Source organism: Clupea harengus, chromosome 5, assembly GCF_900700415.2.
Source record: "Clupea harengus chromosome 5, Ch_v2.0.2, whole genome shotgun sequence".
NCBI lineage: Eukaryota > Metazoa > Chordata > Actinopteri > Clupeiformes > Clupeidae > Clupea > Clupea harengus.
In genome coordinates, this window is record NC_045156.1 from 17,932,441 (window position 1) to 18,220,798 (window position 288,358).

The 288,358-nt window shown below is 41.9% G+C and overlaps 10 protein-coding genes, 1 long non-coding RNA gene and 1 pseudogene across 22 annotated transcripts; 6 read left to right on the forward strand and 6 right to left on the reverse strand.

The window, feature by feature from the left end:
* Positions 1-14,792: 14,792 nt before the first annotated feature.
* rims4 (regulating synaptic membrane exocytosis 4) lies at positions 14,793-34,355 on the forward strand. Its single transcript, XM_012829357.3, has 6 exons — positions 14,793-15,752; positions 24,867-25,005; positions 28,460-28,572; positions 28,682-28,783; positions 28,996-29,135; positions 30,649-34,355. Exons 1-6 carry the CDS (start codon positions 15,656-15,658, stop codon positions 30,865-30,867), a joined length of 810 nt encoding a protein of 269 aa, XP_012684811.1. The 5' UTR covers positions 14,793-15,655; the 3' UTR covers positions 30,868-34,355.
* A 642-nt stretch (positions 34,356-34,997) lies between these two features.
* On the reverse strand, positions 34,998-37,855 carry abraa (actin binding Rho activating protein a). Its single transcript, XM_012829348.3, has 2 exons — positions 36,899-37,855; positions 34,998-35,966 (listed from the first exon to the last, which is right to left on the reverse strand). The coding sequence occupies exons 1-2, from the start codon at positions 37,502-37,504 to the stop codon at positions 35,529-35,531; spliced, it is 1,044 nt and encodes a 347-aa protein (XP_012684802.2). The 5' UTR covers positions 37,505-37,855; the 3' UTR covers positions 34,998-35,528.
* Positions 37,856-47,640: 9,785 nt separating this feature from the next.
* Positions 47,641-72,850, reverse strand: angpt4 (angiopoietin 4). The gene is made up of 9 exons (XM_031567946.2): positions 71,859-72,850; positions 56,635-56,790; positions 55,427-55,548; positions 54,007-54,254; positions 52,121-52,233; positions 51,564-51,665; positions 50,799-50,965; positions 50,473-50,603; positions 47,641-49,170 (listed from the first exon to the last, which is right to left on the reverse strand). Exons 1-9 carry the CDS (start codon positions 72,216-72,218, stop codon positions 49,010-49,012), a joined length of 1,560 nt encoding a protein of 519 aa, XP_031423806.1. The 5' UTR covers positions 72,219-72,850; the 3' UTR covers positions 47,641-49,009.
* An 8,583-nt stretch (positions 72,851-81,433) lies between these two features.
* On the reverse strand, positions 81,434-91,002 carry rspo4 (R-spondin 4). The gene is made up of 5 exons (XM_042707726.1): positions 90,969-91,002; positions 90,260-90,448; positions 89,966-90,103; positions 88,316-88,513; positions 81,434-82,869 (listed from the first exon to the last, which is right to left on the reverse strand). The coding sequence occupies exons 1-5, from the start codon at positions 91,000-91,002 to the stop codon at positions 82,742-82,744; spliced, it is 687 nt and encodes a 228-aa protein (XP_042563660.1). The 3' UTR covers positions 81,434-82,741.
* A 10,803-nt stretch (positions 91,003-101,805) lies between these two features.
* Positions 101,806-105,273, reverse strand: LOC116220452 (annotated as a pseudogene).
* A 14,453-nt stretch (positions 105,274-119,726) lies between these two features.
* psmf1 (proteasome inhibitor subunit 1) lies at positions 119,727-126,881 on the forward strand. Its single transcript, XM_012829426.3, has 7 exons — positions 119,727-120,120; positions 120,528-120,680; positions 120,766-120,848; positions 120,958-121,137; positions 125,405-125,458; positions 125,697-125,846; positions 125,999-126,881. The coding sequence occupies exons 1-7, from the start codon at positions 119,992-119,994 to the stop codon at positions 126,048-126,050; spliced, it is 801 nt and encodes a 266-aa protein (XP_012684880.1). The 5' UTR covers positions 119,727-119,991; the 3' UTR covers positions 126,051-126,881.
* A 3,017-nt stretch (positions 126,882-129,898) lies between these two features.
* On the reverse strand, positions 129,899-134,375 carry tmem74b (transmembrane protein 74B). Of its 2 annotated transcripts, none has more exons than XM_031567947.2 (2): positions 134,117-134,375; positions 129,899-133,253 (listed from the first exon to the last, which is right to left on the reverse strand). In XM_031567947.2, exon 2 carries the CDS (start codon positions 133,183-133,185, stop codon positions 132,439-132,441), a length of 747 nt encoding a protein of 248 aa, XP_031423807.1. In that variant the 5' UTR covers positions 133,186-133,253; positions 134,117-134,375; the 3' UTR covers positions 129,899-132,438. The 2 variants fall into 2 exon arrangements, with proteins under 2 accessions (XP_031423807.1, XP_031423808.1); XM_031567948.2 differs by having other exon boundaries at positions 129,899-133,435.
* A 3,053-nt stretch (positions 134,376-137,428) lies between these two features.
* Positions 137,429-139,479, forward strand: LOC116220531 (bladder cancer associated protein). 2 transcript variants are annotated; one of them, XM_031567951.2, is made up of 2 exons: positions 137,429-137,544; positions 138,829-139,479. In XM_031567951.2, exon 2 carries the CDS (start codon positions 138,961-138,963, stop codon positions 139,222-139,224), a length of 264 nt encoding a protein of 87 aa, XP_031423811.1. In that variant the 5' UTR covers positions 137,429-137,544; positions 138,829-138,960; the 3' UTR covers positions 139,225-139,479. The 2 variants fall into 2 exon arrangements, with proteins under 2 accessions (XP_031423811.1, XP_031423810.1); XM_031567950.1 differs by lacking the exon at positions 137,429-137,544 and adding an exon at positions 137,664-137,799.
* A 2,069-nt stretch (positions 139,480-141,548) lies between these two features.
* ripor3 (RIPOR family member 3) lies at positions 141,549-169,352 on the reverse strand. Of its 2 annotated transcripts, XM_012829356.3 has the most exons (22): positions 169,112-169,352; positions 158,043-158,151; positions 156,224-156,373; positions 155,884-155,962; positions 155,105-155,128; positions 153,186-153,239; positions 152,770-152,919; positions 151,811-151,874; positions 151,669-151,712; positions 151,215-151,340; positions 150,548-150,693; positions 148,456-148,585; positions 147,368-147,979; positions 146,848-146,987; positions 145,824-145,992; positions 145,425-145,554; positions 144,786-144,947; positions 144,410-144,568; positions 143,678-143,880; positions 143,273-143,356; positions 142,478-142,568; positions 141,549-142,235 (listed from the first exon to the last, which is right to left on the reverse strand). In XM_012829356.3, exons 2-22 carry the CDS (start codon positions 158,138-158,140, stop codon positions 142,135-142,137), a joined length of 2,916 nt encoding a protein of 971 aa, XP_012684810.2. In that variant the 5' UTR covers positions 158,141-158,151; positions 169,112-169,352; the 3' UTR covers positions 141,549-142,134. The 2 variants fall into 2 exon arrangements, with proteins under 2 accessions (XP_012684810.2, XP_031423809.1); XM_031567949.2 differs by lacking the exon at positions 158,043-158,151 and having other exon boundaries at positions 169,112-169,351.
* A 2,379-nt stretch (positions 169,353-171,731) lies between these two features.
* On the forward strand, positions 171,732-205,581 carry chd6 (chromodomain helicase DNA binding protein 6). Of its 6 annotated transcripts, none has more exons than XM_031567952.2 (38): positions 171,733-172,531; positions 174,727-174,776; positions 180,704-181,278; positions 181,946-182,093; positions 182,271-182,420; positions 182,695-182,760; positions 182,999-183,057; positions 183,428-183,545; positions 183,631-183,717; positions 184,432-184,566; positions 184,751-184,872; positions 185,090-185,333; positions 185,844-186,020; positions 186,351-186,494; positions 186,590-186,845; positions 187,131-187,341; positions 187,570-187,765; positions 189,497-189,661; positions 189,972-190,151; positions 190,462-190,572; positions 191,319-191,521; positions 191,805-192,004; positions 192,315-192,474; positions 192,939-193,028; positions 193,276-193,379; positions 193,593-193,722; positions 193,817-193,892; positions 194,029-194,083; positions 194,471-194,705; positions 194,880-195,088; positions 195,212-197,152; positions 197,724-197,875; positions 198,121-198,333; positions 198,512-199,009; positions 199,136-199,375; positions 199,503-199,646; positions 200,055-200,159; positions 200,287-205,581. In XM_031567952.2, the coding sequence occupies exons 2-38, from the start codon at positions 174,750-174,752 to the stop codon at positions 201,391-201,393; spliced, it is 9,033 nt and encodes a 3,010-aa protein (XP_031423812.1). In that variant the 5' UTR covers positions 171,733-172,531; positions 174,727-174,749; the 3' UTR covers positions 201,394-205,581. The 6 variants fall into 6 exon arrangements, with proteins under 6 accessions (XP_031423816.1, XP_031423812.1, XP_012684782.2 ...); XM_012829328.2 differs by lacking the exon at positions 171,733-172,531 and adding an exon at positions 172,553-172,820; XM_042707841.1 differs by lacking the exon at positions 171,733-172,531 and adding an exon at positions 172,553-172,820 and having other exon boundaries at positions 189,978-190,151.
* A 1,412-nt stretch (positions 205,582-206,993) lies between these two features.
* rbl1 (retinoblastoma-like 1 (p107)) lies at positions 206,994-223,548 on the forward strand. Of its 4 annotated transcripts, none has more exons than XM_012829419.3 (22): positions 206,994-207,265; positions 208,409-208,542; positions 209,200-209,400; positions 210,183-210,247; positions 210,601-210,729; positions 210,868-211,022; positions 211,514-211,578; positions 211,787-211,973; positions 212,970-213,136; positions 213,454-213,566; positions 213,696-213,799; positions 214,132-214,278; positions 214,459-214,623; positions 215,043-215,202; positions 215,890-216,153; positions 216,372-216,562; positions 218,171-218,347; positions 218,542-218,613; positions 219,117-219,207; positions 219,611-219,762; positions 221,742-221,900; positions 222,145-223,548. In XM_012829419.3, the coding sequence occupies exons 1-22, from the start codon at positions 207,107-207,109 to the stop codon at positions 222,313-222,315; spliced, it is 3,228 nt and encodes a 1,075-aa protein (XP_012684873.2). In that variant the 5' UTR covers positions 206,994-207,106; the 3' UTR covers positions 222,316-223,548. The 4 variants fall into 4 exon arrangements, with proteins under 4 accessions (XP_012684873.2, XP_012684874.2, XP_031423817.1 ...); XM_012829420.3 differs by having other exon boundaries at positions 215,890-216,123; XM_031567957.2 differs by having other exon boundaries at positions 214,141-214,278.
* Positions 223,549-251,510: 27,962 nt separating this feature from the next.
* LOC116220453 lies at positions 251,511-252,923 on the forward strand. Its single transcript, XR_004163663.2, has 2 exons — positions 251,511-251,717; positions 251,843-252,923. It is a non-coding gene; the product is annotated as an uncharacterized LOC116220453 (long non-coding RNA).
* The last annotated feature ends 35,435 nt before the right edge of the window (positions 252,924-288,358 follow it).

Sequence of the window (288,358 nt, forward strand, 5' to 3'; positions counted from 1 at the left end):
CACTGACTGCCAGTAGCTGCTCGCATTAAGTTCAAGTCACTTATACTTGCCTACAGAGTGCTTGATGGTTCTGCTCCCACCTACCTAAATGCTCTTGTAAGGGCAAATGTTACACCCAGGATGCTGCGCTCTTCTAGTGAGCGTCGTTTGGCACTGCCGTCTGTGCAAGTACGGCAGTCCAGACTATTCTCATTTGTAGTTCCACGTTGGTGGAATGAACTACCCAGCACTACCAGAGCAGGGGCGTCCCTCTCTACCTTTAAGACGCTTTTGAAGACCCAACTCTTCAGAGAGCACTTTCCGTCCTAACTGGCACTTCGACTAGTGCGTAACTTGCAATTACAGCAGTTACATTTCTGCACTTCTTTCTTTCTTTTTATTTCATTTTGTTATATTTCTTATGTGGACAAAAGCGTCTGCTAAATGACTAAATGTAAATGTAAATGTAAATGTAAATGTGTAATTTAACAAACCCACAGAAAACATACAGAACAGAGGAAGCAAGTGACCAGTCAAAAATGTCAAAAATGTTTAGACAGAAGTCTATAAGTCTGTTTGTTAGGTAAGCCAAGAACTGTAACGAACAGCATGAGGCATATAGATTACACACCATACTCACACGTAGGATCATCGCAAATTAAATAGCTGTCATTTTGTACAGAAACTGAAACTTAAACTACAGAAACCGTAGCAACTTAGAAATTTCCCAGTTTCTTTACAGTAGCCTACAGTTATTGAGGTAAACAGACACAGGTCTATCTCTTTAGGGATCCTTTCCATGTTGTCAGACACTTAAAATAACATTATGAGCCAGTGGCTTTGACACAGATTGCCCCATAGGATTACATTGTATAGATGTTTTGCGGTTGCCGGGTGTAGCATACTAAGTCAATACTGGACCGATTTTGTTTGGACCCCAAAAGATCTGAAAAATAGGGCCTATGTTGAAGAATCCTGAAGTTTCCCTTTACCCCTTTCCCCAATGGCACCCCCAGACATCACTGACTTTCAAACACTGGTTACGGCCCTGTCCTTGTTGGCTAACTGAATAACAATTTAGCTGATTCTACTACACTGGTTAGCTAATGCCAACTGACTGATGGTTTTGATGTCATCCCTGGAACTTTGTTTGACTGTCTATAAATAGACATAAGTTATGTATGGCTGGGATTATGATATGCTAACCACATTCTGCCTTCTGTAGCAGACACAGAAAACATCTCTGGTAGGAAACAAACACCACCTGTACTAAGCATGTTTTATTTCCAAGTGGTTGTAACTGAACCACATCATCAGGCTCATTACCATAATGTCCATTATTACAGCCAGTTAGAGTTGCTGGCTAACATAAAAAATGAATGAGGTCTGATAGTGGCATTGTATACTGTATACCCTTGGATATTAAGAGTTCAACGTGAATTTTTCACTAATGATTTTCATGTTTTGACCGTTTTATGGTGTTTTGCAGCTCTTTGTCATACCAAATGCCTGATTCCTCCAGATCCTGATCCGTGTTTCCCTATGTCCTGCGATTTTGTGCTGTGTTTTGTTTGCAATGTTCTCGGTTTGTCCATGCCGAGTCTTTCCAAGACCATGCACTTCACACCGGTTGCTACTCACCTCATCTGCCTCAGCATTTATACCCTGCCTGAAGGTTCGCTTGTTGCTGGGTTATCTTGCCATGAACATCAAAGTTAAGGCTCTAGTCATCTTGCTTTGTGTTGCTGCTCTGGTTTTTGTCTCTTTTGTCTGTCTGGCCTGTGAGCTTTGCCTTGCTCTTATTCGGCTTATACTTCTGTGTCCTAGTTCTTCTACCTCTGGCCTCACCGGCCGTGACAGAATAATCCAGCAATCATGGACCCAGTAGACCTCGATCATCCCCCTTGCTGAAGTGTCAAATCAGGAGGCGGGACTTGAGCAGGCCTTAGTCCGTTAACCAACAGCAGGAGATGGCCCAGGACGATCAGAGCCTAATCTCAATTGCAGAAGAGCTACAGAATATTACCTCTCATATCCAGCACTCACAGTCACAGTCTCATCTTCAGTGCCTACCATCCCAGTTAATCCTGTGACCCCTTCCTCTCACTGAGAACCATGTCTTCTGGCTCCACAGCCATATGCTGACAAACCAGGTACAGTGCAGTCCATTCCTACTTTTCTATACGGACCTACAGGCGTCCTTTCCATCTGAGCGTTCCTGCCTGTACAGCCTAGTCTATCACACTACTCTATGCTCCACTTTAAAATATTTCTCTGATGAGGTGCTTAAGCTGTTTGATCACTCCAACCAAGGGAAAGGAGGAGGCAAGAGAATTCACAGGTCTGATGCAGGGAAGTCGCTCAGTGTATAATTTTCCTATAGAGTATTGCTGCGGCTGTCGACTGGCGTTCAAGTGCACTTATTGATGCATTTCTTTCATGGTGTCAACAGATCTGTATTGGATTAAATAACTTCTCATGAGTTATCAGATGGCCTAGAGGGCCCTATTGAGCTGGCTCAAAATCTCACCCCTTCATCACCTACCACTGAGTCCTTGAATCCTGAACCCATGCAGGTTTACAGAACTTGGGGTGACCCTCGAGGAGGGAAGACATCGCTGAGAGACACTTGTTTTTACTGTGGCAGATCAGGTAATATTTCTTCCCGTTGTCTGTTAATAATTCACTCACCAGTAACTGCAGGGTAGTGGTGGGCAAAATGGGAAGTATGATATCTGTTGGACTGCTGGTTTGCTGTCCTGACTAGCCCGGATCCCTCTGCTCAGTTTATGTTGGACGTAGCCGCCTTTGACATAGGCGTAGGGGCTGTGTTCTCCCAGAGGTCCGCTAAGGATAATAGATTAGATTAGATTCAACTTTATTGTCATTGCACAGAGTACAAGTACTGAGGCAACGAAATGCAGTTAGCATCTAACCAGAAGTGCAAAGCAGAAGAGTGCAGAGTATGTGCAAATGGTATAAATATAGATAAATAGGGTATATACAGTATGACATAAGATAGAAGTGGTATGAGCAGTAAGAACATGAGCTGCAATAATGGTGATTAGTGAAGATGTGATATAGATATATGTAAAGTGCAGGTGAAGTACAGTAGCAGGCAGTAGAAGTTATAAAGTTATAGATGAGTTAGGAGACATGATAAGATATAAGTACGATGAATATGGATATGACAACAATTTAAAATTAATAGATATATACAGTGAACAATTTAGTGCAAATGTTCAGTGGCTGGAGGTAGGTGTGTGGCAGTCAGGCCAGGGTAGAGGGGGGAATACAGTCACTAGGAAGGAGTGTGAGGGGGTAGCCAGGGGGGGCTATCACCGTGGTGCAGAGTTCAACAGGGTGACAGCCGCAGGGAAGAAGCTGTTCCTGAGCCTGCTGGTCCGGGAACGGAGGGCCCTGTAGCGCCTCCCTGAGGGGAGGAGAGCAAACAGTCTGTGGTTGGGATGGGAGCTGTCCTTCTCGATGCTGCGCGCCTTCCACAGACATCTTTTGCGCTGGACAGCCTCGATGGTGGGGAGTGGGGAACCAGTGATGCGTTGGGCAGTTTTCACTACCCTCTGGAGTGTTTTTCGGTCCGCAACGGAGCAGCTGCCATACCAGACTGAGATGCAGTTGGTGAGGATGCTCTCAATGGTGCAGCGGTAGAAGTTCACCAGAATCTGAGGAGACAGATGGGCCTTCTTCTATCTCCTCAGGAAGAAGAGACGCTGGGGAGCCTTCTTGACTATGGTTGAGGTGTTGAGGGTCCAAGAGAGGTCCTCGGAGATGTGGACACCCAGGAATTCAAAGCTGGCGACACGCTCCACCTCCGTCCCGTTGATACAGATCGGGGGGTGTGCCTTTGGTCCTCCTGAAGTCCACAATTTACTCTTTGGTTTTCATGGTGTTGAGAGCCAGGTTGTTATTGGCGCACCACTCTGCCAGGTGCTGAACCTCTCCCCTGTAGGCCGACTCATCGTTGTTGCTGATGAGGCCAATCACCGTTGTGTCGTCTGCAAACTTTACAATGGTATTAGAACCATGTACAGCCGTGCAGTCGTGGGTGAAGAGGGAGTAGAGGAGAGGGCTCAGCACGCAGCCCTGTGGGACACCAGTGTTTAGGATGAGGGTTGAGGAGGTGTTGTTGTCTAACCTGACAGACTGGGGTCTGTTGGTTAGGAAGTCCAGAATCCAGTTTCTGAGGGAGGTGTTGATGCCCAGATCACTGAGTTTTGTGATCAGTTTGGAGGGGATTATGGTGTTAAATGCAGAGCTGAAGTCTATGAACAACAGTCTCACGTAGGTGTTACTGTTGTCCAGGTGGGAAAGGGCGAAGTGTAGTGCCGTGGAGATGGCATCGATGGAGGTGGTTTTGAAGCACGTGGGGACAGCTGCTTGGGCCAGTGACAGGTTGAATAAGTCAGTCAAGACCTCAGTCAGCTGCCCAGCACAGGCCCTGAGCACCCGTCCAGGGATGCCATCAGGGCCAGCAGCCTTTCGTGCATTAGTCCTGCTCAGTGCAGCACACACGTCGGTGGAGGAGAGTGTGAGGGGCTGGTTGTCTGTAGTGAGCACAGCCTTGATGGCCGTCTCCTGGTTGTCTCTGTCGAAGCGTGCATGAAAGCGGTTAAGCTCATCAGGGAGTGATGCTTCGCCGGTTTGGGGGGAGGTGTTGGTGGGTTTATAGTCCGTTATGGCCTGGATGCCTTGCCACATGCGTCGGGGGTCTGAGTTGTTTTTGAAGTGCTCCTCAATCTTTCTTTAGCTTGTAGCTGTGCTTGGCCTTTTTGATGCCCCTCTTCAGGTCGGCCCTGGATGAACTGTAGGCCTGGGTCTCACCTGATCTGAAAGCAATATCGCGTGCCCTCAGCAACAGGCGGACCTCCCTGTTCATCCATGGCTTCTGATTAGGGAAAGTGGTGATTTGTTTGAGGGTGGTGACACTGTTGATGTTGGTGTTGATAAAGTCCAGTACAGATGAGGCATAGGCGTTGATGTCCGTGTGGGAGTCCAGTGTGGCCAGGGTGGCAAACACACTCCAGTCTGTGCACCCTTATGCATTCTACTCACACTGTCTTACCCCGGCAGAACGCAAGTATGGCATTGGAGACCATGTACTTCCAGCAGTAAAGCTGTCCCTGGAGGGGTGGAGACACTTGAAGAGATTGAAGTTCCTTTTATCGCTTGGAGGGACCATAAGAACCTTGAGTATCTAAAGAATGCGGCCGGATGTCCAGACTTTTGTGGCAACTTGTGGTGTCTGTGCCAGGAACAAGACTAACAACCGACCTGCTGCTGGCCTCGTCAGACCTCTACCTATGCCTCACCACTCCTGGTTCCACATCACAGCAGATTTTGTCACTGGTCTTCCCATCTTGAAGGGTAACTCCTGCATTTTAACCAGTCTTTCCTCGGGTTTCCCATAACAGTCTTCCGTCAACATCTACTGGCCTGTCTCCCTTTCAATGCTGTGAGGGTTATCAACTACCCCTGTTACCCACACAGGAGGAAGAGGTGGTGGTACCCTCTGCTCAAGCCTTTATAAATCACTATTGCATAGTGTGGGCACGTACTAGGCGTCAGCTGATGCAGGCCAGCCAGCCGTATAAGAAGAAGGCTGGCTTGCACCGCTCCACAGCTTCCATGTATCATCCAGGTCAGAGGGCCATGTTGTCTACTGCTAATCTTCTCCTTCAAGTTCTTCCTCATATGTTGACCCCCAGGATCGTTGGTCCATTCCCTATATATAAAATCCTCAACCTCTGTAAGATTGTCCTTGCCTGTAGCCTGTATCCACCCCCTAAGACCCCCACCTTTTTCTAGGATCATTGATGAATCAAGAGGCTGAAGGTCTGCCGTATCTGGTAGATTGGAAGGGATAAATATTGGAAGTCGGCCTGTTTCATCCTGGATCCCACCCTGATTAAAGACTTCCATTGGAAGATCCTGAGGCCTTGGCTGGGATGCCTGGAGGCATTTTTTTGAATTTCTGACTTCTTTTATTACTGTTGCTCAGTCTGCCAGGTCTGTGAGTCTTGCTCTTACTCAGCTAATGTCCACTGACCTGTCTGCTCTCTTTGGATTCTGCCTGCATTACTGTAAGATGTCTCAAACAGGAGCACTCTAGATGTTGTTATGGGGCTGTTGCTGGAAATGCTGCAAAATTAGCCTCATGGAACCTAAAAAAACCATGTTACAATTTAGTCTGATTTGGGGTTTCTGGTTAGTACCTTGAGTGCATTTGAAACATTCTATCTCAAGTCAGTGCCTCATGGCTATTAGTTCAGAGTAGTGGTACAGAATCAGACAGAAATCCGCAAGAGAGATGCATGCCTTTGTGGAGTTGTGGGTGAATTTCAGCAAGAATGACAGCTATCTGATTTTTCAGAAATTTCAACAAGTTGTCTCAAGTGTCTGCCTGTCACCTCTGGCCACAGGAGATCACAGCAAGACTGACATGAAGAGACATTCTGCTGCTTCACAAAATGAACAGAATTATAGACCAGACCCCCATATACTTAAAGCAGATGTGAAGCAAAGTGGCAAAACTTTATCAATGTAAGCATGCAAATCATTTGCTGACTATATAATACATGCTCTAAAAGGTTAAGATTGTGTGTTTTATTATACGGCTCCTCAGAATGTTGCAAAAAGTTCAGTAAAATTGATTGGCCCATCCCAACGTTTGGCAGTCCGATATTTTCTTTATAATGACCTCTGCCATTGGCAATGGGTTTCTAATTCACATCTTTCATATGATTTCACAAGAAGTCTGAAGTCGATTTAGTAGAAATTCATTGTAACTGCATCTAATAAGAAGAATACGAAGAACTCGTTTTCTCAGCGGAAGCCACAAAACGGCAACAAAATCACTTAAAAATATATTTATGGAATTTATTGTTTTGGCAAGTAACTGTATAATAAGCGGGATAATGTATAGTCTGCCAGTCAGTATCGGAAATCCCTTCAAGACGAAACAGGTCCTGTTTGTCCTGTCAGGATTAATTTTCCAATACTGACCGGCGGACTATACATTATCCCTACTTATACACTGACACAAAGAGGTTTATATTGCAGAAGTGCCCATTTTGAATGTAGTGTCTTGGTCATAGTCAGTTTTCATAAGATCATGTGCATTCAGAAAAATGGATCTACATTGTAATTTTTTTTATATTTTCATGAAAATTAAATGCCAATGTCTGCTAGGTTGATGACAGCCTTTTTTAAAAAAACATTTCAAATTCAACTCCTCCAATTCAATGCCATTGGAGCAAAACCTCATCTCATGCTCAGCACTGATGTGGAGGAGTATTCACATTCCCAGAAGGGGAGGCAAGCAATTTCTACAGTCAATAGTCCCCTGGGAAATTTAGCAGAACTTTAACAGGCAGACTCCATACAATGCCATTCAGAAATTGAAAATATTGTATCTATAGGACAGCGCCTCAACATTTCCTTTTGGAGTGAAAGTTTTATTGGGTGTGGTGTTTTTCAAGGTGGTTGTGACTGTTGGTTCCTCCTGACCCTCGCACTGAATGAATTAATGCTTGATCAGTGAACCCCCAGAGGGCAGTGTGCAGAGAGGGACAAATGTGGACACATTCCATTCCTCCCCGAGCCATCTTAACTGTGCATAAAACAGAAGCTACCCTGTACATATTTGATGCCTCTTGTTCTGTAAATATAGACAGTGTGTGATACTGACAAAGAAAGACTCTCACAATGACAATCAATATTTTATAATGCCTTCATTACCAGGGACATATGTGTCTCCGTTATGTGGACATGTGTATGTGGTTTTACTCACCATTCAAGTAAATAAGGCCTCGGATCTCTAAATTATCCTTGAATACATGAATGATCACCTTTTCTTTAGGAAAAAAACTCCAAAATGATTCAGACATGGGTGAAGAGGAATCAAACTCAGGGTTCAGATTCTCAAATTAACTGGCAGCATCTGCTCTATTTTGCACTGAAACTAGGTTGAGATGTACTGAAGGAAACTGATCGGACTGCTGAAACAAGTGCCAAGAACTTATGGTGGGCCCATTGATTTTAACTCTTGATTGAAAGGCTATGTTGCTAAATTGATGTCACATTTCAGAAAGCAACCGACAGGAAAGGACAGATGACACCATTTGTCAGTGTGTGATTCAGATCATCTGTTTCTCAGAGCTATTAATAGGCTGGATCTTTTTATTGAGTTCACTGAAACTCGGAAATTGTACATTCTCATCACTGACATTTAGTGCTGAGGTGTGGCCTTTTGCAAACATTCTAAATGCTCAATTAATCTTGAGCGTAGGCCAATATGCACTCAAGATTCACTCTACACAATTTGATTGTTCAAAGCCAAAAGTTTCAAGTGACCTACAAACTTGTCATAAAATGTGTTCAAGGGTAGGAATACCATTATGCAGAACAAATCTGGAATCTGGCAAAAACACTGGCTCAAATTTGGCCAAACATGGATCAGACCTTGCTGGAGGTGAACAGATGTCAAACAGCAACGATATTACATATTCAAATGAGTGTGGAGAATCAGCAGATGATAGGAATAGAGGTGGGATAAATAAGTTAGCACTCTGGGGTCAGAGTCATCATGATTCATTGATGTTCACATCCAGCAGTGCAAGCAGCGTAGTCACTCTGTCCTTGCCATGACATTGCTACCCATCCAATCCCAGAGCCGGAGAAGAAAAAGACGTAACTGAGGGACAGACGAGACAGAGGCCTCTGTGGACACAACTGACAGGATGCATTCCCAGCATGCTCACTGTCTTGTCATTTGGTCAGCTTAATGACCAAAAACCTGTGTGGTTATGAAAAAAAAAGCACAGACAAAACGTGATAAGAATATGGATCATCGCACCAATACATTTACATTAATAATAATTTGTTCTTCAGCTCTTTAGGTATAGAGAAGAATCATTTGGTTTTTGTTCTTATTTTCTAATCAGCAAAATAGATTTTCATATATATGCAAAACCCCCGACAGTAACATGAAAGAAATAAAATAAAATCATCGTGTTCTTACTTTTGTAGTGTAGTTTTGATTGTAGCTGACAGTTTTGGATAAATAAAGGATATCAAATATTGTGTTATTTCTTGCATTTGTAAATACATTCTTATAAAACCTGACTTTGATCGATATTCAAACGATGAATTTTGTAAATGGTTCCTTTCTGTTTTCATATAAGGAGCTATGACCACACAAAATATTCCATAAATATTCACCAGCATATCATACTGTACACCTACCATATTGAAAAAAGATGCATTTGGCAGCTTCCAAATGCGATATACTGAATTTATGTCCTAGTATTTCTCATTGCTTTTGACCATCATTGCTTACACATATGAAATGCCAAACCCCGGGGCTCTTATAAAATATTGTTTTTGAACAGTCTGAAGCAATCGCCTTCCTATGAGTCAGCAGCATATTATGACAAGGTGCTGGAGCATGCAGTTCCTGGGCCAAATTAATTCCTCCTCTCCAGGTATTCAGAGGAGGGTGGGAAACACAGCTGTCTGCATTATTTCTTCTCCCCACCCTTTCCTGGTAAATGGAAGCAGTTGGTGTGCATCTCTGTCCTTGGATGTGTAAAGCGACTAGAGAGTAGAGGAAAACAAATTGGGTTATAGCAAAGAGTCAATACCCTCAACCGGAACATATACATACAGTATATAGCACTGAAAGCGGACTTTTTTCTATTCTCCAAGCATTGTCTCAGACCATACTTAAAAACAAAAAACACACAACAGTCCTCAGAATTTTTTAATCCATTTTAAGATATGCCTTGAGTTGAAAATGGATTTCTGTGGGGTTACAGCAGAAATGTAAAGAGTTCGCAGATACAATTTTACTTGTTTTTGGGAAAAGAGAAAATAATGGGACACAGAGCATGAAATTTGATGTAATCATTTCATGAAAAATGTCCATCCTTACCTCAATGGGAATTAATCAGAAGCAGAAGGACAAGACATCCATCAACCAAAGGCAGGCAAATCTGGTGTGGGGGTGGGTCCTCTAAAAGGGTGTGTGGTTAGTGAACATGTCCATGGAAAGAGGACACGGCTGGCGCTTATTGCCATTGAATTAATGAACATGTAGCATTTGCGCTTGGATGCAGGGCACAGTATGGTGATAAATCTTTGTGAGGTTTGGCAATGATGCAGGAGACTTACCTTGTTTCTAGGTCAGCCTGAAACATCTTACTTGAGAGAGGGAGAGAGAATGAGAAAGATATAATTATTCTCTGTCATATACATGGTACTGTAGGTCTACTGTACTGGGATCTGTTGATACATGTGTGGGAAAATCTTAGGTACGCTTTGGACCCTGGCATACTGGAGGGAGCGAGAGAGGCTGTTACATTGGGGAGAGGCGTTCTGAAAGACAATTCAATGTCACGTATGTATTACCCAAGAGGCCACGCCATGCCTAGGTTGTCTCAGACATTCACTAATGAAACACAGGCATGCTGTGTCCTTTTCTTGTCTCCCAGCACTGGCTAATACAACAAAAGAAAAATCCCACCATGCCCTTTCTTGTAGTCAGGCAGAGTAAGCACAAAATACTCTGAAATGATTTATGTTGGCTTCTCACCAAAATCCCAAAGCATCAGCAGCCAATGAAGAGCTGAAGTGAGTCCCTTTCATCGTAATCACAAGACTCAGGTAAAGATTTTGCTCACCGTAAGGTAGCACATGCAATCCACCATGTATCAGAGATATTAGTCTTGAATGGGTCGAAGCCCTGGGAACACCTTAATGACTTTTTCAGAGCACCACACCAATTTCTGCCGTGCCATGGGGAAAACAAACGGTGATAGTGAAAGAACCCAGCTGGGGGAGGAAAGATCAATAATCAATATCAAATACACTCTCTTTTAACCCATCATGTCAATACACCACCTTTTCCATCGATTGTGCAATTTCTCTTTCATTTAGCCACAAAGTGAGTCAGGCCAGCCATCTAAGATTTTGATGAGCTGTGGAGAAACACAAACAGCATCAGACAACACATTCTTATGAGAATGAACTGTGGTTTGAGAAAATGACACATTGAGCGGAGGACAAATGGAAAATAAGAGCAAATACGACATGAATACCTTTGAGCATAAGTGATGTAGACGTCAGTGCTGATATGACAAAATGAAACACTTTAGTAGTTCTCATTGGAACTCTGTACAGAAGCTGTGAAGCTATGGCAGCAAACAGAGGAGTCCAGTGGCATGTAGACGCTGTTGAAAAGTGAGGCACTTGAGGCAAATAGAGTTTGACTTCACAGGCAGTAATGGTGGGTGACGCCATTTTAGTGTGACTGCTTGTTTCATCCCCTCCTGCTGGGGCATGATTGCGCTTTATGACCCCCACCCGCGTCCTTTTTTCCCAAGCAGTAAGTGAAGTGCCAGCCAAATAGAGGAGTCGCCCAGAATTTGCTGAAGGCTCATCTGTCCACGCGGAGACCAAAGAGTTGTGCATTTAGATTCCAAGAGCAATCTCACCCAGCCACTGTTTCGGTGTCCTGTGCTTCTCTGATCAGGTGCAATTTGTCAAATGCTCAGTGTGAGGAGAAGGGTTACGTACCCTTAGATCTTTTCAACTTGGTCGACACATGTCCTCAAACAGGACCAACACTGAAACCATCACAAACCTAGGATTAGGTACATAAGATATAGGCTGGCTGGAGAGGCCAGTAGTTATTGTTTTTCTGTCTGTAAGAGTTGGATAATCTGTTATGTGACTATCAAAAGTGAGTTAGGGGTGAGGCAGGAGTCTTCAGTTCATCAAAAAACATTTGGTTATTATAGTGCGTAGACACAAAATGGGAGGGCATCAGAAAGCGAAGAGAGAATAAAACTCAGACCTGTACAATGGCAAAAATAATATTTCACTGGGGAGCATATTAAAAATGGGGGCAAAATGATAGTTACGGATTACATATTCCTTGGACATCAAAACAAGTAATTGTTTTATAATATGTATTAAGTATACAAATAAATAAAAAGGCACTTTTGTATGTGTAAGGTACTAAGGCACCAAAACAGTGATGATGAATGGAAGATTACCATTTATAAACACAGTTACAGTAATGCAGTAGTTTGTTAACTGTAATCGTCCATTTTAAGGTTCCCTTCATTAACATTAGTTAATGTAGTAATGGATATAAACAAAGCATTACTGTCAACAAACATCCCACAAAATCAAGTACTGTTGCTCATGCGTTTTTAATGTCAACCCATCAACATTAATGCAGCAGTTGACGTTAATAACATTAACTACAGGACTTTTATGGCATGATTCAGGATTTAATGGTTTGTTTATATTCATTAATACATTGTTATGTTAATCAAAGGGAACCATACTTCATGTGAGGACAATCTTTCAAATCCAATCCATGAGAAGAAAATGGATATTTTATACCACCACATTCATGGTGGTCTGCTTTAGCACGGAGAGAAGCGTTACGGTAGTTCCTGTTATTCAGTCGTATAAGGTTTGTCTGATGCCTGAAATATATGTCATTGTCTAAACTGTTGTGAAGTAGCCTGTCATATACGGGATCTCAGTAGCCTGTGGACAATGGTGACTCACAAAGTTCAGGTGTCTCTGAACATGCTTTTACTTGACAGGATAGTTTCTCTCAGGCTAGGATTTTCTATTCATCATTTTCTTGATCTGGTCAATATTAAGGGAAATTTTGCTTCACATAAAATGTAAATATGAAATTATGACTGTTTTAGGTAGGGCAATAATATAAAATCTATGTATGGTGAGAAATGTCTTAACCATATACCCTCAGATGGGGTGAGTATGGGATTTCAAACTGGACCGCCCTAAAAAGGCTTTACTTCTGAGTGTGGATTACTCTGGAAAAAAGTAAAAGTCGTTTTTTTCCCCTTTTCCTTTCAATCTAAGACCAGACCGTGCCACCTAAAAGTCTGCGGGCATTCTGAGACATCAGAAGATCCTGGCCTCTCAAGACTGACCCAAGAACAGACACTGAAGTCTTACCAGTGACAGGGCGAACAAAATGAGAGGAATATCCATAATGCTTCTGCAAATGTTGTTATGAAAAGCTGTTAGGAGGATTGGCCCATGCACACAATGTTTGCCAAAGCCTTTAAGTGGATTTTGAGCTTGTGTGATGGACAGAGGACTCTTGCGGGGCGGAATCCTTGATGGAATCAGACAGCATTGTGACAGAGGCCACTCTGTTAAATAAAACACTGGGCTGTGCCTGAATAACCAACGACATCTTAAGATGGCAGTTGCTTTCAGTAAAGAACCAGGTGCCATGACAAAGAGACTGAACCATAAAATATTCCCCACGTACAATACCAAACACCTAACCTTTTTTAAGGAATTTTAATGGAAGCTTACATATTCATCCTCATGTAAATCTTTTGAATGTTCCAGTATAATGTTATCATATGTATTATTTAAATTCATAGAATTGGAAATGGGTTATCAAATAACAATAAAGCCCCCCCCCCCCCCCCCCCCCAACTGTTGTTCCCTCTGCATGACACTGTGAGTAATGCTGTATAGGCACTCATCCATCTGTGTGGCTGCTCGTGTGTCTGTCCAGCAGAAAGCGCCTGTCTTCTGACAGGTTGAGCTCCCGCAGCCTGTGTGGGCCTGTCAGGACAGATCACCATCAGATGCTGACCGTGTTATCGAAGAATGATCCCATCCCTGCAGATTCTGGTTTCTCGACTCACCACCTCTCTCCCGTGGGCTGCTCGGAAATTAAAGCCACATAGCAAAAGGTCACTGCGTTTGTATGGAGGCATGACACGGTGTAGGGAACACAGGGCGGTGGGCATGTACTTGTCAAACCAATTAGCTTTGTCAGAGTCACATTGTATACTTTGTATTTCGTGTCAGGGTGTAGTATATGTTTAATTAAGTTTCTGTTAGTGTTTATAGTCTTAGAGAGAATGAATGGAGATCTAAATAAACAGTGGAATCATAGTTTAAAGTCCAGGTTTTGTTTTTCTGTAAAGACATTCAAATTGCACAGAAATGTTCCTTCTACGTAGTAACCTTGGTCTATGTACTAACCACCATGACGTGCACACAGTTCCAATGAAACATTATTTTACTTCCTTTAGGACCTAATTTCCTGCGTGGATCAGGATGTCTTATCTCTGTGTGCATCACTCCAACCTCTCATTCTCAGTTAGAGAGGAGAATAAGGCCTCTGTGGCCCACCTACTCTTTCTCAAAATGTGAAATAAAATGAATACAATTATTATTACTTGATATTTAAAATGAAAATATACTGAAACATGCTCAGTGTGAGAATAGTGGATTACTAAAATGAACACAGACATATCCAACTAAGTGATTACAGACCTTTGCAATATCTTCTGTTTCTAGGTGATGAAATGTGCAGTGGAAGTCTCAGTAAGGCCCAGGTAAAATTATTAGAGTCATTAACTATAACCTCTCCACAGGTATTATATGCCATTTTAGTTGGGGGGTTTTTCTCAGAAAAGAGTCATCTCAATTATTTTTACAGTGGTTGACAGGGTTTTTATACTCAATGTTTTTTCTTCACCTGTTTCTATATCCTTACCTATGCCAACTGTTGCTGAGACAAATACTGTGAGAGGAGGTATAATATTGTCTTAGCATACCACCCTGGGAATGCTTGAAAATCCGCTCTCATCAAAGATTGCTGATGTTATACTGCCCTGTTTATTCTGTCATCTTTCAGTAGTCAAGTGATTGGGAGATGGAGTGGTGAAATATGAGGAAATGTGCATAAGGAGGGGAGAGAGAAAGGGAGAGGGGGGAGAGAGAGAGCAGACTCACAGTCATGGTACTAAGAGGTTGCTACGGACTCAGGACACACCCAGATTCCCATAGCTGTCGTCCTATTGGAGGAGCCTCAGAATCCCAGTAGCAGCTCTCGATGACTCCTCCTATTTTTGCTTCCACAAAGGACTCATCAGTGAATGAACTGAATCAAGCACTAGCTGTTGAGATAGTAAGAGCCTTTCACCCTCTCTTTCTCGCTCTCTCTCCATCTGTCTCTCTTTCTGCCTCTCTCTCTATGTATGACGGGTTGAATCTTTCAGGGCACAGAAGGGGAGTTTAGTGCGTGAAGCCACAGCAACAGATCATGCTCTCTCGACAAGACATGCTCCAAAACAGAACAGCACCATCACCTGACAAGTGATTGTTTTCCACTCTGTCATCTCTCCTTGTTCCAGACATTTCAGCCTTGTGTGGCCAGTTTTCCCTCCTGATCTGAGACCTGTGGACTAACACAAGAGGAGGAGAAAGAGGACGGAGGGAAACGCAAGCATCTGACAACAAACACACCTGCCCAAACAGAGTAGTAGAAGTCGGACGCTCTGGGTAACTTTGCCCTACCCACGCCAAAAGGGGGAATACACAGCACTGGAGACAACGCCATTGGAAACAAGGAGTAATAAAAAAGGGGGATTTTTTTTTTTTTTAATTCTTAATTTTTGTTTTTGCAGTATTGTTGTCGTTTTTGTTTGTTTCTGTTTGTTTTTGTTGTTTTGAATCATTTTTCCGTGGTGTGGTGTCGTGAAAGTCTGTCAAGACGCCGCGTGCCGTGCTCCGCGTGAAGAATGCCCAGGCGAGGTTGGCCAAGCCGGCCGAGCCGGCGCCCACTCCAGGGCTCTACATGGAGAGGTCCCAGAGCCGCATCAGCCTGTCTGCCTCCTTCGAGGCCCTGGCCATCTACTTCCCCTGCATGAACTCTTTCGATGAGGACGATGCGGGTAAGCTCTCTGGGGAAAAAAAATATGTCTCCTGTCTGTTCCTCTCCGCCGTCTCAATCTTAGCCCCATCACTGTCCACAAGTATAACTTTGGAAGGGATGACTGTTTGGCAAGGGCACGGCACATTTGGTTGGTGAAGGTTGTGAACTTGGTGTTAAAATCGGCTTCCTTGCAGTTTAGGACTCACATGTGTAGACTGCTGGTGGGCCTTTAACCTCTCATAATAACTGTAGAGAGTAACTGAGAAAACTAGGCATTGGTATACTTTTCATTCATGTGGAGCACTTTGCATTCTGTGTTAGTGGATGCTTTGTTGTAGTTCATAAATAGATGGCATTCAGTTTGTGCACAATTTGTGAAGTGGAAAGCTACATTCTTTTTAAAGCAAGCCCCTTTTAAAAAGTCAGGAGCTACACATGTCGATCAGTTGAATTGGAAAAGGAGACGTTGGTGGTGTGTTAATCTGAAGGACTAAACGGATTTATCTCTCAAAATGAAATGGTTTATCAGTCTCACTCTCAGGGCAAATGGCAAGACACATAAGCACCTCTAGTCTCATAATGAGTGTGCAGCCAGACACAGATACACGTGTACATACATACACACACACACATACATACACAATCAAACTCACTCACTGAATTTCACAGTGCTTTCATATGTACAACATTCTTAACAAGATTCATGGTGTAATCATTACTGCTTTTCTGTAACACAGACTGTGTTACCAGAGCCGTAAGCAGGTGCAAAGAATGGACTGACAGTTGTCAAGCCTGTATATCTCCCTATCTGTGCTCTCAGAAGTGGCAGCAGTACTGATCGCAGGGAGTTGGAAGATAGAGCCAGGACAGCAGACCTAAGTACAAATCACTTCACATCAGTCAGACACATGTCGGATGGACACACACACACATGAAGGCGACACGATGTGCACACTCAAGCATGTTCACATACACACACACACACACACACACACTTGCAAATGAAGGCAAAGGCACATGCAGCCAAACACTTACCAAATGGCTTTCCATTTGACCAAGCTGACATTTATCTCTTGATCATATCCTTGATGATTAGCATAAATCTCATTAATTAGCCTGTTCAAAAATTATAAATGAACAGCATTTAAATTGCATTTCAATTCAAAGTGTTAAATGGCTAATTGCTGTGGGAGGGATACTGAAGAAGCCTGTGCGTAAGCATAGAAGAGCATGGTGATAGACACACACACACACACATACATAGAGCAGACTCGTGCCTGTGATAGATGTTGCCAGCACTGCCTATAACAGTCCGATTGGCAGAAGGCACCATGCAGTTGGGAGCCAGCATGTGGATTATTACCTGTTGAGAGATGTACTTTGGCATTCAGCCGTGATTACATCTCTGAGACTCAGCCTAACCCCTGCCACGTCGGAGCCTGGAAAATCAGAGTATGACGCAAATATTCCTGTGGCCAGCCGGCCTCTGTTTGCCCATCATCGCGTGCCAAAAGGTTCAGGGCAATGAGGATGCTAGCAGTTGGGTGTAACTCATGCTAACAGTGGTGCTGCAATTTGTGGCAAGCGATATCTAATCCACACGATGGAAATGGTAATACTGCTGCTATGATATGACAAAAGGCAAAAAAGAAAGCTACATTAAAACGTGATATCATACTGGCAAAAGAACAGGGACCCATTACAGTATCAAAAGAGATTGCTGGGGATTACTGAGTTCTGCTGGCATTATTGTCACACTAACTTCCTGACTACTAACTACTGCAGTGGCACTGAAATGAATGAAAATGTCACCGCATTCTTATATAACCAACATCCATCAGTCTTCAAGGAAAGGAAATGTTCTACAAATATAGAAACAAATTTGGTCCAAAAGAATGAGATCCCCATATTCTATTCATGATCTCTCAAATTTTTTTGCAGGGGTACTACATAAATCAGCAGGTGCTAGAATAGTTAGTAATTACCTGTCACATCTATCCAAAGGAGACTGAACATTTTGTTCAATCAATCTGTGAAGTCGGAGCAGTGGAATGGTCGGTGTCTCAAGCAGTGCAAAGAGGAGGAGAGAAACTAAAGTCCCTCAGTGGCCATGTTAGAGACATGACCCAGAAAAGTCACGGGGAAAGAAATTAATTTCACCCAAAAGAAATGCCTGCCCCTCTGATAGTGGCCAAATGCATAGGAACCCATTAAATATGTGAAATTTGGCTGCTTTTGACGATGATTTGCAATTAAATCGAGCATCACTCAACTAGGAAGTAATATGCCATAGAAATGACGGAAAACAGTTTTCATAGAAATAATTAAAAAAATATGCGAGGGTGTAATTATTTGGCTAGGGCTTTAATGTGTGCCTGTTTGATTCATTTTACAGTAATGTCTTGGCACATTTGAAAGTCTAGGAAATGTTAAACACTGAATGTTTTGCTTATTATCAGTCATCTGTAGTTCAAGAGCTAAAAATCAGTAACTAAATTCATGTAAAAGAGACAAAATCCCTGAAAATGACTGGCTCAGTCAAATTACTACCCGTGCATCTGCATCTGAAGAACATCTGAGTGATATCAGAACGCCTAAGAAGAAAAGTGAGAATTTCTTCCCCCGGGTGAGCACCTGCTTATGTGAGTTACACAGCATCTTCATAGATGCGATATGACACACATGATGACACAATGATGAAAATGAAGAGAGAAATGCACACATTTGTAAAGGTATGTGTAGTTTGGAAATTTGATTTAGAATGCATTCATAATTACTTCAAAGCTTTCAGGCAATGTTGTTCCTTGAAAGGAAAAATATTTGCAGCATCAAATACAAATGCATACTTCTGTGTTTCCACATATGAAAATGTATGGAGGCACAGTCAGACACATTTGCCACTTTAGAGGCTTGGCCAGATTTGATATCATAATATAACAACACCCTTGGCATGCTCTGAATCTCACGTTTCCACTCAGTGTCCTGTGGCATGCTTGGACACAGTGTTTGCCCACACTCTGCATACACTGTGTGCGTTATGACACCTCTAACTGAGGAACTGTAATCTGTTACGAAAAGAAAAAAATATATATCTAAGAACTTCTTTATGCTTATTAGCACGCCTACGCTGACAGGCCCAAAGAGTATTGATGTCGCTGCTTGGAACACTCGAGCAACAAGGGAAACAATATCCGGCAAATGACTTCATGCCCATACACTCCATAATCTCTGTTGCATAAGGCTCTGATGAATAAAGAACCCAAACTGAGTACGGCTGCGGGCTGATTTAAGTGCTGAGGCGTCCTCTAGCCAGAGCACGTACATAAACATTGACGTGGGTCATGATTTAAAGATCCATTCTTTACAAGCAGGAAGACGCACACGCTCCATCCAATCTCCATGTTCTCTGCATGGCGCCTTTCACACAACACTTGATTGTCAGTTATATGGAGTGCCAGATGAAGCTGGGCTTGACCCCACAGGTTGCAATCATTACGAGGGCTGTGAGAACTTATTTCTCACCTGAGCATCTACTCTGCAAAGATGAACCATAAACCACGAGAGGGTGTAATAGGAAAATGCACCCAGGAGCCTATTTGTGTGAGGTTCTCTTGGATTGGTTGTAAATGAACTGAGCTTTGTTTTTCTGTTCTACAGTCAGGTGAGAAAGTGACTATTTGCTCTCGGAGAAGGGAACCAGCTGGTGGTGTTGACTGTTTTAGACACACACACACACACACAGAGAGAGAGAGAGAGAGAGACACACACACACACATACACTGTAAAACAAGCAATCATGTCTTAGCGTAACTATATAAGTGAGATGCTCTGTTGTTTTGTACGTGGTGGTTGGTGCCTGACGCAGGAAATCAGTCTGTCCCTCAGTAACACTGGCTACCAAGGTGATTTAATGTCCATAGTTATCAAATAAGTTGTAAGGGAGGTGTCTCTATTCCGGGATGCTGGTAGCTACTCATTCTCTATCCTTTGCATCCTCTACATCCTACCATTTTATAAGAAAATAATCACACAGGCTTGCTTCTGAACATGTGAAAGGGTAATGCAATCACAATAATATACAGTAATGCATTTTAAAGACACCACACTTTCCATGAAGAAAGCATTGGCAGTTTAAAAAAAAAAAAAAAGATTCCCAGATGTACATAAGGCCCTGCAATAGCACACCGTTCGTCCACTCACTGCTGTAAACTAAAAGTAGCTTTTCTTCAGAGACCACAATCATTATTCACACTTAAAAAAGATCATGCACATATCTTATGGACTCATAGACTGACACTCAACAGACAATGACATTGAATGCATAGACCAGAGCAAAACACCTTGAACTAAATATTTTAAATGCAACCCAATGTGACGTAAAATGTGTGGCATTCTGTGATTTATTCTAATGAATAATGCGCATTATGTACCAACATGCAGTCTAAACACAGTCTCTGGTCAGTACAAGCTCCTGTCTGACCTTTTAGAAAGCATTGCAAGACGTTAAGCATTTGGTGTGTGTGTGTGTGGTTGTGGTTGTGTGTGTGTGTGTGTGTGAGTGCAAGAGAGAGTGTATGTGTGTGTGTTTTTGTGTGGTTGTGGTTGTGAGTGTGTGTGTGTGTGTGTGTGTGAGAGAGAGAGAGAGAGAGAGAGAGAGAGAGAGATAGAGAAGAGGAGCTCATTCATATGGTCTGTCACACAGGCTAACAGGACTGATGTTTGTTTTGTTGTTGAGCATTTACATAACACGCTCTTATCAGCTTTAGAAAATGGGACTACTTAGGGCTTAACACAATGAACAGTCACGCTCCTGCTCATTCTCCAGGGTCCTGGACCACTTCAACATGAGCAGCTGGGGAAAAAAAATACAGTTATGGCAGATGCAATTTGTTTTAATTCCAATTGCTTCTTTTGCACTCCGTTGTTTTGGACCACTGTTGAGAAATAAGAGAAAATATGTAGCAAATGAAATTGATAGCATTAATTGGTCTTTATAGCACATCTCTACTCTATTCCTGACTCTATCTCATATCAGTAAGCAACTTTGAAGCTTAGTATAGAACCCTAAATAGATCCTTTCTGGCATGTACAACTGACATCTTATGATATGGCATCACAATGGGAAAACATTATTTGCCTAAAAAATATCCAATCCTAAATATTCCTAAATGTCCTATTCTGCTAGCTGTACATTGTGTATGTCCCATTCATTTCATGGTGACATTGATGACATCACTCACAGAAATGCAGAAATCATTTTAGCCTCAGCTATTTCACACTGCACCTCTTCTTCTGCTGCAGAGCTCTTCAAAGTGCCATTGAAATTCTACAATGGGGTGCTCGAAATGAGCTAATATTGCCTAATTGAATATTCATGCTCTGTCACAGTGGAAGAATGTCAATTATGAGGTCAATGAAGTTCTCAAAATGAACATAACAAGCAGAGATATCATTTAGTAATGCTGATAGAGTAGCCATGGCACAGGGCTATATGGCTCTAATTTCAGCGCAGGTATGACAAACCCCAAAATATCACAAGTCTAATTAATACCTCTCTCAGATATTCTCAAGTTGGAGACGTGGAGAAGAACACCCCCGGCCCCTCCAAGCCTCCCCATCTCCAATTATAGAAACTTTATGGTCATTTTTTACATGAGCCATGCAGGCTCATTTCTGCCTGTCATTTATCCTTGAAATAACTCATACAAAATTCATTTTAGGGCAGAATGATGGTGTCACCACAGGAGTAAATATTTGCAGTGATTTGTGGTATTGCCGCAAGTGGTTTGTGTATAGACAGGAAAAAAATAGAAACAGATGGGGGACGCTTGGAAAAACTCTGTGAGGGGGAAAAGCTTAAAAGATGTGTGTTGTACTGGTTTGGTATCTTCAATACAGCCTCTATAAAAGAAAATTATTAAAAAAGATTAAACCAAACAAAGGTTTAGGACCCTTAACATTAACATTAACATTAACATTAATATTCTGATAATGTATTTGTAGCCTGAATGATACAATGTCCTCCAGTAACAGATTGTAGTGGAGCTTGTTGATAACACAGCTTCACCTACAGCCTTAACTCTAAGGAGAACAGAAAAGACAGAGTGATCTATGATGATGACGCCTTTGGGGGTGTTTGGGTAGGGAGGTTGTTGTGAGGTTTATGACTGTATTTCTTCAGCCTGTTACCTTCGCAGATACCATTTTTCAGGATCCTTATGGATCAATGAGTTAAGCAGTACTGACAATTAATCAAACGGTTAATAGGTAATTAATGGCACTGCAGCGAAGAGCCGTATGATGGTTGGTTGATGGGCTGGACTAAACAGAAAATTGATGACCCTGTTTGGGATCAATAACCCCCTTGGCAATAAGCATGCCACATTGGAGTCTATTAGGAAAAATACATTCGCCCCCACAATTCATTGTTTTTTTTTCAGTCATAACTGTTTAGGACCAGGCTATCAGTTATTTTTACTGAAAAAATTGGAATCTCATAACAAAATGAGCTTGTATGAGTTTGTTTATCTTTGTATAATCGTTTGTCTTCTAATACTGGTATTTTGAGTTCCTCTGACATGCCCTTTTACCAAAACATTTTAGAACTGAGTTTTATAGAATTTCAGGCAACAAATTCCTGTGTGTTTGAAATGTAAATCCAGAGTACATTGTGTACATCACTTATAGTACAATATTTGTTAACTGTTGGTACTGAAGGTTAGGATTAGCCCTTTATAACAGAATGTACCTACATGAAAAATACATGGTATGAAAGCCTTAAACACTCAAATTCCTTCAGCCCATCTGGATCTAAAGCTAGGCAAACTTGAAGATTGAGAGATTATGCCATTCATTATAATAATAATAACAAACAAATACAGTGAAATTATCACATTGGTCAAAATAATTAGACTAAGCAAAGACTTTGAAGGTGAATTACAGTGGTGTAAAAATAAGAAGCAATCAAAAAGAGTTGATTGATCACGGCCTCGAGTAAAAATGTATTCATGACGTATATCTAATCATGAATATCAAAGTTGTTATGTAATATTCGTGAAAGCAAGGAAATGCAAGATGTGAAGTAACAGGATATTGAAAATATACCTTATTGCCAGTCTCCTTTCTACTTTGAATTTGTGTCTGTCGTTTGATTAATGAATTCAGCTGGCGTTAATAAATGTGCTTTGCACATTTTTATCCATTCTCCAGGGAGCACTCTAATGAGGCCTACTTGTGCCTGGTCTACATTCCACCGGCTAGAAAAGTTATCAATCTGGTTCAAGAGCTAGATGTCTATGATGCCTTTCTGGTGCATGCTATTATGCACCATCCCTGGAAAATCCTTGCTACATTATACAAGAGTGTAAACATGCAGGAGCCACGAATGAATCACAATTGCTAATTTAGCTGCTTTAAGTGTTGCCTGCACACAAGGGCATCCAGGTTAACTCAAAACACTGATAGATTGGCCTCTTAAAAATAGTAGTGCACTATTTATGTACGTTTATGTTTACTGTTCTCCCTTGAGCTCACATCTGGTCATGCAAACCTTAAATGTGATCATCAGGGTGAAAATCTAAATGCATTTTAATGCACAAATGGGACTCTTTTGCCATCACACCTGTTGAAATGAGAGGATTCTTCCCAGCATCTCTTAATAATCCTGGTTGAAAAGAAAATGATTATCCCCCTAAATCATGCATACAGGTTGGATAAGTATTTCAGTTAGAGACTTGCTCTGAATTTGGCTGGGTTTGTCTCCCATGGCAACGGCATGTCTTTTTGAGGGTCTTTCATGATACAGAGCGTTCTTTTCCCCGTGTTCCTCTAAACCACGTTGACATGGTAGCTGGTATGTGCCACTCCAGCTGACGCCAAATAGCGGAGCTCATTGTGCAGCAAGCAATGTAGGTCATGAGCTTCATACCCAGCATCTAATATGTAAAAAGGAAGACTTTTCAGCACTGCACTCTCATGGACGTGGAGTGTCTCCTTGGGTATTTATCTGAGACAAGCCTTAGTATGCCACAGTTCAGCTGTTAAGAGTGAACGGAAAACAGGCAACCTGTTACATACTGTTCTTTGTCGAGTAGATGAGATACATTTTAGAAGAGGGAAAATCAAAACCTGTGCACACGCACCACTGGACAGAGCTCATTTAAAAGATCTTATATTAAACCATCCCTTTTCTACACAACAGCCTTTCACTGAATGTCTAACAACCATCACTTGTGGATAAATTGCCCACATCTGCTGTTTTAATTGGCCTCAACCGTTGATTTAAAAGACCAAGGAAAGACACTTTGTTTTTACAACTAACAACAATCTGCCATTTTTGTGTGACTGCACTGCATGGAACTCTATTATGCCAAAGGACAAATTGCTCTGACATGAAAAGAATGGTTGTTGTTTAATACTTTCTGTCATTACAGTTTAAGACTGGGTACATTTTTAAAGAATGAACACAAATACAATCATCTGTATATTCAACTACATTATGTATGTCAAATCAAAATGTCTACATTAGAAATTATACACAGGCTTTATAATAATAATATAGTGGGATTTATTTCAAGGTGTCTGTGATCTGATGGGGTTGTGGTTGTGTTTTTGTGACTGATGCCAAGGTTAGAGGTACTGCAAAAATGAAAAGGATGATAAATAACCTTTTATGTTTCATTGTCTGCAAATCGTCATATTCACCTCAGTAAAATGTACGTCTAAACTTTACTCATTTTGGTACAGGAAACATGTGATCTATTCAATTCAGAGCAATGGCATAAACTGTAGATTCAGGCTTTCAGTTGTACCTGGATTTGACATGCAGTAAAGAAATTCAAGCGTAAAACTGTCATGGCGCAAAGATTTCTTCAGCCAAAGTTTGATTTGTTATGCAATATTTATCTTGGAACATGAAATGCTGATACGACAATATGCTAGCCTGTGAAACATCATTTACACCTCTCTAAATTCACTTTTAGCTGATAACTGTTTTCCACTGTAGGTGCTCTGCTGGGTTAATGTTGAGGCATACCTATACGGATGCAGAACATGCACGGGTAACAATACATGCTGCATTCAGCTTTAATAACCTTGTTGACACTTGTGTCTGTTTTCTCTCTTGCTGTCGCAGACGCGGAGGGTCGCAGGCTAAAGGGCATTCAGCGAAGCACAGAGACGGGGCTGGCCGTGGAGATGCCCAGCCGCACTGTGCGCCAGGCCAGCCACGAGTCCATTGAGGACAGCATGAACAGCTACGGCTCAGAGGGAAAGTGAGTCCACTCTCAAATCTCGCACTCCTATGCTCTGTGTGTGCAAGTAGGCTACTGGGATGTCTGTGTTTCGGGCACTGCTGAGTTATATGTCAGATGTTGCTAATGATGACTATTCTATTTTTACTGCTCGGAATTATAGGGCTTTATTGGACTATTCTGTGATTTTCAGGTCCCTGTGGTTTATTCTATTCAGTATTATTTTCAGGCATTTGAGCATCAACCCAAATTTCATTAGTCAGATGAAACCTTATGATTATGAGATCTTGAATTGTAAATTCACAGAATTTTAAAACACACATTTATTCACAAGGCTGCTCTTTTTGCCTGTCACTAACCGTGTTTGATGTGCCATAGATCACCATAGCTCATGTTTTTTTTTTTTATATATAAAAGGCACTTTAATTATTGATGAAATTAGGACCTGGTTTCCTATGAAAAAAATGCTCTTGCCTTTTAGGTTGACAGAGTCATAGCAGTGTAGTCAGTTCAAAGGCAAAAAAGATTATGCAAGCATGTTCAAATATCAGGAAAGGGATTAAAAACAGAAATGCAGAAATGTGGGACTTGCACAAGCTGTGTAGAGTTTCCAGACCGAGTGTTTTTTGTGTAGGCTGAGGGACATCATCTGCTACAGGCAGGTTTCTGAGTCTGGTAGGACACTTGGATCTTTGGAGCTCGACAAGACTTTGAGCTCGACAATATAAACATGCAGATAGGGGTTGAAACAGATGGCTGACTGTAAAACGCACCGTAGACAGCAGCTTAAAGCCTAGCAGAGTTCTGGAATGAGTTCCAGATACTTGACTCTCTTCCAAACATAGGCTGGGCCATAACCATTTTCTGAAAAAAGAAACATGAATCAAACTATCACGAGCTGATTCACTTTTGTAACCATTCACGTTTAGATCTTTTAGAATTTTTTGGAACCTGCAAGAATGTCCTTTGGTTCCACCTCAGGAAACTGAGTTGTCCCGTGGGAACTGAAGGCACTGGAAGACCAGAGCCAGCACAGCACTCTGCAAATAGATTCAGATGCAGAATTGTTACGTAACACCTACGGCTACTTTGGCAGGAAAGTGACATCAGCAGGGAGAAATCAACCTCATTGAAGCTGGATTACTGGGAATTGAACGTGGAGGGAAGATTAGACTTTTGGTGCAGGCTGGATATTTTACAATATCATACTGAGTCTCCAGAATCTCTTGAATACATAACAACAAAGTACGTCTGTCCATAAACAGTCTTTTTAGAATGACGACCAAACAACAAATAGGTTCGGTGCTCCATCTCGCGAATAGAAACCTTCACAGTTCCTCGTCCTTTTCCTGCATTTAGCCAATGTGTTTTTGTGTGTGTTTGTTTGTGCGTGTGTGACTGTGCTTTTGGGTTTCTATGTTTACATGATTATGTTTTGTGTATGTCCGTGGGCGGGTTATGCCACTATGCTTTAAAACCAGTGCATAAAACCAGTGTAAAAGGGGGTCATGAGGAGATTACTACAGTACCATGAATAATCTCTTTTTATGTTTCTTATAAACTATAGGCTGCGTTCCACTTTTATGCTATTTCATAAACCATAGACTGTGTAAGGTTGTTTATCTTTCCCAGATATGAGTATGTGACTGCAATCAGCTGGAGAGAATTCAAAGCATCTCCACTTTCAGTATGTAGTCTCATTTCCTTTGGAATGTAACATGAAGAACATTGGCTCTTTGTCATGCAGGAATAAAAAGAACCACATTGCTTCTGTATTTGGCCCAGGATTCCCTTTAGAAATTCAGACCTTGACACCGTGGCAGTAATGAGGCATGCTGATTACATGCAAATGTTTGTTTTAATCAGGCACACCAGCAGCCCTTATTCAAGCTTTACAAAACGAAGCCACTGATCACGCTGTAATTCTGCGTTGTTTACACCTATGTTATTCAGGTCAAATGCTTGTAATAAAATGATCGCTATTTCCTCCCGTGTCACTAAATGTCCCTGTAGCAGGGGACAGACAATATGTGTCACAGGGCCACAGGGTGCGAAATGACACAAGTCAGGCCTGGTTTCTTTTGTCAGTCCCCTCATTAGAGTGGAATGAGACTTTAATGGGTGTTGCTCTTGGTGTGGCGTCTCCTAAGGAGGCTCGGCATGCAGCTGGAGAATGATAGGGCTAAGATAGATGAGTGAGGAAGAGGAGTTCTCCTGAGACCTTCTGCCTGTCCAAATATGTGGCAGCTGGTGCAGACCATCCCAGCAGCGCCGTAAAAATAGACCGGCGAGGAGAAGAGTGAAGAGAGAGAGAGGGAGAGAGAGAGCAACGAGGATGAAGAATTGAGGTCAAAACCACAGTGAGGAAATTAATTACGCACCTTCAACACTCCAGTGAGCCTCCCTACACATATGCAGAAGGAGAGAGAGAGAGAGAGACAATGGCGAGCAATATCCTTTGGCAGAGAAGAGCACGACACACACACACACACACACACAAACCCCACACAGTGACACACACTCACAGTCACACATGAGGGAGGGAGCAGTGGTCATTTCACAGAGGCTGATTTTTAAAACAATCGATTGGATTCAACTGTACTATATTGTGTTTTAGACTGAGCTAAAAATCACTACCCAACATTGAGGGATGAATCAATCTTCAGATAAGACTTAATTTGTCAGTGGCTGCTGTCATCTTTGTGTTTGTCAAGGCTGGGATGATAAACGAGATCAATTCAGTTACATCAAATCCAAAATTGTATTGTATACCTTTAAATATAAGATATGTGTTACATACATTTCCCATCATATGCTTGAGGCTGCTAAAACACTGCACGCATTTTACCTCTTCCCCCCCCCCCAAACAAAGCTGTGAGACGGATTAAATGGTGTCCACTGAGGGAAGCTGAGCACCTCACTCTCCCTCTGAATCAGCCTTCTCCGTGCGCCTGAGCTCAGAGCGTGCGGGATAAAAGGCACCTGTGCCACAGTGCCACTCGTCTGTCGCTTTGCCACCCTGTGTACTGCGCCCCTATTGGGGCCTGGACACGCTGCCAGAAATCACATGTCCAGTAATTCCCTTAATTCATTCTCCAGGCTGCCTTATCTGCTCTCCAGAGCTGGCCCCTTGCCAGCGGGCCTTTTTATGTGGCCCAGGCCCGTATCGCTCACACAGAGGGCCCCAAACACTCCTGCCTCATTGTCAGACATCATTAAGCTCGAAATCGGCTCGGGTTGCATAAGAGGACCCAGCGGCTCGACCACCAGTGTAATTCCACGCTTGCATTGTCTGACTGTCTGTCGATACTGTCACATAGAGAGGGAGAAAATCTGCTTTGTATCACTTGCATGGGAATTGTACCCAAATATTGTCACAAACCCCATTTGAAAGTATTTAGCTGGGGCTGAAACTGTAAAACCCTTTGAGTGAAAATGTGGAAATAGAATGGTCCTTTCTCTTCTTTTCCTGTAGTCTTAATTACTCTGGCATGTGCCTGGCCTCTGATAACCAGTTCAGTGACTTCTTGGACGGCATGGGTCCAGCCCAGTTTGTAGGCCGACAGACTCTGGCAACAACCTCAATGGGTGAGAAAAAAGAGAATGGTGGAAAAAGAGCAGATAAATGATACATCTGGAACATTTGGAATAATATATTTGAAAGGAAACTGAACTGATTTTTGAGTGCTCATTTCAGGTGATGTTGAGATCGGCTTGGCAGAGAGGAATGGACAGCTTGAGGTAGAGGTAATTCAGGCAAGAGGGCTCACGATGAAGCCAGGATCCAAAGGGCCTCCAGGTAAAGTATAATCTTATAGACATCCAGGTGAAATGTAGTGTTATAGTAGACATACTGTATGTTAAAGTAAATAAACATTATTTCGTAATGTTAACAGTGCATAGTTAACAACCTTACATTTGGATAAATGGGTAAATCTCATACTTTATGTGTTCTGTTCAACAAGAAATTTGTGTCTAATTCTAAAATCCTTTTTTTCCATCCCTTGGTAGCGGCCTATATAAAAGTTTACCTACTTGAAAACGGTGTCTGTGTAGCCAAAAAGAAGACCAAGAGAGTGAGGAAGTCCCTGGATCCTCTCTACAATCAGGTCCTGGTCTTCACAGAGAGTCCCCAGGGAAAGGTTGTGCAGGTAAAGAAAATACTCTACTCACCGCACATGAGTTCCAAAGTGACTTGCAGCATGTACCTGGTATGTACAGTACACTACAGAATATCAGGGCTGGACACATTTTATTTACAGATGTTTCCACCCTTTGCCAAAATTCAGCATTAGGCCTACTGTAGATATCTGCAAAGGCATGATATCTGTACTGACCAAAGAGAGTAATAAGTGGCAAATGCTTCCAGTGTAATTGAAGTTAGGCCACACATTTTTTTCTCTCCAACAGCCCAGCCCAGTTTTTTGTTAGTTCCCAGTTGCAATCTTTACATCCAGAAGGCATCTCATCCAGCTTCCACTGCTCTTCAATATTGGCGTCAGATTCTTTTGAGAGATGGTCGATTAAATTAGGTCTCATCTACGCAGTTGCAGTCAGTGCAGTTGCAGTCAGTTGCAGTCAACAGTTTCCAACATTTATACATATTCAGTTTTCAAATGAAAGCTGTCATGTTCACTAAACATGTCACGATTGAAATGAAAAGTTATGTAACACTTCAATTTACTTTATCTAAACTCAAACAATAAATGTGGTATCTGCCTTGCCTAGCAACAGATCTGATGGAAATAATGCTACAGCCATAGTTACTGGCTAGGTATCTGTGTCAACACTTGTTGAGCGGGCATAAATAGACAATCTGAGGACATCAGTAATGGATAACTACAGTCTAGTCGAATCATTCAGGTTAAAGGTAAAGCAAAGTGCCCAGCTAAACAGTCACGTTCAGCCAACAACTTGAGAATAATTGCAAATGTCTTGTCAATGAATAATTTCACCTTGCACATTCCTCTTCAGCATTCTGTCCAGATACATTTCTTATTCTGGGAGTCTTGGCTGGAGAACAGAGAAATGGATTGAATGTTTTATTTTTGGTGTCGGAGAAAATATGGGAATGTTAAACATTCATCTAAAGTATTTTTTGTTCCCGCTGGAGAACATTTATTCCTCTTTGTCCAAGCAAACGTTAAACACTTAAACAAAACCCAGCCCTTCTTTTAGGGAGGAGGGTGTGTATCTGTGTCTGGAGAGGATGACTGATAATGACAATGGGTCAGTTGTAAACATACTAAAGAGGACGAAACCCTTATATGGTAAACAGTGGCGTCCAATAAATAGCAGTTTGACTTTATTTACATGTACCTTACTGTACAATATATCAGACAGTTCTGTCTTATAATAAATAGATAGAGATATAACTAAGCAGATGGATAATTCATTTAATGAAGAAACACGACTTTTGCTGCTATTGTGCTTTGTGTTATAATGCATGCATGCATTGAAAAGAGACAAAAAAAGATTTTGGAAGATAAAAACAATGCAGTGCAATTGAACAGAATTTGACAATCACCATGATATTAACAACAAGATATCTGCCATAGCAGGAACTTGTCAAAGCATGTACACACAACTTCAATGTGAATTGTTGAACGAAATTTGAATGAAAATACAATGCTCATTTCATGACTTGTGACTATCCCCTCTCAGGTTATCGTCTGGGGCAACTACGGCCGAATGGACCGCAAATGTTTCATGGGTGTGGCTCGCATCCTCTTGGAGGAGTTGGATTTGACCACGATGGTGATTGGCTGGTACAAGCTGTTCCCCACCTCCTCCATGGTGGACCCCATGATGGCGCCACTGATGCGCCACTCGTCCCAGCTGTCGCTGGAAAGCACAGTCGGACCTTGCTGTGACCGATCCTAAGAGTGACGGTGCACGACGACTCTGGATCTTTCGCTGCGCTCCCCACCCCTCTTTTTTGCGGGCCCTTGGGGTGCCTCACCTTCAGAGTGTGCATCACTGCAATGCAGGACTCTGGGTGTGCCTAGGCACAAACCTACAGTACAACAAAAGCCACCTTGCATTGTCTGGAGGGAGATAAGGTGGAGGGAAAAATGAAAGTAAATCACAATGAAGGTGACTTGGGACAACTGTAGGACTTGAGCACACTAATGTTCTTCATCTGGGCTTGTCGTGTGCTTTTCTTTTTTTCGTTGTTTCAGAGGCAAGGCCTCAGAGTTGAATCTTCATCTGTTTTTGCTCATGTTAAGTGCACAGAAAACAGAAAGATGATGAAAAGGAGTCCTGAACATAAAGCCTGTGGTGTCTAAGGAGACATCTTATTCGTATGGGACAAGCATGTGCCATATAAAAGTTGAATTGGGCTCCAAGAATTTGTGAGCAGCCAACCAACACAGCTAAATACCCAGTTTTTATAAAAAGCAGGCTCTCTTCTCGTTTCCTGCACAACAGTAGGCTACATGAAATGATCTGGAAAAATTCAAAGTGATGACAGTCTTTGGTTGACATGAGGATACAAGGTTGGTTCTGAGTTGAAATGTAGTTTGCTTTTTCTTGCTCTATTCCTTGCTCTTTTCCTCATTTTACTGTGCCAAATATCCAGCAAGTGTCTTTGCTTTGTATCATGTGCCACTTATGAAGGTTAACTAGGGATCTGAAACTTCAGCTATCTTCAGAGAATGTGTTATCGTTCATCGCAGATGTTTAGACTGGTGTAATACATAAAACATGATTTGTTTGAGGAATGTCTCAAAATAATATTAGGTATACATAGAAATCTATATATATATACAGTATATACAGTAAATATATATTTGACACACTAATGTATACCTTGAGGATGATGTAGAATATTGATTGATTATCGAATGAGTTGGTTAGATTTGGGCACTTTATGACAAATGTTTTTTTTTTTTATTATTATAACAATTAACCAGGTTTTGAGTGAGCCAAAGTGCTGTTATTATTTGGATTATTTCTCCTACATGGGAAATGCAGCACTTTTAGTAGCATTGCAAGCTAGCATTAGGTTGTAGCATTAGCATGGTAAATATGTTTAGCTTGAAGCTAATTAAAAATTCGCACGACAGGAAACAGATTGAAGTATGGTAGATTTTATGGCTTTTTCTCAAAGGTTGTGGAGAAAATATGTAGCAGAAAAAAAGTATCTCAGTTTTTCACTGCAATACTGATGTAGTATTTGTCAAACTGGAGTCATGTTTGTAGGTATGAATGTGTCTTGTTCCGAAACACTGAGTCAAAGAGCAGTATTTGCCATGTCCTTTTGCATTTTCGTGGAAACCAAGAGCCATGTATTGCAGATGAACATCTGCTCCCTAAGGCTTGACAAAACATATTGAGTGTCATTTTGTAAGTCCATTGAAAATGTATTTGTACAGAAATCATGAAACAGAGAGATCCTTTTTTCTTTTGAGACACAGGACAGCTTCAGTATTGTGTGCACCAAGAACAAAGGGACCTTGGTGAAGTGACATCATACTGTATTAACATTTTCTTTTGAGTACAACTGTTATGTAAGGGAAGAAAAAGCAATATGATGCAGTGATGTTAACAGCCATTAAGATGTGTCACATCCCGTTTCTTCAAAGAGGATATGACAAACCTATGATTATAATGCTGTGAAGTCATGTTTGTCTTTGGGGTAACAAAGTGCTTACCGTTTACCTGGTACAAAAGCAAAACAAGCACCAGGAAGCTGAATCCACTTAAGCTTAGCTTAAGTCTGTCTGTATAAGGACTTGTGCAGTAATTTCCCCGCCTCATCAGCACTGTCCGGTTAGTCCTTTCTAAGGCAGTATGTACCCTTTTTGTGAAGTGTGCTAGGTACAGGACTCGTCTATGAAGGGTTCAAATGCCATAAGATTAAAGAAAAGCCAAAATAGCAGCTAGCATTCTCTGTCATTAGCAAGCAACACCAGCTTTATAGTGTATGTACACAATAATGTTAATATTTCTCACTTGAATAGACTCACAAGGTGTTTTTAGATGCACTATATTGTATCTTGAGAGAGATTTCAGTTTTCATGACTTCAAACACATCAGAGGTAAATGGTTAAATTGGTTGATCGTTCATACCATTTTGAAAGTACTTAATAAAAATGAAACTAATGTTGAAATAGAGATAGGGCTAGGATTATAAGAGGCATTTGTTTATTACACAGTGAGTTGAAATGATGAATCTTTGGCTTTGAATCTTTGTGATAGCAAGGTCAATTTGCGATGGCAGTGAAAATATCATCGATCATGTCCTAAGGTGCAGTCATTGCTAGGCACTGTAAGAACAGACTCACATGAATGTTAATGAATTAAGATAATTCAAGGGAAGGCACCAAACTAGCTCTGTATTGTATTATTTGTTTATACTTTTGAATGACAAATGTTTGTAAAGCACTTGCCAGTTTGGGTACAACAAATATCTCTAATTTGTATCTGATCAGAAGTAGCCAACACTGGCATATTCTGCACTGTTTATACACCCATACACAATCGTCTGTAGCTCTGAATCAAGCAAGACAATTAAATTGCCATATAGCAAACAATTTCATATTGTCTAAATCAGTTTTGAAGCAGAAAAAAAAATCTCAATCAGTGCCAGTGGGATACAGCATTGATCAATGTGTTGACCCACTGACAACATTACTATGTTTATGACATGACTTTTAAGTATGGCATCTAGGAATACAAGATGTGGAGTATCTTAAGATCTCTCAGATGTCGCACTGGCATTTTTTCTATAACCAGTACAATATCTTGAAAGAAATTCTACCAATAATGTATTTAAAGACCCAGAACAATTCATGGTGTGGTGACTTAATTACAACAAGCCATTTCACAATTAGAAGCCTTAACATTTAGAATACTACCCGGTATTTAAGACCTTAAGATTTTCAGGATTGTAATACAATGGAACAGCAGAACAAAAAAAAACCTATTGTTGTTTATCATGTTAAAATTACATGCATTCTGCTCCTCGCTCTCGCTCTTTTTCACGGTGTTGATGTACACTGTCAGATTTAATGTGTTGTCCTAAGAGTACATCTTTAAAGGTGGAAGACACTGTTTTCTGTTTGTTTAAAAAGGTGGAAGACACTGTTTTCTGTTTGTTGTCAATAGCCACTGAACATATCATTAGCCTCAAACTGAGGTATGCGATATTGAAATCCAAAACATGATTTTGAATTGGAAGCTGTGATTTCTTTTTTAGAGGATGCACTACTACACCGTTTTGGGGTCATTATTATATTGTAGATGTACATTGAGTATTTGAATCATGAATATATATTACCAAAACAATGTCATTGTTCAGTAATGCACAATTTCCATGTATTGTTTCTTTGGTTCTAAAGAGTCAATAAATAGTTTACTGCTAATTAATGCGTATGTTGAAGATGCCTATTCACCCACATCCTGCACTCATGAAAGAAATCAGGCATCAGGCATCTTTACCAGGCAGTACGGTTGACATTCAGAATGGTGACACATCTTTTCTAACCATAGATATAAATATAAAGGTGTGTGCTGCACAATCCCCTGCACAAATCAAGTCACCATGCAGGGTGGTGTAAACAAATCAGAAACACTATAGGAGTCCGGACGTGGCAAACAGTACAGCCTGGCAGTGTGTACCGTGTCTGTAGGTGACGGTAGCGGCTGTTGGATGTCCTTTGTGTGGTGAATGTCACGCGTGCAGGCAGCCTCTCTCTCCAAGCACCTGGCAACCCTCCAGATTCCCCTGTGTCTGTTCGAGTGCACCTCAGAACCTCTGATTTGATCAACATGAGGTCATAAACACACACAAACACGCATGTGTGACCTACACACACAAACAAACACACACACACATCCAAGGAAACAACGATGTCACTCATGCATCAGGCTTGAGTAAGGCTGTGATGCTGTGGCTGGGATGACTGGCTCTTCACAAAGGAAATATATCTAATATATATAAGATCTAACCTAAAAGACAGAAATACTCATGGCCACAGAGAGAAGAGAACTGACATTGTTTTGGCAAGGAGACTTTATTTCCAGTCACTTAACAAAGCTTTGAGTTTAGAATTGAGCTGTTAGAGGAAATTATAGCCATAATTTGACAATCAAGATTAAACACAAAACATCTAATAAATATAAAATGTCCTTCTGTAAGAAGGTTGGCTTGCTTTCATTTTGAAAGAAATTTTCACATTACTGCTAGAGGTGACTGTAATCCAGTCATGTAACACCTACCATTACGGTCAACACCAATGAAACACAAACACAAACCAAAAATCACTAAATGATTTTTCATAAAAATACGCCCCATTTCAAATACTTACTATGACAAAAAATTTGTAATGATTGTTATGACAATTGTACATACATTATTTTCAAATACAGTATTGCTAATAATGGGAAAACAAAGGGATTAGCACAGAAGATCAGTGTGGTTAGTTTAGTGTGGACGCCATGTTTCCTGCCTATGGCAGTGCCAAACTGGACAGCTGCCTGACAGGCTGTGTAAAGGGCAAGCCCTCTCTCGGTCAGTGGGTCAGACTTTCACGGCCTCAGTCCATAAGGGTGATGATGACATGGTCATCCTGTCCTTTCCAGAGCATCTCCCCCTCGAAATCTAGCATCTTATGCTTGCGACAGCGCAGCAGGATGCCCACGACCTTGTCCGAGATCTTGACGTAGCGGTCGAACAGCCTGCCAAAGCTGATGTAGAAGCGCCCGTTTTTGTCCGTCATCTCCATGTCCCGGATGATGAAGCACATCTCCTCCATCTCCTTGTGGATATGCTTGTGAGCACGATCGCCGCGCTCGGCCGTCTTGGAGCCATCCTTGGGACGGCCGTATCCTGTGTCACCCTTCTGCAGACGGCAGGCCATGGCGTGGTCGTAGTCGAATTCCTCGCTGAAAGGGTTCAGCTTCTGGCTCGCCATGTGTTCCTTTGACCATCTCTGCCACCTGCTCTTGATGTCTGACATAGTGGTCACCTTAATCTATGGAGGGAGGATAATGTTGAGAACGTTACATATTTTATTGTGTACCAAAGCATTTTATGGATACAGTTTTAAGGAGAAGTCTGTAATTCTAATCCCATACACTTTTTGCCAAATTCATTGCAAGCGTTTGAAAAAACTGAGGTGCTCGCTGTCAATGGGAAACATAGTGGCTCGGACCGAGCCATAAAAAAATCCCAGCCAATAAACACACATGATCCAGGAGCATGGAATGGAGGGGTGTAATTTGATTGGCTGTTCGGTCAACAACCTTTCGCGAAACCGAATCGCGGATACTGGCTTATACTGCAGCCATTTAAAAATACGCTGTCATGCCAATGGTCTGTGTGTTGGCATATCTTACAGACTGTGACGTACTTCGGGGGCTTTTCTTTCATGACTGTCATTCAAAGTGCAAGGAATGTGCCTAGTGAAATCTAAGATGGAAACCTCACTGAATCAAAAAGGACTTGTGACATTGCGATGAATCTCAGCCAGCACCAAGGCTATCTGAGATATCTCAATGATTTTTAGGTCAGAGGGAAAGATATGTGACTATATTTATGGCCACATATATTCCACTGCTCAGACAAGTGTTTGACTTTGTGTCAAAACATTCAGGGGACGAGTAAAGTTTTCCAGACACAGGCTGTTTACAGTAAAAACATCACTTTCAAATGAAATACGCCTACATGTATAGTACACCGAGTATGTTATGTTTGGTCTGTTTACAGTATAAAACCCCAATATTATATATGGTTATAGTTATACCAAAGAATGCTAACATATGTAAAATAAACATGTTTATACTGAACAGAAAAGCCTAATCAATTACTTTACCACTAAATTTAATTTCCCTGGCTGCATACCAAGAGATGCTTCTCACTTATTAGGCTTGGACCAGAAGTCCAGCACAGACCCTGACACCGTACCTTGGGTCTGGCGATAGGTTTCTTCTGTTCCGTCTCATTCTTGTCGCTGTGGTCGCTGAGGCCCGTCTCCTCCCCGATCCCGCTGTCCTCCGTGTCCAGACTACTGCTGCGTGAGCCCATCTTCCGCTCCTCCCTGCCCGCCTGCACCGGGACCCTCGCCATGCCACCTGCTTTGGAGCCGCAGTAACGTCTCCTGGTGGGCGACTCGTTGCCCAGGAAGGGCTTCGCGCCCTCGGGTGGCGCCATCTGGTTGGTGTTGATTTTTTCTTTGATGGAGCTAACCCGGTCGCTGCCACACTCGTTGGGTCTGGGTGCCACGCTCTTGGTCACCGCACCCGTTTTGATGCAGCTTTCACCCAGGTCCTCGCCGTCATCCACCGTTACCACGCGCGGACTGACCTGCAGCTTGATCTCACTCTGCTCTTTGTTCTCCATGTCCTCGATAATGGAGTCAGGCACCCACCCTGAGGGTATGACGTCCTGTTTGTTGGAGTGATCACTGGCCCAGCCTTGCCAGCTCTTGGCCAGGCTGTTGACCATTGCCGCACATTTAATCTTCCGGACGACCCGGGTGAAGGATTTGTTCTCCTGTGTGTCGGTGCTCATGGCTTCCTGAAGCGTTCTTTGATGTTAGGATAGGAATAGGGGTTTGGAAGGTAATCCTCTGGTACCTCCTGGAGAGGGTGCCGGGGTTTAAATACGAGAGGACTGAGGAAGCAAAGTCAGAGGCTGGAGGTGTGACATTGCTGGTGTGCACATGGTGCCCAGGCTGACCCCAAACACGCTGATGGAATTTCCCCACTGAGCGACCCAGTCAACAGGTGGCAATGCTGAGTGGCAATAACAATCCTATTCACCTCCGTCCTGAAGTAAAGCACCCATACATACACAACCCCATTCCAAAGGAAACGGTTAATATTTCTTATTTTAGCTGCCGCTTACATAGTGAAAAGATTAGCTCACTCCCACATTTTCAGACAGCTTTTGTCACCAGAAGGGCTTGCGTTTGAGCATTAGCTGGTTATTTTAGATGCCAGTTTTAATGTCGCTTGCCAGCACTCTATGTGTTGATCTATTTTTGAGAGAAGCTGCATGTGCTGGCCTCTGCTGATTGATGCACAGACCTGCTTGGCAAAACATGAGCCGGTCTATTTTGGGCAGATCGCTGTCCTTGGACCACAACAAACCAATGGGCTCCATCTGGTTTATTTACATTTAAAGCTGTGTGTTTGAATCTGACTGCTTAAATGCTCACTAGACTTCATGGGTCTGTGCTAAAAAAACTTAAGATCTTGCATTAGAGTATCGATGTATGAAACAAACAGACTAACTCATAAATGAGTGGACGATAGGATATGATGGAAGCAGTTTGTTAGGTTGTGACGACAATCAAGATTAAGATCAAGCCAGCATACAGCATACAAAAGATATCTATCTTCAATTCATATGATTTCCCTTTGTTGTCCTGGTATCACCATGGGTGGGTACACTTTGATACCAGTGACACTTTCTCACATGACACAGGGCAGAAGACATTATATTGCTTATCAAAGACAACAAGGGAAACAAGTGGAATGAAGGCTTTGATTTAGATGGGCCACATCTTAATTCATACATTTGTTTCATCTCCCACTCAAGTTCCTTGAGGATGAACATTGGAGAGGAAATTAATTAATTGTAGTGTTCAACGAGCCCATGCAGCTTGGCCTATTTTGGTTAAACTGTGACAGGATGCTGAGTGACTCATGTATGGAGGAGTGTGGCTAACGTCGCTCTCTGCATCAGACGTTACAGGATCTGCTGGTTTCTCGCACTTTCTCACAATGAAATGCTGAACTCATTGTGCATGTTGGGTCATTACATTGCATTGGTTAATTTATTTCGTGACAAAAACTGTAGGCCTGGCTTTACATTGCATGTAAAGATTATATAAACATTCCCACAACAACGCAAACGTAAATGCTACTGCTCTTACTTGCAAGTGCATCATCCCTTAGAAATGAAAGGGCTGCATAACTCGTTGCATAAACATTATAAACTGGAGTGAGTGGTGAATTGAAGGATCTGGGGTAGCCCCCCTGATAAAAAAGGGCAGGCTTAGGTCCTGGGACCCCTATGAAATGCTAGTAGGTTTCAAATTACACAGCTGCATGTCTGTTTCTGGCACCAAGTCATCATGGTCTCTGTCTCAAAACACTGCTACAACATACTACCATTAATGACGCTCTGAACCCTATAGGCCTATATACAAAATGTGCACAACATTTCTAAAAAATATGTCCAATACGTCCAATATCTGAAACATCAGTGGGTTTTCAACAGGGAATGAGTAATTGTTTGGCTAAACAACAAGCCTAGGGGCAGCAATAGTGGCCATTGCCTTCCAACTCTGAGATCAATTTCATATGGATATACACTCACTGAGCACTTTATTAGGGACACCTGTATATCTACTTATTCATGCAACTATCTAATCATCCAATTGTGTGGCAGCAGTGCAATGCATAAAATCATGCAGATACTGGTCAGGAACGTCAGTTAATCAACCATCAGAATGGGGGAAAAAAGGACTTTTGACTGTGGCGAGATTCTACAACAGCGGAAGACCACGTCAGGTTCCACTTCTGTCAGCCAAGAACAGAAAGCGGAGGCTGCAGTGGGCACAGGCTCACCAAAACTGGACACTTGAAGAACTTGCCTGGTCTGATGAATCTCGATTTCTGCTGAGGCACACAGATGCTAGGATGCTAGGGTCAGAATTTGGCGCCAAAAGCATGACTCCCTGGACCCAGCCTGTCTTGTGTCAACAGTCCAGGCTGGTGGCGGTGGTGTAATGGTGTGGGGAATGTTTTCTAGGCACACTTACAGCATGATAATGCACCATGTCACAAAGCAAAAGTTGTCTCAAACTGGTTTTGTGAACATGACAGTGAGCTCAGTGTTCTTCAATGGCCTTCTTAGTGATCGAATCTGAATCCAATAGAACACTGATCATATGCAGAAAATGGAGACTAGCAGGAAATTGTCAGAAAACGTAATAACCACATGACCTTGTTGCTAGAAGATGGATCACATATCTTTTACAGTATCAGTATTATTGCTTTGCCTAATGTCTATCAGGTTCATTTGAATAATTGTTGTGCTAACTTAATAGCTAGTTAAAAAAATCAAGAATGTGTGACAGTTGTGTGCCATTTACATAGATGATCAGATACACTCAGTCACTCAGCATTTAGTTTATATAGGCCTACACTGCATTAAAAAAAAAAAAGATCCCAGTGAAAAGATGGTGTGGCCTTCTTTATTGGTTGCTTTGTAACCAACACAGTTACTTACTTACCAATAAAGCTATAGTTTCTACTCGAAATATGCAAATAAACATACACTGTATTTTGCACACGTGTTTTAGTGACAAAACAGGGCAAGTTAACTCCAAGTAAGTAGTAAACCTCTAACAGAAGAGCCACAGGTTTGTCACTAAACCATGTACTTCAGAAACCTCCCAGGTCTGGGCACAGGCCAGTGCCTGCTGTGTTTTGAACATGATAACACTGTGTCTTGTCCAAGGCTAATACATGAGGTCCACCAGAATTCCTGATAACTGCTTGATTATGCTTGATATAACACAACTTTAATTGATGATACTGTAGGGTTCAGTTAACTGTGTATGATAGGTGTTTAGCTCGCTAACTAGTTAACTTGCTAACCAGCCAAGACGGTTGGCTGGCTAGTTTGCAAACCAGCAGATGGACAAACTCAAATCATGACAGGAAGAAGTTTGAATTTAGGTCTAGTTGTGAAAGACTGCTCTAGCTTTCTAGTAATGTTACCTGTCTGAAAATGTAAAGTCAGATAGCCTCCTTAACCAACATTTTTGCACCAAAATGGTGATAGATCCCAATATTCAGGTGTTACTTTATCTTTACCTTGGCATACACGGCAACAAATAATGTGTATTAGCAGTAATGATTATCTATTAAGCATTAATAGTTCTATTGTTTTATACTTGGGCATGCACAATCATCCATATATATACATTAAAGGCTGAAATAGGTATTGTATAAATTTTTTCACCATTTGGATGCGTACACAGGACAGTGTCATCACTTATCATGTTCTACTTTATTATACAGGCACCGTTGTCTTAGCATTTCTCTGAATCATTTGTGTTTTTTATTTTTTTTAAATGAAATGTTGCTCTCTGGAACACCACTTTTTGTTATTTTAAAGTGAAAAAGTTGAACCCTTCCAACAATCTAGAGTGCAGGGGTTTCAATACCTGTCATATTAGACTTCTCAACACCAATTGTTTCACTTCTTCATTTACAAAAAGGACACAGTGACTCACCAAGAAAAGGTGTCACAGAGAGTTTAATTTTCAAAAGTGATTCCATGCTTTGGCACCGCATTTGTGTGTTGATACCGAACTTGGCACCTGTAATTTTCCCAACAGCCTGTGCTATTTGACAAGTGGGAGGTGTCCATCTGACAAACCAACCTAGTCCCTTAAAGGTACAGTCCGTGAAATTTGAGCTCAACAACCAATCGAATTACACCCCTTCCTTCCGTGCTCTTGAAGCAACTTGTCAATTTAGCTGTTTATGGATCGTTCCAAGCCACTATGTTTGTATCCCATTTACAGAGCCAGGACTGTGTACAAATACCACCGTTTTTTGAGTACAGACACCCAACAGACAGCTAGAGGACCGTGAGGAGCAAAAAGCATATATTGGAGTAGAATCGTGGACTTCACATTTAACACATTGTATTGCCTGTATGACTTTTTTAAGGGTTATGTATCAGGAAAAAAACACGTCAGTTTCACAACATCAGTTTCATAAACTGTTTGAATTTTGATTTATTGGATGGTAGTTTGAATACCTTCAAAAGATAATTCCTCAAAAAAGAGTTACAAAATGCTTTCTGTCACCAGGCCTAGGCATTGGCATCATCATGTCAGACAGTGTTTTTTTTTTCATTCTGCTTGAATAACTCCTGCATCTCCATGGCACTCATTAGAGGAGAATGAGCAATCAGCTAATCAACACAGTGCTATGTGATGACGCCTGGCAGTGCACTGGTGAGAGGGAGCGTCTCATCTTCGGGGAGGCAAAGTGTTCAAAGCCTGTCCAGAGTGTTTGATATTTGAAACACTCCTGTGACACAATTTACTATGCCTACAGATAGCATGTGATGAAGGTAATGTTTACCTCAGAGCATATTGGTAGTGTGACGGATATTGCGTTTGTGATTGCCAATGTTTACAACTCTGTTCATTAGTTACATTTGTTTATGTAGGATTCTGGAAACACACATTCGTTATCCTTAAAGGAAACATCACGCCCCAGATATATCTTTCCTCAAGCACTGCGTGCCATTGTGACCCAGGCAATATGTTTTATTTAAACCACGTCTGAGGTCATTGTAGTGGTCATTGGTCACTGCTGCTAATAATTACACTTCTTATTATGAACACACTCCTAATGTGGCCCATGAAGAGTCACTCTGTATTCCTGGCCACTGTTGCTGCTACCTCTCTTTTTAAATAGGTAACCTGACCCAAAAATGTGCCCTTGAACTATATACACAGAGGAAGTATTTTTACCGAGCTTTGTCTGGGATTCTTTTCTTGAACCATCCAGAATGCAACGCTCCGTTCTCTTTCCTGTCTGGGTATTGGCCACGTTTAAGGGGATTCGGTCACCTACTCGGCAGCAGTCACCAAACTTGTTCTACATACACTTCTCTTTTCATTTCCCTAAGCGGCGCTGAAGCCATGGCCCAGATAGGAAGTTTGGAATCTGAGAGAAATGGATGTGTGACATTGTATGGCAGTGTGTTAAACAACGGTGCGCTGGTTTGGCTTTGAGTACCGCTTCACAAACCAAGAGAAGAGTAACATGTGTAAAAGGAAATTGGCGGTGGCCCCGTGGAGTCAAAGATACGACAGAAATATCTGTGGTGTCATGTCATGTGTGCTAATGAAAGTAGCGAGTCTTTCTGTGTGCGTCTTAGTGAGTCATTCTGACTGTGACTCAGCCAGTGATTCTCGCAGTCTGAATAATTCCCCAGCAGGGTGGGAGCACCTGTTCGCGACGCATGCTATCCTCAAAGAGAGCACTCGGAAATAGAGCTTGCCTTCCAGTTCTTTAAAGATGCATTAATGAGTGCAATCATGATGGAGGCAGAAAGCCTGATTGTGCCACACAGAACTCACACAGTGCGGAGTCTTGAAAATCCTGTAGTTCTGGAGTCTTGCACTGGGATATCAGAGTACGAAACTGCAATGCAAAATGTGCTGTTAATATACCATTTATGAAATTTTTTTATTTTTAAATGTATTTCAAATAGATTTCTGGCACACAAGAGCACTATGAAATAGAACTTATATACTAATGATCAGAATATGTAAATAGCAAAGAACCAGGACCATTGTGCTATGTCAATTATTGGTTATTGTATTCATGCTTTCAACATGCTGTAAGAAACTAAGATATTTCATCTTTGTAATTTGCAATAGAGAGAGAGAGACAGAGAGAGAGAGAGAGAGAGAGGGAAAGACAGGTGGGCATAGACATTCTGAACATCCAGTACTGGAGGCCCCTCTCTCCCAGTAGATTTATAACCTCCCATAACACATAACCCCCCCCCATCGTATATTTACTTTATAGCCTCTGGACAGCAGATTGGAAACATGCAATGAAAGGTGAGGGGCTCACAAGCTATTTCTGTATTCTGTACACTAAGCTAATATTACAGTAGAGGATACCTGCTAATTGAATGCACCAGAAGTGACACAGATGAAAAACTGATAGTAAGCTGGATGGTAATGCAACATGTCCCTTACTGGCAGTTGCTTATCAAGAGAACAGTTCTGGATGATTACATTTCACAATATTTCCGACTTATAAAGTGGTGGTCCCATAAATGACTTCCTGGAGATATTGCAGACATTATGTGTTATTGAGATGGAGGCAAACAGTGGGACATAGGAGTCCAACAGAGCCTTCTCTACTTCAGTAATTGTGATTCACCGTGCACTTCACAGCTAACTAGTTTTTGCAGAGCTCGGCCACAAGAGAGGCACAAAAACAAAATGTGGGCCACCAGACTATCTAAGTAAAACTGGGCCAAATTGTAGTGTTTTTTTTTTTAGCTCAAACATGTAGTTAATTACTCAATAAACAGCCATGTTTACAAACAGAGAACATACTTAAATGCTTTATGTGTGAATGTATACCTTCTATGTATGCATACCCTCTTCCAGTGCCATGTCTTTGCCTCATGCACCGGCTATGCTGAAGCACATCACATGCACTGCAGCATGCACTTACATCTATATGTTATCACATGTGCAAATTAATATGGCGTAGTGCTGTATATCGCTGTGAGTGCAGTCTGAAGCACAGAGGACATAACCTAAACTGCTGGCTCTGGTCATTGGGGACCAGAAAATCCCTTCACAGCCCACATAACTCTTTACTTTATGTTTTACAGAAAGATACATACTGTATGTGAAGGACAGATGCAACAGCAAATGACTGCATCTGCATTTAAACTACACTGGAACACTATAACTGGGAATGGCTCCCATTCTACGGCCAAGGGGATAAATGTTTCCTCTTCATCATCTTAAAGCTGCACTCTGCTATTGCGAAGGCAGTAATGGCTATAATTGCATTGACTGACTGCACTGTGGGTACACTCCCACTAATAACTCTCAAGATGGCCCGTTCTGTGAAGTTGTGAAGTAGTGCCCCCATCTGGCAATACCTTTATTCCATGGACAATGTTCTCTCTCACACACTGTGTGTGTGTGTGCGTATGCGTGTGTGTGTGCGTGTGTGTGTGTGTGTGTGTGCGTGTGCGTGCGTGTGTGTGTGTGTGTGTGTGTGCGTGTGTGTGTGTGCGTGTGCGTGTGTGTGTGTGTGTGTGTATGTGTGAGATAGTGTGTGTTTGTGTGCGTGTGCGTGTGTGTGTGTGTGTGTATGTGTGAGATAGTGTGTGTGTGTGTTTGTATGTGTGAGATAGTGTGTGTGTGTGTGTTTGTATGTGTGTGTAGTTGCAGTAAGTGGATGGTGGTTTTAAAGCAGGTAATAAGCTACAGTTTACTTTAGATTCCTCAAATACACCAGAGAGCTCCTGCTGAGCTCCTACAGAAAAGCGAAACTGAGCCTGCGGTGAAGGAGAGGTTTGTGAAGGAGAGGACACACGCTTTCAAAAAAAGAGTTGTCTGGTGTTGCTTGGAAATAGAACACATTTGATAACCTAGATTCTCATCCAGTTCCTCTAGAGGAAGACAAAGCAACGCTGCAGGGAAAATGACTGAGGAAAAAAAAGAGAAAGAGGAGGAATTGAGGTCATGAGGACAGAAAAAAGTTTGGCTTGATCTATAACACAGAATCAGTTCACAATATCCACAGCCATTTCTATATCATCCCTTACTACATCATCTACATCATCCCTTACTACATCATCCCTTACTACATCTTCTAAAACTGATTGTTCCAATCCTTCATTGTGATTGGCTAAATCGCGTTCCATGCCGTTGTAAAATCTAGCATTACCTTTCAAGTTGTCCTCATAACATTCTATGATAACATTCCATATTACTGCGCATGGAATATTTCAAAGAAAGAAAGACGTTACAAAGCTGTCGCTGGCCTAGAGGGGAGAGAGATTATGGCAGTGACGGGACATAGATAGGTGCGAGTTGTCACTGAAATCGTACTGGCGTCCAAATTACAGCGAGAGGAAGGAGTGGAGCAACATCCTGGCAACATCATCTGGGACACTGAAGCGTCAACATCAAGATACCCCTGTCAATGCACCAGCAAAGAGGAGCCCGTTTGAAAACAATTTCAACAATTGCACTATTAATGGCGATATACAAATTAATGTGAATAAATAAGCACCCCTTTTTTGTCAGTAGCGCAAGTGTTCCATCTGGCTGTTGCGTGGCAACGATTTATTTACGAACTATACTTTGTAGTGGCGGAAGAATGACGGTTTGTTATTAAACTATTTTGTTTCTTAAATTTAATTGTCGTTATTTAATGAAACCATACCAGATATTTGTGGTGAGGGATGACGCTTCGCTTCGTGCCTAACAACTCCCCTTACCTGTTCTAAAATCAGCGCAAAACACTTGGGGCTTATTGCTTAAATCTACATCATCCCTTACTACATCATCTATATCATCCCTTAGCAGAAGAACCGTAGCTAGAGCACATTTTTTATCAGCTCTAAACTAAAACTATGCTGTTTGGCGCCATGTGGCATTATTTTAGTATTTCCTGCCTAGCCACCCTGCCGATGCAGGCAGGTAAGCATAATCAATTGTATTTTAGGGAGGTAAGAGTGAGTCTGTGTGAAATATGTGTGAAAGTACTTGGGATTTGCCACCAGAGGGCCACATCATCTCATTAATGTGGGTATAAATGTGTCAAGGGTAATGCAAGTTGGTATTAAAAGTAATGTACTAGTTTCACTAAGAAGAGCACAGTTGTGACATGATTTAAAGTGACACTCAAGGTGAGGATTGCTATGCCATGAATGTAGGCAGATGTCTATCAGAGTGTATGTATTGTAGGCCTCTGCTTGGATCATTTGTTTAAAAAAAAGATGTAAAAAAAAGATCCAGTGTTGTGGACAAAAAGATCCAGCCCTTCTAGAAAACTGATTCTAAAACATTGTGTCAAAAATTCTTGCTACTTGGCGGGCAGTAAGGTATATTACAGCTTGTGCAGAAGTTGGCTTATTGAAACTCCTATATCATGCAATTTGATTGGCCAGCTCACTTTCCGAGTACCTGCTAATGAAACAAGAAGTAACATTCTCTCTCTCTCTGTTTCTCTCCCTCTCTCTCTCTAAGGGACTGTTAAACAAACTACTGTTTCACAGCAGTGGTCTCCAGCTCATACTAAGGCATCAGCTTATGAGAAAAGGCAAAGGCTTTATATAAAGTCTCCAGCCCAGTAACTGGGGCATAGTCAGTGTCAATAGTGACTCTTCAAGTGAAAAATAGCCTTTTAATGGGACAGGCCATTTGCTGGTGACGCTAATGGTAATGAAATGACTTGTTCTTTGTCAATGCCCTTTGTTACGTTATCAAATACATGCTGGGAAAAAAAGTAAATAAAATGAGACAACCACAGCTGTGGACAGATGTAATCACTGCTGTGTAAGTATTTCCATATGAGTGTTATCCCGTCAATCGACACACTTTGGAAACACGTCATTTAGACTTGCAGTATTGTCCAAGTTCATTACTGAGTCCAACAGTGGAAGCCTCAGCCAAAAAGGACTCAATCATGAGATGCATCACACATGTCTTATTAACGACCCAGATTTCGTCATAAATTGATCTGGATGGGGCTCTTACCGAGGGGCTCGTAATGGACGATTTCACACATTTACTAGGACAAGTACTTTTGAGATCAAATAGATACGGGCAGTAAACATGTAAAGGGTGATGGACATTTGAACTGAAATCTGATACTACAATAAACATTTTACTGAGATGGGGAATGTGTTGTGTTCATGTACCAGAACATTTTAGATTTGAGACATTTTTTCAACAACAGAAGGAGTTGTGTTTTTCTTGGCCTTGAGAGAAGAATTTGCTGGATGTCGATGGAGGAGTGGATTGTTATTGAGTCATGGACTGATGTGCCTACAAGGCTCTTAAATAAATCATAACTAGATGTTCATAAATATACAAAATTGTCTGCCAAAAACTGTTTAAAGGAAAGTTACTTTTAATTCTGTTTTACTGGTAGCTGTTATAAGAATTTCATGTACAAATTATGTCTAAATACGTGAGTAAACAACAGGTGTAGGTCTGTCTGTGGGTCTCCTCATACTGACAGTGAGTATATTGTGTATATCGGTGATGTTTCTTAAAGGGTCAGTATCTAAAAAGCAGGTCTTTATTACAGCAATTCCCTTTCGCAATCATATTGAGGAAATGCGTACATGAACATAGGCACAAAGACAAAGTGACACAAGGCAACAGTTGTGTATAACGGTGGCATACTGTGTCTAGGTATAATTTGGCTACAAACTCTCTCAACTCCAACTACACATTGTACAGCTAGAGTGAAAGGACATTTCTATACCTCTTAAAGTGCGTTTTCCCAAAAGGTAAGATAATGTTTGAGGAAACAGATAATGCTTGAGCAAAGATAATGAAGAGCCACCATAACATTTGATGGTTGGTGTGGAGAATGATAATCCTTCATACCAATGAAGTCAAACCTTTTTTCCAAGGAGTACAAAATGTCACACAAAGAGTCTTTGTCTCTCTCTTTCTGCCTCTGTTGTCATGCCTTTTCACTCTTCCCCACATGTGAGCATACATTTACCGTAACATCCTGCAATCCAGTTTAAGTTGAAGTAGAAAACTAGGTCTGCTCTTGACAAGTAATAATAAAACATATAAAAATAGAATGTTATCAAAGAGTTAAAGGGATTTTTTAGTTCATCACATTTCGTTCGCTCTACACATCTCAAGTGCAGTTCTAGTGGATTCCAGGAAATCAACTCTGTCCTCTCTGAGTTTCTCTTCTCCTGTCTCTTGAGCAGCACACTGATATTCATCTCCAGTGGGCCCTGTGGCCTGTGAGGGGCTCTGCCACATTTTCCCCTCACATTCATTTGACGCTGTCTTGACAACGATGACTGCTGACAGCGCTGAGGCAATGACAGAAGGATGGAGAGCTGTCAAGGCAATCTGTTGACACGGCGGGGCACATGGTGTGAGAACTGATGAGGCCGGTGGGGGGGCAGAGGGGGAATGGGGATGGGGATGTGGTGGGGGATCTGGGCTGTCGATGGGTAGATTGGCCTGGCTTGTCTGGGTGTTGGGAAGCAGCCAAAGGATGAAGCCTTTGTCAGTCTTCGCCTCGACCACTGTCTCCAGCTCTAGTTACAGCAAATCAGCTCCAAGCATTCAGCGACTGATTGATTGTTTAAGATTTAAGACGCTGATTTACAAATGTTTGCTTCGGGCTCGTCACGCTTGTAGGAGAATCCTGTGAAAATGTTCCTGGGGGTGGAGGGCCAGCGAGGGGGGCGCCCGCCCGCCTGCCTCCTCTGTGGGAGTCCCGCTCAGAAGTTGTATGGTCGGATCATCATGGCCGTAGAGCGCAGGGAGTAGCTGGGCCCTCGAAAGTGGTGCCACTTGATGCCGTTGAGCTTTCGGATGTTGTGGCCGACGGCGTAGTAGATGCCGTTGAGGTTGGAGAAGCCGCAGGCGTCGAACCACCAGCCTGCGGAGCGAGGGGAAAGTGCAGTGAAGGTGTAAGTGTTATGTCTGTCAGGGAAGAAAAACCTGGAAGAGCAATTACAGTGAAACCTACACCTCCAAGTGGCACGTCTGACACTTCGCTCAGACAGCTCATCCTGTTTATACACCAGGATTGGAACATATTTTCTATTCACCCCCGTGCAGATTTCTGTGTTTTGAAAAGGTACTGCAGAGCAAAAAGGTACTGATTTGATTTCAAAGCAAACTGAAAATCTCAGGAACCAGGTTTTCAATCTCTCTCAGCGTGTGCAGAGAGACACTGCAGATTCAACTCTGATTAATTCAATATCACCTCACTCAACGGGTGTTTAGCTTGGACGAGACGTGTCAAGTGGTTCCTCCCATAAGTGGTTTGATTATGAATTACAGTGCAAACAACAGGGGATCTTAAAAGCTTCCAGCTGGGCTGGGGCAATTAACTCAAACAACATTCAAAATCAATCAAGAAACACAGTATTAAAAAGCTATTTGTCTTGGAGTTCATGCAATGTGCAAGATCTCCCTGCCTGCTATGATTGAGAGGCGCACTGTGCGAATATAGCAAACTTGGAAATCCAATGTGTTTTAAAGAGTTTGGTGCTGTCTCCAATTCTGAGCCTTGAGTCAAAAGTCATTGATTTAAAATAGGGGTCGCATGATATACCAGTATTGACGATAGCCGTGATATTTAAAAAATGTAAATATTGATATCATGTAAATAATACACATATGATAATATTTTTAAATCATCCAGTGCCAGTAACTATCTTCATTTTTGCATTTGTATACTACACTTGTATTTTGAGTGTAATTCATTTGCCAAAGAAAAAGAGACACACAATAAACAAAAGTAAAGATGAATTTGACTGATAGTATTTGTTGTTAGTATTTTGTTAGATATATAGATATTCCGATAATATAGTAATCGTGAATTCTTGGCGGTGAAAATCTGACAACGTGCCAGCCCTAATTTGAAGGACCAGTGCAGGAAGAGGAGCAGCGAAGTTGATAAGAGGAATTACAACACATCTTTCATTCATCATAAAGTTTATTCAGTTAGACCAGTCTAACAGGGGCAGAAACTGAGATGGACATTATAAATGATACTGTGCCACTGCAGAATGTGAAAGTCCCCATGGTTCAACAAATTCGGCAGGCTTGATTTGAGGAACCACATGCTGATATATGACATGATATGATATGATATGAGATATTATGTTTTCTTATGTTATGTTATAATAAATTATATTATATATAAACCTGCATAGAGAAATTCCATACATACCGCCCGTGAGCATGAGTGCACACTTGCAGAGGCAGTTGTCGTTGTCTTTGTCTCGGGTGCTGAAGGCAGTGCCATGGGACACCAGGCTGCTCTGCTGCCCTGCAGTGCCACTGTAGCCTCTCAGAAACAGTCTGCGTGGGATAGGGAATATCAGAAATCAATGACTAGTTTGTCAACACTGTAAAAGGCTGGCAGCAGTAATGCTCCAGTTCAGTAGTTGTTTGTGCAGATTTGAATAATAAACAGATCCATTTCAATGGATGTTAGTACAATGGTTGCCACCACAAACTAAAACAAAATGTAACTAAAACACTATGTAGAAGCACCTGTACTGTTGTTTTTCGCTGGCCAGCTGGAATCGGTCATAAAGAGCATAATGTGCGTGTCCCTCCCAGTCCTTCAGTTCCACTCGGAGAGAATACTGTGTCTGGCTGGTCATCTGGTGCATGGCTTCGTTGCCCAGCCAGTGTTCCAGAGCTGGGTCACCAAAACCCTGAGAAAGAAACCGGTTGCCATGGCAACTTTCATTTTATGTGGCTTTAGGCTTTCATTTTGTGTGACACAAAACACAATACTTTTTTTTTTAAATTCACCTCTTTATTTTTATAAATGAAATTGTTTAAGAGAGCCTTGTTTGTGGCACTCTAACATTTAAAAATAAATAAATATATAAACAAACATGCAGTGTTTATTTTCCACAGCTTCTCAAATAGAGAACTGGATCTCAAAAAGCTTTCTGGAAAAAAATGAACCAACATTGGGGATGTAGCCAAGCTGTCGGACACGGTTGCTCTCTCCGTGTCTCATTCTACAGTTCATGATTTGTGAGCTTATGTCATCTGAATCTACCCACTCTCTTCATCAAAACTTCCACTGAAGAAGTAGGAAAACATCTGCTAATTTGTCTTCTCTAAGTGCTTTTTGAGTTATTCCACAGACCAAATAGAGGCCTTAAGTCTTCGATGATAGGATGGGAAAACTGTTACAGCCATACGTAAAGTGCAGATGTTGAATCAAGATAAGCCATGTTTCGAAAGATCGTTATCACTGTGCAAAGGGTACTTGTTGAGCAGTCAGGGGGGAATAGTTACCATTTTATAGTCTTCCCACCCTCTCTGGAAATCAGTGCTACCGTCGCTCCTACGCTGAATCAACGTCCATCCTCCGCCACTTGTCTCCATATCACAGAACACCTTCAAAAGAAATGTAAACAAACATGATTATGGCTTAAGGTTCACATACAATGAATGTTCAATTCAATATTCCAACAACACTGTTGCTAGAATATAGTAAAGACATTGGGTTCATGACATAGTGTGCACACAGTGAGTGTGAAAATATAATTCCATTCAGGTCTACTGAAAAAGGGTCCCAGATGGGCGGCTGGAAAAGTTTGTAAATAGATCAGCATGAACATTATTAGATTTTGCAATTATTGAGCAGAATTCCTACATGCAGGACAACTTCAAAAACCAATTAAATGATCAAAGACTGCATTGAAAGTGAGTACAAATATGATTTACTGTTTGTTCTATGTAGATAAAATGCATTTTAGTCTGACTCAAATACATTTAACATCTCAACCATTGATTTCGACATCAACCTGCAGGGAAAACAGTGAAAAACAAATGAACTTCATAACTTTTACCTTGGTTGGTGCTGTCATGTTGCCAATGTAAACGTAATAGACACCGCTGATGTTGTGGCCTGCATTAAAGGCCTGTGAACAGTCTTGAAACTTCTGCTCTTTCAGCTTTGACCCTGACCACAAACACACACATCCCAAATACTTTAGCCACGTTTCACAATCTCATCCAGGAATGGTAGCAATATATCAGAGGAGATGGAAAATGTGGAGTAGAATTTCCACAAACTGCAATGCACATTATTGTTCAGGCCTTAAAGTGTATATACATAAAAACACACACTGAATGAAAGTCTGTGGATAAGATGGAGTGACACTACAGTGGTAAACATGAGAATAACTGTCAAAGTAGCTACATTTGATTAAATACATTATTTTTGTGGTAAATTACAATTAAGTAGTAAATTACATGTAAGTAGTAAATTACATTTGATCTTTTTGCACAGGGATTTGAATTCCTGAACACTGTGCAAAATATAGCACAAGTCTACAGCAGTTTGATGTGCATTTTCAGTCATTTAGTTACCCATGCATTACACACATATCTGAGAGCAAACCACTTCTGCCCAGTAATATGGAAAATGTCACATTTACTGCTGAACAGAATTTACTTTGGTCGGGGATTAGACATTCTTATCTGAATGTGTGGCTCTGACACATGTGAAGTTAATCCAAGACTCAAATAGTGCCAAAGAAATCACTGGGAAGACTGTTGCCATAGTCCGTCATTTTACTCCGTCTCTAAACATCTTGGATGAAATGACCAAAGGATACTTTTCCCTAAAAAAGCTGTCTTAGAATTAGAATTAGACCAGTGCCAATTTCCAAAGCAAACTGAACACAAAGTGCTTCATGGAGATTTAATCATATTTAACTTCTAATAACATACTTACGTCCTAATTTACATACTTATTAAAGTAACTAATCAAAATAATTTCTCTCTGGATTTCCTTACCTCCTTTTTACAAGATCTTTCAAGTGGTCCGGTGATTACATATGATCTATAGCCAGCAACCTTAGCTCCCTAATATAGATTGCAGCTCTCATAAACAAACATGTATTCATTTAGCTTTAATTAACTATAATGAATAATATAAGAATGATTCACTAATACCAGATACATCGCTCATACTAGATACATCACTCATACTAGATACATCACTCATACTAGATACTCGATACATCACTCATACTAGATACTGTACATCACTCATACTAGATACTGTACATCACTCATACTAGATACTGTACATCACTCATACCAGATACATCACTCATACTAGATACATCACTCATACTAGATACATCACTCATACTAGATACTGTACATCACTCATACTAGATACATCACTCATACTAGATACTGTACATCACTCATACTAGATACATCACTCATACTAGATACATCACTCATACTAGATACTGTACATCACTCATACTAGATACTGTACATCACTCATACTAGATACTGTACATCACTCATACCAGATACATCACTCATACTAGATACATCACTCATACTAGATACATCACTCATACTAGATACTGTACATCACTCATACTAGATACATCACTCATACCAGATACATCACTCATACTAGATACATCACTCATACTAGATACATCACTCATACCAGATACATCACTCATACTAGATACTGTACATCACTCATACTAGATACTGTACATCACTCATACCAGATACATCACTCATACTAGATACATCACTCATACTAGATACTGTACATCACTCATACTAGATACATCACTCATACTAGATACTGTACATCACTCATACTAGATACTGTACATCACTCATACTAGATACATCACTCATACTAGATACATCACTCATAACAGTGTTAGTGGTTAAAAGGGCACATGGTCACCTGGGCGGTGGGTAGTGGAGCCCCCAGAGACAAGGCCGATGAGTGTGTGCACAGAGGTCATGAGCTGCTGCTGCTGCCTCTGCAGGGCCGAGTTGTTGGAGCTGGCGGCCCGCAGCTGCCTCTCCAAGGCCTCGATGGCCTCCATCTGCCTCCGCACCACCTCCTGGAGCCGCTGCTTCCCCTCCCGCATGTCCTCAAGCTCCGTCCGCTGCTGGGACTCCAGCACTCGCACCTTATTCTCCAGCCGGCTGATGAGCAAATCAAACAGGTGATCATGAAGCACGGACATATACTGCATCTTAGTAACCTGAAAAGGTAAAGAAGTACGCCGTGAGGTACGGAAATTCCTCATGAAAGTGTGAATATTTGCGTAAAAATGACTGAAATTCATGACTCGGATCAAGAGACAATTTCAATGTCAGACACATTTGTGGCTACTAAATCAAATCTAAACCAGATAGATTGGGGGGGGGGGGGGGGTACATGAAGCTGTGAATATGATAAAATTGTTGTTCAACAGAATGATCACTGTATACGTATTGGGATCTGTATGGTAATGCATGTGTAAATGCAGAAAGATACCTGTATAATGTATCACATTAATTAAAGATGATGACAAGCATCATGTGGTGCAATAATGCATTTACTTTCACTTCATTTTCAATGTTACTGGCATATTCATTTCCTCCCCACTATTTCAACAAATATACTCAACCAGGGAGACTGCTAGTCTGGGCCTACATAGTCTGCTTATCAGCCTTCACTGTAACCCAGCAAAATGGCCTTTGTAGTTGGAAGTACTACAGAAGTTAAAGTTCAGGGTGGCTGATCAGAGAACATTTCTGGGAGCATGGGAATAGTGTGGACTGACGACTTTCACTGCTCCCTGGATTTCTGCTGCTGATTGCGCACTAAATGCAAGTGCACTTGAAATGGTGATGAAGGACTAAGAGTGCTTGAATCCCCAATGGAGCTGCTTTTCGAGGTGATGCAGTGGCCCATTATATTTGTCTATGAGACCTCATGTAGACTGCAGTGTAACCAAAACAAGAGCACAAAACAAGTCTCAGCTGTGGACCAAACCTTTGCAAAACATAAATTACATCAGTCTATCTGTTTAATCTAGAAATAACTAACTCAAACTTTTATGGGAAATCTACAAGTTGTGCTTCACAGTGGAGAATATGGACTTGCCCAAGGTCTAGTCAACGATTACTGCTTGTGCTGCAGTTATTTAGCATTACAAACAAACAATTACAGGAACAATTATTTCCCGCAACAGAGGCTCCCTCCAAGTGGGTGCTATCCAAATTCTTCAGATGTCATAGCACAGTGATTTATTCTTTAGCTTTTTCCAACAAAATAATAGGCTGTAAAAGTTTATTTTCCCTGTCAATTAAAAGAAGAATTATTCTGGTACCTGTTTTTGTCTTGAAGTTTATTAATCTCTGAAGTCTGCATCAAAAGCTCCTTCTCAAGTTTGTTTGTAGACAATGAGTTTTCCAATAACTGAATTTCAATTCGAGATGTGTGATTCATGACCTACAGAGATTTGAAGACATAAGAAGATCAAAATAGTGCCATAGCACTGAATATATATTACATTACAAGTGCATTCATGAAAGTTTGTGGATTTAAATGGATATGTGGATATGAATATGGATGCTCAGATTAATTGGCCAATGTTCAAGAAACCAGAAAATGCAATTACTGATGATTTAGGTCAGCACATTATACATTACCGGTACATGTTTTACATATCTCACTTCAAAAGCACTTTCCGTTTCCGTTTTGCCATTTGCTTCAGTAGAGCTACACCAAACATGCTGTCAGCACTTTTCATAATATATACATGTTTAATTTTGTGCAAATGTGATGATCAAATTCATGCCTCCAATCCATCCTGGGGTGCGTTTCCCTGTCATAGAGTCCCTTAGCAGTTTTATGATGATTCAAAAGGCATGCGTTACTTGTTGTTTGTTTGTTTGTTTGTTTGTTTTGTGTTTCCCGAACCATCTCTTAAGAGTTCCTCAAAGAGAAACCTTCCTATGTTTACCTCAAGAGGCTGAATTCATCTTTTTGGAATCAATTACTGTCATTCACGTAGGTTTGAGCATGTGAGATGTGTATGATGGGCACGAGTCAGATTGGAGTGCAGGTGATCATTATTAGAAAGAACATCGACAAGGAATACTAGAGATATTAGAGAAGGTAAGGATGCTCTAGGAAACACCTTGAAACATTAAGGTTCATGTTAATGTGTAACTTATGGATGACGTATGGTAGCGTTAAGGAGGCTTTTGGAAACGTGCCACTGGTTTGAATCAAGACTGTGGTGGTGAACATGGGTGATGAAATTGACCATGATGTCAACTATGATAGCAATTTTCAACAGTGTCTCTCTAGTCTAATCTAGTGTGTGTGGCAGAATGTGAATAATTGTCATTGTATTCTTGCATGGGGAAACAGTCTTATATAACTTTATACCTGGCTTGTAAACATTTCAATGCAAATATAAACATATGCATAGTGGATTGAAGCAACACACATATTTCCAGTCGAAGTGGAAGAAGTCTAAACAACCCAGTCAATTTGGAAAAGAACAAAAAACGTATTAGTCTACATTACCTTTGCCTCTACAACATTCAGCTTCAGAGTTTGCTCTGCAGTCTTGGTCAGCAAATTGGTTCCGATTTCCAACATCGTTGCCGTTTGGTTATGGACAGCATCTGCATTGATCTGTACGGTATCTGTTTTGATGTTGTCCTGAATATAATTTTCTAGCTGGTGATAAGAAGAAAAGAAAAATGAGAGGAATTAGTCAATGTGATGAAAAATTTGGAACGTGTGTGTGTGTGTGATACATGCAAGTCAGCATGAAAATGTTCATCAAAGCCTGATGGTTTTTCAGTGTTCCTGTCAGATGTCTGTTACTTGTGCTCTGGGCACATCAACCACTCTCTGTCCATCTGGTATTTATCTACAGTATATTTAAAATGACCCTCTTAATGTTTTGCACTTATATAAATACATTCATATTGTGGTTGCACTGGCAAATGTCAAATTCTGGCTTGCTTTTTTGAGCTTCATGTTGTGTTGAGGAAGAACGAGGCTGTGGAGTGAGGTCCCCATCACAGAGCCTGGGTCACCTGTGGCCTAGAAGTAAGAGAGGCGGGCTTGGGACTTAAAGGTTCCCTAGACCGGCAGGGGAAAATGTGAGCGGGCGAGTGAATGAACAGCGTTTCTCCCCCTCCCTCAACATCCACGATTGAAGTGCACTTGAGTAAGGCACCGAACCCCCAACCGCGGCTGCCTAGTGCTCCGGGTGTGTGTGTGCTCACTGCTCACGGAGGGGTTAAATGCAGAGGTCAAATTCCTGTGTGTGTAAATATACTGGCCAATAAAGTAATTCTAAAACCCTTTGTCAGTTGTTCCATTTGAAACCACTTCATTACAAAATATACTCTTCCCAATTAGTGTAGGTGCTCATTGGCTGCTGCAGCTGACTGATTTAAGAGAAAGAAACTTCCGCCATTCATGAGCATTTCTCAAGCTTTGGATGGAGAGATGTCACAGGGCTGCGCTCTAGTATGCAAAGCATGGGGGTTGGCACAATTTCAGCTTCAGCTCCATAACTTTAAACTCAGAAAGCTGCTTTTTCAGCAACATCACCTTGCTGATACGTAATTTTTTTGACGGGTCCAGGCAGAAAATTGCTCCAGCATTTTCAGATATGTCGACATGTTGGAAATCATTTGTTTGTTATTACACATGAGCTTGTTCCTTTCCTGAGTGACCTTCTGTCCTTGGGAATCAATCTGGTGTCAGCCAAGGTGCAACGCGGTGACCCGGCAGCTCCTTGTGTACTCTATATTCGGCGAAAGTAAATATGCCATCCTCAGGATATGAAAACACACAGAGAGGGGACTAGCAGCAGATAAATTTATCACAATTGAAATAAACAGAAGACTCCTGGGGGACTTCTGCCCTCCTGATGTGGTTAGTAGAGAGTTAGAGCAACATCCATCTGAAGTAGAGCGCACGCATTAGCTTTACCGTGCCTCCAGATGTTATTCAAATCCAATAGCATTAGCGCTCTGTATGGAGCACTATTTAAAGTCTTTTCCCTCATGTCACAGAATTGTCAAGCTGGCTGATGGTTGGCTTGTAAAAATTAATAATCACAAACAAGACACAACAAGAAAAAAAGGTTGGCTCCCTCCAGCCATTGTACGCCTTGACCAGTTAATTGACCCTAGCTTCCTGCCTTTGGATTAAAATTACACAAGACATGCCCATATTAAGAGCTAAGGCAAGACTAAAGGGCCTGCTCCAGTGCTCCTAACTTAAAACAGATGTCTTGTTTCAGTGTGATCGCTGTGCCCCTGACAGGACGGGATATGGAGAATGAGGAATAGTGTAAATCGGACATGTGTTCGTTTAATGAGGCAGCTCTTCATGAGTCAACTCCACGGCCAATACCTGAGAGATTAGGTGCATGGGGGTCACACTTAAGTCTTGTCACCTGGTCTTTATGGGGTGTTTCAAAACAGTCCATCATGGAGGAAGTGAAGTACAGTGCATTCTAAAACGCTGTCATTCAAGTAGATGTCTCTGTTAGAAACAGCAAATCCCACCTCTCTGTTAGGTCAGCTTCGTCCAGGTGAACCTTTCTACTCCGCTTTGAACCAAACAATCTTGTACCTCTCCCAAGGCCCTGACCCAGTCCAGTCTAACTGTTTGTGCTGAAACAGCTTTAATCCCATCTCCACTGTCTCCAAAGACAGTTTTGGACATGCATGAGGTGGCTTATGGGCTCGGGTCAACACTGATTCCTACTGGGTACGTGGGATTCTTGTGTTAATCTATGCAGCTACACAGACGTACTCATTTCCTAATAATCACTAAGTGTTCCTAAATCACTCTGTAATCAGAAGGGGAACACTGTGACATTACAAACCTTGGCCTGATTGAAAAGTATGTGCAAGCCCTGTACGTTTGGTCACGTCTGTTATGCATCACGGCGCTGAGGTAAAAGTTTAGCCACTGCACGGAAACGATTAACGGCAGTTAGGATATTGATCATTCTAAGAGGTGTGTACATGCAGCACAGCAAGGCCAGCAATTTCCCTCTTGATGAAAAAACTTGCTTCAGTATGGCGTTGCAAAAAAAAATCTTTCACAGAGATAAGGCTGTGTGCACTGGCACAGGACAAACAATCACGAAAGTTGATCTTTTGTTTTTCTTCTGATTAATTGAAACCAGTCAGCCAGCTCTGATTATATCAAACAATACTTCTACTGTGCACCCAGTATTTCTACCTGCTTGGACCTTCTTGCTTGCAATGACTGGAAAAAGCCTTTTTACAGTCACTGGTTGCTTCACAGAAGACGTGCTGTAAGTGCAATGTAGGATTGTAAGGATGGGGCAAATAGGGATGTTTTAAAAACCAAGGACAAAATTAAAGGATCAAAGAGGTCAAAATAAAGAATGGCTTTTCTTGAAAATATTATTCTAAAATGCACACTGATTTGTAACTTAAACTTTGTTTATTCACCCGTCAATCTGTGCAAAGACATCTTCCTCAACTCCCACTGAAATGACAGATTGTTTTCAACTCTGTGGCTTTTAGTTTCCTTTGCTCTATATATTTCTCCAATTAATTTCAGTCAAAATGAATGGTGGCAATACTTTACTTTGAGATCTCCTTTGGTGAGAACAGGAAGAATGTTTGGCTTCAGGTCAATATTTGGTTGAGGAAGTCATGAATTCACTGGAAACAAACTAATGTGTCGATCAAACTGCCCAAACTGTAATATGTGCAATGTTTCAGGAGACCTTGTAATAAGTTTCATGGAGTGACCTTTATTTTTTTAATTTTCCTACCTGAGAAATCTAATATCACTGCTGATTACCATTGCTGAACTTGGCTCGCAGAACTTTGGGGTGACTGAAAATGGTTTCAGCACCATATATTACAACAATCACATCAAATTAATCATTGCAGTGTGGATGACTTGTAATGGAGAAATGATTTCCTCTGTTTGGGTGGTGCAGGATGCAGAGGGAGTATTTGTTTTATTACCTTCTGCACTTGGATCTGGCAGAACTGGACGAGATCCTGGAGTCAAATTCTCAGCAAAATGGAGGAGGTTTTTACAGCGGCATCTACCAGGTTTTTGCCTCTGCAAGGGCAGTCTGCTTGTCTTAGTGTCACATGCATAGCTGTGCATTTTGCGGGTGATATAAAACCTTCTGTTGACACAAACAATGAGTGTCAAGTGGGGAGTCAGTGGTCTTGCTTCAGTATGGCGTTGCACAACTTACAACCATATAAAATCATAGTTTGGCTCAAACGTATTGCAGTGCCACAAGTGTTTATCCATGAGAGATGTTCCTCCTTCAAATATTACTCAAAATTGGAAATGATAAAAAATGTCTCTATAAATATTATAGTTATTTGCGCACAGCTGTTTATAAAATGGTGCGTGTGTGTTCGCAAGGCAGCATACTTTTTACAGTGACTCACATTGTTGAGAGTGTTTCCTTTTGGCTCATATCACTCAATGAAATGCTTACTTTGAGGACTGTTTCATCCTATGTGCAAAAAAGGCATGTCTAAATTTACTTAGGTGTGGGAGTGGGAACTATGATAAGTGGGCAGGCAATTTAATTTTAGCCTTGGGTGTGAGGCTATTTGAACACAGTTGGAGCCCCCCGCCCGATAGAAAACTGGCCAAACATTGATCTGCTATGCAGGGAGAGACAGTAGAAGTCCTATAGCTCAGAGGACTGTGAGCACAAATGTTCCTGAGTCCCTCAGTGAGCCGTGTGTACAAGCATCTGCACATTGTTCTTTTTCCTGTTTCTTTACCTTCAATTAAATAATTACTTCCACTGTATGTTGTACGTCTTCCACCGAATGAGACTCTTAGTACTGTTCCCCGGAGTCCGGGGGAGGGTCAGAGAGGTTGCTAAACCCCCGCGATCGAGCCGCAACAAACATCTCACTCACCCAGGCCCAAATCAGAACCAGATGGGCAAAGTCAACAACGGGCACTGTCGACAAGCTAAAGGTCTCGTTTTATGTCCCTTCTCAGGCTAGTGTATTTATTTGTTCACTTGCCTTCCCTTGTGCTCGCTATTTCTCTGACTCGTGTCAAAAGACCAACGCAATAATGCATCAGTCTTACACATGCTTGTCTCAGCTGCCGTTTGGAGCAGCCAAGGCCCTGCACCACTGGCCTGAGACTTTTTGTTGATTTTGGGAGAAAAAAAAAGGCTATGTACAATTTCTTCTGAATTAAAAATCAATAGTGCATTTCATCACAACAGTGATGGAGATGGTTGGGTGAGAAAGGCCTAGTTTACCCTGGCACTGTGCCATTGCACTGCGAGGCTTAGTCATAGTCGGGTACCCACAGTAGAGCAAAGGAGGGGTGGATGCTATGCACGACATGCATAGGTACACTGCTTTCAGCTGTAACCCTTCCAAAAACAACACAAAAATTTGTTTTGTTTTAGTTTTGTTTTCCAGCAGGACCATACCTTGACAAACTCCAGATTGATCTGCCTGTAGTCATACATTCTGCTTGATAAATGGAACTCAACTCTTACCAAGATTAGCATGGGCAGCCATGTAAATCCTTAACAAATCTCTATTTGTGGTCAACCCTTGCCTAATGGACTATGTAGAGCTGTTTCAGATGAGCATGCTCAGTGCCCTGAGAACATCTTCCCACAGTAGCGGAGTGATCAATGCGTTCCCATAAATAACGACACAAGCACTCATCAGGGAAAAGCATACACAGCCGCCCACAAAGACCCGTCCCGCCAATTAAAACCAGTGATGGGTGCGCTATGTGAGGGCTACCTGTTGTGTCCATGCCCACCGGCCCTTTGCTTGGGCAGGAAGAGAGAGAGACAGACAGAGACAGAGAGAGAGAGAGAGAGAGCGAGAGAGAGAGAGAGAGAGAGAGAAAGAGAGGTTAGGTTGTTAGGGGCAATAAAAAGGGAATGTTGAGCCCCGTCATGGCTAAGGAACCTGGCGAGGCGCCAGAGGGTAAAAAGGGGACCCTGGGGGATTTTTTTTTTCTGTGTGTGCACAGCCTGGATCTTCTCCAGCTCACACAGAGCCACATACTCCACCAATCTCTTCCTCCCCACGCCTTGAAATCTCCACATGTTCCAGTGCCAGCTCCTTCCATCTGCTCACTCTATTGCCATGGCTACAGAGAGCTCCGGCACTTTGCAAACCAGTACAGATAACAGCTAACTTTTCTTTCTAAACATGATAAAAGAAGCAGATCTATAGGACTCATTTCAATGATAACCCGAGACCATTTGTATAAAAGAAAAACTCATTCTTATGGAAAAGACATACATCACTCTTGACTTCTGTGTGATCGTATTCCTGCAGCTCCATGTGACGCGAGCTGATATGTTATAACTAGATGATACATCTCGGATGAGGAGCTATCCCATTGAAACCATATGGTTGCAGCTGGTGGCAGTATCAGCGTGATACATTCATTTTGCGGACATGTTGTGGAAAGGTCCCTGGTGCGCGCTCGACTGGAAGTAGTCTTGTTCCTCGGAGCAGAATTCGTTAATGAGCCAAGGGCTGCTGTGGTCTTTAGAGCGTCCGCCAGCACTGTGATTATGAAGGTTATTCAGACTAAATTGCCGTTGCTGATGGCTTTATCATCTGCAAACTCCCTCTGTGTTGGGCTGCCTTCAAAGATCGCTCTACAGGACATATGGGAGGACATAAAAAACAAATACAAAATCCAGAGCATAACCCTATACTGACATAATGCATTCTGTTATTCTGTCAAATGAGACCCATACTATAGAAAGGCCTGAGAGTATGAGCTCCATGGAAACTAATATCAGTAAGAAGTAATGTATCACACTCAATAAGTGTGTTGCTGTTTTTGACAGTTTGTAGATTGTTTATAGTTGACAGTCTGACAGTTTATAGTTGTTTTGGCAAATAGCTACCTCTAAGTCAGTGTTTTTTTTTTCTGTAGCTGTTGCCATTAATTATGTTAATATTAAACCGCAAGTAGTTTTTATTTAATCTTACTCTATTGATAATTTCTGTGAAAAATTGTTTATGGTTATTCACAGTGTTGTGCACGTTCACACCTCTCATGAACTAGTTCAAAGTTCAGTTCATACAAGTAAACATGAATCGTTCACGTTCATAGTTCACCATTTAAATTCTGAACTAGTTCATAGTTCAGTTCATTTTCATTTTTTTTTTAAATTATTGCTAATTTTTCAGGAGGACATAATTTGCACAGAAAGGTGAGATTTGTACTGTCGGAAACTTTATCAGGCAGTGTATAAAAATCCCGCACATAATAATAAGGTGGATCGGATGTAGGCCTAGGCTACTCGCTGAGTCTGCGTCTCTGTTTTCGCTTTCACTTACCATTTTTATATTGACACCGAGAGCTGTTGCCTTGGAATACGTTGCTTGTTTGGTATACATGTGTGTGCGATGATTCATGGGTAATGTAGGGCGAAGTCGAGTTAGTTGGTTTAGGTATCGCAGAAATTATACGGGTACTGTTATAGAGGGGGTTCGGGAAATGTGTAATCACTGAGGGTCATCCGATTAGAATGGAAAAGAATGGAGACTTGGATATTCAGTTTGATTCTTCACTCTTTGTATTGCATTAACAACAATGAATGGGATAAATTGTAGGTGGGTGTATGTTTGTATGTGTGTGTGTGAGTGAAAGTAAAGTACAAACAGAAAATATACATTAATACACAGCCCTGTAGTAACCTACCATTTAAATAATGAATTATACAGGGAACTAAAGGTAATAATTTAACCTCTTCAGCAATGCCATGCTACTGGCTTAATCTCAGATCAACAAGGGCATGTACACTAAATGAAAGACCGCTCAAAAGTTAGCATAGGTAAACCCTGTAACACTCATATTTGTACATTAGCAGCTTATGCTAAGCGAGTTCACGAACAGTGCATCATGCTAGATTAATTAAGTGACAGTGCTCATAACAATTATGAGAAAGCTAAACTATAACAAACACATAATGACAAGGTAGGCTACAAAGTCAAACTCACGTGTACATGGACGCACACAACTTCAACAAAGTGCAACGTTCAATTATGTGAAAATATGCCCGAAGTTAACTGCTACTCCATCTAAATATGCCGTGAAGCGATATCAAAACATTGCACAGTGAGAAGTGGAGTCACATGACCAACGCAATTACCAAATATGGTCATTTACCGAAACATGGTCTGTCTGGGCCATTTAACGACAGGTACAGAGCAACGACATGGTACAAGCATTCGATTTAGACAGCGTCTTTCCTCAGTAGGCTAGAAGGAAAACATTCCGTAATGTTTTAGCTAAACCTCAGATAATATGAACGTGTTCACCGTTCAAATTCATTATTTGTCATGAAGTTGCGTTCAGTTCATCGTTCTCATAAAAATGAACGTGTTCAATGCACAACACTGGTTATTCATAATAACTCTTAATGACAAATGTTAGTTTGATGTACATACAAATGGAGAATGTGTCATGGAACTCACTAGTAAACTATTGCTTCCTGGTTCACAGGGTGTGACAAACTACCTCCTTTACATTCCCTCCATTTTGTTGTGCCAAAGGATCACATGAATACCCAGTAGATTTCTATAGTGTTACTGTTAACTTTGATTGATATATATTCCAACTCAAATGTCTTCAGCATGCCTGTTTCATGACTGATGGTCATATCATATCACTAGGAATTACTTTAGTTAATTTAGTTTGATAAACAGCACTGTATTCCCGAGGAGTTGCACAGATTTAAGTTCAGTAAAACATGTCAGTATACTGTGCTGCGAGTGGAGAACACCACACCATTTTGTGAATAGCAGTGCAACGCATTGCAGTTTTCTGTCTGGGTGCCAAAACAATGGATGTGTGTATCCTGAAGCTAAGCTGTTCATTCTCAACTATTTTGAATTCTTCACAGTGGTAGAGTTAAGAACCTGTTGCTAGAAACCCATAAAGGCTTCTAAACCCTTTATATTGTTTTAATTTCTCTTAAGTTTGCATATACCAAAGTGAGAGGTGCCATTGGTGCAAATTATTGTTGGTTTGTTTTTGATTCTGAGTGGCAAGATTACAGTTTATCTGGGTCACTTTTCTGGATGTTTTTAGTTAAAGTTCATGATGTCTCATGCTTTGTCATGGCCTTCCTATGATTGCCTTCCCATAGTATGGTGTGTGTACCATCAGAAGACTTGTGATGCCTCTGCCATGTGAACTGGTTTTATCCACTTACTTTGCACTGTAGTAGACTACATACAGGGAGTGCATACATGTATTGGGGATGCTGACATTACTGCCAAAACTATGCTTATTATAACAGTTGTTAATAATTTGGTCAACCTTTCTGAACAATGACCAATGTGGTATACACTTCTTAACAAGAAGGCATTTCCAAAAAAGATATGTGGACACTTTAAAGAGCACAGCCAGAAGAAATCAGTCTGAGGATACTGGGGACATCACTAGATGCAGGATCATGAGACACTCAATCTGCTTTGTCTGAGAGCCCCCGAAGCAGAGCACAAATGTTCGAATGAAAATCAAAAAGAAGCTTTTGTTCTTAACTTTTCATAATTGCATCGAGGTGAAAGTTGAAGACCATACTTGATTGAGCCAGATTCCTACATTAATTACCATTATCAAAGTTACAATACAGCTGGAAGTAAACCATGTTTACTTTGCAATTCAAATCTCACGGCGACCAATCTCTGGTTGACTGCTGACCCAGCGCAGAGGGAAAGTGCAGATGTAGAACGAGGGCTAAGATTCCTCTCCCAAGCAAAGATAAACAAACAACCCCTGGCTAACGGACACTGCTGGGGATAATCCCGCACAGGGACAGGGTGGAAGACAGACTACCGAGCTCAAAGCTCAAAGTGAGGCCTTCATTGCGTGCATGTTCAGATGGAGGAGCCCAGTGTGGGGAATGCACTGGTTCTCTCTTAACAAGTGGTTCCTTAGACAGAAAACAGAGTAACAGCACCTACTGCATGGACAGTGCTTTTTCTCAGTGTTTGTAATTGAGAGAGAAGGATACATTCTTGGCTTGAAAAGATCAGATTAACTGAATTTTGTGGTTGGAAAAAGTGTGATGTTGTTTTGCTTCATATTTAACATCACTATGCAGGCAGTGCTAACCTAGGGCAAGGTTATATTGGCAAGTTAGTTGTTTCCCTTACACAGGTTTCTCCAATTCTTGGACTTTGTTGGCGGCAATTACTCCAATTTGCTCATCTGTAAAAGTCAGTGGACGATGGAATATTGGCTATAATAAAGATAGAGTCCAGTCTACAGGGATTCTGCACAATGTTCTTCATCGTTTAACACACTCATCATTTAGACATAGAACCCCGTAAGGTAACTTAAAACTGTGTTTCCCATGTCCATCAATGGGACTAAACATGGAAATGGAGAGTGTTTTGTCATTATCATTATCATGTTCAGTGCCGATTTTATGGTCTTTGGTAAGATAGCATCGTTATTAGTTTGCCTCATTTTATCAGCTAGATTTGTTTTCATCAAGTTCATCTCAACAGTCTACTTCGTAGGTGTTCTTATTCAGACCATGTGTTGTGGGGTTTGATGTGACAAGGGTATATAGTCCGAGAGACAGCCTGTTCAGAAAATCACAAGCGCTGCTTCCACTGACAGGGTTGACATCTCCTAATACCTGCCCCAAACTTGGCAATGGCACCTCTCACCTCACAGTTTTCTGTATGCATCTGCCCTACTACTTTGAACTCTGTCTTTGTAAAATGTTGGATTGGTTTAAAATGTTATGCTAATTGTCCACAGCTGAATTTAGATTCAATTATCTCAGAAGTGTCTCAAGATGTATAGGCCTACAGATTAGTTATACTTATTTTTTTTATAGAAGAGAGAAACCCACTTTACTCATTAATTTATTTGCGTATTCACTAACTGAGCTATATAATATAGTACATAGCTAAGTACATTAAGTACAAGTAATGCCAAACGCTATCTTTGCCGATCTTCACTCCACAATTATTCAGGGGGATATTTGTATCCGCTTTATCCTCTAAACTGTGGAAGTCGATGTGTGCTGTATGTCTTTATTCCCTGAAACATGCAGTCCTTGATGAAATGTGTGAACAAGTTTGTACGATTGAAATTCAACCCAGTCTGTGTGTGTGCGCAGGGGCTCCCCTCTTTGCACTGGTGGAATTGTCTATTACTCCGGTGAGTGCAATAATGAACGCTTATTAAACTCTGAAGAAAGGGTGGAGTCAACAGATGATGTTTGCATGATATATGCTTTCCGTCTGAAAACAGTGCTCTCAATATTCACAGCCTTGTAAAAACAGCTATTTGAATTGAATCAATATCATGCTTTATTGCATGAATCTAATGTGCCGTTAGAGTATTTGGCAGATTTTTCCAGAAAAGGATATTCCCTGGACCTCCCCAGTTGTTATCAACTTTGTCCATTCACATTAGTAGAGGTAGATGAAGTCATGTGTTACTGCGTTAACTGCCCATGACATTTCATTTGCAAGTAGGAGAAATGATGGAAATATATTACTGGAAAATTAGCCAACCCACAAGGGTATCCACTGAATGCAGTCTGTTAGGACAGAGTGAACATTTAAAACTGTAGGCAAGTCCTGCTCTCAGCTCCTCAACACTAACCTGTTAGAGAGGCAGGAAAATACAGCATGCTTGTGAATTTAAGTACAGCTACTGTGCAAATTGCCTCAATTCACTTGGGGGTAAACTTGCTGCTGATCAGATCCTGATATGCATCTCTGACCAATCATGGAATGTCCGCGTCTCCATCAAAGGCTTGCAGCAGTGTTTGAACTTTGGCCCGCCTATCTTGAACTGGCTATAATCTGGCAAACATGAAGGAAAGAGCAGGACTTGTAGCACAAGACTGACCTCAAACAGCTGTTATTCCTTACAGAGAAACAATCTCCAATCTGCAGGCAAACCTTCTCTCTGCTCTTCATGTCTTTCATACATAAGGACCAAAGTGGTCCTCTTCGCCCAAGCCATGTTCATATAACTCATAACCCCAAATTCAAGGACATTTCCATTAGCCCAACCATAGTTGAAAGCTATGTCAGTGATAAAGGCCATACATTCCAAACCGGAACCACGTAACATTTCCATACCACATTTCAAGCCACGCTATCTTAAGCATTATTTACATTAGGTCCTGAAGAATTACTGAGACAGACTCCAGATTACATGCTTGATTAAGCACTAATCTATAGGGCATCAGATCATATTTTCATGTCTGACTGCCATAGAATGCACTTGCTCTGTGTACAGTAATTTGGATACAATACAGAAATATGATTTACTCATTAGATTCTGCACATGGTCACTTTTTGTGGAAAATGACAGTCGCTTGTTGACTGCATTGTAATTATCAGCATTGTGGTCACAATAGTCTGGTAGATGCAACCATGAATGTCACACATTCGACGACTGTGGGGTTCACACTGGCAAAAACACAGAATGAATAATAAAGTCTGATGACAAACCAGACTGCATGTAAACACAGACTGACCGCTCAGTAAATATGATCTTATCAAAACTGGGAATTGTTTTGTTTTAAGGCTGTATTACTCGGGGGGCTGAATTAGATCATTGCATTACCTTCAGTTATTAGTTGTTAGTCCATTTTCTGTACAATCCCTTTATTTGTACAGCCTTATTTTTGTTTAGCTGCAGCTTTTAGAGCGAGTCTATTCAGAGGGTCGAGACAAAGGGGCTTCTCAATTAAAGGTAATATCAGGGAGCAGAGGAACAGTCTTATCTGTATGTGGGAGGCGGTCACTGATAGCTCACTCTAATGTTGACTGATGTCAGTGGAGGCGACAAGTCAGGGTCCGCGGCCCCTGTCAGTATCACGGTCTTTGGCTTTTCAGAAACACTTCCTCAAGAATGATAAACACGAGTGAAATGTTTATTTAACAAACTGAAGCCTGATCCACTGATCTGGGCCAGTTCAGCATACTGAGGATCCATCAGCCCCCTGAGCACAACCTTAATCCAGGCCAGGGTCCTGCTGTGACACTGCCTTGCCTTCAGAATGAGAGCCTCAAAAGTTCAAAAAGGAAGTTGAAAACCCTTTTTTTTCCCTCACCGTTATTATTCTTTTTGAATCATGTCTTTTACCCGGCCTTGTGTGCATGCCATGAATAATTCCATCCCCTCCTTTCAGATGTCCTCTTGATTTTCATTTCTGTCTTTCTTTTCAACTGATTTTTTGTGCACTTGAACAGGGTGGCAAGCATCCACCTTGGTTGTGGTCCCACACCGTGCTTTCCCCCTCAACCAACAGTGGCTTCAGGTCCTGTGCCTCTCCTACTCTCACTTAGACTCACTGTTTCTCAAGATCACTTCTCCAACATACTTCTGCTCTCCCAGAAGGTTCGACTATTTATTTTGAGCTTTGGACCAGCATTCTTGACAGCAGTATGTGGCTGGCTGCGTTGATGGAGTTTTTGATGTGTTTCCCTGTAAAGATTGTTTGACTGATAAACATGTAATCCGTCAGGGTTATTGCAGAGTTTGAGGGAAGCCCATTATGAGTGCCTTTACGAGGTCATAAAAGACACTGAAAAGGCACCCAGTTCCCTGTAAAGTCCACTGCCTTTAGCCCTGTGATTCCCAGGATCCCCGCCCATCCCCACCACCAATTCCCCAGAAATCCCCAAAGATAAATGAAATGAGCAATAACCTGGAGACAGAATCCATTAACAGGGACTTCAGGGACTATTTAGTGCAGTGTTGCATTAGGAGGAACACCCCATATTAAAACAATCTGTTCAGCAGGGACTGGTATTTTGCCTTTACTTTTACAGTGCAATTATTAGAAAAACAACCACTCAAAATGTCTGAATTCCCAATTATCTGTGTTTTTTTATTGTGCATCTGTAGCTCACTGATAATGAGTGCTGATTGCTCCTGCCATTAGCCATTATTACACTTATATTTAAGCAATTGTGGGTCTTCTGATGTTGAATGCCAAGCTTGTTCAGCAATGGCATGTTAATATGTATGACCCGTGCTGGCCAAATGAGACACATACTAAAACCCACAAGTTTGACCAATTGTTATCAGAGGGCTTTCAGAATGTTGCCATAACAGTGCACAAATTCCTCTGACTCCCATCTCAGTGATGTCATTAGCATATAGACAATGATAGATACTTTATACACGTATAAAATACTTTTATATGTATATACTTTTATATGCAGTATTTAAGGACGTACATTTACACTTTTATGTCAAATATTTTAGATGATGCTTAAATCTATTGAGACAGCCTTAGTGATTTGGAAACAGAAAGCTTTCGCTCAGATAGCCTGGGACTCTGCCCCATCTCTATGGGACCACATAACTGTAAATTCTTTCATCTCTCAACATGGAAGAGTACTCCATACGTATACGAAAATAAGCAAAAAGTTCATGTGGCTTCTTATGCATTTCTCTCTCTCTCTCTCTCTCTCTCTCTCTCTCTTGTTCAGTGCTGAAGGAGTAAAAAGGCTGATCTACATTCTATGCAGCATGTGGTTTCCACTGGATATCAGGTTAAGAGCCCTCCAACACTTCAAAGAGAGAGTCCAATGCATCCTTGCCAGACAATGGCTTCATTTAGACTCAGCCATTTGGCATTAAACTAAACAGCTTCTTTAGTGCTTGTGTTTCCAGGCCTGTGGTTGGAGGATGTTTTCAGTGGATTTTACCAAAAAGCAAAAACCAGAGCACTGCATCATCCAGGTTTGGAGAGGACTCAGTTTTATGTTTCTGTCCAGTCAAATAAAGAGATGAGATTTTTGAAATACCAAAAACACCCCCTGTCCTGCTGACCGGAACACAAACGTTTAACAAGATTACCGTTGTCAAAATCTGGATCTCTGTTCCCTGAATGTTCCTCTATCTCTGTTTGACCCCTGTGAATGTGGCGCAGACGGGTCAGTCTCCTCCTTCCTGTTGAGGTGTGGCATTCTTGAGCTCTGTACTTGACCTGCTGCCTTTTATCAACGTGGGTGGCGTGCACACATGTGTGCTTACACACACACACACACACACACACACACACACACACACACACACACACACACACACACACACACACACACACACATTCACACAAGGGTGAACTCACATTCATTCACACGCGCATCCGCACAAACACACTCACACCAACTTTAAAACTGACTCGTTGCTTCAATTAAAGATGTTCAGAACAGCACAGTCAAAATAAAATGTCATTCAAATTCTACATCCAGTCCTGATACCTCATTATGAAATGGTAATGCATCGTTTGGGACTAAATACCAGTTTAATTTTGTAGTTTTTGGCATAATTATTTGACATTTTTGAATGGTGTCAAGAGCAATAGAGAGGTCATTACAGACTCACAGCCTTGCGAAATTTTATTGAATCTGTTGGCATTTTCTTCTCTCTCTCTATAAAAAAGAATATGTAACATAACAAATCTTTCACATAGACTGTTATGACAGTTCCACGACCATTTAAGTGTCTATTCCCCATCAACATTTAGCACGTGTTGGTCCTAGTTGTGCATGAAGTATTTACAACTGCTGGTAACAAGTTCATGCTCCTGATGTTGAGTGCAGTGAAAGTAGAGAATGCTGTACGCGCTAGCACTCTAAGTAAACATCAGCAGACGATTATATCAACAGCACGAAAACAGGCCACCCACACACATCACAGCATTAGTGTTTTCATAATATTACGGCCTAATGAACGAGTCCGAGTCTTACCTTTTGCAGCCACTGCGTGTTGTTGACCATGGCCATCTCCAGGTGCTGCAGCTTCTGGCTGGACCAGTCGCTCTCCACCGGCGGAGCGTCCCTCTGCACCACATTCATGCCGCCATATTGGTCCGGGGTCCCCTGGCAGCCCTCCACCTCAGGCAGGATGAAGGTGTAGCTGCACTGGCCCTGCTGGACACGGTGAAGTTTACGCCGCCTCTCTCCTCCTCCACCACCACCACCACCACCACGCCTGTGACTTCCACCTCCTCCTCCTCCGCCTCCTCCTCCTCCTCCTCCAGCAGCCATCACCACACCGGCGACCACTGTCACCACCACCAGCCCCCACTCGAGCAGCACCAGTCTCATACCGTCCACCCAGCCACCTGTCCAAGTGTGCGCTGTACGGGGAAGCACCTGTGTGTCCGTGTGTGAGTGTGTGTGTGTGTGGGGGGGTTGTAGCACTACCAGCGCCCCACTCACTCACCCCCTCACGACAATGATGCTCATGGTTCCACGGCTCGCAGGCAGAAACGAAGAGGAGATTCTCAGGTTGTTCAGGTTCCACGTTCCTTTTTTCTTTCACTGTTGATTTCTTTCTCTTTTTTTTGGATCCTCCTTGAGATTAATTGTAAGCCTTATTATTTTCACTGTCAGTATGGCTGCTCTGATTCTGAAGAGAGTAGAATGTTTCCCCCCGTAGGGTCCTGTTTCCTCTCAACTCTCCATGGCCCCCACTGCTACGTGAGAGAACAAGATGCAAGCACTGACCCCTGCAAAGCCACCAAGAGAGACACAGAGGGAGTAGAGACAGGGAGAGCTGCTCCAAATAAATCTCTCAATTCTCAATCTCTCTAGAAAAATGTCAAAAGGCAAAGGTATACAGAGAGAGAGAGAGAGAGAGAGAGAGAGAGAAAGGGCAGAGAAAAAGGAGAGAGGGGAGAGAGTGAAATGTTTCCTTGCTATCCGTCTCCAGTGGCTCGAGTTTCAGAAGTGACCACAGTGAAACTGCTCTGCCCTCTTATCTGGGGGACGGGTGGGGAGGGGGTTGAGGAGAGGAGGAGGAGGAGGAGGAGAAGCAGAGGGGAGTCTGAGGGAGGTCTGTTAGCACACTCCGTCTCACGTCTCCTCCTATCTTGCCCCTTCCCCACACTCTGCTACAGTTCAGATAATGTTTCATGGCACGTCTGCTGGCCGGCTCCCTCCCCACCATTGGGCTGACACATGCTGCTGCTGCTGCTGCTGCTGCGGTGGTGGTGGTGGGACTCAGGCAGCTATCACACAGACACATGGATGACACCGTGTCTGACAGGAGCAGGTCTTCACGTGCCTCAGGAATGTGTCAGTTTAGTCCTGACTCTGAATCCAAATGTTTGAAATTGAGCTCCTCTGTGCTCAGAATGAACTCACACTGATAATCTGCTTGGTTAACTGTTAGGATACTTCTGATAGGAAAGCTTTCTGAGGGTGTAGACTTAGTCTCCCACACAGAATCAGATTCTGAGCATAAATACCGCTTAACACATAGCAGGTCCGTATATTTTACGTTCCATTGTATATAGACAAAGTGTATGAGTGCATATTCCTATATTATACATATGCGTTCCTAATTATTATATTAAATGAGTTACTGCTTTCTGAAAATACACGAGGAGCTCATTTACTAAGAATTTGAAAATTGGATTGTTATTCTTCAACCACATTAACTTTAGAAACCACTTGAAGTAAATGTTCTTACTAGGTTGAGAGTCTCTCTCTGATTCATTTCCCCTTATTCATGTGACTTCTTAATGCACCATGCCCTGTGCCCATTTGTTTATTTGTACATAATGCTTATTTTCGGTTGGTTTGTGGCGCGGCCCTTGGGGAGGGGGGTGAAGGTCATACTCGGCAGCTCTTTGCCCTTGCTGAGATTATTCTCATGGGAATGCGAGGGGAAGGCCAGTACACCAGCGTTCTATTTTCACTTCAATTCTGGAACCCTCATTGGTCCCCCCTCCCCCTTTTTTTGCAAGCAGAACTTTAAACTCTCACCTTTCCTGTGGGAATGTTAAGATATCATTTGATTCGAGGGTGCTTATCCCCCCACACCCCCCACATACCGCGGATACACATTTCACTTAAGTCAAGGCCGACAGAGTTTCACCGTTCCTTAGCTGTGGTTCGCGTGAAGTGTTATGTAGGACTGACTTTCCAAAAAATTCTAATAAAAATGTGATTGCAGTGGCCTCAGACTAGCTGAGTGGATTCTGTTGCGCCGTGTGGTGCTCAGGGGATCAAAGTGGCTGTAATATGGTATCACGCTCGCAGGAAACATCCTCAGCAGCCCAGGGATCCTGAGAGTAAGAGGTGAACACCTTCACAGAACCACTTCCTGTTCTCACTTGCTCTACTGACAGCCTACATGTTGACTTTATTCAAGACCTGTACCTTTTTCTTGTCCCTAAGCAGTCTCCCTGTTTTACCAATACAGCTAGAGATTCATTATTAAAGGGGTAAATTACTGTGGATTCAGATACGTTGAGAAAAAAAAAGATGTTACAAGTCTCTTAACAGATTTTTTTTTTAAATGGTGGACATCGTAAACTTTGTTTGCTGAGTTCTCATACTGAATCGAGGTCAGGACAGGTCAACAGTTTACAAAGAATCTCCCTGAAATCAACGGAGACCAGCAATCACAAGTCCCTCAGACATGACGAATGACTTTGGAGTATTGGTTTGGACTGCAGTGGCTAAACACGTTGGCCAAGTGCCAGTCATTCATTATACTATTTATTGCCGCATATTGTAATCACAGATTTGATAAACTTTTACTTTGGGAGATTGAGTCACCATGATGGCTGTTGCCAAGTGTAATTGAAATTGAAATTGTCCAGTATGTTGTGTTGTGTTGTGTTGTGTTCTCTGGAGGTCGTCCTCAGCTGTGTTAGATTTCACACCGCTGCTTTTAGAAATGAGTCTTCATCAACTTAATTGCACCAGTAGATTTTCAGTTCATAATAGCCTTAGCCATCTATCAACACCAACACTTTGGGCTTTGAGTATGTCAGTGCCAGGTTAGTTTCCAAGTGAAAATATCTTTCCTGAGTGCAAATGAGTTTAAGCAGAGATCTAGTGAGTTCAGAAGGTAAAAGGTTATTATTTTGCTTTCGTAGATCCGAAATGTATCATTTACATATAGTGCTTTCCATTTAACAGCAACTATGTAAAGGTCCATTGCGAAATGTTTTTGAGTTGGGTCTCCATATTTTTCCTCACAATCTTATAATTATTTGGCAAATTATACAGCTGTCAAATCTTGCATCTGGCTCTCTCATATAGTCAGGCATCATTTTAACTGATTTTGAGATATTTGAGTGAAAACATCAAAGTAACTGAATGTTTCTACTTTTCTATCCAAGGCATTTGATGTCCAAGGAGCAAACCACCTGCGGGTCTTGTATTTCTTTCCTACCGTACATTGAAAGCCAGGATCCACACCATTATGCTGGATGCACATGCCATCATCATGGAGAGCTGAAACATAAATATTTCTAACTTTCACTATGGGTGAAAAGACCCTTACCTCACAAAGACCCACATTTATTCACTGGGAGAACACTTTTAGCAATAACGACCTACAGTGACCATTTTGTCTGTATGTGCACTCCCTGTGAATTCAACCTCTGACTTTATTGTTATTAGGACTTCATGTGTTTTATCACAGTTTTGACTATGTAAAGAATTTGGAGTAAAATATTATTTGCTTGATGGTCAGTTCAAATTTTCTTTGAAGAGTTTACTTACTGGAGTAGATTGTGAAAAAAAAACTATTCTCTTTCTCTGAAATATAAATAAATAAGCATGGCAGTGCTTTAATACATAACACAGAAATGCGTCATGAGACAGTTGAGTTAGACTGGTAGTTCCTTGTCCCTAGACATCAGTCATAATATTAGTGCTGCCAACAGTAACCCACTTCGTGTCACCAGACGTCACTGATGACAATCTAATGATTCTTAGAAACATGAGAACAGCTTTACCTTTGGGTCTAGCTAAATGCACCATCAATTAGCTATGAAATGTACGCAAATATATATTTTGGAAATGGAGCGCCTGAACGACTGCTCTGGGTCATTCTTTCATCATCTGTCTCTGAGACCTTTACCACTATCAGATGGGCTTGGCCTGAAAGGACATCTGCAGTCTAAAAGCTCTTTGTCTGCTCTGTGTCTTTTACCCGCTTCCACGAAACAAGCTGTTCTTTTAAGCTTGTGTTAAAAAAAAGGAAACCCTCAGCCAGAGTGTCTGAAGAATACTGTACTTTTGTCCGCAAAACTTCACAGGGATTAACTCAACGTTTCGTCAACATCCCTGACATGCTAAACCCTGACTTAAGCGTGCAGGAGAATTGTGATGCAAAATATTCGACAAGAATGCTTTTACAAGATTACAAGTGAAGTACCACGAGATGGATGCTCTTTAGAGTGTCCTCCCTGCTGTAGGCTGTGAAGAGCCCTCTGTTCAACAAGCTCTCCCCCTGCGAGATTTTTAGCCTACAGTGAAGACAGCGCTGTGGGTCAAGCCTTTTTATCGCCATGCCGATAAGCACAGAGGAGGTCAACCACCACTGAACATCTGCTCCACTCTTTTCTTTTACGGAATTCTGAGCATGTACATTTCCTTAGTCATCCTCTGAGGACTAACTCATGCTTTGGTTTGCACTACACAACTGCCAGGGAAGTGAGAAATCAATCGAAAGGCCAGAGGTTTGTAAATTCCTTATTTGTTCAAACACCTCAGAGACAACGGTACAAAGGAGCCGTCGGAGGCCTTCGAGTTGGACCGACACTGTGAATCACCTCCTCCAGGTGGGTTAAGGGGCACACTCTTTCAACACTGTCTGGGGCAGTTTGGGGCAGCTGTGAAGGATGTGACCAGATGAGATGAGATGAGGGGATGTGGCTTTGGAGTGAAGTGGTAGAGGTGAACGCACCTCTGACACTTTAACAGGAGTGACTGCAGGAGGTCACCAGCGGTTGCCGGCAGCAACTGACAGCTTTAAGATCCCAACGCAAACACTCTACTGCGCCACCTCTGCGACAGCTCGAACTCCTCATCTATCACATCCAGCACGCGGAGTGATTCACTGCATTGGACTTCTCTGTTTAGTTTACCATTTTTTTATTTATTTTATCTAACAGCAGGTACTTGATTACGAATCAGAGCTATCTTCTCCAAAACAGCAATCAACATGTTGTTGTTAAGACCCGTGGGCTCCTCTTAAGAAAATTAAGGGTGCTTTTTAAAAAAGGCTTTGGAACACTGCCATATGCCCATCTGACTGCAGTTTCAGGCCATGTGTAAATCCTATCTTATCTGTGTTTTTCTTACCAGATTGGAGCCTATTTCTGCGATATCAGCTTCAGTCGTAAATACTTTCTATGTTGGTCTTGTTTCATTTGGAACATACTACATTTGCTATATTTGTAAATTTAAATGTCTGCCAGCATTAAAAAAGCTGTTCTGAAACTTGATAAAAGCCCCTTCAAAGATTATAAGGTAGTTAGTAAAGAAAGGATTTTTAAGGATTAATCATCAGTCAAATAATGTTTTGACTTGTTTGGATGATTGCCCACCGCAATCAACAGGATATTGATTTTATGTTGCAAAATACATCGGGTAACCACTTCCGAAAACAAATAAATCCTGACAACCATCATGCAATTACAATGGACCAAAAAAGCCACTTTTCATTCTGGGTTATGGTGAAGTTGGGTTGAAAAACACATATGAAAGTCCTCATCATTTCTTTAGAATACATGATTGATGTGACAACAGTCCTGATGCCTATTCCTCTCAAAGAATGGCAGAGTACATCTTTGAATAAAGGGCTGGAGGATGCAGGTATGTCATTCAGGATACAGGTGCTGGTGGATGAAGGTATGTCATTCATCACTGTCAGCCATTAGCTCTATGAGAAGTGTGCTTCAGAAGGGCTTTATTCCGTGGTTGCTACAATGGAAGGAGAGGCCCTTGAAATACTCTCTCATTATAATGAAAGGCAGTCACAAAGCCAAGCCCAATTAGAATCTTACACACGCACACACACACACACACACACACACACACACACACACACACACACACACACACACACACACACACACACACAGACAGACACAGACACTTATGAAATGGGTTGGGGAGGACAGGGAAGAATTTCACAGGGACAAATCTATGTGAACAAACTGCAGAGAGGACCCCCAGTGACGGGGCTAGGGGTGAGGGGTCATCACCACAATCCGATCAGAGACAGGAAGAGCCACTCCTCGGAGCGAGAGGGAGATGCACAGTGAAGGAAACCAGGAGGACAGACAAAGAGGGAGAGAGGGAGATGCACAGTGAAGGAGGCCATGAGGACAGACAAAGAGGGAGAGAGGGAGTGACCGAAGAAGGGAGAGGAAGGAAGAAAGCAGAGTTCTACTTCCTGCACCGAAGCAAATCAAAGCCCACCGGCGGCAATTCGGAAGAGGCTAATTCTATATCCCTCTCCGTTCACTGTGAGCAAGATCAGAGCACAACTGTGCCGGCGAACAATCATTTCAGGAAAGATGATTACAGCACAATTCATCCAAACCTGATTAAGATGTAGTGGAGCAATGCTTGCATGTCTGTGTGTGTGTGTGTGTGTATGTGCTTCCTCTGAAGGGGGTTCAGAGTGTCTAGGGGTCTGTGTAGTGTTAGGGCTTCATCCATTAATCCTCCTACATGCTGGTTACTTCCTGTGGCTAACTGAGGGGCTCTCAGGGGAACAGTAATTTATGGAAGTCTGTGCCATTGGTCTATGGGTTGTGTCTCCTAAAATGTGCTAAACCCGGAGAAGGGGCCAAGCTGGATTAATGTTGTCCTGGGCACGGCTGGAACTCTCCTGGGGAGGGCTTCACACTTTGTATCTTTAAAAATGGTGTTGACTTTTTTGTGCGTTGTAACATAAGACCAACAAGGGAGTGAAACAGATATAATTTATGGCTCTGAATTTAAATTCTCTCTCCCTCTCTCTCTCCCTCTCTGTATGTGTGTGTGTGTGAGAGGGGATTTAGAGCATTTGTAATGAGGTATGGCCTGTGTATGAGAGAAAGGGATCAAGGCATTTGCAGTGGATATAATTCTTTGTCATGTAAAATCTTCACATACCTTTTACATACCAAATGAAGGCCTACAAATATGCTGTAAACCACATTTCTTCTTATGTTTCCAAAATGATTAAAAAAACATTACATCTAATAATACTGTACAAATGCAATGTTTATAGACGGTAAGAAATCTAAAGCTCTCCAGACTCCTGCTTGTAACACTTGTCAACAGATATAACAGCTGGCTGTCACAATGTATGGGCTACTATTGTTTCCGGTGTACCACATTCACCACAGTCTTTGCATGAAATTGTGATTACAGACAACGCCAGGCATCTGGCCTCTAGCATCATTTGCCATGTTCAGTGCTTAGGCTCAGGGGTGTCATAGTTATACATATAAAGACTAATATGGCAGAGTATAGCATACAGCACTACTCTTCATGAGTAGAGAAATGTCTACCTCACTACAAACTCACTTCTTGCTCACTTGCTTCTGGAGACTGATCCATTTTTAGTATGTTTTGCTCCTGCTAATACTGATGGAGACATATCAATAAACACAAGCCTTGTTTATATTCATAGCAGCAGGGTGTCCTTCATGAAATAATGCACCAACTCCAGTAGCCAATCAGCAAAACATTGCCAGAGTGTCCTGCTCTGTCTCCAATATTTTGCTTATTTTCGAGCTGATCATCTGCCAGATATGACATTACATCCCACTCCTGTCTATTTAATTTCGATGTCTTGGCTCCTCTCTGCCCAAATCAGGCCAGAGGCCACACCAGAGAATTGCACAAAGCTCACCTGTATACTGCTGAAAGCATGAACTTTAATTTCAAGCTCTAAGTATAGAGTTGTGTTTCTAAGGAGGTGGTAAATTAAAACTGAACAATTTCATTTAAACTTTTTTAACTGCAGGAGGTAGACATATCTTCTAATTTTAGTATATGACACAGACGCACCTGAGTAAACGCAGCACGTGGAGTGACGAACGTGTTTAATTTCCGAACGGGCTCAGCAGACACGTCCCCAGTCATCTCCTCCGTGTCTCCAAGATGCTCGTGTTTGTACTCTCAATGCTCGGATTTCACTCATGCAGAGATCAAATCAGTGTCCAGATATTATGAGAAGACGAAAATATCGACTATGAATAACCATAACACAAAACGAATCCAACTATCTGTAAAAGTCAATCGAAAATATTACCCCAGCAGATAGGCTATATGCAAACTCCAGCTGCAGTACATGTAAGAACCTTAGCTCTGAGACAGCATTTAATACCATATCAACCCCACCTTATGTAGGCTAATATATCCTTGTCGTGTAGCCTAACTAATCGTGTATTAGTGTGTAGAGATGCACTGGGGGCTTTAATTGCTATCTAGCAGAGACGTGGTCCTTGGGCCATTGTTTTGCTGGCCCCTGAGTGACCTGCCTGATGCCTCTCCCTGCGTCCACAGCTTTTAATACACTCTGGGTAAATATTGACCCTTTTCCAGTCCAGGCAAAGGGTCAGCATGTCTGCTGTACAAGCAGACCATCTCCCCTCGGGGAACGCAAGCCTACGCTTATTAGATTAACAACTCGAAATTTCAAAAGTGTTGTAGCGCAAGCGTACTCAACGCTGTGATGATCCAATACCTCAGCGTGGGTTCTCTCATCTCATCTATTTGCATCCAGCCCGGCAACAGCAATGTTTGTTGTAGATTGCGGGTTGATACATTTCAGAACTGATGTAAAACTCACAGCCCAAAGCATCCGCTTGCTGTGATAACTTGATGACATAACTGTCCGCACACTGGAACATTCTTTAGTAAAGTGTATGCTGCCACCCTGTGGCAATGAAGAGAAACGTATTTTAGAATGTCAGTAGAATTGCATCCTTAAAGGTACATTATGTAGTTTTCAATGTCTAAATATATACTGTACATTCCTTTAGCCGTAATGATACACTTTTAAAGGCTTGATAATGAGACATCACTCCACTACGTCTGTTGCTAAACTACAGTCTGACGGCTGATTAAAAGTAATGTTTAAATTAATTACATGTATTACACTGAGAAGATAAACAAGAGTACTGAAATCAGCCACAATAACCCCACTCACCTGAACTACCCAACCACACTACATAGCAACCAATTACGCTGCTACAAAGGTGCCTGTGGTTATTTTACCATAGCTTCAGTGTCCTCACATCAATGAGATCATGTTTGCCAGGCCACAGTGTGGAGCTATAGGTAGTAAAATGAACCTTTTTCAAGACCATTTGTCATCTGTCTTTTGTTTTTCGATTTGCAAAATGAAATGAACATATTTTGACTGATTTAAGTAACATTTCTGAAGGGACAACTGTATAAACAAATAAAACAAGATTTATTTTAGAAACCATAGCTTTGGACAGGCTTACAAAATAAATATTGCACATACTAAAATCACAAAACATTTTTGTTGATACACTTTTTACTGTAAAGCGTTTAGGACAAATGAAAGTCCATATAAATCTATATGCTCCTCAGAGGAGATATGCAATAGGAAACCCAACACACAACTGTAGTTTTACTGATTTGAACAGAACAATACCACTAGAATTGTTAAACAAATAAAAACAGTGCAACGGAGAGTATATTGTAATGACAATATATTTGTTATCTTTTAAAGACTTCAGCATATAATAAACATTGTGTTTATCTATAATAAACATGATGGGGGGTGATGGGGCATGATTTGAAGGGGTTTGAGAGTTTAAGGTCAGATGAAATCTGATCATGGATCTATTTTATTGGCAGATCACACACAAACCTGGAACACCCCTTTCAAAAATGTTCTGGAGTGTTTTGTGAAGTGTCACAAATGCTCAACTCTAATTTAGAATCTTCAGCAAAAACAAAAACTACTGAAAAAGCAAACTAATGAACCACCCCAGCCACTCCAGACTTCAACAAAGCTGGGTTATATCTTAGGGCCGCTAAAAAACACCTCAGAATGCATCACACATACTTCAATTGTTGAGAAGGAATAATAGAATTGTTGATGTTTTTTTATATATTTCAACCATAATGTCATTTTCATGAAGAGCTTGCACATCAAGGAAAAAATACTGTGGTCAACGTCAAAAGAACAGAACCCACAAGTGCAGCCAAAGACGAGCTGATTCTGAGATACAACTGAAACCACAATATGAGGAGTTTAAGATGTTGTCTGTTCTTCATCAAATGAGTGCAATGTCATGTCGTTACACGTGTCAGCTTCGTTTATGAACGCATATCTACAATGTATGAATGCTTTATATTTTCTGACAAGAGTACATTCATATTGGGTAGGTGTTCCCAAATTGTCATTACACAGTACATACAGTAATTACATGTTAATATGTGCCAATAAGTAGAAAAATAAAAAGGTTGCATTTTTTATTACATAATGTATATAATGTGTTGCAATTCTTTATATTTTGGTAGTTTTTAATCTAGCTATTTATTACCAAAATATTATTGAGCTGCAATTATATTTACAGGCAAAAGCCCTCATCTGAACTTTACTGCTGGCCCTAATATTTTCACATGAACCTATTCAGTCACAGTTAAACATAAGACACATTCTCAAGACAAATCAAGATTTGTTTTCATATAGATCAAATGCCATGTCAGAACACAGCTTCTCATCAGCCTCCTCAGCAATAGCTGAGTGTTCATACTACAGGCACACCTTACTGTGCAAGAAACGTGTGCCACTAAATCAGGGGTCTCAGTTTTTCTTTGGATGGTTCTGCGGGGATCGTTCAGGTGTGTTCAATTTCTCCATGTGAATGGGATGCAGGTGGTGGTTCTGTTACTGTTCTGTTACTCGGGTGCTTCAGGTGTGTTTGGGCCCTCTTCCTCTCTGCCCTTGTCCCGCCCTTCCTTTTATCTGTCAGAAGAGAGCAGAAAATCAAATGAAGTTATTTGACCCTGCCTGGCTCAGTGCACATTTCACTGCACAGCCTTGAAAAGTAACTAAGACTCATGAAACAATCCTGTGCGCCTCAGCAAAGATATTCCATGTCCTCTTCTATTCACATTGTCCTGGGCTGGTCCTATCGTTTCATTGGTTAACTCCAAACATCATTGCGAAAGAAGCCTTTAGTCTTTTCAGGCTTTGACAGGTTACCCTTAAACCAAACCACCCTTTAAATTAAGGCATGCGAGTAGGGCCGTTCTTGCACAAACATTCTAAAACATTTTGTCTACATTTGTCCCACCAGTGGTCCTTCCAAATATGGTTTGAGGTCTAGCCATAACTCAATCAAATTCCGTGGCATAAATCAATTACAGCTGAAGCGAGCTTATCCTTAAAAAAAGATAGCATACTTGGGCACAGGCATGTCAACCCGTTAAACTAAAAAGCATTTCAGCTTAAATGCTTTCAGTTTGACATGCCGTTTGAAATTGACAGCAGACCTATTCGTGGGTGGCATTCTCTATCTAAGGAGCAGGGAAAAAACAAGTGAAAAAGAAAAGAGTCACAAAGCAGAACAAACTCTCCACAGAAGGGGCGAGTTTGCAAGAATTCATATCACATCCTTTCCTCTGCAAAAAAAAAACAGACAAACAAACAAACAAACAAAAAAACAAAAAAAAAAAATATAATTTCTGTTTGTCTTTTTAAAAAGCTATTTGGTTACCATAAAAATGAAATAAATGCTAAAGATGAGCAAGGGATCTTGTGGTCTTCAGAGAAGTGGAGTGCTGCTGGAAACTGCCTCAGATAGGACTTTGTCTGGCCCTAAAGCAATGAGAGGGTTTGAAAATGGCTCTTTGGATGGTGTGCTGAAGATTTTCCTGGAAGTCACAACCCTGATGCCTAACCTTAACCCTAACGCTTACTGAGGAGTATGCATATACTAAAACAAACTTCATCACAAAACGTGAACCTCAAGCGTCTACTGAGCCTACGACCGCAAGGATGGAGAAGCTGAGTAAGGCTACAAGTGGTCTCCTTCATAGACTATGCAATATGTTGGCATGGTTACCACGCGTATAATGTTTTTAACATAGATGATAAGCACAACTGGTGTTTGAAGGCAGAATTAAACAGCTGAAGCAACATCTCTCTATAAACATACTCTGTATTGAATACTTCAGAAAGATCATGAATTCTCATGCGTTTGTTTGTCCTGAGATAACTTGCATGTGTATGTTTGTGTGTGTGTGTGTGTGTGTGTGTGTGTGTGTGTGTGTGTGTGTGTGTGTGTGTGTTTGTGAGTGTGTGTGTGTGTGTGTGTGTGTGTGTGTGTGTGTTTGTGTGTGTGTGTGTGTGTGTGTGTGTGTGTGTCTGTAGAGTAAAAGCTTATTGTGTTTGGATGTAAAATTATATCCTTGTCTCTGCTGCTGAACTTAGAGAATTATGCAGTACCAAGTTTGCAGTCTTTGTATGCGCCCTTCAAAAAAAACTTGTTTGAGTATTATTGCATGTTTTTTTCTTCTTTTATTTCTTGATAAAAGCCACACACTAAGGGTTACTGTGGTATTTATGAAGTCAACTCTACCATCCGATGCTGAGAGACCCTGCTCACCTTTAGGTATACAACATGTATGTGTATATGCACATCAGCGTGTGATGCATACATACCTGCATAGTGTGCTTTCCAATATTTATCACAATAGGATTTCACTATCAAATTCTGCAGACCTTAAAAAAAGACACAACTCAATTACAAAAGGGGTTCTAGTTCAGAGGTAACCTAGGGAACAGAGGCAACTGTGGAGTGTAGAAACAATGACGATTTTGCAGTCAAGACGATTTTGCATTACTTGTTGAAAACTACACTATCGCACTCTTATTATGTGCAGTCCTCATATCATTTCAGAATAAAGAACCTTTATTAAACACTCCATTATACTGTCATATACACAAGGTATCACTGATTCAATGCTAATGGAGCACATGCTGCCAGAAAGTGAAGGAGTCTATTTGCCTGCTGAGATTCAGGACACATGTTAGGATTTGAGCTGTTTTGAAAAGAGGGAACCGTTTATTCCATATGCTTTTCATTTAAATTGAATGTTTTGGTCACTGTAATTTCCTTATTTAAAATCAGTGTTTTAATCTTGTTATTAGAGAGGTCTGGTTGGAGGCCGTTCTTGGATTGCGCTGCCCTAGCTACAGATGTAACGTCAATCCGTGGCTATTGTACATTTCACCCTTGTTTGTGGACAGACATTTAAAATCAAATAAATCAGTTGAAAAACAAGAGATGCATCGCTTTGGACCAGGTCCTGCAGACTTCAAAGGTACAGCATTAGCCATCTAATAAGAAAAATCATACAGTCTTTAACTAATTTAAGTTATTTCCTCTGTTGGCATGTCTACTTGGTCTACCTGGGGGAAAAAAAGAAAACACGCAAAGGAGCTGTGGCTACATAATGTGATGAGAATTTGAGTTGCACCAGAAACTGAATAAGATACTCATCTCTGTGTATTACACGGTCTTGTACCACTTTTTGAAAGTTACTGGCCTGCTGCTGGGACCAACAGTCTGCACGGTCTTTTCATCTGTGCAAATAAATCTGTCAACAAATACTGAAACACAATAATATCTTTCATCGCCCCTGTGGCTCTCCCTGAATGTATCCCACTGGAGAGAGCTTAGGAGAGCCAACGTTTCAAAACTGATGGATCGCTTAATTGGATGTTGACATGGAGCTCGACAACTTACCCCACATTGTAAAACGTATCGCACTGGCAAACTGCTAAAAACAGCACAAAGGTCTGCGCTGTTCTAATGGGAGAGCAGTGTTGAATGTGTGCAAAATGATGTGCAGTGCTCCTTAATGAGACCCAGAGTCCCCGTAGAGCCAGTTATTCCACTCCAGCTTTCTGGCTTGTACGTCACTGCGCTCCTCACAGATTTGGCCTACTTTAATTGACTGACTTTTATTTCTAAGCGTTGTAAAAATGTCAAGCACAGATAAAACATTTTTACCCTACTTGGTAATGTCAACATTTTATGTGAATTTCAATTAAATACAACTGGCTTTGATAAAATAACACAAACCACATTAGAATAAGAGGAAACCATGGGCACAATGCATCTTTTTGATTACCGAGAATTCAGGAATGGAAAAATATTGACAAGAAATTTCCTAGCAAGTTATAGAAAACTTCTGTTAATGCTGTTCCTAAGTATTCATGTTGTGGATGGATACATACATGCACTTACTAAATAGTAGATGAATAGCTGACTCGAGTCACTAAATACCTAATGGTGTTAAGCAGTTCTTCAAACACAGCATTTCTCTAAACAGATTTCAGCCATATATTCAGTGTATAGTCAGTATATCGTTTATAACATTCAAAAAGATAATGATTATATGGGTTGTTGCTAAATCCATTTGTAATGATGAATTGACAAACAGCTACTGGGCCTACCCCAATAATCAGAAAAACACGCTGACTTTCCTCCCAATCACCCCCCACCCCCATCCCAACTCTACAACTTCAAAAAAGCACCAATCACCTTTGTAGTTTTCTACACTGCAAGTTTAAACTCTGTCTTAACAAGGCATTTAATAAAGACTGTAAGCAGTCACGACCAACTTCTTTTTTTTCTTTTTTTTTAAGCATTTCATCACCTTTAGCAAAACGACAGTAGTAAAACAAACTTCCCGAGCACACTCTACAAGAGCAACTACAAGAATGAGTGGATCCGCTTTTGTTCTCTGATGCCTGTGATGTTCAAAGAAATTAAGAAATTCCACAATAAAGACCTCACTCATATTTAAGACAATGGTCCAAGCTAAGTGGTTCCTCAGCTGGATGTGAAACGATGCACCTGTTCACTTTCTAATTTATGAATGATGTATGGGTTTCATTGTTTGATTTTTGTGGACAGTCGGGTTTTAGACATCCTGGTTTTTAGACAACCTTTAATCATGTCATGGCAAAAACTAAAACATTAAACATTAAAGGAAAGTATATAGGACGACTTACAATTTACTTACTACATACATATCTTAAAAAAATATATCTTCTGTAGCCAAGCATATCGTTTCATCTTCCTATTCACTTTCTGTAGGTTTCGTCAAGCATGCCCTACCCGGCATTTAAACTCACTGAGCAATTCAGTGTCAGGACTTCTGATATGGGAGTAGGCATAGTGCAAAATATAGTGTGTAAGCATGCCAGGTTCTCGTGGCGAGCTATATATATATTAGATCAACCATTTAACTACTGATTGGTCTTTAAAGTCTTAGAAGAGGTACATTTGATACATGGAATACAAGTTAAAACAAGCATCTGAATCAAACTTTATATATGTTCACAAACTCTAGTGGGGGAAAGATGATATATATATATATAATATCTGACAAACAAAAGAAAAGATGTGTACTAAAGCATGTTTGTCTCCTATCCCATCAATTCCTTTGTCAATCACTACCCAGAAGGCTTGGGTTACACCATCATCTGAAAGCAATAAGGATGGATATGAAAATTATCAAAAGGGACATAAAGTAATCTGGGCGAGCAGAAAGGAATGCCAGAGAATGCCATGCGGATTTTTCCTCACAGATGGGTGTTATTAGGGACTGCTGATGGCTGCTCGGAGTTGGACTGAGGGAGATCATGTTTCTCTCTCTTATAATGCCACTGGACATCTGATCTGCCAATGATAATGATAATTGCAGCAAACAAATGATTTCCAGTGTAGCATCAAGTGGAAAAAACACGAGCCGCTTAAACAGAAAATATCTCAGGATTGACTGGAAGAGGAAGCCGTTGTGCATTCCAATGTTTACTGTTTTTTTTTTCCATGTCATGTGCAAACCATGGAACGACAAACAGCTACTATGGGTATTGTTTTCGAGTAAACATCTAAACCAGGATATGCAAGATAATTTAAAAATTATGCTTTTAAAACAGGAGTTGGAAGAGGGGATTTCTAGGAATATACTAAAGAGTCAGAAACAAGACATAGTTTTGTTTGCTACCATGTGGCTTTTTATATTTTTTTCTTCTGCGGTGATACCCAGCACACAAAAATAATGCCAGTCGTGTCTGTCTTGGTTCACTATTTTGATGCTTGAGGAAAAAACTTCACATCTCTAACATATATTTTCAGTATCTGCAAAAGCAGGCACATGTTGATTTGATTTCCAGTAGACGGCTAATTATGGTATGAAAGTGCTCTAGGTGAACTCTGTACAAACTGATGCCTTTGCTCTCCAAGAGAGTAACCGTCTGAGCCAAGAATGCACTGAAGCTGTGCACGTGGGTGGGAGAGATCACAGACTAAACAACATCTGATGTGATTTGACTCCAGTTTGCGGCAGAGATGAAAAGAGAACAGTTCAGACACTTCCTCCCCCCATCTCACCTTTAGGACACCTCTTCTTCATGCGGCACCTCCTGCTCTCTTCCGAAGGGCGGCAGAGGGAGGACAGCTCCTCAGGGCCTTTCAAGGTCAGAACCCAGGTCCTCGTCTGATGGCCCCATCGGGCGCCACAGCTCAGTCCGTTGTGTTGACAGGGACTCCACTCACCCCAGAAACCGAAGGGGCTGAAAAGGCAACCCTCTTGAAAGCAACAAGAACAAAATCAGATTGCTAGCAGCACAATAAATGTAAACAGAAACCTCATGGAAATTGTTTACTAAAGCCTCACATGACAACCCCTCAGTTTGGAAAAGATCCTTTGAAAAATAAGGGTCTGGGGCTGGGGCTGTGGGTTGGGGGTGGGTGGGGGTCCCAAATCACTTATTAACACTGGGAGATCATTTGTTGTTTTAGAACAAAGGCTTACAATTTTAGCCAAGCTTGTTCACTGGTGTCTGTCACTGACACTTGTATTTATCCTATAGGAACTGCTCCTAATCTTAAGTCTGTGACATGCCAGCTTCCACAGGCTGTACTCATAGTCTGCTAGCATGCTGTGTGAACAAATGAGTGAAAAAGCTAGACTACAGGCCTCAACACTATAGTCTGGTCTCATATTGCTAAGTTCATACAAGAAACATCTTGATCTAATGAAAGCGCATCAACATACAGTGTGGTTACTGTTCAGCCTTTCCCACGCCTCTGTCAGGCTATATTTAGGCGGCCAACCAGGTATATTAAGAGACACCCAAGTGTATCTAGTGACCCACTTTATACATTTGTTACTTTTTCAGAGAAGCACTTGTTTTTTCCCCATGGAAATGGCAGGTCCTACTAACTACCAGGCACCCTGTTAATTTGGCCTGCATATGCTCTGCAGTCAAATAGATGGTAATGCACATACTAAAAAGTTTTTTGGAAACCATGGACAAAATAGTCTTTTCTGTTTCTTCAATTCATGTATTGTATAATTATTTCACAACTTTGATAGTAATATACAGTAATTCCAAATTGGCAACTGCATTGCTTTGGTAGATAGCTAGAGACACATTTATTTACAGAACAAACATTTAAGGCCTGATTGCAGCTGAAGTAATGTAAAAGGCAAATAGATTTCTGTGTAGGCTCAAGAGATATACCAGAACTGTCATATGCTGGGATGTTTGGATATACCCACAGTCCTAAAGCATTGCTTGTTTTTACCATGAAACTGAATCAAATTACAACACAAACTTAAGTAAGTGTTTGAAGAATTGTAGTTCAAGTTCACAACTCTAACTCCGAAAACATCCATCAACTGGCATGGCGATGGCAAAAATGGTGATGAAAATAAATGACAAACAGACCAACAGGCTAAAAAGGGGGTATTTGGTACTGTATCTTAAATGTTTCTGTTATAGAACAGGTGTAATTGAGCAAATATGGCTAAATTCTAAGCAAAACACCTGTGAACTGAATATCAGACCACTGTTGCCGTATAGAATATATATATATATATGTGTGTGTGTGTGTGTGTATAAGCCATATATACAGATCACTGGTGTGTTGCTTAGAAATGAGAGACCTTTGAACATCTTGACTGACCAATCAGGATAGAGTATTCCACAGAGATGTGCAATAATAAATAAATAAATAAATCAGCGTGGAACTCACCAATGCAATCTGTTAGGTGTGGGAAAGTGCCTTCAGGACAGCTGCTGAAGCACTTGCCTTTGAAAAGCTGAAATCCACCTTTGCATTTAGTGCAGAAGTCTTTACTGAAGCATCGCTCGCACTCCGGTGCTTTGCATTCTGGGGGGAAAGAATACCAGAGCATTGGAAAATTGGGGTCAGCAGCATATTGTCATTATCCACAAAGCATCCTGTGGATGGGAACGCATCAAACCAATGGTGGCCCTATATAAAGCACATTCCAGCCCCACCAAAGCGGTGATTTAGAGAACTCACTCATGCAGCGGTTCATGTCCTTGCCACGCATGCCAAAATGGCCGGCAGGGCAGGAGTGCAGACAGGAGCCATGGTGAGTCATGCCCTGCCTCTGCAGGAACAGGAAGAGCTTCTCTGGGCATCGCAGGCAGCCATTTTCTCTGGAGCACTCAAGACAGTTCTTGCAGTCCTGAGGGTTGTCTTTCGTGGCTGTACAAAGTAAGGGTGAGATGATTACAAAGTTGACCTCAGAGTGTCTTTATGACTTCAATGAAGCGGCTAAAGTGTTGGTCAGCTGGACAAGCATCATGCTGTTTGAAGATTTTGTTGGGCCAGAAATGCTTTTAAAGGTCTTCAAAAGGCACCTACAGAAGAAAAAAATCTTTTGATTGGTACAATACCCTTTAATTCAAACTTGAAACACCTGCAACTCCAATCGTTTCATTCGCAATGGGGACACTGACATAATCACAGAATTCCATATGCTTCCAAAAGAGGCAAAAGGTCAAAAACGATGTACTGTTCAAAGACAGAGATATATCTAGAGAGATATATCTAGCATAGTGGTTATCTTGCTTGCTTTTTTGGCAGAAGAAATAAATCATAGTTGATGTAAAAAATCTATTCAGAGTCAAAACAGATGCTGTTTTGCTTGCATCTACTATTTCTACCTCTTTCAAGCAGCAGTCTACAATACTGTGCTATAAAATAGATTTCGATATGTGCTTACACAATCTAATAAGATAACAAAGACCCGAGGTCATCCCGATTGGCTAGAATTACCTGTAATTCGATTTGGTTGTAGTTCAAATATAAAGCAGTGAAATTCAGAGTCCAAAATCTCCAGTAGTTTTATTGTGGTTCTCAGGAACATTTAAAAATATTTATCAATAAAACTGGAATATTATAGATATTTTATTAATGTGCAATACTGTATAGGTTCAACTCGTATACAAACCCCAGAGCAAAACCACATCATTCTAAGGAACGCCAACAATAAGGGAAAAAGGGCAATTTGAAACCACCAATGGGGTGATTGTAGTGTAGGTTTTTTTTTTAAGATTCTAAAACTACTGTAATTCGTTGATGATTAGCATAGCCATTTATTTGTGCTTACATTATTAACTTTTACAAAAAGAATGGTTGTCTCAGAAAAATGTATTTGCATGTTATAGGTTAAAAGATGATGGCTGTAACCTGCTGCTACCATCCTAGCTTATCACTAACTGGCACAAGTACAACAGGCTTTTAAAGTAAGCATCTTACATGTCAAAACCTAACCAAAACTGTTACTGCACACAGGTAGATATGAAAATTTTGGGTTTAGACCAGCATGTTTCATGTGCATGTATAACAGCAACAGCAAACGTGTACCTGATATGTTGCCTTCATTACTGCAGAAGTGGCTAGATCCATGACAGAACCAGCTGAACTATTAGCTCATCAGCATTATTTACTGCTGTTAAATCGTACGTTTGGCTAGATCTTCTTACTGTTTTATTAGCCATTCTGAGGTCATAGCTAAATTCAAATAATGACCTGACTTTCTCTTTGATGTAAAAAAAATTATGACTTTTTAAAGACATCCGTCCCATGTGTGTGTAAAGTCCTGTCATATGAAAATAAATCAAAGGGGTAGCTATTAAGCAGCCAGGACAAAGCCAACTACTCACCCACAGGGGAGCATTATGGCAAAATATGACCATACCTCATGAGAGGGACTACTTAAACGTTTCCATAATGTGGTCGCCATAAAACATGCTTGTTAATGGTGGGTAAGTCATCTCATCTCAGACAATGGAAACATAAAAAGTGTTACAAACTACGGTGTAAGGTACAATAACTGCAGTATGCGTAAGTGACTGCAGCGCAACCACAAGCTTCAGCACACCTCAGAAACCCACTGCCCCGTCCATTATACAGAGTGCTGGAACATGCAGCTTTTACCTAGTGTAATATGTTCCTCATGTACATGCATGTTAGGAGTTCAGTGAATGAGATAGGACTCTAAGATAGGACATTTCTGTATCTTCTCTCTTTTGTCATATCCCCCAGAGCATCCAGGGGCACCGAGAGGTCTTAGCGACGTGTTTCTGATCACCATCCTGTCCTTTGTAACTGAAATGAGGGGAGACAACCCAACCTCAAAGAGTGAGATCACAACCTCACACAGTCGGAACAGCCGACGGAACAGTGCAGAATAACCTGGGATTTAAAAAAAAGTCCATGACTGCCTATATTTTGCCACACTGATGTCTTACACGCCAAAGCACAGATAATGGAAGGGGGGTTTAGCATTGGATTGAGTTTGGGTGGTTCGATAAGTAGACCTACTCTGATTAATCCAATTAAAACCAATATGGTGTCATGCCACAGGAGGACTGCTCCCTCTGTCTTTTGTCACTTCCTTAACCATAGAATAAACAACAAAGCAAAACTGTTAAAGTGCACTGGTAGTAAACTTCAGGTCAGTCTTGCTTAATTATTTTGTCAGTCTTGACTCTTGACTCTTGTGGTGAAATAAAGGTGATTAGAGGCATAGGGAGTTCCTAGCATTTTCCATAGCAGCAAATATTACGGTGGCATCTACCAGATAGTTAAATCTATTTGATTCAGGTATCTGAGACTGCGGAGTGCAGAGTCTGGGATGGATTCCAACGCATTAGATACACAAGCTTTATTGCCATAATGGCTTCTTCATTAACTTCTTCATAACCTTCTTCATGAACTTTATCACCTGAACAAATTCCGCTATGCATCATAATACATGTAGATTATAGGTCTTGTATGCGTTGAAGCATAACTATGTTGTATATCATGTAATGCAGACAGGACAGTGACACAATGTAAAATACATGGATAAAACACTAAAGCACTGACATCAAACACCATTTCTCACTGCCAAAACGGCCCTTTAATTAATGTGCTAATCATGTACACACTGCTACAAATGTGACGTAAATGTAAGGTTAAAAATAAAACTTTGCACTGGAAATATTCTGACGCTTATATCTAAACTACACTGCGTCACAGCAATTCATAACGGCAACTAATAAAGAACAGACACCACAAGGACAATGGCATCTGCCTTTAATCCCAAGATTTAACACCATACTTCCTTGCTATGGGAATCTGTTTCCTATGAATGTAACCATCCAGATACAGTTATATTTATCATGGCATTACTCAGGTACAGAGGAGCCATAGTCTAGGCTAGAGGAGAACATGTGATGTCAATTACTCACATGGAAGGCGTAAGGTTTTTATTTCAGCCTGAGCTTTTGGTATCTTTCCCTGTTGATGATGTGAGTAATCATATTATGTTGTCTATATCAGCGCTTTCTGGGGAAGTTAAACCTTAAACCTGTAGTTATTCAGGAAGGTGGTTTTACTTTTAAGACAGAAAAAAGGTAACGACAATCCCAGTCCAGTGTTGAAAGTGCACATCTCCAGTACTACAAACTAGGCGAAAGGCTCTCTGTGATTCTTACACATGCAGAATTCTCTACATGGCGGAATTCCCTGGTTTTAAGAAACTTTAAAATATCATTGAGTTAAAAAGTGACATTCGGTTCACAGATTAACTAGTGTCATGACAAGAGAGATGAACGCAAGTTAAATGCAATCCCCAATGACTTTGGTTTGGTGTTTGATGCTCCTTGCTCCTGTCAGTCACTGCCAAAACTATAGGTCACAGAAAACTGTTCAGATTGATTCTTTGAACAATTTCTGAAAAGTAGGTGAACAGGCATCACGTCACAAACATATTTGTTTCTTTCTTACAGTAGAAGGTCTCATGAAATGTTATTTCTAAAGTGTTAGCAATACTACATCAGATAACAAAAAATATAAGACGTTTGAAAACATTCTGCTATATGAATAGATACAATGTTTACTTGCTTTGCATGTGTCAGAGGCTTTATAAACATAAAAGTAGGGGTGGAAATCACTGGAGGCCCACCTTACAATATCACCATGAAACTTGTGCCACAAAATGATTATTTTCAGTCTTTTGGGGATTTGCCATCTATTGCTCATTGTGACAGCATGTTTTACAATATATTGCAATTGATTTTCGATTGTCTTCTAACAGGACAGAGAAAAAAAACTTTTAAGTTTTAGGTTGACAAATACATTTAACCAGATCCAGCCTATTTAGACAAAGGGGGGCAATCACAAACTGTATCGATTCCCTCATCTCTAATACAAAGAGAGAACATTAAAATGCATAACGATCTGGAAATGATAATAAAGCCTACAAGTAAGTCCAGGGAAATGTCCTAATTTGAGGCTTAGCCCACGGCAGTCTATACCCTGTTGTTTGACAGAGGTGCAAGGTTGAGGAGTCTGTGGCTGTCAGCTGTGAACTTTGACTTACTGTGGCATCGCGCTGTGAGATTGTAACCACAACCAGCTGCCTCAAAGCCCTCCATGCGGTTTACAGCCTATCTCTTCAATTAAAGCTTCACTGAAATGTCTTGAATGCAGTTACGAGGAAATAGCTAACTTCAACAAAAATATAATTGCACTAAGTATACAAGCTAATATTTCTCGTAACCCCTCTAATCTCTGACACTGCAGAGAACTATTAGCATTCACATTTGCCATTTCTGAATCTGTCTCCATCCTATTCGAAATAGAGCCTATTCCATCTTTTTACTCTGTCTCCACAGTAGCCTCATAACAAGACTTGGGGATGGAAGTGCCAAAGGTTTTAACCTACATGTAAGTTAAGGTTGTATTATCACTATTGGATATGAGTGATTAAATGCGTAACGTAACATTGTATAGACACACAACTACAACGCAACAATTCCATATGATTTCTATATGAGCGTAATTCAAATAGCGTAACGTTAGTCTCTGTTGCGACATGTAGTTGGGATTAACTATTAACGCTATTAAGCCTGCAATACATCATTCTTCAAACCTATAATAAAAGATCAACCAAACCGCAGAAACTGTTTAAGAGAAGTCGTTATAAAAACAAGTTTAAGTGCTCACCTCTTGGTTTTCTTGTTGTCGAACTCAACATGAAACTATTACAAACCAAGATTAGAAGGGCAAATAGTCGCAAATGCATCTGTGCTAACGACAGCCACCTCAGTGCAGGTTCCGTGACATCTGAGCGGACTGTGATGTGCGCAGAAAAAAAACGGTACCAAGCAAAGCCAAGCGAACTCAAAATCCGGGAGGTGGGGGAACTGCTTTCCCGCACTAGATTGGGGGGGGATCAGGGTTTCGAAAGTCGCCCCATAACGGCATTAAAACGAATCTTTTAGAGACTGCATCAGTGTTATTATTATTAACCCTTTAAGGGCTCTGTCACATAAACAGCCCGTAACTAATGTCAGTTACACAATCTGGTCGATACGATAAGACTTTTTTTTAGATTAGACCATTTTGATCAGCTAAAGCACTTATTTGAACGTCTCTGTAGGGGCCTACTTCAGCAGTTGTAAATCATTAGGCCTGATTTTAGTTTGCTTCAAAATAATTAAAACAATGTTTTATTTCTGTTTATTTCACTCATCTTGCTGAGATGTCAAAACAAATATTTTTTACTATAAAAAGTAGGCTTAAAAGCTGTCATTACAACAGATTGTTATTCTGATAAACCCTAAAGACTACTGTTGTGATGATTAAAAAAGAATGGGATGTGGAGTAGATATCTTCAACCCAGAGGACAATTTTGCATTCCTGGGGTAACTGAATTACAGCCAGGAATGAATTTACTGTGGTTATAATGCCCAAATTATGTCCTCCTTCTTTTCATTTTGAGGCTTGGGGTTAGACTTGTTTATTTTATCGAATAGGTCCAGAGCATCATTAGTGTTTGAAGGACGAGTGGAGGCTCTTTGGAAGTTAGACATTGAGTGGCCATTATAGTTTAGTCCCTTGTGATGACTAACAGCAAATGTTTGTTTCTAGTAGTTGACTTTTTTGCTCAGACTTCTAATTTGAATTAGACATTAAACTTTAGGAGGCAAATAAACAAGCCACTGAAAACAAATTTTGGTGTGTGATTCAACTTCAAGAATTAAAGGGATTATTGAAAAAGTTGAAAATTACCCTCATATTGTTGGCACATCTATCCCTTTGATTTCCTGATGAAATATTTAAGCATTTCTTTGATTTGTTCTCCTTTGGATATGTGGATGATAATTGATATGAATGGAGTGCTCCTGTGTAAAACACAAACCAACAAAAACAACAACAACAACAACAAGAAAAACACAAAGACAATATGGATTAAGGATAAACTTGTAGTTCTGTTATATTTGATTAATTTGACATACTGTACATAGATTAGGATTATATTGTCTCTTTACATAAAATGTCAATTTCTACAGTGCAGCCTACCATAACTAGTGACTTTCTTTCAGAATTGGTTCAAAATAAGATATCATCTCAAACATTCAAAGCAGAACTAGAAAGCTTGTCCTCTATGTCTGCTGACATTCCCCCTCACAAAAAGTGTTCGCAGTTTGACAAAGAAGCATTAAATGTGTATAAAAACATGTTTTGTTAGTCAACCAAGTGATAGAAACAAGAAGAACCACTGGTTGTGAGGTTGTGAAAGGTCCTGGAATTTGGATATACTTTTGGTTTTGATTTGACCGAAATATTATTGATGGTGACACTACAGGATTTGTATCGAGCACGCAATCAGAGGGCTAACATACTGAAATAGCCACAACATTTTATTTGGAATCAGTAGAGTAATGTCCTCCAATGCTCTTTTTTTCACAAAGCCATCTTACTGTGACCCTGATGACAATAGAGCAAGCTCTCCACTGATTATCCACTGATTATTCCTCACTCTAGCCACTGGACGTTTCATGTTTTGTTAACTAATAATGTCCATCAAAGTTAGCCTGGGTCATTGGAGTTGGACCCGCCTCCAGCCATGTCTCTTAACTGCCAAATATTATGGAATTCAAAATGGACTTGGAGGCTAAACTGACATATTCCGTCCACACTACTTAAAAATGAATCATTTAGCTGCTAAATATTGACCTTCCAGTCCTGAAAGAACGGTTTTGCCATTAATCTAACCGCCAATGAACAAAACAAAAAATTCATTTAATGAATAGATTGCTTGGCCAAAGGACACCTATTTGGGCTGTATGAACTCCTAATGCAAGTGATAGGTCTGCCTTTGATAATGGTGGGAGAGGGGAAGGGGCCTATGTGTGCATGACAACACGTTAAATGTACAACAGATGCTGCCCTCAGCCGTGTGAGTTACTGGCTGGGTAGTGGCACGCCATGGTGCTTGTATCTGCACAGTGTTGTGTGGACACTTCATGTCTCATCTCAGGCGCACTGTTCCCACATGGTGACTGCCCCTGGTCTTTGCAGACTGCCTTTAGTTTGTGTGTGTGTGTGTGTGTGTGTGTGTGTGTGTGTGTGTGTGTGTGTGTGTGTGTGTGTGTGTGTGTGTGTGTGGTGGTGTGTGTGTGTCTGGGTGTGTGTGTGTGTGGGGGGGGGGGGGGGTTCTGCTGTTTCATGTTTGCGAGTTTTGATTGATCTGAATTTTGTTTTGTTCAAAGAAAAGTGATTTCAGTGTGAACTTCCTTCTTTTCTGGCCGTGTCACAGAAATCTTTTACATTTGCTGCAATTAAAATGTTGTGTGCATAGTTAAAGCACACATAAGTGACAAGTTTCATTGATAAATGAAAAAGGCATGGAACTGAAGAAATAAAACTGACTGTGTACTGATGACTATGTTTGGAGTGAACATATGAGCAGGACATATGGTTTTGTCATCAGGTTGTTTTCTTATGTTTACTCGCCATGTTGTTTTGAAATGGTATTGCCTAGCAGCATAATAAAAATGAGTCTATATCTCACAAGTTCTCTAATAGAGTGCAACTTTACTGCACCATCCCTACAATTCATTCAGTTGTACCCTACCGTATTTTGTTTGTTTGGGATCTCTGAACAATGTGCTTCATATACTTAACAATCTTTGAGCCCAGACTAGCTATTTAGTAGTCTTGCAATTTGTGACAAAATTGTTCATCTAGAGAAAACTTCAATAACATTTGGGATTGAGAGCTTTGAAAGCTGATGGAAACCAGGCTGGCTTTCTAGCTAACAGCAATACTCACCTTTACTGTCTGTTTGGGATGTGCACCGCTATTTTGATCTCTGCCCAAAGAAGGCTGGTTTAGAATGTTTTAAATGTACACATTAGCCATTCCCAAACACATTTTTAGAACAAATGGCCTTGTGTTTGTCCCCAGACATGTTCTAGCAAAGGAATACATCTTGGCCCGTGAGACTAGACATTCAGGACCTGTTTTATTTGATTTTGTCAAATTATGTTGATATGTCAGAATATGTTGATTTGTTTTTCAACATAAATTCAGACCAAATAAAGTGATTTGGGCAAACTAGACACCACCATGTTGTGATAATATGTTCCTGTAGAAACTAGTATTGACATTCAGCAATGAGGTGTTTGGTGCAGGGTTCTGATTTTGTCTCAAGCCACCCACATGATAATTCTTTGTTTCAGAATCAGTTCCATTCTGGTCCCTAGTTATTGGCTGAATTGTACAATGAGTTAGGTCACAGTGGTTGAGACTCTTCCAGTAACTCTGAACCTCTTTGTGTGTTTTCATCAAAGAAACCAGGGCGAATAGTAGTTCAAGGGACCAAGTTCCCATAACATTTGTGGTTCCTACCCCTCGAGTGGAATTATCGTTGTAAACGTCACCGATGGGCCAACCATAAACAACAGTAATGGATGACCATGTTTAAAAACAGGCTACTGACAAACATGCATATTCTTGGATCTGTGTGACGAAATATGCCCTGACAAAATGGAAAACTAGTGTAAGGCAGATAACCCTCTGACAAAATCTACACAATGGACTCCCAGACTTCCTAAGTCTGGCCAGAGGGCCGAATGACATCTTAAGGGTTTATGTACACATATATAATGAGATATTGCCTCATTTCCATATTTTAATATTATTTTTTAGACAAAGTGTAATACAAAAAGTATTTCTCTTAATATGAAGATTAATCTGGTAGAAATTGATGAGGATATCTATAAAGGAAAAAAAAGTCCCATTCACCTGTAGTGTGATAATAGTGTCACCTGTTGTGGTCATTTTCAGGACTTTCGTCCCGGATATAGATTTTGGCACACATCCCACGTTGTTCAGTGGGGTAACAGTTGAGATATTCTCCGCTAAATGAAGCGCATACAAATCTTCCCCAGGACCTAGACTATAAGGCATAATCTTCTGAAAATCTAAAAATGAGTGCTGTCAAACGATTCAAATATTTAATCGCGATTAATCGCATTTATGTCATAGTTAACTCAAAATGAAAGTGATTAATCGCAAATTTGTATCTATTCTAAATGTCCCTTCTTTTATTTATTTTTTCCATCATTATAGTTTTATTTGAATGCCCTTATCAACATGGAAAAGTGGATTGGCTTGCTTTATGCAATTTTTTTATTTTATTGAAAACCAACATTGCCAAACAGGGCGGTACAAAATTAAATTATAAAGTGTACATTTCAGGTAACAAGGACTATAGTGCAGTTAAACCATGGCTTAATATTTTCTTTTTTTCAAGTTTGCTGGGAACATAGCAGTCAGTTAGGTTACCAATAAAAGGTAAGCCTACTAATTCTTTGCTTTCAGCCAGCTGCCTGTTGACATTTTCAGACAACAGTGAAGCTTGCTTATTTTGCACAACACAACTTTTAAAAGTAAACTTTCCATTCAGAAGCTTTTTATCATCCATTTCGCTGTATCGCGCTCACCATTCACTCAAACCGTAACGTTAGCCTACTACACAGTTTGCGAGGCCAAAAAGAACGTTAATCTAAAAAAAATAAAAAATTGGGTTTGCGTTAACGCCGTTAATAACGCGTTTAACTGACAGCACTACTAAAAATTCAAGAGAAGAGTCAAAGTAAGGTGAGACACACAAAGCCATGCTGCATTAGTTTAAGAGATTATTACTGCAGACTAACTGTACTCAGGAAATGGAACCGTACCAATCAACATGATTAGACTTAACTGTCTCTTCTGACGAAATTATTTCAGACCCTTAAATGAGTGTAATGTCTCATATGAATAAGATGTAGTATGCAGACTAAGGTAAGCACACACGGCATGAGACAGAATTAAATTGATTTCTGAGAATTGAGGAACTTTTTCCGAGGTTCTTTAAAAGTGGGAAATCAAATCTTCAATGTAACTTTCTTTCAATTATCAGTCATGCCCTGGCATTTAGAATACACTTGTTCATGTAAGATTGCTTACAATTAAAGTGCAGAATCTGTAGGTCTTCTAACCTATTCAATGTCATTGTGAACTAAATTCATATCACACAAATGTGTTACAGTATGTGAAAAAGTCTTTAAAAAATATTTGATTTTACATATTATATTCATATTCGTATATCATCTTTTATGTGTAATGTTTTTTAAATACCAATGAGAAAAGGTCAATAATACATATTATTATTGTGAAAGTGGAAGACATGATGAATGAATTGTCCTATGTGAGCTAGACAGTGAATATTGTGTACTCTGATTTCTGTAGTTCTGATCAAATCCTGTGTTTTGTGGAGCACTACTGTGTTTTAGCCCACTGCACCACCATAGAACGATACTTCCTCTCCATGTAGATCACATGAAGGAAGAGTTTTTTATTATTTTTATTATTTATTGTAGAAACATAAACACTATCATGATGTTGGCTTCAGGCAAACATTTGCACGGTATTTCATATTGTCCGTTTAATGCCAATTTATAGTGATAGTGTAGGGTTTTTCCAGTTTTTTTTTAGGTATATTTAAATATATTGCCAAAATGCATTAGTTAAAGGCGTTAGATAACTTTGATCAGTTTCAGCACTCCTGATGGTGTTTGCAAGGCAAGTCTGTTGGCTGTTAGCCAGTTAGCATGCTAGTTTTAGAAAAAAAACTGCCCTGTCTCGTAAGGGCATAGTCTACTGGACGCTTCCCATATTGTGCCTACACACTCTGCGCCTATTCCTGTTCCCATGTTAAAGATGCTACGGAGAGCCCATCATGGGCAAATCCCCACTGAACCCATATGGAAGCTCCGTAAGTTAGCTCTTATGAGGGTCCCATGTCCTATAGTCGACCCACAGAAGCGAACATGGGCAAACCCACAGCACAGACATGCTAATAGTCAACCTATACTGGGGGCACATTGACTAATGATCCTGAGGGCCAATTATGGCCCATCCCACAATGGACCTGTGTGGGATTTCCATGGATAAGCCCTTGTGGACGATTCCACAGAGACCCCACTGGGGCTCCGTTTAGATTTTGTATGACTCTGCCCACAGAAAATCTGAACTGGGCCCACATATACATGCGTGCTCTCTTAGTTCCATAACTTGTTGACATTTTGGCTCATATTTGTTAATGTGAACTGTTGTGCGGCTGTTGTTTTAAAGAAGGATACTGAGAGGATATGTTTCTGATTTTGGAAATAGATTATTTTGCCATATTGCATGAAAATAGTAGAGCAACAACAAGACAATGAGTTATTTTCAGTCATTTTATTTTCCAGTAATATTAATATGACAGTAGTGATGCTCACAAGACATATACATATTCATCTGTCACATTGTGTTCTGTGATCAAGACGTCATGTGGTGGTACCAGACTGGGACAGCATCAGTTTGGGTTTGGTTCTGTTTGGAAGAGGAGAGGATTGTCAGAATTGGATTGCAGTACTCATCATTTCAGCAATCTCAAAGTTATATGATGTTTCACCATATCTATACAGGAGGTCATACTCACAGCATCCATAGAGTTTGTTGACCCTCAGGATGTCAGTGGTGGACATTCCCTGTCTCTGTCCAATTCGCACATTTGGGTTTGGAATTGGAGTGATTGTCTCCTTTCCATTCTGGACTGTGAAAGCAGTTCTACAGAAGGAGATGTGGACAGTGATTGGTAAAAGTTTTGTAAAGCATATTTTTTATTTAGTAATGTAAACAGGTAAAACAGCTCTTGATGAATACGTTTTATTCAGTGGGTCCCATTTTCTTACCTCCCATAATGCATCACAGAAGAGTAGTCATATGGAGTGTTCAGGTTGTTAGTGCGTTGTTTCTTGAAGTTGTAACTCATTCCTGCCAAAACAAGGAGAAGGGTCTCAAGGTCTACATTAATTTCTGTCGGTCTGAGTAAGAATTGAAGGTAGGGAATGCAGCTTACGTGAGTTGATGTAATTCCAGTTGATTTTCACATACTGGTCTCTGTCACTCCTGGTTTGCTCATGGTAGAAGCCCAGAGCATGGTTGAGTTCATGCTGGATGATGCCGTGGTAAACACAACCGTTCCTTTTGAGGGAGACCACCTGTTTGCCTCCTGTCCTCCCAAGGCTGGAGAAGCACCTGAGAAAGATGGGAGAAATAATGGGTCACACGTTATTTGGATAGTCTGCTGGAAATCTGTATGTGACGGGTGGAAGGGGTTGCCCTTAGCAGGTGTACAGCCAGTCACCTGATTGTGCCTGGCGCACGGGACGTGACGTTACACGGGAGCTCGCAGTGACCCGCACTTCCTATTTGTTTTAAATGCCATTCACGCGGCAAACGCAGCATGTTTGGTTTGGCTCTGTCGGCGGTGAATAATAAGCACAATACGGATCTGCTTGTTCGTGGGAATATAACGCCAGTAGGATTGTGAAGTGTTGCCTCTAACAGACGAACAGGTAACTCATTGTTTCACTGTTGTTGTATATGCCGTGGCATGAGACGCGTTGCAATACATCTAATTAGCAACTGCGTTTGTTGTAGTTTTCACACCTACAACGCATTTGGGAACACTGGCGTCTTAACATTCGCATGCCGGACTTTATGACGCGGTATTTGGAATACATTTTAAAAGAACCAGTCTTTATATTTAAATGGCTCCAATGTTTTACTGTATATAATGAATTGTTTTTAATGAATTCTGAATTGAATGTTTACTGTGTACAATGAATTGTGAAATGGCTACAATGAATTGTGATTTGAATATTTACTGTGTATAATGATTATGAGCTCTTTGTCCTTTGGTTCTAGGAACACTGTATATCACTGTTTTTCCCATAGCTAATTTATGATAAGACAAGCACTTGTATTGAGCTACTAGCCTGCATAGTGTTGCTGTAAAACCACCTTCCGTTTACTTGTTTGTGTCTTGGCGAGTTTTACTTTCTTTCTGTTTTATTCCTTTGGGTCAGTCGTAGCTGGGGCTATCATAGAGGGGAGTCCTTATCGCTTGCAACTTGTGTGTGCTGTGCAACGCCCGCTACTAGGGGCCGTAGTGGGAAGTGTGTGATTTGTGGTGTAGTGGATAGCCATTGTGGACTTGCCGTTGGTGTGGTGTGTAGTGGTCTAGTATCAAGATTGGCTACTTGATACAAACCCTTTAGTTAGTCTTACCTCTAGGGTGGGCTTTAGCCGCGACTGACCTATTCTTACCCTCGCCCTTAAATGTCTGCCCTGAACAGGGCTGTACTTCTTTTCTTTTATGATTTGGATTATCAGTGAATACCATACCGTCATTATCAATTATAGGCATTTGTCTAGTCTCATTTACACTGTCTGCCTTGTGTAGATAAACCATCAGTTACTTATTAAAGATATATTTATTGTGGTACACAGTCTCCTCCACTCATTCATTCCTTTGGAAGTAAGAACCGGAACACAGGGGAATAGTGACCTTGGTGAGGTTACATGTACAAACTACAATTTATGGTTAAGAATAGGGTTAGGGATTGGGTTTGGTGAAGGTGATGTTCAATGAACAATTAGAAAGACTGAATTTCATCAAATCATCTGTGAAGTTTCTGTAGGTGGACTATCCAAATAAAGTGTTACCATGACAATTACAATAGGGTTTCCATTTTCTAACATTAGTTTATGTATTAAATGTTACGAACAACCCATGTACCTCGGAATTGATACATCACAATTTGTATTCAATACTAAAGTTTGTTTTTATCTATGTTTACAAACATATTCTTTACACCTAGGATGTCTTAACTAACATTATTCATATCGCTAATGGCCATTGATATACCCATCACCAGCCATGAATTATTTAGTTGTACTTCTGCAGTTAATGCCTTGCAGTATTAGTTGACTAGTGGCCTTAATGGTGGTCTTCATTGCTGTTATTGAATTGAACCTTGAAATAAAGTGTTACCAGCATCCTAATTAGTGTGGGATTTACCATGTTGAAGGCAGGCAGGTGTAAGTGGACATTTGAGGGATTTGTGACATTGTCAGGACACTGCAGTAGACAAAACTCACCCATCTCTGTTCTCAATGCTGATGTAGTCCCTCTGAGTTGAGCGAGCAACAAACTGAACACAGGTTTTTCTGTTGAAGGGTTGCCATGGCATTTGAATTTTACTCTTATCAGAGGATGCGGAAAAGCACAACAAACATTAAGCACCAATGCGCAATGGGGGTGCTTTGAAATATAGTATATGCATATAAAAAAATACAACAAATACTTAACCAAAACTGAGGTTGACTGTGTAGGGGACCTCAACTTTTCCATTAGAAGACTTCTTCCATAAGGCATGGTTGGTCCAAGCAAGCCATAGCATTCCTAGTTCTTGGCACAACAAGATCTCCCTTCCACTAGAAAGCTCCACTGGAGGCTAAAAGATGAAATGTAATTTTTAAAGTGTATTCTAGTGACACTGTAAGTGCTATGCAAACGAGGTCATTTAATGAAGCAGTTTAAATAGTTTAAATAATGAGAAACAGACCATTATTGGTTGACAGAATCTGTGTAGTTAAGTCCACACTGTCAGACTCCTCCAGAAAAATTCATTTTCATCACGTCCTCCTGAGAACAAATAAAAACCAAAATTGTTCAAATAAAAGGTACAAACCCACAATTAGTATTTAAAGATAGAGTTCTGAATATCACAGGCATTTCTTACCATGACAGGCAGAGCCTTGGACAGGCCAAGCAGCAGCACAAGAAGGGAGATGGAGGCTCTGAGGTCCATGTTGCTTTAGTGTGTGGAGATGCTGTGGACGGCTCCTTCACTGGGGCTCGGTGTGTGAGACCCATCTCACCTGTGCTTTTATACAGCCCTCCACAGGTGTGTCTGCCAGGGGGGTTTAGGCCTGCTGTCAGGGTCAGGTGTCTAATGGAAGCTCTTATGGGAGGACGCCACCACCTCTCCAGAAAATTCAACAACTGAACAAAGAGACATGATGTTGAGCTTATTTGTTTTGATCACCTTCTAAGATGGCGTTGGCCTCTGACAGTAGTGACATCTTGAAGCATGGCCGTTAACTGAGAGGTTGTGTTTGGAAGACATGCAACGGGCAGCTTATAATGAATAATTAGTATGATTTACCAGAAGTCAGCAGAAAAATTCGTACATCTTTTAAAATTTGACAATACTCACAAGAGATGTCTTCAGAATCAACCCCACTTGCAGCTACAGGCAAGAATATTCCAGTTTGATTTGTCTTCATCATCTCTTGAAAATCTCTACATTTTGAGACCCCAAGTGTCAAAGTAAGGTGTGCCTGGTAGTCAAAGACACACAAAAGCCATGCTGCATTAGTTTAGAGATTATTACTGCAGGACTAACTGTACTCAGGAAATGGAACCGTACCAATCAACATGATTAGACTAGACTGTCTCTTCTGCCGAAATTATTTCAGACCCTTAAATGAGTTGCATGTCTCATATGCATAAGGATGTGTATGCAGACTAAGGCAAGGCTGCGAGCTGCGGCATGAGACAGAATTAAATTATTCTCCAATTAAAGGGTCTTTTCAAACGATTTCTGAGAATTGAGGAACTTTTTCCAAGGTTCTTTAAAAGTGGGAAATCAAATCTTCAATGTAACTTTCTTTCAATTATCAGTCATGCCCTGGCATTTAGAATACACTTGTTCATGTAAGATTGCTTACAATTAAAGTGCAGTATCTGTAGGTCTTCTAACCTATTCAATGTCATTGTTAACTAAATTCATATCACACAAATGTGTTACAGTATGTGAGAAAGTATTTAAAAAATATTTGATTTTACATATTATATTCATATTCATATATCATCTTTTATGTGTAATGTTTTTTAAGTACCAATGAGAAAAGGTCAATGATACATATTATTATTGTGAAAGTGGAAGACATGATGAATGAATTGTCCTATGTGAGTTAGACAGTGAATATTGTGTACTCTGATTTCTGTAGTTCTGATCAAATCCTGTGTTTTGTGGAGCACTACTGTGTTTTAGCCCACTGCACCACCATAGAACGATACTTCCTCTCCATGTAGATCACATGAAGGAAGAGTTTTTTATTATTTTTATTATTTATAGTAGAAACATAAACACTATCATGATGTTGGCTTCAGGCAAACATTTGCACGGTATTTCATATTGTCAGTTTAATGCCAATTTATAGTGATAATGTAGGGTTTTTCCAGGTTTTTTTTAGGTATATTTAAATATATTGCCAAAATGCATCAGTTAAAGGCGTTAGATAACTTTGATCAGTTTCAGCACTCCTGATGGTGTTTGCAAGGCAAGTCTGTTGGCTGTTAGCCAGTTAGCATGCTAGTTTTAGAAAAAAAACTGCCCTGCAGGTAAGGGCATAGTCTACTGGACGCTTCCCATATTGTGCCCACACTCTGCGCCTATTCCTGTTCCCATGTTAAAGATGCTACGGAGAGCCCATCATGGGCAAACCCACATCACAGACATGCTCATTGTCGACCTATACTGGCCATCATGGCCCATCCCACAATGGACCTGTGTGGGATTTCCATGGATGATTCCCTGGGGACGATTCCACAGAGACCCCACTGGGGCTCCGTTTAGAATTTGTATGACTCTACCCACAGAAAATCTGAACTAGGCCCACTTATACATGCTTGCTCTCTTATTGACATTTTGGCTCATATTTGTTAATGCGAACTGTTGTGCGGCTGTTCTTTTAAAGAAAGATACTGAAATGTTTCTGATCAGGGCCAGTCCTTCATACAAATTCTTATAATTTTATTTTTTTATCTCCAACCAATATTTTGACATAAAAAAATAGATCTAACATAAGGAAAAAATTAGCCAAAAATCGAAAGAGGAAGGGGTATGTAACTCCTTGGTGTTGTCAGAACATGCTAGCACATCGGGTAGCACATGAGTGTGTGTGTCCAAGCAATGTCAACAAAAGAAACTATGAAGAGGCAAAAGCCATCGGGGGCGCAATTCAAAAAGAAAAGAAAGGTAAAGGTAAATCCTTAAATCCTGTTCTTAGCCAAGAATGAATCCCAGATAAGAACTCTTTCATGAATGCCAGAATTGTCCCGGGCTCTTTAGTGGAGTTAAGAAGAAAAGATGTACCTTTTCATTGAAAGCCTTCCTACTCCCTGTCACATAGTTCTTTAAGGATTTTACAGAGGTGGGTATATCCAAAATAATATGTCCATTTATCATACATTATAAAAAAAAGACATGATTAAAAAATTGAGGGCCAGCCAGTCATAAATGACACCAGGGGCAAACAAATAAAGCCAATAGCTAGTGCAAAAACACTACAAATATCTTACTCTTGCATAGCACACCCATTAAGGAAGACAAACACGGCAACTTGTTCCAAATCCAAATATTGTATTGTCAACTTTAGCGAATGGATTGTATGTAATCTTGCTAGTTAGCTAACGCTAGGGAGTGAAGCTTGCCTAGGGCGCCAAATGTGCTAGGGCCGGCCCTGACAATACCACTGGATTGGTTGGTGGAAATGTATGGAAATAGAGGTTACGGTATTTAACTAACCATCTCTAACTTTCTAACTCTCTGTAAACCTCTCACTTACTCTCTTGCTCTAACTCTCTTCCTCTTACTCCCCATGTTTCTCTCTCTCTCTCTCTCTTCATTTCCCCTTTATCTCTCTCCATTCCATCTCTTTATCTTATTCACTCATTCTTGTTGGGTTTAATTTCCCTACATTTGATGCATTCATGGTTTATCAGTATTATTTGGTCATTCAATTGGTTTAATTGGCATCCAACCAGTTTATTTGATTGATATTATTTACAGTAGTAGTGTTCCATTTGGTTTTCACCTTGCATTCAGTTTGGGTGATGCTTGTGACATTTCAGCCCACCGCTTACTGTAGTAATACACTATTCATTCATGAACCATCCTGTTAACTCCTTGTGTGCCATGCCATTACTGTGCCACTAGCCTATAGACTTGATGGTGAGGTAATTTCATAATTTCATGGATTCAGATTAATCGTATTTTCTGCAATATTTACCAAATGTATTCTTCTGTCCCATAAAGTTCAGACACTCTTAAGCCTTCCAGCCTGGTGTTTTTTCCGTCAATTTGATAACACTTTTGGCTGTCTTGCACTAGAGCACTACAAAGGCCATAGCTGTCTGGTGGAAGGATCACGTTAAAGAGACAGAACTCGTGCAAAGGTATCAGCCACCCATTCAACTGGCCAAACATCGAAGAATACTGGGGACAAATTCTAAAATTTCAAAACAGTGTGAGGTAAAAGACATTGACATTTCTGTGTGATGGTAACAACAAAATAGCATAATTTAAAACATTAGAGGTTATGCCAATGTGTCAGGTTTTAGGCTACCACATGTCATTAAGGAGGGCCAAGATGTCTTCAATATTTTGAGACCATGTAAGTGAATGGAAGTAATGCACTAAGAAACATTCTCAACGCATGCAATCACCATTACTTGTTTTAATTTGGCATATACTGTTAATAGACTGTCAGAATATCAGATATATGCCTTGTCAAATTATTTACAAGCAATCAAGGTAAATTAGGGTTTAAGCCACACTATGCAGATATGATTTCAGAAACACTGCTTTAAAATATTTGTATGATGAAAATTCAGTTCAACAATGGTAGATTCTCTGCAGTGAAATGCATCATGTTTTGACCATGCCCTGTGTGCTCGTGAAAGAGGGAGAGGAATGGATGACACACCATAGACTCCCTAAATAATGTTCAGCTTTTACGTTACCTCCAGGAGTTCATGTCTCAAGTCTGAACACCTTTCTTTCCCTAGATCACATTTCCGTATTCACTCACATCGGCATCCATCTGTTTTACAGACTGTTAACTCTTCCAAAACAACTCCCAGATGTTCACATACATACTTCTAGAATGATCTTCTCCACATCACCAACAACATAGAAGGCCACTGGAAGTCTCCATCTGAACTGACAGACATTTCCCCACCACATCTGTAGCTGCCCCCACGAAACAACAACTGAAAAAAGGGATTAAACTTAATGGACATCATTTATCAGAAGAAATATGAGCATTTAGATTTTTCAGAATGACTCATGCAAGATGATATATTGCAGGTTCTGTTATGTTATGGGAACTCTTTTAAAGATCATCTAAAGTCAAATCCACGTTGAACCTACTTGGAAAACATGTGTCTTACCTAGTATTCAAAACACTCTCAACCAGAAAGCATCAGATCAACCAGCTACTGCCAAAATCATCAAATTTGGTTGATTGTCCTCAAGTTCAAGTTAACTCCATTTAACAATTTATTAGTTGATATACCTTAGATTTTGAAAATCCACATACCTTTCAAGTTATTGTAAAAGAGAATTGTGAATATCTTACCTGTTGTGGAACTACACCAAAAATGTAGACACTACACCTAGTAACGTAATAATTCTGAACTTCTTTTCTTTGTTAACATCATTCTCACCCAGGTGTCCATCTTCGCTGATGTTATATAAACTAATCTCTGTCTGGAATTCTGACGTCTAGAGGGTCTGTGGTTTTCATTTAGCACCTCCATGTTTTCTATGGTGGCTTCATAGACATACACGCAATGTGTTAATGCTCGTCCTCTGGGTATGTTATACATAGCAGTGCCTCAGGTGGGGACCAGATGTGTCGGTCTTACTGGAAGGGATGTCTGAGTATGGATCAAGGACTGATGTTTGGATAGGGATGAGATCCCCAACAAGGAACAGAGCATAGTGGTAGTGTGAATCCAACGGCTTGTATTATTTTCACCAAAAGTCATATTAAAGTCATATTTCTGTGCTTTTTGCACTTTCCCATTTGACTGTATACCAACATAAGAGCCATCTATCAAATCACTTGTATAATAGAGATGCCATGTTTGAGGGATAGAAATTTTGAAAAATCCCTTCATGTCAGACATGAGAGATTGATGTCTTAAAGGGCCTAGCCCCTTAATACAGCATGAAAAGATCATCTTTCTTACAGAGCGTCCTGTGGCTCTCACAGCTGTACTATAGATTGTGATCACATGCCTATCAAGAATATAATATTAAATAAACATAACAGATGGTATGTTTAAAAGTGTTGCAACAATTGTGACTTGAGAAATACAGGCATCATATCTCCAAGAATGGCTGCTGTACTCAGTAAACATAGAAAAGTCTCCACACCACAAAATATATTTAATGGTTTAAAACAGGGGTTCTCAAACTTTTGCAAGCTGAGCCCCCCCAAAGCTGGTTAGGGGTAGTTGGGCCCCCCCCCCCCCCCCCCCCCCCCCCCCAAAGGTTTTATCAAAAACCTTTGAAAGGCATCACCTCCTACAATTTTTGTCAAATCTTCTTCAAAATCACCAGAGAGGATCCTCAGACCAAGCCTCACAAAATATATACAGAATTTTGATCCTCACAACCGTTTGTCCGTACAGCCACTGAAATTTAGCAGAAAAGCCGCCAAACAGGAAGTGAAGTCATATCTCAGCAAATCTTTCCGATATCAACACCAAACTTGGTATGCACGTTGATGACACTACAACATGTTCCCATGTGCAAAGGCAATCGCTATTAATCGCTAACGCTAAAATAATGCTTTACACATTTTACATTCAAAAAGTGATACTCTGATTCAATCACAAGTTCATATGAAGACACTTGAGAATGTTTAGTAAACAAATCTGAAAAGAAATTGACTGTAAGATGAAAAGTAGATTTTTGGTGAATATTTGAAACATGCATGCTTGGCTAATTGCTAGCGCGATTTCCAATGTAATGTAACCGGGTAGCTTTAGGACCCAGGAGTTTATAGGCAGCCCATGGCTGACAGGCTACTTCTGTTAGCGTTAGGAGCTTTTAGGCAGCCCATGGCTGACTAGGGCTGTCAACGAATATTCTAAAATCGAATACATATTGGAATAGTTGTTAAAAACTGAATTTCGAATGTGAAAATTAATATTCGAATGTAAAAAAAAAAAACACACAATAGCGGCAGCAGTGGCGCGACTGTCTACTTTGCGGGTGGGCGCGCGCCTGAGGTAAGGGACAGGTCACAGGAGTCGCACTGTCTGGCACAGCAACAGTTGACTTGCGTGGAAGATGGCAGAAGGTGCAGAACCCAGCTTGACCGCAGCAGAGAAAAAATCTAAAGAGTTATGTCTGGAAATGTTTCGGATTTTGGTCAGTTGATTGTAAACTTGTTGAGCCTACAGCTAAACTAGTGTGTAAGCTAAGTCAAGCTAGAGTTAGCTAACCATTCAACAACTAGCAACTTGAGGCTACATCTCCAAAATGTGCACCCAAGTGAATATGGCCTAATATGTGGAACTTCAGCGAAACAGCCACGACTGGATACATATTTTGCGCCGTCCGCCACAAGTTCGTTGTCTGCGGCACGACAGGAGGCCTGCACACAAAAAATGATTTCGTTCATATGCAAGGACATGAGGCCGATCAGTGTGGTGGATGGGATAGGCTTCAGGGAGTTCTGTGAAGCACTGGAACCGAGGTACCGTGTCTCATTTTATTTTACGTTAACAGAAACATTACTAGTGTGAGCTAGTCGCTACTGTACTGACTGTATATTGCATGAATAAAATAGATTAGATAGGTAAAACAGCTTCATGCACTGGTTTGATTATTTGCCGTTTCATGCCAAGGAAAAGTTTCATGTTTACCACAGCCCAGCTCGCTCGGAGTGTTCAATATCGGTTCTATACTGTAAAACTTCAATTAATGTTAATAATATTAGTTTCAATCACTGAATGAAGCCTGCCATATTTGGGACAAGAATCGCGACCTTAAATTGCTTGCACGAAACTCTTGATCAGCACTCAGCATTTGTTTATTGTTGTTGTTCATTTAAACCGATGCGGAGGGCGCGACGATGAGGGAGAGAGAGAGAAAGAAAGAGTGCGTGTGTGCGCGAGCGAGAGGCCAAGGTCTGCGGTCTTGGCCATTAGTTCATTTACTTATTTGTGTGTAGGTAATGTGTTGTTAAATATGTTAAAATTTAAATAAATGACCTATACAAGTAGTTATGTCTCGTTGTATTAATTTATCCTGTTATTCACGTGCCTTAATGCGCAACCAGATATTCGAATATGTTCGAATATATGTGTTTTTTAAATGGAATATTCTAACGTCATTTTTGAGCAATTTTGACAGCCCTACTTTGCAGTGAGTGTGTTTGCCCTACAATGCTAAAAAGTTGCAGTCAAATTTGGCAAAATTGCTAGCTTGGATATTATCTTTACATTTAGATGGGTTGGTGTTTACAAACAATGAGGATGCGCATGCAGCTTCAAGGCAGAACAATGCCTACCATTGCACCTTTACTGTATATGTTCCATCCACCCCCCCTTTCTGAATAAAGTTCCATTGATCTGATTTGTTGCTATCTGTTGCTATGAAAACCATTTTAGCCAAGCTAACTAACATTGTTTTTAGCTAGCTGACATTACCATTCAATCACAAACAAAACATGAATAGAAATAACTTGCTAACAGGGTCCTCACGTTTAATCAAAAGCTTGTAGTGAGATGCATGACCCCCGAGACAAGCTTTCATGTTAATAATACTGTTTGGTCACCCTGATTGTGCATGTTGTGTAGTTAAATGGGATGAGAGAGTCTGACCATGATAAATTATTGTCAAGCTGCTGTACCATCACAAGGTACACTTGCAAACAGCTGGACATTAGCTCTACCTTGGTCCAGTTCACTGCATGCCTCTTGTCAGTTGTGTATGACTGAGACTAGAGAGATGTCAATTCAGGGAGAGTTCCTATAACCATGGATTTTTAATGAGTTTTGGGGAATTTTGAAAACAGTGTTACTGTGTGGGACTATATTTTTTGGGCTACTTCTAATCCTCATGCGGCCGCCGCATTTATGCGTGACCTGCACTGGGAAAGAGGGAAACAGCATGGATGGGGAAAGTGTGTGGGCAGAGCAAGCTGTAGTAGTACATAACCTACAAGCGTCCTTTAGTGAAGTGTATCCTCACTTTCATACAGTTATTGTTGTAATCAAAGCTTTTAAAGAATGGATCTCTGCATTAAGGGCCTGACCAGAGCACAGGTGGCCTGACAGAACATGCTTCAAAGTTGTCACTTTCAAAAGGGTGGCATTTTAACCCTGTCAGTCCAAAATGTCTAAAACTTGGTACCCATGACTTATTGCTCATGGGAAACAAAAAAGTCTCAAGAACCCATAATGTCACCAGCATGGATATTTCTCGACAGTGACAATTTGTGAATAATTAAAAAAAATGACTTCAAATCAGCCATTGATCCAATTATCTGTCCAATGTTGTGTACATGTATGAAATACATGTCAGTGTCATGTCAATTTTGTAATGATTGGAATGTTGAGGAGGAACCCGCCATTGCTGCCTGCAGCTATATTTATTATTGTTATTATTATTATCAGTAATAGTAGGCCTATTAGTAGGCTATTCATTATTATCACCATCATTATGTTATTAATATTATAATTAATGATTATCGACCAATTATTATTATTGTATTATTATTATTATTATTATCATAATAATAATAAGTGTTATTATTGCTATTATTAGGATACTGTTATTATTATGGGCCTCATTGTGATCTTTACAAAAAAATCCTACAGGTCTGTCAATGTGAGACATGAGCCTGCTTTGCACTGCAAATGTCCTCAAATCTTGGGGCAATGTTTGACAAACATATCCTCAGGTCATCCTCGATCTGTGCGCGGTTGCGGTATTTAGTTTTGAGCGCAGTCAGTCTTGAAAAGCCTGCCTCGCACAAATATGTCGACGCGAAAAGGAGGAGCATTTTTAAGGCCATGTCGCAAAGCTGATCATTGCTACCCAGAATGACGAAAGAGGGGAGATGCTTAAGTCTACTGTCACTCTTCAGCTGCTCTTTCATGCATAGACATATATACATATGTCATATATGTATATATGTATCATATACATATATATGTCTATGCTTTCATATCTATTGACAGCTTATCTGCTGAGCAGAGAATGGATCCCGAACTCAGGCGAATGAACGCTAGTCCTCTTTGAAATAGGACCCAAACTGATTTCTGATATTCGGCGTGATTCAGTGTAATTTGACATAGGAGCTAAACTCAGCGCAATACCTATATTTATTCTACACGTCTTGCGTGGCCGGCAAAATCAGTGTTTCGGCAATTGTATGGGGTTTGCCAAGCTTAGCAATTCTATGAGCAACTACATAAGATGCCCCCAGACACTGCTTGGAGACAGTGCTATGCTTGGACATGGTGGTTCGTTGTTGCTGGAGGCCATCACGTTTATGTTTAAAGAAGTCCACAGGCTTCTCTTTTACGAATCAAAAACTTGTCCATGTTGTGTTTGTTTGCTGATACAGTGTGTGTGAAGTTAATAAAGTTCTAATTTCAACCTCGTGTTCTTGTAGCCTATGTGTGGTTGTGAACGACTTGCACACGAATAATGGATAAGGCTGTGCTAGGCAATTATTCCTAACAAAACGAACTGTACACAATGTAGACAAGGACAGCGCAAAATAGTATTCAAGTGCTGGTGTTTTATTTGTTGCAACACGTGGATAATCAAAAAATGTAAAGTTAGGTGTTAAGAAGAAAAGGGCTAGCTGTAGTTGGAAGAAGGTAGCTAGCTAGGCTAGCTCTCGGGGCTACGAGCTTTTTTAAAAGATTGCGGAGCAAATTACTTCTTAGAATAGGCTACGAATAGACCTACTGCAAGTGCAGTAAGGTATTACTAAGGAAGGAGTGAGTCTTTAAAAACACTGTTTATAAAGCAATGAATATCTGAATGATAAGGGAAATTGAACAAACTCTGCAGAGAGTCGTCTCAGGGTGAGCGCTTACCATGCCTGCGTTTTTTTTATACTCGGAAGCTTAGGTGCAACTCGCGTTCAAATGATAAGCCTCCGTTTTGATTGGTGGATCAGGAGCAAAACAGTATTCGATTTGTTTGGGTCAGTCCAGCCCCTTGCATTTCGCCACTGAGGGAGCTTTCACTAACCAGTGACAGGTCGGCGGTAGTTTTTTTTTTTCTCCGTCTGTGACATCGCGCCCCCCCTGAAGAGTGTTCGCGCGCCCCCCACTTTGAGAACCACTGGTTTAAAAGGTCCGTTATTACATGTGTAAGCAACATACTTTTTCCTTTTAAGTTTCAATTACATGTCTATTTATGTTGTTTTAGCCATTGCTTTAGAACTGTGTACATTGTCTGAATTTTCTCAATGAATCGAAATTTTGAAAGGTAAAAAGCCTTTTAGAGGTGCAAACAGGAAGGGATCAAATGCTTAGGACAAAGTTTAGCAAAGACTTACACAGGAGCACGTAATTCGGCTATCAGAACCATATGTTGCACCTGGATTCTGGGTGTGTGCTGCATGTGTTTGCAGCCTTGGTTAAGCAAAAGCATGCCTGGGATTTTATCACCTCAGGAAGTTATCACATCATTTAATGAACAGTTCGCTCTATGTCTCACAAAGAGAAGGTGAAAGCAGATTTTAAGATTTTTCTTTATTATTAACAAAAGGATTTCCCCAAATTTCGTATATGTGTTCTGTGAATTGTCTATTTGTTTATTTTTCACAGGGATAGCTATTTTTTCCACAAGTAATATGCTTCACAGCTAGGCTACTGATAACAATTGTAGCAGCATGAAGAACTTGCTCAGAAGAACAGTGGTAAGTTCTGTTTGAAGGTTTTCGGAGCACACAAGGGAAAAGGCTGTTCCTGTGTAAAGGGCTCCATTGGGGTTCCATAACGAGCCCCAGACTTAACGCATCATTATCGTTAAAAATGACCTGTGCGTTCTCACGTTCTACATAGGCCAGACCAGTGTTGCCACATGTGTCATAATTGCCTGTGATAACAGGTAGCAAATGTGTGCTGGGAACAAAAACATGCAACAGGACAGGATGCGCAAGGGCACTGAAGATGTCAGCTTTGTGCAAAAAAAGTGAGACAAGCGTGCCAAAAAGTCCTGTACATGAAAACAGTTTGAGATTCTAAGGACAATGTAACCCCTTTTATGTCACACTCTCTCTGTGTATTGAATGCACATATAGCAAGTATACTAATGAAGAGTGCATGCAATATAATATTACTTTCGAAACAGAAATGTTTTATAACAGTGTCTTAAAATGGCACGTGTGGCTTCTTCTAAAGGTTTGCTAAGACTTAACAGCAAAGGCCAACCCCATGTCGGCTTCATTATGTAATGAGGAGCTGATGCCTCTGGTCATCATTTGAAAACATTCACGTTGAAATCTACATTTTCACTTCAGCCTGTCCTGGGGGTGTCATATCATACCCAGAAGCTGCTAAAGATTGGCTGAGCTTAAAAGATCTTTGCAAAGTCAGTAAATTAATTTTGCCAAACCGAGGGGCACCGAGTTGATGGCAGAGCACATCTCTGAAATTAACTTCTGTGCAATGTGTTTCCTATACTTGCAAAGGGGAAACAGATGGTAGTGTTATCATTCCTGGAGGTTTACTAAACTTTGCAAAGCTCACGATGAAAGTGGAGACCACATTTTTCAATGATTTATTTCAGCATGGCAAACCACAACAGAAATTCTAATTTGTGGCTATCTGTGTATATAGAGTGTGCATCGCAGTAAATGGGTGTTTTTGATTACTAAAGGTTACTTATGCCAGTGATGAAAACTGAACTATTGCTAATATAAGTACTCTGTTTTCACTGGTATCTGATATGGAGATCAGGGTACAATTTGTGGTTTGATGTTTGTCTCCATTTTTACAAGAACAGTTGTTGTTATTGGAAGTTTTTTTTTACGAAAAAGCAATCTTTGGTCAAATGACTTATGTTTGGCAACATAAAATATACACATGCAATCACATTTCACAAAAACTGTTTTCTAAATAAATGGAGTCATACTGTATTGATGAAAAAACAAATGTGGAAAGCAATAGCCTAAAAACAGTGGAATGAAAGGACATTTCACACACTTCTTCTGAGGTTCCTGCCTACCTGCAATTCAACACATCCAGGTGTAACTTGTTGTATGGCCTTGACTCCACACGTGCGTAATGGGGCTAGAGCTAATACCTAATCTAGCACTTTTAGTTTTCAGACAGAACACCTTTTTTTTTTAAAGACCCATCAGAAGACTCTTGAGGAGACTTGGCAAAGAGTTTTTTTTGTGTCCAGCCTGGAACCATCAATAATACCAGCTGTGTTGTGGCACAGATGCAACTCAATGCAGGCAGTGGGAAGGGGCTTAAATGTGTTTATTGATTGTTGTCAGTAACTTCCCATTTCAGGTTAACAGAATCCAATTTCGGAGAGCAGTAAGTTCCTCATATTTTGTTCTTCTTTAGATGTTGACTGGGAAATGGCATCAGAGTCTAATTCACAGTGGCTCATGTCAGTCTCCAGAATGAGCGGTACTCAGAAATGAGTGGTTAATTAGTGCAGTACCTCATATTCTGAATACACTATTCATCACACAAATTACTTTTCTACACTGTATACTATTCCTAAGACTTACCTGCTGCAATCATACATTTCAATGTTTATTTTACACGCTCTTATGTTGACTGGCTGTCTGCGTCTAGGAATAAAAGGCAAACAGTCAGTGAATCTGGTTGTTATTTGACAACTCCGGTGTCCATCTACATTTTCTGTTGCTGTACGGCACATTTCCAAATGAAAATTGACACAGTGTGGCAAGCAGTTGTATAACTTGAACCAACATTTGAAAGTAATACCATACAAATACATAAGCTAAAACGCTTTCTGTTCTGCTACAGATGTGTAAACCTCAATAAACATGGAAAGCAGCCCCCTCCTGTATCAGATACAGTATACAACCAAAGTGAGTACACCCCTGTGCAACATTACTTAAATGTAGAATGATTCAAAATCGCATCACCTCTTAATAGTTGTATTTTTTCTTGACAAGTTAACAAGTAGAGTATTTTCACTTATGAACAATCAAAACCAAATACTTTAGAAAGACTATATTGAAAATGTAGGCCTCAAAGTAGAAACTCGATGCAACAAATGTGAATAGTGAATACACCTGTGATCACTGACACACAAGTAAGAAAACCTGTGATCACTGAAGCAAAACTGAGTATACCTGTGATTACCAATTAGCCTTCTAGAACTTTCTCAATTGTGTCTCAAAATGGAAAAGGATACAGGAAGATCTGAGACGAACAAAAAAAAAATGTATTAACACAGTTGCAACAGTAATCAGGAGGTAGCCTATAGAACCAGCCGTAGTACCACTAATCAGAGCCGTAGTGGCTGTCCTCCTAAAATTATGCCATGGACATGCGCTACTTGCACAATCTAGCTCTGAAAAACAGATGGGCCAGTGCTTCAGACTTGGCACAGGGGTCATCAACGGAAATCAGAGTGTCTGTGACTGCTCAGTGCGAAGAACATTGCATAACGTCAACCGCTATGGACGGCAAGAGAAAAACCTTGCCTGCTCTTCGGCACAAAACTACCAGATTAAAAATGCTAAAGAACATGAAGATTCACCTGATTAATATTGGAAGCATTTTCTTTGCTCAGATCTGGTCCAGCATGTTTGGCGTGAACCTGGCCAGGACTACCACAATTAATGCATCGTCCCAACAGTGAAGCTGGAGGTGGGAGTGTGATGGAGCGAGCTGCATGAGTGCAAAAGGTGTTGGGTAGATTACATGTATAGATGCCACCATTATACCATGATATACCAAAATACTGGCTGACATGATGACTCCGAGTCTCCAGAAGAGGAATATTCCAGCTTGATGATAATCCAACACACAGAAGAAAAAAGTTAAAGCTATCATCTGGCCAAGTATGGCGCCTGACTTGAATCCAAAAGAACACCTTTGGGGTATTTTAAAGAGAAAAGGTAGAGCAACACAACCTCTCCAGCAATGAGCAGCTGAGAAAATATGCCTTTGAAGAATGGCAGAACATGCCGAGCTTCTAAAACACGTAGACGTTTTTATGACATTTCTATTATTTGAGAAGCATCTTACAGGCGTTTTCAGAATGGATCAGATTTTAGTATTTTTAAAAGGTAGTCCTGTGCTGACATGGGATATTCCAATTCATGAAATAAACGATAATCAAGTTATTCAACACTGCCACCTGCAGTTTATCGATGGTTTAGCCTAAGATGACAACTTGCATTTTAACCACGCATTCATTTTTGAGAGAGATTTTCTGCGTATGTTTTGATGTTTGACTGACTCACGTACCATAATGATAAACTTATGGGTAAAGGAAATATATGATATGGTTTTATTGTAATTAGAAGACATCGCCAAATCATTTACTCTTGTATAGCAGTAAAGTCGGAACGTTTTACCCTAGCCAGTTTGTCCACACGGGATTATTTTGCAACGGACTGTATCAAAATCATGATGACGATTGAAAACAACACTGAACTGTTTCGTTTTCCTAAAATTGACAGCAGCGCAATACAATATGGCTGGGTTAGAAGTGTTGTTCAGTTGCGTCTCTAGCGCAATAGCACGTCCTCAAGATGTGGTTGTGTGCTTCGTTCACTGGGAAGCTGTACAAAATGGGTACAAATGCCTTGGTACTGGAGATGAGGTAAGAATGCTATAAACTGCGTTAGCTTAATGAGGTATCTATAGTTACTTAGGAATAATGCGAGCTAGCCAGATATGTTGTTACAATCAACCTTATTAATTGTTACAGTCTGTTGACATTCAAGTTTACATTTAACTTCTCAGTAGAATTTTACTTGATTATGCTTTGTAATCAAAGTGCATAAAGAATGATTTGCTGGGTAACTGCTTCGGTCCTTTTTGCTGGGTGTTACGCAGCATTTAGTTGAGATCGAGTCGAGTAAAAATAATGGCTAACGTCAGCTACCTGCATTGCAAACTGCGCACCCAGAAAGCCAGCCATATATGAGATAAAGTAACGTTATATAAAAGTCAAAAATCAAACTATCTATAATCATGTTGTACTTGTCTCTGTTGCTTACGCTCCAGCCCCGTGATGGTGACAAGAAGTCGGAGTTGCTCCCCGCAGGCTGGAACACAAGTGGGGAATTGTATACACTGAGATATCGTTCAAATGATGACAAATCAACCTTGTTGTTCAAAGCCATAACTGTGGATTCAACCTTAATCTTTAACGTGATGGTAAGTCTTGTTCAGACAAGCATGGCTGCAACTCCTTGGTAGACAGGCCAGGTTAACGTAGTGTCTTTATCTGTTCTTTGGGTAGGATTCGGCCACAGAGCAAATATCAGACTTGACAGTCAATGTCAGTGATTATATTGATGCACAGCATCTGCACGACTTTGAAAGGTTTGTGCAATTCATGAAGTATTGTTTTAACTACTGTAGATGCTAGCATCATTTTTGTATTGTTACAGCTCATTGGTACAGTGTCCTTTAAATGCATATTCTTCACCAGGGTGTTCAAGAACACAGAGGATTTGGCTAATAAGGTGAAGTCCAAACTTCTTCCTCAAGTCAAGGGTGAGAGCAGTAAGAAAGCAAAGAAGAGTGAGAGGGACCCACTGGCAGACACACAGCGTGATGATCCTTTAAGGATCCCCACCAGGACACCCTCCTCCTCAAGACAGCCCAACTGGTAATTAATTACACATTTTACGCCGTACTATGTCCTCTAATTATGTATTATGTGGTTGTTTAGTTAGAAAATATATCAATGCATTATATTTGGTTATATATTGAAAGTGTATCCAGAAGTCAAAGTCTGTAAAATTGTAGCATTCTGTCTCACAGGGGTGAAATCCACCAAGACAGGGCACAGGGTCGACCACAGCTAATTTGATATGATCCAAGTGCTATCAGGCACAACCAATAAATTAGAGGCACAATGTATGCACATTGATGTATTGCTATGACATGTCACAGTGTCCCACGGTATTCCAGGACAAGTTAATACATAGCAGTTTTGAAAAAAAAAAGACTTTCTGACACTGGTGACAGGACTGTATGGGTTCAAACATCTGAAGCATGTTTTCTGCTTTACACATTTCTCCTCTCATCCTCTGTCCTGGCCTTGATTTTAAAGTATTATGTATTTATGGGTACATTATATGGCACTACTAGCCATGCATTTGGTGACTCAGCCAATGGGTCATAGCCATCTGCTAAGGGACCATCACTCTGAAAGGATGCAAGGGTGTCTGAGTGTGGGTCAATCCTGGTCAATCCAAGTGTTGCACTCACCACCTAAAATGGAGTGAATTTTTCTCTTACGTTGAAGGAAGAATGTCTGTTCATTAATGCACATTGATCACTGATATATCAGTTTAATTGAGGAGGCCCTTTTGAGTGGCACTGTTATCTCCGCTGGCCTGGTGGCTTTCTAGTTTCCCTGCTTAAAATCATCTGTTAGATCTGGGATTGTGACTTTGCACATGCATGAGAACACTGCACAGAGATATGAATGAGAGCAGTGTCGACTACGAATACACAGTGAAGGTGTGGCAACATTAAAAGTAGCTGGTTTTGATGGCCCCGGCCTCGTTTCAGAGTCCTTGACCAAGGCAGTGAACCCTGAAACTGAACTGGCACTGAACCCTGAAACTGCACCGCATGATTAGTGGAATGAGGCTACCTCTGCTGAAGGAGGAGTGTGATGTGAAAAGTTTTTTTTTTGCACAGCTTACAGTTTTTCCTCAGCGTACAATTTTTTAAAGGGTGTCACATTCACGTTCTTCTCGCATCACTTAGTAGGTGAATGCATTTTAATCAAGAGCAGGTCTTACAGAGCTTCTGATGTCTTTGAGATTAAACAAACTCACTGATTTTTATTTATTTATTTTTTTACAGCAGAGGGAACTAATTTATGTTCAAGGCAAAAAAAGCACCACACAGAAAAATAAGCGGGCCATGTTTCAGTTTCAGACAGAAAATGGTAATTTATTTAGACATAGAGGAGTGTAGTCAAGTCCGAAGGTCTAGGATGTCTATCAAATGGAGACTGGATCCAACTGATGGCACTATACTGCAATAACAAAAAAAGAAGGCCTTTGTGTTGGCCCAGCAACAACGATACCTCTCTAAATCATCACAAAATCTTCTAATCTTTTCATAAATACATCTTAATGAATATATGGGTGGGTGCATGGTTGTTTATTATAGCCTGGTATGCAACATTATTGCATTGATAAGATGCTATTTGTCTGTCTTATAGTGGCTTGAGCCACATGTGGTAGGGAAGCCAGTGTCAGGTTGTATGAATGTTCACTACAGCTGATCATTATGCAAGGTTTAGTACGACCACTGCACTGACCACTTTAAGCTGTGCTGAGACCATGCTAGCAGTCTCACTTCATCTGCCTCCCTCTCTCTCAATAGTGTATTCCTTCAATCATTTAGTCATTTAGTATTTTGCTCCTCTGTAACCATGGTGAAATGCCATGGCAACATTTCTTTTGAATCCAAAAGGGGTAATGTTTTGCAGCTGAAGAAAAGATAGTGAGTATGTAAGGGGTCATGACCAGGTGTGATCTTGGATAATGCTATAGCAGAGTGCTAAAAATAGTTTTCAATTGAATGCGAATCATGCTGAGGTGGTAAGCATATGCAGAGGAAGGCTGCATTTTTCTGTGCCATTGTCAACTTCAGCAAAAACATTATAAACATTCTGCCTACACATTTCTATTCTAATAGGACATTATATGTCATGACTGTGTAGATGGGGTATTTGTTCAGTGGAATTATCAGTTAAAACTGACACTATTACTGGCGAGGTTGCTAACCATTAGATGAAATTGAAAGATTTCTCCCCACGTCTTTCTCATGTTACTGAAACATTAGGTTAGTCTGTTCTTTTGCATAGTGACTCATCCCTAGCTTCTAATTTAAGATGTGCAACATATCTCATTCCCTGTGTCACACTTCAGAGCTGAGAACAATTTCTGTCTGGTGTTTCACACTGTGCTTGTGGTTGAGAGCATACAGGAGTGCTTGCCTCATTTCAGATAATCTTTTGAAGAATATAGATCCCTGTATAAATTTCACACACCCCTTTTTTTGAAAAAGACAAAGAAGTTGTTGTTTTGGCCTGGTATTTCCTGCCTCTCTCTATTTTGATGTCCAAACCAATATCAAGGCTGGGTGATCGTTAAAGTAGCAAGTATCACAGAGGCTAATCATTTTGCACCGTCATATTTCCTCTGTCATTAACCATTTAAGGAGAAGCCTAGAGGAGCCCCCCTGCCTGATTGCTCATGGTGCGTGTGAGGACATCACTGCCTGGAATCAGTTTGGCTGCAATCCTCTGATGTATTAAATATTTTACAGCGCCGGGGCTAGTGTTGCAGCAGTCTAATGTCTATTTCGAAGAGATGAGATATTTTGCGTGTCTGGCCCAGGCCGGTCTGGGGGCTGGCGGTGCAGTCTGCTGCAGTGGAGAGGCACTGGCTTCTGCCCTCCAGAGGATGAGGCTCCGGGCCAGGCAGCGGATACTGTCTCCCGCCGGCCGTCTCAATGCCTCCCCTGTTGGCGGTGACCCCCATCACATTTATTATGATGTCAGCTTTTTATTGCCTCTGGTGCGGTCATCACCCTCTTTCTCTCTCGCTCAGGAAGGAAAACAAGTGAATGCTCTGATTGAGCGACTAAAGAAAGTGGTACAGATGAGGGGTCGCTCTCCTTAAAGCATTGTTGAACAGCAAACCTTTTGTGGTTTGTTGTTGAATTGTTTCTATATTATATAATTCAATTGTAATTAGTTTCATTGTTTGTTAAGCCACATAACAGGACTGACCACCTATCCAGGGAATTTGGAAGAATTTATTTAGTTTGTAGGCTGTGTTATTTGTGAGTAAGAAAATTGCTTCTACTTTGTGTAGCAGACTGTGGGGTGGCCTATTATTTAGACAAGTTGTAGGCTTGCATGCTTGCATATTGTGTAAGAAAAACAAAGCTATGAAAAAGATGATATTAATCAGTTACAGTGGTATTAATATATCATTGTTTGCCTTTGGGTCAGATAAATCAATCTGACTTTGCCTTCCCACAAAATCCACTGTGTTTATTATTATCTAAAATCCCACTAACATGGATTTGCTTGTTACGTGGCTTTGTTTAGGGACATAGAACAGAATTGCAGTGACATCGTTTGGATCCGCTCCTGGCTGTAGCGTAATATCTTGTAGCAAACACTGAGCTTGTGGGATTTCAGCTGGCGGGATCAGGCTGAGGGGAGCCAGCTGGTTAATCAAACTTGCTGAGCCCAATACGGAGAAGAGCCACAGCATCTTTTTTTCCTGCGTAAAGGCGTCTGGTGTGACTTTCCGCTCATTTTACTGAGTTCTTCCACCACACTTCTGAGTAAACAGCCCCAATGGCTGCTGCTCTGCTCTGCTCTGCTACCTTCCTCAAGCTCAGCCACTCTTGCACCTGTTTCTCAAATCACGACATTTCCTCTTTTGTCATCACCTGAGCCACTCCACATAACTTTGCTGATCCGGTAGAAAATCTGCCGTGGTCGATGGAGGGGCTCCAGACAAATAGCATAGCAAAAACTGAGCTTGCAGATTTAGGCTTGCAGCACCAGGCTAAAAATGAATTGACATTAACTTAAGAAAAATTCATGGCTTTTGGTTGAGAAGCATGATATTAAGCTAGAAACAACCTCACAGATGGCAACCTCCTAGCTACATTGTTTTCACTGCTTCTCCAAGCTACATGAGTTGATACCACTCTACCACTACTTAATGTCTTGATGCCTATTGTTACATTTTTCCCTCTAGTGATTTAATACATCAGTACTCGCACCATAACCCCACAGTAATTGCTGCACTCAGTCATGCAACTGGGTGAAGGACATTAAATGTGTTATGCAGTTATGTAATATGGTAATGTGTGTCATCTCTTAGGTCAGACCCATTGGCTCCATTTGCTGCAGGAGGAGCAGATCTTGACCCATTTGGGTAAGTTTGGGTAACAACAACTATCTTCGGCAGAAAGTTTGTCTTATACATGTTTAAATCTGCATAACTGGTATTGGTTGTTTTTGGCTACCTGTTAGCTGTGTACATTGGCCTTATAGTATGTAGGTACAAATATTTGTATGTGTTGTATTCCCACGCATTTACTGTAATAGAAACATTGACATTTTGTGTATTGATTTGATTTTGAAATGGACAATATGGGTTATGTGTCCTGTAGGGGGCGAGCTGGAGGGATGATAGTGGACCCGCTGCGGGCAGGGTTTCCCCGCCCAGGGTTTGACCCGTCACACGGCGTGTTGCCCCCAGGTGCCGTGCCCCCTGGAGCACGCTTCGACCCATTTGGCCCCGTTGGGAGACGCAGACCTGGGTGAGAATGTCTCCACTGGTTCACACACTGGTCATCCTCACTACCTGTAAAACCAGTGGAAGGTTTTTACAGATATGGCACAATTAGTTTTGTAGTTTTATATTAAAACGATCTGTTAATGTCCTTTCCCTAAATGATTTATTATATTTCAGCCCAGACCCAGATCACATGCCTCCACCTGGATATGATGACATGTTCATGTAAAAGGGCGGCACTTCTTCCCCTCCGCACCCTGCTTGGGACGTTGCAACCAAAGGCAGCAGACTGAAGGCACTCCTGCTATATGTGGTGTGTGGACTAAACGGAAACTAATGAAAATGGTAAAGGTATTCCTGAGCTTTCCTGACACCGGGTCTGCACACACACTAAACCGATGTAAACAAACCCAAACCGACTCCCCTCCTGTGTCCCCTTTTCTGTGTGGTCCATATGCTGAAAACAGAGGAGAGGTGGACAGAGTTGGAAGTGGGATAGGGGTTATTTTCTCCCATGGCAATTATTTGGAAATGCTTTGAAATCACATGTTTTACTTAAAGACTGTGGGCTTATTTTAGCTCTATTAGGGTAACATAACATACAATAGAGTCATCTATCAAACTGTCAGTTTCTTCTCACAGACTAGCTGGTTGTTGTCAAACGTTACACAAAGCAAGTATTTAGTGTAACGTCTCGCCTGCCTTTGCTGCTTCAGAGCCTGATGGTCTTCTGATTGCTTTGCTGTGATTTAATAATCATTGCCATTGTTGTGTGGTCGGAGGATTTCCCCCCAGTAACACATTGTTTATACCTTAATTTGCTGTAAGCCTTTTTTCCATTTGGGCTGCATCTGTTTAAATGCTTTCCACTCGCTGAGAGCTTCTCACTTTAGTTGAGGAACCGACCAAAACTCATTTAATTTATAAGTGTAGACCTGGGCCGAACATTAAGACATTATTTCGGGTTAGTATTTTGCTTTTACAGTTTGATTTCATGTTTAACTTCTGACTACAACTCTGTATTCTGTCCTTGTTTGCAAATAAAGGACTAATCACTATCTCCCCAGGTGTCATTTGCGTATTCTTAAAGAAGACTTTTGAAATGGTCACTTGATGGTGAAAATCTGCATCATAACATTACATATTACGTATTCATATTACAAGTTATGTATTTTAACCAAACGTCTAGCATACAGCCAGTAAAAATCAAATCACCATTAAATGCCAAATTACATGATTTTCTGTCACAAATTATAAAGGAAAGTGCTTGCTGGGTGGAGGAGACCAGCATCTCGCAGGGTAGTGTCTCATTCAGTTTGAGAGATTTATTAACGTGTGGATGTTAGCATCCATCTGTGGGGTGGGAATAGGACATTAAAAAGCTCCAAGCATAAACAGTGGTTTATGGCATCATGTAATCTTCACCATGAGAAAGCAGAAATAATAAAAGCCTAATGGCATTTAGATATTTGAAAGGTGTCATGAAACTGCTTGCAGTTCCAATCAAATGGAAAGGGCAGAAATGCATGATGGATCTGTTTCCATATAAAAGACTGCCAGGAACAAAGTATGGTGTGTAAAGATAAAAACCATGCTTTATTTCAAAGCAATCACACTCTCTGTCAGACAGATATACGTACTGTGTGTATCTCCTGACGTTGGGCATTTCATATTAAAACAAGTAATAATAATGCACTTGAGAAATGTTGGGATGTGATCTTATTCTTCCTCTGCCCTTACAGTATACATGCAGCTCTCTGGGCAGTTACTGTACAAATATAATACAATCAAAGATGGCTGACTTGGTGTCTTTTCATGGTTTAAAGATCATGTGTAGTGTACCTCAGTTGAAATATTTTAGTGTTGTCCGGACTAACTGTAGTGTGGGTGCCTGTTAATATAATCAATCCATCAATCAAAACACCTTTGATGAATGGTATGGATGAAATTATTACTTACTCTAGTATTTGGTGGATTATAAACATACATTTGTTGGTGAGTTTTCACAGCAGGTCAGTGTATAATAATAAAAAAAATGCAATTCCAGTCACTGCACACTATGTGCATACCTACCTCTATTTCTGCAATACCCCTTTTATCTGTAACTTGGGAATTTTGCAGTGTTCATCTGAAGTATTTCAAATTCTTTGATATGCTGCCTGATTCTAGCATGTTATTAAAAACTCAAATCTTGCTGGTCCAGATGCTAAAGCCCTGCCTGTGTTCTGACTCGTCATGCAGGGATTTCCATACTCTGTTTTCTAGACATTAAAGAGACCCTTTCACAATATACAGTAGGCTGTCAGATGCAAAGCTTATTAAAAATGACACAGCTAAGCACTTTACGGAGTGTGCCTTCCATATGGCCTATAATTACCTGCTGTTTCGTGGCCTCTACGTCTTTTTTCTGTTTTGTTGCAAGGACACGAAAAGGGCATAAGGATGTAATTCAATCAGGCACTTTTTCTGCCAAAGGTCCCCTGGATTAAACTAGAGTTTTGCAGAAATGTTTGCACCATTACCTTTCTATTAAAGATTAAGTATACCAGGCTGTCTTTAAAATATTTAATTGATAAAGTAAATTAAATTAATCCCATGAACCAATCCCATGAATTTCATTTAAATGAAGTCATTACATTTAGACTGTATGTCATGCCTGCGACTCCTATTTCTGCCTATCATTTGTTTTATGGATGTTTAATTGAGCATGATCCACATGTAGTCTATCATATGCACTGAGGCTTAGTGAAATGGTGACATGTTCATGAATTGGACAGGGCTATTTGTTATCTGTGGGGGAAGCAGAAGCAGATGTAGTGGAAGTCAATTCTGCTAATGGCCTATCCTCCTGTCCAAAAATTGTCAAGAATGTGAGAGGTATGGTATTACTGTGAAATAAGGATGACTGCATGTCCAGCAAACCTCCACAACTAACACTGCTGACTGTTTTGCTCCATTCATTTTTTATACTTGTTTCTGTAAATGTGTCCACCAATCTGTCCCATTAAAAACTGATGTGTAATAATTAAGTGCTGCTGTCCACTGGCCATCTGTTTTGCTACTGAATGCTACGATAACATCCCATCACCACGTAATTAAACATTGTAAAGTGCTTCTGCCTGTCATTGCCTCCCAAGACCCGGCAGAGATAAATGGGTCTGCTGTGGGTGTGTGAGCTGGAGATTGGCAGTGTGCAAAGAGCTCCGATTGCCTGAAGATGAGTTTAGCTGTGGCATGGCCAATTCATTTTGTGACTTTTAAAGAACATGGTGGGCCATGTGGTATTTATTAAACAACTCAGAGAGAGAGAGGGAGACAGAGAGAGAGAGAGAGAGAGAGAGAAATCTAAGAGCTCATGCAGTGCTTCTATTTTAGAGGGAGTTGTTTTTCTCTCAGGCCTACAGACTATCCCATCAATAACCTGATATCAGTGACTTCATCTGAGCTCCAGGTTCATTGAGAGCAATGGGACTATCAGGCTCAAAAAGCAACTTCAGGGTCTAATAACAGACACACAATCGTGTAAATGACTTAGAGTCTTCAGGCAGAAAGCCATTACGTTTTGAACCAATCAGCTCACTAGGGACAAATATGCACAGCTCTCCATGTCATAAATCTTCAGCTAGAAAAAAGCTCATTAAAGAATGGTTGATTAACACGACTAAACTCTGACAAACAATGGCCATCACTGCTTCCAGTAAATAAAACCCACAAACACTAAACACAATGCCAGTCTTCCACTCTTTTTAGATGCAATTAATATACATTACATTCAGTCTAAACTATTGAGTCAGTTTTTTTTCTTATTGAGAGACTGAAATGGATTCCATGTCACACCATGCAATTCATTTTTAAAGTCAGAGGATAGGTATACTCTTGAAGGCAACTGGCAAACAATATTTCATGCAAGAACATAACTTAATTACTGACTATGGTTTCCTCTCTATAGTCCTGTCTCCCCTGTAGTCATTCTACGTTAACAACAAGGATAGCTTAATTGAGCATGCTAGGTTTATACGCAATGTCAAGTGCAATATTTGAATTAGATTTCATAAGGAAAGAAAGTCACTAAGGCTGTTTGTAATAATTGGCTTTTAATCTCTCCTGACCTTTGACAAGATAACATATAACCAAATGACAAAACATTCCTATCAGTGTTGATATGGTCCTTGAGTGTAGAAGGTATATTGCTGTATCAGCTTTGTATTGCATTGAGAAAGAAAGACAACATCTATCATTTTTCAAGCTTGTGGGGACATTCAGTTTGTTCATTTTAATCAACATCTCAGTAACAATCAGTTAAGCATCCCGTTTTCTGTAATAAATTATTAAATATATTGTACAAATAAATATAAAGAACAGTCGTCAACTTCATTGCAATGGTCAATCCACTGAACCTTTACGAAAGACTATCTCAAAAACAACAACATGAGAAGCAGATTAATGTAGAGGCCAGAGGACAAGAAATATTGGTGAATAATATACATGAAGTGTAGTTTGTAATATGATCACAAAACATCTGTAAACATATGTATATGATGTCATTTTCACCATTCACCTATAATCCATCTCACTAATGTCATAAACATCATGGGAAATATCAAGACATTGTACATATCCACACTACCAACATATTGAATATAATAATGCAAGATCAAACACAGCTCCCTATCTCACAGATGGCTGCCATCGTGGTACTGTATCCCTGGTCTAAAATGTAAGTGATTTGAAGTGCGATCTAAGTGCTGAATAACAAACAAGAAAGGCAAACATTTTCAATTCACTATTAGTTTGATGAACAAATTCACAATAAATGGTGCTTTTCAGAATACACATATATCTATAGGCACAATAGCTGGTACATAAGCAGGTTACTGTGGATTAACACGGCACATTTTTTGCTTATAAATCAGGAGCTATAGCCAGGTCTATATTTTGTTCGCTGTTACTTTTCCTACTAAATTCTCTGCTGTTTTCTTTTATGTCAGGCAAAAGCCAATGAGATGCAGCTGAAAATCAGTTTAAAGATGTGCTGCTTTTGTTATGTCATGTGCTTTTTAACTTGAGCTCATTCCTTAACCAAGTGTAACAGAATGTTGTCATCCCATATTCTCTCATGCAGATCTTCCCAGTATCTCTTTTGCATAAATCTGCATTTGTAGTTTCTTCCAAAATTCAAATCTCTATCTCTCAGGTCCATGCAATTACTTTTCTTTAGTATTTTTCTTTGGGACAATATTCTGATGCTGCTACAAGATTCTGTCTTCAGGTGTGTTATACACAATCAAAGGAAAATAAAGGTCAGGTCTAGAGGTGTCCTATAAAACAGCTCCTCTGACCCACTACCCCTAAATTATGGTGTATGATCTATACTTGGCATATACTGAAATCAAGCTGTTACAATGCATTGCAATAAAGCAACATTATACTTATACCTACACAGTTGAAATGAACCACTCAGTAAAGGAAATCAAATACAAATAGACAAGCTCAAAGCGTTTTGATGAAATACTGAATACTGTTTTGATAAGCAGCTGTTGACAGCAAACTTCAGTGATTAGACAGATGTACTGAAATAACCTCTCTGAAAATGGTCACATAATGGTGATAGTGTGCCAAAAGAGTCTCTGAAGTAGTTAGCTTCATACTCATTCACTCATTCATTAAATATGCACTTAATGGATGGTAGCAAAATATGCATGTAAACAACCTTAGGATAAATGAAGGAAATATAAGACAATGATGAAAAATCAAAGTTTGTGTCAAAACTCGGAACTGTCAGGATAGATTTCTGTCCTACAATCTTTCTCCTGTCACCTCCCCTGGTTAATATTGTTGCACTCTGCACTTCTGATTATGAGTATCTTATACATTCTTTGATATAATTTGAAACCGTATGTTATGTTTGGTTAATTAATTATTGTACCAGTTCACCACAGGTTCCCCATATCTGCTATAGGTGAGTAAGACTGATGGGAGAGCAGGTCCTGCTATTTATGTAAAGACTTCTGCCCACAAATAAATATTTAACATTATTGGATAATTAGATAAACACTGACTTCCTATACTTGTATGAATTGAATAATACTAGCTCACAGGTACGGAAAGTATTTCATTCTGTTGCTATGTGCACATCCAAGTTATACAGCAACTGTCCTATAATCCTTGAATCACAAGCAGGCCAACTATTCCACTTCATTGTGAATTCAATTTACAGTGACAGTGTTTTTAAGGCAACCTTACATAATATTGAAATATCTTACATGATTTCATTAGTAATCTGATATACAGAAGATTATACAGACATACATTTCAAGTGTTGAGAAGCAGATAGCTGTTAGTTTGCAGCATGTTATATCGTTATTGTTTTTGTTTCAACATTTCTTTCTGTGGTTTCCCATTGTGCTTTTTGCATCAACAAATAAATCCTAATGCTATTTTATTTCTTAAGTCGTGGTAACATTCTTGATTGGAAATTGTACTCTCTTTAACCCGTTATCCCTGTAACCTACTATTTCAAACGACATGTCTGAAATGTGTCTTACCTTTATTTGCTTGTCTTAAAACAACCTCAGTTAAGAAATAACCCTTGATAAACAATTGTTGCTGGCATTGTGCTACTGTTCTTTCGTCGGAGCAGACACTTGGTTAGTACCGTCTTCACTGGCCAGGGCAGTGTTTGAGGTGTTAGGTTCACATTCAACCAGAGTCTCCCTCCCCTCACCCTCCAACTGCCTCATTCGAAGATTTATAGATCCGTATGTTTTCCTGGGTCTTCTAGACAAGGCAAAAGTCCTCCTGCGGTACAGTTCACCCTTAAATATTGACACCATGAGCATGATTGACAAAAGCATCCCACCTAGAGTAAGCAGCCCAAGACCTGCTATTATACACTTGTCCAGATGGGAACCCAGCTGTGCATAGTACATTTCTAGTTTTTCCATCTGACGTGCTGTCACCATGTCTGGGTTGACCTTAGCTTCTCTCGGTATGGTGTAAGCAATCACTACCAGGACAATTCCACCGACCAGGAACACCAGAGCTGAAACGAATCCATAGTCCACGGTATTTCCATTAAAATCCATCTCTTGGTCATCGTCAGATCTTGGAGAGAGCTCATCCCGTTGGAGGTTTTGGGAATTTGGTTGGTCTCTGGTGTGAGATATAGACTCGTGGACGTGTTGTCTTGAGCCGGCAGGAAACTTAATCTCCGTGTCCTCATCCTGATAGGAGGCGTTCTCAATGCCACTGGTCGCTGTCCGAGGTCCTGACCGCGAGGGCTGCTGCGGCGATGAGGCCTCGTGGGTAATTCGCCTTTTACCATCCCCCAATTCACGGAGCTCCACCGCATTCAAAGACTCCATCTAGAATCAATCTGGGTGACCATGTCGTTTTAGAACCTCCCACCATTCATTTTCACATTGGTGAATACCTGTGAATAAGTAAACCATGAAGACCTCGTTTGCTAGCACGGCGAGTGAAAAGGTATTGCCACACACTGGATTTTCTTTGAATGCAAAATAGACGGGGGGTTCATTAGATGGGCCGACGACCACTTCCAGCAATGACTGTAGCTCACAGTGTAGAAAATAAACAGCATTTGTTAATAGCCCACTGTAAAAAAAAAAATGTTGAATGAGAGAGGACGCTTGTCCGCTGTAATGTACCAATAGCCTACTCATGAACCACGCACTCTGTTCCTTTCCACAAGTCGACAGCTGCGATGTCATATTATGGAATTAAACTCTGATTACCCAAATAATCTGTTTTGCCCCATGAGAACAAATGACTTGGAGCGCTGAAGTCATGGACTGTGTTTATTTAAGATTTCGACAGAAACGCCTCTCCATCCTTCACATCCCAACTTAGCCGGCATCGTATCTGCTATCACTGTCAGTTCAAACAGATTAATGGAGCAGGGATCCATAAACACTGCTTTGATGTTCTGTAGCCTATTTGAAAATATAGTCGCGCTCAAAGTTGTCTATATGTGTTCCGAAAGCATAGAATTACAATGCAATACATTCTACGAGGAACCATAAACCAAATCAAATCAAAAACAACGCTCTCCTCACTTTTAATTTGGAAACTGTACATATTATGTGTTTTCAAGGTTTGTTAACGTGCCGCGTAATCAAACCAGAAATGACCTTGATGGCCATTACCATAACCCCACTTTATCGACTACATCGTCAATTTGTCAAACCCGATCTTATCAAGGTTCCACAGAGTGAGAGCGTTACAGCATGTAAATAAGCATAAATCAAAAATGAGAATGGCCGTAGGCACACCTACCTGTGGTTATCGTTGTTCGAATGATAAAAGAGAGTGGGGGAAGGATGCAGGGTGTTGTGAGAGAGACCTTTGCGAGAGACCTCTCAGGAGAGACACCGGCCATGCGCGGAGAAAATCTGCTCTATATGAAAGCGAGCAGCAACACTGCTCCCTCTCCTCATAAATGCAACAATACGTGGAGACCTAATTCCTCACAGGAAAAAGCTTCCTGAGGAAGTATGGGCAAAGGGTGTCATCTGAAAAGATAAGACAATTGCATTATCTTTGTTAGGCTATCAGGGACATCAAATGATCCAAATAGGCTTAAGGGCTGATGATTTCATCCAATTCATTTTAAGAAAAGATGTACACGCGATTGTGCTCTCATTAGTGCAAATCTGTTTGTATTAAAATTCACATCACACTGTGAGTTCGCATTAATGGAGACTTGAAGACACACCTGTCTGTGACCACCTGTTAGGTTTAGCTAGCTGTCACTGTGTGTATGTGTGCTTAATGCAAAATAATAAAACAAAATTATGTAAACTATATAACCAGTTAGTATATCCTGAGTATATCACTGTTATGAGCACCTACAGGTTAGACACCCCGTGTCTTTGTGGATGACACCGAGGGGTACTGAAATGCTGTGCTATGATTCTATCAGACTACCAGATTGAAACCAGCCAGCCAGCCTTACACAGCAGGCAGCGAGTGTAGTGCTATAGCAGTTAAATTGCCCAGTGCTGACTGGTTGATTGCATCAAAACAAAACAACCACAAAAATTTTCTGTGGCATGCAGAGATAGCAGAAAGCGAGAAAACGTGCAGTTAATAGTAATACAATTAACCAAATATAATATTTAACATTATAAATTGTTTTAACATTATATTAATAACATTATTCCATAAAAGTGCCACATAAATGGTCCATAACCATCAATAAGTTGGCTGAAGTGACATTTACCAATGTGAAGACAATTCAGTACAGCAGGTGAGTTTTTGTAAGAGGCTACCCGCCAGGAACTATTGCAGCCCCAAACAGCATTAAAACTGCGTGTACATGTCTCTGTATACTTATTAGAATTGTCTTTTTGACTCAGCTCTAACTCAAGAGGTGGGTATATCAACACAGGATAAATTAGGAGAAAACAGAAAAATCTCAATAAAATGGAGGGATTGCCATGGAAACAGAGCCGAATCAAGCTACTCACGTGCATTATTTATACTTGCATGCAGACCAGAAGACATCCCCCTCTACATCAGCTTTGACTTTGATGGTATTTACCTGCCGAATATAAGGGGTCTACATAATACGTAGATGTTAAATGAAAGGCTGTCATCATGACAATAGTAACGATTTTGTTACATAGCACTTGTCAAGTAAAATCAGCATAAAGTGCTTCACAGTCAGAGCCACTAAATGAAAACAAGGACAAGAAACATTTTAGGGTAAAAGGGACAACAGATAATTGATTTCAGGCTACCACTGCTCTTTCTGTCACATTTATTGCATTCAATAGAAACACTAAGCATCTCTGGACATTTTTGTGATCCCCAAAGGATATCAAATATATTTAGGTGGAAGCTATTAAAGTGAAGTGTCAGGTTATGTTGCTACAGCCCACACTACCAAAAGTCTTGATTATGAATCCATTACACTTTTAGGTAATTCAGCTAAATTCTCTTCACGTTCCTCTAGCTGTCCATCCAGTGGGATCAATAAAACTGGTGGTCCTGCGCAGTCTTGGCTCTGTACATAGCTTGGACCAAACCATAGATTATTCCAGCTAATCAACAATGTTGCTTCAGGAGTGTGGAAGGAAGAGGTGTATTTGATTGGCTGTTGAGCTCAAATATCAACAACCCACCGAGGATCGTGGACTGCATCTTTAACTGTTAACTCATGAGACCGCTGTGTAAACATAGCCCTTTTTCCGTATCCTATGTGCATGCATCCTGTGCATGGAGAGGAGCGACCCCCTGCAAAATGTCAACATGCTTGCATGGGCTAGGAATCTATATTCATATTTTTGAAAGGGAGTGGGTTTTACCGTGGCTGTACTCAGCTTGTTCACCAACCACCTTGACATACTGGAGGTGAATGCCTGATGTTGCCCTTCCAGTTGAAGCCACCAGCATGGTTTTGTTTGCATGGTGCCCCCTGCTCTGCCAGCAGCACCATGGCCAGTGACACAGGGTGTCTCAGCAGATTATGTGACTCTTGTGCTAGAAGTCCCTCATCTGGACAGTCATTATTATTTCATGTGAATTAGACATGCTCTTCCATCACTTTGGTACATTGGATGTTATTGACACCACTGCAAGCAACTTTTTTCTTATGGGTTCTGCATATTCCCAGGCATCAGAATCCGGACATGGATCTCTTTGCCTTGTGGGAAAATGCTTAAAGTACTATACACTTAAATAGTGTTTTTTTTTGGCTGTAAACTATGACTGTACTGTGATGAAACACATCAAGGCTGGTGTTAACATTAACAAAATTACCAATTACATTTTTTTTTAAATGCCATTTTATGGGTTGAAATGAGCTCAACACGCCATCTGCTGTTTAAAATCATCCTGAACCTTGCAAGACCGATGCTGAAATAGACTTCTCTACCTCATGATCTACATATTCTCAGTCTAGTAAACTCTTAGCCCCTCCCTGCCCCCACCCCCCCCTCTCAGCCCCTTGCCCACTCTTAACATTTTTCAACATGATACAGGGGGCAAAGTTAGGCTCAGAGCTGGGGGTATAGTTGTTTTGTCTTCGCAGCTCAGGCGACCTGTCCAGAAGGTGGATTTGCGACAACACAGGCTACAGCCTCTGATGCAACTGTATGTCTTCCTGGCACTACATCTCATTACCTGTGTCTCCCGTAGGGACATGATAAGGGCAACAGACAATTGCATCCAAATGGCAACACACACTTACGTGGAAATGCCAAATGGCTCTGTTGTTTCTAGTTGCAGTCGGTCCATTGAATCTATCAATAAAGACAGATTGTTGCCAGTAGTGATGGACACAACAGAGATGTCTGAAGCATGGTCTATCATGGTGGCATACACAGGTCGCAGGTTAGGCCTATGCCTGAGCAGTTGTGGTCAATGTCAATGAGAATGCCATCACTTTGGTCCAATGTTGTTATGAACATCTTTTTATGACATTGTGATTCTTAACAAAGTTTGAATCATCAGTTGACAGCGGTTTGAGCGAGCTGTTGATGTTTCACGGTTTTCGGGGAAAATATAACCCATAGAACCAACAGTTAACGCGAGACAAAACAAACATGCTCGTTGCCAGCATAATTAATTCCAGCATTTGACCAGCAGGAGGCTTACTGGCTGACGCCCATTCCTGATTAATAGAAGTGGAACGCATGGCCAATGCCATTGTGCCTTACAAGTTCAGCTTCAGGGCGTGTGAACAACAAAGTCATCGACAAGTAATTACCATATTACAAAATAACAACTTATGAATGAGAAAATGTTTTTGTTGTAATTACTTGTAATTAAATAATAATAAAAACGTTTAGTCACTCGTTTAAATTCAGGCAATGCCAGAAAGGGCTACAACGACGAGGTCCTCTTTATTAGCACGGCTAGGTGGGGGCAGGAGCTACGCAATCAGTCTGAGTTGCTAGCGAAGGCAATGGAGTCCAGCTTTGTGAATAAGCAAGGGTGAACATGGAGAATGACAGGTTTGAATGCGTGACATACTATAACAGAATCGCATTAATGTTTTCAATACAAATGTCCTTATGCGTTAAGTGATACAATTCTCTAAACACTTCTGACGAAGGCGAGGAAAGCAATTAGCTAGTGGTAGATATATCAGGTAGCTACAGGCTAGCATGCTTCATTGGCAAAGCACCTAGCTAGCAAGCTAACATTAGCAAAACAAATGGTTTGCTTTTGATATGGCAAATAGCATGCCAGTAGCTATGGCACATACAACTTTAGTGGGTGATTTAGGCGTCTTTGTTGAGGAGATACGATAATTAAGTTTGAGACCGATTCCTGCAGTATTACTAAAGTTACTAAATTAGCTACAATAAGCTAGCTGTCCGACGTTTCCTGTATAGTAGTTACGCAGGTTCCCTGTCTGTGCTAGCTAGCTTACTTGGATGTTAAGCTGGTAGGAACTTGTAGTAGCCGGTTTTGGTTCTAAATCCAGCCTCTAGGCCAACAGTAAGGTGGGAACAGACTGTGGAACATTGCAACCATAGCAGATAGGTCAATATCTGTTATTAACCTGATGTCGGGGACCAATATCGTTAGGAGTAACTCGTCTCTTAACAAACGTCAACGTTTCCGAGTATTATTATCCGTAGCTATCAAGACAAAAACATCCGAGGACTTGGCGAAGCAGTCCCGACTTCCCTCTGTTAACAAAGATCCATAGAAACCTTCTCTGCAAGTATTGTTAACGATTTCTGTCGAATAACTGCAGTTAAGTAGTAAGCTAGGGGTGGCTATTTTTACGTAGCAAGTGTGGCGTGAGTTGTCAGGCCACATCTCAAACGTCACTGCAGTCTGGTGGAGTACACGTCTTTCAACTGCTTCTGCGTTATTAATACATGACGGAATATTAATAGTCATGAGCTAATGTCTGCAAAATGTGACCAACTTAGATGAAGGCAATTACCGAGATAAAATTGCAAGTCTTGAAGTAATGTTTGTTTACTGATCTAACAGTGTGTTCTCTGATGTCATTACTTCCCCCCCAGGCCTTACATGAGAACGGAGAAGTCTTGATCCCATGCTTCTGCTGTGGCGTTTGGCAATCTCATTGTGAGCATCATTCCACCTGTTACTTTGGACTAGCCATTTGAATTTGGTGCATTTACACCTCAGAGACCATGTACTGCCTGCAGTGGTTGCTCCCAGTCCTGCTCATCCCAAAACCTTTGAACCCAGCATTATGGTTCAACCACTCCATGTTCATGGGCTTCTACCTGCTCAGCTTTTTGTTGGAGAGGAAGCCGTGCACCATTTGTGCCTTAGTGTTCTTGGCAGCCCTGTTCCTCATTTGCTACAGCTGTTGGGGAAACTGCTTTCTCTACCACTGCCACGATTCTCCACTGCCGGACTCTGCACATGATCCCAATATCGTTGGCACTTAGAGTGCACCAGCTCACTTCGCTCAACAGTAACATGGACCCTGGACAATCTTTATATAAGCTTGGAACTAAGTCCCTACCAGGAGTGAAGCAATGCTGAGAAATATCACTGTCTACCCATGATGTGATATGGCATACCTTATCACTCTCCTACACATTTACCCCTTTTATTTGTACTAGTGATCTCTTTCTGGGATCAGATATGAACTGCATGGGTTACCTGTAGGGTTCTTTTGCGCGCCCCCCCCCCCCCCCCCCCCCCCCATTGGTACAGATATTTTAAATTTAAAAAAGTGTTCCTGATGGCATAAATTGAAATGAGCTACAGTGGGTAATCACCCTTCCTCCCACCTTGTTGGATTGTTTGTGATTTGGTTTGTAAGAAAGCCTTAAGAGGTGTATGGAAAACATGCAGCTTGCCTATTTTCATCCTCCTCCTCCTCCCCCTCCCATCTTTTCATCAGATCAAATGTTATTAGTTTCCATTCAGTGACTCCCCCAATGTGTGAACCTGTCCTCCTGCTTGACATGAATATGAAAAAATGTCCATATATTATTGAGTCTGTGATTATTGATCACTGATATTATTGAGGGGTGATCTGATTCTCTTAAGGCTCTATGTGAGATTGGATTTGTGTTATTGTGTTAGTGGATCAGCAAGGACCTTTTTATACATGATGGGAAAAGCAGCCCAAATGGTTGAATGTTCACAATTTGGGGGAAATGCACCGCAAGAATTACATCGCATAGGCTGAACAACAGGTGTGAGAAGCTGAGAAGCCGGTTGCTTACTTCACCAAAGTCATTACATTGAATGGTGCATTTTTTTTTTTGTTTTGTTTAATTCTGCCTACTACCCTAGATTACCTGTTTGGAGAGCTTTGAGCACTTCAAATGACTTGCCCCCATTTTTAGGCTAATGAGCTTTTCGATTGAAAGGATTTAGATTTTTACTCAGTATTATCAGTATCGTTCTGGACGGAGGACCCAACAGGATGAGGATTGATCTTCTGCAGGTGGCCATCCAATGACCCACAGGCATAGCGACATGGTTGTTTTTGTTTGCCTTGTCTGCTTTTAAAGAATCGTTTTGACAATGAATCCAATATTTGTGAATTGTGTTGCGTGTGATTTGTCATAGCTTAAGAAAATTTGTTTGCCATTAAAAGAGATTAGAGGACATTTTTGACCTGTTGTGACATTGTGTGGTGCAGTGCAGTTTTTTTTACTCAAACGGGTTATTTATCACTCAGTGCTGTGAAGTTGGTGACATTGTCTACTACAAAATCTTCAGCTATTTTCTTTTTTGAAAACAGCTTTTCATATACTGGATGGTTATGGAAGCTGATCATAACATGCATCTCTAGTGCATGTCTACTTTGAAATCAACTATGTCCATGATGCCATTACTGGTTTGCTGTACAGTAGAATCTGGGGTGAATGTCTCAGGTTAAAAAATAAATAAAAAAAACCCACTGGAAATACATTTCCTCCAACTTTTACCAGTTCTCAGCTGTTTACATTAGCCACAGTTTTACTGTGTTTAAGTATTTATTACTGTTTATAGCTGACCTTTGGATTCGTGTTTTTCTCGCCTCTTGAAACCGAAATGATGCTTCAAGTCTAATTTATAATTTTTAAATCCATGCAGACATGCGTCCATTCAGGAAACAAACGCAAAAGTGTCAACAGAAATGTGACCTTAATAGCTACTAGATTTAAAAAGGGTTTTATATTGTAGTGGTGGTTCATTTTTTCAAATCTATTGCCTGTTGTATTACAGTGTTTAAACAGTTGTCAATCGACGTAGGGTTCATGATTGGATTTATTTGGCTTTGTATTGTCACCTTTGAGAAAGATATTGTGGTGGAGCTGCCTTTTTACTGCCACATTACAACCGTTTTTTGTTTGTTTTGTTTAGTTTTTATTTGTGAGAAGTACCCTTTTTCCTCACAACGTGCAGAACCAATGGTGGCACCCGCTGACTCCTTGAACCACACATTTTGAACAAGAACAATGTTGATTTTATGAATTAAGGTCAATTTTCCAATTCTATATTTTAAGGTTAACCACTCCTCACTTGTAGAGGAAGTAGACTCTTAACCCCTGGGAGTGTGGAGAAGACACTAGAATACTACGAAATATGTCTTCTTTCTTGGGCTCTTTTACACTTAAAAGAAGGCACTGGCTACGGGTTGGTCTTCAGAGATGTATGCATCCATTCTGTTCTCAAATGTAAACTGCATTTATTGTATGTAGAATATCACAGAACCATCATTTGCAAGTGATTAACTGTCAAGCAAGTGTACAGAAAGGAAAATTTGGAGCTGGTCCTGATGTAGCTTTTAATTCACCTCAGCTTATAACACATGAAAGATGGTCTAAAATGCTCTAAAAACAAATACATAATGAAATTTCACCAAATTATATACATTTTCTTATGTTATTTCTTGTGTACATATGTTAATAAGGGTAATATATAAAGGCTTTATTTATAAATATTTTCCTTAAACAGTTTAATAATGTACAAAGAGGGAACCTGTTGAAAATACATGTGTGTAATCATTATATAACTTTCAATTTCATTCAAAACCATGAAGGAAAGCACATGCCATAGACCTTAATTGTTATTTATAGTCTTGGTCCAAAACCATGAAGTTTGGCACATGCCATATATCTTAAATATCTGGCCAAGCACCCTTTTGTCCCAGGTGTAAGCACTTAGTGTGAGCAGATCTTTGACCCACCTATGCAGCTGGTCTGTGCAAATGTACTGGCTTCAGCTGACATGTATCAGCTGACAGGCAATGAGGTGTTTTTTGGCACATTGAATGAATGAATATTACTCAACACAGCATGTATTGAACACTTGTATGTACAGTGGTTCAGATGAATCCACATTCCATCTCTCTTTTATAGTATTGTGATTTCTGTCTCTAAATTCTGGTAAGTGTCTTCCTGTAACTCAGAGCAAATCCTCTCCATTTGCTGAAATGCAATGTATCCTTTTTTACCTGCAAAAATGAGAGAAAATGTGAAACTTTATGAACAGAATATATTATCAGGTCCTTTTCAATCTTATAAGAACAGATTTGGTTGGTGAGCTTGAAATACTTCAATTGTAGTGAATGGTTGACCTGATTAGCATTATCTGTCTCTCGTTGACCTGAAGCTCTGTCATTCAAGGGAAGACTATTGTAGTCATCACTACTGTAGTATATTGAAATTCTGGCTTTAGTAAAAGGTCAAAGGTTACCGAAAGATAGGACAGTCTCTTTGGCTGCATTCCGGAGGTCCTCGTCAGTCAAGCGCCACAGTTCAGCCACCTGTTCTGCACTCTCAGTTGCCTAGGAAACATACATCACAGTTGATAATCCCATGTTGCTGAGGTTGTTATATTTAGCAGAGAGGTTTTGTTTCCCGTGAAAACACTGCAGTTTAAAAAAAAGCTGTCATGAAAGTGAATAGAAATGGGAAGTGTTTTAGATGCTTTGTTGCTGTTGTTGTGCTAGATCAGTTTTGGGTGTGGTGATGTTTGCATGACACTTACAGAGACTGAACAAGCACATCAGTATCAAAAGGGATCAGAGTATATCGACTGGGGCACAGAGTGATACGATCTGGCATTATGCAGGGTAAGATATGCCCTCTTCTATTGTTATCCGCATAATTATCGATGTACGTATATATGTGAGTGCATGTGTGTGGTATTGTAGGACCACCTTACCATACATTCATACATTGCAAACATGCATAATTAGATCTGAATAAATTATCAAAGGGTTGTAATAAGCACCAAGTTTGCATTATTAACATGATACACAATTCCTGGGAAAAGGTATACTACTTTTACTACAGTGTTTTGGTCAGACCAGCCCCACCCACTCCTATTTCTCTCCTATTCTGTTGCCGTTAGCATATGTTTGTCTCCAAAGTGAGTTACATTCCTAGTGTGTATTGGGATTTGGAGGCTATGACCATGGCTTAGTTGAGCATGACGCTATAGCAGCTGAGGTAGTTTCAGTGATCCCTCCTATCAGCTGCTACTTACTTTGAGACACTTTAGAGCCAGGCAGGCTGCCCTTTGTTCTCGTTTGTCACTGTCCTTCAGGACCTCGGTGTAATAAACCACAGCCTGGAAAGAAAGAAAAAAACAGTCACTGGGGCAACACAAATGCAGTTATATTCAGAATTTATTCAGCTTTATTTTTGGTAATTAGTTCACTGTAATTTACTTTTATTTGTACTTAAAATATTTGTACTTCCTCAATCAAATTATACTTAGAATTACCCAGTTAACGAGTTTAAAGGACTAATACATTGCTCTGACAAAGAGATGTATTGAGTACCAGTTGCTAAGATGGTGGGTTTGAAGTTTAAAGTAGATAAATGGTAACGGCAAGCAGAGAGACGAACATATTTCAGGTCTAGATAGGCTAGAGTGAGGTATCCTTACTTTTGCCCTTAGAGGCTTGAAGCCACACACTCTGCAGAGGCAGGAGGCTGCGGCCTGAGCAACCCTGTGATTGGCGTCTATCTGCAGCCCTGCCACGAGTTGCAGGGTACGGCTGAGAGGCTGCAGCTCAGCAATGTGTCTCCCTCGAGCCTTCTTCAGAGCCCTCCTCCTCTTAGGGCCTTCCAGGGCTGACTGCAGGTACACTGGACATGAGAGATGCCTCTCGTTACTGTGGTTACGTCATTCTACTTCTATCTGGTACATTTCGAGGAGTACCTCAGTGTTTGATCATGTTTATAGTGTTGCTAGCAGTTGTGTTGGAAAGGGAAGACTTGAAAATACAATGAAAATGTGAAAATATATAAAAAGAGAATGATACGGTACTACATTGCTGCAGTAATTAAACATGGAATTTCTTTTAACTAACGAGAATGCAGGTTTTAGTTCATGCCACCTGCAGATGATTTACCTACAATTTTAGTCAGCTTTTCATTTATCTCTCCCAGATGTTCATATTTATGGGCTAATTCAAGTGATATGACAATGTTAGAATGTACGTGGGAGAAAAAGAAAAGAAAAAAATGAACTAGATGTGAATTTCAAACAGCTGTGTAGAACCTTTTGGTTCTATTTTGTTCATTGACCTTTTGGTTTACGATAACCCTTCATACAACCTCTTTCAATGTATCCATTCATCATCATGCTTTTACTGAATGGTCTTAAGTGGCCTACCTTCTTTGGAGAGGCGAGAGATATGCTCTCCAAAGTCTGCCAGGCCCCATCTATTGAGGTAAGTAAAGAACTGGAAGACAGTGACTCGATCAGTGCTGCACAGGATGGTGGGAACCATTCTGCAGCTGGCCTGAATCTGCTGCAGCAGCTGCACAAACACTGCAGAAACAGAAATCAGCGTTAAAGCGTTGCATTCCTCAGTGATAGGCATGCAGTCATTTTTTTTCTGTTTCATGTTTATAAAAGTTTTTTATTCTGAGGTATTCAATGCAGTGAAATAATGTGATATAAAATGGCTAATGTTGTATGACCAAAAAATGCTGTCTTTGTAAGTGAAAGTTTTTTTAACATCAAATATTTGACCATAAACCCCTACCTGCGTCTGACTGGCCTGGCTGCCTGGCTTTGACTTTGTGGATGAACCTCTTCCTGAGGCTTCTCATGAAAGCGTCGGCTGAGCAGCAGAAGGGCGACTCCTGACTGGAACACTCCTCCCACAGCGCCTGCAGGCTCCTCTGTTTCAGGGTGGCAGGGAGGACTAGGAGACAAGTGTCAAAGTCAAAGTCACAGTTACACAAGAGCTCACAGTGCACAGGGAGAATTGTTGGTGGTGATGAAAATTCCCTCAGTATGTGGGAATCGCAGGAATAGAGATGGATGACAGGTGAGGATATATTTTTGACACCATAACACTCATATGCTGCCACATGCTGTGCTCAAAATCCTCTGCATTTTGTACATTCTAGTTGTTATGGATACTGACTGCAGGTACTTCACATTTTAATTAGTTTTCAGTTTCTACACTTCTGAGTAGAAGCTTTTATTTATTATTATTTAAGCTTTTTCAAACGTAATAAAGGAACCAAAAACATTTTTGGTTTAGGTCAGTAATACCTAACATTATTTCCCACATATCTTTGCAAATATTTTGTTATTATTATTATTGTGAGTATGAAATGCAGGGCTGGGGAAATATATAAAGTGAAATGTCATGTTCATACACTGAACCACTTACTGTCTTGTACTGAGAAGTCATCTGTCTTCCCAAGGGACAGCTGGCCGATTTTTTCAAGTACCTCGAGTTGCCTTGATAGCTCCTCCAGAATGTCCTTGCGCACAAGGTCAGAGTCTGAACCTCTCAATGCCTGAAAGGACATATGGGTTGATATCAGGGTAAAAGCAAAGCAGTGCACTCCACAAGACATGTAGTTAAGAATGGACCACAAAAACATCTGTTACTGAGGTGGAGACTTATACACCGAGTTCATCTACTGGCAATGAGATCTCGAAATTGAACTGAGATGTGATTTTTGAGACAAGGTCCGTGCAAAAACTGCTTTCATTTAGTGGAATGAAATGATGGGTGATTTCATGGATGCTCCAGCAGTTTGGCTGTGTGAAAGAGAAGAGTCACCCTCAGTAGTACTGCACAGATGCTCAGGTGTGTCTCCAGACTCTGGTCGAGACTGAAGCTGCTTGTGCTCAGTGTGACGCTGTCTCTGCTCTCCGGCTCAGTCTGCAGGGGGTCTTCCTGTGACAAGAGCCCCAGGCTCTTCAGCATATTCTCCTTAAATGAGCTGATCCTGCAGCGACGGAGGGAGACATTTTAATTTAAGATTTAATGAGTGCAAGCCAGAATCTCTGTGCTCAGTCTGCTTCTGTGTAGGTGCTGCATGTTTTGGGCTTTTCTCATAGGCTCCTGGTAATCTCCTTATACATTTTATGATAATGTAACCAAAGTGTTTCATCTTAGGCTGTGCACAAGTGTTCTTGACAGGACCTTGAAGTAGGTAATTTGCTTTCTCTCTCATATACACGTTGAAATTTATTTCCACTAGAGGGGGCTGCAGCAACTCTGGTCTGGCTGTGGACCACTTGACCTGCCCTCAGAGAATAGACATCGCTTTGGTGTGACTGCACGCCTGAGATTACATTTTTAGAGTTTCATGACTATAAAAGCACTCAGAGTGCCCTACAGTACTGCTGTCCTTCAACCATATATGTGCACATATGGACTTCATAAAGTCAATCCCATAGACTTAGACTCCTCCCACCCTTTGCTCACTGTCTTACTGCCATTTCTGTGACCACATGGTGGCATATTGACAGACAGCAATTCATTTGGATGCTCACTATATAAAGCTGTTGTACAATGACAGAAATGTCAGGTATGTCACAACACTGCCATCTCCCAATATAAATACTGCATGCTACAGGCCATAAAAGTGGCTGTTTACCCGTGTATGTCACTATGTGAAGTTAGATCTATGAGAATTATCTACTAATATCTAATACTGATACTAGTAGTCATATCTACTCAGGGCATGGGTTGTAGCTCAGAGGGAAAAATCATTAATTTGTAGGGCATGTAGTTGCATATGAAAGCCTACTATTAAGTCTAAAGTGGCTATGAAAAAGATTTTCATACTGTCACCCACCCTGTGTCCCTGATCCGAACGCTGCCCATGCAAGAGATTTCGTCTGCGTTAAAGTCTGTGGACAGGAAGTCAAAGCTGCCCAGGACTTCTTCTACAGCTAGCGTTTCAGTGGAGGAGGTCTTGAACATGCTGAGGTCCCTCTGTGGAGTGACACAAAAAAACTTGAGTTGAGAGCGAACTAAAAACGTTTGCATTCTTTTGTAATGTGTCTAAACTGACTAACAAACTCTTTAAAGTTACTTAAGAATGAATTGGCTACATATAAAATACATACCATAAACAGATTTTTTTTTGTTGCTTACAGTTTTTGTCATGCTGCACTTTGACAGACAACAGATGGAAGTCACATGACGTTAAACCAGTTATCTCAGCCACAAAGTATGCAATACATCTGGTATATTTTACACACACAAAAGTGCCCACTCTTTGTATATGACCATACACATCAGTCAGTCAGTTCAAAGGTTGAAAAAAGAAAAAAGAAAAAAGAGAGAGACACAACCAAATCATCATAACTCACTTTTAAGACATTATTTAGGTGTTGGATCTGCTTCTCCAGTTCCCTCAGTGGTGTCTCTGTGCATCCTTCCTCCCCCAGGGCGGCTGCCAAGGCAGCCAGGAGGGTACTGATTCTCTGGGCCACGGCTATCCTCTGGGCAACGCTCACCTCCGGCTGCTGTAGGGCCTGTTCCTCCGCCTCCTCAAGTCCCACAGACACCCTTTGCTCCACCTGGGGGCCCACCTCTCCGTTTGTGTCCTGGGTAGTGTTCAGACTGCTCTCCGTGTCTGGCTCCAGGACTGGGGAAGCACCCCGGTTCTGCCTGAGGATGTCAGGGGTGCTGTAGCGTTGGAACAGGAGCAGGGAGTCACGGCGGGTCTCGTCGGGGCTCGGGGGGCTCGTGTCCGGATCGTTCTGCCAGTCGTCATCACCCCCTTCCTCCGGGAGACTCTTGTTGAGTTCATCATCCGTGGGGATGTGAAGGGAACTGCGCTTACTGATGTGGGTCTGACTGCCTCTCTCGTAGGCCGGCGACGTGTCGGACAGGTAGCTGAGCAGAGACGCTCCTCTGGACTCCCTGGAGCCCAAGGAGAAGGAGCCCCCCTCCTGGTCCTGCATCTGCCGCACCATAGACTGTCAGCGGGCACACAAACAAACAGAGCGTGGCCTTCACAAAAAACATCCTCCAGTCATCATGTGCTCAACACACTGCATCCATACATGAGCCCCAGCCATCTGGGATACATTCTGGATTCCAGGACTGCACTCGCCTTAATCTGAGGCAGACATTCTGGGGGGGGGAATCTGAAAATTCGCTGCTCTGTGTGTGTGTGCATGTGTGTGTGTGTGTGTGTTTGAGAGCGAGAGAGAAAAATGAGTGTGTGTGTGTGTGTGTGTGTGTGTGTGTGTGTGTGTGTGTGTGTGTGTAAGTGCGCATGAGTGTCAATGATCACAAACGTGTGCATGTTCGCATATGTGCGGGCACATGTGTGTGCTCCTGTCTGGGTGTGCCTCTTTGTGAACATGCTTGTTTAGAGTGAGCTCTGTCGGGATGTGAAAGCAAACACACAAGGCACGCATCATGGAGAACAGCTGTGAAGGTAACTCACAATGAAGTACTTCTCCGTGAAGCTGGGCGTGTTTGGGGGAGTCCAGCTGTACACAGAGCCTTTCCTGCTGGGAAGAGAGAGGCGGCTGGCTGAGGACACCACAGGCCTCATCTCCCCACTGTCAAACGGACTGCAGGAGAAACAGAAGAGAGAAAGGGAGAGAGAGAGGGAGTGTGGGAGAGAGGGAGGCCGAGCAGAGAGTTGTTACTGCTTGTCCACAACGTTAGAGAATTGATTTTTGTCTTTTGGGGCATACTGAAATCCTACCACCCAGATTGTTCAAAGCCAAACCCTGTCTTTATCGAGTGTTTCCCATTTGCCCAGACATGTGTAAGAGATTTGTGGACACACGATGTTAGCATAACAATGCCCAGCGCCAAACAAATGGGGGCAATGCCATGTTATGAAGTTCACAACTGGCTTTCTTTTTATTTCCCCCCTGTCCTCACTTTTTACATGCTTGCAGTCAAGCCATTCAAAACACATCTGTAAACAGCAAACATTTTTGACATTCTACCCTGCCACAGCACAGCGCAGCAGTCTGCACTCGCGCACACTTTCACTCGTAGCCTGTGGCGTGCCTGCTAGAGATCTGTGTTACGGCGTCCCTCGGACAGCAGAGAGTGCCATTGTGCTGACAGCCAGCAAGGCACCCGAGGAAATGGAACTACAGCATCATTACCGGGGGGCTGTACAGAGACGGCAGCGCCGGGCAGCAGAGGACTGGGGCTTTAAGATGTGTTTAATTTACCAAAGCTGTAAAAGGAAACCATGGAAATGTCCTCCACCTGGAGCCTGTAAACCCACTGAAATCGGATCCGTCTTAGCACAAGGGCATTGGGTGTGTGTGTGTGTGTGTGTGTGTGTGTGTGTCTGTGTGCATTTGGTATGCATTGTGTGAATGTTTAGGTGCATGTACATGTGAGCATGTGGCCATGTGAACATGTTTGAAGTGTGTGTGTGTTTTTGTGTGTGAGTGTGTGTGTATGTGTTTGATGAAAACCACAGTCTTTGTCTGTGATCAGCTGTTCTCGTCCACAGCTGGATTACGTTAAAGCGACAGTATCACTCTCTAAGGGTATACACGTTGCTGTGAGAGCTGTGAGCTCGACCCAGGGTCCCTACTCTTTCTCAGAGATACTGGGTGAAAAACTAGCGGACACAAACACCCCCTCATGCATTCTAAAGAACTCGACATCTCCAACAGCTGCTCAGAGCTGCGTTCCGACATTCTCAGACAAATGGTTGATTTGACACCGCTTTGTGTGTGAAATGGAGAATTGTGGGGTCTGGGTCATGGACATTCTTGTGCTTTCAATATTCTGCATTGTCAGCAGCATGAGAACAACTAAGATTAAATACAGCATATGGAAACAAGGGTCAGTGAAACCATATGTCAGTGGTTCCTAAACTTTTCATGGAAGGCCTCCCTTTGATAATGAGAAAAATAATTGTGCCGCTACATTTTCAAATCTGGCTGAATAAAGTATGGTTGTATCTTTGGCTATGTATCGTTCTATTCTTTGGAACGGTTTATGTTGGGCACATGTCTGTAGTATTAATAATTAGGCTAGCTATCCCTTCTAACATATAGGCTAAACGATAGGCCCGAAACATATTGTACGTACAAAGTAGGCTATAAACTCCTCACCAAATAGGTAAGTTACAAGCCACTATGCTGTGAGAGCACTGCAATACTTAATTTGAGTAGTAGTTGGTTGTTTAGGGTTCTCATTATGTTTTCTTGCCCTCGACCCTCACCCCATCTGCTGCAACTACACGCCCCCCCCCCCCCCCCTGAGGGGGCCCCCACACTTTTTGGAACCACTTTAAGGCTAAAGTAGAAAGAAACAGATAAATATTTATAGGATTGTGAATCAAGCAGGTTATGTTAGTGATTGTCTTTCTTATGCAACACCTCTCCTAAATGGTAATAGTTGTAGTCATTTTGATGAATATCATAAAGGTCCTGCTGACAGACAACAGTCACAACACAAGCACCGGGCAGAACTGTCAGAAGTTACTCAACATGGCAGGTTTCGTCAATGCAACCATGCTACTAGCCAGTTTATTTTGCCCGTAGAATACATACTTCCATATCACCTCCAGCTGCAGCTTGATGGTGCCTAGTTCTGTAATGTCCACCACCATCAGTTGAGGCCGCGACATGAAGAAGTCTGCACTTTTACACGTAACCATGCCAACCAAACTGGAACCCAAACCCTTCACTTCTGTCACCTGTGGGACAGACAAGCATAGCAGCAGGTTATGCTACTTTGAGGGGAATGTCAGTAGAAGTTTAGTCTAACTACTCCTGTCCATGTCCATTGTAGACAGACAGCCCTGGCCCTTAAAGGTCTAGTCTGCAATTCTTGCGAAAGGTTGCTGATATTTGAGCTCAACCTTGATAAAAGTAGATTTTTTTTTAGTAATCCAAAGAATTATTCTGGCACTGTATCGGTGCTTAGTCAACTGCAAAACTGATTAAAATATCTCTTCAAATTCAAAGCCATCAGGATTGTTTTAACAGGATTTAAATGCTCTCATGAATTTGGATTATGAGGCATTAGCTGAACATTTGGTTTTTCCAGCATTGCTAATCATCATTGGGTGCCAAAGCCAGAGACTCAAAACAAAGGGCTGGAAGTTGTCTGTTATCACTGCCCCCACACAGCTGACCTTCATGGGACATAGTGTTTGGACAGGTGTGCGCCAGGTTCGGGGGTAAAGAGAATGGCCTGGCACCACTTGGCTCTCACCTTTATCTCAAAGTTCTCGTGAATGTGAGGGAAGAAAATCATCTCCTCTTCATCCCAGTGCTGTCTGTCATCCGACTGGATTTTCCCCCGTATCCGCCAACGCTGACGCCCCAGCCTTATCAGCACCTACTCACAGGGAAGGACACCGTGGGTAAACCTGTAAGGGCTATGCTTGCATAATAATGCTGCACAATGAGGCCCATGGCATGTAATATAATGAACCACCAATGATAAGAACAATTGAGAAATCCTCAAAGCAATTGATCAACCCAACCCACACAGACAAAAGCAAACGTTTAGCACTGATAAAATACCAACGTTTTTTTTTATTTAATTTTTTTAAAGAGTTTTTATTGGAACAATTATTTATTGGACCCAAAGGTTCCATTCTGTTAATGAGAACCATTCAATGAAAGATCAAGATAAGGAGTAGGAGGACAGCTAAAAGCCTTACCTCATACTGATCCCCTGGACAGAGCCTTGCAAAGCCTATCAGTCCTGTTGGAGGGGATTTTGGTGTTTCTTGAGTAACTTTTAACTTGAGTCATTTTTGTCTATGTAATTGCAACAGGCAATATATCTGACAGTTACATTACCTTTCATCTTGATTTGCAGTTCTCCCAGGAGAATCTCCAGCTCTCCCTCGACTACACACATGTCCTGGAAATCAAATCTCAATCAGTTGCATAATGTGACACATTGCATCTGCTCCTTTCCCTAGAGCGAACTGTTAATGATGGAGATGAAGCGAGCTTGGGCGCTAGATTGCCATGTTTATGGAGATGTAATGTCATCATATTCCATCACTCATCTGTGAATCTTCACGACATATATGAGCAGAGAGAGGGATGTTTAAGGACTGCTGTGACATCATGTTAGCCTTGTGTTGGAATGGTGTTAAAAATGTGATAGTCGCATGTTTTTGAGGAGCATCATCATTGAGGAGATCTATAATGTGTAATGTGATCTTTGACATTGTTTATACTTACAAAACAGGTCAGACACTTGCCTGTGAAGGCTTATTTTAAGAATTGTATTCATTGTTTTTTAATCAGTGTATTAATGTATTTATGCTGTCCATGGAAGATTAACCTATGCCTTCTGTAAACCCAGTGCTACCAAACTACACAAACCATAAATGAAGAGAACACATCCCAAGATGAGAGTGATGCAATATAAGCTGAAATGTCTTCTCCAAGGAGGTTTCACTTGTGGTCACATAGATTGATCTCTGAAAAGTCCTGCTCTAACTGATGTGAACCATCTGGTCCATTTAACCACTAACTACCCTCAGCAGAGTTGTGGGGGGAATCCCTCACGTGTGTGCTGTTTAATCAAACAGTAGCACTTGTTTGACCTTTCATGCCCTGTCTGCGCCATCTTTAGCACCTCTAAAAGTCTAATGGTCTTGTTTTTGTAGCAGGAAGAAGATTAATGAGTGGAAGACTTTGACCTGTAGTGACTAACGTCTATAGATCTGCCGTGGGATCTCTGCTTAGTGTTTTAGCCAGGAAACAGTCGCGCATGCCTGCCCCTGACAGGACGTGACCCGTACCTCCAGACTGATTCGGTGGCTGCGGTTGAGCTCCATTAGGCTCTCTCTCGACGCACGGGTGGAGGGTGAGAGAGAGAAAGCCCTCTTCATGTTCATGGCACCCTTACACAAGCGCCACTGGATGCAGTACGACTCATACAGCTCCTCAACCTGTACATCAAAAGACCCAGCATTAAAGCCACTGTTTTTCTGGTCATTTAAAAAAATATGCTCCTTTTTTGTAAGGTGATGACAGGCTATCATTAAATGTTATGATTTCTGAGATATTTGCCACACATCCCTCAATTCAATACCTTCTTGTACATGATCTGTGTTGAGTTTTCTGACTCACTACCTCTTTAAACTCCAAGTATTGGCAAAAGGGACAACAAATAGGAAAAAAATAGCCTCTGACTGGTTGTCATGGAAATAGTTACCTTGCTGATGTGGAACTCCAGTCTTCTAATATATCGCTCCAAAGCACGGATCTCCTGCCATTGTCAGAGGACAAAGTTCATTACAAGAAATCTGAAATAAATCATCTTTGTCATGCTTATCCACACTTTCTAAAACGCATGTCAAAGCAAGAACCATTCCAGAGGGACAGATAAATTGTTTGTCTTTACGTGACTATATACAGTGGGGAAAATAAGTATTTGAACCCCTACCGATTTCGCAAGTTTGGCCACTTGCAAAGAAATGTGTGATCTATAATTGTAATAGTAGGTGTATTTTAACAGTGAGAAACAGAATATCAACAAAAAAATCCAGAAAACTGCATTTTATAACATTTATGACTTAATTTGCATTTGATGCAGAAAATAAGTATTTGAACCCCTAGCAAAACATGACTTAGTACTTGGTGGAATAACCCTTGTTGGCAAGCACAGACGTCAGACTTTTCTTGTAGTTGGTCACTAGGTTTACACACATCTCAAGAGGGATTTTGGTCCACTCCTCTTTGCAGATCCTCTCCAAATCCTTAAGGTTGCGTTTTCAATGGGAGGGAATGAGGTTCAAGCCCAATATGCCATGTTACATGGCCCCATCCATAGTCCCCTCGATGCAGTGGAGTCGTCCTGTACCCTTGGCAGAGAAACAGCCCCAAAGCATAATGTTTCCACCTCCATGCTTGACGGTGGGGATGGTGTCATATTCAGCAATCTTCCCCCTCCAAACGCGGCAAGTCGAGTTGATGCCAAAGAGCTTGATTTTAGTCTCATCTGACCACATCCTGTCTCCCAATCCTCCTTAAAATCATTCAAGTGCTCATTGGCAAACTTCAGACGGCCCTGTACGTGTGATTCCTTGAGCAGAGGGACCTTGCGAGTGCTGCAGTACTTCAAACCATTACGGCGTAGTGTGTTGCCAATGGTTTACTTGGTGACTGTGGTCCCAGCTGCCTTGAGATCATTCACAAGCTCCCCCTGTGTAGTTCTGGGGTTATTCTGCACCTTTCGGATGATCACCGATACCGCACGAGGGGATATCTTGCATGGAGCCCCAGACCTAGAGCGATTGACAGTTGTTTGGTGTTGCTTCCATTTACGAATAATCGCACTAATAGTTGTCTGCTTCTCACCAAGCTGCTTGCCGATGGTTTTGTAACCCATTCCAGCCTTGTGCGGGTCTACAATCTTATCTCTGACGTCCTTGGTCAACTCTTTGGTCTTGTCCATGGTGGTGAGGTTGAAGGTGTGAAGTATAATTATTTGGACAGGTTTCTTTTATACACGTCACCAGTTGAGATCAGGTGTACCTTGTTAGGCATAATGAGGACTAATCTGTGTGCTTCTTGGGCACATAACTGGTCATTGGGAGCCAGAATTCTTGCTGTTTGCTTGGGGGTTCAAATACTTATTTTCTGCATCAAATACAAATAAAGTCATAAATGTTATAAAAAGCAGTTTTCTGGATTTGTTTATTTGTTATATTCTATTTCTCACTGTTAAAATACACCTACCATTACAATTATAGATCACACATTTCTTTGCAAGTGGCCAAACTTGCGAAATCGGCAGGGGTTCAAATACTTATTTTCCCCACTGTATAGACAGAAAACTCAAGTGTGAATCTTTGACCACACAGCTTTTTAAGAGCAGTAGGGTCAGGGTGAAGATTTGAACCAATCCAAACCGCATTACATTTGAGGTGAACAAAGAATCATGAGCATTTCACAGGCCAGAATACTGAGGTCCTAAAATCTTGCTTCTAAGTACATGCTTGGCGTTCTCTTGTATAGAATTACAGAGAATGGATCCTACAGTTTATTGAAAATGATTGCCCTTAATGAACCTCCTTTCTGTCTGGCAAAGGGTTTGCAATGAAACCAGAAGACTTCAAAACAGTGCCTTACCTTCTCTAAGTCATACAGGAAAGCCTGAAAAGACAACGACAGAGAGGATTAGACCAAACTGGAAAATGTTCATGCCATGTTCGTAAGGTAGTTAATCAAGTATAAGTAAACTGTAGTCGTTGTGTGACACACTTTTTGTGAGCTGTTCAGCACACACAAACATGGCGCACACTCTATCACACATGCCCTGTTTAGTGGCTACAGGCTATTTGTTGTGACTGTGCTGACACTGAGGAAGAAAAGTAAGCTTAGATTTGTGGTTATGGTTAGAAAGGGCTAGGTGCCATTTAGATTTACAGGATTAGGCTTGGCATTTGTTTGAGGTTAAGGTTTAGCTTGGATTATGGTTTTTGATGTTTGGTACGTTGTTGTCGTTTTTTTCCGGTTTTTTTTAAGGTTATTTGACAATTCTTAAATGTACTGTAGTCTTTACTTATGAGCACATTATCAGCTATTTAATAAAGCATAATTATGCAGAGTTGAACCTTAAAATAAAGTTACCCTATATTCTTCCACAACCACAGATGTGTCACAGATATACAGAGGTATGCATTTGTATGCTTTTAAGTGTATTTGCAATGTGTATAAAATAAGATTTTATAGTGCCTGCCCAGGATAATAAAGCTTCAATCTAACTAAATAACTGACTGTCTAAATATCTATCTAACGAATTCGCTAACCATGTGCTCACATCGCTGTGAAGCACTGTTGTGTTTTCTGTAAAGTTCTTGCAGCACAGAAAAAAAGGGCAATTGATGGCTCTGTAAGGGCTGGCTCACCAGTCTGGAGTTCCTCTTAGTATCCCTCTGCTGGGACGACAGGAAGTCCATCTCAGTCTGATGGCACTCTAGGTACTCCCTAAGAGCACAGCACAGAAACAAATGAAATTACCATGACAACTCTCAACGGTCCGCACTGCAGCAGTTGAAGGACGAGCGTCGTGTGTTTTTGAAAACAGAACCATAACTGCTTTGTTCCATAGCAGCAATAGTCCGTGTGAGAGTGTCTCAGTGGAGTACAAGCTTCAGGTTTGTGCAGAACTCGCCTAATTGTTTCACATCACTACAACAGCATTCAAAACCATGAAAGCTACACGTCTGATAAAGTCATTATACTCACTTCAGCCCTTTCCGTAAGGCCTGGAAGATTTTGTCCACCTGCTCAGGCTGCTGGCCCCAGATATGGCTGTTGATTCGGCTAGAGATTGGCATTCGGGGAGATTTCCCTGACAGGACTTTAGTCCTGAGTGAGCTGCGCACTGAGGAGGTCCTGCAGAGCACACACAGGGCAGGAGAAGATGAACTATACCCCACTTCTCAGTCCCAGCTCTGTGTTATTTGATTCTTTTTAGAGCAATTGTACATTTGGGTACTGAATCTTATCTAACATACCTGTATACTACATACTACATACATACTCGTATAAGGCTTTTTACCATACTAAGCATTTTTATCAAGAGCCCAATACTAGAGACCATTAAATCATCACAATCTCAGAAGTCTTTGACACCACTGAACCTCACTGAAAACAACGTAACAGCTATAGAAATGAGCAGACAAATGAATAGTGGAATAGCATGAGCTTGAGAGAGGAAGTATATTCCACTCTTTGGCCTTGAGAACATCGCATGACATTTGACCCCTCTCTGTTATCACATTTGTGTTCCAGGAAGTAGATCATTACATTCTTGGGGTTTAGATTTCCCAGTTGAAATCTTAGTCTAACCATCATGCTTTTTTCCCTCAAAGAAGTTCATCTTTCATTGATGCAATTCATTGTTGCTAATATATAGGTAGTTGTATTACACTGTACTAGTTTTTGCGGTCAAATCATGTGGAATCATGAACATGACTCAAGGCGATCTAAGTAGGATGTGGGGGTGTAGTGGGCGGGTGGAGGATTGAGCTCATGTTATGGAATGTGACTGGGTGACATTGTTTATGTGAACCTGAAGACACAGTCCAGTGGGGTAGTCATTCCCACTGGGGACTCACGCTAGCAGCTGCAAGGCTTGCATAAGTGATGCTGAAGGGTCATACCCTTCTCCTCTCTACATACAAACTCTTTCTCTCTCTCTCTCTCTCTCTCTCTCTCTCTCTCCTTCTCTCGCTCTCTTTCTCTGTCTCTCACTCATTGTCTCTTTAACGTCCACCCACCCAACTCCAAATACACACATGCACACACAAAAATTCCAGAGTGACAAAAACTCTCAAGCAGATGAATGTTGATTAAACCTCTCACTCATCACATCCATACACACATACATTCCAGTCGGTCCTGTATATGTACGGTATACCCCACATTCCCCTACAGAGCTTAACTTAAGAGAGGTAAATACCAAGGCATTTGTATTGTCATCCAGCAGGATCTTATATCCAGAATAACGTGCAGCACAGAGAAAACACATGCGATGTTAGATTGTCAATGCTTTTGAAATCTGCATCCCTGACCCTGGTGGCCATTGGGGTTACTTTGCTTGGTTTTGCATTGCTTAACATAGTCAATGTCTTGCTCTTACCATAGACCTACACTTCGCTGTCTCATGGCCCGTAATGGGACTGCAAACCATAAACAAATCTACAAAAGCTTTGGGAACTCGAAGAGACTCCAAGTTAATTCTGTTTTTTTGGCCAGTGTCAGCATCACAACGTGTTGATAGATAACATAAATGGCCTCTTGAGCTGGGGTAGATAATCTTAGCACACTTAACAACAAAGTTAAGAAGATCTGTCTTCACACAGAAACATACACCTTTTTAGAGTATGAGGTGTCTTAAATACTGTATTTTGTATACTTCCCTTCAGATGAGGACACTTAGCCATTATTGGTGCTACAACAGTACCTCAACGTGTCATGATGAGAGTGTTGGATTATGGGTAATAGAAGCAGGTCTCTCTGACATGTGTTTTAATGTGAGAGGAATGTAAGGTTGTGTTACCTGCGCCTGCCGCTCACCGAGCCGTAGCCGGTGAAGGAGCGACTCCTCTGCACCATGCCGCTCTCTGCTGGGAACTGAAACCGCAACTTCACCGACATGCCCCCTCTCCCTGGACACATGTACACACACGCACACACACACACACGCACGCACGCACGCACGCACGCACGCACGCACGCACGCACGCACGCACGCACGCACGCACGCACGCACGCACGCACACACACAGACACACACACACACATACACACATATACACTTTCACAAATGCAGAAGATACTTAAGAATATTCATGAAAGATATTCCATAACATTTGCACTTCAAACACATTCCAAGCACCTCTCACACATAAATGGAAGCAGTATAACCTCTGGGGAAAAGATACTCTCTTTCCCACCATGGTCATATACATTCTCATGTACACAGACACAGAGACGCGCACACACACACACACACACACACACACACACACACACACACACACACACACACGGTAGTGTGTATGTGCTTCACGTTGAGCCTCACAATGCAAAAGCCCCTCACCCCCCCCCCAACCAACCCCACCACCACCTCAAAGCAGAAAAGCACCCTGGGTGACAGGCCACCACATTTTCTCTGGTGAAAAAATGTCTATCTCCGGCTTTGTCCTCTTCTTCTTCATGCCATATTTTCTTTCCCCTTTGTTATTTCACTCCCTGCTTGGATACATTCCTTACCAGCCACATGTGTACCCAATCTCCTCGCTCGTCCTCGCTGCGCAACTCTCTCTCTGTCAGAGGAGGGTCAATGCTGGAGCCCTCAAATGATTAAGTCAAGGCACATTTGGACTACCCTGACACTTTCTCTGGACTCTTTCCCTTGCTTGTTTCAGCAAGCACGGAGGCAAAGCTGTGGCCTCTGTGGGCCACCGCTGTCAACACCGCTGCGGTGGATGAGGAGAGGAGTGTGTGTGAGTGTGTGAGTGTGTGTGAGTGTGTGGGGGAGAGGAGATGTCTTGATTGCGAATGCAGAAGCATCCTCTCCGGTCGTCTCTCTGCCTCTCTCTTGAGCTGTAACTCACGTCCTGCTTCCTACAGAAGGAGGAGAGAAGGGTCCTGGGGGTGGTGTGGGGTGTGTGTGTGTGTGTGTGTGTGTGTGTGTGTGTGTGTGTGTGTGTGTGTGTGTGTGTGTGTGTGTGTGTGTGTGTGTGTGTGTGTGTGTGTGTGTGGCGGGGGGGGGGGTGTTCAGCAGTGGGATGATGGAGCTCTGTGCTGGTGGAGAGAGGGCGGCTTGGCGGCTGCCACACTCCCAGGGGTGGTTGCGTGAAACGCAGGTATGGCTTTGGGGGGAGCTAAGAGTCTGGGCTGGATGGCTCTTTCCACTCACACACAGAAAGAAATACATCTGAGGTCTTGGATTGCAAACGCAGGATCCTGTTTATCGTAAATCACAGAGGAATAACAGAATAATACCCATTCACATCTTACTTATAAGTACGATATACTGTATATACACAGGAAAAGATGTTAAATTCCTTGTGCTACTGGTTGGGGACCTCTCGCTGTCACACGCCAGTACTCATACTTAACAACCTAGCCTAAGTATTATAACACATCAGGGTGCACTAAACCCAACAATTAACAATGTACAAATCATTAGAGCTGCAGTAAAAGTCACCAGTGAGCTGATTAAATTAAGCTACGGCACAGTTCTGCCGTAAGTGTACTACATCATAGCAGACTTGAAACATATGTTACACTGTACACAGTGCCTCAGCACAACATTAACTGACAAACAGAAGAAAAAAACACGGCACCATATGGCAATTGGAAATTCCCCTTGTCACCGTTTTGAAGAGTTCACTTACACAAGCGAGGGGCTCCAGACAGGACTCATTATGCCCGTGAAGAGGTAAACACTAAACAGCTCTTTTTCCATGTGTTCGGGGAGAGTGTAAGGGGAAAGGCGGATAAATATTTACGTCCACAACTAAACATGTGTTAGCAGGAGAAATCCTTACGGCAGCCTTAAACGTCAAGCTGTACCCCCACAGGGAATCACAGTACAATATATACAACATGCCCAGTGTTACGCACAGAAGAATCTCTGTCCAACACTTTTAGATGATCCCTGGGCAATATCGGTTCTTATTATTATTGGTTATATTTAATTTTTCCACTGCAATGATCCACGTTTACTGCTTTGGAGTGTTTTATGGGTCATATGTATTTAGGTTAAGTGTATGTCATTGACTGTGGAATGAAGTTGTCTGGGTATTTAAGTGAGTTCCCAAATAAAGGACCACTGTTTCACTGACTTCAGTTTACTGGATCATAGTTGAAATCCCCTCACAACCATATGCAGTGCAATGGATATGAAAGCTTCCACTACTCTGTATTATCTGTGCAAACTCCTGAATGGCCATGGCCTTCATAAGAGGATACTTTGCCCACAGCAAATGAAAGAGTGGGCGAGAGTCCACCCTACTTAAGAAATTGTTTAAAGAAACACCCAAATCATCTGAAAACCGTTAACTGTTAGCAACCCACTCAACACAAGCTTGTCCCTCTGGAAGTTAAGCAAATTAGTCCAATGTGCCTGAGAGGCTGTTGACACAAACAAGCCTCTCTCCCACTTTCTAAACGTACTTCACACGTCACTGCTACAAACACAGCACTGATGTGTGTGTGTGTGTGTGTGCAAATCGTATGCCGTTTGCATAGTTAGTTAACGGTTGTGTATTTGCCTGAGGAGGGGTGGTTTAGATGCAAGTGGTGTGAAGGAGGCCATGCGCACCAGAGCTGACTGGGGTTACTCAAGCGCTTTGAATCTGGTCACTGTGTTAAATTAGACTCCTCTGCATGACAAGCACTGCTGCTTAAGAGCCTGGGCCAGATGAAATATTAGTACAGGAATCAAGTCCAAGTTGGGAAAAAAATGTTTTAATACAACAGAACTTTTTTTGGCAGATCTCATAAAAATCCTGGTGTGTGAGTAAGTGTGTGTGTGTGTGTGTGTGTTTGTGTGTGCGTGCATGTGTGTGTGTACCTGTGTGCATGCGTGCATGTGTGTGTGTGTGTGTGTGTGTGTGTGTTTTTGTGTCGTGTGCGTGCATGTGTGTGTGTGTACCTGTGTGCATGCGTGCATGCGTGCATGTGTGTGTGTGTGTGTGTGTGTGTGTGTGTGTATGCATGTGGCTCCAAATACAAAGAGGTGAGCGTAAGGGTAAGAGATGAAGATGTAATTCATTTCAACAGCTACATGTTTTTCATTTCCACATAGTTCTCTCTTTTTCCAAATCATGGTAATAACGGGTGGCTGTTGACCCTCAATGATGACTGTTATCATCCAGGGTGTGAATATTTTCAGAAAAGGCAACAGTTCTATCAGATCATCAAAAGTCAAATAATGCAGGTCCCTGTTTGGAAACTGTGAACTCTGTCCAAAGCTCACAGTGCAGTGGACATAGTTAAGTTTAATGAGTACTAAAGCACCTGATTGGATCAGTGATGTTTAATGAGTATTAAAGTACCTGATTGGATCAGGTGCTCTCAAACAAGCAGCAGCGCTACTGTATACATCCAGGGCTTTGTTTGTCAGGCAACAAAGCCTGTTAACAAGCAGCTTTAGTTTATCTCATTAATAGAAGAGGATTATGGGTAGAAGGGTAATCAACTTAGTTCAGGTCCTTTATAAGGGCTCTAAGTCACTGCCCGAGATACTCCAGTGTACAGCTCTCCCACTGTGCTTGCTGGCAATGTGTAGTGGCATCCCGGCAGCTTAGTTTTTGAATTTAGATATTGACTGCTGTGATCTTCCTTATCCTTCCCCTCCTTGTCTTTCTCCTGAAACTCATTTGCAATGCATGATTCTGAAAGAAAGTGTCTGCCATGTTTAATGGATTGTTCTTTTTGGCACATGTCAGTGTTTACTTTTGTGGTGCTCAGCCACCATCTGGGGGGCTAACGTTTCTCTTTCCTACCGCCATAAGGTATTTCAGGCATAGTTTTTCACTGAGGAAAGAGCCCCCAGGGGAGGGTTAGTCATGAATGAACGTCCCTGAGCTGGACCCCACTCCTCTGGAGCCACGCCATAGATGACGGACGACAGAGGGGCCCAATCTCATAAACATCACAAAGTGCTGCTTCACCACCTCCCCAGCGCAACCTGGAAGGGCCTCCTCGATGAATTCATCACCCAGAAAGACAAACACTTAGGGTGTCTATGACTGAAATCTAAAATGCATCACAAGTCTTCGCTGTCCATAATATGCTGGCTTAGATGTGAAGGCTGTGTGAGTGTGAGGTGCTCTGCTGTTACCAATAAATGATGTGATGATTGTGAGGATTTTTTCAAACAAAGACCTCAAGCAATTCAATTTAAACAGTGCAGGCAGCCAAGCACTAATATGAAAGTCAGCAGAATTTAGCCAGCCAGTCTTAAACCTGTCTGGATTCTACAGGTTAGCCACTAAACATTCCAATGTTAAGGGCTGCTAATAAAACTTATGGAAGTCTGTGGTTCTCCGGTGGTGGTGTGTGGAAAAACCAGCCAAAACAAATGTACAAATCCCTTTTTGTCTGGCAAGTGGTGGCTTACTCCGTACCATTAAATACACCACTTACGCTTCAAATGTGGTTCCTCATCTTACCTGAAGACTGTAGAAGCACAGATCTATTGGGGCTTAGCATAGTGTGCCATAGCAATGTGTGCTTTCAGCACTGTTTGCTCTGGGGTCTTTAAAAGACATTAACTTGAGCGTGTATGGGGGCAAAGGGAGCACGTTAATCTTTTGGCCCATGGCGCACCAGCACTCTGGCTTCCCAGGGCTGGCCCTCTGTCAGACACAGCGGATGACAGAAACATGCCTTCGCCGGCATTCATTTGCAGAGATAGAGGGCTGGAAGTAGGGGACAGAGGTAGCTCTAGAGGAAATGGACACTCAGTGTGTAAGCATTTTTTTAGTGAGCAGCAAAACAGCATTGCTTTAGATCTGATTTTTGTGTTGGCTGTTGATTTGTTCTTCGAGTGTATTGTCTATTGTGGACTAACGTACACTTACACTTTCCAAAAACACATGTGTGATCGTGCCATGCTATTACATTACCGGTGCTTGTAATAGAACAAAGATCAGTCATGACCATCCAGTGATCTAATTCAATGGGAATGAATTCAGATACAGTTTAAAACAACACTCAAGGGGACTAGGAGCTAAAAGCAGCCCCTCGTGCCTGTCTCAAGTGAGTTTGTGTAGGTTTTCCAAGGGTTCAGAGGCCTTGAGGCTCTCTCGTAATGCGAATGATATACGATCAACATGTGTGTGTGTGTGTGTGTATGTGTGTGCAGACTGCAGACATGTGCATGTGTGTGTTTGACTTTCTGTTTATGTGTAATGTATGTGTGTGTCTGTTGTCTTTGTGTAATGGTGCACGTGCTTGTGCGCTTGGCTCATTGAGCTTGTTTTATGTTTGAATGATGGAGTCTAAAAGGACAGATCACACATCTCCACACAGCCCCACAAAAAGTGCACGTAAATCACTGTGAGGTCAGCAGTAATTGGTAGGACCACCGTACCCCCCCCTCCCCAATGGGACCCAAAGGAGTCTGTGGACTCAAGCACACCTCTCTCTCTTTCTTTCTTTTTCTGACAGACACACGGCACAGACACACACACAACCACATACATTTTAGTTGCCATAAGGGAAGTCCTGTCATAAAGCCCAAAACAGGACTGTGAATGCATTGTAAGCCTAGGTGCTAATTCTCACTCTTATCACTAAAAAACAACATAAAGCTTTATAATGAATCAAATGTGCCTTGCAGGATGTTTGATGGATGGTTGGAATGCTTTCCCCAGATGCTGCCTCTATTTGGGAACCGTTGTGGTCTGGGTTTGACACTCATTCCATGGTAATTTATGATGCACTTTCCCCAGTAATCAATTCCTGACCATGGTCTTAAACTTCAAAACTTTATCACATACAAACGTTTTGTGCCTCCTACTTCAGGATTATGGTATGGATCACCTTCACGACACTTAGCATTTACGATAAAGATTATGGTATGGATCACCTTCACAGCACTTAGCATTTAGGCTAAAGGCTATGCCTGGACTCCACGTACATCCTCCATCATATGAAAGAGTTAAAAAAAAGATTTTCATCATTCTCACAAATGACTTGGAGGGAATGTAAGACACAACTCTGTTCAAAGTACAGACATCATTTGTATCTGTGAGTGAAGAATGATGACTGTGGATGAAAGCCAGAGCTCGGAGCCAAATACAGCGAGAATCCTCGGTCAAACAATGGGAAGACTGAGAAGACTTGGGTTTGTAATCCTGAACAGAGAAGACCCTCTTTGACTGATGATCCCATGCTCTCTGTTTCTTTGGCACTTCTGCGCCCCAAAGATATGTGAATCTGTTTAAAAGTCGTATTAGTTTGCTTTTCTTGGCTTCCTGCATAGAGCATTTTCTCTCTCTCTTCAACTCCTACCAAGGAGCAGGTTGCAGAGAACATAACAAAGTTCAGCACACAATCTATTCACCTCATTCAGTATCTGTCGTTGCGTTCAGAAAAATACAGATTTATGTGTTTGTTTATTTAGTTTATTAAATTATTCAAAATTTTTTTGCATGAGTGCACACTGACAATTTAGGCCTGCACATGTCCATTCCAAACACTTTTGGGTGTTTTTGGGAGGAGGTGACAGATTTGTGTAAATATGAAAGCCAAAATGAGCCTTAGACGCATACCATGCCAAATCTCCTTCATTAAAACAGGAAATGCTCTGCGTGGATGAGGGGCAGACTCTCCCAAGTTTTATTCATCATCTAAACAAAACTAAAGCACTGCCTCACCGATCACGTGGTATCTGAGCTACCACTTGAAAGCACAGAAGTGGCCTCTCTGAAACAGTGACAAACCAGAGAAAGGTTCAATTAGGGATTCCTTCAAGTTTTCAGCATTTTTTTCTTTGCTGTTTTGTTGCAATTTTAATAGATCCCAGAGCTTTGGGGAGCCAGGCATCCTGTTTTTGTGGAATGCCATATGGGTTATAGGTTTGGGGTAGTCTGCTGAGGCGACCATGGGAATAGAGGGAACCAAGAACACAACAGTCTTCCCCTTGACTTCAAGCGCCCTTGGGACGCATCTGCAGCTCTTCCTGCTAAGTGAAGTATCTATTTATATTGGCACAAGCAATGATGCTTCCAGCAGAAGTCACAGGGATGAAAATATTGCAGAACCAGCAAGAGAACTCTGGAAATTAATCTGTGATAATGAAAATGTCACTTTCCAAGTATAGATCATACAGGTCTAAAGTACCTGGCTGATACTCTCTCTCTCTCTCTCTCTCTCTCTCTCTAGACGTTATTTGTTTTTCAGGTTATTTAATCAGATTTTTGAACTCATGTTTAGCTACTATTGCACTGACTTATCACACATATGTTTAGCTAGTATTGTTCTGACCAATCAGAAACAATCACACCTCTCTGTGTGGCAGCTCATTTCTGCCTTTGTCCTCAGCTCAGCTCTTGGGTGGCTGGTGTAAGTATGTTCATTCCTGCCATTGCATGCACCATTGCAATTAGTGGCATCATCCTCCTAACCAAATGTAATGTGCTGTTTTTGTTCAGCAACCAAAGTATTTGTTCTTGGTGTCCTTGTTTTTTTTTTTACTTATTTGACTGGGGGGTAGCTAAAACTAAATCAAATGGTAAGTAATGCTGGTCCCTTTGGAAGCTCAAATGTCTATTACATTATGAGGACAAAACTGGGCACAGTCACAAACTCTTTTAGAAAGCAGCAACTCACCCACTCTTTTAAAACTGTTCACTATGTCTGTAGGCAGATACACTACTGTATAACTAACACATGCTAGACCGCTCAGCATTGATTTTAAGAGCCCTTATAAAGCTAACCACATAATGATGCTTTCAAAGGCAGGATCCCTATGAGAATGGTAAATGTTACATTGATGGAATAGTATCTCATCTTTGCACAATAGTCATCATGGGAGAACAGCACCCCTTACTTCAGTTATATAAACATGTTTTAGGTTTCAGAACTTCCGAATGATACTCCTATAATGTCAGTCACATTCCATGACCTTGCAGTTGAATGCTATCTTGTTTTTTTTCAGAATTGGGTGTCTTTAGACTTGAGGTCAGAAAGGATTATCTGTCTCCACCATAGGCTGTTAGGGTAGCTGTCCCACTGGCTTGTATTTGATGTGCAAATGACCTAATCTTTCCTGTACATTCTTTAGTGTTTTCTCTTTAATAGAAGTCTTATGTTTCATGCAAAGGGTGATTGAGAAAGAAAGAAAATAAGAAAGAGAGAAAGAATGAAATATGTCAACATGGAGTGTTCTCTCTCTCTCTCTCTCTCTCTCTCTCTTTGAGGAAAACTCAGGGAACCCCTGAGTTTTAATAAATATTCATACTATACCTTTATACTAGTATACCGCCATTTCCTATGTTTAAAACTCCAGCATTTCTGTACTGCTGCCAATCTGTTTATACAGGAATAATGCTCTTCCTCCCCATGTGGAAAGTAGATCTTAAATCTGATTGTTATTCTTTGTCTTGTCTTACTTCAGGGTCTCAATTGGCATGTGTTGCATAAGCAAACCCCCTACCTCCATCACTAGTACCCTTACAGATCATATTTTCAGCTGGAAATTGTGTTATGAGATCAAAACAGTCAAGGTTACTCTTGCAAAAAAGTCACAAAACACCCATGGTATACTGTAAGTACCATGATTATTCAGTGCTATGATCAAACATTTGGAATAGCAAAATAGTTTGTTTTATAATGGTATATGTTCTTTGTGTTTCTTTGTATTCTGCAGTCTTGTTACGAAAGAGTGTCTGACCATGTATTGCTTTGGCCACCTATTTTTGGATGAATCCTATGCAATCAGTTTTGTCTGAATGGACGAAAGATTGCTGACTCCACTGAGTTGTCTTGGCTCTCTATCTTTGATATGGACAGCAGAAAGCATCATGGGTAATTGGGCGTTTGCTATCTCTAGGAGAGCAGCAGTCAGTCTAAGAGAGATCGCTTCAACATGTGGACACCAGATAGGACCTGTGTGTCTCAGTGCAAGACATAAAACGGGGGGCCACCATGTTCACCAACTGTAAACAGTACTGATTGGTAACGTTCACTACACCGGCTAATGAATGATCACAACAAAGAGAATATGGAAATAGCACAATTGAAATAATTATCTGCCACACTGACAGATAACTGAAGATTGACCTCCTAATTTAATAAAAAGACTGTTAATGTAACTCACATGTCTTCTTTCAATAATCTGCAGGCAATCTGGTCTTTTAAGTATCCTAAACTCTTTGTAACAACAAAGGGGAACTGTCATGTGACCTCCTCTGTTAACTGTTGTGTGATTACACAGTCAGAGTGATTACATAAGGCTTCATTGATCATTTATAACAATTGATAGTTAGTAATAATCTACTTTGCATGAACAACAACAACCACAAAAAAAAAAAATGTGTACATATACTTTGCGTAAAGCTGGCAAGAACATCATTGGATGAATAACTTAAAACCCGAGAACACTATGGGGGATTGTGAATTAAAATTAGCTCGCAAAAAATATACTTGACCCTGTGTTTGATTACTCAGGCCTGACAGGGAAAATGTGGGAAATTCTTTTAAACTGACCATGAACTCCTTTAGTCAACACAGGGTTAGAGGGTCCCACCAACTCAAGCAGATATTTGAAAATCAGTTATGTCATACTGTTATCAATTGAATATGACACCATAGGCTATTAGGAAGTGCATAGATTCCAGCAGTCTAAGCCAATCAGTTACTGAAATTATTTATAGATCTTGGTGACAGAATGTCACTTGGTAACATGTGAGGGTATATGTCATACACAATTATTAAACATAATATCAAATATCACATAAGATAGTGAATGAAACATTGAAACACCTTACTTACTACTTGATCTTCAGCAGTCCAGATCACATTATATATATATACATTGAGGTTGCTTAAAACTTTAAAGAGGCTATTATCACAACAGGCTAAGTTTCCATCCAAACAAAAGCACCCTGTCCTCAGTTTGATGCATCCTAATGAAATAATAAAATTCGATTTTTTTTTTTAAATACTCTTCTCACGCTGGAACATTCCAGGCCTGAATTTTCTCCACTTTCCTAGTTTCCCATTTCTCAAGTGAGCAGTTCAATATGGAATTTGGTTTCAGTTTCTCACGGAAGGGCATAGGCAATGGTGGGGGCAGTTGAAGATGGTGGGGTTTTGGGATGGGGGAAGTGAAATATAACTGTGCGCAAGTGTAAATTAAATAGCACAGCCAACCACCTAGTGACCCAAGCCTGTGAGGGGGTAGGGAACCTGTTAGGGTTTTCCACAGATGCTGCTTTTGATTAACGCATAAAAAGGAACCCTGTATTGGAGGTGATTAGTCATCCAATGGCACATATTACAAACTGTTTATTTTGCCTCTGTAAGATTACTACCATTATCTACAGTCTTTATACATTCAGATGTATTCATTTTGCACTCGTCCTCAAATAAGTAAAGGAGAAATGTCTTCTGCCTGCCCTGCACTGTAGCCCCCGGAGATATATATTAGCTCACGATTTTCCAGCTACACGTGCCAGCAGGCGAAAAATAAACAAAAGCCGCAGACTTGCAAGACGGAATTAAGCCTTTGCGTTTCGAATGGTGCTAAGAGTGCAAAGTACCGCATGCCTGTCTCACTGACACAGAGCATGTAAGACCAAGAGCTTTGTTTATGTTTAATCTGGCCAGCGGAGGCACAGAGGGCCATGAGAAAGTATGACAGAGCGGACATTGTTATCTTTTTGGTTCTCAGCACGTTAATTCATACAGTATGTATTTCGTTCTTTTTCCTGTTGATTTCTGCAAAGTACCACAAGCGTCATATGCCTTGTGTATCTTCATTTCCTGAGCATGTCTGCAGCCCATTGAAAAAGTCAGCACATTTCAGACATGCAGAGTGAGTGAGGTTAACGTTTGATCAGGGATTTAGTCATCAGAAGAGACATCGTTGTTCCTCCTTACCTGATTTGAAGGCACTCCTATTCCAAAGTCAAACAGCATCTGACAGCAATGTCAAGCACTTCCAGACTCATCTTCAGCATAGTGTGCATATGAGCGTTTGTTTGTGTATGTGCATGTGTGTGAGTGTGAGTGAATGTGTGTGTGAGAGAGACAAGAGGCTAGGCAGCAGTCTGCTTGCTCCTGATAGCACAACTCTGTCTCAGCTGTGAGGCTCCAGGAGGTAGAAATGACACTTGATTCCAAGAACCAGTTTTTACTAGGTGAAAAAAAAGAGGCTGGACACATCAAATACAAGACACCCCCAGTGATCTGTCTCCCCTCTCTCTATTTTGCTCTGCCTCTCCCTCCATCTCTCTTTCATTGTCAAGCCTAACATCTCCTCTTTCTCATTCTCCTCCCCCCTGTAGTTATTTCTGTGTTCTCTCTCGTTTTCTCTCTCACACACATATACAGAGAGAGAGAGAGAGAGAGAGAGATAGAGAGAGAGAGAGAGAGATATTTAGACAAAAACATTCACATTCTGTACTTGTCATTCTTGTACTTTGCATTTTGGCCCAAGCAACACATCAAAGGAGTGGGCTGAACATTTTAAGCCCCCCATCCTGGACATTTTGGCACATATACTTGGCAAAATCACAAAAAGAAGAACTTAGAACAATCCCCTGGTAAACTGTACAACTTTATTTAATATCCTCTGAAACACAAAAGCATATTTTCTCAGAGATTTAAGGTGGGAACCCGCCCCCCCCCCCCCCCCCCCCCCCCCCACCAGAAGTTTGAAGCTAAATTAAACCTTGCCTCTCTTTCCATTCTCATACTGTGCTGGGCTCTGAAAGCGCATGACTCCCCTCTCACAGACCATGGGGAACTGTTGAGGCGCCTTTGCTCAACACCTCAGCTACATGCAAAGACTGATAAGAAACGACAGTGAGTTTATTTCTTTATTCTGACTGAGTGCCTGCCTCAGACACCTCTTCCCAAACAAGCAGAGATCATGTGGGAAAGTCAGCAAGCAGTAAACATGTTTGGGCTATTCATCAATACCTGTGAATCACCTTTGATTGACTTTTGATTTTCATCTTGTCAGGTATTCCCATAAAACCTTGAGGCCTCTGTCTAAAATGTCTGTTTATCAATAGATCTAGCGCTTCTTATCACAGGTATTCATATGGATTTTAAGTATAGTGCTGCACTGATGTAAGACCCCACAATTTGATATTGCATTATATACAGTTTTGTCTACCTATGTCATTCATCAACGTTCTCACAATGTATTGTGCAAATACTCTTCAAGACTTCACTGACTGCTCTGTGTCATGCTCTCGTCAACAATTCCAAAGCGGTGTGCTCAAACTGTGAAACGCGATGTCTGAATGGGATACCACTGCCCTCTGCTGTGATCTGGAGATAATACAAGAAATGTCCTATATTCTCCTTCAGTTTTCGGAACTGAACATATTGTTTCTAGCTGAACCCATACAATCCCAGTGCATGTAATGTGTATTGTGTACTCAAGTTTGTATGACCGCTGCTGGTGTATGAACCAACTAGTCAGTATGATGTTTGTTCAGTTCTGTTTTAAAAGGCTGGACTGAAAAATGAGAGACCAGTTAAGACACACAAGTGTTAACCCAACTGACCTTTTCTTAATCTCTAACTTGACTGTTAGTTGTGCTAGTTTAGCATGGTTCTGCAGAGGAAGATTGTGGACACTTTTGAAAGGTAAAAAGGGTGAGACAATACACTAACTAAAGAGCAACTTAAAAAGAAAAAACATTTCTTAGGTGTTGTTGAATATGACTGAAAAGCGAACCTCTTGAGGTCTACCTTGGCAACGTGCCCAGAAAGAAAGAAAAGGGAGGAGGAGAAAGGCAGAAGGGGGAGTGAGAGAGGATAAAAGAGCAGACTAAACCCGGGGTTCGGAAAGAAATGACTAAATCCAAATATCTTAACCCATTCATCACCCAATATTTACTGTATAACTGTGCATTTGATTAAATATGGGGTAAGCATATGTGCAACTGTTTGGTTTCAAAACAAGAATAAAACAAAGGAAGGAAACAAGATTAAAACATAGACTTATCACTTCCCTTATTTTGCGGGACACGACAATGACAATATTTTGACGCTGACTTAAATGTGTAGTATTCAGGGATTTATAATACTGTTATCAATGTATAATAACATTTGAAGCCCACTGTTTGTACCTTAAGACCTCAGCAAATAAATGGACACTGTAACTAACACTCTTCATTATTTTGTTACCTGCATGGGGATAAGCAAAGAAACATGTACAAACTGAAAGTTCAGCTACCTGCATCTTCAAGTAAGTCTAGCTCCAGCAACCTCCTGTTTTACATTCACGCATTCATGTAACAGATGGCTTATGTTGGAGCCAGTGCAAGGGAGATTCACTGGAACAAGGGAGGATGATGAATATAGATACTCTGACTTTAGGGTGTGGACCACTTTCCTAGGCTGTGCAGTAGCCTACTTCTGTAATAGTGAATAACCCAGCATATCACCTGAAGGTTTGGATTGTACCTCAGGGCAAGCCTGGTGAGGGAAAGCGAGTTTTGAAATTGAATTTGGTTTAAGGTTAACAAGCATTACAAGTCTGATCTTTATTATTTTTGTTCAGCCTGCTGCACTTGGGAAGGCAAAAGGTGACTTTGACTGTAAAATGGCTAACTTTTGTTGGACCATGTGTGTGTCTGAGGAGCAGTAATCTAGCTAGCCATCCATGACTAAACAAGAAGACTTGGATGCTTGTATTTTAGTTTTCACTATCTGAAGGACAATAAACTGTTCTTTCATAGGAAGTAGCCTATCTGAACTGCTTTACCAACAGAAAGCGAATACTCTGACCACCAGCAAAGTATAGTCTATTCTACCAGGAGCTCTAATAATAACACAACGTGGGGTCACCTCAGTGATGTCCACTATTAACCTACCACTACCCGGGTACCACAGTCGTAAAACTAGTTATATAATACGGAGGGTTCAACAGAGACGGTCCGAACATATTGTCCCCAATATTTCTACATGCGAAGACGCAAACCCTACTGCAGGCAAATGTGTAGGCTAGGCTACGTAGCTACGTTACGCATAAAGGCATCTCCATGACATAGCACTTTGTCAACGTGTTTGAATTAAACCCAGGAAATTTAACATCCGGGATATGAAACACGAGCAAAGACGTGGAATGTTAGACATTTTTTTCTTGGGCGCCGTAATGATGGAGTAAAAAGCACCATGATTGGTGGATGCAAGCAAGAAGAAATATAAAACCACCGGAGAGCTGTAGCATACGGACCAGAAATACGATAAATGCGGATAAATCAGCGTTGCCTTACAACTAAAACGACGAACACACGATGATTAAAAGACTCCTTTTCACAGACAGCCATCGTATACAAGGTATGGAAACGAATCCCGACGTTATATAGCTTACATCAATGCAAAGAAGTAAAAGTGCACAATGGTGCTTGCAATGTGTAGCTCTCAGACAAACGCTATATGGCACTCCTTGTTTGACAGCTAGGAGACCAATAGAAATTTCCATCGACCCAGATGCGCTTTGTTACAGCCAATGAAAAATAGAAAAATACGGGTCCAATAAAGGTTAGGCTGCTGTTGCAGGCGGCCAGTGCTAAACTTCACCAAATAATAGCTGTTTGTATTTTGGCTGCTGCAGTAGCCATTTTAGGTAAGTAGAGCTTTTAACTTTATTTTTATTTTGTTGTGTATATGAGTCCTGCGCTGTGTTTAGGTGGTGTGTTTGTCTAGAACTCGTGCATCCCTCTTGAATGAACTCCTCTGGTCTTGCTTTAGTAGGATTAAGAAATTGCTCTGAGTTTTTTTTTCTCCCGTCTCCCACCCCCTCTAATTTTTTATGCATTTTTCTAAACTGTCATGGCGTTTTTGTGTCCTTGGAAATAAATGCGGTTTGAAGCGCGGGGTTGGCTAACTGATGTCCTGGCCGGTGAGTGCTGCTCAGGTAGGTGAGGTCGTATTGTGGGGTAGCGAGATGTCCCTGCGAGGAGTTTAGGGGGGTGTTAACACGTGTAAGGACTGGAATATATAACACCGTTGCAGTGACATTAGAGTTAGCAAGCAGGCTAGCTCGGTTGAAAGCTAATATTAAATGGGACACGGAGCGGGTGTTGTTGTCGGTTTTAAAGCAGATGTACTATTGAGTTTGAGAGTTACAGGACGAGAAGGCTTTCTTAACCTTACTGGAACTTCATTTTATCAAGCTAACTTGTAGGAATTCAGTTTTCCGCTTTCCAACAATGCGGCTCATTACTATATAAGGCGTATTGACGTAACGTATTGACTTAACTAAGGGTAAGTCATTTTGCCCAAGCTTGTTTTAATCGTTTTATTACTGCGCATCTTTAAAACCCGCCGAAATACCGATCCTGTCACACAACAAAGACTGAAGTACAGTCACAGGTACTCCAACCTGACCACTCTACACCTGCCCAGCTGCTTCCATGGTGAGGTCTTGGCAAATTGTGCCGTTGGAGTTGTAGGCTATGATGTGGCCTGCCAGAGACCCCTTTTGCGGGTGGTTTTCTGACGCAACCTTATTTTCTTAAACGTGCTATTGTTATAACGACCAATGCAGGTATCTTCAGAGGAAGATAGAAACACAAACAAGCACCGGCTGTGTCTGATATATTTGAGCACTTTTCCCATTCCACAGGTCGAAGAAAGCCATCAAACCCTCTTGTCAGGTGCCTCTAAATCTTACCTGTCCAAGTTCAAGCAGGTGCTCTGTAAAGCAGCAGCATACTCAAGCATACATTCTGTAGGTTAATGGTCCCATGTGAGGTGAATGAGTATGGGGCTGTTTGCGACAAAAGTGGCTTTGTAGTCTCCCACTCAGTCTCTTTACTATTACAACTACTTTCCCCTCTTCTTTGTGTCTCAGATAGCAACAATGAACTACATTAGTGAACATTGTTGCATAGGGGTAAATGAGCAGAACACATCAGTACATGTTATGAAGTTAGCTTGGACAGATTGATACTGATTTTGGATTACCCTCTACCCTACCTACCTGTGTGAAAGTACTAACTATCTATCACTTATAACATTTAGCTATATTAATTGTACTTAAAATCCTTTTGTGTCAGTGTAGGCCTTTGCATTAAGACATATGATGTGACATAATGTTGATCATTGGCTGATTTGAAGAAGTTTGCAGTTGTAGACAACCGACTACAAGGCCCTAGTGCATCAACCTGGTGTATAGTAATTCTACAGTTGTTCACATCTGCTCTGTAGCACTCGTGTTGTACAGTACGTTGTTATCGCTATGTTTTTGTTTTTGTTGTTTTTTATTTTGTTTGTTTGCTTTTGTGTCATAGTCCTTAAGATCAGTGAGTTGAAGCACTGAAGTCATTAAATGCTGTGGCTGTGGAGTTGTGTCCATGAGCTTGTTTCACACTGCACAGATGTTATATAACAGACCAGTTTGTTACACCTTTGTAATCAAATGAATGTTAAAAAGTACACAACCTTCAAAATTGATGCCTATGTTTCTTGAGTTTGCTCTCAAAATGTTATGTGTTTGCTTTTGTAAGGATTGCGTTTCTGTTTTATAGATGCAGCCGAATTCTAGAAAAAAATGAAAATACAAAAGAAGGACAAGCAGGTTAGTGTATTACTGAGCGCCATTTGTTCTGTGTTGGCAGGAGTTTGTCATTGGTGCTGTCCACTGTGGTCACCCTGTGTCACTCATGCATCACATTGTAACAGTAAACATGAGTCACAGTGATGTCATGACGTGTAATGGTAACCTGTCAGTGAAATTTGTGGAATGTCATTTTTGTGTTGCTTAATGTGCAAGTGTTTGCATTTACATTTTTCAGGTTTTTAGTGGTCACTTCTGTGTATTTATTTAGCTGTGTTATTTGTGTTTTGCTTGTGTGTAAGAATGCTTTTTCAATGGCTCTGTGCAGTTTGAAAATGGATTGTCAAGTTTGATTTCTGAGTCTCAGTGAAGCAACAGCAGAAGTGGTGCTTGAACAAACTAGCGTGGGCTTTCCTGTAGAGTGCCACTCAGTGGCTTAGGTCCAGCTGAAGCGCCCTCTCCATTCACACGTCAGCTCCCTGTCACCCACGGTCCGGTCCCTGCCATTACTAGAATCATCTGATCAGACACCCCCCCTCCACAAACCCTGTAGTCCTCAGCAAACTTAAGCGTGTTTCCCAGTGCCTGTGGAGGCTCCAGCAGCTCCTGCTCTGCCTGCTGCTGCCTCAGTAGAGAGTAGGAATTCAAAGATCAAAGAGAGCCGAGCAAGACAGAGCCTCACTTTCACTCAGACTTAGTTACTACACACAAAACCAACTGTTGGTCTATTTACTATTGGGCATCCCATATCGAGTCATTTCTCATTGATGTCTACAATACATGCACGTTGTCATAGCTGAAGATGGTAAAAAGGGAAGAGTCGCTGCAGCTTATAGCTTTACAGTATCTCAGAACTCACACAGGGGCAAATGTTCTAACATGTTAGCCGTTTAAGGGGTAATATCATCGCAGCGAGCGCCTAAAAACATGGCACGGTACTGCGCATTGCATATGCATTTGGGAGAGGGTCACGCAAAGACCGCAAGGATCGACTGATTACGTATTCCGTTGTATGTATGAAAACTGTGGGCGACAGCACATGTCTGTTTAGCGGTGAAAATCTTCCGCATTTCAAAAGCAGGTGTAATCCAGAGTGTGTGTTAGATGCGTGAATAGGAGAAGTTTCCAAAGACAGTGGAATCTGTATTGTGAACACTTATTTGTACAATGTTAAAAGCAACCATTCATTTTTATGTCTCACTTATTGCGTTTTATGTCTTGCCATTACTTTTTCACTTCATCCACTTCCCTACATGTTGATGCCTGCTACACTATTGCATTTGTTTGTATAAGTATTTTTTTGAGTGGTATAGAATTACTGCCCTGTATTATATCAATGTTTGATGACACCTTATTAGCATGTATATCTATTTCCTGATTGTTAAACTTTTGATTCCTTTTAATGTCGGTCGGCGGATTCCATTCAATTGCGCCCATGATTGACTGATACTGTTCAGATGTGGGTCCCGCAAATTACGGTTAGAGGGTGGTAACATGCGTTGATTACGCAATTCAGCCTAAAGTGAATAGGCAAAGTGTGCGCTCTCTGCGGTCTGGCCAAGTCCCTGTTAACCCGCTGTCTAACGTATGTACATCTGATCCTCCGAGAATTCATTTTTAGCTGTTTTGAGAATATATCCTCCTAATTAGAAGATAAAGACTGGGTCAAATAGTGTGCTATTTTAAGGGAATCAGTGAAGTTGCCATTCTGTTGTGATGGTCATTCAGAATTTTCTCAAAGGCTTAAATCAGTTACATGTCTCCAGACAAGTTTGGACAGCAAACTGCTGCTGGATTTGTAACGAACGTTTTTATCTGCTGCTTTGAAATATATTGGGCATCTTTAGTATTATATATACCTAGAGTGTTAGGATTAGACAGAACTGGATAGTTTCCCAATGACACTTAAAAATGGACGATTAAACATCCATGTACTGTTTAGCCCCCCCCCCTTGGTTATATAGCTGGTAGTAAGCATGTTTTGGCTGCTAGATCTATGTTTAGTATTTAAGCTGCCTTGCTGTGAAAAAACATAGAGACATTTCCACAAACACACAGTAAAAGTGAGAGACTTCATACAGGTTTTGATACAAGGTTTTACATATCTTTTGTTTCTCACAGGCTGTGCTTTTCCGCAAGCTTCTAATTCACGACAGTGCCATTTTCACATGCAAACGACCAATTTGATTATGGTGTTTAGAAACCACAGAAAAATCTAGACAAAGAGAACAAATGTGTCCCTCCCCAAACGCTCTAGTTTGCCTGGAGTACTTAAGGGCAAACACCTGTAAATTGGCGTTGTTTTCCCTCAAACAGCATTGCGATTTATGCTCTTTTTGGGTGTAGACATTGGTCATTCCTAGCGTTAAGCTCAGACTGACTCAGCATTTTGTCTGATTTGTAAGTCATTATAGTATTATTTTGTTTTAGGGAAGTTATCTCAAATATGAGAGTGATTGGGATACCTGTTTTTTATTAGTTGGCAAACATCTTCACTACTAAGGATCCCATTTAAAGGCATCATTTCATCTCTGCCTCCCTAATACAAACAAATGGAAATGTTTGAGTGATTGTCGTGACTTTGCATGTGAACCATGGCACGCAGTAATGTCAGTCATCATGTGATGCGATGCCATCGTTTCCTGACAGACGCAGCAGTGAGCTGTTGCTGTGCTGCCATCCAAACTGCTCTGGGGCACTGGGAGCAGGGTCTGCCCATTCCCCAGCCCACTACTTATTTAATTAAAACCACAGCATTGCATTGAATTTTGTTTACAGCATTACATTGCATTGTAACGCTAATGCTAATGCTAACTACGGTAGGCCCTTCCCCTCTCAGTGTGTGAAAGAAGCGGAGGTCCCTCGTGAGTGAGTCACTCCAGCATGCCTCCTTTGTGTGGACCTAGGCCCTAGACTCAATACCCCTCCCCCACCAACTTGCTGGAAAGGTGTGTGCTTGTGATTCTGGAGTATGTATGAGAGAGGGCTGCCATTGATGTGACTGCAGCTGTCGTGTTTGGGAGTCAGAAGCCCATATTGATTCATAGGGAATTTGATTGCAGCTCCTGAGTGTGTGTGATTGGTTTATTTTGCTGGCAAACATACGTACTGCAGCACATAATGAGAGCTGTAGGGATGTGTGTGGATTGTGTGTGTGTGTGTGTGTGTGTGTGTGTGTGTGTGTGTTTGTGTGCGTGTGTGCTCTTGTGCAGTCTTGCATGTGAGAGGTAAAGCCGTGAAGTGTCGCTGTGATGTGTTGCTGTGATGTGTTGCTGTGCGCACTGTGAGCACGTGGAGGCTTGTCTGGAAGAGAGTGTGGGACTCCGCTAGCCAGGCTGAGGATCACAGCTAAGGAGAGGGTGCAGGAGAAAGCTTTCAGCAGTGTTAGGAGGGGGGAGGTGCTTCTTTTGTGTTGAACACTCGTGGACCTCACGGTTTCTCCTACTTTTAAATAGCATAAATCAATGCACGTTATATGTATGGGTAGTAATATCAGTGAATGGACAGATCTGATTTTTCTGACTTTTTCGAAGTGTATAGTGGGTCGTTCAGTCCCAGAGGTTAAAGATTTAAGGTTCAGTAGAACCCCTTGTGGGACAGTACATTTCCAGCCCCACACTGTCTCTCTAAAGAGTACATTCATGACATGCTTTGTACCTGTAATCAGAAGGCCTCATGAATGTATACACAAGGGTGATTCTTGAATGACAAAGAATGACCTTCTCCATTTAGATGTTTTGTGGTCTTATCCATCATAAGCTCAGGTCAGATGTGCCAGCTTCCCCATGACACCATCTGCAGCCTGATGTGGGAGTCATGTGTCTTTTGACTCTGTGCTCCTGTCTGATCCAGTGCAAAATGGAGGGAAAAATGTCTAGCAGGGTTTCGCTGTGTTCTGGTGTGGAAAGGGTTACCGTGGAGACTGCGTGTTTACGTTGCTGCTTCCTGCAGCTTGGTACAGAGCCTGTTTCCGTGGCGACGGCCCTGATTCCAGCTCGCGGTGGAGTCTGTGATTCATTGACATTATCCCCATACCTGCAGCAGATAAACCGCTCACTGAGGCACGCCCGATCTATGCTTCCACATGTGCGCGGCCCGGTTAAAAATAACACATAGTAAAAATGGGACCATCCAAGCCCATTGTTTTTCAGTGGGCTCTCAGTAGCTGTGGCCATGGATCACGTCTGGATTTAGTTGGATTTGTACAATACCTTCCCATTTAATTTCTTTTCTATTTCCAGAATAGTGTTCTCTCTGTTGAAGGGTACATTGAAATGAGTGCATATTTTTGTTGTAGTTTTTGTTGTCAGAATAGTGTATTTAGGGAGGCTGTTCTCAGTATGCTATTGCTCTGGACCAGTGGTCAATATGATATCACATTCATTAGACATCGATACACTGTATTATTCACCACAGATTCTGACAGTAATTGGAAGTCATCATGGACTCATCTGTACCCATTATCTTTTGTAGTTATTTGGTTTTTGTTTGGTGCAGATTCTAATTGATCACACACAGTACATATTTATTGAAGGCAGAGGGGTGTTTACTGTCAGAGTCAAAATGAATTATTGTTATTTATTTACCCAGTTATGTACAGTAGAATTCTAAAGAAACTAAAAAGAGTTCCATGTCCTTTTGCTTTGTTTCCCATGTCTAGTAGGGGATGTTGTCATCTGCTATGGGTGTGGGTGTATGGGTATGGGTGGGGAAAATTTAATTAATTTGAATCTTGTGATATTTTTCCAAGGATTATATTGATTTGTGTCAGATGCCAGGAATTGATCATTTGTTTTTTTAATTATTAGTATTTGAAATAAGCACATACCCTTTTGATGGAATAACAAAATTAATTGTTTTCATAGTTTCATAGTTTTGTCGTCTTATGAAAGTAAAGAACAACAACAGATATCCCATTGTATTACAGAAATGTAACATTATCAAAGAATTCAATCTTACCAATCGTGACCCAAGAATTGTGAAGTCTTGAGGGTAGAACCTCTGACATTTTCATCTCTATATTAATTAGTAGCAGGTAAGCAGGTGAGGTTTCCCTTGCACAATAATAGGAAGTAGTGCTTTAGTGACATCCTGATACTTCCTCTTGGTACTTGACGTCTGTTTAAAGTCAGGACATTTCATTTTGATTTAAATGAAGCCTTAAAAACACAGATAAATCATAGTTTTGTCTCTACAATTTTATAAACAAACATTGCAAACGCAAACTCGCATCCTCTCCTTCCCCTTTCTCCGCTTTCAGTCCTCAGTATTTATTTTTCTACTTGTTATTTTTGTTAGCGTCCATTCATTACCCACTTTTCCACAGGCTGCATGTGTGTGTCACAGCGTGCCGTTGCAGGCTGAGATGTTTGCTGAGGTTTGCGTCTGTGGAGAGTGGTGTGACTTGAGAGTCCATGCAGAGCTGTTGAGGGTATTCGCGGGAGCAGCATGAAAAGCTTTCCAGACAGCTATCACGATTCGGTTTCAGCCTACTGAAATGGGAAAGAAACGCTCACTGCTGTCACCAGTTTTTGTTTCCCACTGAAGTCAAAAGTAGGAAAATATGAGATGGATGCAGATCCAAAAGGTCCCGTTCCAAACCATTTTAATGGGGATGAATAGCACACTCGTTTAAGCCCTTAGGTGTCTTCGTCTTGTGTTTCATCTGTTAAGACTCCTTATTCAGTCCAACAAGCTTTTATGTCGATCCCCTTTGGTTCCAAAATCTTTTAGTTGTCTCTCTTATTGTGTTGTAGGCTGCGCACAGGTTCTTCTGTCTACATGGTGTTGGGGGTTTGTGTGTCTCAGCTTATTTGTCAGTGTTACTCTTGTCACAGCTGTTAGTTCATCAAACGGAAGACACTGTTCACATGCCATGTATCCTGACCTCTGACCTGCTAATTCAATTCAGTTTTATTTCAGTGTCCCTCTTCTGTGTTCTCTTGCAGATGTCCAGTACCCACTTAATAAAGCACACTCCAGCTTCTGCAGCCTCTACTGCCACTGACCAAAACGCACAAATCACGTTTCCCATAGGCCCACTGGGAAAGGAGCATATCCGGGTTCTTGGTGGGCAGACCAATCACTGCATGGCCCACACAAAACACTCTGGGGCACACGGGGGGCCGGGAACAGGCAGCCTCAACCCATGTCCGCCGGCATCGCCTGGCAACAGCGAGGAGGACGACGGAGGGGGTGGCACCCGGGTGAAGAAGAAACGAAAGAAAAAAGACAAGAGGGACTCGGGCACGTGGAAAAAGCCGGAACGAGAACGAGAGAGCGAATCCAAACCAAAGAAAAAAAAGGAGTTGAAAGAACTGAAGGAGATATTACCACGGAAGTCAAAAGCGCCCAAGGAACTCAAGGAGGTCAAGGAGTCCAAGAAGTTCAAGGAGCTGAAGTCACCAAAGGAGCCTAGAAAGGGCAGAAAGGGTCGGGAAGCCAAGCCCAAGCCCAAGCCCAAGCCCGCTGTAGACTGCAAGGCCACATTGTCTCCTCCCAGACAGAGAGGCAGAAAGCCCAAGTGAGAACCAGCTCTCTGTCTTTCATTACCTCAGGCCCCTTGATAACACGCACTGACATTCAGTTTCATTCTGATATGCAAAAGTAACAAATGTGATTTTTTTCCCCCCCACGTCCTTGCAGGCTCTTTAAGGCAGAGAGGAGAGACAGACCAGGTGCAGATCAGAGTGTGAGACTGCAGGCAAAGCAAGGGCCAGGCGGAGGAGTAACTTAAAAGTGCTATAGGGTCTTAAGATATGAGGAATGGTTAGCAGTGTGTGTGTGTTTATTTTTTGCAAGGACAAGTAGGAATTTCCAAGGTCTGCAATGAAAGAGAACACTTAGTAGGAATGACCTTGGGTGGTTCAGCTGGTTGATCTGGAGCAGTTTCAGTCTGTGCTGTAGGGACCAGCTGTCAAGGACAGTTATGCTTGGGCTAAGCCCTGGTATAGAATCAGCCAAATCGCCTCATTTAGCTAATTAGCTGATTAATGTATCTGTTGATTAGGCTAAACTGTACAGTGTAGATGAGTCTAAGCTGCATTAGGGCTAGGCTGAAATACAGAGCTGCCTGTTTCTGAAGAGCAAAACTAAGAATCTCTGATGCAGGTATAAGCCATATCAAAAGCCCAGAGTCATCTTCTAAAACACTCTGCACGAGTGTTGTAACTTATTGTCTTTTCTTGCAGAGAGCAGGGTGTGGTCCCGCCAGAAAAGAAGAAAAAGGGAAAGCGGAAAAGCGAGGCCCAGCAGGAGGCGCTAGAGAGCGATGACACGGCCTCCCTCACTGCCGTGGCCTTGGGGGGCGAGGAAAGCAGCGACCCCCTAGACAGCACTGTGAGTGCCACTGCCCCGCTGCATGCTGGGAACAAAAGCTTACAGCTGCTGGCCAGCAGTCTGAGGGCTTTCTTCATCTTTCGCCTTTTTTTTTCACTTCACTTCTCTCTCTTTCTCTCTCTCTTTCTCTCTATCTCTCTCTGTCTCTTAACATGCTCTCTTTCCCTCTCTGTGCAGAAACGACGCTCAGGGCGTCAGGTGAAGCGCAGGAAGTACAACGAGGACCTGGATTTCAAGGTTGTGGATGACGACGGGGAAACCATCGCTGTGTTGGGCGCAGGCCGCATGGGAGCCCTGTCTGCCTCCACGCTGGCCTGGCAAGCAGAGGTAAGTGTGACGTTAGCCCGGTTCCCTCCCTTTCATGTGCCCTACTTCTGTCCGACCACGTTGTTGTCACACTCAGACACAAAAACACGCTCACACACCAACTCATACACACACATTTGCAAACCCACACGTTCGCACTCACACATACGCACACACACCAACTCATGCACACAATATGCACACACACAAATAGGCAAACACACATGTACTCAAATCCATACACGTGCCAGCTTTCTCAGCCTGTGTGTTTCTCCGCCTCTCTTTCACATCTTAGGAGCCGCCTGAAGATGAGGCTAACATCATTGAGAAAATCCTGTCTGTGCGAACTGTCAAGAAGGAGGTAGCCCCATGTTTGCTCCCTGTGAAGCCTGTGATGATTTGCTGTGTGCGTGTGTGTGTGTGTGCGTGTGTGTGTGTGTGTGTGTGTGTGCATGTGTGTGTGTGTGTGCATTTGTGTGTGTGTGTGTTGGCGTGCGTGCGTTTGTGTGTGTGTGCCTGCCTGCGTGTGTGTGTGTGCATGTGCTTTTTTTGATGTGTTTGTTTATGATCTCCTGTCTCTCTCTCTTCACGTCTCTCAGACAGAGCCAGAGGAGCCACCTGAGGAGTATGAGGAATTCTATGTCAAGTACAGAAATTTGTGAGTCGATTAATCTGACGTTAAAAACAGTTTAGTCTTCGTGGCGGGCATCAAGACCGTCCGCCACCTTTACACTTCCCTTCAGCTTGCAATTTATTTTTTATTGCTGTTCTTGAATTGTTTCCCCATGGCTCTGCAGCCTGTAAGCTTCTTATTGCATTCAAAGAAAGAAAATTAACAAATATGTAAAGTCCCCAGTCATCATTTTCTCTGTAATTTGTGTTTTCCTTCTGTACTACTATACTCTGTGCCTTCCCAATGAATCTCACACACCTGTAAATGATTTGTGTACAAGATTTACTCTGACCTGCTGAAGCACACAGCCTTCACAAAGAATATGTGACCTCTAAAATACTCTTCATGTTTACAGCTCTTACCTTCACTGCAAATGGGCAACTCTGGAGGAACTGGAAAAGGACCCACGCATCCCCCAAAAAATCAAGCGCTTCAGGACTAAGCAGGCACAAATGAAGCACATATTCGTTGAAGTAAGTCAGTTGGAACTCTCTTCTATGACTTCTCAGTGTATTATTATTTTGTGCGTGATTCCTAATGCCCACCTTCCTCCCTCAGCCGGACGAGGATCATTTTAATCCAGACTACATCGAGGTGGACCGTGTGCTGGAAGTGGCCCACACTACAGACACAGAGACCGGAGAGGTGAGGACCAGACGCTGGTCATTTCATGCTCCCTGCCTCTCATCACTTGAGCCTGTTAATAGCAGTCAGGAGTGCAGGATTCCAGCCACAGTACTGTAGTTTGGAGTCACCAGGGACCTCTCATATTATTCATCATTAGTCATGTTCCAACATTTTTAAGAATGTGAAATACTTCAGAGACGGTAATTAATGAAAATGTACAAATGTTATGTACTGTATATACATCACATCTCTTGCCATGTGACATGCCTGTAATCACATCACATAATATTAAAATACTCAACTGATTCAAATGTTCTCCTGATCATGAATGTCTGATAGCCTGGTGGGTGTGCTAATTTGTTAAGTCAAGTGGGCAGGTTGGGTAGCAGGAGAACCGGGGGAGAGGGGGCTGGTTGTGGTGCAGGAAGCCTTGGCCAGTAGGTGTTTACTTTAGCATTAGCTGCTCTCTCATTGGCTGATTTATTTGGCTGTTTACGGTACCCCACATGGTGAGTGGGCATCGACATCTTTTGTGTGAGTTGTAAAATAATGACCATATAGGATTATTAATGAAGGATATTTGAAGTTGCCTCTGCTGTCGTTTTCAGCAGAAATTTGAAGATTCTCTCTGTGTGTGTGTGTGTGTGTGTGTGTGTGTGTGTGTGTGTGTTTGTGTGTGTGTGTTCACATGTGCACCTCGTGTGCACATGTATGTGTCCCTGCTTTTTACAGGAGGTCACACACTATCTGGTAAAGTGGTGCTCTCTGTCGTATGAGGAAGCAACCTGGGAGCTCCAAGAGGATGTTGATCCTGTAAAGATCCGTGAGTTTGAGGAGCTCAAGAAACTCCCTGATATGAAATACGTGGTAGGTGACATTTCAAATGATTTTGACTTTAGATAATACCAATGGTTCATACCATTTTCACTACTGCTATTTGCTCCACTGCTACACTGACGTTTTTACTATACACAGATCAAATATGGATAATGACCAAATTGTTACACTTCTTTTTAAATGGAAATGTTTTTTTTTTTTTTTTTTCGTGTAGGAAAGACCTCCGCCTGGTCAATGGCACAAGCTGAGAACGTCTCGAGACTACAGGAACGGGAACGAGTTGAGAGAGTACCAGCTTGAGGGAATGAACTGGCTTCTATTCAACTGGTATAACAGGTGAGCCCGTCCTAGCCTCCGACAAACACAGTGCATGTGTTTACACTGTCTACAGTCCCACCTCACTAGCCTACTTCTGCACAAGTGTAGTATTCAGAGCTTACGTAATTCCCAAAGCCCCTCAGGTCATCATCGCACACAACACCAGCATCCTCTGTGGTGCCAACAATGGTGCAGACTATGAAATCTAATGAAAGTGCCTTCCTTGTCCTCACAGGAAAAACTGTATCTTGGCAGACGAGATGGGCCTGGGGAAGACCATACAGTCCATAACATTCCTCTTTGAGATCTTCAGCATGGGCATTCGTGGCCCATTTCTCATCATCGCCCCGCTCTCCACCATCACGAACTGGGAGCGCGAGTTCCGCACCTGGACCGCAATCAACGTGATCGTCTACCATGGCAGCCAGATAAGCCGGCAGATGATCCTACAGTATGAAATGTACCACAGGGACGAAGATGTGAGACTCTTATGATCAAAAGTGCAAAATCTTGTTAACCAAGTTTTGGTTGTTTTGTTTTATGTTTGAACCCAACAACTGTGTCTTTATTCTTCAAACTCAGCCTAGTCATCAGTGAATTCTTTTTTAGCTCAGTGTATTTTTATGGGACTGTCCACATTGGGTTTTTGAAACAAAGGTGCCTCACAAAAACATTATATAAACCTCTCAGGAGCAGGCAAACGGCAACAGAAAATTGCAAGTGAAGGAGAAACTTAGAGCAGGATCTGGCTCAGGGGAGAGTGCATCTGCACAAAGTTTGCATGGCAGAGCATAACAGGATAAAATAGGAGTAGAAGATGAAACAGACGCCAGGGAGAGGGGCAAGGAGGAGACACAGAGTAGAAGACTACAAAATTATCAGCTGACCTAATACACACACTAGCCTAAGTAGTCTATGATTTGTCAGTCATGTCCATGTGTTGATGTAATGTAGAGTGATAGTAAGTCTTTTTGTTTACCTTTTTGCAGGGAAACTCGGTATCTGGCAATTTTAAGTTCCACGGCGTGATCACCACATTTGAGATGATTATGGCGGACTGCCCTGAGCTGAAGAAGATCCACTGGCGCTGCGTGGTGATCGACGAAGCTCACCGGCTGAAGAACCGCAACTGCAAACTTCTCGAGGGACTCAAGCTCATGAACCTGGTAAGAGAGGACTTTGTGAAAGTAGGTACATCTGCACAAGCAGATTGGATATGAACTACAACATTCTCGTAAATAGAGCTGTCTAGGCAGATTGCAGAATGCAGATTCTGAAAAAAGTGGTGCAGTCACCAACTATGCTGCAGTCAACAATCAAATCAATTGAAACATGAAATACGAGAGGGCAGCAGTAACAAGTTGATGTACTGGAAGGGGAGGAAGCCTTTATAGGACCCTACATGAAAGTCCTGAGATTGAAAAATCATATTTGAGCTACACTCAGTAATAGTCAAACATAATATTACACCACTGATGATACATTGGGTTCTGTAGGAACATAAAGTGCTGTTGACCGGCACACCACTGCAGAACTCTGTTGAGGAACTCTTCAGCCTGCTCAACTTCCTGGAACCACTTCAGTTCCCCTCTGAGACCACCTTCCTGGAGGAGTTTGGAGACCTGAAAACAGAAGAGCAGGTGAGTGAACCGCTCTCAGTGTACCTTTCGGTGTTATATTGGCACGGTAGAAGTTTCATAATTTTGGCTCTCCATACATGCTCTGTGACTTTTAGGTGAAGAAGCTTCAGGCCATCCTCAAGCCCATGATGTTGAGGAGGTTAAAGGACGATGTAGAGAAGAACCTGGCACCCAAAGAGGAGACCATCATCGAGGTGGAGCTGACCAACATCCAGAAGAAATACTATCGTGCCATTCTTGAGAAGAACTTCACATTTCTGGCCAAGGGAGCCAACCAGCACAACATGCCCAACCTCATCAACACAATGATGGAGCTACGCAAGTGCTGCAACCACCCATACCTCATCACTGGTAATGTGTTTTCACTTCTTTTACATTTATAATAGGAGTGGGAGATGTTGCAACATACAGTTGTGCAAGCTTAGTTGGGTTTTGCACCATGTCTTTTGTTCTTGTTCTTTTGCTGAACCTATCAAGTAACACATTCATTCTCTCTTCTCTCCTGCTCTCTCTTTCTGCCACTTACATACATAGACACACACAAACACAACAAAATATCTGTGTCACTGAAAACTGCTCTAAAATATAAAATAAATATATAAATAATCATCCATATCCTAACCTTTGCCCTTACAGGTGCAGAAGAGAAGATTCTGGAAAGCTTCAGGAAGTCACACAGCCCAGATGCCTTAGACTTCCAGCTTCAGGCTATGATCCAGGCATCAGGAAAGCTGGTCCTCATTGACAAGCTGCTGCCTCGTCTCATAGCTGGAGGTCACAAAGTGCTGGTCTTCTCCCAGATGGTGCGCTGCCTAGACATCCTGGAGGACTACCTCATCCAGAGGAGGTGCATTGCCCTTTCTAACTGTTGTTTTTTTTTCCACCTTTGAATGAGGTTTTCTGTTTAATTTGTTTACTTTGAAGTTGAGTATATTCCAGTTCCCCATGGATAAGTGTTGTACATGTGTGTTTTTGGAAATCCATGGTAAATTACCTGTTTGTCGTTTGGTATGTGCTCATCCACTATAACGCAGAAACTTTTGGTGTTGTTGTTGTTGTTGTTGTGGATCCTCAGGTACACGTATGAGCGCATTGATGGTCGCGTACGGGGAAACCTGCGGCAGGCGGCCATCGACCGCTTCTGCAAGCCGGACTCGGATCGCTTCGTGTTCCTCCTCTGCACGCGGGCCGGAGGGCTGGGCATCAACCTCACGGCTGCAGACACCTGCATCATCTTTGACTCAGACTGGAACCCACAGAATGACCTGCAGGTGAGAATCTTAGGCCGATAGAACACACACACACACACACACACACATCTCCCTCAGTGCACACGTGCACCAGTACTAGTGGTGGGGGAAAAAAACGATTCTGTTCAGTATCGCGATATTTAGCGCACGCAATTATATCGATACAGTAGCGCAAAGTATTGCAATATTTAATTATATAATTATGTGTTTTACTTTCGGGTTTTCTCCATTGTTTTTCTCAGAGTTTACTCTGATAATATTACATTTGCATATTACATCCACAAGGTGGCGCTTGTTGCGGTGCTTTGTTGTCGTGCATTCAACAGCAAATTCAAATGAAAATGGCTTCACCATCACAACCGGTTGTACACGGTTTGTATCAATGTAATGTTAGCGAATGAGGGGTGAGAAGCATACCTTTTAGCTTCGTTTGAAGCGTACCTTTTAGCTCCGACATTGGACTTTCAAACAAAACGTAAAGTGATCAATAATGGGAGACCAGTTTTGAGAAATGTTTAAGTTTAATAGAATCTTCTATTTTCGCGGTCAAGGTCAAAATATAAGTGTAGAAGAAAAGCAACGGCAGAACAAGCATAAACCCCGACCGTTGGGCTCTCGATGGGATTCATTGAGGCAGAGGTAGCCTAGTGTTTGCCTCCCCTCTGTGTTTTTTCACTGTGGTTTTATGTCCGATCAACAGGACTAAATAGGTTCTACGCATGCGCTCAACCCAGTTTGTGAGGGATTGCGCAATCTGAGATGAGGCACAGCTCGTCGCTGCCTCACCGTCTCAATGTCTCCTGTCTGTTTGAACAGGACATGCGCAAATTCAATGATTTGATTATATCAAATGCTCAAAATGATTGGAATCATGCAGATATTACATTTATAGCACAGATCAGTAGAGAAATATTAATTTATTTTATCATATTTTTTTTTTTTTTTTACTTTCACTCTGCCTCCCCTGACCGTGCGTCCGTGATGCACTTCGTTGTGGATAAGTAAAGCCTATTTTGCTACTTTTTTGTAGTCCTGGTAATCTTTTGTTTGGCATGTTGGTAAGGTTATTAAGAGGACAATGGTTTTGGCTTTACTGAATGTTTGTTTATTAATTACTTATTTTTCAACAAATAACTCATTTATAATTACAAAGAGGGAAATTATGAACTTTTTATCGCAACTTTCATTTGCTCCCGCAATTTCATCAACAAACACCTAAAAAACACAGCAACTTTCATTACAACATTTTGGAAAAGCTCCCGCAAAATCAGGATTTTTTGTTTTTGCACTTGTTTTTAATGCGTAGAAGATAATGTTGTGCACAGAATTAAATGTGACATTTGAAGTGAGTTGAGCAGTCTTATTTTCCTAATTTTTTGTAATGCCTTCTGAATAATATGGGGGACATGAATCGCAATATATCGCAGAATCGAATCGCAATACTTGCTGTATCGCAATATGTTAAGAATCGCAATAATATTGAATCGTGGCCCAAATATCGCAATACTATCGAATCGTCACATTTTTGCCAATTCCCACCCCTAACCAGTACTGTGTGACTCATTACTGCTGTATCTCTTCAGGCTCAGAATGACTAAAAAAATGTGAATGGCAATTCACTAAATGCTGATCAGTGTGCTTATGTTGAACAGATTCATTGTTCAGCCCACACGACTTCCTGAGCTTAACTCCTTGAGAGGAGAGCATGGTCATGCATCGTACTTGATGTTTAATAAACCTCTCATTTCCCAGGCACAAGCCCGCTGCCACCGGATTGGCCAGAGCAAAGCGGTGAAGGTCTACCGGCTCATCACGCGGAACTCGTACGAGCGAGAGATGTTCGACAAGGCCAGCCTTAAGCTAGGTTTGGATAAGGCTGTGCTGCAGGACATCAACCGCAAGGGCAGCGTCAATGGGGTGAGCACCTGTCCGCCCCACATTGGCTACTCAATTCAGTTCAATTTTATCGATTTATATGGCTCCATTAACAATAAACATTATGTCAAAGCGAAGAATTCTGCTGGCTGAGGTGTGATGTTCTTTGAGGTTAGATGTATCTATTCAGAAGATCCAGCTTGACGTTACCTATTGAATTTGAAGCACCATTTGACTTGGCATCTTTTCAGGCATCTCAGACTAGTGAGTTAGTGTCTCAGGGTGCACGCACAATTGGGTAATGAGTTGCAGATGTCTTTTGAGACAAACGGTTTGGATGCCCTTCAACAAGGTGCAGCAGCTTTCAAAGTTGGAAGTGGAGGACCTTTTGAGGAAGGGTGCGTATGGTGCCCTAATGGACGACGAGGACGAAGGCTCTAAATTCTGTGAGGAAGACATCGACCAGATCCTTCAGCGCCGCACTCAGACCATCACCATCGAGACAGAAGGGAAGGGCTCCACTTTTGCTAAGGTACTTCCTTGCTAGCAGATTTGACTTTTGTGTGCAGGTCGCTAAACTAAAACATACAACGTGATGATGTGGCACATCAGTGGTGTTTCAGGAAGTGCAGCATTGCTTTCTTTACCTAAATAGCCCCCTGTTGAATGTAATGTTAATTATTGTACTTGTCAGCAATAGCCTCTTGAATACTAGCAGGACCATGCACACTTGTCTTTGTGTTCACAGCAAAGGATTTTAGAGCTGTGTTTTCCAGTGAGACAGATTTTGTTGTCTGTGTGTGTGTGTGTGTGTGTGTGTGTGTGTGTGTGTGTGTCTCCAGGCCAGCTTTGTATCTTCTGGAAACAGAACTGACATTTCTCTGGATGATCCAAACTTCTGGCAGAAATGGGCTAAAATCGCTGAGCTGGAGATCGACTCCAAGGAGGAAAAGGTAAGGAGCTGGTGGTCACCTCACAATCCCTGCCTAAAATCTCCCAGCCATCTTGTGTGGGACACGTGCCAAAAGAGACTTCCGAGTCATGGAGGATCAAAAGAAACAAAAGAATGTGGCTTAAAACAATAAGAACGAGGGAGGGGGATGGGGGCACATGACAAAGGGATCAGAGGGAGATGTGGAGAGAAAGATAGGAATGCATGGACAGGAGACGATGAGAAAAGAGTGGCAGGGAGAGAGAGAGAGAGACAAAGAGGTAGAAAGGAAAAGAGGAGTATGAAAGAAATGGAGAGGGGAAGGAGAGAGGGTGCAGGGAGAGGAGTGGAATCATTTGAATATCTGGCTCTCATCATTCCCTGAACAGATGGGTCGCATTAATGAGAAAAAAACAGCATGTGGATCAGGGAGAGGGGACGGTTGAGTAAATGAGCACTGTGCTTTTGAGTGTGTGACTATGTGGGGGTGCATGTGTTTGTGTGCATTTGATTGTGTGGGCTTGAGTCTTTTTGCGCTGGGCTCATGTGATGTTGCCAATGCCATAAATGGTACGAGGGAAAAAACAAAGCATCAGGAAATATCACAGTGAGCTTTTGTGGTATTGTGAAAAGCCGTATGTGTGTCCAGCCCCTTTTGTTGGTAACTGTTTTTGATTCAGGTATGCCCCACTGAGGGGCACTATTAGCCCGTGCATGTGTATCGCAGAGTATGATGAGTTTTACACCCTTTCTGTGTTCGATGATAAGGAGAGCCTGGTGATCGATACGCCACGCGTGCGGAAGCAGACTCGTCATTACAACTCATTTGAGGATGACGAGCTGATGGAGTTCTCTGAGCTGGACAGCGACTCGGAGGAAAGGCCGTGCCGCACGCGCCGCCTCAACGAAAGGAACCGCCGCTATCTGCGGGCGGAGTGCTTCCGCGTGGAGAAGAACCTGCTCATATTCGGGTGTGTAGTTTTGTTCAGTTGTATTCATAAATGAGCGTTCACTCTCTGATCAGTGAAAAGACACAATTCAAACAAATGATAATGCCCTTCAAAAACTCTCGTCAAAGAACAAACGTTCAAGACCTTGTCTGGCATCGTTTCTCATCGTTTCTCCTTGATAGTAAACGGTGCTTGTTGAATGAATGGTCTTTTTCCAGCCACTGTTCCTTTGTTGGATGGGTCGGGTTTGTAGTGCCACTGTTTTGCGTGAGTCGTGTGTACCATCTCTTTCCATCTCGTGTAGCTGGGGGCGGTGGAAGGACATTCTCACCCATGGCCGTTTCAAGTGGCACTTGGCTGAGAGGGACATGGAGGTGATGTGCCGAGCACTGCTAGTCTACTGTGTGCGCCACTACAAAGGAGACGATAAAATCAAGAGCTTCATCTGGGACCTCATCACCCCAACTAAAGATGGGCAAAATGAGGCCCTACAGAACCACTCTGGTGAGAAAACCAGTGGCCACCCCTCCAACATGTAGAGCTTGTTAGAGCTATCAGTCCGTATCAGTTTTCATGCGAGCCCACTTGATGCTGTTGATAGATTTTTCATGAAGGTACCAGAGATGTTTCCCAATCAAATAATATTATATCATCTTTTTCCAATTTCACCAGATGTTACTGAGTTGGGAGGATTTAATAAAATCCAGTATCTGTGTGCAGTAATGCATCTTTTCGATCATTACCTGCCAGAGAAATGAACTTAAAATAGTCTGTGTGCGCCACGTTAATTAAACCACTTTACATCTTTTCACAGGTCTGTCGGCACCCGTACCCCGCGGTCGTAAGGGCAAGAAGCTGAAGAACCAGCTGTGTCTGCCTGAGCTGAACAATGCGGACTGGCTGGTCCACTGCAATCCGGAGGTGGTACTGCAGGACGACAGCTACAAAAAGCACCTCAAGCAGCACTGCAACAAGTAAATTCTCCATCTGCTGCAACAGCTTTAGCCAATTATCCCGTCCACTTCTGTCAGGAAGCAAATCACATGTGCCTGTGGTGCATTACTTAAATGTGCTGTCTGTAGTAAAGCGGGATGTTTTCGTATACAGCACGTGTCTCTGAAAGAACAAGTGTATATATATACTGTATATACACTGAAAATGTGTGTTTTTGTTAAAATACTCAGCTCATAAGCACTACATAGTCTTGGAGCAGTGTGTGTCAGTCTTGGCAGTAAAATGTTATTATTTCTGGGAAATAATATAAAATGTTATTTCATGGAATCTAGTATTATTTTTCTGGGAATCGCTCTGCAAAGAAGATCTAATCCTTGTTAGGACTGAGCAGGTTAAAACGATTGTAGAGCTCTACTGGAATTAAGCACAATTTAGTAAATGAAACGAATGAGGTCAAAGTTCAACGTGAATGTCATTCCTCCAGGGTACTTTTGAGGGTACGCATGCTGTACTATTTGAAGGCAGAGGTGCTGGGGGAAGCTGCAGCTCAGGCCCTGGAAGGCGTTCCAGCCAGGTACAACATCACAGTTTGCATTAAGGTTATCCAAAAGCCATGTTAAATAACTGAGAAATAACTGAGAGTCGAGGTTACTCTATAAATATTTGTATGTTATGATATGTCATATTCTTACAATTGTTTGTGTTGGAAGTGTTTGTGTGTAATTTGGCAGGGTGTTCTTGTGTCTGTGAGAAGAAGAAGCTTGGCACAGTTATTGTGTAAATGAGCAATGGCACTGAGTGTGAGCCTGTGATTTCTACAGTAAACTGGAGGTAGCTCTGCCTGACATTGACTACATTGAGATTCCTGCTGGCTGGTGGGATGCGGAAGCGGACAAATCCCTCCTCATCGGTGTCCACAAGCACGGTAATCACCGGAAGCTCTGGAATTTCACAGGGAATTTCATGGAGTAGTTTATAGGGAATTGTATCCCATTTCTTAATTACACATGCACACAGATGTACAAAGTCTTGTCTCCTATCTCTGACGTAGTCTGAGGATTTATCTCTTATGTTTTCCTCACTTGATTGGTGGCTGCTCTCTAAAAACAGCAAAGTGTGTATTTTTGTGCAACCTCAGGGTACGAGCGATACAATGCCATGCGGGCCGACCTCGACCTGTGTTTCTTGGAGCGGGTGGGCATGCCTGATGTCATGGCCCTTTCTGCAGAGCAGTCAGGAACAGAGGCCCCAGCTGATGCCAATGACAGGCAAGAGCACCCCTTCATTTTCTTTTGAAACCCGTTTTTGCTGCAACACATCACATCTTTGTTGGCTCATCGTAATGCTTTTATGTTTTTGTAGTGCGGGTAAGAGTGAAGATGTGAAGGAGGAGACTGAAAGCAAGACGGAGGGGGGAGAAGATAAGGAGGATGGCAAAGTATGAACTCCCTTAATGTCACAGGGACTGCAATCGATTGATTGTGCCTTTCTTCTTGTTGTAGATTCATATTTTGTTCTGTGATGTTTTTTTTGTAATTATAGTTTATGTCTGTTATTGCTTTGATCTCTTTAAGGATGACAACAGTTCTGTTACAGACACTTCAGAGAAACAAGAGAATGCCATTTCAAGTAAGTACTGACAGCTACACCATTAGAGCATTGAAATGTCGGATCTGTGCATCAGTCGCTTAATCAAAAAACTTCAGAATATTTTCTGAGACTGTTATTAGAGCTGACACCATTGGAAAGGGGGGGCTCCCATGTTCTTATGAAAGCCCTGTTCCTGACAGTACTTTTGTTCTGTAAATACAGTGATGCCTGACATCAGAATCTCCGAGGACATTTCATACAGCTTCTCTTTGATCTGGTTATTATCTGTTATGCTGAATTTGGAGTAGTGTAAAAAAACAAAAAGGGGATTCCACCCATGATGGTCATCCCCCCAGCAAGCGGTGACTCATTTTGTTCACAAAACCGTTTATTCTTCATTCAACATCCTCTGCCTCGGTGTCCTAGGTGAATCGGTGCACGAGAACTCTGAGCAGGGCAGGCTTCTCTGGCCAGCAGGTTCTGCTCTGACGGCTCGACTTCGGCGGCTCATCACCGCCTACCAGCGTTACAACCGCCGCGAGCCCCTGCGCCACGACTATCTAATGCTGGATGGAAACAGCCACGTGTCCTGGCAAATGGGAGAGGACTTGCGGAGATGCACTGTTGAACCAGACCCACTGTTCTTGGAATGGCAGAGGAGGTGAGTGATATTTTGCAGCCACTGGTGACCAAAAACTATAGAGGAAGTGCAAATACAGATAGGAGGAGGATTTTTCTGTTGCTTGAATTCCAGGAGCTTATGAATCACAATCAGTGCCCTGGCTCTAAGGTGAGATAACAGATAAAATGTCTTCTTTTCTGTTTGATGGAACAGGTGGACACGTCGAGAGCAGGCAGATTTCTATCGGACAGTTTCATCCTTTGGTGTTATGTTTGACCCAGAGAAGAAAGCCTTTGACTGGACTCAGTTCCGCTGTCTTGCTCGACTGGAAAGAAAAACGGATGAGAGTTTAGAGAGATATTTCTACAGCTTTGTGTCCATGTGTCGCACTGCCTGCAGGCTGCCCCCAAGGAAGGACGAAGGTAGCAATGAATGTGATTTCATTACAAAATACAACACAGAAAACACAACAGAAAGCACCTCCAGCTTTGAAACAGTTCCCTCTGATTTCACAGCTCCACACTGTCGCATTGTATCTCCCTTAGGCCCAATTGACCACGCGCTGTTTGTGGAACCAATCACTGAAGAGCGAGCCGCCCGCACGCTCTACCGCATCGAGCTGCTGCGGAAGATTCGGGAGCAAGTGCTTCGCCACCCGCTGCTGGGACAGAGACTTCAGCTGTGTCAGCCCAGTCTCTACCTGCCCGTGTGGTGGGAGTGTGGGAAACACGACCGGGACCTCCTGATTGGTGCCGCCAAGCATGGTTTGAGTCGCACTGACTATTACATCCTCAATGATCCCCAGCTCTCCTTCCTGGAAGCTCACCGCAACTATGTGCGGAAAGAGAACCATGGCTACTCCGTGCCAACCACCATGGCTGGCATGACCCATCGCCACTGCTGCCTTTATGACGCCGGACTCAGCCACTGCCACTCTCCGCAGCCTCCAGAATACCACACTGCGCCATCTCACCATGCCCACGTGCACCCTCACCCACACATCCATGCACCTGTGCACCACGTGCCTGAGGTGGTGGCTGGAGACCCAGCTGGCTCCTTGGCACTGAGTGGCGGAGGCGCCAGAGAGGGTTTCCTGGATTGCCCTCCGCTTGAGGATTCCCTGGATTTGGCGTCGCTGCAGCATGATGGACTCTCTGCTGACTCCCTCCACGGGAAGCCCAGCAAAGAGGCTTTCAACGGATTTCCCTTCAACTCGGCTTCAGGAGGGCAAAGCATGCTCAACTCCTACGGGGTGCAGGGCGAGCTGAGCGGGACTCAGGGGGACATTGCGGACACCATTGCGGGGAAGCTGCGCAGTGACGTGCTGGTGGGTGAACAGGGCTCATCCGAGGAGACGGGGCTGATGGCGCCCTCTGTAGAGCTGGACGAACTGCAAACGCCATGGGAGAGCTCAGACCATGCCGCTGCTGCTCACATGTTCAACGAGGCCGACCCAATCTTGGGTGCGCCTGCGCTAGGGTCGGAGTTCCTGGACTCAGCAGATACACCTGGAGATGGCCAGGTGGACACAGCCTTGAATGACTGTTTGAGCATGCCCAGTTCGGACTCGCAGAGCAACCCGGTCGATCCTTTGCCGTCCAGCTTCATGTTGTTTAAGGAGCTGAGCGAAGCTGAGCCCTCGGTTGACCAGGCTGACCTATCTGCCAGCCCCCCACCAGAGTACGCTCCAACTCCTCTCTCATTGGGCGACATGAGCCTCTCCCACACAGGTCCCACTGAGGATCCAGAAGAGAAGCTGAGTGACTCCGACGTCACCCACAGCGCTCCCAGCCCAGTGGACGTGGCCGGGAGCGTCACCTTTGAGTTCGACAAGGAGGAGCTGTCACAGGATAGTCACAGCCTGGCAGGGGCCACTCAGGGGCCCGACGAGGCATCTTTAGGTCCGTCTGAAAGCCCTCCAGAAGAAGCCCTGGGGGAGCCCAGTACGACACCCCAAAATGAGGCAAGCACCCCAGAGCATACTGAGGAGAACCTCGGAGAGCCTTGTGAGGAGCCAATGGAGGAGTCCATGCTGGGGGCGCTTGCAGACGTGCCACCAATAGAGCCAACTGAAAGTCAACTGGAGGAGCCTGGAGAGGAGACCCTACAGGTGCCCCCTGAGGATCTCCCAGAGGAGGAACCCTTTGAGACGCCCTCAAAGTCATCCAGCGAAGTGCACTCAGAGGCACCCAGCGAAGGGCCCTCAGAGCCTGGGGGTGGGAGCAGTCTCAGTGACCCAACCCTCTCTTCAGTAGGCCCCTCACCCCCACCTCCCTGTGCCTTGCCCTCCCTGCCCTCCCCCTCGCCAGAGCCCAGCTCAGCAGTTGACATTAAGCAGGAGCTGCTGCTGGAGCCAACCACTGCAGAGATCAAGCCTGATCCCGATGCCCTTGAGCCAGACAGCACTACACTCACACCCAGGCTAGAACAGACTGAGATGCTGGAAGCAAAGGAAGAGATAAAACAGGAGAGAGTGAAAACCCCAGGTAAGAACATCTTGCAGTCCCCTTTTCTTTTGCTTACCATTGTCTTATTAAGTGTACTAATCCTCTGACCAACCCCCTCATTTTTCAATGTCCTCAAGTTTGAATCATGGCAATCAGGGGAATTACTAAAACGGCACAGTTCTGAATGCATATTAATCCCCCTGATCCCAAGCATCCTCATATGTGAATTATGGTAATTACAAGGATCATTGATATGACACATTTGATGATATTACAGCTCGTTTCCCCGGATACCCTCTCAGAAACTCTTTAATCAAGATTACTGGGTAGCTTTGCGAGACCCAAACTGTTCCAAATCCTTGCAAGACGTTTCTCTGAGAGCAACACTTAGAACCTTCCACAGATACTGCTGTGATAGACTCGAGCGGGTGAATGGAACGGAATCTGGTTGTCAGGGCAACTATTCATGAATGCAGCTCTTTCAAAAATTATTATAGTTTCATTCTTGTCTTCTAAATGTCCCTGCATTGTGAAATCATCGGTTCAACCTTGCTTTGACAGTAAACTTTCCGTATACTGAATGGATATGCATGCTTCCTGTCATTTTCAGCTCTGATGGTGGACAGCTATGTGGAGGCCCCACGATACACTCCCCAAATGTCAATCTGCGAAATGCCTGACGGCCTCCATGATATCCGGGAGCCCACCATTGCCCAGCTCCTCCAGGAGAAAGCCCTCTATTCATTCTCTGGGTGGCCCAAGGTACACAGGATCATGTTACTGTGTCAAATGAGTCATTCTTAGCATTTTATTGTGTAAATGATAGTCAAAATGGTAAAAGAAAAGACACTGGAGGGAATTGAAGTGTTCATAAATATCAGATGAGATTATTACTACTATTACTAATTATAGAGTGGTGTTTTCATGTGTTGTAAAAATGTCTTTTATCAGTTCAGCACTGTTCTACATTTCACTCAGACTTGCATTTCTCTGTTTCCTCCATTCAGGACAGGGTGATAATTAATCGTCTTGACAGTATCTGCCATGCCATTCTGAAAGGGAAATGGCCTTCATCCAGCCAGTATGAGTCGCACAGCACTCTGGCAAACACCTGTGTGCCCAACAGTGCCCACCAGCGTGCTGGCTTCATGCCAGCCCGGGTACAGCCTGCCCAGAGCCTTAACTTCAACATGCCAGCGCCTGTCTCCCGTATGCCCAAGGTGATCCGTCACTCATTTTTCAAGAGCCCTATGCATTTAGCAACACCTCACACTCTTCTTTTTAGGATTTAAATGTTCTCCCTGTCAATGTTAATTAGTACCCCTGATGATCCATTTAGACTGCTTGAGATTTCCTTTTCCTGTATGACTGTACAACCCTTTCTGTCTCACATTGTAGGAGAGGATGATAGCCCCTCCCTTCTTGTCCGACCTCAAGCAACCTGGAGTAAGGCCGCGGTTTGAATTTGAGGCAGAGGTGCTCAGCAAGCCCTGCCACTCTGGAGAGAAAATCCAGGTGGGCATTCCACACCGGGGTGGACAGCTACTGATGAATGGCTGGCAGGAAGCTGCGATGGATCTCTCCAAACCCCCTGGGGAGCTCAGTATCGGTGGGGAGACGGGCTCTCGTGACATGGGTCACATGACCCATACAGTCCACAACCCTCCTCCTCCACAACATAAGCTGCCCTCTTTGGGCTCCATGCAAGGTTCTTTGGGTCTGGACATGGCTGGCATTCTGCAGGCCGGCCTTATCCACCCTGTTACTGGGCAAATTGTCAATGGCAGCATTCGCCGTGACGACTTCATGAGGCGGAGGAGAGGCCGCAGGAGAAACGTGGACGGGCCAGACATCAGCTTCATGCGGAGCCATGGACTGAATGTGTCGGAACAGCAGGTTGGTCCGGCAGATCAGCAGTGATGCATATGAGAACAGATATCAAAACGCTGGGATGAAATGTATACTACTTTTAAAGATAACACACCAACATAAACATGGCTAACATTCATGTTCTGTCCGTAGCCAAGACCAGATAGCATCAGCCACTCAGCAGTGTCATCTACTACCACCACCCAGTCAGACCGTTCCCCTGCAGGATCCGGGTCTCTTGGCCCTATAGGTCAACCTGGCCCTTCTAGCTCTCTTGGGCCGCCACCGCCACCACCGGAGAGCCTGGGGATTGACAGAGAAGCAGCCAATAAGGGTCTGATGGAGTGGCTGAGACAAAACCCCAACTACATGGAGGTCTCCCCATTTGCCTCTGTGAGTTAAATCCAAGTCAAACCAGTCAATCACCACACAAAATACAAGTAAGGGTTAGAATATACTGCATTTTTGTGGAAAATAATGAGAATGCAAAAACTAACCCATCTTCCCACTTGTGAGTCAGTCCCCAAATGCAGCCATCTTGCACAGTTTTGTTGAGCGTCCAAAGCAGAGGAGGCACCGCTGCAAAGACCCTACCAAGCTGGATGTGAACTCCATGACCGGAGAAGAGCGTGTGCCTGTGGTGCACAGGAACACAGGGCGCAGGGTAGGGCCTCTTCTCTCTCTTTATTGGAAGCTGTTAACAGCTGCCAGTACGCGGTTGACTTTGGACATGTATGTTAGCTCGTAGTAATGACGGTTTGTTGAATGCCGCTGTTAACATCTCAAAGTCTTGTATTTAGTAGAAATATAAAGTTATTCCTACTCTCATTTTGTCCTCCGAGCCCTTTTCTGCATATCATCATTCTGTCCTCACAAGGGCATAGGTCTCATAGGGTTGCAGTCTCAGCATAAAAGCATTCTGGTTGTTTTTTATTCCCTTCACACTTAGGAATGAGATCTTTGCTGATATCATCAGTGGAATACACTGTGTATCTGTTTAATCCCATCTGAAATATGATTATTTTGAGGTTGCAGGACTGTCTGACTATGGCTGTGATGTCTTGTGTTTTAGCTGGGTGGTGCTATGGCTCCAGCTATAAAGGAGCTGTCTCGATGGCTGGATGCCAACTCTGAATATTGTGTGGCTCCAGACTGGGCTGAAGTGGTGAAACATTCGGTGAGTGCCTAAAATGCCTCAGAGCTTTTTAAACAGCCAAGCTGAATGAAACACAGGCTGTCTAAAGACTAAACAGAGCCTTTGCAGGATTCATAACTAACTTTCTGCACACATGGACTGTTCTCAGGGATTCCTGCCGGAGGTCAAGTTCACCCGTATCCTGACCGAGCCCGTTAGCCGTGACCCTGGGCCTCGCCGGAGGGGTCGGCGGCCTCGCAGTGAGATGGTCAAAGCTGGACCCATCCTCCCGGAGTCTCCTTCGAACATGGGGCCCCTGTTTATGAACGGTGGGCTGATCGGGAGCATGGACTTGGTCAGTCTGCAGAACCTGCGGAACGTTCAAGGCATCCCCCTTACGGGCTTGATGGGATTCCCACACGGCTTTGCAGCCGTCTCAGCAGGCGCTGGAGAAGATGCTAAGAACGGTATAAGCATGCTTCCCATGATGCTCCATGGCATGCAGCCGCCCATGTTCAGCGTGAGTGGCCTCATGAGCCAGCCCTCTTCCTCCTCGCCCTCGTCCTCCTCACCCACCCCAACCCAGTCCACCTCGGCAGGCTCCACGGTGGTCACCTCCTCCTCAGCAGCTCCCAGCCCTGTGGCTGAGAGCTGCAGCTCCACCACACCCTCAGGCTTGGAGAAGCGCAAGGACGACAAAGCTGTTGAAGGGAGGCCCGCCGGGCTGGCCGGAGGGCACGTGCCTGCGACCGTCAGCAGCACCACCAGCGTCTCTGGCAGCATCAGCAGCACTGGCAGCCACTTGACCTTCAACCCATTTCTAATCCCAGGGATGTCCCACGGACTGCTGTACCCACACATGTTCCTGCCCCACGGGGGCATAATGGCACTGCCGGGGCTGCCTGCTGCCGACAGCTCCGGCAGCCCGAAGAGGAAGAGGAAGAAAGTGAGAGAGGACGGCGTTCCGGAGGGCGGGAATGCCGGAAGCCCTCAGATGGACAGCATGCCTGCCAGAGGGCCCAGTGACGTTCCGCAATCTCGGGCGGATGTGGACAATGACGCCCCAGCTGAGGAGGGGCTGCAAAACCAGGAGACAGACACAAACAGCAAGGGTCAGGACCACAGCGTGAGTCCTCCCCCTGAGCTTCCCGCAGAGAGCGGCAGCAAACAGGAGAGACAAACGGAGGAAAAGCAGGAGCAGGATGAGGAAGGGAAGGATGAAAGACTGCCTGATAGCGAAAGGCAGGAGGATGAACCCAGAGAGGAGTCGCAGTAGGAACCATCGCCACCGCCGTCCCCTCTACTGTGCAGCGGAGTTCAGTTTGTGATGTGTCCGTCAGTTTCCATGTAAAGACTTAAGTTATCCACCTATTAATGTTTATAGAACTCCTGTCCCTATTGAACGTATGTGCTCTCTGACACACTCTCCCCTCGGAAAGCAAATTAGGTAAAGATGGACACTTCTGCATGCAAGTGTACACAGGTGTCATAGCAGCAACAACAGAAGTGGATCAAAAGTCGCAGTCATTCTCACCATGTCCATGGCATCGTGAGTGGTGCCTGGAGTCACCCGGTCTATTGGAGTTGTATGTGTAAGGCAGAGGGGCAATCAAGTCATAGTGGTATGATATAGTGCAGCATGGTTACGTGAGGTGCAGAATGCGCCACGGGAGTGCTGTAAAGGGACCAGAGGTTGTGACTGTGTTGATGGTGTTACAGGGTTTTAGATAAAGTTCCACTCTTATTTGTTTCTCCCACGAGGGTCTTACGCATGTGGACGTGTAGACGAGGAAGCCTTGTGCAATGTCATTAGCCCTTGTTGACTTTGACTCAGTGGATTCTGCTGTCAGACCCGATTTTCTCATGTTGCTGCTATGTAACATTATACGTTTTAATGGAATATATAAGAGCCAACATTTTAATGTCTACCGAGAGTTACAGGTAATACTGATTTAACATATGGGTAACAGTGAGTACATAAGAAAAACTGCGTTAAAATCAATGGCAAAGAACAATCCAGATTTGGACTTTTTGAAATTGTGTATCATGTACTTCATAGGATACAGGCAGCAGCAACAACAAAATGATTTGGTTTTCAAAAGTTACTTTGAAAAATGTCCTTTTATCCCCAGCCACATGTGTAACTTTGTGACGGTAGTTGGCAGATGAGATGTGTCCAGAACAGGGCTCAACACTAGTGCCATAGCAGACCCTCACAGGGGGCAGAGAGAGAGAGAGAGAGAGAGAAAGAGAGAGAGAGAGAAAGAGAGGGTGCCACCACATTGAAGTGTTTAAGGTCACAGAGAGGACCATTGACAAGCAAGGAAAGCGTTCTCGTGTGGAAAACAAAAGAAAAGAACAGGCAACAAATCAACAAAAAAAAAATCTGTCCCCACCGGTGTGTCCAAAGCAAAGTCCGAAGGCTTGACTGGACTGTTGGAAAGGCCCACTCTTTTACCGCTGTAGAATTGGTCTTGTCTCTTTTCCCTCTGATGCATTTTCAGATCCTGTAGAATAGGTCATGCTAAGACTTTTTAAAAGAAAATGTAAATCTGTTTAGCTGTATATTGCTGTTACTTTTGTTTACAAAGCACACCACATTTTTTGTTTTCTCCACTATGTTGCAACATATTGGGGAAATGGCAAACTCTACCAGTGTTTCCTGTATTTAACATAACTGTACATTAGATGGATACAAAGGTAGTTTTTTTTTTCTTCCCAAAATTTCACAACAGGGTCTCTTTTTGGGTGTACTTTATAGACTTGGCTTTTCGGCCGAATAACTCTTTGAGTTCACTTTTTTCTTTCAGTTTTCAAACATGAGAACATTTTTGCACAGTCTTTTTGGTGAATGTTTACCTGTAACTGTATTCCTGTACTCTGTCTTGCATTTGTTTTCTTTCGGTGAGTGTATGTGTGGATGCATGCGCACGCTTGCACATAACATGGCCCATCATGGACATTTTGTTGTAGACCTGTATTTATATCTCGTCTTGCCCTAACCCACCTTTATTGTTCTAAGAATTGTTGTTGCCTTGTCACAATTCGTGACTCCATAATTTATTTTTGGTTAAGTTTTTTTTTTTTTTTTTTTTTTAATCTTTTGCTTTGCCAAACTTTCACCAAATATGGCATCATTTCATTTATCTTACTCAGTTATGTTAAATATACAATGCCTTATTTAGTTAGCATTTTATATATGGATGTTTGTTACATCTCCATGTTGGGAAGTATATATCAAAGTATTTTGTGTAGGGCTTGATCGTTTGAAACCGAAAGCATCCACAGCCATTCCCGTTTAACATTAGTGGGCTTAGTTGAATGAGTAGGTGCCTCTGAGCAGCACAGTCAGCTCCTGATCCTCATTTAAAATGAGGCATATTTCCGGACTTGTCAAACTCAAATTGGGATGGATACATCTTACTCCTACAATAATGTAGAGGAGAGCAGAAAATCTACAATTCACAAATCACAGCAATTTAAAGCACAATTGGAAAACAAGTTGGATACAAGAGACAGATCGCTCATACTTTCTTTGTTGAGAGGTCCTGCCCCATATTTTGTGTGTGAATATGATTATCGTGTCAGATTTATGTAGGTAAGTCATCATCATCATCCACTGCTAACGTTTAACATGATTCCTGTTGTTAATTGTCTCTCAGCCTGTGATCAGATTGTAGTGTCATTGTATGGGTGTTTTGAGTCGTGCAGGATTTAATTTGATCACGTTGGAGTAAATATGGTGTTTGTTCCGATAAGCTTTTCACATGACACATCACTTTGGGGGTCTTCTGTTACATTATGGATGCAGTGTGAGTACAGCTAAAGAAAACAAAGTTTCTGTTCAAAAACTCATGATTTAGCTGTCCGATTCAATTTGAAATTTTCCTCAACTAACGTAGACTTACCATATGGAAAAATGGACCACCAAAATTAAATTTTAAGTATTATAAACAGAAGTGATGTTTTCACTCCAACCCATCCTTACTCTCAAAAGCCTGTTGTGTTGAAGTTGAAACTTGAATCAACTAAAATGTGCAGTATGTGAGTACAGTTGAAAACTTCATATTTATTCATGTTGTAAAAGCACTCTTCATGTTTCGCTCCTCTGCAAGTGTTCAGTAATTTATCAGAATGCAAGACTGATTTTCAAATTATTTTATATTATTTCAGATATATTTATTTTACACCACTGTCTGACCAGTTTGCTTTATCTACCTGTATTCGAACTTACTGTATGGTTAAGGGTTGCCGTTTTCACAGATTTGCCCTCATCACATGCGGTGCAGTACTGTTTTCCCCACAGTGAATGTTTATGATGACGTTTCTTTTGTTGGTATGCCTTCAACTGGAGCAGAACTAGTCTCAAATGTGTTGAAAACAGACATGCCTCAGAATAGTGGTGTTACCCTCTAAGGACATTACTGGCTGTAACTTTATAAATGTCTGTCCTCAATGTTTCGCCTATGCCTAGTCAGGCTAAGTTTTGCACAGATATACTCATGTTTCTAATCAGTAGATATTGGTAAAATCATAGAATTTTTATTTCATTCTGGATTTTCAGGTCCAAGGCATTTAATGGGAAAACATGTAATCTTCCACTCACTGAATTCGGTACACTAAACTACTCTTTGGGAAATAAAGTTAAAGATGGTGGGAGAAATGAATTTGGAGAAACAACTTCTAATAGCTCCATCCAAAATATGTGGCTAAGTCAAGTTGCAGTGTTATGTCTCATAGTCCAGTATTGTTGGACTGCGAGCTCAATAAAGCAAACTGATTTTCTCTTTTCTGTGAGAGAAAATGCTATTGTTTTGTGTTTTAAAGCACTTCATATGTGCAATAGTGTGTGTGATTCAAGAGGATTGGATCAATCACTATGATCGTGAGGCTAAATTTTACACTCCAATCCTGTGGTCATGCACCATTTGCTGGGCTGCATATACAATTACTATGGAATATTTGCACGCATTGGGAAAGATGCAGGGCTCTCCTCTTAGGTGTTCTGCTGTGTTTGTCCTTGCATGCCCGGACTTGCTGGTATTGGCCTCGGCAACCACCCTTAACAAAACACACTCCCATTTCAGGATGGCATAATGTTCAGATTGGGTGTCTGTATGCATGCTTAACAGTTCTGTTCTTCAGCTGCTTGCATTTAGGACAGTAGTTTGCAGCTCATTCGGCAACTGAAAGGCCAGTGTTCACTAAGTGGATGTACTGTACGCTCTTAGTTTCATCGAACCAAGTGCACTGTATTATGGGACATGCTAAAAAAGAAAAGAAAAAGAAAATGAAAAAAGTACTCTGAAAACAGCAACATTTGAGAGATGTGGGTTTTTGTTTTGTTTTTAATTTTTAATTTTTCTTTAACTAGCTCCTGTATTCCCATGTGGACCAATCACATAATTCAAAACATGGTATGTGATCTTTTATTGTGCAATAAAAGATGACTTTCAACTTTGAAGTGTGTGTATGACATTATCATTTGTGTTGCAGCAGCAATTCACATAAATCACAAAATACACTTAACTTACACAAAAACAGACACTGTTGTAAAACACACAATATAAACAAATATATATATATATATATACACACACACACACACACACACACTACTAGATAAAAAAATTGATGTAGCACTACCTCTGAATTTAATGTAGAATGAGCATTCTGCATTACCACTCAGAGGATAAGCCTCCCCTCCCAGCACAAGGGGGAGTTACTCATTAAAAATGTTACTGTTGCAGTGGGCAAGAATGACTTCCTGGAGTCGTTCTTATTACAACAGAGTTGAAGGAGCCTCCAACTGAAAACACTGTTGTGTGACCAGTACACTGTGCAGGGAATGTGAAGTGTTGTCCATTGTGTTGAGCAGTTTGTTCATCCTTCTCGCAACAACCAACTCTAGAGACTCCAGAGTTCTCCAGCACAGAGCCAGCCATCGCAATCAGCTTGTTCAGTTTCTTAGTGTCACTGGCTACCCCTTGGTTGGGTAGAGGTAATCCTAGTGTCAAGTTTCTTTGCTATAAATGGCATTGGCAATGGTCCTATTTTCATCTGCTGATCTGCACAAATGGATCTATCATAGACCCAATAGACCCATCAGGGTAGATTCTTCATAACACTGGTTAGGTGGATGAGACTCGCCACAGTCCAGGGGCTATATATATGTGTGTGTGTGTGTGTGTGTGTGTGTGTGTGTGTGTGTGTGTGTGTGTGTGTGTATATATATATATATATATATATATATATATATAATGTGACACACACACATATATATATATATTTTGGTGTCACTCAGTATCTACAGTTGAACTTCATATAGGCCTACACTGTATATAAAAAAAAACAGATCCCACTGAAAAGATGGCCATTCCACGACAAACGTGGGCAAATTAACTAGTAACGAGTAAGTGGTAACCCTTAATAGAAGAGCCGATAGCTTCATTCTCCTATCCAAACAAAGCCATCGGGTTCTTCCATTAGGAGGTTTACCACTTACTACGTGTTAATTTACCCAGGGTTGTCACTAAAGTACGTACTTGGAATACCCCCCAGGTGAGTCGATCAAGTCGAAGTGAAAATTAGTCCTTTATGCTGGCAAGCACTTTATGTAGACTCAACCTTGACTGAACGCTCTAACGACCTGAGTCAAAAGAAAGATAAAGCCGCGTTACCACTAAAACATTACTCTTCTCGACAGGGGAGCCACCGGCATAATTTCCATTAGCAAAGAGTTCGCTCTGCGTTGTCCGCCGTAAATGCCCCCTCTTGTGGCGGGATTAACGAGCTACAACAGCTGTCTTTGTCATCACGTGGAATTAAAACTCTCTGATTGGCTCTGAGGAGAGAGTTTTCGCGCCAGTCGATCGTTTGGCATTGTGGGATAGCAGTCGGAGGTTTGGGGGGTTAGGAACTGGTTTCTGAAGACCGTGCGTTGTTTATTTACATTTGTGGTCTGTATCGTTCTTGAAAACCTTTTCAGAATGCGGGGAGACGAATCTGATTCCGAGTCTGGGAAAACAGACGATAGCTCTGTTCGGAAGAGTCTCGAAGCTCTTTGTCAAGAGCTGAATATGGACGAAGAAACAGCAGCTGAAGCCATGCAAAACTTCACTGCGATTTGGAATACATATACTCTGGAGGTAGGACTCATCAGTTTGCTAGCTAGTTAGCTTATTGGTTAGCGTGGTAGCTAAGTTGAGTCTGAAAAGCTGGTAAAGCTGTCAGTTGGTGGAGAGAAATAACTCCAAATAATCGAACTGTGAAGTCAAATGTTGCTTGCTATCCAACTTAAAACGGTCAGTCGCTGGAACTTGGAAATTATAGCTAGCGAAGTGTGCGATGGATAATCAGCTGTCTGTTTTGACACGGTTGCGACATGAGGTTCAGTTATGCAGTACAATGTGTGACGACTGACTTAGCTTTAGTGGCTAGTTACTTTGGCATATAGTAGTCACTTGACGACGACATTGTTGCTTATAGTACTTTAGAGGAAGGATACTGCTAGCTGTGATCTATGCTATGTTATGTTGGCTAGGCAGCTAGCTAGTTCGCTGATTCATAATTTAAAGGGCAGGCAGTCGCTAGCTATCGAAGTTAGTCTTCCTGCCCCCCCCCCCCCCAGTTGCGCATCTATACGAGCAAAGATTGAAGGAAGCACGCAGGTTCAATGTTTTTCTGAGTGTCCCTCTAGATTGTCTGCACACTGTAAATAAGAGAGCGAGCTGGCCGTAGTGCTCTGTGTCAGATGTCAGGACTTTCAAGCAGTTTCGATATTAGTAAGATGTGTTTGTGTTTTATAATCCAACGTCATGCCTTTTAAAAATGGCTGTCACATTGTGCACGTCAACAAAGATTTTGCCAGTGTACTTTAACTTCAGTCATCAAAATAAGTTTAGCTGTTTTAGTACCCTTTCAGAATGACTGTTGTAATGCAGATCCTACATGTTGCAGTACTTTGTAAACCCACCCAGAAAATAGCCAAGAAACACAATGAAGCAGTTCTTGTTGATTTTGTCAGACAGGCCATTGAATGTCTGCATTTTAGTATTTGCATCTGATATATCTCTTCTGTTATTCTATTCATCGTGACAGTATTAAGGTATGTTTGCTGTAATGATTCAGTTAATGTTGATCATGCTGCATTGGTCCTAATCAGCATAGGGATGTCAGTTTGCAAGAATTGTCAGTAGTTGAATCCTCTAATGTTTCAAGTTTCCATGGAGAATCACCATGGTTTGAATACCACCCCTCTAAAAGTTACTCATGATAATCTTTCCCTGCAGGGCGATGTTGTTCACTGGCTGGCTTGTTCGCTGTATGCAGCCTGCAGAAAGGGCTCTACCCCGACTGTGGGCAAGGGCCTCATGGAGGGAAACTGTGTGTCTCTGACTAGAATCCTCAGGTCCTCCAAGCTGAGGTGAGTGAACGGAGTATTCTGCGTTTAGTAGTTCTGTGACAAGAGGAGAGATTGTGTGATATGGGGTGCACGTTGTGTACCGGTTTGGGTTTCTAAAAGCTATGAAGTGCTTTGATCCTTATTACTGAGACACTGAATATAAAAAATTCAGGAGGGTAGCCTGTTTTCTCAAACTTACTCTAACAGGAGGATTTAACACCACAAAGCTCCTTGGGAGCCCAACCCCTGGTTTGAATAAGTACAAAATATATTTTGGAGCTACAGAACAACGGGATAATCCTTTCCGTTGCCTATTAATCAGTTAAATGGTTCACATTATTTTCAGAGCTTGGACATTAAGTTTGTTTAGACACTAAGCTTCCCAGCCTCTTTAGCAAGACCCTCTTTCTACTGAATGGTCATCCTTCCAGTAAACACACAGAACACACTCTTGACCTGAAGGTAAATAATGGCTATAATGCTTAAAGCTGCCATCTCAGTTCACTCATTGAAATTGTTGCAGTGTTAGAATTAAATTTGACACGATTCCTAAATACGTTACATCAATACTTAACTAGATATTTCTTTATGGTGTGTGTGTGCATATGCTATCAAATATATATATATATATTCTCATTCACTGTATGATAGTAAAAATGGCATCCCTTTTATTGGCAGCTTGATTCAGTTCTTCAGCAAAATGAAGAAATGGTCAGACATGTCAAACCTGTCCCAGGATTTTCGTAATCGCATCAGCCGCCTGGAGAGGAATTTCGAAGTATCCACTGTAATTTTCCGCAAATTTGAGCCAATCTTCATGGACATGTTCCAAGACCCTCAAGGGGAGCCACCCCGACAGCCCAGAAGCAGGAAACACAGGTGAGCTCGTCCTCTCCTCCATGTGTTCTGGCCGTGTGAGCCAGTATAAGAGACCGCATAAGCACAAGCAGTTCCTCCCAGCTGAAACAGTTTGTGTCTTTAAAGGTCTCTTCTACAACTCTTCTATACTTTGGAATCGAAGTGTGGCAAAACTGTAACATTTTGTATTTGTTTTGTATTTTTTTTTTACTTCAAGCTCAAAACTACATTCCCTGATTAACAATATAACAATCCGTTCAAAGGGATGTTACGAAGCCCCTGTAGGGTCATCTGACACAAAAAAAAAAAAAAAATCTGTGCCCATAGTTTTGCGATCCATGCCCACAGATGTTCGAATTCGTGTCCACAGATTTTCTCAGCTTACCCTAGGGAAGCCCTGTAAAATGTGGCCAGGGAAGTGTCAACGAATGTAATTGTTTTGAACAACAGAAGAAGCGCTATTGTGTTTTTCCTTGGAGAGGCGCTCCTAGCAAACACTGTCCAGAAACCATGGCGATATTGCAGTGTTATCTCCTCTGACACGTTCCGTTTAAAGGGATTGCTCTGCATTGCTGTTGGTCTGCTTTAACCAAATCTTTCACTGATTAACTTCGGCTTTACTTAGTGCCTTTTGTCAACACCTTTAATATTTGTTAAGTGTTAAAGACAACAGTACGCATGTGACCTTGGTTTCCGCCTGACGTTTTTGCTCTCAAACTAGGAGCGTCTGTATGCTTTAAAACAGTGTTTCAGAGGCATTGTGCTCAGTTAAATCTCTTTGAACTGTGTTGATTCCTTTTTAGACGCCTTCCCTGTCACATTAGTGATGTCTTCAAGTTCTGCTGGACACTTTTTGTGTACACCAAGGGTAAGCACAGAAGCCAGCTAACATCATCCTTTTAAAAAAAAGGTTACAGGACATAACGGTTCACAAAACCAAAATGTCAAAAACCGTAAATCTGCTGCACCTGCGGCTCTATTAACCAAAATCAGAAACCTTCCAAAATTACCAATTGTTTTACACGTGTACCACACATTGCACAGTTGGTGTGGACTCTGGTGAATTAATCTGATCTCTTACTGTAGTAATTAATAAGTATAGTAGTATTCATAAATAACAGTAGGAAGTAAGTATAGTAGAATAGCAGAAGTTACTAAAAATACTGTAAAATAGTACCACAAATACTCATTAAACCATTGTCATTCATTTCACACAACCAGGGAATTTCCAAATGATTGGCGATGACTTGGTGAACTCGTATCACCTCCTGCTGTGCTGTCTGGACTTGGTGTTTGGCAATGCCATGCTCTGCTCAAACAGAAAAGACCTTATCAACCCTCTCTTCAAAGGTAGGGCAATGTGCAGATATAATAAATGATCCAAAGAACCCAAGACTGCTCTTCCTTGTGCTGAACCACTGTTGGGCGTGCAGACGTGGCATCACAGGCTGTGTTTGTTGTGTTTCCTTGTTACTGTGGCGACTCCAGGGCTACCCAAAGACTGGCCCGACACAGCCTCCTCTGGACAGCCCCCCTGCGTGATTGACAAGCTGTGCGAGTTGCACGATGGACTGGTGGTGGAGGCCAAAGGCATCAAGGAGCACTACTTCAAGCCCTACATCAAACGCCTCTTTGAGAGAAAGGTCAGTCCATTTCAGCCTTTTGTGTAGTCTTCCAATACTGGGACGTCAGGAATTGACTGCAGACCTGAAAATATAGATCAGTCTGTGTACCACCGCCAGGCAGTCAAGGGGGTCGTTGGGGTTTTCTTAACTACTGAATGTTGATCCAAAAAGCAACTTGCTTTCCACTTGGCACCAAGGCTTATTGTGGCAAGTGTGGCGTCGAGGCTGTGACAAATGAGTGTCATTTTTACTGCAGTAATGGCTGATACTGGGTTTAATCATGAGGCCAGATCATGCATGGGGCTGCTTGCTGCCATGGGCTGGATATATTATTTTAATGAAGTCAACTGAAAAGTATGAATATGTTGACAACTCAACGTATTCCTACTGCTGTTCATATAAACACGCAGCTTTGGTGTTGCTGGTGCTTTCTGTATTTGTGTTGTTCAACCCACTGAGGTAGAAGGACCATATTATCATTCTAACCCTGGTTTTCTGTCAACCCTCAGATACTAAAAGGAAATGATGACAACTTGACTGAACTGCTGGATACATCCAACTTCATCGATAACAAGTAAGTTATTGTTGACTTCTGTGCCTATGCCATTATAATCTTCTTTTTATGGGCCAGTACATATTGAGAGATGCTGGTTCTGTTATGACTAGTAAAATACTGTTAGCAGGCCATGTTCTGGCACAAAATGTGAATGCATTCAGCAAAATATCACAAGTAAGTGTTTTGTACTTAAAATAGGTGTTGATTGTTTGTGTAATTTCTGCAGTAAAGCCATTAACCGCGAGTATGAAGAGTACGTACTGACTGTCGGGGACTTTGACGAGCGCGTGTTCCTGGGAGCCGATGCTGACGAGGAGATTGGGACGCCCCGCAAGGTCACGGCTGAAGCGGCGGGGGGACATATGTCTGCCAGGATGCAGGTGGAATCCAACCTGCAGCAGCACTTTGATAAGGTACCAGATATCACTTTAATAAGACAGGAAATGCTTCAAGGATGGCTATTAATTGCACCATAATCAGGTGATCGTGTACTGTAAGCTCAGGAGTGGGCAGAGGGAATGTTCTACATTGTTTGTTCGGGGCAGTTTGTTTGTTTGGTTTAGATATTTGTTTGGATGCCTATGCAGTGTACCAGTAGTTGAGTGTTCATGGCCAAAGATAAGGTGTGTCACCTCAAAATGAGTCCAGTTTGGTCAAAAACTGTTTTGGATATTCTAATATATTTACAGTTAATTATCTTTTTTTAATCTTAAAGTTATCTAAATAAGAGGTAATTTGTTTAATTTGGTGCAGCCAAACCATAGAAATTAGCCAAATGTTTGAAGGTATTATCATCTTAACAGAAGATCAAGTTTGGAGAAAATCAACTGTCCGTCTTGTGATGTGTAACTTGAAATGAATGCATAGCAACTAATACTTCCTGTCATTCAGTCATGAACCTTTGCACAAAGATACATGATAACCCCATGAATTACATGTAAAACAAATCATTTCCAATAGTTAATGTTTGTACAATTTATTTTAAGATGTATAGAAATAGAAAAATGAAAGACTCATTTAATCTGTCATAGGGTACCCGAGTAACCCATTCAGGGACTAAAATTCATGTGGATGTCTGAATGTTCATGAACTGAAATATGAAATGTATAGCATAGAGTTAGTTGCAAAAGATATAGCTGCCTTGTCTTCTCCGCTTTTAAGCCAATAAGGTCAGCTCTGCTCCATGCAATTTCAGTGGCTTCTTCATAAGGATTCTGCTCCATACGCGCATATGGATATACTACCAGAATAAGCTAGAGCTAACAACAAACGGCTTATAGACAAGTCATTTTTGTTTCAAAAATACTGTCTTGTGACATGCAGAAAGATTATTCTTGGCCTTACGGGCACAGTGTTTCTAGATTTGATTGTGTATTGTCTTACTTGAAGAAATGTGAATGTGCCCTCAGAAACGCTCTCTGGCGCCCTCTACCCCCCTGACGGGGCGGCGCTACCTGAAGGAGAAGGAGCTGCTGGTGACGCCCGTGTCCTCTGCTACCCAGAGCGTCAGTCGGCTGCAGAGCATGGTGACCGGCCTGCGCAACACGCCCAGCGAGGCCCTGCTCAACATCTTCAAGTGAGCTCACTTTTTTTTTTATGCAACAATTTGTGACTTTTTGAGGTATGTTTTAAATGAGCAACTACTTTTTGTATCATCTTCAAATTGATTTTGATTTTGAATATGGCCACGTGAATGTCAAATAAACACGCCGGTCATGGATTTTAAGCTGAACGTTCTCCTATGAATGAGTTCAGATAAACGTAACTGAGATTTGATTCCTTGGTGACTAGTTGTTTTAGTACGTACTAACCTAGACGGGTAGGCATGCTTTATATGACTCCGGTAACCCTGTAAGTGGTAAGCGGGCATCTGATGTGTTGTGTGTCTGGTAGGACGTGCTCTCGTGACCCCGCTGACATTATTCAGAATCGTGTGAAGACCCTGGGGGAGACCTTCAAGCAGAACTACACCAAACAGTCTGATAACATGCCAGGCTCACATATGGGTGAGACATGTCATGTCATGTAACCTAGCATGTTTATGATGATGCGTGTAGAGTTTATTTTTAAAGCTTAGAATTACCAGGAATTTGTGTATTCACACACTGATAATAAACCCCAAACTTTACAACCAGATTTTGCAGAAAAACGATTGAAACTGGCTGAAATCCTGTACTACAAGATTCTGGAGAATATCATGGCTCAGGAAATGAAAAGGCTCCAAGGAAAAGACATGGCTGTAAGTCACTCCTATCTCAATCTAAGACATTTACATGATTGTGCTCAACATCCAGTGCTGAGGGAAAATGGCTGATTTGAACTTGATGGCGATGTCTGACCCCAGACCATATTTTTACGTTATTTGTACTAGAGGGACTCATTGTAAATTAGCTTCATATTAGTTAATTAATTAAATGAGGAATAATATCTATAGTAATAGTGAAACATGAATGCAGGAGGCTAAGATCTAAATCTGAAGAAATAGGGCATAGCCCGTTCAGTTTTTTTTATTTATTATTGTATTATGTCTGTACACTTCCATGATGAGAAGAGTTCATTGACTTTGTGCAGTGCTGTCAGGTCTTGTTGGAGCAGGACATTTTCCACTGTTCACTGATGGCCTGCTGTCTGGAGGTGGTGCTCTTTGCCTACAGTTCCCAGAAGACCTTTCCCTGGATTATTGAAGTCTTCAAACTACAACCATATTACTTCTATAAGGCATGTATATTGTTGATCCCTACACCATTGTAATGTGGAAGAAGGAACCCTGTTTGAAGAGAGTAATCATGTTACACACTCCCCCCCCCAAAAAGTAATTCACACTCTGGATATTTATTGAACTTGGATATGTGTTAGCAGAGATGTAAGTTTAATGTGTGTATGTGTGTATTTTTGCAGGTAATTGAGGTCTTCATTCGCTCTGAGGAAGGCCTGTCCAGGGACATGGTGAAGCACCTGAACAGCATTGAGGAGCAGGTGCTGGAGAGCAGGGCCTGGAGCAGGGACTCAGTGCTGTGGGAGGTCCTCAAAACTGCCAACAACAAAGTCCCCTCAGTGGAGGAGGTAGTCATGGGACACTCACACAGACACTCACACAGACACTCACACACAGATAGAACTTTGTTTTGAAGGATGACGACAGCAAGCTCCCACAGGTAGAGGAGGGACACACACACACACACACACACACACACACACACACTCTCTTGCACAACTTCTCACACAGCTAGGCACGAAAAAAATGCATTCCCATGTATAGTCCCATGTATTCCATTAACCACAGGGCAGCAGAAAGTTGACAAAATCAATGTATAAACCCGGGTTAATAGTCTGGAAATTACGGTATACTCAGTTACTTGCTCAGCCTGGCTCTCGGCTCTGAACTCTTTTAACCACACTCTCATTCACATATAGAAATGTTTCTATCCATCATCTCACATATCCGTGGTCTCGCATGTAACCGTTACTTTTGTTCCCCCCAGGTGAATTTTGCCAGCAACTTTGACACGGGCAGCAGCAGCAGCAGCGGCGGAGGTGGTGGTGGTGGGGGTCCATCTCACCTGCCCTTGGTGGCCCTCTCCCCCATCATCCACCCCCGCATCAGAGAGGTGCGCACCGGTCTGGGGGCCAGCGCTCGCAAAGGTAGGACTCAAGCAGGCCCCTCCACCAGCACAGGGTTATGGGTTTGATAACTACAGAACACACATGTGTATATCTTCCCTATACTGAAAGTCAGTTTGGATAAAAGCATCTGCTAAATCAATAAACGTAAATCTAAGTATGTTGCATATTTTATCTGCTTCAGTTGATTCCATTTAATTTATCACTGGAAGACTTAGTTAGTGTCCGCTGGTCAGTATTGCAAAATAAATCCCCACAGGATGAACAGGGGTCTCGTTTCGCCCTGAAGGAATTTATTTTCCGATGCTGACTGGCGGACTATACATTATCCCACTTATTATATGGTTACTTGCCAATGATATAATAAGTATAAATATTTCATTTTAATGATTTTATTGCTTTCATGGCTTCCGCTGAGAAAAACTAGTTCTCTACGCAAATAGAACTTTAAGTTTCAGGTGTTGCGTTGCAACATAAAGTATTACTTGCTGACTTACTGACTGAAAAATGTGAATCAGAAGCACAAAACCCGTTGCCAATGGCAGCAGTCATACTTCATACGTTGGCATGTCCCATTCAATACGATTTCTACTTTCTACAGCATTCTAAGGAGCCGTATAGTAAAACAATATATTGGAATGGAATGGATGACAGTCCAGAAATAATGAATCTTTCTCTCTCTCTCTCCCTCCCTCCCCCTTCTCTCAGACGTTCCACCCTCACCCATCTCCCTGCACGACCGCTACAGCTCACCCACTGCCGGCAGTGCCAAGAGGCGCCTGTTCGGGGACGACATGCAGCCCCAGTCTCCCATCAAGCGGTTCTCTGTCACCCCCATCAAGATCATCCCTACGTCGAACGACGCCACACTATCATCACAGACCACCACTGTGCTCTCTATGGCCACAGCAAATGGCCAGCAGCTCAATATACCGCTGCCAGGTATGGGTGCCTCACCCTTCTTTGTCAAAGGTGTGTGTGAGACATCCGGTCCTTTAACACTAACATACACTACTAACACTAAATACTTGTATCCATAGTGCAACACCCTGCAGTGATTTGAGGTGTCCGTTACACATATTATCCTGTAGTTTTGTGTAACACCAGGGCTGCATCTGATTATCTGTGCCCCTATGGCGCATGATTATGTTTGGCCACCCCTGTTGCTGACGCCATGTTGTGTTGTCCAGCTGTGAAGAACGACATGAGCGGCATCACGGTGATCCAGGTGCAGTCGAGTGACGTCAGCCCCCTCACGGCTCAGGTGCTGCTGACGGCCTCCCCCGGCCGGCCCATCGCGCCCCCCGCCCCCACCGTCCCCGAGCCCCAGGTTTCCAACAAGCCCCGGCGCACGGGCTCACTGGCGCTGTTCTTCAGGAAGGTGAGGAATGCGAGGAGAGAACGCCGGCGACAGCCAGCTGGAGGATACATGCTATATGGATTTCAATTGGCTGAAATCACAACAGAATGTATTTCAGGATTCCTTCCTTCATCTATAGAGATTGTCAGACATCAGTTAAGTAGGTCATCAGATGAGATTTGTGCTCCACACACACTCTTATTACATCACAGAAGGACATGGAACATACAGTGGCATGGGTTTGGGTACCCCTGGTTAAAATGTCTGTGGCATGGCAAGTGTATTCAAATAACACAATTCATATACATTGGCAATTCAAAGTGCTTTACAAATGAGCAGATAAAGTGCATTAAAAAACAGGGAATGATAATAATAGATAAAAAAGAAACTAAAAGAAGATAAAAAAAAAACTGAGTAGATGGCATTTTAATCAAACAGACACCTGTAGGGATCCTTTCCATGTTATCAGACACTTATAATAACATTATGAGCCTGTCAGTGGGGAAAACAAGCGGTGTACTTTGATGCCGATGCTTGCCCCATGGGATTACATTGCATAGCCATTTTGCGGTTGCAGGTTATAGCGTTCTAACTCTGATTTTGATCAGTAAAAGTTTGGACCCAAAAACATCTAAAAATAGGGCCCAGGTTGAAATATCCCAAAGTTTCAACTGATCTCAGAAAGGCATACAGTTAAAGATAATATTCTTTTCAACATTTTAAGCAAGATTTGAGTATTATTTTTGTTTTGTACAATTTTAGAGTGAAAAGAAACTTTTGTATGCCCAAACTTTTGTATGGTACTCCTAAAAGATTTGAGCTCCCATAACTTTTACCAAGGTGTCAGACCTTAATTAGCTTGTTGGGGCTATGGCTTGTTCAGTCATCATTAGGAGAACTGCAAAAGACCTTCAAGAAAACTTGCGAAACCTGCGCAAATACGAATCATCAGAAGAAAAACCCTTCCACCTTCACCCGTCACCACAAAATTCAACGTCAGAGTTTTGCAAAGGGACATCTAAACAACCCCAATAAATTTTTGAAACAAGTCCTGTGGACTGTTAATATATATATAAGTTAATATAGAACTGTTTGGCTGCAATGAGCAAAAGTATGCATGGAGGAAGAAGGGTTTAGAATTTCATGAAAAATGCACCTCTCCAACTGTTAGGCGTGGGGGTGGATTGATCATGCTAGCTGTGATGCTTGCCAAAGGGGGTGTTTGTAAGTACCGACCATGCAGGGGGCCAAAACTTTTGCTTCAGACCTTTTTTTTTTATTGTTATTTCGAAACTGTAACAGATGGAAAAAAATAACCTTGCTCAAAATAGTAAAGAATTGTGTCGTCTTCGTGTCTTTTGGAAATCAGGTCATCTTTTACTCGCTTAGCTATTCACATTTGCATACCACTGTAATTTAGCATTCATCAGAAATGACAACAGAGATTTCATATCAATTAGGCATATTGGCAATTTCACATCCAATTACCCAATTCAGCTGGCTTACATCACAAGGAACATAGAACATGTATTAGGGAGTTAAGTCTGGTGCTGTTTGTGTCGTGTTTGTGTCACAATCTGCCATCTGAGCTACCTGACAGCGGTCATCTCGGCCTGTCTCTCTACCCAGGTGTACCACTTGGCCAGCGTGCGTCTGCGGGACCTGTGTCTGAAGCTGGACATTTCCCCGGAGCTGCGGGGGAAGATCTGGACGTGCTTTGAGCACTCCATCTTACAGAGCACTGAGCTCATGAAGGACCGGCACCTGGACCAGCTGCTCCTCTGTGCCATCTACATCATCTCAAAGGTAGCCCACTATTGATTCTTTTCCACCAGTGCAGCATTGCACTTTTAATCTATCAACCTCAACCTGTAGATAATCTCACTGAGCAGGACTCTTCTTACCTTGCAGAAAATTGGCCATATCTTTTATCTAGATGCTATTTGTGTGTGAGATCCATCATGAAGACTGAAAATGTTTCTTTCTCTTTTCTTTCATAGATAACAAAAGAGGACCACGCTTTCCAGGACATCATGAAATGTTACCGTAGCCAGCCACAAGCCAGCAGTCATGTAAGCAAAGTCCTCTAGCTCTGTCTCTCTGCCTCTGCCTCTGTCAGACAGATGACACCGGCAGCCTCCCTCTCTCCAGCCCTCCAAGTTGCAGTGTTGTTGTTGATGTCCGTGTGGCGGCATGGTCATGGCACGATGCTGTCCAGGCCCCTCGTCTGTTGTCTAACAGTGACTATTGCCTAGCCTGCAGCTGCCGTATTCGAATGGCTGTTAACAAAAACGTTCCTAGATGGGGCAAATATGTGAAAATATTCAGAAAAGAAGAGTCCTACTTCTGTCAGCATTCATGGGTTTGAGGTTTGGGAGATTAGACAGGAAGGGAATGCAATGTGAATAGAAGAAGCATGTTTTTTTTTTTTCAGATCATGGATCGTTCATCATTTGTGTAGAGCCTTGTAGTTTGCCAGCATTATGGCTCATAAGATCTGCTAAGGACGTTATTGTGTGTGTGTGTGTGTGTGTGTGTGTGTGTTAACTGCTCCTCTGCCTGCTTGTCGCTCCAGGTGTACCGCAGTGTCCTCCTGAGGAAGGTCTACAAAGAGGCGGTAGCAGCAGCCGACGAGAACATGGAGGTGGACCAGCCTGCGGAGGAGGGTAATTACACTTAACCCCGTCTCCTGCCTCTCCCCTCCCCTGCTGTGTCCAGGTGAAGGGGTCGAGAGTCTTCGAAAAATCCATCATTTTACTAGCTGCACCTGTGCCCTGCGGAGCCTGCTCATTGTGAAATACCTGGGGAAATGCAGACTGATAAAATTTGGCTAAGGAACAGATGGGTTTCTTGATAGAGGCTAGTGAGAATGTCAGGACCTGAGGCTCTTTTGCGGTCCCAAGTCCTGGTTAAGCGTGCGCAGTACTGCCCATGAGTGCATCTGTGTCACTTTATCTGGAGTGGACTTGGCACTTCATTGTCGCAGGTTATTTTGGCGTTTTTAAAAAAAAGCTCTTCTGGGAAATATTCTTGGAAACAATGTTGAATGTCTCTCTTATCTCTCACCAGTGGACGGAAATAAAGATGGTGAGCGCACAGCGAACGGCGAGCGTGAATCAGAAGAGGAGCGTGGTGACCTCATTCAGTTCTACAACTCGGTGTATGTCCTGAAGATGAAAGGCTTTGCCCTCAAATACGCCACACAGAGTGCAGAAAACCGGGTATGTAAATCTCCTCACACTTCAAGTGAAATCTATTGATTTCTACATTTGTTTACACTACGGAGGCTAATAATTCTACTCTGAGCGAATGAAATGGGAGATGAAATGGAGATGGCCTATTTTCATCACAATACCTGACATGTTCATAAGTGAACCTGGCACTTAACTTGCCTACCTTTTCACCGGTGTGAGATTTATTCCAGTGCCGGCTTGTTGTTTCAGAAGACGGTAGGTTCATCATTTGTGCTGAGTCTTATCATTGTGTATGCATCATGAAACACACAAGAGCATTGATCATCTGATGAAGCTGAAGTTATTCCATTTGTGTGTGTTTGTGTGTGTCAAGGTTATTATAGTTTTGCGTTTTTCACTAGTTTTTATTTTTATTTCGTTTTGACTTTTTGTTTTCAATTTCAGTTTAGTTTTAATTAGTTTTTAAAGCGGGTTTGCTAGTTTAGTTTAGTTTCTATTTTTTGAAAATGCTTAGTTTGAGTTTAGTTTTTATTAGTTTCAGTATTAGTTTTAGTCTTTACCGCGGAATGCAAGAAACCAAGGGGGGGGGGGGGGGGGGCAGTCAAAACAAAATGCTCAAAATGAATAGAAGATACAAGCTATAATAAATAATATGTAATAAAAACAGAATTTGCGCATGTCCTGTTCAAACAGACAGGAGACAGCGAGACGGTGAGGCAGCGACGAGCTGTGCCTCATCTCAGATTGCGCAATCCCTCACAAACTAGGTTGAGCGCATGCGTAGAACCTATTTAGTTTTGCTGATCTGACGTAAAGCCGCAGTGAAAAAGCACGGAGAGGAGGCAAATAGTAGCCTACCTCTGCTTCAATAAAGGGAGCATGCGAGAGCCCACCGGTCGGGTTTATTCTTGTTCTGCCGTTACTCTTCTTATATTTGACATTGACTACGAAAATGGAAGATTCTATAGCTAAGCTAAAACATTTCTCATAACTGGACTTTCAATCAAAACGTGAATTGATCAATAATGGGAGACCAATGCCGTAGCTAAAATGAATGCTTGAAACGACGGGACAGAAGATAACTCGATCGACTTCTCACATCCAAAGCCAAAATGTTTTGAGAATATTTTGAACCTCAAGAATAGATTTGGTTTTGGACGTACAGCGGAGACTAAATATTAGCAGGGGGGTATCTCACCCCTCATTCGCTAACATTACATTGATATCAGAGAAAGCCCTTGCTCCGTTAATTTCCCGTTCTCTTAGGATTGTTTAATGTCTATGTAAAGCCATTTAACATCAAACAAGTGGTTGTGATCACTTTGGTGAGCTGATTTTGAGAAATTAAACTTAAATTGCAGCTAAAGTTGTACATAATCACACATATTAACACGAGTTCATCACAAGCTAGCAGCTGCCAACTGTATGTAGCCACCTTACCTATGTTAGAATGCTGATATGAAAAACAACCAGTAGTCAATGTGCAAGCTGCCAATTGAATGGTGATTTAAGCTACTGTATTGGGTTTATATATTTGTAAATCTGACTCTGAAAGAGTCAGTGCCTCACCAGCCACGAACCTCACCGCACGTTACTGTTCCAGGTAATCCCAAATAGGACTCTGTCGCTTTCTCCCGACTTTTGCCGCCATAATACCAGGTGAGGGGCGTGTAGTAAAAGTGGTACGGCGGAAGATAGACGCTATGTATGAAATCAATTGACATCTATGAAATACATTGACAAAGACGAAAACTAAGGACATTTTCTCTATAATTCTATTTTATTTTAGTTAGTTTTGTAAAGACACAATACAGTTTCAGTTAGTTATCGTTTTTTTATAAAGCCTCGTTTTTATTTTTATTTCAGTTAACGAAAAGAAAAATCACACCTCGTTTTCGTTTTTTCGTTAGTTTTCGTTAACTATAATAACCTTGGTGTGTGTGTGTTGGGGCAGTTAGTTTGATTTGTAATCTCTCTCTCTTTCTCTCCCCCTCTCCCACACACAGATGGAGGCACCCCCGTTGTCTCCGTTCCCGTCCGTGCGAGCCGGGCCCTTGTCCCCCCGCCGTATCTCCCAGAGACACTCCATTTACATCTCCCCCCACAAGAACGGCCCCTGCCTTACCCCCAGCTACACATACAAGTTCAGTGGCAGCCCCTCCAAGGTAAAGCCCTGACGCCTGAGGCTCGTCACCCCTGTGCCCCCAGAGATTCCCCAAAAATATTGTGTTTACATTTTTGTTTGTTTTGTTCAATGTTGTGACGAATGCTTTTCATTTTCTTACATTTCTATAATTTCTTGTTTATCTATAGCAAGTTACTCTTCACAGGCTTAGACGTTGTAGCACATTTGATACATCAGGTGATATAGAAGTGGAACTGAGACTTTTTTTTTTACCGTTTTTCCAGGAACTGAGCGACATCAACCGCATGATCCGGCAAGGAGGGGTGAGCAAGAAGCGTGCATTCACCATGGAGGGCGACGAAACGGAGTCGCCCACCAAGCGCCTGTGCCAGGAGAGCGAGGACGTGCTGCTCAAGCGCCTGCAGGATGTGGTGAGCGAGCGGGCCCACCACTGACCCCATATGATGACCCCCTACAGATCAGCACCAGCCTTGCTCCAGAAAACACATCGACTTTCCCCAGAACTCAGGCTTTGCTACTGCTACTTATCATGTACAAAAGACCCACAATATATACAACATATACAGTCTACAAGAAGAAGGGGGCTTCTGGTAGTTTTCTTTTTTTTTTGGTGGAGATAGGTTTGAATGAATGAGGGTAATCAAACTGCTGCAGACACCAGCTCCATATCATGTCTCTCCATTTACAGCATATGTCTAATGCTGTACAGTCTTTGTCGGTATGAGATCAAGGTCCAGCACCCAACGTCTCGCCCTCTGTCGCTGTTCAGGGTTAGGGGCAGTTCTCTCCCCACACTTGCAGAGGTGGGTACACACACAGACGTCTGTGTGGCTTGTTTGGTGTTTGTGCTGTGACCAGGGGCTTGGTCTCTGAGACAGACTTGGAGGACTTCTGGCCGATAAAGCAGAGGCTGGTTTTGTCCTTAGTGCTGCTTCCAAGGAGCAGCATGTTATACTATTGTGTAGCATCTACACTGTTGTTTTATATACATTGTATTGTTTGTAAAGTTGTTTTAATTAAGGAGATTGTGTTTTGTGGTTTTATTCTCCCTCCATCCAATGCAAACAGTATTTTTGGAGTCAATTGTAATTCATTTAACAATTTCTTGTCAGGAGTGTAAAATCACTATGTTGTGTAAAATCACTATGTTGTGTAAAAAAAAAAAAAAAAGGAAAATATCTCTACAAAAGTTTTAACGTGGAATCAGTGTTTAAGTTACTTTTGTCTTTTAATTAATATTATTATTGTTATTATTATTTCTGCTAGTGGAGAACTTTCTCTGGGACATTATGAAAGGCAAATTCTGCTTTGTTTTTAATCTGTAGCCACAGTGACAAACACTGTACCATCTTTTCAGTCATGACCATTTGGTGTTTGGTGTCTGGAGTGTGCTGTCCTTGCAAGAAATCTTAACTCGCGTTTTGTTAAAATTGCCTTTTTGTTTGGTTGCCCACCATATGCTATTTCAAATGTCTATTCCCCTCTTAAAGGAATACCCTCTTACATTTTAATCTATGCTGTTTTAGTCCTTAAAACATCTGTACTAAACAGTGCCTTTTATATGTATATGGAAATGTGTGCTTGGTTGAAGTGAAATGTGTTTTATATCTAACACATTATTTTACAGAAAATATTAAGCCCATTAATAAAACACTTTAGTTATCCTACTGCCATTACTATTGTCAAATGTGAGAACTAATGTCTTCTTCCAGAAATATTTGTCTTCATCATGAAGACCCCTAGGATCTTTACATACAGTTGAGATGATCATCACGAGTTGGACGTGATTGGAATTGCATTGCAAGTGCCATGGCCTACCTTAGTTCATGATCATTCCACTAGATGGCGCCAAAAGATAATTTTCCTGGCTAACTACATATTCAATTACGTATTGCCATAGGGCTCATTTTCAGCATCATTAAGCTCTAAATCAGTGTTCCTGATTTTCAAGCAAACAGAGAGGTGTAGAAATGTGTATCATATTATGTAAATAGTTTTGAAGGAGTGTTTGAAAAGCAACATATAAACTGGGCAGATGGTACGGATGCATCCCTACAGTTAAGTGTGTAGGTGAGTGTACTATATATGTTTTCAAATCTCCCATTGTAAATATAAATTGCAGTTGTCTGGGTTACTCTGTTAGTCACTGAACATATGCAGCAATTGAAACAATGCCATAAAACAAATGAATGCAAGTGAGAGGGCTGGCTTTAATATCAATGTACTCTGTTTGAGATGTTACCATAGTGCTATGTGACATTTGGCTGTTCAGGCATGTTTGCTGTGTTGGGCTGTGCATCCATTCACAGAAATGGGCGTATAGACACGGGCACTGTCACTAATACAGTAGTGTAACTTCCCACTGATCCTCTACCTCTCTTTGGAGCAGCAAGGTCTCTGGGCATACAGCCTTGGGTTCAGCTACCTTTGTTGTGAGTCGGGCTGCTGGGGATTGCGGGGAGATAAGGGTGTGTTTACGCGTCCTTTAAATGTTACATCAGTTTCACTGGGCCTGGAGACGAGACGCACCAGCCTTCTCAGACCAGTGACTGATCAAACGGTTCAGTGTTCAGGTAGCTTAACAGCAAACCCAAAGCAGAGTACAGTGAAGACCAGCTGACCTGGAGCAGCCAGTCTATCATCTAGCCAGCGAGCTGACCTGTAATCCGGCTGTGCTTGAGCAAAGGTCAGGTTGGATTATGAGTGGATCAAGACTGGCTTTCCCGGCAGTCCGGCCCATCCTGACAGGAGACGGGAGGCCTCAGGCTGCCGGTCAGGAAGAGGAGTAGCCTACTGATTGAAGGTTGTGGATGAGTACAGCAAAAAGATGTGGAAGTAGCACTAGGCTCCTCTCAGGGTGCAGGCTTTTACTATTAAGCCACGTAGGAGGCACCCATGTTAGGCTTATAAGAGAATGGGAAGACCTAGAGCCTACAGTTTAGTAAATAATTCATATGTCAAAATATGTTGTTCTTTGTTGGATTTTTGTTGGAAGTGCCTTGATCCTAGGAACACAAGGAAATGGCTGATGGAATGCAAAAAAGGCTCTTCACAAGTACTGAGTCAAATGCTTGACATGTTAAGGTCATGCAGGATACACTATACTATACAGAACATGCGTAGGATGATATGTGTAAGCCTTTTTTCCCTCTGCTGAATCAACACTACAGTGGAACCAGCCACATATAAGGTTAGTGATTATTTCCCTGTGGGCCAGGACTATGGAATAAATATGTGCTCTTCAGCTGTTTGAGAATAGAGGATTTTGCCTGCTTGGTTTGTGTTTTTTTTTTTTACCAGTTTACAACAAACACATACTGCATATTGAAAGCCTTGTAGTCCTAAGGGCAGCATTAACCTATAAATATCCTATTTGGAGATGAGTTCATAACCTACTTTGTACTTGTATAATATGGTCAGGGCCTACTGTTTAACCTATACTGTATGTTAGGCGGGAAAGCTAGCCTAACAAAAGATGACTTTTTACAAGAAAATGCAAGTGTGATTGCGCCGTGATTTTTCTTAGGCTTACTCTTTGCAAGCTACATGGACGTAAACACTTTAACCTGTGCAAGAATAGTTTGCCACAACAACCATTTGTTTGACAAAGACACAGGGCAGACTGCCTCATGTTCACTTTGTACTGAAAATGGCTGCATGAGCCTTGTGTATTCAATTGTGTCAGAAGATGATACAGCAACCATCCATTCGGCAAAGGTACCAAGTTCGCCATGAATTCAACCCATAGTTAACATAGATAACAATAATTATTTCAAAGGGCATATTTGCACGCAGCAGACAGCTAGTCAGTGCAACTATACAGTATATGTTTAAACATAATTAGTTGGCTCCTTTTCTGAGGAGCAGGTAAGCATTGAGCTAGCCTTAACTGATTTATCACGGCTACTAGTAGGGATGGGCATTTATAGTAATTTTAACATTTGAGTATTCACATTCATACTCTGTGGGGCTTTTTTAAACCTGGCATTAAAATACGTCTGGTATCCAGATAGTATCTAGATATATTATGATATGATTTTAACCCGATTACATTTAAACCTGGTATTAAAATGTGTGTCCAGTGTTCAGTGAGATCTGATCGCTGTGTCCAGCTAATGTCACATACTCCTCTCATTTCCTTGGGTTCTTATTTGCGTTTGTTTGCTTTTCAAAACCTTGCTGGTTTTTGGTCGTGTGCAATTATATACTTCTGCCTACATAGTTGTTGCATGTGAATTGACAACACAATTGCATTTACACTTGTGTTCATGCGTCGTAGGCCTCATGCAGACGAAGCCTAGTTTGCCTGAACCCGGGTTCATTTTTCACACATATCAACTTTTTGAATCGCGTGCACATGAACCCAGCGAATCCGATTGACTCAGCTGTAGTACATCCCCCACGCCTGTTGGTGGCGCTTTAAGGTGCTACAGACAACTGAAGAAAACGGAGAAGAAGACAGGAGCATGCTAATAAAGTAACATATGACAGTAGTTGAGCTCCAACTAGCAACGTTTAGCTTAGCCGCATAGCCTACATTTAATCTGCACAGTAACACATTATGGTGGTTTATAAAATCAGTGGTAAGAGCAGACTGTAGGTTAAGCGAAAAATGATTATATTTGTTATTGATAATAAAGAGTTTAGAACAGTGCAACAAAGCAATGTGCAACATGACATGTCTGAGTGTCTGAGTGTGCCTGTGCTTTATGGAGATGCTGAGCTTGAGCACGAGAGACCACAATGCAAGTGCTGTGGATCCTGGATGTTTCATGGTTTACAATTGCTTCCAATTTCATGGTTTTATTACTAATAACAAATGTAGGCTATTGTTGAGGGCTTTGTCCTTCACGTACTGTAGGCTACCTCTGAAGTAACGTTAACGCTATCTAGTAGCTATCGCTATCGCTGTAACATGTAACGTAACATTCATCTTTATTCCAGACCGTTTTGAAACTTCCGTCTATAATAAAAAATCTTTTCACGTCAGATTTGCTCATATAGGCTATTGCTGACACTTTTATAAACTGGTTTTTGAAAAATGGTCTGATGCAAATAGATTAAACAGTGATAGATTAAAGTGTGGCTTGTTAATGTCATCCCTTTCCTAACAGATAGATAGATACATCTGTATTAATCCCGTTAGGGAAATTCACGTGGAAAAGCAGCAAAGTAATAGGAAGAATTAATTTTTTTAAACTGGAGAGCTGTTATAACTGGCTACCACACTCACTGCGCCATGGCAACCCATTCAGTTATTAAATAATGCCGGTTGTGTCCGTTGTTCTGGCTGGTCTAATGATGCGATCACGTGGGGCAATCCGATTAGGTTTGCGGATAGCGTGCATACGAACACCAACCCGCCACCGGATTTCGAGTTTACTCACTTTGGACCCCCGATTCGAGGGAGTGCGGATACAGTGTGCGGATACAGTGCGTTCGTCTGCACGATAGTGCTATCCGGAGACGGGGTTCTCCGGGTTCAGGCAAACTAGACTCCGTCTGCATGACCCCTTAAGTGTATTTACATATGTACTCTCATGTGGTCAAGCATTATCCGAATGCAATCAGATCACCCAAGACAAGTCAAGGCCGCATGTATTTGAGACACAGGGCCGGTAAAGTGATCTCAACTGGTGCTGGCCAGCACTAGTTAGCTTAGTTGGTAGCTAAGTAGTTAACATAGTTAGTAGTTAGTTGCAGTGGCGGCGCCAGAGATTTTTTTCTGCAGGTGCTATGGGGGTGCTCGGCGTTTTACCGAGGGTGCTATGAAATTAGGGTGATAGCATATGTGTCACATGGTTCTCTACTACAACACCTCCCCACCATATCGTCATATCTGTTTACATGTTTGCTCTCTGAAGCGTCTTTGTGGTCCATAAAAAGCGCCATACTAATCGATCGTATTATTATTATCATTAGGCTGCTTCCGACGGACGCGTACATAGCCGTGTTCCTCTGCGACAGTCACTGACAAAATGCATGCAGCATGTTATAGATTCCGCAATCCCAAATACTTCACTTACTTCAGTGGGGGTTAAAGTTGGTGCCAGATGACCACCAGGTCACCACTACCATGTCTGACAAATTAAACTAAACATAAATAGTTCAAGACATTCTAAACTAAAGAGGGCAAATTAGAATAGGAGATAGAATGAACTAAAACAGTCAAAGAGTCAGAAATGCTTTTAAAAAGTATATATTATTTTAGGTCACAATCAATAAAAACATACAAGCTTATGTTTACCTGGCTAGCACAAACAGACTGCTCGTCCTAGGCTAGAATCTCTGATTTTTTAAGGCGGATCCAGAAAAATCCCCAAAAGAGACCGCATTCATGTATGTTACACATCTAACAAGACCGTTCCACCTTAAATCTTAAACAGTGTAAAGATGCAGGCCCCTTTTAAAAGTCAACGAAACAAAACAGTAGGCACTCAAAACCATATAATCAGAGCTAGATCATTGTATCATTGTACAATAAAACTCTTAAAGAACAGGCAAAAATGCAAACAAAACTATGCTGGAAAAGCCATAAGCAAAACCAAAATCCGGACAAGCCAGCAGACCAGGTGTAGCATGGCTAGCACCCTCAGTAGAGGTGTAAGGTTGATCTCTTTGACCACGACGTTCCTCTTCTTCTAAATCAGATGCAGATACCCCTTGCATTTCTTCTTCTTCTTCAACGTCACATGATTCTTCTACTCGTGGAATTTTGGGTATCAAAAACCGATCCATTATTGTGAATTTGTTGATACTACCGCTTGACTTTGACAGGGCACTAGCTCTCTTTCTCCTTCAATCGTCAGGAAACGTCAACGTTCACGCATGCGATGATGCGACGTGTCTGTGTCGTGCTACGTGAACAATCTGTTAATTTCAATCTGTTATTATTTTCTTTTGTGATTGAAATATTATTATCACACAATAAATTAAATTAAGAACGCAGAATTAAATTAAATAACAATAATAAATATACCATTATTTTCTTGGGGGTGCTATGGGGGTGCTATGGCTAATCCAGGGGGAGCTATAGCACCCCCTAGCCCCCCCCTGGCGCCGCCCCTGGTTAGTTGCTAACGGTGTTACGATAACGTTAACGGCTATCAGTCATACCAGAGGAGAGGATGGGTCACGGCTGTTTACTACCTCGGCAACAACCAGTGTAACAGATATATGACAGAAACCGCAAATATGACTCTAAATTGACTCAATTAATAAATGCGATTGCTCTGTACATTGATCGAATACTGACATCCAAATCGAGTAACGTTATTCATGGCGATCGCTAGCTACTATCTATTTATCTATCTTATCAAGTAGATACCATATACCTGTTTTAGAGAAGTTTATTTAATTTTGTAAATGAATCAATTGATATGGTCAAAACGTTTTTTGTGGAAATTGACAACTGACAAACCGACAATATTGTCCTCGATAGAAGGCCTGTGTGAAAAGGTGAAGTCCCTCCCCCTTCTCACTGTGGTCCAGGAGGGAAGAAGGACTGGACTCCCCTACCTAAATGGTTGGGTCCGGATTCCCCCACCCCTGTGGAGGGGTCCAATTACCTTTTAATTGGACCAAGGTGGCCTTACTTAAGGTGCACCTCATTGTTTCATGAGAGAGAAGGACAGACTGAACATGCTGGATGGAGCTTGGACAAAGTACTAGACAAAACCTGAATGCTCAGAGGTGTACCTTGTCTAGTATAGGCTTTAGTGTGTTTAGTTTGTGTTTGTTTGTTTTTAAAAAACCCTGTTGTAAATAAATCTAGCTATTTTTATGGAAGCCACATGTCTCCTGCGTTGTGTGTTCGTGCCTGCAACCCCATTCTACCAGGCTACATCCCACATAGTGAGATGGCCGGCTCGAGCGGTTTTTCACAGCCTGCTATCTTATAGCTGTTCAAATTCACTAAAGCAGTGTGGAGAATTTTCCATTCACAAATCCTGCTCATTGTTTTTTTTTTTTTTTTATACAGGCCTGTAGTTCCTTTAAAGTTGATATATCTGATAAAATCAAGCACAAAAATGTTCTCTTAGTTTGAACTGATAGTTTACTTTAGTTCATAAACCGGTATGTCTTATTTAAAATTGAAGGCTGGCAGATGTGAAGAAAGGGGAGGGCAATTTGCACCTTGGGCCATATGTCATGCATTCCAATTGAAAACGAAGGACACTCCTCCTTTCCCTTGCTATTAGGTCCTCTCTCCTCGTTCCTCGGAGAGAATTTAACAAAATGAGACGTCCTTCGTGACGTCTCTCTTGGGAGGATATCTGGGGGACAAGCTGGAGGACTGAGAAAACATGCAAATAACAGTTTGGGACCTGCACACCTAAGTGTACCTTTGCTGAATGGATTATAGTCTATCTTGTCACACAAATGTAAGTACAAGGCTCACGCAAACTTTCTTAGTACAAAGTGAACATGAGGCCCCATGCCTTGTCCAACAGGGGGGTAATAGTGTCAAACCATTCTTGCGTAGGTTGAAGCATGCATGTCCACATGGCTCGCAAAGAGTAAGAAAAATCAGGACACAATCACACTCGCATTTTCTTTCAGAAATGCATCTCTAGTTATTAATACAACTAGAAATGCCTATCATGAACAGATCCAAAGAATGTAACAATACATAGCCAATCATAAAACGGAATTTGTATCCAATCATGAAACTGTGTTTGATCCGCCAGATTTCATTAATTTTAAACAAGAGCACTGATCAAATATAATAAAAAAAACTCAAATGTATGCTGCTGATAGAATATTTCACATTACTGATTGATGAAATTAAACTGAAAATGTTTAACTGTTGAAATGTAGGCACAATGGTAAAGAAAAACTATGCTGACATGCAATAGTAGAAACGGTGTTTAAGTAAACAACAACTGATGGACAACCGTTGTTTTTTGTTTATTTTGTATGTTTTTGTAATTAAAAACAGTTATTATGCTATATGAGCCTCTCAATCTTTGCACCATTGGGGGAGCATTTAATTTGTATTATTTTATTATTTACAGAGGCCTGCCATGAAAAGTTTGGGACTGACTGAACTCGTGAATAGACTGATAGGCTACAAATGAATCCATTCACTTGAATGGGTCTGCTCCAATAATTGTCTACAAAAGTTTAGTAGCTAGTTTAGCTTCGGTCCGCTTCTCCCTGCTGATCAGATGTTTGAATTGGATGTGCTGGCAAAAAGCTATTTCCCCATTGACATCCAGACTTCCCCCTAATGACAGAACATTTTCCACAGAACATGGAAACTGGAAGCTTGGTGAGATGAAGCTGGCGGTGCCCAATTTGCATTCTTCCTGGGCTGAATGCACAAGCTGATGAACTGCCATTGCGATGAATGGGAATGGTAATGTCTGACTCTCCCCTGGTCTGATACCTCCGCATTGTCAGCATCTGGCCCTGCTGCACACTTCCAGCCAGCTGAAGCTTAGATCCACAGTGGCGTGGTTTCTAAATCATCTGCCGGGCAAGGTTTCAGCAGTCCTCGAGTCAGAGCCTTGATTAAACTTTCATTTGAGCAGGACCATTTGCTGGTGACTTTTGTGGCTGTTTGTTTACTGCTTAGACTCACTGGCAGTCAACACATCCGACTCTTAGTGTCTCAGCCATACGCAACCACTAAGCTGGTGTTATCCGTCAACAGTTAAATTCAGTTCACTGCACTACGGTGACTGTGTCACTGTGCTTCTCTTTCTTTTTTTTCTTTCTTTTTTTTACCAGTGATTCATTCAATTACTTTAAATATACACACACTTACAGCTGTGTCTTTCCCTTCAAGGCAGCCTGAACCACCACAGTGTACAAAGTGGGGATGTTTTTTTCCCAGAGCAATCTCAAGTTTCAGGGCTATCAGCACCTACTCAGCACTGAAGGTCAGGGAGCTGATTTATCACCAGGGCATGTTATATGCAGAGCTAGCACGCATGCGCGATCGATCTTTCTGTCACAAGTGAGCATATCACTGACTGGTGAATATCTCAATTTGCTTATAACATGGAAAATTATGGATTGAGAAACGATGTAGATCGAAATAAATGTGCTATAATCATGGAGCATGGCCCATGTTATTAGCATCATGCTGCTAAAAGAGAAATCATTATTTGTATAGGTGTATATTTCATTATTTCTATGGGTTGTTGGGCTTCAAGAAATGACATAAAGCTCTATATGTGTGGTAAATATCCTCATTGCATTTAGAGCACCCACATTAGCCTGATGGACATGAGGTTAAGATCGCATTAGCAATAAGGTTCTTTCATCATGTCAGGAACATGAAAGCAGTATAGATGCAAACAAAATCATGCACCGTCTCCAGAGAGAAATCTGCTGATAAGCAGGCTGCCACACTCTCATTCTGAGTCTCAATATCTGCATTGTTAGGCAGTTGAGTGGTAATGGAAAGGTAGGACTCAAGTTGACGGCAGTGGGAGTTTGTTCGTTTCTCGTCTTAATGTGTTAAGAGGAGTGTGCAAGGACCTTCAGCTGAGACAGACTGTTGAGATCTGTCTTTCATTTGTCTTCATAATAGGACTGTCAGAAAACTGTGGCAAAAGTATAGGCATCTCTCTCTCTCTCTCTGGTCTCTCTCTCTCTCGTTCTCTCTCTCTCTCTCTAGTCTCCCCTCCCCCTCTCTCCGTGTGGACACATTACCCCTTGGCTCTCCATTGGGGGCTGGGCGCATGCTGGTCCAGGGGAAAGGAAAATGTCTCATGACCTGTGATGACGCAAGGGGAAAAAAAATCATCACCTTTAAGCTGCTCCCGTATGCGACAGGCATAGTCGAATAACTCACGGTAAAGAGACAGGTCAGACTTCTTCTGGTTTACAATCACAGCCGGCCCCGCCCTTTGACCCTACCGTCTGGGGTTGTCACAGGGCTGATGGAGGGGTCCGGTCCGCCAGCCACGGTGCCGTGTGGGGAGCCGCAGCCCATCACCCCGTGACATTGGTGCTGAGGCGCTGCCGATAGGCGGTCATGCCGAGCTGCGTCCGTCACACACGACTGTATAGGCACTTGAGGTTCTGGCTCCGGGGCGGGGCGGTCTGCCTACAGGAGCTGCTGTGTCGACTCGTCTCTCGGACAGTTCCCTTTCATCTTCTCTGTGTGCATTGTCATTTGTGTGTTCTAGTGTGAAGAGAGTGCACGGTCAGTTTATGATCATCAGTGCAATGGAGATATTTGATGATTCAGTCACTGTTGCATCCCCTAGTGCCTTCTTGATTAAATATACATTGCAAATTCTATGGTTTGCTACACTCCCTCCATTGTTATCTGTCTGTGATGTCTGCTTTGTTTAATGAAAATACCAACCAAATCAGAATGCACTGTGTTTTGATAATAAAACATACTATATTTCTCTACACGATAACAGCAAATGTATTCAGAAATGGTCTTTCACTTGTACTTGACTTCGGCATTATCCCCTAATTACCATGACTCAGACTCTCTTGTGTATTAGCGAAGGCAGAAGTGGTGTTGGTGTTTTAAAGGGCGATCAGAATGAAAATAGAGGAATTGTTTGCACCAAAAGTCGTCATATTTGTCATTTGCATTTAAATGACGCCACGTCTGGTGATTCATGCCCCCCCCCCCCCCACCCCACCCTCCTCATTAGCAGGCATTAAAAGGAGGCATCAGTAAGAAAGGAAAGAAAAGGAAAAAGGGGGCTCTGCCTGTTTCGAGTCCTAGAATGACAGCAGACAAGTCTCTCCCAGTCTGAGGCGTCTGCACTCTGTGCCACTCCGTAGATAAGGGAGCCATCAAATGTGTCTGGCTGCTCATCTTGTAGACGGCAATTAGAGCTCAATTAAATAATACAAAATGCCCCCTTAGATATGGCTTCATCCATATGGAAATGAGGTATATCTGCGTTTTTGCACGTTTCAAAGGGAGAGCAAGAGAGAGAAAAAGAAGGAGAGCGCTAGAGAGACAGAGAAAGAGATAGAGAACTAGAGAGAGAGGTAGGTGGGTCCTATATCATGTTTGATATGTCTCCTCAATAATAATGATCCTTGTGGCACTAAGGCTCCAAGGCTATCCAACTGCAGGTTGAGATGAACTGGTGGCTTGGGGTTGTCGAGCAGTTCTTCTGTTTTCTCGTCTTGCCTTGACCCCAACCTGCATGTGTTCCCACACCGCAGTAGGACAGCGCTCCCACAGAGACGGAGGCTGGTCAGCATGTCTGTATCTGCGCAGGCTCCAGCCATTTTGTATTTCCTCAGATGGGATTTTAGGATGGGCTGGACTGTGCATTCTGTTTGATATGACTTACTTGTCTCATCTGATTTCATGATTAAAGGATCTGTCTTTGCATTTAAAAATTACTGCATTTGCACGCTAAACTATGTTTTATTCGTATGACTTGATTTGTTTGGGGCATTATGGAATGGATTCTAAATTTGTACTGCAGACGCCTATGGTGAAGGACAGGAGTGTGTTTGTGTGTGTGTGTGTGTCTGTGTGTGTGCATTTGCTTGTTTGTTTGTTTTTTCAATATTGAACAGATGGCTCTATGGTCTGTGATGTGGTCAAAACATACCAGCTTATCTCTCCTTTGGTTTAAAATATTAGCAGTAAACTATGTAAACAACCCCTAAATGAGTGTCAGGGAAATGCATTATCACTCTTCTTTTATCGCAAAGACTCTGTGTCCTGCTCTGCATATCAACGGACCTCTCACCAAGGGAGGATTTGAGTCTTCCAGTGCATTTCAAGGTCTCTCTGTTAAACAACAGTAAATGCTATTACACTGTTAAACCACAATGAGTGAACTTCACTTGTAATAATCTGTCACACATTGCATTAAATAGCATACCGGTCTGTTCATCATCAGTAAATATAGGGGCTGTTTACACGACGACAGCACGTTTTGAAAACGATGTTTTTGTTTTGCCAAATCGCAACAAAACGTTTCCGTCTTGGTGGTCATAAGGAGCCCCTTATTATTTACTGTGTGATCACGACATCACCTAATCTTACAGGTTCACCCAGACAGACTAGACTGGTTCAGTAATCACTGTTTGATTATGATGGCGCTCACTCCAATAGGATGTGTAAATGGTGTCTTATCACTCTTTCATGGAACAGGCTTCACAACTCAGGAAGTGTGGTTGTCCAGCCATGCTTTGTAAACACCACTGTTTGAAACCCAGGCTCAGAATAATGTTTTCTATAGTCTAACTCTGTATCTGCCTCCATTACTTTTTATTTTCTGCTGAGCTTCACAGAACACCATATGTGACTGGGGAAATATTGCCGTATAAATCTTTCCTCCGAGATGAGAATGAATATGTAATCGGTTTTCTTCAGACTCCATCCACTCATCTCTTTCCAAAACTAATAACAAAGCTCATGTATTTATTGCCCTTTTAAGAGAAGAAGAAGAAATCATGTTTTTTTATTTATTTCCATTTATTTCCCCCCTTTCATTTCTGGAGCCGTGGTAATTTATTAATCTAATTGTGTTTGACTGATATGGCTTTCGATTTTAAAACTTGCGTTTTAGAGGCTTCTGTTTATCAATACATTTTCCCCAGCCTCAATCAGACGTCAGTACATTCTGTACCAGCTTCCCAGAGCCACCTCTGTTCAGCGATTGTATAGGGGCACTATAGTGCACCTTGAAGTGAATGCTTACGCTACAACATTAAGCATGACGTCAATGAGTCGAAAACCACTGATGGGAGACGTCTTGTAACACCACCTGTTGGTAGAGACAGGTGACTCATTGTGCTGAATGAGTCATCCTGTCCGTCGCCTGCTCTGTAGTGTTAGACTCGACTCCACCTGCCCGAGCTGGTTGAGAGTGTGAGCTTTTACAAACGCAGACTGGTTTTAAAAAAGAAACGAAGGAGATGAAACGAAAGAGTGTGGCTCATGGATCCCTGGCTACATAACCTACATCACCTCCTTCACATCTCTCAACCCCACCCCCCACCCCTCCTCAAACCTCCTCGTGTCCTGATTTACACCCAGGGAGGACCCGCCTGTTGGCTATCAATCTATGCACCCCCACCCCAACCCCAACCCTCAACCCTCCCACCCCCTGGCTATTACGTCCAGTCGGAGACAAAGTGCACTGTGGGAACTGATCAATCAGGGCTCACAGGTTCCGACAGAGTGGTGACAAGACAAGGCCTGGGCTGTCCTCAGCGCTGCCTGTCTGTGCCCTGCTCCACATAAATAATGACAGGGACATCATTAGGGACCTTATTTATCATGGGCCTCCTAAATAAATCCTTTTTATCGCTCCTGCGCTTTATCCCCCATTACATTTTATGCATAGGTCCCCCCAGGAAGGAGATCCTGAGTTACCATGAAGTTCAAGTGAAGGAGAAAGTGAGAGCATACACACACACACACACACACGCGCACACACACACACACACACACACACACACACACACACACACACACACACACACACACACACACACACACACACACACACACACACACACACACACACTCACACTCACACTCATGGGCCCAAGCACACACATTGAGCACAAGCACACACAAGTACATGTACACACACACATTCAGAAAACACTTTCTGATGCCCACTTACTCACAAAGTATCTCTTGGGATGATGCGTTCTGGAGCATATCCTCTTACTTAGGGCCTGGAAGTTTTTTTTTTTCCTGTAGCCTCATTAAACTTGAAAGGCACAGAATTACTATAAGGTAACCAATGACCGTACCACTGCAATCACTGTGCATATTTATAGTCACGATGTTTGATGCAAGTGTTGTTGGGTCTAATGTGGCACTTAGGCAATTTAATGTGTCTGTGCCTTTTTACCCTTGACAACACTTTCAGCCAACTGCTAAATTGGAGGGCCATCTTGTGTATCACCTTGCAAATCTGTAATTACACAATCTCTTTAAACATCAAAGGCATCAAATTTGTGGTTGTGCGTGCGTGTGTATTATGGAGGAGGTAGACACCCCCATTACACAAGGACACTCCTACAGGCAATAATTTCAGTCTTTTTTCAGTTTTGCCCATCTTGAATCTAAACAATTTTGTTGAAATATTACACATCTGTTTGTCATGGTACTTGATGGATTATCATGTGTGTTTTCTAGTTTATTAGAAAATATGAATTGCTGGTATTGTTATTATGTGTAAAATGAATTCAAATATTACACACAGCTCGTGATTGATGTTTGATTGCTCCATGAATCTAGTCCTGTAAAGCTAAAGTTGATTTGATGACCCAATAACGAGATTTCAACTGCATTTAATTGAGACCCCTCAGAGATTCCTCTGGATGTTTTAGTAGAGACACATTTATAATTAATAATTTTCTTTCTAGAGAAGAACGCTGGTGGAAAAAAAAGTGAGGGAAATGAACATTTTTCCCACAATTCAATTATACTGTGTCCTTGAGGGTCCCAGTGAGGGAGGAGAGGGGCAGACACGGGGGTGTTGCAGCTGCAGAGAGGTAGCTTTTCTACTGTCTCCATTAGCGACAAAGTTCATTATTCATTTTTCTCAATCAGCATCATCTTATTAAGCTCTTATCCTCTCTTTATTATCACCTGACCCATGCTGGGGTTTTTAGGGGGCATTCTGATAATCATTGAACTGGTAGAGAGAGAGTAAGAGAGAGAAAAACACAACACTGAAGTCATTTAAATGAATTCAGGTTCCATGGATATGATAATATTATAAGTGATCTCACATTTAGAAAATGGATGCAATGGTATTAAAATGACGTATCTCACAAAAAGGGAGGAATTTGAAGGATTTTTTCAGGCAGATCAACAGAGACACACGCACACACACGCACATACTATTATAATAAAATGAAAATATTCAAACTGATGGTCTAACTAGAGACCGGAGGTTTGTTAATATACTATTAATATACTATTAGAACCATTATTAGAACCCTTTCTGCTATATCCACAGTAAGATCCATCTTCATATCTCATATTGGCCTTGTGATGCATCTACAAGGACATTTGAATGATATGGCATTAGGGAAGCTGCATGGCTCATAATCACCACTCATCTGAATTAGAATCCATAAGTGTCTGAGAATGGGTAACGCTCGAGTGCGAGAGGAGGAGGCCATCTAACAGTCTCCTGAAACATAAGAAACTTTAAAACTCTTACTGCAGATCGTGTTTCCCAGTGATCAGACACATCTTTTATTGGTTTACTTATCTCCACTGTTGGTTTGAAAGATATCTGTACAAGGAACCTTCACAGGATCCATATCTTTAAATGTGAGGACAATGATTTTATTTTATTTTTTTCAGGGGGGAAAAATATATTTTCATCTGTTAAACATCTGTGTTTCTTTCTGGCACTCAAGATTAGAAACCTTGAAAGATTTCAACAGTTCAATCCGATATACAGCGATCCCAGACTTGAATTGTCGTGTAGAGAACAGCCAAGGATGAGATGTCCCATTTTCAGTTCAATTAATGATCTCTTTGTAGATTAGAAAGAACAAAGCCATTGATGTCTTAAGGCACCACTGTGTCTTTTACAAAAGGGCCTGAAAGGTGAGGTTCAATGGAGCGTGTGTTGTTACAGCCACTCAAAAGACCAGGATAACAGATAAACAGGCCTTTGCACTTCCCATGTCAAATACAGGGACTTAGCGGGAGTGCTCAGATCTATGTAGCAAACAGGACACATGGTTTTTCTCGTGTTCTTATGAGCTTTGTTTTACTCTAAAAAGCCGTTCCTTGATGCCATCGACTTCTCTCACAGCCAGGGAGCCCCAAACACAATAGCAGTAATGACTCAATCACGCGGTGAGGAGAGCTGTCCTGTATATCGAGTGGTGGCATCACAATAATGAGTCACTCATTTCTGCAGAGGTGTGCACACAAACGCCAAAATGCCTGCAGAGGACTGAACTGTGAAAGGCATTTCCAAAACTCCTTACTTCATTAATCAGACACAGCTTGTCTTCAATTGATTAGGTGACTAGAAATAGACTTGTTGCCTTGTATTTGGCTGAGAGTCTGCTAAAACTACAGAGGAAAATTCAAAGGGCAACGTTTTCTGTCTTTCCCCAACCTTTCACTGCAAAGTCGCTGTTGTGAAATGGACAAGATGGGAGGAAGTCAATGTTGTGTGTGACACATGGAGTAACAAATGGTAACAGATGACAGGTGACAAGGTTTTCTGCGTGTGTTTGTGTGTGTGTGTGTGACTTGGTGAATGACTTCTCGGTGACATCTTTTATGACATTTCATTATCTTTCTTGGAAGTGGCATTCCATATTCTGATTTAGAGTGTTGTCATGAACATGGGCAATCTCACACATTGGTGTGTCTCAATATACTCTATAATTGTGTATTTTTCGTGGTGAATGTAGAATCAACTCACCACTCTTACAGAGTAGAAAGAACCAGAGACTACATCCAGCCGTCAAATAATTAGACAAGACAGCATAGCATTAGGGATCTAAAGCGTAAATAAATCAGAGCTCTCTTTTCATATGCACAACTTAGAGGACAGACAATATATTTGTTGATAGTAATCTCTAAAGAAACCCACACAAACAAAAGATGGTTTATGTACCGAGAGTCAGTGTCCATCCGAGTGTTGCAGGAACTTGGTAGAAAGTGTTCTCAGAGGGCAGCATTTGCTGTCTGGCTTGAGCCTCCCTTTAGGATTATACTTGTGAAGTCAGACAGAGTTGATCTGCTTTGATTGCTGCGTTGGACTGGGGAGTCGACTGCCTTTGAGGAACTTCTGATCAGTGGATATAAGAAAGCCAAACTCTTTCCCCATGTCAGACTCATTCTAGCTAGACCAGTGGACCTCAGCTTCTTACTATATCAACAACATTCCTTCTGGGTTCTGAGTAGCTGCCTGTTACCAGGGCTGTGCACAGACATTTTGGGGGGCAGATCCTCAAGCTAAAAAACCCACCATATAGGCCTAGTCAATATTTAGTTCTTTAAATTGCCTGACAATGGAACTAGTGGGGTTCACTCGTTTTCATTGTCGAGGCTAATTTTCACCAAACTAGCCTGTTTGTTGTTAAGCTTAGTGGTGGGCTATTGTCTAAGTGAGGCTTCTTGGCCCATTACAAACTCCTTCAAGATGTTTTAGCAGTGCTTACATTTCACAACAGTGACAATGCCGAGGCCTAGGGCACAGTATCCTTACCTGTCAGTCACCATTCCTGGCAGGCCAGAGAGGCGTGGATGCTGCTCCGCAGGGCGCTCGATTGCATGCGTTACCTGCTCCGTAGGGCGCTCAATTGCATGTGTTAACTGTGCTTGCTGTGGCAAGGGAAGTTGAGGGGGGTGCGTAGGGGCTTGTGCAGTCTCAGATTCAGTTTTCGGGCAGAGTTACACTATGCTTTTAATTGGAAATTGATGTCATGGGCCAAATGAAATGGTTTAACAAAAACTGAGATATAAAGTTAGAAATAGTCATATTCTATATAAAATTGTCCTGCAAAATAGGCACTTATCAAGTCAGAGGGCAAAAGGGGAATTTGCTTGAGCACCACCTGGGGTCTATCTGTGCACGTGCCTGATATAAATAGTGTCACATTCTAATGTGTCATTTCCTACAAGAACATTTATGTACATTGATCATAAATCAATTAAGCATGTGGCTACTGAAATATTAATACACCATTCCTTCAGATGAATTAAACAGCAATACATTCTTATACTTCCATACAAGTTTCTTTTCCTCTTTCTCTTTCTCTCTCCCTCTCTGTATTTGTGTCTATCTCTGTGTGTGTGTGTGTGTGTGTGTGTGTGTGTGTGTGTGTGTGTGTGTGTGTGTGTGTGTGTGTGTGTGTGTGTCGTTGCTGCTGTTTGTGAGTGAGAATATCTGTTTGAACGAGGATTCTGTACACTGTGATGGGGAATTTATTTCCTCGTGTTTCCTTTGTGCTTCCCAATGAACAGTGAGAAATTCAGTGAGATGACCCAGTCAAAGAATGTGGGGATTGTTTGTGGGGAAGCGAGTTGTCCTTGGTAACGTCGCATGTTGGAATAGCCTTGTCTGAATTGGCTCCTATTCAGTGTAGTGTCTCTGCTCACCATGATGTCATCAGAATGAGAAGAATTTAAGTTGTACATTGTACCGATGTACAAATAGGAACACTGGACAATGAGAATAAACATTATTTCTGATGAGTACAAGATCCCAGTGTCTTAAGTGAAATATACTGAATTTAAACATCACAGTTCCTCTACCTTTCTGTATTCTTTGAAAGAAAAATCAAGGTTGTTTAGGGTATTTTGCATATCAATACCATGTCAATCTTCCGTTTGGTTACCTTTTGTCTGCTAGTCTTTGTGTAGCTTTTTGGACTGACAACTGTGTCATATCCATAACAGGAAGCAAATGTCGCCGGCACGATCAAAGAAGATGTGAAATTTATTGAGGGTCATAAAAACATTATTTTAGGACATAAAATATAATACTATTTCACAGTAGTAGTGCTGATGTGTATACTATTCAATAATATGATGTGGTAATATACCAAAACAAAACAAATCAAAACCAGGTTAGAGGGCAAACATGATCTGCCCCATCAGCTATGTGCAGAAAAAATTGTCTTAAAGTTTTAATCACACCTATTCATATTGTTGACAGTTTCACCTAAAACTGATGTCATGGGGGGAATGATTGCCTTGTCAAAGCCACATAATGTGTTTGTGGAAACGCAGGTAGTAGATATTGAACGAGAAAGAGAACAATTTTCTCTTTCCTTCGCCAAGATGCAGTTTGCTTGATCTGTATGTCTGTTTGGCTCTGGCTCTTCTGGGGTCTCTTGGCACTCATATCGTCGTCTAATACCAATCAAACATCTAATAAATGATCAGTGAATTGCATCTAGTGGATATCAGCTTGACTGAGCTCTGTTAAAGCTGACCTCCATTAGCCAATTGTAAAGAATGCTTCCTCATCTAGACCTCAACAGTACATACTTGGCCTCCAAGAAATCACAAGTCACACAAGCAAATAGACAACGGTTGTCAGGTCAGGTATAATGTATTGTAGTTTTAGATCATGCTATAAAGGTGTAAGAAATCAAAATCCATTAAGATGGGAAAGTTAGTATGTATGACACTCCTAGGGTCTAGAAAAAAATTATGAAATCATTTGTATCCATTAGCAAGTAATCACACATGTTTACACACCAACACATAACTGTGTGTACTTTTGAAAAGCCTGTGCTGAACTGACCATGAAGTTGTACTAATCATAATAATAATATCCCGTCCCACACCCATTGACACAATATTTGACATCAATATGAAATTCGAATTGTGCTAATAATAATAGTGGATTGTTGTTTGTGTGACTGTGTGTTATTCTGTATCTGCATTGAGGTTTGAGGTTGCACACATGAAAGACAGCAAGCTGCGGATTTCTCCCTCTCTCTGATCCTGAAAGGATATGCTATCGACCGCACTTATCACTGAAGCCCCCACCAGGCCATTACACCATTTTCACCCTAATTAAGGACACTGTTCAATGAAGGACTGCATGTGGCGTTATTTAAGGCAGTTCAAAGTAATGCTGTAATTGAACATTTTTCTTTCACTGAATGGGGTCACCTGGGCCAGTTAGCACGTAGAGTGCACCTATGATTTAATCATGAAGGAGGAGGATTCTAAACTAAGTGTTACTGAATTTGCTCCGAGGGAAGTATTTTTTCTTCCTCTCATCATTTTTTTCCCCCAAGTAGGGTTCCCAGTCAAAGTAGAACATCTGGAGTCGAGGGACTTTCAAAAAAAGTGCTTTAAAGGCTTTTTGAATTAAAACTGAAGAGTGTCACAACAGTACTCCTATGTATGAGGTAGTCAACCATTTTTGATAAAGGATGAATCTCTTACGGGTCCTCCTTACTTTGCATTTATTCATGACCAAAATATGTATACTGGCAAACCAAACCTCATCAAGGGCTATGTGACTGCAAGACACCTTGTGGTTTTGAACCTTTGAGAAGGTTCAACTTTGTTGGCATTTTGACATGACAGAAAAGGCTCTCCTTCAACATTTACAGTGTGCCTCCAACAATAAAATACAAGCATCAAAATGTCACCTAGAGTGCAACAAGGCTTTTAATGAAATTGCCAATATGAAATTCTTCCAGTTCATAGGATTCGTAATCGACTCTCTCTTCCCAGGGGAAATCGACCAACCCCAATATCTGTAATTGGAAAATAGTTCAGATAAAATGCACATTCACGACAATGCATGTGAAAAATACTCATTCGCCACAAAAACTGAGTTTTCATTACTTTAATATGCTTTTACATGAAATGTATTGATTCTTCACTGAATTCTAAAGACACACCTGAGTATTGCATTTTTTCATTGGACTTAATTTTTGACTGAATAATCTGCAAATCTAATAACTTTGTTTCCAGGAAAAGTTGTATTTGAAAAAGTGCTTAGTGAAGCTGTATTGATTCCACATGAACTGAAGCCACCTGTTTAGATATCTCCCCTCCACAGTGGATGTGAGCTACTCTTATACTTGCCTTCACTGCCTCCTCATCATGTAACTGGTAGGTATGTGAAAGGCCTTTTTTCCCCATAGTCTTGAACAGACAGATGTTATCTATCCAGGCCCAGTTTTATGTCATGTCACACTGGGTTACATCACAGCACAGCACACGCCGACAAAACATCACAATATAACAATGTTGGGTGGTAGTGGCTCAATAAGTTGATGGTTTGATTCTACAGCCTCTCAGCATCCAGCTAAAGTATCCTTGAGCATAATATAATTTCAGTGTGATAGCACCCTTTTGGGTTCAGATGTGCAATAATTTTTATTAGAACTGTTTCGAGGGCAGCCCGACAATGAATATCTTAACCCCTGCTGTAGGGTATGAATTGAAATACTGTGTTTAGAGATGTGAATAAAAATAATGTAGTGCAGGTGTAACGGAGGTAATCTTCCCCTCGCTGTCTTACTCTGCGTTGTGTAGTTTAAAGGAAAACACAGCCACCGACCTGGTATTCGCACGTTTTATTGCTCTCTGATACATGTAAAAGAAGAAAATAAAATCACTCAAACAGAAGCTAGCCAGTCGCTCAGCTCCTCTGTCTTATACATTCGAAGAAAGAGCTCTCACGCACAAACACGTGCATAAAATACGTAAGTGTAAAACGTGACCCACCTGATACATGTAAAAGAAGAAAATAAAATCACTCAAACAGAAGCTAGCCAGTCGCTCAGCTCCTGTTGTGTGTCTGCAGGACGTGTACCTACCTCTGTCTTATACATTCGAAGAAAGAGACAGAGGAAAGGAAGAACCCAGAGACAACCTCTCAATCACACCCACTTCAAAACATTGTATCCAAATAATACTCGGGAACCAATAATCTGCACCTTGACCGTGCTAGAGAATTAACCCATGAAGGGAGGAAAATTCAGGGAAGCACATTAAACCCTGTTACACAGGGATCCCCCAGTGTGTTTTTCAGTCGCCTAGACTAGGTAGGTACTGCTGGGAATCCGCAGTATTCTCTCAAAGAATACAGAAAGGTAGAGGAACTGTGTTGTTTAAATTCACTATATTTCACATAAGACACTAGGATCTTGTTTAACTCGTCACGAATACTGTTTATTTTTACGTTGTCCAATGTTTCTATTTAGACATCTATATCTCACTGTACAAGGCTTTACTTTTCCGCTGTAAAAATGAAGTTGTCTTTCCTCTGCTCTTTAAGGGTTAGTTCGGCATGAATAAAACTGTGAGCTCCCTCCAAAGCGTCTTTTGGGATAACATGACTGTGTGGATTCATCAGATTTGTGCAGTAGGGCCTGTGAAAATAGAGATGAGAATCAATTACTGCACCATGGTAATGTTATGTTGGGTCTGGAAAGGATGAGCAGCAATTAGTTTTAAGTATTCTGTGATTTCCTGAGGCGATTCATCAACTCTTACTATACTGGTAATGGCCAACAGTAGCTGGAATTGTTAATGATATTCTAATTATCTTGGTAATTTAATTTCCATTACTCATATTAAACTATTTCTTCCTATTATCATTTGTTAGTGAATTATTGAAGTTAGTGAATTATTTAAATTATGCAGTGTGTGTTGGGGTATTTAGATATATGCTGTAATGATTTTGGTGCAGTATATAATATGTAAATTCATCTAATTAATATGGTTTAACCTTTCCGTGAGTAATTTTTCAAGAGCAGACTCCACGCAATAAGACCACATCTCTGTCTCTGCAGACGAAAGAAGCAGATTTGAGCCAGGTCTTTGCAGGTCGAATGTCACACTGAGTTTTCTATCTCAGACATGCGTGATTTATGGTGGCCTAACTGATCAAATCAGAATTTGAGACAGTTTTCTTTGAAAAGTCCTAGTAATCAATTGTGGTTTTTGGAATTTTGAGAAAAACAAAGGTGGAAAGAGTAAAAAAAATCAAATGTAGCCACAAAATGCACTAATAAAAAACTCTGCCGTTGTTAGGCCTGGTAATACATGATTCTGTATTGTCCTTGAGATGCAGTTTTATACTTTGTGTTAAGGATTTAAATACTACCGGAGTCTAGTTGGGGTTGCAAGAGTTGAGTTTGATGTATTCCAGCATCCAAACTGACATATTGAGGCATGCCATGGTTCAAATGCAAACCTCATGTGCAAATGAAGGTCTGATAAACCTTGATGTCATCTGTGTAGCAATGATAGCAGATTCTCTGCAATTGGATATATCATCCTAGCAAAGTGATGGTGAAAAGAGAGGTGGTTCAAGAACAAAACCTCGAGGCAACTTGACTTCAGACCCCTCCATGACACCATAATATCAACAAAGCGGAAGCTATCTAGGACATGCGTAAGAAAGCACTTCAGAATGTTAAAATGAATGTCTATAAAATGACCACTACATTGCAATACATTTATGAAGAACTTCTTCAGGCCTCAAGGATGGGGTGCAACTATGACACAATGACTTCGATGTACCATGTATTTCAAAAGTACTAATTTTAAATCTTGCAGACATGTACTTATTTAGAAAAGACTCTGGGAAATGAGGAGGCTGGGAACTGTACATCCAATTTAAGACCACATCTCTGACCTAGGTAAGATAAAAAATGTACAGGTTGAGGGAGAGGTATATTACACATATAGAACCAACATTACAGCCTCTGAATAAAGAATGATATCAAGCCAATTCTTGTATTCTGAGCAGCAGGCTAAAGATGTCAGGCCAGACTCTCAGCATCTCTTGAGGACTTCTCTCCTTTGACTTCTACGGCTTCATGAAATTCATCATTACAGGTAAGGATGCTGCAGCGTAGCGCCAGAGCCGAGGCGAGAGGCTCCCTTTGTGGCCACGCCGGGGCAGCCGTAAAACACAGAAACACTTTAATTGCCGCACTTTTGCTTCAACAAAAAAGCTTTTTAATATTCCAAAGCCGATCACACATGCCCTCTTGCCTAGCTTCATGGTCAAGAAGCGAAAACTCTCCCGCTATGATTTAGTTTGTCTTTGACCTTCATACTTTCTCTATCTCACTTAAAATACATAAAAGACTCGGCAAGCATAGCAGTGGTCCAATATAAAAAACCCAGCATGGCAGTAAAAAAGAGCCGTGTTATTCACAAGATACAGGCTTGATTTTCTTTTATAACAGAATGCATACTCTGGAATATTTCGATTAGATTTTATTCTGCAGGGTAGGGGTACAGAGCCAATGAAAAATCAGAAATGCAAAAATAGTATAATTTACAGATAAGTGCAAGTATACAGTAGGTACGTACTACAGCATAAGTGATGCCATATCTTACAGTATGTACAGTGTTATTGAAAGTGGTGAGCAACATTATTTATATAATGTTAATGCATAGAATTTATATATATTATTATTATATATAAAAGGGAATGTATGTATAAGAGTTATATGTACAGTAAAGACATAAAATGTACCGTTGGTTGTATGTCCAATATAATTAATAGTAATCTGAATACCATGAGAGATTCAGCCTGTGCAAGAATGAGCAGTGCAGATATAGAAGCACTCAGACAGTGTGGTAATGAGTGGGAACGGCTTAGCCCCATTGGCGTAATTATCGACAGTGCAACTGGTGCGGCACGCTGGGGCCCAGGGGCTTTCAGGGGCTTTCAGAGGCCCCTGTAGGAAGGCGGTTCTTTGCTGCTTTACTACTGTAGGTGGGCTCTCTCGTGCATCGCCTGTTTCACACATTCTTCAAAATTACCATTCGATGACATCACTAACATTACAGCTATATACTGTATATACTACCTCCCCACTTTGTGTATAACACAGTTTTGTGTCCTGTCCTATCCTTATGTTTTTGTATTTGTCCTTGTTGAAATGTTCCAAAATGCATGTTTTATTGAAAATTTATATTATTTCTATCCACCACTTATTTCATTTGGTTGCTAATTTATTTGTCCAATTACCTTGCTCCCTCCTCATTTGTGAAAATTTGTGTGGATGTTGTTAGCTCAGTTTGTTCTCAACAGTTTAACCTTTTAGCAAGACACAAGTGCTCTTTTAGCACACAGACGATAAATTAACATCATAGATCATATTTAGCATGCCTAAACAAAAAAGCAACGCACGGAATTGGAAGGAAAAAACGAGATCAGGATGAGTGTACTGCTAAGCTCAAGATGTTTAAGTCTTCTTCAAAGAGCAGCATGGGACAAGAATGGATTGGCTACACTCTCAGTAGAGAACAGCAGCCAGTAGTTTGGACCTTGGCAGTGTTGACTTCACTGAGCCCAAGGCCTGTAGGATGAACTTCTAATGGGTGCATACAGGTTTTTTTTTGTCATGGAGTGGGATAAGGGGTTTAAATCTATAGCATTTACATTTAATTTACATTTAGTCATTTAGCAGACGCTTTTGTCCAAAGCGACGTACAAGGGAGAGAATATTCAAGCTACGAGCAACAGAACCTGGTGTAACAATAAATAAATACTACTTTACATAAGAAATATAACAAAATGAAATAAAAAAGAAAGAAAGAAGTGCAGAAATGTAACTGCTGTAATTGCAAGTTACGCACTAGTCGAAGTGCCAGTTAGGACGGGAAGTGCTCTCTGAAGAGTTGGGTCTTCAAAAGGTAGAGAGGGACGCCCCTGCTCTGGTAGTGCTGGGTAGTTCATTCCACCAACGTGCAACTACAAATGAGAATAGTCTGGACTGCCGTGCTTGCACAGACGGCAGTGCCAAACGACGCTCACTAGAAGAGCGCAGCATCCTGGGTGTAACATTTGCCCTTACAAGAGCATTTAGGTAGGTGGGAGCAGAACCATCAAGCACTCTGTAGGCAAGCATAAGTGACTTGAACTTAATGCGAGCAGCTACAGGCAGCCAGTGGAGGTCAATGAGTAGCGGGGTGACGTGTGCCCTCTTCGGTTGGTTGAACACCAGACGCGCCGCCGCGTTCTGGATCATTTGCAGTGGTTTCACCACGCAAGCCGGCAGGCCCGTTAGGAGGGCGTTGCAGTAATCAAGGCGGGAATTCACCAAGGTTTGCACCAGCAGCTGGGTGGCATACTGGGTTAGGTACGGCCTGATTTTGCGGATGTTGAATAGCGCAAAGCGGCAGGACCTAGAGACAGAGGCAATGTGGTCCGTGAAAGTCAGTTGGTCATCAATAATGACCCCGAGGTTTCTTGCTGTTTTGGATGGAACAAGAGACAAGGAGTCAATATTGATGCTGATGTTGTGGTGGATGGCCTGTTTGGCTGGAAAGACCATCAGTTCCGTTTTGGCCAGGTTCAGCTGAAGGTGGTGGTTTTTCATCCATGTGGATATATCAGCAAGACAGTCCGAGATCCGCGCCGAGACAGTGGTGTCCTCAGGAGGGAAAGACAGAAACAGTTGAGTATCATCGGCATAGCAATGATAGGAAAAACCATGCGAGCGGATGATAGGGCCCAGCGAAGTGGTGTAAATGGCAAAGAGAAGTGGTCCCATCACGAGCCTTGGGGCACCCCTGTGGTAAGGCGGTGAGGTACAGACAGCTGACCTTGCCATGACACATTGAACGAGCGCCCAGTGAGGTATGATTCAAACCAGGAGTGCGCCTTGCCAGAAATGCCCATACTTGACAGTATGGACAGAAGGATGCGGTGGTTGACTGTATCAAACGCAGCTGATAAATCAAGCAGGACGAAAGCTGAGGATTGAGCTGCTGCTCTAGCTGTTTTCAAGGCCTCTGTCAAAGACAACAGGGCTGTTTCGGTGGAGTGACCACTTTTGAATCCAGACTGGTTTGGATCGAGGAGATTGTTCCTATTGCAATATCTATAGTTGGAAAATGCATAACTACTGAAATCTATGTCTGTGATAACGTTTGGCCGCTGTGCCATTCACGATGAAGGAAGATTGATGAATGTTGAATTCTATTAATGCATTGTTTGATCAGGTGCCGTCATCCATTCATTGATACTGTGTAGGCCTATAATGAGTTGCTGTGCTTTTCTTGATGGTTATTTGTTCTATGCTCATCGATATACTGTGTAAGCTACCTTTCTGTTGATTTGTTAATGTAAGCTGGCTATAGGTATTTCAAATTGTTGATAGTTAGAGAAATGAGGCTGTGGTGGTTTGAGTCCAGGGCAAGCTATTAGATTAGCATTGATATATTTGGTGCTTAGGCCAGCCTTTGATCAGCGTCACCAACAGCAGCCGCTGGTCTGTTGAGCCTCTCTATGGTGACATAGCAATGGTCTGCTTTTCAATTGTATGGAGTGGTTGTGTGTGTGTCTGTGTGTTTATGTGGGCACGAGCTTGTGTGCTTGTGTTTGGGGCGAGGGGTGGGTGGGCAAAAATATTTTGTTATTTTTTTGTGTGTGTTTGGTGGGGGTCCGTGTGTATGTTTACACCGGGGCCAATCACAATTATGTTACAATACTGCTTAGTGCTGTGGTGTGGAGTTCAGCAGACTCACCGCCTCAGGGGAGAATCTCCTCCTGAGCCTGCTGGTGCGGGAGCGGAGGAGAGTAAAAAGTCCATGATTAGGGAGAGTGGAGGTTGTCAGACTTAACAGATTGGGGTCTGCTAGTCCGAAAGTCCAAAGTCTATGTACATTGTTCCAGCAGTTTGTCACCTGGTCAGGAGTGCTTAAACGCTCATTGCGCGACCCTGACAGTTTCAATCAGCTCGACGGTTTCCCCCAGTGTCTGATGAGGGCCCAGGCCGCACGCCGGCTGATTCTGTGCTCCCTGATTGAGCCCCATCTGGTGTCTCAATGTCTTACACAGGCCCTCTGTGGCTCAGTACAGTGTGTTTTATAAGGGCTCTTTAAATTGCCATCTGCTTAAGACCATAAAGCGAGTTAAATTGGTTCAATTAAAGAAATCAGATAGATTAAATTCATTTAGGACTTAACTCAAAATTGGTGTGCACCCCCTGAGAACGTGGCGGAGGCTATTAATATTTCATAGGAACTTCCACCGTGTATCCTACAGCTAAATGTTCTCATTTTGTTTGGACAATTTCTATATCGGGGAGTTTTTTTTTTTTTCCTGGTCTGTCCTTCATCTGTCACAGTGTACTAATGTCGTGTCGTGCCACTATGGTATTATGATATGAATGCACACTGATTACTAAACCCTTGGAGATCTGTTCTGTGTCCTTGGAGCTTTGACAGGCAATGTTTGTCTCCACGTGAAAAGCTTGAAGGTGGGTGTTTGTATGCTTTGGATCCCACTTGATTCTATAACCATTATTTATTTATTTATTTACTTACTTATTTTCTCCCTCTCTCCACCCATACAGGATTTAATCCCTGGGGTAAACCAACAGCCTCCACAATCAATTATTAAACCCAAGGAAATTTGAAGCGGTTAGGAGCTTTGATTTACTGGCCATTAAAGGATTATACCCCCGCACACGTGTGCATACATCTTTTGGATCTCTTCAAAAAAATAATACCTAATTTAAATATTTGTTAAAGTTCTCCCTTCGCTTTATTTGTCTTCTCTCCATTCCAGAGTTGGCTCGCATGAAAGGCAATTTCCAGTATTTATGTGTGCTGTTCGTGAAAAGCACATGCCAGTGATTTTTCAGAGGCCCTCTTAGCATTTTAATGGCTGTTTACTTTGATCTTTATCACACAGATTCTACAAGCATCTGGCAGGTTTGAAGTGGTAGGGTTGTGTCTTTCATACCATTGCACAGTTACATCCCATTTCATTTGGACCGTCCATCAGTCCTCAAACTTACTCAACCGTCTGGGCAATGAGGAATATAACCAGACTTGGACTTTGAGTTAGCATTGCAGGTATGAGGTGATAGTTGGAGTTCAGGCTACATCGTTCAAGTTTTGTGACATGATTGCAGTCAGATTGTAGTCTTGTCTAGGGGAGAGGTAGGTCAAGTTGACAAGTATTTGATGTTCAGGTTTCTTGATTGTTTATTAAACAGTTGTTGATTATGTATACCATATACATTGCACTTAAGAATTACTCATGGATCCACCTGTGGCAGAGTGGGCTACGCCTCCACAGTCCATCCCCCCAGGTGTAATAAGAAACACTGATTACTGGGCGGGCTTGTATTTTGATATATAGCCCAGCTCAGGTCACGGGGAGACACGTCATCCTAACCTTGTTTTGCTTCCGGGTGCCCATCAGTTTGTATGGTGGTGTGGGATTGCAAATTGCACTACTTGGACTAATGCTGTTACCGAAGGTAAGCAACTTTGGCGTTAAGCCACTTCGTCCATTGCGGCACCTTCTTATTGTTTCTAAAAAGGCTCGTTCACTTTTCTGTTTAGCACGAGGGGTTCATTGTCGCGACAAAGCCGGTGTAGCGGTTGCTCTGACGCCGGGTGCTCGGTGGGAATCAGCTGGAGGTAGGCTGGTTCAGTTACTACTACCGCTCTGTATTTTAATATGCAGGTTTAGTTACCAGCACCGCTCTGTATTTTTAAATGCGCATTAGTTAGGAATAACAATGCTATCCTCCTCTCTATCATAGCTCCGTCCATGACTCGCTGCCCCTGAGTGTGCAGTCATTGCAGCTCGGCACGTTGAGCTGAGGGTCATCAACTACCTCCCCCCGGGAAGGGCTGCTGTTCTGTTTTACTGTCAAATGCATGTTTATAATTGACCGGCATGCTCATGTTTGGTGTGTATCTCTCTGTGATTTCCTGCATGCATGGGGCTAGGCTGGGTATGCTACCTTCCATCTCCGCTTGCTCTGCCTGATATCGTTTTGTTGGTTTCTTTTGATTTGATGCATGGGGCTGTGCAGTGGGCTGCTGCTTTTCCCTCTCTGCTTGGCCTGCATGTTTTGTTGTTTTGTGCTGCTGCTATGTTAACTGGTGGTGGTAATTCTGAGGGATTGTTAACTAGCCTAACCGTGTCTTTGCTGAAGTGTGTGCGTGTGCCTCTGTGTGTGGGTGTGTGCATGTAGCTAAGGTAACCCAGGGTACTGTGACAAAGCCCGCTACTCCTCGCTGACCGTCGGAGGTCCACCCCGTCCTAAGTCCCTCCGCCAAAGCTAAGTAGCCTCAGTAGGATAGCCACACTATTAAATCCTCTCCTTGCATCTTTACTGTCAAGTGTTTTGCTAACCCCAGTGCCTCTATCTCTCTCCCTGGACAGGTGCAGTGGGTTTCACTTGAGCGACAGGCTGACCCCCAGGTGGTGGAGCCCCCCCCCCCTCACTTTTCCTTGCTGTGTGCATAACGGTTGCCCTATTTTGGAGTGCAGTGCTTACTGGTTTTATGCACATGTGGTGTGTGTCTTCTGGGCCTCTCCTGTCCCCCTCTTGGAAAGTCCTGCTCGCTGCGGTAAGCCACTGCCCTGCTCCACCTTTGAGTCCTGACCACTGGCCCATCTCCGTAAGGCTTTGGCCATCTCACCTGCTCATATTCGGGTCATAGCCCACTGGCTAACATTGTACGTGTCTACTGTGTGTGTTTAGTGTATGTGTGTATACTGGAAATAACTCTGTTTGGTTGTTGTGTGAGAGGCAACAGCCTGTACTAGAATTGCCCTGTACTCCTTTTACTACTGTTTGTATACTTGTTAATAAACTGTATTTATGGAACCCATGTCTCTGGCCTAAGAGTGGTACGAACTTGTGTTTGCCTTGTTAGAACTAAAGTAACACTGAGTCTATATCTGTCCTAGGGTGACTACCTAGGTGGCGTAGTCGACAATTAAAACTATCCTAGCAAATTACCTCGCCACTGTCACACACCTATGACATTTTGGAATTATTAATTAGAATGTGGAACACATTTTGTCAAGCAAATGATAATAATTTGAGAAACTAGTTTGACACATATTTTAGATATGTATGCTTTAAGTGTGATGCCGCCATCACAATGAATTCCATTTGCTAAGGAGGTTATGTTTGTTGGTTTGTTTGTCTGTCTGTCAGCAGGATTTGGAAAAAAAAATGGCCGGCTGATTTTCGTGAAAGTCGGAGGAGTTTAGCATGGGCCAAGGAAGACCCCATTACATTTTAGAGCATACCCTAATCATGGGCCGGATCCACAAATGATTTTTCACTTTTGCTAACATTGCGCGATAGGGCATTTGGCCTTGATGGAGCTCTGCGTTCTCTGAGTGCCCTTGTAGTTATTCATATTTGTATTATATTTTATTTTGTCATTACATCAACTTCTACAGCAGCTATGGCAATAAAAGCACCGTGATTCTACCTCTGGCAGTGTTTTCCCAGAAAGTAATCCACAGACTTTGTAAACTTCCGACATCTTGTACAATCACTGCACATCGCACCACCACACAGAACTCTCCGTTCTGTGGAAGTACAAGCAAAATCAAAACGCTGCTCCCAGCAGGAGGCATGCAGAGGAGGGACTTCCAGCCGTGTCAATTCAGTAGCAATCTTCATATTAGCCGAGACAGCAGGGGAAGCAAGAGCATCCTCAGCCCCCGCCCAGCACAGTCTAATCTCACGGAATCGACGCGGAAGGCAAGACAAACACTTTAGAAGAAAAGGCGGCCGATATCTCATCTAAAGGTGCTTGTGATTTTTCTTTTGTGGTCTTGATGGATGGATTTGAGGCACATCAGATGGTCCCGACTGAAAACAGAGCCCGGATGCTTTTAAGGAACGTGGCGGGCGTGGGCATAGGGGCGAGGAGGAGGAGGAGGAAGAGGAGGAGGAGGAGGAGGAAGAGGGAAGGTGTTTTTGTTGAGATGCCTGTGAGAAATGAGTGTTGGAAAGTGAAGGCGTGTGCAGTGGTGTGTGTTTGCCTTGGTTACTGCTCCATTCCTCCCACTCAGTTTGACTTGTCATTTTTGTAATGGCCTGTGAAAGAAGAAGCAAAGAAACAACACACACACACACACACAGAGCCTCCCACTTGGGTCGAGACTTGAGAGAGACCCGATGAATAATGGAAACCATGTTGTGCTCTGCTCAGACATGGCACAAATCTAAGAGGAAAACAAAATTCAATGAAGACATGTCAAGCTTTTTTTCTCCCCTAGAAGAATATAAGCATGCCATACAAATGTAACAGTTTGCATTTGGCCACTCTCTCTCTCCGTCTTTCTCTCGGTCTTTCCTACATACATACACACACAGCCCACAATCCAGCTTCTCACAATAAAAAACCTAAACAAAACAAGCTTTCACAGTTATCATTTGGACAGACACGGTTCCACAGCCAGACTGTGGGGAGCCTCAGTCCGAGAGGCCACAGGTCAAGTTGTCACGGGGATGAATGCGTTTGGCTCGGGCTGCCTTCATTGCATCGCAGCACCGTAGCCCTCAGAAGTGGCTCCCATGGAAATGCCAGTGGAGAGGCGAGCTCACACCTCCACGCTGAGTGACACACCGTTTGATGAATGCCCCCCTCTCCGGAGCCCGATAAGTGCTCTGTGTTGTACTATCTGCTCATGCCAGACCCTAAACAATCCATCAGAAGGCCAGAGAGCTTAATGTAGTCAGTGCCTGGTGACTGAGGTATAGAAATATTATCTCTCCTCCTCTCCCCCTCCTCACGCCCTCAGTGCTGGGCACAGCTAGGACCTGGCAGACACGGCCACTGTGGGGGACAGGTGAAATTTAGCACCTGTGGTAATGTTAATTCCCCGCGGGATAAGATTTGATTCTTCCAGTGTGTGCTGCTAACGCCTGCTGGATCATCGTGCTGAATAAGATAGTGACTGAAAGAAAAAAAAATGTATGGGCTGATTGGCATTGTGACATGGGCTGCCTCGGCACTGGCATGCCTGGATGGTCTCCTAGGTAATGTCTTTTGTGGTAATTTCAACACAAATAAATGAAAAATAAAATGCGACGCCCTGCAAAATAATAACCTGCCGCTAGAATTTAAACAAACAAACACATAGATAAGGTCGTTCCTGATGCACACATCAGGGAAAAGTGAGTGGTGTGTAAATCAAGCATTTTATTGTCCAAATACTGTCAGAGGTTGTTCAGAAGTCAACTCCTGTTATTGAATTTTCCTGTTAATATACTCTCTTTGTCTCGCAGCTCGCCGTCGCTCCCGCTCCCCGTTCTGTAATTCCATCTGTCATAAATCACGCATGGGTGTCGCACACCAACACCTTCAAACGGGCTGTTGTAGGGAGGCAGATTGGGCTGTGGGCAGAGCTGGCATGGGGCCTGGAAATGGGTGTTGGAGCCAAGCATCTGTCCCTGTCAGGGATGTCTCTTACCCCAGAGAGCTGGACCCTGAATGTGGACCTGACACGACCCATCCATCTGCACAACAAGGTTACACTCTGCCTCCTGGGACAATGGAGATGGATGGGGAAACCTGATCTGGGTGGTTATGTTAATAAAGCAACAACATGACCCCCGACTAAAGGCTTCTGGCTTGGTTTCCCGGGGAAGGTCAACCTTTGTGGGGGCAAGAATGGTGATTCTTTTCTCAAACTGATAGTATAAGTGACAGTGGGAGCAAACTGGCTGCATTTTTACCCGTGTGATATTTTCCCATTTTTGCATTTGTTTGCAATGTGAAGGAAATCGAGGTACAACCTCACTGGCTGCCACAGCCTCAGTCATTACATCATTAATGACATCACAAACTGTTACAAGCAACTCACATTTTGCCGGTTTAGCCTTATAAGGCCGTAATGTAAGACAGCTGAAGAAATGCTGCTGCGTATTTCTGTTTCAATAAAATACACAAGGACCTTCAGGAAGATGGAAGATGAGGTGCATGTTTGTATCCATTGCTTTTTGTACTTGGTCTATTTGACATATTATTTCACAGTTCTTATGAAGGGTAGTCCTTTGCTCCATGATCATGTTCTATATGTGCTTTAGCCTTTTGTTCTTGGACATGTAGGCAGACGTTCAGTAAGGCTTTGTGTTGTTCAGAATCCTATGTCACCCCGAGGATGTGGTCCTGTCAGCTTGTTTGATTAGCTCTACATTCATATTGTTAGACAGAGGGATATGCTTCCACAAATGATTTCAAAGGATGTGTTTGAAAAGAAACACTATGTACATATTTTACTTGTTTTTGCAGTGACAAAGCTGTGAGGCAAAGCAAAGGATGCTGTGAGACCAGCACTTTTTTTGCATCTGCTAAGTGTCCTTGCTTAGAAATGCATAGAGAGAAATGTATTGTATTGCTATTAAAAGCAATGCAAAGGGAAAATATTTTCCATCTGTACTGAGATACATGAATGGGTATTTGGATAAGTATGTTTACTTTTGTCATGACATGAAGTAGGAGTGAGAGAGAGAGAGAGAGAGAGAGAGAGAGATTTTTGATAAATGCGCTCTTCACAGTGAAATCTCTTTAGATGGAACATCCTTCATTCCCTTCCTGTTCTTGGTTTCTACATCTATTCTTCGAGTCATTCCTCCTGGGCTTTCAGTTACAGGGGGAGGCTATTTCTCATGTTGTCTACTCAAAGTCATTTTTCCACTGTGCTTTACACAGCAAAGCAATCTCTCCTTTGCCACAGTATCTCTTGTGCCAGTCCCATGTGTCTGTGAATATAGCCTCAGGTCAAACTGAGAATATTTAAAATCTTTTGCGATTATGACATCTTTGCGAATGGACATTCACTGCACACTGTGCAGCGCACTCTATATAGGAATAAAACAGTGAAATGTTATGTTATATATGACACGTTATAAACCACAGCATCTGACCAATATTACTGATGTATGTATTTTCAGACCGCTGAAGCTATACTCAAATCACTGCATCATTTATCTAAAAGTTTATTTTAAAATGTAATTTGCTCCAAGACAGCCAGTCACCTTCACTTTATGAGATTTCAGATGGGAGGCCTGCCACCCACCATCTGTAGTCATTCATCAGTTATCAGCGCACACAACAAATTGTTGAACTTTTTAGCATTTCTCCAATATTTATGCACAAATTATAAGCCTTAAAGTTAATGAGGTCACTGTTTTCCATATTAGCAGAAGCTAGGGCTTCATTAGCCGTGCCTAATAAGGTGTAAAGTGTTTTCATTACCGCTGGAGAGCCAGCTGTCGCTTCCTATGAGTGACAAAGGCCACAGTTCATGGGAGCTGGAGGCTTGAGATTGAGGGCACGATCTCAGGTTGATGATACAGGGTCCTTCATAACAATGGCATCTCATGCTGCAGAACTCCTAGGGCTGGCATCATAGGCCTTAGTAATTTAGGGGTCCTGATCGCTGCAAAGTAGTGAAGTGCTACACTGCATGACAAAGATATGATGCTGGTTAGCAATGAAACAGCTAATCATTAGGCTTAGGATTTTGTAGGTGCTTGTAGAGGGGTTTTGAAAGCTTTTCAAAGACTTTTTATTTTATTTCATTTTTTATGGAAAGAACAGGTCCAGGCAAGACTAAGACTGCCTTTTATCACACAATAGTGTTTTTTTTTTATGACACATACTGGTGCGGTTTTTCTTTTTTCTGTTCACTTTCTGTTCTCCTTCATTTACATTCCATGACAAAGTGAAAGTAAGTGAAAGGAATTGTGTGCCATTGATAGTTCATGAATGCTTGCAGCGCAGGAAGCCTTCAGTAAGTGTCTTGTGTAGCTAATGTAAGAACTAGAAAAGAAAACCCAGTGTGTTACCCATGCAAAGAATGCTACATCCGCAGAGGTGGTATGCTACGCCGGGCCCTGCTTTTGAAGTTCAATAGTCCATTGTGGAGTCTGTAGTTTTCCCAAGAAATCGGAGGGTTTTTGTCCTGCTCCTCTGCCTGTGTGAGTGTCCTTGCTGTGTGTGAAGAACAGATTCCCATTACTGTGTGCAAGGGGTTTGCATTTCTCCCGCTCTGACCTTGATGCATGGGTTTTCGTGCTGGAAAATGGAGCTATGTTCTGGTGACACACGTGGCTTTGGAAAGTGTGTGTGTGTGTTGGTATACGTATGTGCACGCGCATGGGTTCACCGGGCCAAACACAGCCATGAGAACATACAACATGCGTCCTCGAGAGATTGATAGCATTTCGTTGATAAGGATGCCCTTAAGGCCTAAATAAATAATGCTGTTGAAACTAGCATGGAGAGTAATGGGTGGTCTTAGACAAATCCACTCACCTCGCCTCTATTATTAATGCAGCATTATTTTTCACCGGGGGGTCAATACTTCTCCAGTGACACACAATCATTCCAGCCCAAATTACACCTCTAATCCCCACGGTGAGCCCAGGACTGCCAGGGAAAAAAAGCAGTCTATTCTTAATGAGGCTACATTTGAGAACAGGGCTTCAGAGGCAACGAGTTAATGAACCATTAACATATTAATCCAGTCCCTATGGACTTCTGATGGCTTTTCATAAATTATTTACATTTGAACTTCCTAATAAAACACATTTTGGGAGGGAAATTGTGTAATGGCCTTTAAATCACCCAGCTTGTTGGAATCATTTGATTAGCAATGGGTGGTAGGGGTTTGGGTGGGGGAGGGTTTTGGTCTTGGGGGGGGGGGGTTAAATTCAATGTATGATTGCTGCAGTGTCAAACGTGTCCATTGTGTTGCAGGTGACGTCCCATTCTTCTCCAGCGCTGTGATTTCTCTCTCCCTCTCAGAGAGAAGATCCACCACTCCCCCCGCTGATCAGCTATGTCCACTGTTTTTAATAGGGCTCTTTTTTTTATCCTGGGTGATGTGTGAACCGAGGTGTCAGAATTCCTCCTGGAGGTGCAGGGGTTCTTGACCTTTGGTCTCTGTCTTGCCTGGCTTTCTCAGGAGAATTTCAGTCGGATCCGAGGCTGAAACGTACAATTCCGAGGGTAACCTCTGATCTGTAAAGCCTCTGAGGCGGTGGCCCAATGAATAGATTTAATTCATTATGCATACCGGATGCCCACAGCATTGAATTAAACCCATTTTACTCCCCTCTCAGCCCTTATTCACAATGTTTTATTGATGTCTTCTTTTTACCACTTCCAATATTTCTTCCTCTATTTGACCATAGATTTAGCACTTCGGCGAATAAGATCATCTGAACATTGTCAACCCTAAATGTCATAAAGTGTGAGGTTATGCGTATGTGAGCATATTGTCTGTTTTAATATGTAATTTAACAAGACTCTTTCTTTCTCTGTCTTTCCCTCTCTTCTACAACCACCCCCCACCCCACAAGTTTACTGTAATAGTAGCCCACATTTGCTGGATGCAGACATTTTGCTCAGGCTTAACTTGGTGTTTAGCAAAGAATATCATTATTTTGTGTGAAGGCGTTTGTAACAACAGTGTCCTCATAATCCCATATGGTGGTTGGTCAGGCTTGAGTAATAACAGGCAGTGTTGTGAGCCTCTGCCGGAGAGCGCGGTAACGCTTGGCTGTGCCGCCTGCCTCCACTGGCCTCTGTGTGATAATTGTGGTGCCACGCTGGCGCTCCAGCTTTTGTCTCCCGCAGACCGGCGGTGGAGGAGTTCCGGAGCTCAGCTGGACACCGCTGCCACAGCCCTGGGTGTGTTTGGGCGGCGAGCGGCGGTGGCGGCGGCGCAGACAGGCTTGGCAGGGTACGGCTGACAAATTGGGATGCCAACACCGCTGGAGCCTCAGGTTCCGAGAGATGCCTGAAAGTCTCTTGGCTTTACCTCTGACTGAGAACAGGAAGGGGGGAGGGAGCTTTTCAGATTAGTCACAGGGCAAACGGAGCATGGAAATGCCTCCGCTCTCCCCAAAACTGATTATACAGTAGGCACTAAAGAATCCACAAGCTCTCTCACAAGACTGGGCAGCCCGACTCCCTGGTTCAGGCCCTGGTGTGTGTGTGTGTGTGTGTGTGTATGTATGTGTGTGTGCTGTTTGATGGGTTCTGTGTTGGAGCATTATGCTCAAGTTTCTGTTTATTTTCAAGGCTGCTTTCAGATGCATGAGGGAGCAACAAAGTTTCTCGCACATTCTGTAGTCACAAATAGTTTTTCGCCAGTGGACATTTAGAGGTCTGTTTGTGTTCCGTATTCACAACTCTTCTGGAGACCACAGCCAACCACCCCACACCGTGCCACCGCAGAGAGGCAGCCCTTTTATGTGTCATTGTCGTATTATTAAAACCCATATTTAAACGATTTTATCATTGTTTTTTCGAAGAGAAAATGGGACTGTGTAATAACACTGTTGTGTTTTTGTAATGGGCCGAGGATGTTTTGCAGCGAGGAAAACACTGGGATTGTGTTATTGAAGACATGGGGGGGGGGGAGAGACAGCCATTCCCAGCTTAGCTACAGTAATGATAATAACAATAAAGAACTTTTATATTTGCATGGGAAGCACTGGCTATAGAGTATTATCTGTTATAATAATTACACATTACTCCTCACAAGAGTGCTTTCATTCTAACATTTCGCATTAATGTTTTAGAAAGTGCTGGCTGAAGTATTTTGTCGATATGGAAGCAAGCATAAAAATGCTCTGTTTTCAGCTGAGGAGAGGAAGATGGTTACAGAGAAAGTAGCTGAATGAATTTCTGCAGCAGAGGTAGGATGAGGCTGTGCTTTGGAAAAACAGCTTTGTGAGATTATCTTCTGACTGAGCTAAAAGTAAATCTGAACAAAAGCGAGGGTGATTTCAAAGCTGTGCCAAAGCTTGCAGTTCTGCCTGCCTCTCATTGTTTGTTCACAAGATCTTTGCTGTTTCTTTCTTCCCTTTCCCCCCCTCTGTTTCCCTTTCATTCGTTCTCTCTTCTCACTTTCTTCTGTTCCTTTTGCTTTTTTTTCACTATCTCCTCACTCCTCCACTCTCTTTTGCACTGTCTCCCTCTCTCCCCTAACACATACCCACAGGCTTTCTCCCTCCATCACACACACACACACATCCCCCCCTCCCTCTTTTGTGTCTCAGTTCGCCATATTCCAGTTTGTGCCCGCTTGCAGTCCTGAGATACGCTTATGCCATCAACTTTTTTTTTAAAGATTAGTGGGGGGGGGGGGGGGGGGGGGGGGGGGTGAAGACATTTCCCGCACATATGAGCATGAGGTCTTTTGCAGATGACGATCCAAGGGAAGAGCCCCAAACACCTGGAGGGAGGCGCAGGTTCTGGAGGGAGGCGCAGGTTCTGGAGGGAGGCGCAGGTTCTGGAGTGACGCAACGCAAAGGCGGATGGGTGCTCCAGCTGACACCGATCCATCCTGCCAAGACACACCTGGGGAAGAGGCCTGTTCAACTTACTAGCGTTGTGGCCCCTTTTCAAAAAGAAAGCATATTACAAACAACTCTTTCAAGTGTAGGTTGAATATTTTATGGCTGGCACACAGCCTCTCCACTCCCCTCCTTCCATCCTTACTCTCAATATCAGTCTCTCATTTTCTTTTTTCTGTGTCTCCTCAACTCTATCGTTCACTCATTCCGTCTGTCTTATTAGCAGTGATCTCTGGTGATGAATTTTAATGCACGAGCACTTTGTTCTCTCTCCACTGCTTTTTAATCTATTTTCTCATATGTATAAATTAGCGAGAGCCCAGAAGGAATTGCTCCTGTTTGTGAAAATCTTGAATGCTGTGGCAGTGTACCTACTCTCTCGCACACATCAAGAATGCTTCACTCGCAATGTGCGGCTCAGGTGAGTGAGCAGGTAAGCAGTGGCTGTATGTGAACCCATTCCACCCTTGGGTTAACAGTATCCCTTGCTCAACCTTGCATTTGTAGAAGCTGTATAAATGTAAAATGTGTAGTTACCTAGAAAATACAATGTAATGACCATGAGTTAATAATAGCAACCACATTTCCTGTTATAGTTCCTTGTTTGTAGTCCTCATAAGCACTGGCTGTAGCCTAGGGATGTACCCGGATCCGAATCCGTTATCCAGGAAAGCAGAACTAATGCGATGGAAACAATGATTTCTTCTACCCAAAGTTGCTTGTTATTATTCCGAAAAAAGTCAGCTACATGATTGACACGTCTGTGCGTCAGCCATTATGTTTCTTCAAATCGATTCATATCACTGTGGATGGACACAACATAAAAATGCAACATAGGACTTTGATTTCACTTACTCAGGCAGTTCATAAAACTTTGTTTCGTTAAAAACCAAAATCAATTATACGCCTGTATTAAATCAATTTGATGCTTTGAAAGCACAACAATGAATTGCATTGAAGGCATTGCCAATGAATATTTGGTTAGAAAATAAATGTGCCCAGATGTAACGTGATTTCCAGTATAAACCACGCCCACTCCGTCTTCTATGTTTATATATTGAACAGATACAGTTACTGATACAGACAATGATGTCTCTGTACACCTCTACTGTAGCACACACACTCTCTTAAACAGGCCTATAAATGCCACTGTTCAGTAAATGCCATTGTTTGCTGAATTACTTTGTTGATCTTTTTATATCATATCTAAGTGTAATTACTTTCCAGAATTTAAATGTCAGCTCTCATCATTGGAGCAGGGGAATGTTACAGTGTGTGCTGTAGCACCAGCTGTTGTGTGCATGGTGCTAAAGCGGCTGTCGGACATTCATCTGCCAAGTGCTGGCCATTCTTTTGCACACCAAGTGTTGCATTTCAGGGAGGTACCACTAGAGGGAGACAATGTGACTGCAATCCCCTCCCTTTTCCCAGACGCCCATCTAGCAACTATAAATATTTACGGGCCAGGAATGTCACAGGGACTTTCATGAGCAGTGAGATAGGACATCAGAGACGCACTGGCATTTAAATTTCGCAAAGACTTATACAAAACTCATATTCTGGGGCCTATGAAGTAACTAAGCACTGAGCCCATCTGGGTGCACTTTCTTCTGATTGGGCTCTGATAGAATAAATGACTACCCCATGCTTTTTAATGATGGATTCATTGGCACTGATAGGGGATACTGGCCATTGATGTTTTATATCTCCTGGCTGCCAGGCTCCCCTCTGTCTGTCAGAGTTGGTTTGTGCCACGTGTCTGTTCTGTCTTCGCTCGCTCCCGCATCAGACGGACTAAGCTGGTGACATGGGGGAGTGGCGTTAGGCTCAGCAATCTGACAAATCCTAATTAAACTCCCTTAAACCACACAACCGACCCCACTGTGCCGTTTCTCCTCAACTTGAGTGGGATTTGCTACAAGGCTGATCCCAGGAACCCCTGTCAGCCCTTCTCCTGGGGCTCAAAGTAATCATCTGGAGAGTTCGGTGGAAGTGAGAGGAAAATAGAGAAGGAGGGAAGGGAGGTGGGGAGATAGACAGACAGAGAGAGAGAGAGACAGAGAGAGAGAGAGAAAGAGAGAGAGAAATGATATAGATATATAAATAAATGGATGGCTGACTTTGGCCCCTGGAGAGTGCGAGAGGCCGCCAGCTCACCCCTACGAGTCTAAGATGGGCAGCAGAAGGAGGAGCACTTTAGTCTTTCAAGAGAAAAAAATCCCAGCGGAAAACAGAAGGCTGATTTCGGACTCCGTAATGTTCTTTGGAGCTCACTCCCTATTATTTGTATCAACACAGAATAAGCCCCCCGAAAAAAAACGAGATTAACCCTCTCAGCGCCATTAGACAAAGCCGAGTGCCGGCTTAAAGATAACAAGAGCTCTGCCAGGGAGCGTGCCTTCCCTTTGAGTCGGGCTGAATTGCAGTTGACCTGTGAAAATTAGACTGAACAGGGGCTGGCTCAAGGTCACACGGAGGTCTGCTGAAATCCCCCTGCTGTAATGGAAAATGTATTCTGCCTGGAAAACTTTCTTGGTCCGCCGGGTGATACACATTAAGACCACAAACAAGAACTAAGATAGCCAGACAGATGTAGACACACATATATGGTTCTGTTAACATGCAGAAGTCATAAGATTGCAAAACTGAAACAAACATGTAGAGTATGAAACAGTTGATAGTTAAAGTCAGTAGCAGCTTTTTAATGTTCCTTTAAAATATGTAATAAACCTCTTTCAAAATTGCCAACAGCATATTCCATTTAACTTGGCTTGTTTTCTGTCACGTGTAAAAAACCACCTCTGCACAACACCGCCGGCCTTGAGCGGTCTGCACCAAATTCAATACAGGCGCTCCCATAAGCCTCTCGTGACGATGCTTTCACAGGCTTGATCCTCCGTCTTTATACATGAGCGGCGCCTTGGCCTGAGAGCCTCAGCCCGCTGCCAGCCCCCGTAGCCATTAGCAGTGATGCGGGGCAAGCAGACAGACGGGCACGCTGACAGTGAAGCGTGTCTCCGAATGTGTTTGCCGTTTTACAGAACCCCCCTTCTCCTCCTCTCATTGCTGCTGCCGCTGCTGCTGTGCGGTCGAGCCACCCTTACCGTCGGGGAATGTGGAGTCAGCAGCTTCCTCGGCAGCACCAACTTTCTGATTGACAGCACGGGGGACGTCTGAGGCCTCATTATGAGGCTGCAAGCGACTTAGTCTCCCTTTCATTTTCCTTGACGTGGGCATGTTCGGGCTCTGCCGCCGACGACCAAAAAAAGAAGAAAGAAATTGAACCAGGACGAAGGCCGGCGTGTCATCATGCAGAAATGGGGACATTGTGCAGCTCCAGCTGGAGCTCTTTGTGGGGCTTAGCCAATCAAACGCTCAGCATGGCACAAGGAGCTGGGGAAGACACGCTTTGTCGGTTTGTGTGGCACCGCCGCCACGTGATTGTCACAGCTATGGCGCTGGGTTGTGAATCGGGCGCATCGCGGCTGGTCCAGGAAATGTCACGGCGCGCTGAGAGTTGCCATTAGTAGTGTCAGGAGAAAAGCTGTGATCTGAACATCCTGAAATAAGTCTGAGGACTGGGACTCGATGAAAATAAAACCTCTTCTCCTGACTCTCCTCGTCGGTCTTTTCTTCAGCTGTTCACAGAAACCGTACCTGCTCAGTTTTGAATGTGACTGATTTATTGCTACATTCCGAGTCTAGCTTGTCGCATCCTCAGCATTTGACATTAGCCAATAAGTTGGCTGTTCTGTTTTGTTTCTTTCTCTCACCCGTGGACCATCTAAATAAGTTGTCAACGGGATCTGTATTGAAGAGTAATTGTGATTAGAACTGAAATATGTGATGTGATTTTGCGCTTGCATACTGTTGAGTATGTGAAGAATGAATACACTGCACTATTACATAATGTGTGAGTTTGCCCTGCAGCATTCCGTGTGTAATTTTAACAGTAATTTATGAACTGGTTTACATTTTCAACTTGCCTCTGGCTGGATGTATTCCTGGATCTGTATGGAATTGGACAATCGAGATGAGAGTGAGAACCGTCATGAAAGGCACCACTCGCGATGAGCAAGTGTGGCACTAAGCTTGAAAAAGAGCTTCCTCGTTGTCACAGACCCTTTCACTAATCAAAACATCTGAGACGTTATTAAATCATGGTCTGGGTCCCGTGGCTGTGGCGGAGATGTTCCCCGCTCTGTCACAAATGGGCTGTGTGATATTCTAATTTCACTCAGAGCGGAGAAGCCTTCAGACCATATGACAAATGCTTGGCAAGACTGAGGTAAGCAGATGGATGTTGAGTGCGCCCGGATGCCGTGATGGAGTAATTCGTCAGCTCAAGGTTAGGTGTCGGAGTACAAATGGGCCCTCGGAAACAATTATGCCCGCCTGATATCATTTCCTGGGTAAACCAACAACCAGCAAATGGACAACAGCAGCAACTTTCCAAAGGGATGATTCCTCATATCAACAGCATCAGAGAGGTTTTTCACCATTGGGTTCAGTCCATGAGGTTGATGGAGCCGAATATTGCTGTTTTCCTATTGTAACAGACATGAACTGAGTGCATACATTATTTTGTAGCATCTGACTCTGTAACTAATACCCCCCCCCCCCCCCCCCCCCCCCAGAAGACCCGCTCCCCCACAGGTGAACCCCCCCACTGTCTCCCCTTCCTGCCATTACCTATAGGGTGTAGTCTTATCACGATGTGTGAACACCGGTTGCTTGGACATACTGTATGTTGGAGAGAACATACATTAAACAAAAACATTCTTCTGTAAAGATATCAATTACTGCAAAGGAGACGTATATGTGTATAAATCCCACAAGATTGACAGACTGAATTTCCTTTAACTTATTCTTTAGTTGTGAAGCGAAACAACAGCGTAGCTTGTTCATTCACACCTTGTTAGGCTCTCTCTAGTAATTTCATAATTACCTGCTCAAGCAATAGCAAATTAATAAATTAGCAACTAATTGTTGCTATAACAACTATGTTCTCAAAGGCTGGAGATGTAAAGGGCTGCACAATAGTAACATCAAAGGGCACTGAATGACAGAGGTAAGCACTTCACCGTAAGCCACTGATGGCCAGGGATAATCAAGCTCATGGGGAGTTTTTTCCCCAAATCTGACGCAGCTAAACAGACGTTCAAAGCCACCGCTGTAGCCTTGGCCTACGTCCAGCTAGAAAGCATATCTCTTTAAAACCCATATGGCAAACTCCTCCAAGAGGAGACAATAGCATCTGTTCATGTTTCCTTTTCACTTTGAGTGCAGGTCACACGCTCATATGTTCATAAGACGCTTCATTAGCTCAGCGATGGAGACAACCCACTGTCAGGAGTTGTAGAGCCTACAGGGCAAAAGAGGGATGGGGGGATTCCATCAGCTCACCTTCCTACCCTCAGTATATGTCATTGCCAGAGGGAGAGAGCTAAAATAGTGCCCCTCTACGTGTGTCTCTGAGAGTACCTTATCCCCACAGAGACTTCTGGTAGGCAGGGGTCTTCAATTGATGGTTAATCCAAAATCAAGAAATTGAATAAAGAAATGGGATCAAGAAATGAATGTATACAGGTGCTGTAGGGTCAGCACTATCTGCAAACCTGGGAGTAGACTGAGAGCAGGCACATGGAATGAAAGTATTATACGCTGACATTGAAGCTTTATCCCTGGCATAGGTTTGCTAACAGGTCTATGACATACGCATAATTAAGAATCCTCTCCGTATTTGGGTGTTAAATCATGATGCAGACCTGCTGAGCTGTGGCCACCAAGCACTCAGTCGCAATGCTAAGATTTAAGTCTCCAGTGTACACAAAATACAATACATTTATGGGCAGAGGGGGTAGAATATATTACATGTTTAAATATTCATGCATTACTGCTAGGTTGGAATGAGAGTGGTCAGTGTTGGAGCAAAGCTCAATGGACCATAAACCTGGGTCTCGGAAAAGAGCATGGTTTATTAATGTGACGGCTCTCATCTGATGAACTGCTTCTCATACAAATTAGTTTTTTTCTTCCCATTTACCTTGGTGTGTTGCCCTTAAGGGATTTATTTATCTTCTTTGTTTCAAATTTCTACTTTCTACTAAAAAAAATTATAATGTAGTGTGAAAGCTTCTGTGTGCATAATCAGAGTCTGGTAGTGGCCATTATGCAGTGTGAATGCGTAGTGAGAATGTTAATGTCTAATTGTGTCGTAGTGGTAACATTTTGAATATAGTTCATGTTTCCCTTTTGTGTCTCATGTGAGCGTGCATTAATGTAATCATTCTTTTCCATGTGTTATGTTATAAAAAGTGCATTAGCCCTGTGTTGTTTGGCATCTTTGTGCACTGTTACTGTCTGTGTCATGTGGAGAATAGGCCTCCCTCTTGTTTTTCCCCAGTCAGTATCAGTGTTTTCTTCCTGAACATTGTGTGCTAATGATGATATTAGGCTCGCGAACATATTACTCAAATAGTGGGAGGGCGAGTTTCTGCTTTAGAGGATGTATCCGAATACAAATACGGTATTTGGGAATACACGAATAATGCGATGAAAACAAATATTCGTGTTACCCAAATTTGCTTCTTATTATTTGGAAGGACAGTAAGGACATGTTTGTGCGTCAGCCATTATGTATCTTCAAATTGATTCATATCTTTGTCGATGGCTATAAGCTTAAAATACCCATTCACTTTGCAACATAGGACTTTGATTTCACTGACTGGTCGTTTCATTTAGTACACATTATAGAAAAGTGATTACTATATTCTCTTGTCCACCACACCTTATTAGCGCACAGCAGGCAGTGGGCTGAGAGCTCATCGTTCCCAGTCATCACTCAGAGAAAGCTAGCAAAACAAAGGCCTGGTGAAGCAGTTGAAGAGTGTTTCTTTTCGCATGATTTTTGGCCGCTTTCTCTCGTGCTGTAGCGTACCTGAAAGCAGTTCAGGGAGATGGGAAAGTCGAGTTGGTATTCGTTATGGGTAAGGCAAAGCTAGCACCCCAGTCCGAGCCTACAGTCCCAAGGCTTGAGTTGTGGGCCGCCATCTTAGCGTAGACCTACCACTGAAGGTGACCAAGTTCTTCACAGGCAGCAAAACAGCACTCGGATACATTAGCAACAAATCAAAACAATGTGTGTGTCCACAACAGAGTCCAACGTGTCTGTCAATCCTCAAAGCCCAAACAGTGGAACTATGTATGTACAGAGAAATGATAAAGATAATGACCTCCATCCCGCCTGGAGCAGACCTTCTAGTTCACCGGACCCTCCTTCCTGTGTCAGCCACCTACAGAGAAACACAAGTAAGTGAGACATTTGAGGCGGTACGGATGTTGCTTACCTCGTATTCCGCATGAAGGAAAGTTATCCTTCAGGCAACACAAAGGGCAGCCAGAGAACTGTTCGCAAGGGAACTGGTACCAACAAAGCAATACACAAAAAAACGGTCCCTTGCAGACATTCTTATTTGCGTGGGAGTCCAACTTAACCCCTTTCAACTTGCAGCTGCAGAAAATAACAGAACAATTCTGCCCAAAGATTTGGCCCTCAATAAGGGACTTCACCTTTCTCCAGTCTAATCGTACCGCACTCGTGGCACCACGGTTCACGTGCTCATATTGAACCATAGGGGGCATACCGAATGCTTAATACCGTTTACCGTTGTATCCCAACTGCACGCTACAATAAGTTAATGGCAACACTAGTAGCCATGGTAACTGCTACCAGTGGTACAAAATGTCAACGCAGGGACGTGCACAGGAGGGGGCCAAGGTTGCTCGGGCAACTGCCTGTTTGCCCTCCTCAACTGAAGTTGGCCCTCCGAAGGAAATATATATATATTTTTAAATAGTATTACGGCTGCAGAACTTCATGTAGGCCTAGATAAAATTATCGCGGAATAAGCGTCCAGGGGACGGGGGCGTGGCAGCGGCGGTTAGTGAGAGTTTCAAGTGATATAGGCAAAATATGCGTCCAGGGGACGGGGGCGTAGCGGCAGCAGTGACGACAATGAACGTGTTGCCCCTTTTTTCCAGGGCAGAGCAATTGCCCTTCAAAATTCCTGTGCACGTCCCTGTGTCAACGTATATTCATTTCCACGTATATTCAAAACAGAGGTATTAGTCATTGGGTACAGAGGTATTAGTCATTGGTGAAAAAAACGAGAGAGAGAAACTAACTGCACACTTAAAAACACTAGCACTTAACACCAAGCACCAAGCCAGAAACCTAGGCGTCATACTTGACTCAGATCTCAATTTTGAAACCCATATCAAAAATATAATTAAAACATCTTTTTATCACTTAAGAAACATTGCTAAGGTGCAACCGTTTCTCGCTCAGGCTGACACCGAAAGACTGATGCACGCGTTTATCACGAGCAGGCTAGACTACTGTAACTCGCTTTTGTCTGGTCTACCAAAAAAAGCCATTAGTCAACTACAAACAATACAGAATGCAGCAGCGCGAGTCCTCACTAAAACAAGACGGAGAGCGCACATCACACCAGTATTAAAATCACTGCACTGGCTACCTGTTAGTTTCAGAATAGATTTCAAGGTTCTCCTACTAGTCTATAAATCACTCCATAGTCATGCACCTGAATATATAACAGACATGCTCTCAAGGTACACACCCAGTAGATCCCTGAGGTCCTCCGGCACTGAACTTCTAACAGTTCCAAAAGCCAGGACAAAGAGACATGGGGAAGCAGCTTTTAGTTTCTATGCCCCCAACCTTTGGAACACTCTGCCAGAACACCTATGGCCGAAACGGTTGAAACCTTTAAACATGCACTTAAGACATACCTCTTTGATCTCGCTTATCACTCACTGTAAAATGTATTTAACATTTATGGAACATTTATTTATTTACTTATTTCTGTCTCTTTTCAAGTATTTGTACCCCCCCCCCCCCCCAGCAGCTGTCTCTTAGTTTGACGATAACTGTGCTGAGCAGTCCTTTATGGTGCCAGTGCGGTTAGTACGTAATTTCCTGTTCATTTATCTCTGGCAAAATCTGTGTCTTTTTATAAGTGTTTTGTAACTTGTAAAATGTATTTATTTAACATTAATGTAACATTTATTTATTTATTTACTTATCTGTGTCTCTTTACAAGTGTTTGTAAACCCCCCCCCCCCCCAGCAGCTTAGTTTGACGATGACCGTGCTGAGTAGTCCTTTACGGTGGCAGTGCGGTTAGTACGTTTATTTTATTTTATTCATTTATCTCTTGAAAATCTGTGTTTTTTTTTTTTTTTTTTTTTTTTTTACAAGTGTTTGTAAACCCCCCCCCCCCCTTTTCTTTCCTACTGTGAGGCGCATTGTGTTACTTCCTTGTATGAAATGCGCCGTACAAATAAAGTTTGATTTGATGATTTGATTTGATTTAAAAGCTGTGTACTGTAGTGTTTAGTTAAGAACACCGACACTGATCATTTGAACACACTGCCTGAGAACACCACACCCTGGATGATTTATCGAGTCCTGGGTTCACAGTGAAGATGACCCGTCATATGCTGCCGCTTGTTAAAGCGAAGGAGTCAGAGCCGGAGCATTCATAAAAAAACATACTACCAGGTTTAATTACTGCGATAATGGGCAAAGAAGTCCTGTTAGTCTCCGTCTTCTGCTCAGCCAAGGCGATGTGTGAAGGTGTATTGTGCATTGGAGGAGTGGTTGTTCATGTCTGTATTCTCTACGGTTTGCCCTGGACAATGAAAGTTTAATGTCCAAGAAAAGCGTGGCAAAGCAAATGACCAGCAGGTTCAAAATGTGAGTGGCGTGAAGAAGCCGTAGGGCATGCTTTTCAGAACTCTCTTGCTCATAATTCATCAAACTGGTATGATGCCTGCATTCGTATGCGCCACATACAAGCACACAAAAGTGTATCATGTTAACAGGCCTCCCACCGCTGCTGCAGTTTGAGGACGTGGTACTGGACTGTATGGTTGTTTGGTTGGTATGGTTGGTGTATCTACTTACTTCACCCCAAGCAATAGACCCCAAGCATTCTATATGGTGAGCAATAGAAATACATTGCAGAGATTATTATAGATGGAGGATATCTGGTGGCAAATATGTTGCAAAAATGTGTTAAGAATTAAGTAATAAGTATTGTGACTGCAAGCCACATATGTGATCAGTAACAATATATTAATGAATTACATTCATTGCATTGGTTAGTTTGAATCAATGAAGAATGTTACGTATATGTCAATAATGCACTGTCTAAAGGACTGCATCTGGCAGGATTGTACTCCTACATGTGTTATGCAAATATACCACATATATGATACAGTAGCCTACATATACATTGCACCCACCTCATCATATCAATTATACTCCCAATATATGGTTGGTATGTGAGATTTCCTGATGGAGAAATGCATCGATGCAGAGTAGTGTTTCATGTTTTATCCACTGTTTCTGTCTATAGGTTTGCCAGTTAATTACTTTAGGCGTTTGCTCATTTAGAGTAATTTTGCATCACTTGATTAACACAAAATGGTGCCACATAATATGCCTCAGTTCCCCAATAAAGATTATCATTCACCACAGTCAATATGGAGAAAAAGGGCATCTTTATCAGTTTGAGGTAGACTACACATGCCAGGCAAAGGAAGAAAGCATATCAATTAGTGATAAGATAAACATTTGTTTGGTGGGTAAGAGAGAGGAAAGGAGAACAAGGAACCATGGTCTTTTGTTATCTTCTATGGTTTTGAAAGGTAAGTGATAAGATTCCTAGGAGAGCTAAACAAAGGCATGTGGTAGGAAAAAAATGTATCCTAAACACAGTACGATGGAAGCCAAATATTTATTGGCAGGAAAGAGATTGAAAGACAGAAACACAGCAAGTGGTGCCTTTAATCTCGCTTAGTAATGGGGGGTCTATAAAGTCTGCCGGCTTGATAAAAAAAAAACATCCCACCAACTTCATAAACAAAAAGGAGTTTCCGTTGTTAAAAATCAATAACCCCTATTAACCTTGGAGAAGCTCTGCGGCTCAGACTACTGTGTGTTGGCGTTGAGGTATCCCTGGGTGAGCGGGGTTCACAGAAGCCTGTGTGCTTCTCCACTCTCCTAAAATGTTTGCTTATTGAACACAGCATGACATCACACGTCTTCACAGGTTCTGAATAGACCCCCCTTCTAAAAGCCATGTGTTTGATGCGCATGTTAATTTTCACTTCAGATGACACATTTCCGAAACTGTACATAAATTGTTAATGTTTTCAGAAAGCATTGATAAAGGCTGCATACATATCATTACCTTCACATAATTGAAAAAGGTTGCTGTTTTCTATACATGCCAAATACATTTGAAACGGACAAAGTTTACTATCATTGAATATCTTATCGCTATCTTATCACTCTTATTTACACTAAAACCTAGACATAGCGCAAATGTGTGATCAGCTTAAAAGTCAGTAAATATGCACTTGCATGACAATCAACATGGAACACAAATGTTCCAGTCTGATGACATGAAAGAATAATATGCATTAACTTGCAAACCCATGCAGAATGCAGAATGCAGAATGCATTGCCTCTGCAGAATGTTTTCTGTGACCGGAAGAAGCAAATCAATCACTGATGTCATAAATGAACAAAAAGGAAATGTGGTGAAGAATCACCATGGCGATATGCATCAAAACCACATGCCCGCAGCCGAACCTGCAATAAATGAATCATGCTTTGTGCATTCACGGGCTAGTAAGTTGTGATGAGAGTTGTGATGAGACACTATGGTTGGTCAGTGACAGCTTTGGGAAAATATACATATTACAGCTGTCCTACTCTCTGCATGTGAGGCAAGGCCATGAGAGGGTATCTTTGTAGAGAGGACACTTATAGAGGGGGACATAAGTTTGTAGAACCCTGAGCTTAACTACACAGCTCACAGCATAGCTTATGGCATAGTCTGATTTGATACATGCCTTTGGCTCTTCACACAAACTCTGAGATTTAAGAGCCATTTTTTTATTTCTATGTGTATTGCAGCTTGTTAAAGCACATTCCTCTAACCACCAGACACACACAGTTTGAAGCGGACAGCTGAAGCATGTCGATTTAGGTTTTGATTGGTTGATACATTTTGCATTGAAAAGTTGTATTTTTAATTTATGACATTTTAAATATGATATAAAATCCATTATGCCTGCTCAGTGGCCAGGTCATCCAATGTACTATCTTTATCTATTCAAAGTTTGTTACTAATCTCAAGAGTTATTAGTGAGCATTTTACCTCCACATCTCAAGTTCATCTCATAAATACATAGAGCTTCGTGCTCTTCAAACTTCAGTGCCCCTTTAAGTCCAATCTGTGTAGAAAGCCCTATAATTCAATGTAATGAGCAATCCATTGTGTACAGTATATTCGAATTGTATCTAACTGTTAACTAGTTTAAAACACCCCACACTACTATCAACCTTTATCTCATGATGACACAATGTAGAATTAATCTATACATTGCTTACCACAACGACTTCACCTTACCCCAGTCTACATTTGTTTTATCATTTTGAGAGTTATAGGAACAATTCTTGTTGATGTCAGTTTTTGTCCCCCACTTAATATTTTGCTTGCCTATAATGGCCCCAAGGTCAGTATTATGTATGCTAATAGTGTAATTAAAGCACAATAATCTGACATATTAAGCCATTTATTATACTTTTCCTTTACACAGGAAAAGACAACACTCCCTGATGGCCAGTAACATGGCCATACATCTTTGTAATGTAGCCCACTTTTTCCTCTGTCATGCCCTAATGTACACACAGAGATTCTGTAGATTGTCTCACTCTGATTAATTGATTTCTTTCCTCACGATCTGGCCCTGAAACAACAGAGAAAGAGGAAGCTGCAATTGCCACATTCCATCAAACAGATAAGGCCCAAGCGTGAAGAATTCGCATAATGAAATAATTGCATATGAACATTGACTTAAGCAGAGCACTCATGTATGCTGTAAATAATTATGATGTTATTGCTTTATTGACATTTTAACATATTAATTTCCCCCATGCCTGAACATGCTTTATGAGAAGGACAGTATATTTCACAGACTGGAGGTGCGTCTCAACGATAATATCCCCGGCTTGGGTGATTCTCTGATGTGAGTGGTTGTCTATTTGAGAGAATTGCTGTAATTAAAAGATGTATTCACTGAAACCTACATGGAAAGGGAAACAGCATACTTCAGCATTGTTGTGGAGTTTTGTTATGAAGAAGGCCCAGCAGCGCTTGCACTTCCCCTGCCTCAAGCACTGCTGGTCCAGTCCTACACTGCCATGATAGAGTCCATTATTACGTCCTCCATCTCCATCTGGCTCAACTCTGCATCTTTGCACACCAAGCCTAAGCTGCAGCGAACGGTGCAATGTGCAGAGAAAATCATCGGCTGTCGGCTGTCGGCTCCCCGACCTAGATTACCTTTAGGGTTAGGGTTAGGGTTACTACTAAGCTACTACTAAAAAGATGGCATGGAAAATTATGGCTGACCCCTCACACCCTGGTCACTCTGTCTTCCAGTGGTTTCCATCTGAGCGGAGACCAACAGTGAGAGGCCTAATGACTGGGACCAACCGCCACTTCAACAGCTTCTTTCCTCAGGCCGTCATCCTCCCAAACAAGGGCCTTCTGTCACTCCTCTGCTTTAATTCAATTCAATTCAACTCAATTTTATTTATATAGCGGCAAAAAATGTAAATAGTCTCAAGGCGCTTTAAACCGCTGCACATGAACATTGCTTCACACATTGTAATGCACATGACTACTGTCTATCCCATGCCATGACCGTTGTGAATAAGAACCTTTCCCACTTCCCTCTACAGTCTGTGCACTGTGCTCTTTAACTTGTTGCATTGCACATCCACATCACTTATGTATCTATTTTATGTTTTTATAAGGTAAATCTCTTTTCATATTTTTCCTTTGCTGGACTTAATCTTGTGTTGACACCTGCACTCAGAGAAATTCCTTACGCTCCTGGTACTTGGCGAATAAAGCATTTGATTCTGATAGACTGGCAAATATTTTATACTACACTCCGACAGGAAACTTCTTGCTGTCCCCCCATGGTTCCTAAAATACTGTAGGTTGAAGTCATGACCTTTTATTTCCATCATAAGAGTAATTTGCTCACCATGCTTAAATAAAATACCTTTTGATTAAAGTATTGTTGTGGTTAATCTATAAAACAAATTTCAGGCTATATATGGTATTATATTGTATGTGTTGTATTTTTTTCTATAGGCTGGTTCTGATAAATGTTTTTCTTTTTGGCATGGAACATTGGATGGAATGTAATAACTACATTCAGAAATATTAAACTTAGTCTTAAAAACTACAGAAATTCTTTGGAAAGGCTCCTGCCAAAAGAGAATTCCATGCTCTGTTTAACGTCATAGATCAAGTCATCAGAACAACTCGTGAAGTTGGCTTTGTGCCCTCAAAATGGATTTGCAAATCAATTAGAACAAAACGATCAATTTACTGTCGCAATTATCTCACCTATTAGAAGTTATTATTGGGTTCCTTGCTCTACATCAACTCCCCTCTGTGTTTGTCTTGTAGATGGAAATATCTAATGAAGTCAATTGAAAGTAATTGATAAAATAATTGATAAAATAATTAGACATCATTTAGTGAGCCAATTATTTAACCGGGGTGGGGGGGACCCATGGGCTTACGCCTTATTAATATGATTCAATACTTGGGGATTATGACAAATTAAGTGAAAAGCCTCAGACTAATTCCACCGACATTTGGAGAATTGGTTTACCTTCAGTATTTGCACTTCAGCATATTCCTCTCCTCTTGCAACAAAATATCACAACGTGTTTTTTATCAACTCAAATGCATGGATCTTCATGTTGACCTGGGATTCACCAACAGTTAATGTGTGTGTGTGTGTGTGTGTGTGTGTGTGTGTGTGTGTGTGTATGTGTGTGTGTGTGTATGTGTGTGTGTGTGTGTGTGTGTGTATGTGTGTGAGAGAGAGAATTAGATAAAAAAAAAAAACACCCCCCACCCTCTCAGTCAGTCCGTCACGACAATCAAAATTCTGTTATTTTGTGTCACCAGCCACCGTGACTGTGTGAAGGGAACCTGCTGGCATGCAAATGGGCTCCTTTATTGTCAGCCATTTTATTAATGTGAAAAGTGTTGTTAAGCTGCTGGATATAATTGGATCTGGAGTTGAATGTCACGCTTCTCCCTCATCTAAACAATGTTTTTGCTATTACAGAGGCCATTGTTCACCACACCATTGTTATTCATTAAACGTGACTGTAATGGCGGCTACATAACCATGATTATATTATCACAAATATTACAATAATGTCAACGATAATGGTACTGTCACCGGCCCTAACTGAATTCATGCTGTCCAGTCGTTTGTAAAAGGCACCAGAGGAGTTATTCTAATGAGATGGAAGACTTAAGAAAAAAAAAAAAAATCTATATTGAGTTTGTTCTTAAACTGTTGTCGTTGTTTCTTTTTGTCTCTGTGAAGATAACATAATCTAACAAGAGTTTACAAAACTGTATTATGGGTATCAGTTACTTTAGAATGATCAAGCCTCTTAGCCATTAATACATTATGAGGTTGCCCATCCCCTGTCAGCAGATGCATACAGATACTTTTGCTTTTTGCACCTGTAGTAGTTTTAAAGGTAAAGGGTTTTTGAACCAACCCAGGAGGCTATTGAACTGCGATATCAGGCCATGGACATTCTCATGCTTTCAGCATCAAAAGTTGTTTGTAAGTTGACTTCATATTTATTGTTGAGTGCTGGATCTCCTCTGGAGAACACCTTTGTTGTTCTCATCCTGTTGATACCCTTGTCAATAAATGAATGGGGGAAAGTCCTGGACGGTATTTTGTGCTCTATCCACATCCTTTCATCCTCTTTTGACCATGGCTCACATCTTCTTTGCAAACTTTCAATTTCAGCTTTCAACACTTGCATATCAGTGAACAGGGACACAAGGGACACGCTCAGAAGAACAGTTTGCATAAGGATACATGTATTTGGCATTAATACAGACACACTGGTCTGATTTTGCCCTGAAACTAAATGATTAATGCATGGATCAAACAAATTGGTTTGCCCTCTTGATCAGCACTGACACACTGTTTTCCAACATTGCAGAAATGTGGATATTGAAATCTCCAAGAGTGCCGTCACAGCAGAAATGATGCTGTCAGAGCTTACGGCACAGGAAGCCTACCATTTCCCAAGGTCACTTTAAAGGCATGCCGTTGTATACTCTGAATATGTGCATGGGAACCATTGTCACTGATCTCAATCTTTTTTACCTTTGATTTGTTGAATGTCACCTCCATCTCCCTCTGTTTTCCAGGATTAACAAACGAAAACAAAAGGAAATCATGGGAGTTCAGTGTCTTTGTTTCCTCACCTTATTTGTTCTTTTTACCGGAGCTAAAAGCTCTAAACTGACAACGATCAGTCTGCAGCCCCGACACCTGGGGGGAAGCTGCAAACTCCCTTGAACCCAGCGGATTAATTAATGCAGATTGGCTGACTCCTCATTCGCAGGGAAGTCATCCAAGACCGGGCTATCTGATTACATTAAAGTGGCTGAAGCAAAGAACAAAGGTGTCGGTGTGGAGTCCGAGGGGAGTCGAGGTAATCAAACCTCATAAACTAGCGCAGCCATTCTTCTGCGCTACGGTTCCTAATGAGGAGAACCCTCAGCTGCACATCTAGTCACCAGGGAGCATGGCCTACTGGATAGACAGGAGGCAAATGAAGGAGAATGCAATGGTTAGAATAAAAAGAACAAAAACCAAATACCACAGGGAGGAAGTAACAAACCCTCCACGTTTGTTGCTTTATTCAATGTTAACAAAACAAGACAGATATTCTCAAATCCACATTGAACAGTTTCCCAGTGTTTGAATGAAACTGTCTACCTGTGAGGCTCAGTTCAAATTGCATAGGTGTCCAAATAAGACGACGAAGTATAAGAAGGAATCTGATATCAATGAAGTGGTTGCATCTTACGCAATATAATGAAGATATGCACATAGGTCTATGGTAAAGAGGTTCATACTGTGTGATACATTTCAGTCCCAGGCTACATTAAAATGTATAGTACTGATTTAAATGTGAGATTTACCAGATTATTGAAATCTGTAACCAAGCAGGAAAAGAATAAATTACATAAAATACATAGCATGATCATTTTGTTGTTTGGCCAATTTAACAATATGAACCTGCTTTATGCATTCATAACCAGGCATCTATAGAGAGTCATAGCACTGAGGACTATGCACAGCTCCTGTAATATTAGTGCTTCACTTCACAAATCATAAAAGGTTTCATTTTCTAGGGTAGTTTAAATATAGTTTATATTTACAGGGTTTCAAGTAAACTTTAGGTTACCAAAGGAAGTCGGCAATCTGTTGGTAATCTGTTTTTGTTTTCAGTAACGTAAGTGCTGTGAGCCATCAAGGAGCGAGTGCCTCTCGGGTCCTCTTCTCATTTCCCTCCAATTGTTTTTCGGCATTTTGTGAGATTGATCAGGACCAAATGAATGTCCTCTCCAGCCTTGTTCATTTGGCATTTGTAATTGTCTGAGAGGTTCCATAGGAAAACTTTAAGACTTCATTGTCTCACTGTTTAGTGAGGCTGCAAATCGTGTCATTATCGCAGTTTCATCGTTGTCCCCAAAGTCAATCCCCACAGCTATTAAGGCGCCATTTGTACCTCATCTGAAGGGATTTTGTTCCCTCTTTCTACTCTGTGCTTATTCCTTCCCCTGATTGTTTTCTCCAGATGGTGGATGAAGAGCAATTGGATTCAGTAAAGGCGATCAGAGAGAAAAGTGAAGTTTTTAGTTTCAAAGTCACTGAAAAAGATCTGCTGGAGTAATGTAACATCCTTACACACTGATATCTGAATTTCCGTATTCTTTGTTGACTAATCTGACGTAATTCTGTGAAAATGAATAGTGTTGTTCTCAGGTTTGCACCTCAACATAGAGTCATACATAAGAAAAGTAAACAAAAATGTTGCAACATTGCTTCAAAGTCTTAGTCAAACAAATATATATTATGTAGACCTGGTTGGTCATGCTGATTTGTTTTGACTTGTCTTTTGTCAAAGATTGTGTCTGATAGTAGCTTGATGCATTATTCCAACCAAATACAGACTTCTGTCATAATGTTGCAGCCTTGCTGCTTACTGGGTATGCAAATGAGGTTATAATCATATGTGAATTTTGTTTGTGGTATCAAACTACTACTCTACCATATAAAGACATCTTCCAACTACTCAACTTTTCCAAAGGATGATCTGCATCATTTCACCAGATATGGATCTTGCTCTATCATATTAAAACCCCTTTCGGAGGCTTCTGACAATGATGTTCAACACTAAAGATCGCAATAAAGGAACTAAAGCCATCTGCAAATACTCAGAGAGAGAGAGAGTGTGTGTGTTTATGTGGAAAGGCCTTATTTAATAAAGGCAATCTGTTATAAATATCTCGCTATACCTCAGACAATTTCCCCTGCCAGTCATTGGCAGACTAGTGACAATATCCGCCGATGGAATCCAAACTCAAGGTCAGCCATGTCTTCCAGCCTGTGTGCTTGTGGCGGTTGCAGTTTTTTTTATCTTTGTTTTTCTCTGAAGCCCGAGCTTCTGCTCTGTGTTGTGCACAGCATTCATCACAGCAGCACAGCTGCTAGGATTGCGGTGAAAAAGAAATCACTCTTTCAGCAGCCACCAAGGTCAAGACATAGAGCTGTATGAAATCTTTTGCAAATGCACACACATAAAGTGAGCCTTGTACTTTGGTAGAATGGATTAAAACCCGTTCCCTCGCAGGAATAGAAGCTCAGTATCATCCCTGGCTTTGGCTCCATCATTGCAATTATTGTAACACAAAACTCTCTGGGTCTGGCTCACGGTGAAAGAAAAACAACTTTGTGAAAAATCAATACATTTTTAGCTTGACTCACATTGTCAATATCTCCGTCGTTCGTGCTGTCTGCCCTTTCTGTACAAGCACTGATTTGGCTGTAAGCCTTTAACACCGTACAGATCTAGGAGAACGGTCCTCCACGAAAAACTCCTCAGGTTGATATTGCCAGACTCGCTAGCGTAGATGTTTGGTGTTCTAATTCAGCATATACTCTCATTAGGTGCTGTTTGCCTTGTACAATCAGCAACCTCAGCTCATTGATCAACATTAACAATTTAAATTGTTTTTGCTTTTTTTAATCTTGCCAATTGCAATTTCACTCTTTAGGAAGCACCAGATAATGAGTTTCCACTTTCGGCCTCCATACATTTAACTAGAATAGATCATGCTCACCCCCCCCCCAACGAAATAAATAAATAATTGAAGACAAAGACAAATGCAGTGAGGTCGGTGTGCACATCCCGCCAGCCAAGAAGATGGCTGCTGGAGAAAATTGTTCTAATGAGAATGCACTGATGTAGAAAACCACGCCGAAGTCCTCCTCCGTTTGAGTCTGTTGTGTTGCTCCTTCAGCCATGTGGAATACGGGCCGTATCAGAACACAGGGGCTGCTGTGCCACTAAGTATGAACCAAGATACAATTATACACCTGAGAGGTGAATGTGTGTGTGAGAGGGAACACACACACACACACACACACACGCACGCACACACACACACACACACACACACACACACACAACCTCGCTTTTCCTTGACTTGTCCTGGAAGCACCCCCCTCCAGAGCTGCAGAGGTGAAACGACTAATGAAGTCACAATGGTTAAAGGACTCTTCATCTAGAAATCGATTAGCGTAGCTTTTCGCAGCTTTATGGACTCTTTATTGTCGTGACAACAAACCAGCGTGCCAGCGTTGCCACCGTGTATCGATCAAGCCACCCATGGTTATTCCTCAGGCTAGTTAATGCGAGCCGCACTCTCTGCTCTTCACTCATTAGCTTTCTGCTCCATGACACAGCCCCCCCTAATCACTTGCCGTAATTAAGGAGTGGACAAGGCCTGCTTCGCTCGACCAGAGAGAGAGGTACTTCACGGGACTGGTGCCAGATGGATGGGAGGTCGTTCTGTCAATCCCTAGTCTGTCACTACCGCTAAGAATCCTCAAACTTTTCAAACTCCTCTGCCTCTTGTGTAAAGTGACTCTGCCTCTGGTTGCTTTCAGAACACATGGCACATACCAAAAAAGGGTGATCACATTAGGAATCTGACTGAAATGACTACTCAGCCAACTGGGCTCTGAAATTACAATAGTCCTAGTTTCAGTGAAACACTGCCAGGATTTTTATGTAATGTGCTTGTGTATCGCTTTTAAATATACTAACACAGATGCAGCTAAAAGGTGCTCAGGAATAAACAGATGATATGACGTTAGAAAACTGAATACATTTGGTTCACTCCAAAAGCATTTCTCAGCCTTGTATATGCATCCATATGAAATATGTCCTCAAAAAGGACTGAGACTGGTTGTACTACCTCTCAGGGGTACTCAAGCACCAAACACTACCAGGCTAAATACAACACACCCGGTTTGGTCCGTTTGATCTCTACTTGTGGGTGAATGTCAGTCTGGCAGGCAGCCCCAGTATGACTGTATGTGTGAGTTAAGAAGCTGAATAAATAGATGTCACTGCAGATGTTGCAAATATGTTATTCAGGAAAGCACAATCAATGCGATGTAAACAGATATTTCTTAAATATTCTGATATTTCCCGAAATGTTATTCTTCAGAAAAAAAAGTCAGCACCATGACTGACATACCAGTGCTTCAACCACTATGTTTTCTATATCCATTGATGAAAAAAAACAACAATTGCATTGCCAATGACTATTAGGTTAGTAAATACAACATTTGGCCAATTTAACACGACTTCCGGTACAAACAATGACCACGTCCGGTCTTCTATCTGAATACAGATAGTGAGAGATCATTTTGTTGGTTGAACAAATACATTACAAATGCAGATAATGACGTTGCTCTCATGTGTCCTCTCTGTGAACCTGTTAGGCCGTATGTGCATGCAGACAGGCAGCAGCGCTGACTGATTCTGGCACCAGCTCTGGTTTAGCTCTTAACCATTCAGTGGAGCACACCACTCCATCTACAGGCACAAAGCCTTTAATGTTGCACCCCACTCCCCTTCTCAAGCTATGCACAAATACAGGCACAAAACCTTTAATGTTGCACCCCACTCCCTCTCTCAAGCTTTGCACAAATACAGGCACAAAACCTTTAATGTTGCACCCCGCTCCCTCTCCCAAGCTTTGCACAAATACAGGCACAAAACCTTTAATGTTGCACCCCACTCCCTCGCTCAAGCTTTGTGCAAATACAGGCACAAAACCTTTAATGTTGCACCCCACTCCCTCGCTCAAGCTTTGTGCAAATACAGGCACAAAACCTTTAATGTTGCACCCCAGTCCCTCTCTCAAGCTTTGTGCAAATACAGGCACAAAACCTTTAATGTTGCACCCCAGTCCCTCTCTCAAGCTTTGTGCAAATACAGGCACAAAACCTTTAATGTTGCACCCCACTTTCTCTCTCAAGCATTGCACACAAACAGGCAAAAAACCTTTAGAGAAATAGCCCTCATGAATTTTTTTGCTGTAATATTCAATTGCGGGGGATTCATGACATATGTGTCTCCCAATCGAGGGGTTGGTAATGGCTTTATTAAAAAGCAGAGTTTAAGGTTTGCTTGAGGGCAGACCTCTTTTTTTTCTCCTTGCTTTTAATAAAGTGCTGAAAGTGGGCCAGTGATCTCCTACCTCTAGAGATGAGAGCTAGATATTGGGAACGTGTTTGCATAGAATCTGTGTACAGAATGTCAGACATCTGACTGACGAGTCAAATCCCACTTTGTTTTTGGCTGATAGCTGCTGGAGCCACATGGCTGAGGAGCTTGAGTGCTGGCTCACTGTTAAGGAGTCAAGTTTATGAGGCTGTACTCTTTGTTGTCAGCAGGTTCAAAACGAATCTTCGTTTAATCATCAGGTCTAAAAGAGGCAGCTGCAATGCCACGCACACTGCTGTTTTCAAAAGAGTAAATAAAAATGAAAGGATGTTTACCCAGACAGGCTGTTTGTTCAAATCATACCTCAGCATCTTGAAAAGGAGAAATTCTGCGATGTGCTGATAGCTTCATTTGTAACAAATGCAGATAAGTGAACACGCTGCAGTACTTCATAAACAAGACACAACTCAAACTGTCTGTTCTGTTGAAAGGAAAGAAGGAGAAAAAGAAACAGGAATGCTAATGTGTTTGGTTGGGTAAAAAATAAATAAAAAAATGATATCTTTGTCAAAGCTATGACTAAAGCCTCTTTGAATAAGACTGCCTGAATGTGCATTGCAAATGGCTGAGATCTTTAACAAGATGACATTCCACCCTTTGTTTGATGATTTAATAGCATTTTTCCCCCCACCGTGCATTTACTCCACTGACATTTAACAAGCAGTCAGCCTAGTAAGTGAATTGTGCTCTTCTGTCGATCAAATAATCTTCGTCATTTGTGTGGAGAGGAAAAAAAGGAATAAATTATGAGATTGTCGGAGAAAAGGACTGAGACTCTTCTTTTCATTTCAGTGTTTCATGCACCATCCTCACACTCACACACACACACACACACACTCACACACGTCTCTCGGTTTGTGGTGACTCTCTTTCCCCAGCTTACTCCCCTTGAATGCCTGGCATGTTTTGTTAATTGAGACGTTGATTCCTTGAGGCTTCAATTACTCACAAAACACCCTTCCTTATTGCTCTCTACCCCTTTTTATCCTTCACTCCTCTTCTCTCTCTTTCTCTCTCTCTCTCTCTCTCTCTCTCTCTCTCTTGCTCTCTCTCACTCATCACTCAGAGGCAAATGGAGCTTTTTTTCCACATGGAAATCTTCCACCCTTGTCAGGCTTCAGCACAGCCAGCTTTCTTATGAGTCAGCATGATTTCATCCCTGGCACATTTCCCCATGGGTGCAACTCAGATTCGTCTCAGTGATTGTTCACATCTGTCTCTCTTAAGCGTGAAGCTCACTCACGGAAACAAGAAGAGAAACTCTCTCGGCCATTCAGCATTAGTCATACTAAATTCGTATCTGTATTAACCCGAATGCATACTTTGTTACTTTTGTTTTGCTGAATAAAGAGGTGTCATCCAGATTGACTGCAAATTAAAAGCTGTGTTCTGTAGCTGTAAGGCTGTGGGCATGAGGACGTTAAAACACAATGATTGTAATGGCTTTCCAGTCGAGCAATTTCATCTGAAATGGAAACCTGTTGACTTGTTTGCTTCGGCAGTTTGGTCTGCAATGTGAACTACCACTTCACCACACCTTTGGTTTCCAAACATGCCAACTCAATATGAAATAGTGGACCCCCCCCCCCCAAAAAAACCCAGTTCATGAACATTTCCTCAAAGCACTGCTGAGGTACAAAAAAAGGGAAGACAAGGACAGTGAAGCATTGTGGGTCTCCATCTCTCTATAACAAAAGGCCTCTCTTTGCAGTCACTCGCAAAAAGACTTCCAGGTGGAGTAGTCTAATAGGGTTTCGTCACTGTCTGATTAGGCACCTGGGAGCTCTTGTGGGAGCTGCTGTGTTTTGTCGTCGTTTTGCCTCTCCTTTTAGTTTTTTCAGGCAACACTGGAACGAGGGCTAATTGTGCCAGCCGAGAGCCATAAATCTGCAGGCTGGATTGGTAAAGACAGATGAGCGATGGCATTGAGTGATGCTCTTTAGTCCCGGCGCTGCAGATGAAACCAGCTGATTGATAGTGTCAGCAAGCCAATTAGGACACTCTTTGGAAGTACAGGCACCTCCAGTCTTGAACAACATGCTGGACGTTAATATTTCAAAGACTTCAGTGTCTCAGTGGTCATAAAATTAACTGTGCGCAATAACACTTTTTTTTTTTTTGCATTTTGAACCAAAATGGCCACATGCACAATAACAGACAATTGGCTTTTATCTTTGGAGTTTGAATGAGGATACACTGATAGTTTTATTGAATCACTTCCCCACTGATTTAATGAGGATGGGACTTTTTTACTGTATGCAATTAAAACAAGAGACAAGGCAATGTGTTCCTGTGACTGAGACCAGTGTATGCAGGTTAGCTCAGTTTGCCTGGACACATAAAGTTTAACATTTCCTTTTTTCTCTTCTGAGTCTCTTTGCTATGCTATGAGGATTTTCATATTTCTTTATGCATCTATTCAGTTTGAAGCATACAGCTGCACTTCATAGTTTGTATTAACTTTTCTGTAATATAATTTTCTTACTCCCCAAACATAGTGCTTTGCTTTGAAACGTCTAACTTTTGTTTTGTATTACTTTGATCCCAGGCCACATTTTGTCTGAATATTGCAGTTTTCATTTGATTTCATTTCGCTTGGGGTGATTGGTAACTTTGGTGGGCTGGATTCTCCCTCTTTTGCTGGGTTGTATAGCATAATGCTTTGACAATGTTTTCATGGAAGTGAAATGCTGCAAAGCAGAGAACTGCCACCCTCTCACACCAAGAGATCAACGGAAGCTGACGCAACTCGCACAGGCATGGAGAAGTGACGTGAATGTCATTCGTTTCGCAGTTACCGAAGAAGCTTATGTCTAACGGGCCACTTTCCTCATGCTTGTCACGCCTTCTGCAAGAGATTTTGAACTGCTCCCTAAAGTGGCCGCTACTCAGACTACCTGCGATGTAATCCCCTGAGCCCGAAACATCGCCTACGATCCTGCAGAGAGTGAATCACTGACAACATCTGCATTAATCACCACCATGAATCTCAGTGTGCTGGGATTACACTTAGACTGTGTCAGTCTTCTTAAAACCACACACTAAGGGCCTCATTTACTAACAGGATTGCGCCCATTTCAGGCGTAAAATAGCGGGTAAAGACATAAAACCCTATTTCCAAAAGAGGCGCACCTGAGTAAAAGCGCAGATTATCGCTGCTAGGAAGTGGGTGTGGGAAAGTGGGTGTGAAATGGGAGGAGATGCGTAAAGTGCGCCTAATTATGTATTAGTAACGAAACAAGAGGTGTTTTAGCATGACATATCAGCTGCTAAATTAAAACTATGTGCCTGCGAGAAATTTGAAAAATGTTTATATTTGATATATCATTTAATATAGGCATACAAACAAATAGAATTACAAACTGTCCCACTCCCACCAGCTAGCTGTTCGGGAAAAGTTCGGCCACGTCTTACCCAGAATCGCCGTTCATTGTATGGTTTAAACGGTATTTCATAGTTCAGGCACACCGAGTACAGTGCACCTTCTGCGTAGGAGTAACGCGTATCTATTCAGGAAAAGTACTTGTACTCGAAGTACACTAACTAAACTACCGGTAAGTAAATTGTAGAGACAGAGCAGCATATTCATTTTACTTTCCATGTTTATTTTGATGTTATAGCCTCTCAAGCGCAAGCTACCCCCAGTGCCATGGCAACCTACAACTACAGTTTTCAAATGTATCTGCCTAGGGCAGCGTTTTTGAAAAGCATGGTTTTCAGTGTTGGAATACGCCGTTTTAAAGTAAGGGGTGTCGTGTATTCCTACCAGACTATTTAACGGGATGCTATGGAGCAGTTAACCTGGATATTAACTATCCTAGCTATCTCTAGCTTAGAGACCCATCTTAACAGTTTGCAGTTGCCTGTGTGTGATTAACTCATGTTAATGTGTGTGAATATGAACTTTCTTGTGAACATAAACTCGTTAATATGAAGCTGCACAGGCACCCTGAGGGGTAACCATAGCAACCCAGACACTCAATGTTCGCTGAAAAGTTTAATTTCCCCAAATCAGCTCACCAATAAAAGACAGTCTTGAATTCAAAGTGATCACAACTTTTAATGTGAACGGAAGGGCTAAACGGAGAAATATTTATGAGTTTCTATATTTACCTGGGTTAGTTTGCTGTAACCTCGTGAACCAAAAGCTCTAATTCTAATTTTAGCTCATCATCCACGGTGGAACACACAGGCTCTTTCTTCCCTATTTTCGCGGAGCGCTAAATAACACTAATGGGCGGTGTTAGGCGCAGATGACGCAACGAGGGTTCTTGTTTGATAAATAGGATGCAAAATACCGTGCGTTATTTGCGGTTTGGCAAAGGCGCAGATTAAGCTGCGGTCGCAATGTTAGTAAATGAGGCCCTAAATGCTCTTATTCAAAAAATGTTATGAAATCCACAGATAAGGCATTTAGAGTACACTTTTAGATGGAGCTTGAGGTTATTTTTAGGATCAGCTCCTGTAGTTGTTGAAGCTGTGAAACAGTTGTTTCAGTGTGAGAATTTCTGTAGGATTCAGTTTCCTAGGTTTGTTTTGTCAGCGCTCAGTTATAGAACTCTCAGCAGGGATGCCGACATTACTCAGCATTTTCTGTCTATAAAACGTCAAAGGCAATATTTTATACCAGGGAAATCTATCTCCACTGACTGTCCCATGCTTCATGAACCATATTAATAACAGCGTTTTATTTCATTAAATTAATCGTATTCTGAAGCTTTGACAGCACAAAAGATTAAAACCAAAAAATTCTTGAACAAGAACATTGCCCTTGATTTTTCTTTTTGGATGTCAGCGTAAAATCACCCTGTCGAGAGTGGTGGTAGATTGGGGGGGGGGGGGGGGGGGGGGGAGATTTACATTTCCCTTCCAAGGCTCACAGCTGTACAGTCCAGGGAAGGAGTGTTTGTGGTGACTAAATTGCACATCAACTCCCTTCCCGATAACGTATTGCCTGAATAAAATCAAAGTTCAGAATGAGGTCTGCGTCTTTCCAGCTAGCACATTATTCTGACATATCTAGCTGCATCAGTCTTATTATCTTGCTTTGTGGAGACAATAATAAGGTAGAGACTCATGGCCATCTTGGCATGTTAAATCCAT

Excerpts from the sequence above, each read along its gene's own strand:
- rims4 (XM_012829357.3), top strand. The coding sequence starts at position 15,656 with ATGGAGAGGTCCCAGAGCCGCATCAGCCTGTCTGCCTCCTTCGAGGCC. Across the intron at positions 15,753-24,866 it reads TTTCGATGAGGACGATGCGG|ACGCGGAGGGTCGCAGGCTA; the intron begins GTAAGCTCTCTG and ends TTGCTGTCGCAG. Across the intron at positions 28,784-28,995 it reads AGGATCCAAAGGGCCTCCAG|CGGCCTATATAAAAGTTTAC; the intron begins GTAAAGTATAAT and ends ATCCCTTGGTAG.
- abraa (XM_012829348.3), bottom strand. The coding sequence starts at position 37,504 with ATGAGCACCGACACACAGGAGAACAAATCCTTCACCCGGGTCGTCCGG. Across the intron at positions 35,967-36,898 it reads AACCTATCGCCAGACCCAAG|ATTAAGGTGACCACTATGTC; the intron begins GTACGGTGTCAG and ends CTCCCTCCATAG.
- angpt4 (XM_031567946.2), bottom strand. The coding sequence starts at position 72,218 with ATGAGACTGGTGCTGCTCGAGTGGGGGCTGGTGGTGGTGACAGTGGTC. Across the intron at positions 56,791-71,858 it reads ACACGCAGTGGCTGCAAAAG|CTAGAAAATTATATTCAGGA; the intron begins GTAAGACTCGGA and ends TCTTATCACCAG. Across the intron at positions 54,255-55,426 it reads AAACTTCAAGACAAAAACAG|CCGGCTGGAGAATAAGGTGC; the intron begins GTACCAGAATAA and ends TTTGCTCATCAG.
- rspo4 (XM_042707726.1), bottom strand. The coding sequence starts at position 91,002 with ATGACCTCGGGTCTTTGTTATCTTATTAGATTGT. Across the intron at positions 90,104-90,259 it reads GGACATGAACCGCTGCATGA|AATGCAAAGCACCGGAGTGC; the intron begins GTGAGTTCTCTA and ends CTTTCCCCCCAG. Across the intron at positions 82,870-88,315 it reads GAAGAAGAGGTGTCCTAAAG|ATAAAAGGAAGGGCGGGACA; the intron begins GTGAGATGGGGG and ends CTCTTCTGACAG.
- psmf1 (XM_012829426.3), top strand. The coding sequence starts at position 119,992 with ATGGCTGGGTTAGAAGTGTTGTTCAGTTGCGTCTCTAGCGCAATAGCA. Across the intron at positions 120,681-120,765 it reads CCTTAATCTTTAACGTGATG|GATTCGGCCACAGAGCAAAT; the intron begins GTAAGTCTTGTT and ends TTCTTTGGGTAG. Across the intron at positions 120,849-120,957 it reads CATCTGCACGACTTTGAAAG|GGTGTTCAAGAACACAGAGG; the intron begins GTTTGTGCAATT and ends ATTCTTCACCAG.
- tmem74b (XM_031567947.2), bottom strand. The coding sequence starts at position 133,185 with ATGGAGTCTTTGAATGCGGTGGAGCTCCGTGAATTGGGGGATGGTAAA.
- LOC116220531 (XM_031567951.2), top strand. The coding sequence starts at position 138,961 with ATGTACTGCCTGCAGTGGTTGCTCCCAGTCCTGCTCATCCCAAAACCT.
- ripor3 (XM_012829356.3), bottom strand. The coding sequence starts at position 158,140 with ATGTCGGTGAAGTTGCGGTTTCAGTTCCCAGCAGAGAGCGGCATGGTG. Across the intron at positions 156,374-158,042 it reads TCGGTGAGCGGCAGGCGCAG|GACCTCCTCAGTGCGCAGCT; the intron begins GTAACACAACCT and ends TGTGCTCTGCAG. Across the intron at positions 144,948-145,424 it reads TGACTTCTCAGTACAAGACA|TCCTCCCTGCCACCCTGAAA; the intron begins GTAAGTGGTTCA and ends CTTGTCTCCTAG.
- chd6 (XM_031567952.2), top strand. The coding sequence starts at position 174,750 with ATGAAAATACAAAAGAAGGACAAGCAG. Across the intron at positions 192,475-192,938 it reads CTCAAGCAGCACTGCAACAA|GGTACTTTTGAGGGTACGCA; the intron begins GTAAATTCTCCA and ends TCATTCCTCCAG. Across the intron at positions 193,029-193,275 it reads CTGGAAGGCGTTCCAGCCAG|TAAACTGGAGGTAGCTCTGC; the intron begins GTACAACATCAC and ends TGATTTCTACAG.
- rbl1 (XM_012829419.3), top strand. The coding sequence starts at position 207,107 with ATGCGGGGAGACGAATCTGATTCCGAGTCTGGGAAAACAGACGATAGC. Across the intron at positions 213,567-213,695 it reads CATGCCAGGCTCACATATGG|ATTTTGCAGAAAAACGATTG; the intron begins GTGAGACATGTC and ends CTTTACAACCAG. Across the intron at positions 213,800-214,131 it reads TCCAAGGAAAAGACATGGCT|TGCTGTCAGGTCTTGTTGGA; the intron begins GTAAGTCACTCC and ends GACTTTGTGCAG.